The sequence below is a fragment of the Rousettus aegyptiacus genome, unplaced genomic scaffold (assembly GCF_014176215.1).
Source record: "Rousettus aegyptiacus isolate mRouAeg1 unplaced genomic scaffold, mRouAeg1.p scaffold_m13_p_12, whole genome shotgun sequence".
Taxonomy (NCBI): domain Eukaryota; kingdom Metazoa; phylum Chordata; class Mammalia; order Chiroptera; family Pteropodidae; genus Rousettus; species Rousettus aegyptiacus.
The window spans coordinates 80,308,730-80,597,087 of record NW_023416287.1 but is presented as its reverse complement, the minus strand read 5'-3'; the positions used below and the strand labels follow the sequence as shown (position 1 = coordinate 80,597,087).

Genomic DNA, 288,358 nt, shown 5'->3' with positions numbered 1-288,358 from the left:
ATCACCAAACAAATCTATTACTATAGACCTGTACTACTCTAACTTCTCATTGGACTCAGTCTCCAGGTTTTTTCCCTTCCATTCATATTCCATACATACCCTAAAAATGTTTTCTAAGATGTAAATTTGTTCAAGGTATACCCCTGCTTAGGAAATCCTATTGTCTGGTATATAAAGTTAAAATTTCTTTGGGAAAGCTCAAAGATTTTTGTTTTTCTGTTTGATTCCAATGTAGCTGCAATTAGCCTTAGCTTAGTTCCCGGTCTTCCTAGTCATATTCCTTAGCTCAAGAAACTCAACTCTTGACCTTTCCCTGATGACGTCATCTTTCCTTTTATTACTCTGTCCTTGCCCGCGCTGTTCCTTATGTCCAGAGATGCCTTTCCCTACGTCCTCTACCTAGTAAGTTGCTAATTGTCTTTCAAGATGCAATTTGTCTGAGACTTCTTCTAGAAAATATTTTTTTTTACTCTCTGTGCCCCCATAGCACTTCGCACACACGTCTATTGATTGTAATTATTTATTTGCCTTCTCCACAATTCGGTATGAACTGCTAGAGGTCAGGCGTTATGCTATATTTTTCTTCATATCCTTAACATCTAACATAGTCCCTAGCTCAGAATAGAAACTGAAACAATGGTTCATGAATGACCATGCCATGTTTAGGGTCAAGGGTTTACTAGAACGCTTGACTGATAACATTGAGCTAGTTTACTTTGTTTTTCTGTTTAGTTATAACAGAATTTGGACCAAAGAGAAAAAGAAAAAAACCCCTAAACTTTATAACAAACTTCCTATACTGCCTTTGGAAATGCTCAAATAGAAGTTAATGCCCTGCCTTTCCTCTTCCCCCACCCACCAAAGGAGAAATCTGCATCGGATTTGAAGACTTTCTTAAATTTCTTACACATTAAGATACAGCAAAACATAAGGTACAGCAAATCATCTCAACAATAATAGAGCCTGTAATGTGACCACAGCACCCACAGCCCTTACTCTTTCTATCTCCACTTACTCCATAGCCTCCACTCACTCCGTGTTTCAAAAATAAATGTTATGTCTACTATAGAGTTGTTTTTACACTTCTGCTTTTAAGAACAATTGTGAGAGAAAATTAAAAGTATCAGACATTTCTTATCTTTGATCATTAAACTCCTGCCATTTGTTGAAGTTCCTTCTGGCCGCAGTAACCAAAGTTACAGGATCAATCCTCGTATGGACAGTTATGTCCCCTGGAAGAATTGTTACTTTCTGCTTTCTAAGACAGCATGCCTTTCTCTTAACAGGTATGACAAAGATGCCTTTGAAGAATACCTCCATTATTGGAAACACAGCTCCATCTATATGGTGAGTGAGTAATATTTATATATATCTATATATTTTCACTAATATTTGTAAATTTGCTTCTTACATACCTATCTTTGGCATCAAGACGGTCAGACTAGGGTCACAGTGGTGTGAATAATGCAATGGCAAATTAATTTTTTCATACTACATTTGCATTCTCCCACAATTTTTTAAGCAAATTTTGCTTGCCTTCTTTTTTTATCAGATTTAAAGCTACTATGAATCATTCTTTATTACCCAATTACACATGATAGTAGATGTTACCAAATTTTCTAGTGAAGACAATAGGTCAGCTCCCATGTCAACTGGGAACAAGGCTCTTTCATGGACTTGTGTGCAATTATCATTCTGCAAAGTTCTGTAAAAGAAGTATACCCAATTCTTGAGGCAACAAATTCAGAAGTGTTAGAACTGTTTGCTTAGAAATGGAAATGCTTTTAGATAGGCCAAGTTTGGGGATCAGGAAGAGAATTCATGGAGAAGAATTGTTCACAACAGAAAATAAAAGTAATTTACATAGCATTGTAAACACTGGCAGCTCTAGGCAGTTCTGTATTTATAATGTAACGAACAAAGGCCCTACTCTCTGACCCTGAACAATTTTCAATTTATCACTACAAATGCCCTAAGAACTGAGAACAATGCAGCACAGACTAAGGGTGAATTAACTACCAGGCATTGTCATTGAAATCCTTCTCCGGTGCCAACTTCCAAGAGGGTTTTAAAGGCTTTAAAGGGAAGAATGTTGGCTGATATTAAATTGGCGAATGAGTCTAGGTCAAAAGAAAAGATTGTATGAGCAAACAAAACATGCCCCTGGAATGAAGAGAAAGGAAAGGAGGACTGGGATAAAAATATTCGGAAGATTTGGAGACATTAATGAGGTCAAAGATGTTGGTCGGACGAGAAGCCTAAAGTCCAAGGAAAAATGAGAGAGACATTTTTTCAGCTTATATTGCAATGGAAAGAAAGTGAACATAGATTTAAATGTGAAGAACAGGGTTGGCAAACGTTTTCTGCAAAGGACCAGATGGTAAATATTTTTGGCTTTGCGGGCCATATAGTCTCTATCACAACCACTCAACTCCGCTAAAGTTGCAGGAAAGCAGCCATAGAAAATTCATAAAGAAGGAAGGTGGCTGTGTTCCAATAAAACTTTATTGACTAAAACAGGAAGTAGACTGATTTGACCCATAGACCAAAGGTATAGAAGAATAAGGGAGGAAATAATTAAGCATATTGATTCATGCTGCTCTGGTGCCCTTGGCCTTGGCCGGATAGCTCTGTAGTTATTATTGAAATCATAATGTTGCGCAGAATTCCTAGTAGTTAAGGGAATTGATTACAGTGGTCTCAGTCAGGGGGACTTAAAATTGCGCAACAGGCAAATTGCCTACTTTCTTCTTATTTGTGCTTCTTCTTTTGTGAGTGCCTCTTGTAATCTCTGACCACTTTAATGCATCTTCTGAAAAACCAACAATCTACTCCCCACCATTGCTGGGCTAGGGCAGATTTGAGTCTTTATTTTTGACTGCCATAGAAATTAATTTGAACAAAATTGGCAATGACTTCCTAATCATAATAGCAATAGAAATCTAGCAGTGTGACAGTGCACACGAAAGGTTATTTTAGTTAACCCTAGAATTGTCATTATAAAGATTTAGGAATCTCTTCATTTCATACCTAGAGATTTAGGGTGAAGGGGGCTGAATCACAGAAGTTATATGTAATTAGTGACATAGTGCTACTTGGACCCAGGTCAATTTAAATCTCATTTAAATTCCTAAATTTGAACTCTTTTGTCCTATATGATGCTACTCTACTTTTTGTTGCTACTTTTCCAAGGCATGAAAGTAGTTTTAAATCAGTGCAAACAGGTGAACGGTCCCATAAAATCGGGACACAATCTCTATTCTTTCTCTATTGTGGGCAAGAGGAAGGATAGATTTAGTTTTGCTTATCATTAGGTATGTAACCATACAACCTTTTCTTTCATTTAAATAGTGCACTATCATCATGAAAAGCAGACTGCAGTCCGGCCAAGGAGTTTTCTGCTTGTGAAGGTAGACATGCGCTGAGTCTTCCACCATCCCTCACTCCCTTGTCATCAGCAACTACATTTATGCAGTGACTGGTCAGGCTGGGGATGCAGGACATTGCACGGCAAAATGAGCCTCCCAGGTGGCTTCAGCCTCTGTGTCACCAACTGTGCCAGCTAGCCACGGACATAAAAAGAGACAACATGTGTCTTTCGAGGGTGAAAAACATTTCGTTCAGAAGGGCTCCACACTGCAGGGACTGCTTTCCTCAAACATCCTTTTGCCAAACCCTATCGCTACTAGTTTAGCTGATGAAATTTAAAGCATTCGAATCAAATCAATTAGATTACCACCCTTGGATTAAGATAAACCATTTCCCCAATTTTTCGTCTGTTTGCTTTGGCCAAGCTTGAATCCTACGAACTCTGCTTTTGATAACCACAGTCAAATGGCAGGGAGTGAGCTAGCAGGAGGGGATGTGAGGAAGATTGAAATAGAAAATACATAATCGACAAATGACTTTTTAGGTTGTTATTTTCCTACAAGCTTTAGAACTTGGAATCCTTCCGTAATTGTGTTCCTTACCCTTGACCCAGGAAGTCTGTCCTAAAGAAAATAGAATTGGAGATTAACGACAGATTCGTGAGGAAGTAAAGCTATTATCAGTAATTCTGGTGTTTGTCCTTTATGAATTCAGTTAGGTTTCCATAGGTGGATAGGATCGTAGGTATAGCCTGGCCAAGTGTTCTTGTTCTACTTTCCTGCTAAGGGGACAAAGTTCAATCTGGCGCTGCACAGGCAGCTCGGAGGCTAATCAGGGATCTGACTTAGGGGCCTCTGAGACTTTTAGAATCTATGGTGTTGTAGCCATTCAAGTATCGCAAATTAGCCAGCAAATACAACCTAAGTTCTTCGGTTGCTCTCAAACCCCACAGTTATCATCACTGGGATCATAGCCTTATGTAGGTTTCCTGGCAGTTAAGTGAATGATACCAGTTGTCTAGTTCAAGGGTGCAGCAGGCAAATTGCCTACTTTCTCCTTATTTGTGTTTCTCCATTTGCTTCATCCTCTATCCTGAACACTGCTTAAATGCATCTTCCGAGAGATCGACAAGTTACTCTCCCCAAGTTTCTGGGGCAATGTTTTATAAATGACCAGTTCTCTTTTTCTTTCTGTGTCTAATTTGTTCTCATGCACTGAATTATTTCACGTGAAGTTATTAGTGACTAAAAACTGGTTTACTCCTTCCTGGGGTTAGCTGTACTTACAAAGAGAAATAAACCCCCGTTCATGCAAGTTGGGGCCGCCTTGTAAAGGAAATAACTTGGGGTGTGGAGGACGTTTCCCTTATACCTCAAATCATATCACTTTACTACTTTCTACTTGGTACTTAATTGCCTCCTAGAGCACGTGGCTAATTCTAAGACTTCTGTGGTCAGGAAACCATTTGGAGAGCATATTGCCATACTATATTGGCTTTTATGGGTTCCTTGTTTAAATCGGGTAAAATATCATGTTCTTCAACTTTGGGAATATAGGCAAACCTATCCTTGGAAAATTTAATGGACTGGGTCCCAAAAGGAAATCGAAGCCAATAAGGTGTTCACAGCTATTACAGAACAGCCTGATCAATTTCCCTTCATGTTCTAAACAAAAAAAAAAAAAAAAAAAAAAAAAAAAAGGCACAGAGCCATGTACAGCCACAATAGAAATTAGAATTTTTTTTTTCTAGGAAAAAATAAAACTCTTTTAAACCTTTTTCACTTGGGAGAGAAAATCCATAGGCTAAAGAATTTAATAAGACGGAGCCTTTATTTAGCAACAACATGCCATTCTGTAAACACAGAGCTCACTCGGAAAGAAGCTAAGAATGGACCTGCACAATTATTTTCTGGCAAAGAACCAATCACATTTGGAGACCTCAGCAGCTGAACATAGAGTGACAGCTGAAAACTAAAACATGTTACAAAGATCAGAGACATTGCTGAATGCTCCATTTTGAAGTTTGATCCAAAGACCCAGTTTATGTCACATTGATTTTATTGAAGAGAGGTTTGTTCTAACGGCTCTTTTAAGTCTTAGTCTCCTCTTCCACTCTTTTGGCCCTTCAGCCGCTCAGGAGATCCAATATCCCTGGAAGGTATTCGCCCTTCAGAAATGAGTCCGGTTGTACTTAGGAAGGCATTAAGTGCCGCTCCAAGCCAGCTTCTCCCCGCCACAGAATCATGTGTACCAGCAGCCAACTGGGTCCCCCACATTCTACTGAGAGAATATATTTCTTGTTCCTCTCGAGGGCTGCTTGTCACTTCTGGGTTCTTTTGAAATTTCTATGGCTTGTCCAACATGAAACAGAACACGGACAAAATAGATAAAGCTTTTACTACCATCAAGATTTAAAAAGACATTACATGCGTAGAAATAAAAGACAATAAAATTAGGAATAGTTTGGGGTTAGGGTCTTGGGCTCTAGAGGATGACTGCTGGGGTCCGAATGGTACCCATTCTGTGACCATGGACAGTTCATTTATTCAAGCCTCCATTCCTCATCTATATTTTTTAAGTGTAACCATCTCTACTTCATAGGGATAGTATAAGGATTAAATGAGTGTAAAATGTCCTATATATGGGAGTACTCATTATATAGAGGGTAATAATATGAAGTGAAAACTGATATGGTTCAAAGTATAAATACTGGAACAGGAGACCAGAAGCGATCAGAGAACACAGAGCTTGGGTGATATGGCAAAGCACGGATTCGGATGGGGTGTAGTTTGAATCTCTTCCACAGCCCTGTCCACAACCAATGTGTGAATCTGCTGCCATCCCTAAGGAACTAATAGTTTTCTGTTCCCGTTTTGCATTTACACATGTATACTATAAGAGTCTTTTGAAACCGCAAGTGCATATTTTTGCATAAATAGGCTTTTACCCTAATCTCCTCGTTCCTCACTTCCTCATAGTTGGTAGGTTGTGTGTGAACCACTGGCCAACACAATGCTTCGTATGGTGAGCCTCCATCCAGCCCAGTTCAATCCAATTCTTCAAATCACATTTTAAGAAAACACTTAACTTTCGGGTGTTTTATTGAATTCAGATGCATTGTGTTTACTGAGTTTCCTATTCTAATTCTAGGATTCAGTGGAAAAGATCCCACTGGTATACCATGACACATTCTCACATTTTCAAAATAACCCAGAAAATTTAGTGGAAACCCCTAATTAACACGACTGCACCACAGTTTACAGTCTCTAACAATCGACACCTTCCTTCCCTTGCTCATTACATTTCCCCTGCAATTCCACGCCCTGCAATTTGTAGCCTACACTTTCCTGGAATTTACATCCATTTCTAAGGCATGTTTGATGAACATCTTTGCTTTGCTGTGACCTTGAACCTGAAGAACATCACTATTTTATATCTCATATAGAGGAAAGAGATTCTACTCTCACTCAACAGTTCCATGGGACAACATGAAGACTCCATACTAACCAAATGACCTCGTGGATGATGACTGTGTTTGAGAACTTGACTTAAGAAGTGTTCATTGTAGGTTGCGTCATTGTTATTGATATAGATTAATCACCAAGGCTCTCATTCATTGACTCATCTTCTGGAACCTCCAATTTTCCAATATGTACAACCCAACTTTTCAGCTTTAGTTTTCACCATTTTTCCTAACTGGTGGTTACATAGAATCATCTGATTATGGAGAAATCAGTAACTCTTTGGGACCCCTGTCCCACAGCTAAAATTTACATCCCTTTGACTCTGTGGCAAATTTTCAAATTGTTTTGTCTTTGTTTTCACCAGGTTTCATATGGGAAAGGCTGCTGAGCTCTGACATATGTTTACCCCAAGTGAGGTTCCTAGTTCAGGCATAGAGTAGGAAACCTCATTTACAAATAAGGCATGGCCATACACATGTATTTTCACAAACATATTTTTGTTAATGTTAAGCAGTTATTTGGGGAACAAGCTGGTACAATTTCTTGGTAGGATTATTTTACAGGATCCTATCAGCTGTTACAAGAAAAGAACTGAACTGCAAAAGGGATTTAAGTCATATCTTATTACTCTTTGTTAGAGATGGTATTGAATTTAGTTAAAAATCAACTCGTTTAGAAATTACGTTGCAGACAGACAAATGCAAAATGCCAGATGGTAGAGTTGAGTGGAGACCTCATTTGAGTCAATGAAAAGTCCACTCTTAGTATTCTCGTCCCATTAAATGTTATTTACTTTTATTTTTTTTCTCCCACTTAACTGAGTTTTGCTGTTTCATGAAACATAAAAATTCATAATGCACTTTAACCCTAATCTTATTTAAAAGGTTATGTTATATAGATCTAGTCTAGATTCTCACAGCCTCTATAATAACAAACTGTTCTTGGTTGACTAATTTCCCTGGTACCATTAGTCCTAGGACATAATGAAGATATATAATGGGCCACTTGTCATTTAAATTAATTCCACTTTTTATTTATATAATGTCTTGTAAGAAACTGATTATACCTTAAAAAAGGTTCCTAGCTTGTGTCTCTTCCTTCCAAGACCACAGAAATGCTCCCGTGATTGTATTACGCTAAATAATACTTCATTATTCTGCCATTATAGAAACCACAGGGCAGAGATAGCAACACATCAGTTATCCAGCTTTATCAGTAAATGAGCTATTCCTTATAAGTGGTTTTGTCAAGAAACAAAGTACATTCTATTATGGATTAAAAATATTAGTATTAATCATTTGGTATAGAAATTTACTTTGAAAAAAAAATCACGATAGACTTCCAGGCTAGTATAGAAAATCCTATTCTCAGTCTGGTGAGAGAAAACCAGGTGGTTCAGGAAAGAAGAGTTGTTCCAGGACTGACTGGCATGGCCGTGCATCCTCTGTCCCCGTGTGCTGCTCTTTGGGACACCCTCTTCTTTCCTTAGCCTCCTTTGTGCTTTGCCCCTGCGTCTAAGGGTCCAGCTCAGTTCTTTGAGTTGCCTGGGTCTCTTGCCTCTGAATGAGAGCTTTCTTTGAATTATGATTTCCTCTCTCCCAGATGGATATTGATCACACTGAGTCAAATCTTGACAACTTGGCCTCTGGACATTCTGTCATGAATTGCCTTCTGGGACTTCTGGCTCCAGCTGTTAGGGGAGAATCAATGTCATCCTCAGTACACACATATGTTCATATATATGTGTGTGTATGTTTGTATTTTTTTTTCACCCTGAAAATCAAAACTCCATGCTAAAAACAATATAGTTGTCATTATTTTTAGATTAGCAAGTTCATCAACAGCATGACTTTACTGTGCTGGATGACACAGGAATGTAAAGATGTGTTGGGCCATTTATTCCTTCTCTTAGCCCAGCTTGCTGTAGCAACTTTCCCCTCACTTAGCCTATCAACTGTCAACTACTACTGGTAAAATCACATCTTTAGCTGCTCAGCACCCTCTTCTAAAACTTTATTTTTAAGATAACAAAAATTAAGTCGACTTTTTTGGTATACAATTCTACACATTTTGACATGTGCATAGATTTGGCTACCACCACCACAAGTGGGATACTAAATAGCTCCATCGCTCCTCCAAAAAAAATTCTTTGTGCTATCCCTCTGTAGTCACACCTTCTTCCTACGCCTACACCCTGACACCCCCAGATCTGTTCTCTGTTACCACAGCTTTGTCTTTTTGAGAATGTCATATAAATGGAATCAGTCTGTTACCTTTGGGGACTGTCTCTTTCAGCTGCCTTTGAGAGTCATCTAAGTCTTTGTGTGTGTCAAGAAGTCATTCTTTCTTATTGCCAAGTAGTATTCCATTGGGATGTATAAGAGTTTGTTCATCTATCCCTCTATTAAAGGACATCTGGGTTATTTCCAGTTTAGGATGATTATGAATAGAGCTGCTATAAACATTTGTGTTAAACAGTATGATAGATTGAATTGTGTCCCCCTCCCCCCGCCAAAATGTATAATTTTAGTGTTAAGCCATGTCCCTGTGAATGTGGCCTTAATTGGAAATAAGTGTAATCGAGTTAAGATGAGGTCATTAAGGTGGGCCCTAATCTAATAGGACTGATGTCCTTATGTAAAAAAGGGACATTTGGACACAGAGACACAGAGCGAGGAGAATGCCATGGGACACCGAAGCAGAGGTTGGAATAGAGTAGCTAACCCTAACCCTAACCCTAAACACCTGGAGCTGGGAAGAGACAGGAAAGGATTCTCTCCTATAAAGGGAGCATGGCCCCTCCAATGCCTTGATTTCAGACTTCTAGGCTCCAGAACTGAGAGTGAATAAGTTTCCATAGTTTCGAGATACTCAGTTTGTGGTGCTTTGTTCATGGTGGACCTGGGTAATGAATATAAACAATCTGAGTTCTCCTTGCAAATCTTGTTTTCACAACTCGTATTTTAAATACAACTTGAGGATAAACTCAGGCCCTGGTCCCTGTTGAGTGGTTGGAAATGTGAAATTAAGAGAAGTCTGGTTGAGCACTGTCAACGGGAATCCATGAAACAGAGCTACAGGTCCGATGCTCCCCGCACTGGACATAGCTATAGATGCGCAGTGAGAAAAGAGCACACAGCAGGAGAAATAGTAATATATGAACTTTTTGGGCCAAAGACAAAAGTAAAATGTAGGAACATCCCTTCTGGTTCTCTTGGCTGCCACAGATCCTCGGGGCTTCGTGAAGCATGTCTAGATGCTGTACTTTTGAGTGAGTAGTGAGCTGTGTTTGTGTTGTGACAGCAGGCTGGGGATGATTTTGGAAGCGTATTGTGATGCTCAAAAAGCAGGAGTGGGTGGGGGGAGCGCTGCCAGAGGGCTTGGAGCCCATCCAGGTCCGTTTGTCTGACTGCCCAGGCGCCTCCCCCAGCTCCACTTGGAGCAGCCAAAGGAGCGCTCCAGAAGGGGTTCACAGAATGCAGGCGGGGACTCAGACAGTTTCCGACTCATCAGGGGGCATCGAGCGAAGAACAGAGTTCACTTCGAAATAGCTAAAATAAATATGCAGTGAGTAGAGTTCAATCTTCTGTGACCCGGTGTGGAAGCTACTACCCATTCCCCTAAGACAAACAGCTTGAAGTCGGAGAAGTGCATCTAGTAGAATTGACACAAATAAACAGAATGTAGGGTGTTGGATTTGCCTCTTCCCAGCTGACAACTGCTGGGCATGGAACACTCTCCACGCTGGTTCTCAGAGAGAAGCGTTCGTTCTGGGCATAGGAGCTGTCCATGCTCAAAGTGAAGGTAGGAAGGTAAAGGAGGATAGACTACTTTATTAAGAGACGGTTCTAGCACTGCATGGTCAGGCGGAATCATCCTCAGCCTCTGCCAGTGCTCTGGGTTGTTTTGGAGGCTCTGGGATGCTTCTGGGTTGCCTCGAACTCCCAGACGTAGGTATTATTCTCCTGCAACACGCAGAACAGAATTGAACCTGAACTCTATTGGCTCTTCTTAGGATTGCAACTTCTATTTTGTCTCTGGAGGCTGGAAGAGACTCCTTCGCTCTTATGGGATGAATGTGTCCCTCAAAATTCATTGATCGAAATCTTAGTACCTCAGAATATGACCTTATTTGGAAATAGCATTGTGATTAGTTAAATTAAGATGAGGTTTATTAAGGTGGTTGTTAATGTAATACAGCAGTGTCCTCATGAAAAGAGGACGTTTGGACACAGAGACATGTGTAGAGGCTACATGAAGATGAAAGTAGAGATTGGGGTGACGATCCTATCAGCCAAAGAACAGCAGAGAAGCACCAGAAGCTGTGGGAGAGGCATGGACCAGATTCTCCCACACAGCCCTGAAGGAACCGACCCTGCCGATACCTTCGTCTTGGACTTCCAGCTTCCAGAACCGTGAGACAATACCTTTCTGTCATTGAAGCCACCCAGTTTGCAGTATGTTGTTACGGCAGCCTTAGGCTACAAATGCACTTGGCATTGTCAAACACGGGGAACCATGGGCAGAGAGCTGGCTGGCAGGGCAAGGCAGCAGGTCTTGGGAGCGAGTTCCTCAACAGAGGCATTGCAACGGAGGGGTCTGGATGGCTGGCACACGTCTCCACACTCCTTGGATGTACCGCCAGCAACCGCCCGGGACTGTTTTTTTCCCAAGCACTCCCCTACCCCTCATGCTGTAACCGCCCTACAGGGCAGCAGCGATGGGAGAGAGACTGAGGGAGCAAGGACTCTGGGTCACATACGCACAGGAGACACGTGACAACCGACTCCTTTTAAATTTAATCAGAGACTCGAAGACAGGAAGCTGCAGGCTTTAATTCCCCGAGGAATGATATATTAGGATTCCAAGTATATCAGTTATTCTAAAAATAAAAGTAAACATGTGAAGGAAATAAATTAATAAACATGGTAGCCAAGTTTTCATTAAGAGGCTGCTGCTTTTCCTGCCTTAGAAATCTTGCTTCCTCAGTAAAGCCTCTAATTCTCCTGCAGGCTGGCCCTTGCATTGATGAATGTGACACTTGGGTTCTGTATCAAAGTCCTTTACTATTTTCCTTTCTTCCTTTTTTTAACGCTTCTTCCTATAACGAGGTAATGCATGTCTTGACGTTAACACAACGCTTAGTAAATCCATGTTTAAGGAAGGATCATTCCTTTCATCCACAGTGTCTTGTCTCTTAATGGTCCTTTTATTATATGTTCTTTAAATATATGTGACCAGAAGATAGTCATAAAATCAGAGGTTGCAGGCCCAATTTTATTTGTTTTAATGAAATTTCATTAGTCGTTGAGATTATATTTGTTTCTATACCATTTAAAAAGATGGGTTTCTCAGGAGAAAATTGAAAGTGCTAACTATACTGGACTCCTGTTCCTGCTCGGTCACTTCACGCTGGAGCTTGGCAGATACCGACGCCCTTGGGCAGGCCTTCTCCATCTTGTCACAGTCTCACCCTATCTGTCTTCCTCTAGACATCACAAAATTCTGCCATGACCTGGGACGGCAGCCCCAGGGGACAGCAGGGACGAGTCCCTGCTGTGAATTTACTCTTCTTTCCAACTCTGCTTCCTCTTCCTGTGTTCACATTATTTTCCACAGAGCTCTGAAACTATCTGATTCGATCTAAAACGCTTCTTGGTGGAGCGCGAACCTGGCTAACATTTACATTAACTGGGTATTAGTAACATTAGTCAGAAATGGCTGCTTATGTCAAATTTGGCAGAGTAAACAGAAATCTGAAACATTAGCATTGCTTAATTGGAATCGCTAGAGATCCGTGCTTATTAATACTTTGAGCTTATGGTTGATGCCTTCCTACCACTAATTAATGAGTAAATATTTCCTTTTAAATTGTATTTTATGAGCCAGGTCTCTAATGACAGAGCTGGACAGTGGCTGATGCAATAAAAGAAAAGGCTTAATTTTTATTAGTACTTCACAGTTTGCAAAGTTTGCAAAGTTCCTTTGTATAAGTGTCGCGCTTGATGTTGGCTGCCTGTCATCGTCAACTTGGCTTTGGCAACGATATGTTTTGGAACCTCGGCAGTAGCAAATTGGAATAGAGAGGAAATGTGGAATGATCTGTTTCTGATATTGTCCTCGGGAAGGGGCAGGAGAATCACAATGTTCCAAGGAGAGGGCAGGTATTAATGTTAACCTCAGTCTGGGCTGGGGTGACTGAAGGTGTCAAAGATGCTAGATGGATTTCTGCCACACTGGTGCTTATAAAGCTAAAGGAACTTAGCATCCTCCTTCGAGAAGTGTCCGTCTGGTTCGGAGCAGGAATCCACAGGCAGTTGAGGGGGACAAGGGCGTGGAAAGCTGGAGGGGTGGTCAGACTCCCAACCAAAAGGTCTGGGGGCCAGGAAAGGGCTCTGGTCCAAGTGTGGAACTGAAAAATATTCAGTAAATATTTGTCACAAGAGTGGATTAATAAATCCAGCCCTGCCCCTTACCAGCTGTGTAATCTTGGGAAAGTCATTCAAATTCTATGTCAGTGTTTGGACAGGAAAACAAAAGCCATCAGATATTTAGAAAAGGGTTCACTCAGGGAATTAGAGGCTGGGAAAGCAAATATCAGGAAGTCTGGAAATACAGGGATCGTAGGGAAGATGGCCCCCAACTGACAGCCCGGGGGGCTGACTCCTTCCTGGAAGCCACGGGCAGAGCTCCATCTGCAGCCTGCAGTCTGCGCCTCGGCTCGGCTGCAGGCAGAGGCCGGAGGACGATGCTTCTGCTTCTCTTCCATCTTCAAGCCCCACAGCAGGGCCTTGCCTGGGTGGAATCCAACTTGGGCCTGCTGGCCCAGGACTCTGGGAGACTAAGTTTTCCGACTTTGTGAACCTGGCTGCTGGGGGAAGCTTAGACAAGCAAGCCTTGTCTAGAACAAAAACAGTGTCTGGCACACACCTCTCTGGGCTTTTCTTTCTTCATCTGCAACATAAGGATGAGACAACTAATGTCATAAGATGGTTGCAGAGATTTTATCTGTGTTGTGTACATAGTACAGACTCGGTTATTGATAATCTCTACTCCGATGTGTGGAGCATTGAGGAAAATGCAAAATTACATTCCTAAGAACCACAGCGGCCTCATCCCATAAGGCACATGGCTAAGAGCTCAGATTCTGGAGCTAGAAGGTCTGAGATTCCATCCTGGCCTCGCTACTTACCAGCTGGGGCTCTTTATACTGGTCACTTAACCTCCTGGTACCTCAGTTTTATCAGTTTTAAACTGTGCACAATAGCGGTACCTGCTTACAGGGTCATTGCGTAAATTAGGGAGTTAATATATGTGAAGTGCTTAGCTCTTATCACCCTTGAAGTCTCACTATCTCGCTTTTCCTAATTTATTTATTTATTTAATTTTAAAAATTTATTTATTTAATACCTACAGCACCCGGTATTCCTAGGTAGTCTCCCATCCAAGTACTAACCAGATCTGACCCTGCTTAACTTTTCCTAAATTAAAAAAAAAAAAAATTATGAAGTAAGTTTAGATTTTAAAAAGATTTCCAAATATGATGTAGAGACTTCTCATGTGCCCTTTTTTCAGCTGTCACTAATACTAGCATCTTCCACAATCAAGACACAATTACCCAGGCTGACAGTAATAATAATATTGAGTAATAATATTGAGTAATAATGAGTAATAATAATATTGGTAGAACACTAGAAACCAATGACAGATTTTACTAGAACTTCACTAGTTTTTTTTGGCTAATGTCCTTTTTTTTTGGTTCCAATATCTAATCCGACAGACCTCCCTGTGTATCTTCAGTCTCCTCCAATCTGTGACAGTTCCTCAGTCTTTTTTGTCTTTTGTGACCTTGACATTTTCCAAGGGAACTGGTCAGGTATTGTGTAGCAGATCCAGCAGCTTGATTTTGCCTGATGTTTTCTCACAAATAGACTTCGTTTGTGTGTTTTGAGGAAGAATACCGAAGAGGCGATGTCCCTTCTCGGAGCATCTCATCAGAGGTACGTGATGTCAGCTCGTCTCACTACTGGTGACGTTATCCTTGACACATGAGTGCGGTAGTGCCTGCCTCTCTGCCATAAACGTTTTGGGGGAGATTCTTTAAGGCTACCCCGAATTCTGCTTCTCTTTAAATTTTTGTCCATTAATATTAGCATTCCTGTGTTAATCTTATCTATAGCAGTCCTGACTATGGTGTTCCAATAGTGATTTTCCATTTCTATTATTCCTTCTACATTTATCAATTGCAATTATCTCCTAAGAAGTAGTTGTTCCTTCTTTCCCTTTGACATATTTATTTAATCATTTACTTATATCAGTATGAACTCATGGCTAAGTTTTTTAGTCTTTGGGTTGCGATATTATTATTACTCATTTCGTTGCTGAAATTGTCCCAGCTTCAGCCGCTGCACCCTTTCAACACCCCCCCCCCATTCTTTCTGAGCACTTCCTTACTTGCTGACACCTCAGAATGTTCCAGGAGCCTCTTGTATTTTCTTCGTTCCAGCCCTGAAGTCAAGCACTTCTCCACGAAGGTCTGGTTCCTTTTATTAGGGAATGGTGTCTAGAAAGGAAGATCTGAAAGGGAGGTAGTTGGTTTTAATATATATTTAGAAATTATTTTTCCTTGGATTTCAACATTTTTCTGTCCTGTGTGAGTGTTTACTTGACATAAAGATGAGTTTGTTCAAAGCGTAGGGATGCGCACAGGTCCTTCCATCTGGAAGAGGGTCAGACATGGACACTCAGAACATAAATAATATGGCAACTGCTATACATGCTTAGAGATGTAGGAGAAGCATCCTTTGGAGGGAGGAAGAACACTCAGGGAAAGCCCCATGGGAGAAAGAGGTCTCCACCGAGATCACTGAGGAAGGGCCTCTTGCCTTGGGTAGAGGTTTGGGGGATAGTGTTTAAACGAGACAACACAGCACGGGCATGAGCAGTGGCAGGACACAGGTGCACACTGAGTCTCTGCAGGACAGAGCCAGGAGCCCTGTGTACCTGGAGTCGTCTGGGGCCATGGGCGGAGGGAAGGTAGTCCTTCCTATACCCCAAGAATGTGAGGCCCCGACCACTTCTGACCCAGAGTTCTGGGCAGCTCTGTTTCTCCAAGTGTTTGCAATGTGCAGCCTTGAGGGATGAGACAAGGTTTTTCCCCAGTAAAGATCAAGCTTGCTTCCGCTTGCTATAAATCCCCAACGTCCGTGTTCCTCTCCAGCAATGCGACCCCGCTGTCCATGCAGGGATCCGCAACGTGCCCTTGGGGCTCACGGTGCATGGGGAACCTGTGAGAACATGAGGACCTGGCTACTGCTTTTGCCGTAAATAACAAAGAGCTTTTTCTCTGACCCTGGAGTCTCAATTCTTCTGCTGGTGTCCATGAAATGATATCAAGCTAGTTTATTAGTTTGTAACAGGGAAATGTCCTAGACACTGCACAGTTCTTGATAAGAGGAGTGGGAGTTCAAGTTGGGGAGACAGGTTGGATTTCTGTCAAGTAGAGCCTGAAGTCCATTTGACGCTCATGTGCGATCTGCTGCAGAGACTTGTGGAAGGCGGGCACGGCTGCCGCCTCTTCCTTTTCTCCCAATGAAATACTTTTATCCATGGCTTAAGTATAATGGCACACATTCATATCTTTCATTTCTTATTAGAAGTCTGTTTATTTGAGGACTGTATTGCTCTTTCTTTGTCCCTCTAGTGTTTGTGGGTTTAGGATGGTAACTAGCAGAAAGGCACTGCTTTAGTTAAATCTTCTAGGTTGAATTCAACTGAGGGCATTACATAAAGGCATGGGTGCCCACCGGTTAAATGCGGCAGAAGGAGTCAGAAAGAACTTTGCTGATGCAAGGACTTGGCATAGAGATTTGAGAGAGCAGTAAGTTACTAAGAGGTCCGCAGGCCAGACGAGGCACCTAGGGAGCGTGACGTTTGAAGCAAGGAGCAGGCCAGAGGCCAGGTGTACAGATATGAACCAAGACACAAATGATAAATTGTAAGGCTAGGTGCAAACCCCAAGCACTGTAAACAGTCGAAAAACAGGTGACCTGAAAGGGCAAGGCGGATTCAGGGCAAGGTGAGCAGAGACTCAAGAGTTGGGAAGAATGGCAGTCACTGAAGTGAGCCCCGAGCCGTTGAGAGGATCAATCTGTCTCCTTCCCCAAGCAGATCCGGTCCCACATTAGTCAGGCAGAGCTACAAATGGCGGCAAGCTGAGAATGAGGAGACGAAGTAAGTGCTTTGCGAGTTAGCCCTGGCTTAACTCATCAGTGTGAAGGCAAGAGGGAAGAGAGGCTTTGAGAATGACATCTTATTTTTGAAACACTACAGTCGATTTTCTTGGAGGAGACTAAAAATGCAGCACATCTTTCTTAAGGTGTCCTCATTAAACCCTGAGTCTGCTGACATTTGTACTTCTCAGAATCCACATTTTGCCAGCAGATCAGACCTTGAGGATCTTAAAAAAAAAAAAAAAAAAAGTGATGTTCTTGGTGAGAACAGTGTTGATCAACATCACGATACTCGACACCAATTACAACCTCCAGATACACTTAATAGTCTTTACAATGCGTATCAAGCTATGGAATTAAAAAATGTTTAAAGTTCAAAATGGGAGAGAATAGTTTCAGGGAAGCTGACAGTGTGGAAATCAGCTTCTGAAAAAGGTGCAGTCTAGAAATAGACACGTGCCCCCTCTGTCCCTCTGGCCTGGCACACATAACCCCAAATTTGGACCCTCACATTTGTAACTCATTTGCATATGTAAGTGCCAGTTGGCAGTACTTTGAACACTTCAGCAGTTCTCTATGCATCCGCTCGAGTTGGGGCTGTTACTGAAACTCTGTTTTAATGTGTTTTGTTTTTCCTGCCATTTCAAAATGAAGTCATGAGCTTGGGACCTCTTCCAAGAAGGTCCAGCATGTAATTTATTTTCACCTTTTTCCTGTCCTATATCCCATATCATTCAAGATCTCTGTAAAATTCTAACTCGAGGTCTCGGGGTCATTTCAGTGAATCCTAGAATGTCTAACAGTGATTTTGGCACAACATTTGGGAAGCCATCCAAGGAAGATGGACATTTTGGCTTCTGTTAACACCATATAGAGATTTTAGAAGAAAATGAACACTGGCTAGAGGAAGCAAGGAGAAAAATCTCATCACACAAATTTCATTTTCCCTAAACCTCTAGCTCTTTTTCTAGGTTAAATCTTTGTGCAAAGATAGATGGTATTTCTCTTCTCCTTCTTTCCTTCTTTACCATTCTCAAATTTCTTTTCTTTTCACCTCCAAGAGTGCATCTGATAATTGCTACACTAACACTTGGCTGAGTGATGTACAAGCAAGGTTGGTTTACCAACAGGAACAGTCATGATCGTGTGCCAGGGGTGCAAGCTGGCAAATGTTTTCGAGTAGAATAACTAAATGACAGGATGGGTTTCCAATTTTATTTGTACTTTAAATCTATTTTTTCTTTGTAAAAGTCATACTTCAGTAGTTACAAATGGGAGCACAGGGAGACATGTCACCCAGTCCTGTATCCAAGGCCACCACTTCCTCTCCTTGGAGGTAATCATCAGTTTCTCTTTATCATTTCATGGATATTGATGCATGTACAAGTGTTACAATGGAAGGTTAGCATTAGGCACCAAGAAACAATATCAGCTGCATTTGAAAGAAGGTGCTGGATAGTGTATCAGCAGGTGCAGCTGGGTCTCTTGTTTCAGGCAAAGATTCTGTTTGTTCTCTAATGAAAGGTGCTTTGTGCTTCAAAACTGAGGAAGTGTGAAGTTCAGGGTGGAGAGAGGAGATATGATGACATTTCAGGGCGTAGAGAACCTTCCTTACAGTCTCCGATATTTTTGTCCAGCTAAGATAAGATGAAGATTGATGTCAAAGGCGACTGGCCAAAGGGCCTCTGCGGTCATTGTCCTGATACTCATATGAAATGGCGGGATGAGGAAACCCAGCTCTGGGTCTGGGGATTCGGACCAATCAATAGACCCTTGAATATTAATGTACATAAATGTGTCTGGATTTACCTGGGTGATCTTGCTAAAATGCAGTTGCTGATTCAGTAGGTCCTGGGTGTGGCCTGAGAGTCTGCATTTCTAACAAACCTACAGGTGCTGCTGCTCCTCAGACCACAGTGCGTACCAAAGCCCTACACAGACCCCACCACCCGAGACTCTTTCCTCGGGTAGAAGACAGAACTCTGTCTTTTGATATCTTTCCCTACCTTGATGGGTACTGCTCATGCATGTTCACCTCAGAATATAGTTTGAGAAACCCAGTTCCTACCCCTGGAATTGTCTTTTTTTCATGTAAATAGTGAGGAGAACATGATTGTAGAGCAGAATAGAAAATACATGGGGAGGAGTAAAGTTGGGGGACGGTATCCATCACTTGGGGGGCGGTGTGAAGGGTGGAATCAGGTGCCCATTCTGCTACTGAAAACAAGTTTGCTTCCCACCAGTGAGAATACTTTCTTGGAAGGGAGATCATGAGACTTCTTCCATTTCTCAGCTTTAGGTTTGGGGATTTTAGGTACAGAGAGTGTCACTCGACACACAATTCCTTGAAATTTCTCCTCCATGAGCTATGGCTCTAGTCATCTAATCTTCAACTTGTCCCAATAAAGCTAGAGGGAAGGTCTCAGTGCCCAGGATTCTGATGGATTTCCTTGTAGAATCACATTTGAGGACACCCAGGTGCCCTCACTAAGGCTGATTTTGCCCCTAGACTCATATTGGGCTTTTAGATGTATAATATGCAAATGCTTGAAGGGAATGTGTCTAGCTTTTTGACACAGTCCCTCTGTTCAGCTATCAGTGGGCACTGGTTCAGAATTAACTTGGCTTCGGCAAAACGAAAAAGTAATGCCTGTTTCCATTTTCCGAGAAACTAGGCTCTTTCTGTAAACTCGGGCACCTCCGGGAGGGCTTAGCGGGGCATCGCCCCCGCTGGAAGTCAAGTGCAACCTCTTCTGGGGCTCGGCGGGGCAGTGGGTCAAGTGTCCATTGAGTGCGAGGGGGAAAGGATGCAAGTGGCAGTCATATTTGCCTCTTGGGCACTGAGGCCCCAGCCTTAGGACCTCCATGTAGAGAAGATGGCCCCTTTCTCACTGTAGCTTGCCGAGTCTTAGCTGAACAAGATAAGGGAAGCAGTAGCCTGAATTGAATTCTTTGCTGCTTTGTGCCCCCTTGTGTTCAGTGTGCTGCTTTTAATCATAACAGCTTGACCACACACAAACCCCTGAAGCAGGCAAAGAGGGACAAAGTTCTCCATAACAGTGCACCTGCCATTGCTAATGTAGGAAGTGAAAGTAACATAAACGCGCCCCATCCCACGCAACACAGAAACACCAGACAAAAAAAATCCCCTTACAAAATGCCACCAAGGCTCCCATTCAGCCCACACCCTTACACAGGCACAGCAGCTGAGCACCTGGCATGTGGGACATCACACCACACGTCTCACAAGCCGCCTTGCTCAGGGTGGGAGCAGGGAGTTTTAAGCATAGACACCCGACCCGTAGTCTTTGCACTTTGCCTACTTTATTTAGTTCTCACAGCACCTCTTGGAAGTGGTAGTAAAGATATTATGATTATTTTCCATAATAGTAAAGATGACGCACCCATGTTATAGTTTGAATTGCATCCCCTCAAATTCATATGTTGACGTTCTAATCCCTAGTTTCTCAAAATGTAACTGATTTATAAAAAAAAGATCATTGCAGATGTGATTAGTGAAGATGATATTATTAGGATGCACTCCAAATTCAATGAGACTGGCATCTTTGTAAAAAAGAAAAAATTTGGACACAGACGTACACGTAAGGAAAGATGCCATGCGAAGAAGAAGGCGGAAGTGGCGATGATGCTTCTATAAGCCCAGGAGCACCAGAGTTTGCCCGCAAATCACCAGAAGCCAGGGAGAAGCAGGGGATGGATTCTACTTCAGGGTCCTTAGAAAGAGCTAACCCTGCTGACCTCTTGAACTTAGCCTTCTAGCCTCTAAAACCATGAGACGATACGTATCTGTTAAGTCTCCCAGTCTGCGACCCTTCATTATGGCAGCCCTAGCAAACTAATGCAGCCAATAAGCAACCACATGGGGATACAAAATAGGTTTTCTAGATTCTTGTCTTTACTACTAGAGTCTGGTTATATCAATGCGGGCTGTGAGTGTGAAGGCCATGGCACTATTAACACTTTAAAGGCCAATGAAGAAGCATCTTCATCTCCCCTGTCCCCAGTTAGGACCCACTCAGCAACACCAGCTTATGAACAGCCATTCCTCTTCACCCCCAGGTCACCTCGGCATGGCTTTTGCCACTTATTCCCAGTCTGTGTTTTGCTCTGGTTACTATTGCTGCATAGCAAACTATCCTGAAACACAGAAACTGACTACAACATGTATTTTACTGTATCTCATGGATTTTATAGTTCAGGAATTCAGGCAGTGCTTACCTGGGTAATTCTTTTGTTCCTCCTGACATTTTTCTCAGTCCATAAGTGATTCAGAGCCGGCAGAGGGCTGGTCTGGAGGAAGCAGGACCACTGTGCTCACATGTCTGATGCCTCAGGGATGACCAGAAAGTGGGGTTCACCTGGGACTGATGACTGAACTCCTTTCACGTCGCATCCGCAACAGGTTATGCGGACTTCTTACATGGGCACTGGCTTTCCTCAGAATAAGTGTTGCAGAAGAGCAAGATTGAAATCGCTTGGCCTTTTATGACCTAACCTTACAAGTCACAAGTATCATTTCCACCACAGTCCATTGGTCAAAGCTGTCAAAGAGAGTCACCCAGATTCCAGGGGAGGCTTCAAAGTCTTCGCCTCCTGATAAGAGGACTTTGCTCTACATTCAACAACAATAGTGTTCTACGTTTCCATCTCTTGAGTGGCAAGGAAAATAAGAAAAATCTCCACTTTTTTCCAGCTTCTACTCTCGTGTTCCCAGGGCTCAGACAGAGATGGTGGGTGTGAGATACTGCCTGAGGAGCACTCGTAACTGCTGACTTGTTTGTTTTATGGCTGAAACTGTATTCAGATCAAAGTCTGGACCCATGCAGTGTCCAGTGCTAGGCCAGGAACCTCTCAGAAAGCCCAAATGGAGATCAGAAGGGGCTCACAGGACCCTTCACAAGTCAGCGAGATCCCAGATATTTATTGTCTTAACCCATCACCTTCATGCTTTAGGAATTAGTTAGCAGTGTCCCAAGGACTCTTTCTTTTAGTAGCTCTTAAAAGCAGCCATGAAAGAAGCCTTCACTTGGTCTATTTACTGTCTGCACAAGGCACAGCATCATCTGGAAGAGCAAAGCTCCTGGGAGAAGCAGAGGCCACATCACCAGTCTGTGCCCTTCAAAGCATACCTCAATTAAAACCACAGCTCTCTAAACAAAAGGCATGGGAAGAGGTGACTGGCTTTTCAGTTTGCCTCTTTCTCCACTTCTATCTTGCTTTACCTTGTTCAGGGCCACCGAGCTGTCTGAATTTCCCTGGAGGGTGACTCTACAGGCAGAAGCCTAAAGCTAATGAGGTCCATTAAATTCAAATCATTCTACCACTTACTTGACTTTATACTACAAGGGAAAATAAAGACAAATCATATGCAATTGTTATTTAACCCAAATATTACAGTCCTGTGTGTGTTTATGCATGTGCACATGTGTGTGAGTGAGAGAGAAAGAGAGGCAAAGAGAGTCTTAAATCACTATCTAGGAATAAGTTTCTTGAAGATAAAGCTATATGATATTCACTCTGCCTTCGCACAAATTCACATTAATGTGTTTAGCATGTGATAGGTACTCACCAAACGTCTTTACGAAGATGTATGGGAGAAAAGAGGGATTCGGCAAGCCCAGCTTAATTTTTTTTTCATTTCTTTCAGCTGGAGACCTTGAATTATAACAAGACTGACTGGAAGTGAGTGGCGAGGCTGCCTAGGTCAGCTTTGGACATAAGTGGTAGGGACGGGGAGGGGAACTAGGCTGATGGATCATTTTGAGCATGGAGAACGTTATCAGGCACTTGGAGGAATGCGCTATTTGGAGAGGCAGAGATAGACTGTCCATTTGGGGGTTCCCTTGAAGAAAAGTGCTGGTCTCTTTTCAAAACTCATTGTCTCTGTGTCCTACTCAGGCCTGTTTCCAGCTGCTCACAAGATATTTCCTTTTCACACACCTTACAGCGATCAGCCATCGAGCGTTTAGCTCCCACATTCTACTGACGCTGTTGTCTAAGGTGGATAATACACTTAAGTTCTAAAACTAGTTAAATTTTCCTATTCTTGATTCTTCTAGACTTGATCATTCAACAGTATCTATGCTTTTTTTTTTTGGTGGAAAATAGTTATTTTATTATATAAATTATAGATGCTCATTACAAGTTCAAAAGTCCATCACTCAACAGTTCCTATTGCTCTGGCGAACTTGGAAGCTCATAGTCAGATGAGTAATCTCAGGACATCACCGTTTTTTGGAAGCTTAATGTCAAAGTGGTAACAAAGCTGGATGGGGCAGTGGGCAGAATCGGGAGATAGCCGGGAGGCCTTGGTGATAATTCAGTTGGGATATAATAAATACCACTGGACACAAAAGACATTTTGAAGAAGAATAGACAAGTTTGAAGAAAAATAAAAATAAAAAATGTTGACTGAGTAGATACAGGGGAAAAAAAATCTGAGATGGTTTCTAAGGTTTTGAGCAGTGTGACTGTGATATTACAGCTGACAGAAACTGAGAAGTCTGAAAGGGGATTTGGTTTGGGGGAAAAGATAGGGGTTTGTTTTTAGAATGGTAAGTTGGAGGTATTCTGGATAAGAACCATTATGTTGTACGCTACGGGTTAGTGGTGTGTCCGAACCCTGGGCTTTCTTCCCCTCTTTTTGTGCAGAGGAGGAGCCTGACATAGTCAAAATTACGGCTTTTGGGGTAAAGGCACCAGGGAGGAGAGCGTGGTTAGTGCTCTCTCTTCCGCGTGCAGGCCCCGTTTCCCCTTTGAGCCTTTCCGTCGGTAGAACTCTCATGCAGCTGGTGTGGTAAGGCGGGCGTTGGAACTTTTCCTGCTACGGAGGCATTCCATTCTATCTTTAAACCCTTTCCACCCTCTGCACACACACACCTTACACACTCAGAGAAGAATCGGGGCAGGGCCTTCCAGAAAGAAGGGAAGGCTCGCCCTGACCTCGTTTTTTTTTTTTTTTTTTTTTTATTCTCTCTGTCCTTAAACTAGATAGACAAAATTAGTCCTTATCTATCACATGTGGTCCAGAGGTAGAAAACCAGCCAGGTTTCAAACTTCAAGCTGGAAATCATGCTCCTTTGCCTAAGGATATAGCAGGAGGGCCAGTCCCCAGCAGGAGAGGGGATGGTAGACAAGAGCTTGAACCTGGACTTTTTTTTTTTTTTTAATGACTAACGTATAATTTTGCTGGTGCTTGAAAGAGCAGAGAGGTGGGGCTATAAAATTGCAACTTACTCATATTTAGAACATCATCCAAAATGATAAAATCTGTGAAGAAAAATATGCTGAAAGAAAAGACAAAAAAGCAGAAGTATCCTACAACCCAGCAATTCCATTCCTAGACAATGGCCCAATAATAATGGGCAAATATATTCCCCCCCCAAAAATCTGTAAGAATGTTCTTCAGAGCACTATACATGACAAACAAAAATGGAATCAGCCCAAAAGTGAATCAATGGTAAATGGATAAATGAGTTGTGGTCTATTCATTCAAGGGAATACTGTAGAGCAATGGGAATTAATAGACAGTGACTACAAACAGCATGGCTGACTCACAAGTGTGGTGCTGAGTAGAAGCCAAGCTCGAAGGAGCACAAACTGTAGGATTATACTATGCGAAGTTCAAAAACAGGCAAAGTTATCTACAGTGACCACCTTTTAGGGAGGGCACGAGAGACTTCTGGGATCCTGTTTTGTTTTTTTGTTTTTCATTTTTTTTTGAGGTGAATATGATCTGTATATATGTTATACTTGATAACATTTGCAAAACAGGAAAAAAAAATTCAAGCACAGAACTTTGGGAAAAGGTCTCTTGCATCCTCACGGTCCGAGAGTCAACTGGTTTCTGGATTGATGCAATGGTGCCTTGGACTCTGCAGAGGACTCTTCCTCTGCAGCTTAACATCGCTCCAGCCAGTGAGTAATGCAAAAGATAGCACTGAGATCAAAAGTAATAGAGGCATAAACGAAGCAGATGTGGCTACGCTCAGCCCTCAAGTAACTGCAAGGACAAGTATCAGGGGCCTTAGCTGCTCAAGGATAGTGAAGAATCCACTGAAAAGAGGGGGTTCTGGCCCCTAAATTTTACTTTGGCTAAGGTGGTGGGCAGCGAGGCAAGGGTCCATGTCAGCCCCATCTGCCCACTTCTGTGTTCTATTTCTCAATGCACTATTAGGCTTACACAAGTTTGAGGGCTGCTGGTCTACCACAGCATTATGGCCATAGTCAAAGTTAGAGATAGCATAGGTGGACTGTGTCACACCTACATAATATTAAGATTTGCATCAGACTCATGTAGCCCACAATGTATACTCATGTACATTTTCATTTATTTTAATTTATCATAATTTATAACTTTTCATGCAATAACCAATGTAGTTTCTACAAGAACATGTAAAGGACACAGAAACGAAAATAAGCTTTAAGATATCGAATTCAGATGGTCGAAGTTTTTACCTCTCTGTGCTGTAACTCCCTTAGCTGAAGCCAAGGGCCTTGTCTTTTGCACCTCTGCATTCCAGCATCTAGTGCAATGCCTGAGCTCATGAATAAGCCATCATGACACAGGGGAGTTTGGTTGGCTCCATAGTTTGGTTGGCTCTGTGGGTTATGGTCCACCTGAGTCACTATCATGCCAGAGTGGGATTGCATGACTGCCATCAGAATGGCTGCACTGATCCTCTGGAAAAGCCAAAGATGACTTTGTTACATCTGGAAACTCACTGCTCTTTGGCCCCTTCGGCCAGGTCTTTTTGCTGTGTAAATTTGTCTTAAAGGCTACCGATAATTTAAATCTCATTACATTTAGATAGAAAATGTTATATCTTTAATGGAAAATCTCTAGTTCATTTGAGGACTCAGCGTTGTCACTGATAAGACTGAATGTATCATTTTCATTAAATAGCAAGTAGGTATTAATATCAATATTTTAAAACTGCAGCTTGGAGGAATTTCAAGAGAAAAGAAATCACTGTAATTTGATATACATGATGCATACATTTATTTTGCATGTATCTATGCATATCATTTGTGTGGAAATTACTTTGTCTATTGCAAGTCAATGCCACAGGTATTTAGTTTGCGTTACTTTTACACTTTTTACTCTTGGGAGAGTTAATTACGAACAATTTAATTAAGATCTCTAACTCATTAATGTTCTAGTAGCTTAGCAAGTTGGGGTTAGCTCAGCAGGTTGCAAAGGTTTAATTTTATCAGTTATCCTCCCATTAACTCATATACCATCAGTACTGTGCTTGTTTTTTATCCTTTCTTGCCTGGGGTACCGACAGGATTTAAAATATCATTAAAACTAAGAATTCAGGGAAGACTCCGTTAGTTGCCACCTGTCCTTATGAGGCTTGGATTTCCATTTTGAATCTTTAGAATGCAAAATCAAGGATGTCTCAGTAATGTTCTCTTCAATGAGACCAAAAGAAAACATATTTTATTTTTGATTACAATTAGAACAATAACACAATTTTCATTAGCTTTGCCAGAAATATAGACTTCAAAGACAAAAACCTGTTCTATAATTCATTAGAAGCTCAACTGCTAAAGGTATAAGTTTTTGCTAAAAGCAAATCACAAACTATATATATATAAAATATGGGAGAAAACACAAATTAGGTCTTAAGGAAATATTTTTCTATTTATTTATTTTTCTGAGAATGTTATATGTAGGCACAATTTATTCCTTGATCTCAGCTATCACTAACAAGGACTGCCAAGAATGGAATATATGACCTGTGAACTGCAAAATTGTTAAGAGTCAGTGAAGTTTTTTTAGTTTTTGAATTGATCTTTTTGGGGGGTATCAATGGTTCAGTAAGCAAGGAGCAATTAGCTTTCTGATTAAGTAGTGAATAAGGAGCATTGAATGTTGTACTGAGCTGTTTTTTCCCAAGACTCTGGCCATGGATCCTATACTCTCTTATTCGCCACGACGTTTACTAATAATTATTGAGTTTGACTCTCTTTTCTGCTCACGAGAATGCTGGAGGATGGATGCCAAGCTTTGTAATGCTACATTTACTTTAGCAAAAGTGATTAAAAAAGGAAAGATACTTAGGGTTTAGTTCTTTGCTTTTTATTCTTCAATAATTGAAAAAACCTGGGAGCATTGGTTTTAAACTGTATAAAGTCTAATATTCTGAGGTGGTATCCAGAAATAATAACATATTCATAGAATGTGATAAATTCAAGACACCTTTGTAAAACTTATGGGAAAATAGAAATAATTTTTTAACGATTTAAAGATTAGTTAAATTCAGATTACCAAAAATATTTATTGTGAATTGATAAATCAGAAAGGAACAGCTAAGAAAGGGACAATGGACCTCGGAAGATAATATGTCCCAGGCAGTGTTAAGAGCCTGAGCAAATCAAAATATAGAACTCTTAGTTACTTTGGATTTCAGATTAACAAGAAGTAATCTTTTAGGATAGTTTCGTCCAGCGCAATATTTAGGACGTGTTTATCCTGAAAACGTATTTATCGTTTATCTGAAATTCAAATTTAACTGGGTGCCCTTTATTCTAGCTGGCAACCCTAGGCCCAGGGAACTTAGGCGATGGGTTCAAGGTCACACAGCTGCTTTTGCAGCGCATTCACCACTAGAACCCGAGTCTCACAAAATTGTACTATTTCCTTTCAATGACATATTTCTTTACATAATTGTCCTATGGACAAACAATTCTAATCAGTGATTTTTAGAAATAAAAACCTGTTTGTTTTTCAGATGGCTCATGTACCAAGACTTTTTTCTATTCCATAAAATGACACCATTAAAAACCTTAAGATAAAAGCCACATCCAGCTCTCCTGATTATTCTGTGAAATGGTTATTTTAATATGAGTGTCAAAATTGTTCTTCACTCTGTGATTTTATAGCCAAGTAATTTGACCATGTATTAAAACTTAAGGAGAATTATGACCGGGGAAATTACAATTAGGGATCAGACTTGCAATGTAAAACTTTGAATACTCTCATAAAGCCATTTTTTCCTCCTCTCTATTATTTTACCATCAAACATGAAAGCAAAGGGTGGCTACTTGCTGACAAAATGTACACTGCTGAAAAGACAATGATTTTTGCAGCTGAGAAATCTAGATGGAAATGGGCAGCAGTTTGTTTCAGTGGCTGTGATTTTATAACCTAAAGCTGTGTTTTCTGGCAGGAAAATTCAGTGCCTGAATCAGAAGTGTGAAAACATGAGGTCCTCCGCAGGATGCTGGGAAATGAGGCTGGTGGTCCCTACAGCCTTTAAGGCCAGGCACTAAAACAGTGGCTAGTTTAGAAATTTAAAAAAAAAGAAGAAGGAAAAAAAGAAAAGAAAAAAACCCTCAAGAACTAGAGTTTAAAAATCACATTGTAATTGGTTTTCTCCCACCATCTCATTGGTTTATCTGTAGAGGAAATAACAAAGAGTCTGATTCGCTTCACTCTGTGGCTCCCGGGCTGGGAGGGGAGTCAGGGGTGGGTGGCAGGGTGCTGATCTATACAATAGAGTGCAGTTCGGCCATCTTCTATCTGTCCGGCTTCCGTGGTCTTAGCATCTAGTGAGGGAGACAATCTGGAAACAGATGAACTACCGCTTTTGTTCTAGTTGGGAGCGAGCAAAGGAATCGCAAAGGAGGGAGCCCCAAGTTCCGGAGGGCTCAGAGTTTTCTCGAAGATGCTACTTAGTTTACTTCTAGAGCTATATTCTGAAATATATGCAAACAAATATGATATCTGGTATTGCTTCACAATGACATTACTGTGGGAGAAGGAAAATGGATAAAATAAGTTAGCCATGAGTGGATATGAATGGCATCTGGATTTGAGTACGTGGAGCTTAACTATGAATCTTGTCTACTTGGTGTATCTGAAAATGTCCGTACTAAAGAGGTAATGTGTGTGGATGTGTGTGTGTGTGTGAAGATAGAGATGGAGGTAGGAAGAAAGGGACCAAGACTGAGATTGTAAGGCATGGCAAAGGTGCCTGGGAAAAGTGGAGCAGCCAGAGACAGCGGCTTGTTTCAGGACGCCACTCGGAAAAATGGAAGAGATTCAGTGTGTGCTCGGTGACCTCAGAAATGTGAAGGAGGCACACTTGTGAACAGGGAACGCTCCCAGAATTACTCCTGGCAATTAGTGAGAAGGTCTGTGAAGGGCAGAATGGGAGTGGGGGGTGGGGAGTCCAGCCTGTCCACTTACCAGGGAGGCCACACTGCTCGCCCTAGTTACCCTGTGAAACCTATTATACCTTGATGGTCAAGTTCTTAGACCTCTGCCTCCTAAGATCCGATGAAGACAGCTTGGACAGTCTCTGCCAAACAGAGTGTAAGGGAGAGCAGGACGCAGTCGTCCTGCCCTCCTAGAAGACAGCCAGGCCCGTGAGCTCCTAAGCCCTCGTTCCTTTGTTCTCTGCAGTTCAGCGCCTCTTGGTCCGCCAATATGACCAATATGTGGTAGCCCCCAAATGTTTGCCAAGCACTATGCTGGGTATGTGGAGGATGAGGGGCTCAGGGGCTGGGAGGGGAGTCAGGGCTGGGTGGCAGAGTTCCTGTCTATGCAGAGTTTAAAGGTTTGTTGATGACTTCACAACTGTGAAGATGGGGAGGAAGGGAGTCGACGTGCATGATCTCTTAGGAAGTGAATCAAGTGTCCTCTTTTTAAACATAGCCATTTAGTGACAAAAGAAAGCCGAGTTTGAAACCAGTCCCTCTCTGTCCTTCCTCGGCTGGGTAATCTAATTTGAATGCAAGGAAGTCTGGCAGTTGCAAATGCTAGCTGGCAATAGAAGCGCATTTTCATTGACTTCCTGGGATTCTTTGCCTCCCTCAAATATTTTGGATACAGAGAACATGGCACAGATTCTTCAGTCGGTGCTAATGATGAGAAGAACTGCATAATGGAGAGGACGCCTCATCCAGACAGAGAGAAGTCGCACAGATGAACACAGCCGATCAAAATGGAGGCCGCTTTCAAGGCTGCCAGGCTGGCGACTACGAGCGGCAAAGACTGTGACATCCAAGTGTCCCAGCTCCAAAGCCGTGCAGTCTGCCAATGGAAGACAATTAGCAAGCGCGACTTCTCAATTGTGTTGACAGATGAGGGAGAAAAATCAAATAGATGTGAGAGCTGTGTTTATCCTGCTGCAGTGTTTTGCAATATTATGTCTATTGATTTGGTTTTTTTTGTTCCTGAGTTATTGGGTGGATGGTGCGCTGCTCTGCCTGTCAACCCGGCAAGCTCGCTCTCACAGCTGCCTGTCAAGTGAGAATTTCTACACAAATCACTCCGACCCATCTCACAGGGGACATTAGGCCAAAGATACTCTGTTATGATTTAATGGAAAGGGAAAAGAAAAAAAAACTGTAGCATGTGGCTCAATTTTCTTTTTATAACAATTGCTTATAGCTTTTGAATTCTCTGATGTGATGCAGCCACTGTAATTGGTTTTGTGAGTGTTCTACAACCCAAAAGGTGGGCTGCTCTTTGTCGTCCTGGCTGACCCTTCTCCTAAATGTGATATAAATGCCCATTGCCTGGCAATACGACGCAACGCCTCTCAAATTAAGAGACAGCGGTCAGTCATCAGAAGGGTCTGTTATCATTTTAAGAGACTGTGGAACGTCTGAGCGGCCACGATTGTTACAGAAATAGAATCGATGTTTGCCGTTTTGACATTCTCTCTCTTGTGGTAGCCCCCTCACACCTGGGCACAGAGGGACCCCTCGTGTTTTCCAGAGCGGGAGGCAGTCCCCAGCTGGATCAGTCCTCCTTAGCCGGGTCCCTAATCCCACACCAGTTTAAATTCTAAACTTGAATGTAAAAATGAATCTAATTCCTGGGCCAGTTTCAAAGAACCCTAGTTTAATACAGAGGAAATCGGTTCAGGATCACTCAGGACTAGATGATGAAAACTTGTTATTCAGCCCTTCGTGTCACTTTTGCTTTGGAGAGAGGACAATTTCTAAAAAAAAAAAAAAAGAAGAAGAAGAAGTGACGCTCATGGCAGGAAATTGGGAAGCTATAACAAGAGACTAGGGGAGAGATTTGGGGCCCCGAGACTTGGGAGCATCCCTCGAATCAAACCTTACACTCAGCTTCATTCTCTCTTTATGCATAGCACCAGTCCTGCAAAACATTCAAATTATGAAATGACTCCTTACTCCCCCACTTCAGAGATTATTAATTTGTTTTTAAATGCTCCACGAAGGGAAACGGTTGTGGAGCCTCTCGGTTCAGCACCCCTACATCTGGGCTTTGAGGCACCCGCCCTCAGGAATGGGTGTCAAGCGGGGCTGAGAAGCTCCAGAAGGCGAAACCACATCCATCTTGGCTATAAAATAAAAATTCTGCATTGTCGGCATGTGTTCACGTGTACACATTTCTTCTTGGTATTACATATCGAGGCCCTTGCGTCCGACTCATTTGCTGGTAGAGAGTTAGGTGCATTTAGGGAGATGTATTACTTTCCTACAAACAACACAGGGACTGTTAAACAAACAGCAGGAAGACGGCTCAATTTTAAATAAAATTTACGGGCCCGGAATGAATGCCCCTCCCTAAATAACCAACTTACTACCGGGGAATTTCTTAGGTACTGGGGATTAGAAACACTGATTCTACAGTTAATTACAATACGTAAACAAGTATTTAAAAAGATAATTATTTGACATTATTTTGGAACTTGACGGAAAATTGCTTTCTAAGGACAAAAGCTCCTTCTACAGGGTCTCATATGACTTAGTACACAATGAAAAGACATGTATCACACAGCAAGTGGGACTCTTTCATAGCCGTGCATTCTTTTAAAAAAAATCAGTGTTTCCAACTCTTTGTTCTGTCTCCCGTTCTGTTATTTCCTCTCTCCAGAGTCGTCTTCTCCTGCTACCTAAAATGTCATAAATATCATCATGGGAGAGAATGTGGTCTAGTGCAATTTTATTAAAAAGTCTCACACTTTTTGCAGCCAAATCATCACCAACATATGCTGTTCCCAGCCTGTCCTCTGTTCCAACAGGTTCACAGGGAATAACATCAGTAGCATCGAATGCTTCGCAACTTTTCAAATGCTATTTTATTCATTTAGACAAATATCCATCCAGTGCCAGTTATGTGCACAGGACGCTATAAAAATACAAATTGGTTCCAACAACAAATCCCTGTCCTCAAAATGCTGACTGTCTAGTTGTGATTGGATCTTCACAGGAAATCATTCTGATCAAGCTCTAACAAAAGGCAGGCATTTCAAGAACTGCCAAGACTAATTCACGACAAGGAGAATGCCTCCCATATTCACAGGTTTGGAAGGTTGTAAAATTTGGCCACATTTAATCTTCTTAGCATGTCTGTGATATAGGTGTTTTCATCTCTCTTTTATAGAAGTAGAAACTGAAACCCAGGCAAGTTAACTGACTTGTCTGAGCCTTCCAAACTAGTTAAATGACAGACCCCAAGCCCTATGAAAGGCCACATGGGGTAATGAAAAGGCAAGAATGTGGAGTCTGACACCATTTAGGCTCAATCTCATTTCTAATTCTTTGTAGCTGAGCAATCTCTGCTGCTTCTGTAAAGCTGAGAACAATGATACCTACTTCATAGGGTTGTCGTGAGAATTAAATGAGGTACATTGTATTTCCCCAAATCTAAGCTATCGCTTACTATAAATAGCATCATTATTTTATGTTTCACTAAGAGAAAAATGCTGTCATTTAATCTACAATCTTTCTTATTACTTAGGATTTTTATATATTATTTATTCAAAGAGGTCTTTTAGACTTATTTAGATATAGCTTTTCTTTTTTAAAATCAAGTATGACTCTTGGGCATGTATAAAAAGGAAAATAGAAGAGAACTGAATGAGCCAAGAATTCTGCGGCTTCTTCATGTCCGACCTTTCATAGTTACTTTTTGACTCATAGTTCTTGATGTCTATTCTTCTCCTATAACATCACCCCCTAGGCCTGCAAAGAGAAATGGTGATACAGCATTTCCTAAAAGAATGTTCTACTTTCATATCTGGAATTTTAGCCATGATGCTCTGACTAACGGTGCACGTTTTGATGCTGGGGTGTAATAGAAAGTTTCAAACACCACACAGTACTTGCATTCCTTCTTCAAATGGTCCTTAAGTGTTTTGTTGAATAAAATGTTAAGGAGTTGGAGTTGTCCAGTCATTCCAGGATAGATAATAATGACTAACATCTATTTGACACTAACTTATCCCATGCCTAAATTATTATATAGCTAATGATTATACAGGAGTACACATTGAAGCTGATACTTGAAGACAGCTAGGTTTCACTGTTGGAAGATCTTCCACTGACTCATCACTTGCCACTAAGACCTTAATTGGGAGTATATTGTAGTATAAGTCCTGTTGAGTGCTTACGTGAACCGAGCACTGCTTTAAACATTTCGTATACATTAATTCATGTTCTCTTTAAATTTAATACTCCTCTAAGATAGGCAAGTATTTCCTGTATTTTATAAAAGAGGAAACAGGGGTGCACAAAGAAGAAGAAGTGTCCCCAAGATCACAGTTATTAGGACTAACGCCAGATTTGGGGCCCATGTAGGGCCGATTCCCAGCTCTACAACTCAATTGAAGAGAAAACAGGAAAACAGAAAATTTCCCAACATTCTTCCTTTTTCTTCTGCTCTGGGCAACTCTGAAGATCTCTATATTATAATGTTAAATCTTTACTAGCTCTTCTGAAATTTGAAAGTGAAAACCAGGGAATTGTATTACCCTTTGCTCTGATTCAAAATTAAAATATGGCTCAATATAGTTGCCATGACACATTTACCAAAATGTTACATGCTCAGTCATTTTCAATGAGTCATTTATTTAATACGTCAATATATTTTTTCTCTCTGTTTTGGGTGAAAAGCAAGCTAATCAGCAATGTGGCTCAGATGTTCTGATCCTCCAATATATTATGTTGGTTGCACTCCAGAGTCACATTTGAATAGACACACACACACACACACACACACACACACACACACACACACACACACGACCCAGAGCAAGTCACTTCTTTTTAATAGTATTTGTTCACTTTTGCATTCAGTCTAATTCTTTTAGCAGCACAGATCTAAGTATTCACTTTTACCCTCTACAACTCCCCAGGAAGACAAATAAAAATAGTATAGTTTTCTTAAAAATGTTTCAGGAAATGGAGAAAGAAAAACCTTTAAAGTCAAGTTTTAATTTTTCTGTCAGAATGAGGTCTTCCCAGTCTGGCTACTAGCTACCTTGGCAGCCTCCAGCCTTGTGAAACTACTTGGACCTTCAGTCAATAACTCATTATCTTCAGCAACTTTGGACCTTCACATGTTTTGCACCCTCAGAAAGAGAGCCTTTCACTCCCATCTTCTCGGAAAATTTTCAGTCATCTTTCAATATGCAAATAAGATACCATCTCCTCTGCAGAGTCTTGTCCAACCTCAGCTTTCTCTCCCCCAAGACACGCTTAGTTTCTTTTCATCTGTGGTTCATGGGCATCAAGTATCTACATCTCTGATAGAATATCCAGCCCATTGTATGTGACCTCTGATCATTTTCCCTCTCCTACTCAAGTGTACAAATTTCCATGCCTGGATTATAAATGTTTGTCTTTTACCCCTGACTTTTGAGAATATACCAGACTCATCAAGGGCATGCAATAGATATTTGCTGGATAAACAGTTACCAAAAAGCTTCCAGGTATATTTACATATTATATGGAGAAACGGACAATTACAAAATTCTCAGCAGTGACACGATCTATAGCATATTGAAGACACACGTATGAAAGCCAAGTGTGACAGTTACTGATTTATTACCTCTTAGCTCAAAATATGTTCTTTTTCATTTGTTGTTCTGCAGTAACAGAGGTGGAATTTGTAAATATTTCCTTTTTGCCAACTGGAGGGACCCTGGAGGAAAAAATGGCTTCTCTTCCATGTTCTGCTCTGCCTTGCTTGCCAGATTCCTGCAGGGTAGAATATCTCTAGTACCTCGCTTCTCTTCTGGAAGGCTATTGTAGATCCCAGTTTCTGAAGGTTAAGAGAACCCACAATATCTAGAAGCTTCTCCAGAACCTATTCTGATGGCTTCAGAGTAGAGTCCTGCAGGCAAGGCAGAGGCCCATGAACAGCCTCTCCCACCACTCTCTTGGGTGACTTTACAGTGAGTCCTGAGTCATGGCATCCGTCTGTGGACGGCTTTCCCAGCACCCCAGAGGACAGATTTCTAGCAAATCCTGTTTGGGTGGCATCTCAGCCACTCCTTTTATCCAGAGGCTAAAGCCACACCCTCTCCAATGGCGTCCTTATCTCAGCCCTGTTTGGGCCATGGGCTTCCTAGATGCCATCTCAGTCCTAGGAATAGTGGCTGCTTCTCATATCTGTTGTTCCTGTATTCTTCATTGTTTCCTTTAACTCTTAAAAACAAAATCACTGTTACTCTAACCTTTTGTTTATTGTTCCTTATATTACACTGATCCCATTCAACTTGCTATGCGGTTTTATCTCCTGATCCCGCCTTGATTGATTACATCAACTGCTAACTAAAAAAAAGTATGAAAAAATCTTTTATTTTTTTGGAACTTTGGAACTAATGTCAATGTATAGTGAAGTGTAGAGAGTTATCTATCTCTGTATTTGCTATGTAACGTTAATTATACTAAATTTTGAATATTGAATTTGGAAATAGTCTGCTCACACTTATGCCAGTACTAGGACACTAAAGAGAAAAAGTACAAATTTAGATACTCTAGAGTTTAAATTTTTAATAATTCAGATAGGGGCTGAATTTTTTTTTAAAAAATCTCTATCAAAAATCTCTTCTAAATATTATAAATGAGAAATATGATTGAATCTGCAAGGATAAAATTAAAAATTATCATCCTGAGCTCAGATATACCCAATATCTTCTATGTGGTAGGTCCTTAATAGATGTTAATAACGCTGTAATTGAAGTGGTGAATTCACCAAATCTTTCAGTTCTTTAAAGAAGTTTTTCTAAACACTCTTCTGAGATACACCTAGCCTTCCTGGCCAGATTCACTGCATCTACACAAAAGTTGTATTTATATCTCTAAAGTTATGTCAGTCCTACTTAATTAGTTCGAATTAATGGAGTGTAGGTATTTGTGGCTTTGTTGTTACTGATGGTCTTTACAGTGCTTTTATGGTGGTTTAAAGAATGCATTGAACGTGATTATAAGTTCTACCGAAATAACAGAAGAAAAATTAGTGAGAGTCACACACAACAACCTCTTTTGAGAAATCAGAGTCACATTAGAAAATTAAATTCCACTAGATTACATTACTGAACTTGAGTTTCATATCTGAATCAATTAGTTGCTTTAGCGAGGGTATCCACCATCTTTAAAACCTGCTTACAGATCTCATTCACTTTCAAATGCAACTTTTAAGGTTTCCAGGGGAAATGCCTAGGTGATAGGGAACGATTAACCCTTGCATTGTTTTGGATGGTAGCACGCATTTGCAGTGGTTCCTTCTGCTTGACTAAAGCATTATTTGTGGCCATTTCCCCTTTGTATGTAATTCTCTTGGCTATAAAATTTAGGGTGGGCCTGCTTATGGATGACATAGAATCCTCACTTCAATGTTAGAAACAGTGATAGCATGCTTTTTTCCAATTTTCATTCTCTTCGCCTTTCCAAATCTTCCAGCAATTTCTGGGTTGACCATCTGACCTAAAGTACTCTCTCTCTCTGATTTGACTATTTATGCAATTTTATATCTACAATAGGAGTCAGCAAACTTTTCTATAGTTGACCAGATGGCTTTGAGCACCATACAGCCTCTGTTGTAACCTCTCAGTCCTGCTCCTACAGTGTAAATGCGGCCATAGACAATATGTAAGCAAATGAAGATGGCCGTATTCCAATAAAATTTTATTTATGAACATAGGCAGCAGGTCAGATTTGGCCCAGAAGTTGTAGTTCTGACCCTTTATTTCAATAAGGGTCTTCAATTTGGGGCATACACGAAGGCTTTCCAAAGGATAACCTGGCATGGATATCTTTAAAGGATTGCCTCCCCTGATTATGAAATTTAATCATATTCTTCCTGCAATTAATCTGCCTGAGTGGGTCCACGGTTGGTCCATGCTCGCTTCCTGCTTCCTCTTTCAAAACTGCTCTGCACTTTACCAAAGTGTAAAAGCCACTGGACTACAAAAATCATTGTAAAGAGCGTAAAATAAAACAAAAGTGTTCCTTATGGGTAACTCACTCCTGAAGGACAGTTCTTCATGATGCAAGCAAAAAAGCTGCTGTAAGAAATCTCGAAGGATGCTATCTATACCTTATTTCATCCAGGCGAAACACCCAGGGCAAAGCATTGGGCCCTTCTCCCTGCCCACCCCCCTCAGATATAATTAAAAATAGAATTCATAAATGAAAAGATTTTTATGGGGACATTCATTAGCATGTTTATTTAAATTTTTGAAAAGTGAAGTCAAATTTTGGTTTTTTTTTAGCATATAGTAAGTCTGATTGACTGATTTGTTTGAGGATGGGGCTCACAGTTCATTTGGATATATGGCAGATATTTTCCACAAATCGAGTGAACTGAATCTTCAATATATGTTGAAGATTTTAATATATTAAAATTAAAATTAAAATATGTAAAAATCTCAAGCCTCACAGCTCAAAGTATATTGATAAAAACATATTCAAAAACACTTAGAGAATATGTAATGTACTATAAAACACTTCTTTTTGGAACTGTAAAAGTACAATAAAATTTGTGTATGTGTTTTTAGTGTGTTTAAAGGGATACATAATTTGTATAAATTTAGCAGGTACATAATCAAAATTTTTAAATCTTTGATCTAAAAACTCTTTGAAAATTAATCATTCACTACCTCAATCATGCCTCTATTTTAGTCTTGAAATACTGAAATCTTTTCTTATTACATTTTTTCATGTATGTTTAGTATTGTTTACTAAATGAATTAGCTTATCCACTCTGCTACTTCACAGACCTACGATCTCATTCCTTAGTTTTCATCTATAATTGCCATCACCACCATGATTAATCTGGCGACTCAAAACTTCATTAAAATGATTTCCAAAGGTCTCCTTTGGTCTCCTGTCCCATGATATTAGTAACCTTTTCTTTGCCCATATCCTTTCCAACTCTTCTGTAGCATTTGATACTGTCGCCTCCTTTGCGAAAGTCTCTTCTCTCTTGGTGCCTTAAGGCCAAGACTTAAATTAAGCCTTGACTCCAAACAATTTCCTCACTTACCTCTGCAGCCCTGAAATCTTGACTTCTAACAAGATCATCTACTGCCTAAAAAGTCAAGTTAGTCAAAACCTAACTTGGCATCTTCCTCTCCAAATAAGCTCTCACTTCCGACGTCGTACCTGTTTTTGTTATAATAGTATCTTTATTCTGGGCACTTGGGCTCACAGTCTTAAAGGCATCATTAACACCACTCTCTCTTTCGTCTCCTGTGTTTATCAGTACACTCTTTGTAATTCCCATCTCCACTCTCCTAGTTCAAGATCTTCTTTTATCAAAGTTGAAATGTTTCAATAGCTTCTAATTGGTCAACTGTTAACCCTGGACACACATAAGTATCACCAGAGGAGCTTTAAAAAAACCCAGTGCCCAGGCTGTACTCAATCCAATTACATGAGAATCCCTGGGGCGGGCCAATGCATCAGTATCTTCTAATGCTCCCCAAGATATTCTGATGTGCAGCCAGGTCGGGGAACTCCAGTCTAGACTCTTTCTCTTTGCAATGTAATTTACATGTCAGTTTGTTTACGTATCCTAAAGGGCATATGTAATTTTGCAACTCACTCAAACTTTTTCTGTAATTCCCTAATGACGAAAGTGTAAAATAAGATGTCATTTTGAAAAAGTGTTTCCCTTATATACATATATTTGTACAAAAGACACTGTATAATACTTTATTTTTTCTTTACTTATCTCTTATAGGCCTCATTCTTCTAACATGACCGCAATTAAATTTTGTGTTTCCTTTTATACCACCTCACAGATGGAGCCCAGTGCAAAACCAGTCAAATTATCAACTCTCAAAACTGAACCACTGTAGAAGGATTTTCTATCCAGATTAGAAACGAACAAAAAACAGCCACAACAACAAATTTAACCATATCATCTTGAGAAAGCTCAGGCTATTCTCTATTTTCAATTCATGATAAAATATTTAAGTAAACATCGATCAGAATCTAAGCTCCCCATTCTTCTGAAAATGACCACAGCATTTTTTAAAGTTTATTTTCTCCACTCAACTCATCTACTACTATTCCCTGAAGTGCCAGTCTCTTTGGGGAGAATTAAGAGGCAAAGATGGGAAAGTGATATAAAAATCTCAGGCCTCGCAGTGTGCTTAGAATTTGGGACAGATGATTTTTTTTTTTTTTAGTTCTGAGATCAAGATAGATATTATAATATGGTGCAAATTAGAATGAAGATACTAAATAATTTACGCTAATGCTCTCAGTTATAAAGATAACTGCCTCACTTTGCAACTGATATAAATTAAAGGAATATATTTAAATGTATATTTTAATCAATCAAGAAGGCTCGTCTGCCAGCCAGCCGGTGTCAGATGCTAATGCATGCTCTCAATGAAAGGGTCTGTTTATTAACTAATTAAATGCCAACTGACTGAGTTACCGAATTCAGACACAGAAATGGTGACAACGTACAGTTCTGGTCATTTGGTATGCTTCACAGTAGAAAGTTTAGCCTCTACGTAACTAAAAGATTATTGTTAAATGACCTAAATTGCTGTTTGGTCAAAATGTGATGTCTCTGATGGGATTAAGAGAAATGAGATGTCAGGAGTAAGACTCGAGTGCAGAAAGCAGCGTTGAGAAGATGCCCATAGGTTGAGATCTCCGGGGTTCTCTGATTTTGCTGACCAGCTGCTGAGCGCATAGTAGGTTTTTCAGGGAAGGCTTGTGAAATCGAATTGAATGAAGCTGAATGTGCTATTAAGTATCCTGATGAGCTGAAAGAAAGATGTCTTTTCAGGGAATCTTGGGGACTTGATGAAAAGCATATCTAAACAACTGCCGGCATCAAAAGATGTAGAGTAATAAAAGAGATGGAGACGTGCAGGTATAGGTAGTGAATGCCTGAGCTGAAAGCAGAACCAACAAATGAGGGTATATTAACAGCTCAGGGAGCGTAAACCATGAAAGAAAAGGCTTTTGAAAGGAAAGCCAGAAGAATGAGACAAACTGGAAATTCACAATCAGGACCATTTCCTTACCAATCAAAATCCATTTTTTCAGCTTTTTATTTTTTTCTGCGCTGGCATTTTTCTCGTGCATCATGGGCATAGAAAATAAAATCAGCCCAGAAAATGGCAGTTCTTCCACATCACTGACGAATCGCTATCAAATTTATCTTATTTTTGGGCTCCTTCTTGTTTTTAAATTTGTCTGCTTTATTTTTGAAGTTAAACAGGAAAACCTGAAGATGATTCATGCTGAATCTAGCCTGCTCAAATAATGTATTTACTAAAGAAAATTCTCCTGCCCAAATTTCATCCTCAAGTGAATTGCCCTTTTCATGATATGTTAATTTTTTTTCACATCTTAAGGTTTCACAAAACACTTTAAAAATGCACTGACTAGAATGTAATTATGTGAAATGTGGCAGTTACTGAACTTAAAGCAAATGTAAATATAATTTTAGATTGAAAGTAGTTAATATTTTTCTCAACGATAAATTCGAAAGAGGGCTTAAGCAGAAAAACCTAAGTGGCAGAGACTCTATGAAATTCTTAGCATCTGTAATTTTCAAAGTTCAGTTTTGTCCTTTTATCTCGCTATCTTTTGATTCTCTATAAGCCTTGAAAGGGCTTCTACAAAAAGATCACACCAAACTGGAGAGCTTATCTAGAGGGACACTTTTTCTTAGAATCTGGGTGTGGGGGAACTAATTGAAGGTCTTATCACTTGGTCATTTGCTCTACTTGGGTTAAGGAGACTGGCTTAAATAATGCTTATCTCCAGAATTCTAGGATGGCTGCTGAAATGGTTTTTAAAATCACACTGCTTTTTAAAAGAATTTTAATTTGGTGAGGGCCATAAGAAAGAGGATAAGTTAGCAACACATAAGATGAGTTCCTTAATTCTTCTCTACTTAGGTAAGTAACCAATATGAATTGAGATTTGTATTGCTAGTTACTTAATCCGGAGTTATTTTCTACGTGAATGACAAAATCTCAGATTCCTGAAAGTCTAAGTGAATTACGTTAAACGGCCCAGCCTCATCAGGATGCTCTACGTACAAATTTACTTCTCCGGATAAATGGTGGTAAAACTTTGCCCCCAAACCATCGTTTCAGCTCAGGAAACCCATGGGCTTTCCAGGAATATAAATACTTCCTTTGTTTCATGTTGGTAACAGCAGTGATGATAATGCTTTTGTTGACCGGAAGAGAGAATCTGACAACGCATGATCACACATGGCCAGATCAAAGCCCCTCAGTTCAAGAAATTCCGTGGCCAGTCACACCATCCAGGACAACACTAACTTTGCTTTTGGAACTGAGACCCAGGGCAATGCCATTCGAGCCACTCGCCTTCTCTTTAATCCCACTCCAGCTGCACGAAAACTGCTCCTATCTTTATGCAGGTTACAGATTGCGCCAATGGTGGTCAGTTACTTCTTACTGGTGAAATGCCGCCTAATAAGAATCTGGGTTCTAAAGTCTGTAGGAGCTTTAATCTTTTTTCCTTCTGTCTCACATACTTTTCCCCAAGTATTGCATTGCGTAAGGTTGAAAAGGAGGCTTTGGTAGGTAGGAGTTAGGAAATCAGAGCCATTTTAATTTTATTTCCATGACATCAAAACTTGACGTCTACTGTATCTTAGTTTCCCATTTTAACCTTGTTGTCTCTCTTTGTTGCCTATTTAACACATTAATATAGTGTTGTGTCATTGAATAAAATATTAAATAAATATTTTGAGTACTGAGAGCTGCATTAGAGACTTTACATTCAAATGTTTCCTTTTGAACGTGGTATTTTTTTCTTCTTTTTATTTTTGAATTTTAGGAAAAGGGGAATATATCTACTAAGCCTTCCTACTTATACACTTAAGTGGGGTATATCATAGACCTAGTGGTATTGAGAAAAGCTGTAGTTCGATGTTAGAAGTGTCTTTAAAAATTGGTCTTCTGATTTTATAGATGAAGAAACTGAGGCCCAGGAGGCCAAGTCGTTTATTAAAAGTTATCATCTGATTAGCAGTAGAGCAGGAATCTGAACTTCTGTCTCCTGAGTCCTTGACATGTATGTCTCCTTCGTCTCATTGTCTCTCGTAATAGTTACTTGAGTATATATGGGATCCTTTAGTGCCTTAGTCCCACGATATAAAAAAATATTCACATGAATAAGATCTGCTTTGAGCTGTAGTTCTTCTTTCTACAGTTGTATTTAAGATTAGCACTTTATTTTGCCCTGAAATGAAAAGAACAAATGCACAATATTCCATGATAACATTTCTAAAGCTCCATGAATCACTGGAAATGATATAGATGAGACAACATCGATATAGTCTATGCCAATTATCACGCCTCTCTTATGGGATAATTAGGAGATGTTCACTGAAATACGCTTTGCATTTCCATTCACTGGTAATGACCATGCACTCCTTCAGAGAAGATTTATTTCTCCTCCACCTCTGCTTCTACTAAGCTAAGCACTTATTCTGAACTGATGCAAATGAAAGGTGTATGTTCCTTGTAAGAGAGAGTGTGTGTGTGTTTGTGTAATTAAGACATACATATTAACTTTTTAGCTGACACAAGGAGATATAGCTTCAAAATATTGGAAATTTGCTCCAGATAGAACACATCTTCATGTCCTCCATTTTATATAAAACAAGTGATATTTACAGGAATAATTCTCTATGTAATTACACAATTATTAAAAACATAGTAGTGAAGTAGAAGCTTTTATCAAGTCATTCAAATTAGTGCTATTTCATACTAATCACTATCTACTTGAATGTGTATCGCTTGGATGTGACTGTAGAAAGCTCATTAAATAAATTTTCTTTAAAATTTAATTACTGGGAACTTCTTCAGATAATAATGATTATGGGTATAATTAGGATCTTTGTTCCTCTTTGTTGTTAGACTAAAAGGTACAAAGACTCAGAGAAAAAGAGATCGAAATTGCATATCCAACACTTAGAGAAGTAGTTGTCACAGGCGTTGTGGAATATTAAAGAGCCCAATCCAGCAGGAGAACTTTAAAATCGAAGTATGGAAATTGTGATGTGGCATTTAGTTAGTTAGTTAGTCTTTCATTTTCTTCCAAAATTGCCGGAGTTGTATTCGTGAACTATAAGTGAGAAACAATGGAAGTCCATTTCCTTTAATGTCTGACTGTAAAAAACGTTAGATATGTATAATGTCTTCACTCATAAAGGTTGTAGGACCGAGATCCGGAACTTCGGTAGTTGAATAAGCTTACAGGAGAGGTATTGTGTGTTTTCCTCATGGATCTGAATACAACTAGCATAGAGACTCACTGGAGTTAATGCCTTTTGACCTTTGTAATTCAGAAAAAGGCACACTCTTACTAGCAAAGTTTTCCGGAGCCTCTTTCTAAAAAGACGATTGAACTTTTGTATAAACTGAAGGCTCTAACAAAGCCTTTCCTTAGATCACTTCATTTAGAAGCGATAAACATTTTGAGAACTGCTGCATATAATTTCTGGATTCAAATACTATAACAATCTCCCAGCTCTGCAGTCAAAGGCAGTTCTGAAGCAGTATTTTAGTACACAGAAACATTCTCTCCTAGGAAACTCTGGGCTAAGAAACGAATCATGAATATTTCGTGAAAGACTTCTGACAAATGTAAAATGTGAATATGCTTTAGCTCATCTAAACCTGACACAAATTATGTATGTAAAGTATTCGACATAAGAAGTTAGGAAATATTATAGCTAAATAAGAAAGCCATTTACAAGAGTGAAAAGGAACCCTAAATTCTCGTTCTTACGTTAGTGCTGGAACACAGGGGAGAAGGGGGCTCCATGCGACCTAGAGCCTTCAGGTTTTCAGTCATGTAGGCCTGGGTATCCCATAAAGCACCCCCACTCTCCTTGTCATCAGAAGGGGACGGGGAACCAAAAGTGTCACCAAGCAGATCCACATATTTGGAAAAACATAATCAGCTGTGTCAGAGGGAAACTAATTGCTATTTACATTATGTCTGAGTTGCTCTTGGCACTGAGAGTTATACAGTTTACTTAGGGTCCTTGGAATCAGGTAGTCTGCATAACAAATGGCTGCATGTTTTACTTACATGAGAGATGCTTTTGGAGGCATAGGAGAAAGAGAAGGAGAAGGAGAAAGAAGAGAAAAAGGAGCACCCGCCGCCACCACCGAAACAATAACAACCAAAACAATAACAACAGCAAGGACTCAGAAGTTTTGTGATTCTTTTTTTTTTCCCCGCTCTCACTGAAAAAGCCATTATTCTGTCAAATATGCTAGAATTTCCTTAACAGGGAATAGAAGATGTGGATGTGATTATCTTCTTTTGGGCTCCATAGGTTTCTACATAATTTCAACAAATATAGAAATCTTCTGTCCCATCCCAACATTTAATATTAGATGAAGAATTGCTGCATTTATTGATTAAATTCTATGTAGCAATGGAGACTGTTTTTAGGCCCCATTCAGTGAAGGATAGAAATCAGAGGCACATTTGGCACAAGGGACCCCCAAGATTCCTTTTGTCAAAGGGGAAGAAACGAGATCATGGAAAAGCCCAACCAGAAGTTTCTCTGTCCATTTTAGTGTTCAGGTTATTTGGCCTAGCTTATTGACAAAGCAAGGACTGCGGTTCTGTATTAGCCTTTCATTTCTCATGCATGATCGCTTCAGTATAAAGGCATGCGTAAGACATGGTCTTGGTAGGCTGTTCAGGTCTGAGGTTTATGGGCAGCACAGGTGACTACTTTCATCTCTGGGCATTCTAAACTTCTTTGAGACAAGTGACACCATCATTAATCTAATTCTTTTGGGTTACATTTAACATAGCGAAACTCTTCTCCTTTACACTCAGATTCACGTACAAATAATTGTTCATTTTTTTTAGATGTCTACTGCTTTTGTTTCTCTAAATCATTAATGACTGTTTAGGGAGATAATTCAATCTACAGTGGGGTTTTGGCACCTTTGATTCCTTCTATATTAATAGACTGTAAATTATCAACATAATATTTTTGAAGTAATAATGATATAAATGGAAGAGAATGTGTGAGGTTCTCTCTAAAACACTCTCTGAATCCAGTAGAGCTTAATTTGATAATCTTGGATCTGCTGGCTCAGATTAGTATCACATAAAGGCAATACATTTACTAGGGATAGCTACATAAAAATAGTAAGAGAAGGTAATAGCCAGGACTGGGGGGGCCTTAGGCAAAAATTAGGTGAACATCCAATGTCTAACAGATCTACCAGGGGAGAATTTGTCTCTTCAGTCTTTGGTCTTTCTTTTAATTTAGATTCTCAGTACACTTCTCCGTCTTTAGGTGACACCTTTCTGGTGAGCCACAGACTAATACAGCCAGCTGTTTCTGGCTGCCTTTAAGCTAATATATCTCAAAATTGACTCATCGTTGTTTTCTCCTAAAAATGTTTTATTCTCCTGTTTCCATTCCTGGTTCTTCTAACAGCGAGCTAACAGGTTTCCCCTTCTCTAGTCTTGTCCTCATCAGATCAACTTACCCCTCTAAATCTGTATGATCATAAAAATATGAAACTAATCATGATATTCTTCTATTTAAAATTCTATTTAAAATTCTTTATGTCTCCCTTTTGCCAGAATAAAGCCTGTACACTTTAGGATGGTATTCAAGGCTCTTTATAATCTGGTCTTCATCGGCGTTTATGGATTTCTTAAAGGCACCCTCTAGGATGAATTCTTTCTCTACAATGGAAGTTTTACAAGGCCAAGAACTTCACCTGTTTTGTGATCTGATATAGCCTGGTCCATAGAAACCACATAATAAATATTTGTTGAAGAACACCCTGAATGGATAAATGCATGAGTATCACCCCCCTTCTTATTTTTATTACCTATTTACATGGATCAATTTGTTCTCAGAATGCACCATGCCGTCCACACCTTTAAATCTCGCTCGTGTATTTCCCTCCTTGAAATATTGACTGCATTTCTTTTCTTGACTAATCATTCTCATCTTCAGGACTTAGCTCTGAACATTTTTTTTTTTTTAATGAAAACGTCCCTGAAATTCCAAGTGAGGATAAACCATCTTCCTCTGTACTTTCAGAACATTCTGTGCAAACTTATACCCAAATTTTTTGAAGTGCAGTATTTATGTGTCTGTCTATTCCATTAAAAAAATAAGCTCCATAGAATCATACCTAGCACAGAGCCTTGCACATAGTAGGTGCTCAGAAGATATTTGATGAAGCAATATTTACTAAGATTTCTTTTCATTCATTCAGATCGGTGCCAGGTCTCACCTCTGGAAAACCTTTCTTAGTGGCCGAATATTGATATTATCATCCCTATAATGTAAAACCCCCAAATCATCTTCTTCCAACTTCATCAAATACTGCTTTTTCTTTTTGCTTTTGTTCGAACTACTTTAATAAGGTGTAATTGATGTATAATACGCTGCACATCTTTAAAGTGTACAATTTGAAAAATTTTGACATATCCATACACCCCTGAAACCATCACCACAATCACGATAATAAACATTTCATTCATAACTCCCCAAAGTTTCCTTGTTTCCCTTTTACCTTTTTGCAATCCCATCCACAAACAACCATTGCTTTGCTTTTTGTTAGGACAGATTATGTATTTTGTATTTACCAGAATTTTATATAAATGGAATAATAAATACATACTTTTTTGTCTTCCTTCTTTTGCTAAACATAATTATTTGAGATACATTCGCACCGTATGTTCATTCCTTTTTATTTCTAAGTGTATTCTATTGTATAGATCTACCTCAATTTGTTTATTCATTCACCTGTTGATAGACATTAGATCGTTTCCAGATTTTTGGCTATTATAAATAAAAAAAAAAAAAGCCGTGTAGAACGCAGCTTTATTTGTGTAGACATAAGTTTTTATAACTGTTGCCTATCATATGGTAGGTATATGATTAACTTTTTGAAAAATGGCCAAGTGTATTTTCCAAAATGATTGTGCAATTTTATATTCCTATCGGCAGCATGTGAATGTTCTCATTCCATATCCTAGTTAGAGCGTGGAGAGGTCAGTTCTTAAAATTTTAGCCATTAAATAGGTGTGTAATGTCAAGTATTATTTTTCATCTATATGTCTTTGGTGAAATAGGTATAAACATTTTGCCTATTTAAAAAAATAGGTTTATTTTGTTATATTTTTATTTCGTAAATAATTTTTTATTTTTAAATTATGGCAACATATAATAATATATTAGTTTCAGGTGTATAACATAAAGATTAAACATTTATCTTACTTTTAAAGTAATCACCCTAATAAATCTAGGACCCATCTGACACTATACATAGTTATTGTAATATTATTGACTATATTCCCTGTGCTATACTTTACATTCCCATGACTATTTTGTAACTACCAATTTGTACTTCTTAATCCCTTTCTCCTTTTCCCCCACCCTCAAGCCCCTCTTAACTAAAAATAGATTGTTTTTTTATTACTGAGTTTTGAGAATTCTTTATATATTTTGAATAATATGTTGCAAATATTTTCTCCCACCCTATGATTTTTCTTTTCCTTTTCTTAATCATGATTTTTAAAGAAGTTTTACATTTTAATGAAGTCCGATTTATCAATTTTTCTTTTATGGATCATGCTTTGGTGTCAAATCTAAGATAACTTTGCCTAACCGAAAGTCGCAAAGACTTTTCTCTGTTTTCTTTTTGAGTTTTTATAATATTAGATTTTATGTTTAGGTCTATGATGCTTTGCTTTTTGAATTAATTTTTATATGGATGCTAGGTTTTATTTGTTTGTTTGTTGTTTGTTTTTGCATCTGGAAATTCAATTGTTCTGGCACCATTTTTTGAAAAGACTTTTTTTCTCCACTGATTTTTTTGTCTCTTTACTAAAAATTAATTGTCAATATAGGATATATGTATCAGTCTATTTCTGGACTCTTATATTTCACTGATCTATTTATTTGTCTTTACACAAATTACCATAATGTCTTGATTATTGTGGCTTTATATAGTAAGTGTTGAAATCAGATAATAATAATCTTCCAATTTTGTTCTTTTCTAAAGTTGTTTGTTTTGGTTTACTGGGGTGTGTGTGTGTGTGTGTGTGTGTGTGTGTGTGTGTGTGTGTGTCTGTGTCTGTGTGTGATTTTCTTATTTTTACAACATAATTCTAAGCTGAAAGAGTTGGCAACATTTTATTCTGTCTTGTCCCCCTGAAAATATTTCACCATGCACACTAAATACGTATTTGTCTATTTCCTGTAGTGATTTTATCTGATTTATGTTTTCTCAATAAACTTAGAAGTACTGCAGGTTTTCTCAGCCTCTTTGGAACTTGTTCTTGCTATTTGCCAGAATTCTTTGAGAATTTTTGAGGTGCGACAGTTTTCCCCAACTTTTGTTAATCATACATAAAGTGCTCATATACTGACAGACCAGTCATTCCATACGTTGGGAGGCGTGCTTTCCCCATAGAAGGAGGAGAAAGAGAAAGAAAAAAGTCACACACATTAGTGCACAATGCTGCCGGAGCTATTTTTCTGAACTCTAGACAATGGACGCTAATGGATCATTTGTGCTGCGTGCTGAAGTCTTTTCAATTTGAAACAAGAGAAATCATCTCTGATGACGCTTTACTCAGCCAAGTTCTTCAATCAGCCGAATTTACGAACACTGAAACTTCCAGGAATGAGACCATTTTTGGAAGGACAGAAAGTCTTTTCGGCAGCTTGAGTACTGACTACAGCTTGAGGACATGGAACAAGCTGGGGACTTGTCTAGAAAGGTGAAAACGTGTACAGGGCCCATTATTCTGTGTATTAATATCGTGTAGTCCTTTCTTTAACTTTAAATAAACAGTCTTAGCTTCTTTTGTGATGCAGGGATGAACTTCTACAACACATCCACCCTGACCCATCAGTTCAGATTCCAGATAAAGCGCATGACATATGAAGGTTTCCAGAAATTGGCAGGTGTTAAAGCATCTTTTCATTGTCCTAGTCCCTCCTATCACTGAATTGAAATCACTGCAACCAATTCAAGGAAGTGCTTTAGGAGCAGAAAATTCTCCTTCTCAAAATCCAATTGGAAATGTAACAGCTGGGATACTGGCTTCGTTAAGAACCAAGGTGAGGATCAGTGAACCAGGCTCTGCCATTAATTAAGTTACCCCACAGATGAGTGGTAAACGCTGAAAGCTTCTTTGAAAGGTATATCTTTCAGGTGGCAGGTGGAGGGGAAGGGCCTGGCTGCCATGATTCTTTTGCTCATCTGTAAAATGAGTCTTCCTTGCTACCAAATATTGTAGGACGTTGGAGCATTCATATTGTGTATATCATTTTATCGTGGTATGAAAAACTGCTCTCTGAAATCTCCCCTTGCACTAAAAGCTTTCAACATTTTAAAAACAAGGACTTCGCATCAAAATATAAATACAAATCTTATAACATTTCCTTGTACTCAAAGCATGTCTACTGAAAAATTAACCTTCAAAAAAATTTTTTTTGCCTTCAATGTAAACTCTCTAAGGGGAATGTTGAGAATATTTAACATCAGTGGAACAAAATCCATCTTGAGAGGCTCATTGGACATTATTTTCATTTTCAGCAATTGATAATCCATCATGCAACAACTATTAAGTGAACATCTATTATGGACAGCTGTTTACAAGCCAGGAAACAGTGACGGAGGCATCTTTGTGAACGCGCATGCCTGTTCTTATGCTGGATTGGGGTAACCTGGCAGGTTAAAGTGTGTCTGTTGCTATTCTGGCCATAGAGCTATTATGGCATGATCCAGTGTTTAACACAGTCGCTATCACCCATTAAGATGCTCAATAAGTACTGAACAATTTGATTAAAATTAAGAAAATATAAATATTTCCCGAGGTCATGAAATATAAGGGAAGAAGCTGAGAGTTCATAGAAGTAAAATGCTTTGGTATTTGTAGTCTAGGCAAATGTCAGAGTCTTTAATTTATCCTTATCACATTTGCTCTCAATTTGTTGGTAAAACCAACATTTGGGAAATAAGAGTCAACCTTTGGGTCCACAGTAGTAAAGTGATAGTTCTTTATTCTTGAGGACCTTCCTTAATAATACGTTTTTATTAAAGTACCTTTTATTATGCATGAATTTGACCATGATTATTGTTGTTTCCCAGGCTAGTAGTATTTATAAAATCTAGTCATACAAAATTCAGACCATATTTTAGATAGTGTGTTGGGAGAGAAAAAGCCAAAGCTCTTACTTGAGCATTTTTCATCTGGAGATGAATCATAGGCAATTAACAGAAACAATTCTAATTAACTGACATAATTAAAAAACTAATAATGTTTAACATTATTGTTTTATACAATGACATTAGCTTTAACAGCCTAGCAACACATCAAGGCCTCATTTCCATAGTCACAGAATATATTATTTACCCTAGGTTTCTCTGGTAACCAGTTTGACAATAGTAACAGTAATGTGGGTTCCTAAATTGTTTTGCCATACAGCTTCATAATTTATGCCATTGGCAGTAATTGTAATGTCTGTATAATTTCCTTTTAATTATCAACTAATGAAATTTACATTCATTTGGGTAAAACAAATATTCACATTCAACTTCCAATCACCTGTCCATGCTTCCATTTAATTTACTCAAGTTTTGTGCCTTTTATTTATATTTTTAATATCAAACTGTGAGAGGAATATTAACATTTATGTCCTGATTAGTGTTCAGGGAAATATTGATTATATGGTTCTTTTCTCTTCTTTGCCTTTAAATTTTTAGTGTGTGAATTTTTTAACTCGGGAAGATATACATTTCTAAGTTTTTTCACATTAAACTCTAAGGAGTTTAAGTGGAATTAATTTAGTAAACTTTAATTGCAGAATAATCTCTGCCTGTTCCCTTATCTCTTGATTTATTACAGGCATTTATTTCTACTTTGAAAAATTCTCATCAGTTTCCCAGGGAATTAATTTAGATTTCTAAAAGTAAAAAAAAAACAAAACAACAACAAAAAAAACCCAAACTGCATCTAAATTCAAATTAAGATGCTAATTACAATAATTATTTCATCACATTATATAAAACTTTGTATATATGAGTATAACAATTTTGAGGCAAAAAATGTTATTTTTTTCACAAAGCTAATTCTTGCAACTTTTGAACAGATGAGTTTCTTAATTTAATTAGTTATACACAAAGACACTACCCCTCAAAAGAAGTAATGTTGAATGCCAATCAACTGCTAATTTGAAAAATCGATATTAAATAGTCTTGGTAAGTGAGTTGAATGCCAATATTCATCCACCAAGGTAAGATGAGCTTGTGATTAGTAAACTATGGGGGTCGATCATTAACGGGTGTGAACAGTATGCTTTGGACCAGAAAGATCATACTCATGGACTGTACTTATCCAAATGGAGAAAAACTTATTTAAAAAGTGATTATAACTTTTTTATTATTAAGAAGAGGAACACGTTAGGAAGAGCACTAATTTATTCCGCACCTGGGCTCAGAGCATCTGGGACGTCTCCCCTATGTACTCACAGGCTGCACACTCGGGATTTCACTCTTGGGAAGAAACTGCTGGCAGAGGTGATGAAAGGGAACGTGCCTCTTAGTATTTAGGGAATGAGGCTTTGGCAGTTCTGGCTTGTTCTTTTGATTGGGGGTCAGGGTTTGGGGTGGAGAAATCAAGGGTTTTTGACTCTATTTTGTTTTTCAGATCAATTCAAATGATTTCTCCTTGTACTTCTCAGGGGAAATGTACACTTGGTGCCTACCCATTGATAATACACGTTCACTGAGAGTAGAGTTGATGGATATGTTCTTACACATTCTTTTATTTATTTGGTAGGTGGGGGATAAATGTGTTTTAACTTAACATAGTCCATACAATATACCAATTATAGTCATTTCTTCTTGTTTGACCTTTCCTGGAAATGGACATCAGGTTGTTGAACTTGAAATCTGCTACTGACCTATGCTAAGATTATAAAGCATGTTCTTTTAGGAAGACCATTGGATTTGAACCCGGAATAAATAGATGAGCTATTTACTGTCTCTGGGACCCTGGGAAAGAGATTTTATTTATCTGATCCTTGGTTGCCTATTTTGTAAAATGGGGATGACTATAGCTATAGTACCTACAACTTCAGAATTTATATGAGAACTAAATGAGACAGTAGAGGCCAAAGTCATTTAAGAATAATGAAATCCTAAACAACCATAAGAAACTGTTATGATTATTCTATTTTGGTCTCCAGTTAAAAATGAAAATTTAGTTCAACTTCTGTTTTGTAGAATGTTTGCATCCATGAATAGGCACTAAAGGAGGGGTCGGGAGTTGGGTGAAAAGGTGAAGAGATTAAGAAGTACAAATTTGTAGTTACAAAATAGTCATGGGGTTGTGACATACAGCATAGAGAATATAGTTAATAATATTGTAATAACCATGTACAGTGTCAGGTAGGTGCTAGACTAATCAGGGGGATCACTTCATAAATTATGTAAATGTGTAACCATTATGCTGTACACCCGAAACTAATATAAAACAATATTGACTGTCAACTCTAATTGAAAAATAAAAATTAAAAATAATAATATTAAAAAACTGTATTTCTCAGCCTCCCTTGCAATCAGTTGAGTCTGGCAACTAACTTATAGCCATTAGGATAGAGGCAGTTGACTGTAGGGCTTCCAGGGAGCATTCCTAAAGGTAGAAGGCATATCCTTCTCCCTCTCCCCCATTGTATATTCTGCCTCCCTTGTCATAGATTAAATGACCATATAAGCATGGATTTATTTCTTAGCTCTCTATTCTGTTCTACTGATCAGTGCGTCTGTTTTTGTGTCAGGACCATGCTGTTTTGATTACTGTAGCCTTATGGTATATATATATAATTTGATACCAGGTAGTAGGATACCACCAACTTTGTTCTTTCTTAAGATAATCTTGGCAATTCAGAGTCTTTTATGGCTCCATATAAGCTTTTGGATTATTTGTTCTAGTTCTATGAAAAATGCCATTTGTAGTTTGATAAGGATTGCATTGAATCTATAGATTACTTTAGGTAGTATGGACATTTTAATGAAGTTAATTCTTCCTATCCACAAGCATGGTAAATACTTCCATTTATTTGTAACTTCTTCAATTTCTTTCTTAAACGACTTATAATTTTCTAAGTGCACATCTTTTATCTCCTCGGTTAAATTTATTCCTAGATATTTTATTGTTTTTGATGCAATCATAAATGGGATTGTTTTCCTAAAATTTCTTTCTGATAGTTCCTGATTTCTGGATATGAATTTTGTATCCTGATATTTAACTGAATTCATTTATCAGTTTTAACAGTTTTTTTGTGGAATCTTTAGAGTGCTCTATGTATAGATTATGTCATCCATAAATAATGACAATTTTACTTTTTCCTTTCCAATTTGGATGTCTTTTATTTCTTTTCTTTTTTATCTGATTGCTGTAGCTAAGACTTGTAATACTATGTAAGTGGTAAAAGTGGACATTCTTGTCTTGTTCCTGATATTAAGAAAACTTCTTTTAGCTTTTTCACATTGAGTGTCTGTCATATATGACTTTTATTATGTTGAGGTATGTTCCCATCATTCATACTTTGCTGAGAGTTTTTTTTTTTATCAGAAATGGATGCTAGATTTTTTCAAAAATCTTTTCTGCATCTATTATTAGTATGAGCATATGATTTTTGTCTTTCAATTTGTTAATGTGGTATATCATATTAATTGATTTGTGGGTATTGAACCAACTTTGCATCCTAGGATTAAATCCCACTTGGTCATTGTGTATGATCTTTTTAATGTATTGCTGAATCAAGTTTTCTAATATTTTATTGAGGATTTTTGCATCTACGTTCATCAGGAATATTGGCCTATAATTTTCTTTTTCTTTTTGTAATGTCTTTGTCTGGTTTGAGAATCGGAGAACTGGCCTCTTTAAATGATCCTGAGAGCTGTTCATACTCTTGATTTTTTTTTGAATAGTTAGAGAATAAAAAGTGTTAATTCTTCTTTGAATCTTTGGTAAAATTCACCTGCGAAACCATCTGGTCCAAGACTGGTTTTTTGCGGGATTTTTGATTACTGATTCGATTTCATTAGTAGTAATTGGTTGTTTCAGATTTTCTGTTTCTTCTTGACTCAGTTTTAGGACACTGTTAATTTTTAGGAATTTATTCATTTCTTCCAGATTGTCCAATTTGTTGGCATACAATTGCTTGTAGCATTTTCTTATAATCCTTTGTATTTCTGTGGAGTCAGTCATCACTTCTCCCTTTCATTTCTAACGATATTTATTTGGGTCTTCTCCTTTTTTTTTTTTTATCTATGAGCCTGTTTTAAAGTTTATCAGTTTTGTTTATCTTTCCAAAGAACCAGATTTTGGTTTCATTGATCTTTTGAATTTTTTTTTGACTCTACTTTGTTTATTTCCTCTCTAATTTTATTATTTCCTTCCTTTAGGCACTTTGGGCTTTGTTTGCTATTCTTTTTCTAGTTTCTTTAAGTGTAAGGTTGAGAGGTTTTTTTTTTTTTTTTTTTTTTTTTGAGATTTTTCTTGTTTCTTGAGGTAGGCCTATTTGCTATGAATTTCCCTCTTAGGACTGCTTTTGCTGTGTTCCATAGATTTTTGAGTCATTGTGTTTTTACTTTTATTTGTCTCAAGGTATCTTGATTTCTTTCTTGTTCTCATTGTTAACCCATTCATTGTTTTGTAGCATATTATTTAGCCTTCATGTGCTTGTGTATTTTGCAATTTTTTTCTTGAAATTGATTTCTAGTTTTATACCATTGTGGTTGGAGAAGATGCTTGATATGATTTCAGTCTTCTAAAATTTATTGATACTTGATTTGCACATAGGAAATGTTCTATGTGCACTTGAGAAGAATATATATCTGCTTCTTTGGGGTGAAATACTCTAAAAATCTCAATTAAATTCATCTGATCTAATATGTCATTTAAGGCCATTGTTTCCTTATTGATTTTCTGTCTGGAAGATCACTCCATGGGTGTGACTGTATAGCTGTCAATCTCTCCCATTATGTTGGTCAATATATGCTTTACATATTTAGGTGTTTCTATGTTGGGTGCATAGATGTTTAGTAGGATTATATCCTCTTGGTAGATTGATCCCTTTGTCAATTGATTTTTTGTCTCTTATTATAGCCTTGTTTTAAGTCTGTTTTGTCTGATATAAGTATTGCTACCTCAGCTTTTTTTTTCTACACCTTTACTTTCAGTCGGCTTTTTTTTTCTACACCTTTACTTTCAGTCTGTGTGTGTCTTTTGATCTGAAATGAGTGTCATGAAGACAGTATACATATAGGTCTTGTTTTTCATCCATTCAGCTATTTTATGTCTTTTTATTGGAGAATACAGTCTTTTTCTGAAGGGGGTGGCTATATGATCAAATAAAAGCATTTCTGCTACTGAGGAAGGTGGGAAAAACAATCAGTAGTTTATGCCATACAGCCATAAAAATAACACTTATAGGCACCAGCCCAGCGACAGTTCACACCCTGAAAAAATTCAGAGGCAAGAAAATGAATAAAGGCTGGTTATTTTCACACCTCTGTTGAAACTTTTTTCTTATCATGGCTGAGTGGCTAAATGGCTTGGTGAAGCTTAGTTACCATTTCCATCTCTTTACCTCATTTCCACATTTGTAGGAATCAATCATTTGCAATAGGTTTCCAGATGAGGTCAATGAAAATAACCCAAATAATCTTTTGCAAGTAATACATTGTGATCCCCAGTTTTATTGAGAGAAGAGTAGAATAATAAATCTCTACCTTATTTTGAAAATTCGAACATGTCTCCATAGCCCTTCTGGAAAGCTCTATATTTGTAAAAGAAAAAGGAAAATGTGCATGAATTTGCAAAGTATTTGTAAAGGGCACATCGTAGGCCATGCTTAGGCCTGTGTTTAAATAAGAGACTGATAATGTGAGCGGATTATAAACTAAAATGAAGTCTCTGATCCAAACTTGTACTTGTTTTTGTTTTATTGGTGTTCTACATGATCTTGAAAGATTTATTTATGCTCTCTAAGTGTCATTTTCCTCTTCTGCAAATGAGAGACCAAAATTAGTATCCTATTCCTTTTCTCACAAGAGAGAAAGCTAATTAGAATAAAGCTGGGATAATTATTTGAGCTCTGTGGAAAAAGGTATAAGCAATTTCTTATAAAATCCCACAGAGAATGTCATTACTGTTAATCTATATATTTGTCTCTACCTAGAAAGCATTTCCAATCCATCTCTGCCATCTCATTCTTCAGGATAACTTCACTGATATGTGGATGTGCTTCTTCCTTTCCTAACACTTGTATAATTCCTGACCCTTCAAGGATGTGTTTGTATCTTTAATATAGCTTTGATGATCCTACTTTGGTCAGCAGTTATTTGAGCCATACTTTTCCATACTATATACTGGATGATGTCAGTGGTTAAGCATTCAGACTGTGTGAACAAAAAACAACTGGGTTCAAACTCTATCTCCAACACTTGCTAATTTTGTAAACTTTAGTAATTTAACCTCTGAAGCCCCAATTTCCTTAACTGTAAAGTAGATATAATCAATACTTCTTTCATAGGACTGTTATAAGAATTAAGATGATGTATATAAAGCACCTTAATAGATCTGGCTACACAGTAAGAGCTTAATAAATGAATGCTGTCATCATTTTAGTAAAATTATCAAAGATAGGCATCTTCTTCATTTCTGTGTCCTCTGAGACTTAAATGTTTGTTGGATAAGTGGTTGATAAAAGTATTTAGTGTTCATGTGAGTGTGTGTGCATGCGTGTGCGTGTAGAATGGGTAGTAATCATAAGATCCTACAGTTTGAAAATAGCAGAGTGAGGATTTGATTCAGAGTTGTCTGCCCAGACCTCCTGCAAGTCATCACCACTCTCCTCCAGACCACTGAGCTTTTAAAAGTCATACTTAGATACCTCCAAGGACTGTAAGGGTTTTGGCTCTGCATTGTACTTGTGAGGCTCCTTCGAGATTGACAAGTCATTAATGATATCTCCAGAACACCTGTATGCTCCAAAGGACTCCAAACACTGGACTGTCACTCAGACTTGATCCAACACTTGGCCCTTGGAACTGGGAGTTTGTGCTGGGCAGGCACCCTGTGCAGGGCTGTGTTTTCTACAACTCACTGGAACAACCTAGCCCTCCAGCATGCAGTGCTCTGCACTGCTGCAAGTTGCAATTGCTCCCCTGGCTCTGGCTCTGCAAAATGCTCTCTCGACAGTGGCCATATGGCCATGCCAGCCCTAGTCTTCATGATGGGGAAAGAATGTTCTAGCAAATATTCCCCATGAATTGGAAACTAAAATGTAATGCTATTAATTTTCAAATATCCACGTTACTAGAGAGAAACAGACACATTCACTGAAAATATTACAATGAACTTGGCAGTGCAGGAAAAATAAGACTCTTAAAGTGATGTGGTATGGTTATAATGATTATGAATGTGCATTTAGAAACACACCTACATCACACACACACACACACACACACACACTCACACAGGCACACACACACACACACACACACACACACACACCCTTATTCACATAGAAGACCCCTTTGGGACATTTTACTGCCTCCGGTTCTGGCTCATCTTATAGGGAACAAAGGCAGAGAAGTGTAGAGTAAGGGTTTTTGAGTGATGGAAAAATTCTTTAGACTTTACCAGTTGCATAACTCACATATATAAAATCATACGGCTGCTATATATGATGAGGCATGCTTATAGACTTACCTGAATGATCTCTGCGAAACCCTACCAGAAATCCTATAGTACTTGAATATTTTATCTTCAGCTGAGAATTTTTTATCTCTGCAAAGAGAAACTGAGGGAATTGGTACTGTCATCATTTTTCAGTTGGTCAAAACAACTTTGGAGTTCCTTTTTGGAACAACAAAGCCTGGACACAAACTTTTAAATAATAAAATGGTATAAGATATGTTTTAGAGTTGGTTTCTCAATTTTAGAGAAGTTGTTTGAGATCACCAGGAGCTAAATTATCACTAGGAGATAAGAACAGGCTGGATAATAACATTTAAAATTAAAAATAACAAGTGAGGAAAAAATTATGTCATTTTTCTGTGATGCTCACGGGGTTACCTTGAGGACAATTTTCAAAGATGAGTAAGAAAATATGTTTCTGATGATGGCGTCATGGGAATAAAAGCGTGTGGACCTCCTAAAGTGTCTAAGTTGAAGCAGATTAAACAAAACCGAATATACAAAACCTGAAGTTTGTTAAAAAATTGCCAGTAGATGATTCTCTTCTTTGGGCTAGAACTAATTTCAGGACTTTAAAAAATAAACAGTGAAGTAGAAATATCACACCAAGAGATGGAGACCAGGGAGCTTTTCTATTCTGCATTACTCTCTATCCCCAGAGTGTTACACATCACTTAGGTACTATCCTCACTGATTTAAGTTCCTGGCTTAAAATCATCCTTTTCCAAAAACCCAAGCCATTCGATGGGGAAGAAGATAAAACACAAATTGTTTTAAATGGAGGTGATTTTATGACTCTCTTTATTACCACCCTCACTCCAAAGCAGAAATGATTAACTTTCATGAAAGCCAATCATGAAGCCATTACCTTATACCTCAGCTGATCTGAGGACTGTCATTACCTATACGTCATGAGGCCCTCTGTAACTTTGCAGCAACATCAAAGTAAATAAGCATTATTTTGGATGGTAAAGGTTTCTTAAAGGAACTTTGCAATCATTAGATGCTTTGCTTGTTGCAACATCCAATATTTATCTTTGGGAAAATTCTCAAATTTTTTAGTATCATTTAATGCAATACCATGCTTTGTTAATTATATTTTATTTCTGTACCAGGCGAAATAATCATTAGTTGTACAAGGACAGTGAGTGGTCTTTAAGTCTAGAAAGGGTCATTTAACCAAAGGTCTCCAAGATTTCAGTGCCGCTGAACTTCAACGTGCAGGAATCACCCGAGGATCCTGTTGAAGTGGAGACTCCGATTCAGTGGTTTGGCTGGAGCTTAGCTTTAAATTTCTAACAGGATCCAGGAGATGCCGATGGTGCTGGTCTCTAGGGTCGTGATTTGAGTGGCAAAGATCTCAGAAAACATTTCTTTCTGAAGAGTCCTTACAAAAAAAAACAAATAACAACTAAGAGGCACACACTCCAGTTACAATTTAGACATATGCTTGCTGTGATCCATGATGTTCTGAAGAGTCCAGCTCTGACATTCAACAGCAAACCATAGCAATGCTCGCCTTTCCATGTGTACAGCGCATGTCATCAGTTTGAGGCAGACGGGACCAGGTGTTGTCGGATTGGTGAGCAACCTGAGGAGTGAGCCTTTGTAGTTATTTCAGGTGTGGGTGGGTTCAGTTTTTAAAACAACAAGGATCAGGGTGGTGGTTTTGACAATCCTAAAACTCAGGGGCATAGGTGAGCACACAAATCTTCAATTTGAGAAAGAAAGGAAACTCCTGGGTTTAATTAAGAACTTTGTTAAAAGCAAGAATGCTGTCAGATATTTTGCTTTGATGTTAGTTCTTTGACAAAAATAGGGATTTAAGCATGGTGAGCAAGGTGGTTACAAACACAACACAAAACATGGAAACAAAGAACTCTCCCTAGGGAGGCGGTCTTTGTGTTTGCTGCTACCACTTATTCTGCAATATATTGTGTTTGAGCATGAGTATAAGGCCTAGACCTTAGTGTCCAAAGGTGTTTTCTCATCTCAGGGGAATTAATCTAACTAATTCCTCAAGAATGGTAGGTACAGGCTACCAGGACTGAATACTCCAGAAGCACAGATGCAAGAAAGTGTGCTATTCATACACTGCCACATAAATCTGGTCAGAGTGATGGCTTAAGAGTGCGTAAAGAAGAGCAAAGTCAGACATCAGTTTGTAATGAGTAAAGACTGTTAAAGCAAAGTAGAGCTGGGAGTTATTGCAAATTTCTACTTATACATATTTTCTAAAGATGCTCAGATTTACAAAGGACTTGAGTCGTGTTCTGCATACTCTTTGAAGGATGGATCCAGTGTCTTACAGACCTCGTAGATTAGCTAGTTTATGTTCTGTTGCAACCCCAGTCCTGCGAGGTATTTTGAAAACATGAATCCCATTTTTAAGTGTATTTGGGAAAAATGTTGCAGACAATATGAGTCATAACGCTCTCTAACCAAGTAAAGGCTCTGAGGCATCTTGTCATGTAAGGATTCCTATCTAACCTTATGTCACATGCTGGTAAATTATTAACATCCTACACAACATTCTATCTAGATAAAGGAGATCCTGATCAAGCTTTTATATATCAGTGGTGATTTTTATATTATTAAATATCTGTGACTTCAGCTGATTGTTTCACTGTAGCCATGCTATGTTAGTTGTATAACGATTTTATATAATTTTAGTGAGATAGAATGACTAGTAGAAAATGTTATGAAATTCCAAGCTCATTCCAGATCTATAATACAGTGGTAATTTCCAATCTCACATATATGTTTATAAAACTTTGATATTGTGGAAATCACCTTTGCTCCTTCAGATAAAAAATCCTAAGGTGAAGTTCTAAAGTAAAGAGTCATAAATCTAATAGAATCCTTCCTACTAGGATATAATCATTACCCTTTTATTGATTGATTGACTAAAAATATCTCTAGAGTAGCAATTACTATAGACCTTGAATTATACTGGCTTCTTTGGAAAACACAAAGGGAACATTTTCTGGCCTTTAAGAACTGACAACATAAATGGAGAGAAAAGACTTGAAAATTTAAACAAATGTAAAGATCGTAGATATTTAAACACCACGTGTGTAGTATAGATGTTTTGGATAGTAATTATTTAGAGACGGATGTTGTATGCTCCTGGAGGGTGAGACAATTTATTTATCATTCCTCTGGTCACCTTCAAAACCTACCACAGAATTTTGTTGAGTTGTATTGGATTATATTGGTTGGCCTGAGTAGTCAAAGAGAGCTTCATGGAAGACAGTTGGCTCAACACCAATCTCATCTGCTGGAAATGAAGGCTCAAAAGGCTCTTCTTTGTTTACATTATACGAGTAGCCTCATGGTAAAAGGAATCGGCACAAGGGCAAGCAGGAAGATCAGAAGTAATCGTATGAGAGGATCTCCAAGCTCAACCTGGTGAAGCCACAGCATGTGATAGACAAGCTTAGCCTGCGAAAGATATGGGAGTGCTCTTTAAAGAAAGGTACCAAGCCTCCTGCAGTTTGACGATGGCTCCTCATGGCAACCAGAGCTGGCATCCCACGAATAAGTCTCCTTTGTTCAGAGTGGTGGAAAAAGTCGCACACAGCCATTCTTGCCTTCTCCCTCAAACAAATATTATGCACAGCATTCACTTCTGTAATTGTCAATCTTGTCAACTTAAAACTCACCTTTTGTCCCACAAAAGATGCCATCGGTCCTATGGTCCTCGTGCATCCCTCACAGATGCATCTGTCTTGCAGGATTTTTCCTCTTCTCTGAAAGGTAATAGGAACATCTTTCTTTTGTGTCTGTAGGTTTTAAGTTATTTTTGATTTTTACTTCCACTGTGTTTGTTTCTCTAACTTGGGGCTAATTACAGAAGATATCTATTGCCAGGGACAGTAATAGAAAGGAATGAAGAAAGATTCGGGCCCAAGTGAACAACATTTTCACTTATATACTGATTAAAATAATCTGTTACTTGGGGAATCACTGGCTTTTGTCAGTTTTCTTTTGCTTCTTATTCCCAGGCAGGTGTTCAAATCCCACTGTATCCATACACTCACTGCAATGCTCAATACTTTGAAAGTTAATGGACCACGGAGAAGGATTCGACAAATGAGTGACACAGGAATGCAAGAGAGCAGAGGACGGCAGGGTTGGCGGGATGCTAGAGTGCAAGGGACTGGGAAGCCACGGTGCTTCCAGTATGAGTGCCAGTGACTTCCAGCCTCCTGTAGACTCACAGGCGCCTGTGACTTGCTGTGGGCCCTTTGTCAAGCCACTTAACTTCTCTGTGCTTCCCTTACATGCTGGTGAGTTTCAGATGATGCTGTTTACTAGTTTGTAAAAGGCTTTGGGATCCCCGCACGCTGTAAATTACTTGATATTAACAATAATTGCCTACAGATTTTTCCAAGCCATTTACATAAAGAATATTTGCAATATGAGATTAAATTATAATATGCTAATAGTCAGTCAATGTTGAGCAGTATACTTCTGTACACTGAGCTGTCACATTCTTCCTCCTCAGAGCAGGAATGAGAAAGTACATTCCTTTACATATTTCTGTTTTTTTTTTTTCTGGTTCAGGCTTACAACTGTCTTGGCATTAGAGATCTACTCTCTTCTCAACGTAACCTTTTCTCTGCGCTGATGTTATGGCACAATGCTTTGGAAACCATGCATGTATCTCTCTTCCTGAAAAAGTGACGGACACTTTCCCATACAAGTTGTGTGTAGCTGTGGTGAGACGCCTCTGGAATTCTCGTGAACAAAGAAAGCTCTGTGCTGAAATGTAGCTTAAAGGAATGGTATTTAGCCCGAGGAAATTTGCAGGAATCTACCAAAGGGAGAGGTTGCTCTAACTAAATTTCAACCAAAAATAATGTAAATAAATCTAACTCATGTAGGATATATAAACCAGAGACAGTGGAAATTGACCAGACATGTAAGTGACCTGATCCAGGTTTCTGACCTTGAAGGGCGTGTTGCAACAAAAGTGAGGTAAAGGCTGTTGGAAAGATATTTTTAGCAAAATTTAAAATTTCTCCCGTTTGGCCAAGAAATTAATCAACCAACAGGACTTTATTATAAAACTATCAAGTGTATAAAAACTGAAACATAAAAGAAGTACAAATGGCAGCTGCCTACCCTGAGCAGCTTACAATTTAGTTGACGAAACAAGACAGTCACCCAACATGGACACCCTAGTTACATTGCCCTTTATGTTATAAAGCAGTAGATTTTACAAAGACGTGCATCTTGAATGAAGAGCAGGCTCAGTTGGGAGAGTCTGTTGCACAGCCTGAGTTTCCAGAAGAGGGAATAGTATCCCCAGGTCTTCAGGGACTTTGTCTAGTTCATCACTATATCCCCAGCAACTGGAAGAGTTCCTGCCATGTAACAGATGAATAATAAATATTTGTTGAATAAATGGATTAATAAATAGAAGAGAAAGTGAACATATAAGCATAGCAAATATGAATTGGGGTCTATATTCAGATGACAGCAATTTCCTCTTTCATCAGTCGAAATGGGATTGGCTCTAAGCACAGAAAATCTAATAACAGAGAAAACATATACTGCCTTTCTGTTTCATGAAGTCTGGGACAGGCCTGTGCCATCAGCGACCCAGGTTATTTCATGTTTCTGCTTTTCCATCCTTACTAAGCAGTCTCTGTCCTCTGGCTGTCATCTCATGGTCACAAGATGGCTGTTGCAGTTATGGATATCATGCCTGTGACATGAGCAGGGAAAGGGTGGGGCAATAGAATGAGGGGGGAAAGGCTGAGCCGCGAAGGACTTTTCCTCCTAGGAGTTGGTTTTTAACTGCAGGGGAGGCTGAGAACAAGTTTTTAGGATTTTAATCTCCATAGTAGAAGAAGGCATGAAAGAAAGAGATTGGGAAGGGATCGTGAGTCAGCCACTTCCAGCATCTGAGGCACAGCTTTTCTGTGACTTGCTGATGGTCCATGGGACTGGAAGCTTGGAAGTCATATTCAAGCCACACAGGAGTCTACATCGTGAGCTCTCACTAGGTGATATAGATGTGGCTAGCCGCCCTAAGCTTCCTAGGATTCTAGAATCAGAGGGAGCCAAGTAAATTCTTGAGGATTGCTGGAACTGCAGCATGTATGAGATTTCCCAAGCTGCTGCTGGGTCATTCTGGAAAAGACTAGAAAAAAATGACAAAAAAACACAACTGTTTAAAAATTTATACTCATTTTAATTCAAATGTAAGGAGACTATGTGTGTGTGTGTGTGTGTGTGTGTGTGTGTGTGTGTGTATACACACACATATATATATGTACATATATATATATTCTTTGGTTTATAGAAATGATTTAATAATTATCCTAAATAAATCCCTCACTTTCAGGGTATCAAGAAGAAAAAGCTTGACTTTATAGCTGCTGTTAACTGTGTCTCAGTATCTTTTTTGGATGATTTAGGCTCTTTTGAGTAAGTGGTGGCCACTTAGAATTTTTCACCCTTTCTGTATCCATGTGGTGTCTGTGGATGTTCACAGGTCTCTACTGGTGACCATTTGGGTTCCCTGCTCTCACACGGTCTCTGGAAACATCCTTCTGGTACCCATTGTCCTAGCTTCCCATCCCTTCCTTTTGCATCCAATTGCCAAATCCCGGCCCACAAAATCTTCTTGTCCTGACCCAGACTCATGGAGGTCTCCTTTATATGTGCTCCTAAGTCTCTCCACTAGGCACAGGGACTTTTCTGGGTCTCCCTCAAGCAGGTTCAAGTCTTAGTCCATTAGGAGCCAAGAACACTTCTCAGGCTCATCTATCTACCAAGCCTCTTCTTTGGCCACTGATATGAAATCTTTCAAACCTGATTTGGAAGCCTCTTCCCAGGTCCCTGCTCTCAGTGCTCCTTTAAACCTATCTTGTGTATGTCCCTGCTCCCTGGTGGCCTAAGTCACTCACTCACACCTGCCACTCCCACTCCTTTACCTGACAGTAAATCTTCATACTCTAGATCGCCAGGCCTCTTTCAGGGTAGACTGATGGAAGCTAGTGGAATAGAAAGACCAAGCATACCTTACAAGACTATTTTCTTAATGCAGGCTCAGAGAAGTCATACTTTGAATGTCAAAAGCTGACTTTTTCTTGTTACCTTTATTGAGCTGTAATTTACATACAATTAAAAACACCCATTTAAAATATATGTGTCAATAATATTTTCTACTCATTTCATGATATGTCTCCCTTTAAATCAGTGGTATGTGAACGTGATCTATCTGCAAGAGTGCAAGGAAAGAGCCTAGGGGAAAAGGTGGGGGCCTTCTGAGGAGTTCAGAAAAGGCAGGCTTGTTAGTAATTCTCAGTGAAAGTAATAAACTTGGGAACGCCAAATAATCAATATGTGACTAGAGGTATTGCTTTAGAAGTGATCTTTATGGCTTCCTCTCAAGTCTCAATCCCTCTACTATCTCCAGATTGGCTTCCACAGCCTCAAGCTGGTCATAGTCCTCTCCCACACAGGTCTAGATCTCATCTTTCAAAACCCCTTCTCTTTAACTGAAAATCTCAATCCATAAATTAGCAGGCCAGGCTGATCTGATTATAACAATTTATATTAAGGTATAAAGGAGGCTGCTTGAGGTTACTCACAGTTTCAAAGATTGTTGCTATCTGAATATGGAATCAAATTTGTAGAAAGTCTGTGAGAGGAAGTTAGTGGCCTGGGCCTTCTTACAATCAATCCACGGCTGTTTTGAGCCAACATCTTCCTGTTTTGGGGATAGTCCTCTGTGTTCTTGCTGCTTTACTTTGTCCATCTGGGAGCCAATGGGGGGAGGGGTTGGTTTTGCAGCTTCTGGTTCATGTCTCTTCTTCATTCTTGTACCTATCCCTGCAAAGGAGTCATTCCATGAGTCAAACATGTGAACCCTAAATTCCTCAAATGGTGAATTCATACCCATGAATGCATAGAAGTCACCTGCAGTTACAGTAATAATAAACATAATATCACAAAGGTCAATAGTATGGACTTTGATAGACTTACGTTTGAATTGAACCCTGTAACTCCCATTTTTTGAGTACTTAATTTGAGCCATACACTGTGTCAGAAACTTTGATATATGTTCTGTATTTCCCAGATTGCCATAAACCATGAGGGATAATTTTCTTCTGGCACTTAAATCACAATAACTTGAAACTTTATTCTATTTAATAGTTGAGAGTGCCAGTCTTTCTGGAAGTCCCCAGGAAACAGTTAAAATCTATCCCCCAAACCCAATAACTAATTATTCTCCGCAATCTTAGCCACACGCTGGTTTTCTACCCTTGTCTCTAAGTTCCCATGAGCCCCTGCTCATGAGCAAGTTTGTCAGCTCCAGGGATTTGAAGGCTGGTTTCTCTGTATCACTTTACTCCACGTGTGGGCCCAGGAACATCGCTATTTCCCTTAGAGGTAATAGCAGAGATTAAACTTTTAATTAAATTTAAGAAATGTCAAAGAAAATAGTCACCCATATCTAGTTGGGTATCTCATGGTCCTATTCATAGTCTCCGTGCAACAAGAGGGCTCACTGAAATGTTTATCCTCCTGGTAATCTGAGGACAGTTAACAAGAGGTCTACAGCCACGCTGCAAAGATGGCCACCACCGATCCCGCCCATTCCCCTGTGTGCATGCCACCTCTCCAGCAAAGAGACAGATTGTCTCCCCTCTCCTCGAACTTGGCCCGATCTTGTAACTTGCAATGACCAGTAGATTGTGGCAGAAGTGACAGTTCCCCAGTGCTCGGCTGAGACCTTAAGAGATCTGGTAGCTTCTACCTTTGTCCATTGTAAGTCATTATCATATAAAGAATTCAAGTAGCTTTTTAGGAAAGAGAGGCGATGACAGGGAGTCCGGGGGAGAAGTTAGGTTCTTAATGTCAAATATCTGGCTAATGGCGGGATTGGGATTGGGACCCGGATCTGTCAGATTCTGAGGTTTGTGCACTTAATCTTTCCTTTCAAGCTCTGTGTTAGGGCACAAATATTTAATTCCTTGTAAGACTTGGTTCCCTCTTTTTTATATAATGGGATAGCCACAAATTCAGAGATTATTTTAAGAGTTAACAAAACTAATATTTCTAAAATATTCCATACACATGCGCGCGCGCATGCACACACACGAAATGCCCAGAAAATTGAATGAGTACCATACTGACATATGAAGGTCAGATATGATTTTCAGATACCCCAAATCAGATACCCAAACCAGGTCAATTATTTTATTATAATTGCAAAGTGAAACAGGACTTTATTGCAGCCAAGATGCATTACAAAATATAGCTATTTTCTCTGGTATTAACAGTGTACGGTTTGCTGGTCTCCAAAGCTGCAGCAGTGGGCATACGTGTGTGTAATGTTTAGATGCGTGAAGGTCATATCAGACCTTCTGGAAACACAGCAGGCTCTCTCTGAGTCCATACTTCACATACGTAGGAGCTTTCTGCATTAGTTAGCATACATCGTACCGGGCCATCTCACCTGAGCCAGGTGCAACTCCTCAATCTTGAAGTTATGTGATACACTGTCAATTGCAGTGTTCTCTAAAATTCAGGCATGAGCAAAGTCCCCACTCGGAGTACACTCAGATACCGCAGTGAAGGGCAACCTATGCGTGGGACATCGCTAAACTCAGGGCCACAATACTAAAGCAAGAGCCGCATTTCAAAATTTAGCTCATTTTTGAAAAAGTAGATTGACCATATCTTGTATAATGAGATGTGCTAGTGATTTCATTTTAAACAAAAACATACACCAGGGTAAAACTGAAAAGTAGGATTTACAACATTACATATAATTATAGAGTAGTGAGGCTGATAGGCCTCATCCCAGCCTCTCTCTCCATGACTCAGACATGTAGACTTAACATGCCACGCTGCCAGAAAAGTCCTTCTTGCCTGTGCACTGTGTGTTTAAATATAGGAGGGTGTAAAACTGATCAGAGAACTAGATATCAAACCTTCTTAGCAAGAAAACTATGGTAGGTAGCTATATAAATAAAATAATGATTATTTCAGAAAACGTGGAAAAACTAGAAAGCAAAAAGAAAGGCACCCAAAGTCCATAATTTTTAAGTAACTGCTACTCTTTTGCTCTATTATTCTCCAGTTATTTTCATTTAATTTATTTATAAATATATTACATGTTTTTAAAATATATAAATTGGTACCTCTTTAATTTTTAGATAATACTTCTATGATTATTGGAGGTTTAAATATCTTATGTGTTTATTAGCCAATTATATATTATCTTTAGCAAATTACCTACTCCGGCCCTTTATGTAGTTTGGTGGGGTGGAGAGTGGGAAGTTTTATTTATTTATTGCTGGTTGGTGAGACCTATTTCTGTAGAAGAATAATAAACCTTTGTCTATCATTTATTGCAAATACTTTCCTCAGTTTGATGTTTGGCTTTCTTCTGGTTATTTTTAGTGGTAGAAATTTAATATTCTTATGTGTTCAAATCTTGGGGACTTGGAAAGAACCACAAATGTGAATGCATAAGTAAATAAATCTTTCTAATCTGGACATTCCTAAAATAGTTTGGACCTGGGAATGCATATGTTTGTGTACGCAGGTGGCTGCTGGCTGGTCCTGGCCCAGGCTCACTCTGATGGCCTCTAACAGGGTGGCCAGGTTTAAAATGCATTTGTTACAACCATTTTAAGAAAAGATGCAGGCAGGTTAGGCACCGAGACCCAGAGAGCAAGTTGCTTAAAATAAAACGGGAAGAAGACTTCTTAAGAGATGGAACATCTGTGATAAACTCATTTTCTGTGCGAGCACCAATGGAGATGCCTGTCTGGGTCGGCTGAGCAGCATTTCTATAGCAGTCGAAAATTCATTTCATTTCATTATCGGAACTATTCAAGCACCCCGGTTTGGATCAGGGAACAGCTTCTTAAACCTGCAGGAAGCTCATTTACCCCCGCTGAGGCCCCAGCTCCCTTTCTTATGAGAAGGTAGAGATAGTTTGCTTACAAATCCTGGCAGAAATAGATAGATAGATAGATAGATAGATAGATAGATAGATAGATAGATAGATAGATAGATAGAGATAGATCTATATGTATATATATTCCCTGATCATATATATAAATATGATTTGTAGTAAAGGAACATGAATATTTCCCAGGATCCTCCCTCTCTAACAGCCTTGACATTATTTTTTTTCTGTTTGATTTGGGCCCTTTTCAAGGCTACTTTCCTAATCCTCTCATCTGTTAAAAATACTGCTCCCAGTGCATTAGTAAACAGAGAAGCACCTCTGAGGTGGAGTGCAGTGGAACAAAGAACAGGGCATCAATTCTCTCAACAGCCAGCAATAAGGCAAGTTGAGTATTTTTCAAACAACAAACACTGATTGAGAAAACTTTTAAAGAATCCCAGATGGCATTTACAGATTCAGAACTAAATTAACGGAGGGGAAAAAAATCCATATAATTTGAAGCCTTTTTCAATGAAAGCTGTTAAGACCTGTTCCTTGACTGCAACTCTCCTGGGCTCAAAAACCATAAACTGCAAGCGAATTCTTGGAAGCTCCATGTCAGAAGGAACTGGAAGACAGTAGGCAGCCGGAAGAGGCCGGCTAAGTGATGCCGAAATGTGGGAAGGTGGTATAGGGTTGGCGAGTAAGGGTTAGATGATTAGAGGAGACTAAGATGCGGGTAGGAAAAGAAATGCAGCCAGTTAGAGCAATTTGGTGTCCAGAGAGTAGAGTGTCAAGGAGTGGGTGACAACCAAGACAGTCAACTAGTGTGTACGGCATTTCCAGGAATGGGGGAGGAGGCACTGCTGAGAAATCCAGGCACGATGGCTCCAGTCAGGGTGAGGGAGTTTGGGAAGTAACTCCACAGAGAGAAACTCTGTGTAGGCCTCCATCCCTTTGTCACTGTTGTGATAAGCTGATTAAATATTTCCAATGGAAAAGACCAAATTGGGAAGTCGTAGGCGAACTGAGAAGTGAGGGGGTAGGCGTCAGGAGCCCAAGGTGGACTGGAAGAACTTTAGCCTTAAGGTACTTGTCTTTTAAAGGGTGTGTTGTGTTTACTTTGCACCCCACCCAATCTATTTCTTTCTTCCAAGAGGTCCAACTATCGTGTCACTTTGTACACAGTAGGAGCTCTATTGTTTCATGTTGCTAAGCTAGAGAGATCTCAGGAAAATCCAGGAAATTGGCATTGTGGTTAAACCCCTGGAGCCAGTTCCGGCCTGGGAAACCTGGGCTCTGCTTTGTGGGATAAATGATCGGGTCGTGGAGGGCAAAGACAAAAATAAAACTGCGGAGGATGCCCTCGGCTGAGCATTTACTGCAGACCACTCCTTCTGTGAAAGTTTTCACCTGCATTGTTACATTTACAGAGATGCTTACTATTTTTTTTTCATGCCCATTTACAGAAGAAGAAAGTAAGTCTCCGTGTAAATAAGGAACATCCCAGACCTCACATTTAAGTGGTGGAAGTGGCTCACAGAATTCTCCAACTCTGAAGCATGATACACTAGAAATTGTAGCACGTCCTCCTGGTCGGATAATATTTGTTACCTGTAGTGTCAGGCTCAGCCTGATTAATTCATTGCTTTTCTAAGAGTACAGCATGACATATCTTGTCAACACAGTTAGGATACTTTATTTGAATTCCCGACCTTCAACTGATTCACCCTTTGCCCGTTTGAAATTAGTAAAATGGCTACATTAACATTTCTCTTAATGCTCTTTTTTAAAGAGTACATTTTTTAAGCACGGAAATAATGCATTTAAATGTGCTCTATAAAATGTGCATTTGTTTATAATAGACCAAGAAAATTGCAAATGCAAAAGTACAAATTGTTTTAGACACGAGCAATCTTTGTACTGATAGTATTTATAATGGCCTAAAATACACATTTTAGTGTATATGTGCTGAGAAATGCATTTTTGAATGTTGACTTCTAATGTAGGCATATCCAAAAAAAATTCTCATTAATTGCAAATATATCCTAGTTACTACCTGTTTCTTGAATTGAAATAATATCTACCTCATTTTAATGACGAATATAGAGCAATTCACACAGATGTGATTTATGAGTTGGAAGCAAGATAGGAAATAAATGTACAAAATGTTAAGTCTGTTATCTCAAAAGACAAACACCTTTATTTTATGTATTTGAACAATTGTGTTGTTGTTTGATCTGAAGAATAAAGGTGGAGACTGGGAGAAAAGAAAAGAGAGTGAAAGGCCAGGAAGGAAACAGAAGTAGAATTAACGGCGGGGGTCGGGGGCGAATAACATTTATTTATCCACATGACAAATAAAAATGAATGATTTTTTGGCAGAAATGTTTCATTAAGGTAGAACTGTGTCTTTTTTACTCATTTATATTAGGCTTAAATGCCAGGAAAATGTTATTATTTTGCCTACTCTCATTTATTAAAATCATTTTAAAAATGTACTTCCCAGACATCCATCTGTCATATCAGGAAATAAGCTAATTTTCTCTTTCTGTCTTTTTTTCAAATATGCTAAAAGAAATTAGATAAACTAATGTAATGTAATTTATTATATATTTCTCTACTGTGTTAGAATACATATGCTTATTAGAAAAACTTTGAGAAAAAGAAAATCAAAGGAGAAAAATCAGTATTCTCACTACCCCAAAAAAACAAATCTTAACATTCTAGTAAATTTCCTTCCTTCCAGTCTTTTCCCCTGCCCCCTATAGCTGCTTATGGGCTGAAACTAACATTTTTGCAAACTGTTAAAATATCTGAAGTTCAGTAATTGTTAGGTACATCATTATTTTCGCCCAGATTGAAAAAAGGCAAAAAGAAAAAAAAAGCAAAAAAAAAAAAAAAGCTTCAGGAATCCTTAGTTCATGCATCATGTTCTGAGTCCGATAGAAATGATGTTTTAGTCTAAACGGAGTTAATTTCAGCCTTGCATCCCTCACTGCTTTTGATGTATTTCACCATATGTGTGACAGAGCAGAGCTTTCATACACTGTCCCCAAGTCTCTCTCCCACGTGCATTGTAATGATGATGGAGCCATGAAAGCAGCATCAATGAAGAAATCGCTCGATTCACAATGTCACTGCAGAATAAATCTAATGAACTTCACGTCTCAGTAGGTAGATGTTGGTTCCAAAATTGGAACATAATGCATGGTAAGAATTTTCTTCCCCGGAGACCGTAGCCAGTAATATGTCTGTTTTGATTCCATCGGCTTAATTTAAAGTGTAAGTCACTCCCTGTACTACTTGGTCTTTTACCAAAGATTGATGAGCAAATGGTCTACATGGTCCAAATGGAGGGACATGTTGATCATTCTGTGGGAAATCCAGGTTCAGACTTTGCCTCTGAATGTGCACCTCCATGCCTGACTCAAACTTCGTGTTTGTGCTGTGTGGCGGCTTGAATGAGGACTCAGGAGACCTCAGAAGTTTGGCTCAGGCAGTCACTCAATAACCTGCCTGTTATTCTGTTGTCTCCAGTTGAAGCATGAGAGAAGTTATTCTGATTTTGAGAATGGATGTTTTCTATTAATTATAGCTGATACAGTTTACAGACTTAAACATTACAGACTCGAATCCATTAAGTGTGTTTATTTAGATGTCAGCATTTGGTGTCTTCGTACATGAGTGGCCAACCACGTGACAGAGGAAATGATGGGAGGTTTTGTCACTTTGGCAGCTTTAACACATAGAGTCTGTGATTTCATCCTCGAGAGACTAGCTCTGGCTTGGCGTTTCACAGGCCTTTCTGTCTTGGGAAGGTGCCAGTGCCTTGTTCTTCCATAGGCTCTGTAACCCAGCATGGAACATCATTATCTCTGGGTAGGCTGGATATTCTTGTCTCTTCATAGATTTCCCAAGAGGTTGACATCAACTTCTGGATGTTCAAGAGAACTAGATTTTGCTGACTTTTCTATGTTCTGGCTTCCCTACCTTAGTTGTCTTATAGTTAATTGTCAGATATTACTATATATATGTATATATTACTGATAAGTTATTATTTTATTTTTAATTAAATTTATTGGGGTGACATTGGTTAATATAATTATATAGGTTTCAAGGATACAATTCAATAATACGTCATATGTATATTGCATTGTGTGTTCACCACCCAGTGTTAAATCTCCTTCCGTTGCCGTGTGTTTGACCCCCTTAACCCTTTTCTACCTCCCCACTTTCCCTCTCCTACCCCCTGAAACTGTTGTCTGCGTCTACGAGTTTTTGCTTTTCTCGTTCATTTGTTGCTTTCAGTTTTACGTCCCACATATGAGTAAAATCATATGGTTCTCAACTCTTTCTGTCTACAGTGTCAATGATTTTGATGTGCGCACACATACGCTTTTAAGATTTATATACAACCTCACGAATTCATTCCCGTATTTTATTATTGCCTTGGGATACAGAGCCATTCAGGATGAAGATGGCATCCCTCATTTGCCTTAGCTGATAATATAAAACTTTATTTTTACCTGCTCTTCCTCATCCTTTTGCTTTTCCTTCGGGAGTCTCCATCCTCTTGTCCTCAAACCAACTGCTGTTGATTCTTTGATGTTGTTCTACTCGCCGTGTTTCTGCAGTGGTTCCCACTGCCATCGTGCTTGTTAAACTGTGAATCGGGGTAATTCTCTGACGTTCTCTTCCTCTGGTATTTCTCTAAGTATCGCATTTCCTTTAGCTCTCATAATCTTTCCTCATTCCTTGGAGTCTGCTTATGATCTGGATGATGGGATGGCAAACTTTTTCTGTAGAGGGCTAGATAGTGAATATTTTAGGCTTTGCTGACTGTGCAGTCTCTGCAGCAACTTCTCACCCCTGACACTGTAGCACAAAAGCACCATAGATGATAGTTAAATGATCAGGGGTAGCTATAGCCCAATAATATTTTATTTACAAAAAGAGGCAGCCGACTGGAATTAGCCTGTGGATCACAGTTCACTGACCTTTGTTACAGACTATCAGTGCCAGGTCAGACTTGCCATTATCCTCTAATAGGTTTAACACATTAAGAATTTATAAATATTTACAGTTATGTTAATTATTAAATGTTAGGAAAAGCTAATAATAATAGTGTTTACTGAACACTTACTATGGACTAGGCACTGTGTTTTAAGCATGGTACATGAATTATCTCTTTTAATTTGCTCAGTGGCTTTATGAAATAAATTCTAAGATCAGTCTGATTTTATAGATGAGGAAACTGAGGCACAAAGAGATTAGGTATCTTGCTTGGGATCACCTATGAAAAGGTATTCAAGAGGCCAACCTCCAGAGCCCACTCTAATAACTAACTACTGTTTGGTGCTGTTACCCAAACATAAGAACATGTAACTCCAGATGAGAGGACTTAACCCATGACACCATGGTCAAATGGCCATTCCAATTTGTTTTAACATATCACTAAAGAAATAACACTGCTGCCATTGAAGATCACCCATTCCTCGATGATATTGAAGGTTAGGTATCACTGTCTTAGAAACCACTCTAAAGCATTTCAGCCAAGGAAACTTCCTTTTCTTTTTCTTGCTGCCTTTTGATTATCCACAAGAACTAAAGGAGAGATTTCACTGTTGAATGAGAACATGTTTATTATAGGAGTGCTGACATCATTGCTTAGTTCTCTATTCACATGATTCGCATTGGCAGCAAAGTGGAAAATGTCCAGCTTTTGGAATAAATTTTGGGCTGAAGTAGCACATCCTCAAGAGTTTACATGACTGAAGCCTGACTGTAAACAGGATGTCCTGACTTTGCTTTGTAGAATGTAGATACGGTATGAGAGGCCAGGTATCCATATTTTATCTTCTAATAGACCCCTTAACCTCTGTAATAAGTGAGCACACATTTTTAAAAATCTTATTCGGTATAAGAAAGCTATATTTAAAGCTTTCTTTTAAGTGAAATAGTCAAAAAACATCCTGTGTGTGGAAATGCCCTCAGTATTTTTGAGGGAATGTTTTTTCCTCAAAAGTAAATAAATGAATGAATGTTTTCTGAGCATCTATTGTAGAAAAATATGTACTCATTATTTAATATGTTACAGGCATTGTTAAATGGGGGCATGAATAAAATATCTATTATAAAATTAAAAACCCAACAATCTTTAAAAAATAAGCTGATTGTAAGAAAAATGTATATTGCAGAAAATGAGAAGAGTAAAAAAAAGAGAAAAATAAATAAAAACCTTCTTTAATTCCCCATTCAAAGAGAACTATGTTACTAATTTGAGGTGTTTCATATTTTCCTGTGCATACTCTATGTGTAGATCACTTTTGAAAAGTAGATCAAAAGATCTGTGTTTCCCTGTGTATACTCTATCTGTAGATCATTATTGGCATAATACAGAATATAGCTTTACATCTTTTTTTTTTTACCACCATTCAACATTATAGAGTGAGCATTTTTCATATCATTAAATGACTTGCAAAAGTATCATTTAAATCATACATTGTATTCTAATTTCTCACCAGGTAAAGGGCTTTCCTTTTCCTCAAATTATCTGGGATCCCCCTAAGAATGGTTTATTTAAGAAATGAGGAAAGTTTAGACCTTTCCATTACAATGGTTAAAATAAAAATTTTGTGGGTTTAATTTTGGTTACCTGGAAATTCACTTAGGCAAAAACTTATAATGGTAAATAAATGAGCTGTTAATGAACGCACATCATATTTGGTCCAAAAATGTCTATCTACATGACCAAGTAGAACCATTATTCCTTTAAATAGATGCAGATAAATAGAAGGTGTGGCATCAAAAAAGCTGCATTTTTAAATAAAAACCCAAAAGACTATAGACGTATTTAAACAAAAAGTCAATTGATTACTTGACAAAATCAATTAATATGAGTGATTACTGCAATTTAAATATTCAAGAATTTTTTAATTAATATTTTAAATCGTGTTACTCCCTTTCCCTTCAAAATACATACACTCACACAACATATACACAACACACACACACACACGCACACAAAAACACACTCATATTCCAGATTAGTTAGTCAATTCTCTATTTTTCTATAGAGTTTAATCATGATTTAGTGACAGAAATTTTTTTATATCTTGTCATATCTAACTTGTAGAATCATGTACATATGGTGAATTTTGGTGCAAAATTGTGACCAGGTTTTTTTTCTAAAGCAGCAATCAAAACATTTTGATCTTTCATTTAATATAAGCAATAAAACCCATTGCTTCACCTATTTTTTGTAACTTTATAAAACATGTGATTTGAAGGGTGGAGTGGGGGTTGGTCTCACTGTATCGAAAACATCTTGAATCCTTCTGCCCTTTTTCCCCTCCTCCTCGAATGTTCTTCAACTTGGAATTCAGCTCAAAATCTGAGTCTAACTAAAATTCAATTTAGTTGTTAATCCCATAAGGGGATACAAATAGCTGCTACACATTCTGGCAGAGCCAAAAATGTACAAATTTTTACTTTTAATAATGTTTTCCCTGTCTCTAATTTCCTGTGTGAGAAAACATTCTCTTGGACAATTACCCCCGTAATAGCCTTGCCAGAATCAATTTCAACTTTAGCTGTCTCAGAGAGTTCAGTAGCAGTCTGAGAGTTATTTTTCCTACAATTTTTATTGTGTTGCTCAGGAAAACTAAATTTCTTTTTTTTATTGCCTTCTCAAATGCTTTCACATATTGTTATATACACACAGGACATACATGTATTAGCTTAATATATTAGAACAATATTCAGATCATCTCCAACTTACAAATTGGTTAAGTTCTAAAAATCCTTTTATCTGTCATTTGAAGCATGTTACACATCACCCCACAGAAAACAGTGGTAGCATTAAAGGGTAGATGCCAAGAAAAATAAAAAATAAATTTAAACCATATTGCATCAGCATAAAGCACTTTGAGCAACATTTTAATGGCACCTAGCCACCAGTGATAACAAGAAATTCATTCTGAATTTCAGTTACAGATACCAGGAACACATCTCTCTCCATTCAGTGATTTCTCTGCAGGGGACAGAAGGAGTGACATGTGGGGTTAGGGCGGAATGGGTGACATAGGCATAAATAATAATCCCCATGCCAATATCTTGTTAACACTCTACAGCTTCAAAAAGAAACACATTCCTCCAGATAAATCACACTCCAGGGGGTCCAAACTGAGAAAAAAAAAAAAGATAGATTTATCCAGAAGAAATTGGAGCTCCAGTCTTCAATATATTCATTGGCTTGGTGTTTGTCTATCAGATTGTTTTTTTCACTGAGAAGAGGGTAAACTTTTTTTTTGAATAACTTAAAAATGTAATGAAATTCAACTTGCATAACATTGGGGGTTCAGAAACTCCTCTTGGATCACCGTTATATCTGTGAAAATTTATTAAGCAGAGGTGACCAGCAAGCTGGCTGCAAGGAAGCAGGGAAAAATGTTACCACCGAGGGACTAAACTTCATGGCAATTAAGAAGCCAATCCATTTCCTGTACCCAGTTCAGGCATCACTCATCGTTGCCTGCTGAGCCTCAATAAAGTTTCAGAATCTTTTCCTACAATGGTGCTGTATTCTGTTCGTAAAGAAAATACATCAAAAATCAATCAATATAATCTACTGTTTTATCGCACCAAACATAAATAACCACACGATCATAACAAGAGATGCAAAAAAAAAAAATCATTAGATGAAATTCATTCATGATAAGAATTCTCAGCAGCCTCAAAAAAAAAAAAAAAAAAAAAAGAAGAGAATAATAATAGGCTGCAGATTTTTCATAGAGGAGCACCCAGAACTTGCTCAAGGCCAGGAATAGAACTTGTTTCCATCAGTCAGACTGAAACAAACAAACAAACAAACAAACAAACAAACAAAAAACCCTTATGATTCATAGGGCATTGGATAATTGCAAACTTCCTCAAACTTATGATAAAGGGCATCTACAGGCAATGATAAATGGCATGCTGCAAGTAATGTCATTTTTAGCGATGCTTTCCCTAAAGAGCAAGTAAAGGAAAAGGATGCCGGCTCTCACCACTTCAGTTCAACATCATTTTGGAGGTTCCAGCCAGCACGATACAACATGAAACAGAAATAAAAGACACCTAGATTTTAAAGACGACTTCAGTTGCAGACAACATGATATATACATAGAAAATCCTATAGAATTTACAAAACAAAAAACACTTGAACTAGTAAGTGGGTTTTGTAAGGTGACAGGATACAAAGACAATACGAAAGTTAATTATATTTTGATATACTAGCAATACAATATCAGAATTGAAATTAAAGTGACATTACTATACATCACTATGAGAAATTTTAAAAGACCTAAATAATGGGGAAACATCATGTGCCTTAATTGGAAGATTCAGTAATGTTAAGATAGCAATTTATCCCAAATTCATTTATAGATTCAATGCAACCCCAATCAAAATCCCAACGTTTTTGGTAAGACTTGACAAGCTGATTTTGAAAAACACGTGGAAATACAAAGGTCTTATAATACTCAAAACAATTTTGAAAACGAATAGTAACTTTGGAGGACTAATACCACCTAATTTCAAGACATAATAAAACGTCTTAAAAGAGAAAGGTGATATTGGTATAAAGATAGACAAACCCCTCGATGGAATAGGCTAGTGAGTCCCGAAATAGACCAGTGCATACATGGGCAACTGAATCTCAATGAGCGTGCAAAGCCAATTTACAGGTAAATGTAATCTTTTCAGTAAAGATGTTGAAATATTTGGTTATCTATATGCAAAAATAAATTTGAACAAATAACTTTGATTCATATCCACATTATATGTAAAAATTAACTCTAAATGAACCATAGACATAAATATAAAACCTAGATCTGTAAAATTACTAGAAACAAATCACAGAAGGAAAGCTTTATAACTTTGGGCTAAGTACGCAAGTTTTTTTTTTAATGATAAGGCCAAAAACACAATCCATAAGATGACAAACTGATAAATTGGACTTTATTGAACTTAAAATCTTTTGCTCTTGGAAAAATATTGTTAAGAGAATGAAAATCAAACTATAGGTCATAATAAAATCTTCATACATAATGTATTTGATAAAGGATTGTATTCAGACTATATAAAGACGATATAAAACCCTTAAAATTAATTATAGAACATAAAAATATCCAATTTAAAAATGGGCAAAAAAATTGAACACGTATTTTACCAGGAAAGATATATCAATGGCAAATAAACAAAGAAAAAAAAGATGCTCAACATCATGAGTCATTAGGGAAATGCAAACTGGAATGATAATGAACTCCCGCTATACATCAAATAGAGTGGCTATAAAGTAAAAGTCTCACATACCCAGTGTTGACAAGAATGGGAAGAAAGTGGAAGTGAACTGCCGGTGGGAATATAAAGTCGTGCAACCATTCTGCAGAACTGTTTGGCAGCTTCTTGTAAAATTAAACATACGCCATGTGATTCAGCCATTGCAATCCTAGGTATTTACCTAAGAGAAATTAAAGTGACTATCCATCCAAAGGCTTGTACATAAATGTACGTAGAGGCTTTATTTATCATAGCCAAATACTGGAAACAACCCAAGCTTCCATCAGCAGGTCAATGGATAAACAAACTGTGGAGTATCTATGCAATGGAAAGTTAGTTAGTAACCACCCCCCGCCCCCGCCAAACGAACTACATAATATAAAAAAAATTTGTTTAATGACTTTGCTGAGTGAAAGAAACAAAGCAAAAAGAGTATATAGTGTATGAATTCATTTATATAAAATTTTAGAACATGTCAACTCATTTAGAGTGACGGAAAGCAGATCCATGGTTGGCTGGGAGGCGTGCAACAGGAATGATAGGAAGAGAGGACAAAAAGGTATGAGGAGATGTTGGTGTTTCATAGGTGTAGTCATATGTTAGAATGTAACAAATTACATACTTTAAATATTTACGGTTCATTGTATGTTAGTTATACCTCCATAAAGCTGTTAAGATAATTTTTAAAAATAGAAATAATCAGCATTACAGACTCATTCGATCCTTTGGAGAGGAAGCCAACAGGATGGATAGTTCAGTTTCAGGCAAGGAAGGAAGGAAGGGAGAAGTAATAGTGTTGGAGAAAGGTTTCTAAACACATAGGAGGTTAACCCAGCTACTTTTATCAAACTATACTGATCATTTTTAAAAAATTAAAAAGCACTATTTATTGGCAATAGTGGAGAAAAAGACAAATGTTGATCTATCTGGGCTTTCTCCATTTCTGCTATCAAGACTGAAAACTCTGAAGTACCAGGCATCTCTGTCTCAAGAATGGGCGTGACTGGTGCTGGAGAGTCCTGTTGGACCATTTAAGGGTCCCAGCTGGAGAAAAAAAAAAAAAGACATCTCTCATTTCGGTTCTTGCAAGAGAAAACACAAGGCTCTCACTTCCAGACCAAAACTCAGACTATTTTAATGGTCTCATTTCCCTGGTCCGTCCAACCCAGGTTCCTTCTTACCCACGTTAAGGGCTCATCTCATCAGCTCAAAGCTATTGGTTGCCATTCCTTACCCTGAATTGAGAGAGAGAATTTAATCAGTGTGTAGGCTCCCACCATTGCTGTTCAAGTCTTGCTGACCAGTATAGAGTGATAGTTGATTTACATTCTAAATAAAATAAAAAATCTATATCCAAGCTGTAAAGTTATACCTTTTACTACTTCTACTTCTTGAGGTGAGAAAAATCCTAAACGAAACAATATACTATAAAATGACGTCCCTAGAAAGAGCTCCACCCATTCTCCTTTCATCACCGATCAAGGGCAGATCAAAAACAAACACAAATTTAAGGAGTCCTCCAAACACCAAATGGCTGTATGAGCTTAGGCACGTCACAAACTTGTCAGTCCTTGATTTCGCCAGCTGTAGAAATGAAAAGATTATACAAAACGATCTCAAAGGTCTCATTCGGTTCTATCCAGACACATATGTTCTCAGGCCTTAGTGGGTTTGCAATCTAGTAGAAGCGGAAGACTAACCATCCTGAAAAAAAGAGCAAGCCTTACTAAAAAACATACAATTAAATGTTCAATTATGTGGTACAGACACTGAGTGTTCTAAGAATTTGGTGCACAGCAATTTCAGAGGCTAGAGAAACAAGTCAAGGCTTCATGGAGAAGTGGTGGTTTCGTCTGCGTCTTGGACATGACTTATTAACATTGCAATCCCAAAATCCATTGGGGGCAGTGGCTAATTTTCAGGGCAGGAACTGTGTCTTCCTAATCGTTGTACTTTCTCTCCCTAGAGCTCCTGGTGTACACCATCGGATTTAGCTCCAAATCCAGTCAATCTTGTCCTGTTTACTGTGGACTCATGCATGCTAGTCCAACCACATTGTAAGCTCTTTGAGATCCAGGCCCCTGTTCTATATTTTTGTATCCAGATTTATCAATTCTGTGTTTCAACACCAGAATAAATTCTACTCTTTCTGACACAGCCCTTTCCAGACTCTTTTCATAGAATCGATAAGGGCAGGTGTCAAGGAAAATAGGTTACTCAAGAGAGGAAGGGATGGTGGATGTTTGCATGGTACATATATACCACAAAAAGGTGCGAGTATAATACACATGTACCACACATCGCGGCCATGGGCTGATTGCAAGAATCAGAGCCTCAAGCCTTCTGATAGCTTTGTTATATCTGCTTTTAGTTCTGCTGCCTTCTACTCTGCTATTACAATCCTTTCACAACTCTTTATGATTTGTGGTGCCCCATGCTGAGGTCCTCAGAAAATTGTAGTTTAGTGACAAGTGTGTCTGCAACCCTCCCCCAGCCTCCAGTATGAAGCTGGACATAAGATTGATGCTTTATAAAACATCGGTTTCTTTATCTCTTTATTTCTCCCTTAGATTTAACTTTCTTTGGGTAATTGAAATGCTGTTTGCCTTATTAAATTACTGTAGCAATTGGCTGAGACCATGGTCCCCAGTGAACCTAGACCTGCCTGAACAGTGCAGAAATTGGGGACATGGTGTCTTAGGGGACTTGAGCGGAGCTTGATTGTGGCTTATGATTAGGCTCTGTGCAGAGTAGGAAGGATAGAGTAGATTGCATTAATGACCCTGAACATTATTCATTCCTTCTTCAACTGTGCTCTTTACCATGTGATTTTGCAGTTTTAGCAAAGAGGTGATCTTTATTTCCCCTCCCCTTGACTTACATTTGCTTTGGCCAATTGAATACAGCAGAGGTAACAGTGTGCAAGTGCCATATCTAAGCCTCAGGAGGACGGGCACATTCCTTCTTTCTCCGCTCTTACTCTTCTGCCATGACCATGAGAACGTGCTCAGGTAAGCCTGCTGGAAGCTGAGATGTAGGAACAGAGCTGAGATACCCCATCATCCCAGCCAAGGCCAAACTAAACACAAGACCCCATGTGTGTGCGTAAACACGGTCAGGGTCAGCTGAGTCCAGCTCATGTCAACTGAACCTTGCAAATATGTGAGCCCCGAAATTCTCATTGTTGCACATCATCGGGGTGTGGAGGTTGTATGTTCTGCTATATTCTTGTGGTGATAGCTAACCGATACAGAGGGCTTCGCAGCAGCCGTGGGAAGTGAGACTGGTGTTCAACTGCGATTCTGGTAGTCGCCCCTGACCCACCAGGGCTGACAGAGTTGTCTGACTTCATATTCCTCACACTCGTGGTCTTCTCTGTCTTATTTGGAAGCAGAGTTGGCCCCTTTCGGACTGATAAAGTTCGAGAGGTTCTAGGGCACAAGAGTCCTCAAGGTGGAGATATTGTACTTCCTGCTAAAAAGGGGTTGTCTTTTTAAGGCCTGAGCGATTATAAGAAAAAAATAAATAAAAGAGATATGGGTGTATTTTGTAAGTAAGCCATGCCAGTTACACCATATTTTCAGGTAGCTTGGAGAAAATAAAACAAAACCAAAACGACTAAACATAGTATAATTTCTATTCTAGATATAGTGAGGGTCGGATCTATTAAAATGTCTTGAAAAGATAGACTGATCTACTCATTCATGTAACAAATATTTAGCAACTACTATACGCCAGACATACTTTAGGTTACCAGAACTACATCAGTGAACAAAACACCGAACTTCCTCTACTTGAGGACCTTCTGTTCTAGTAGAGGGAGAGATATAATAATCAATAAACATAACAAGTAAATCATATAAAACTCTGGAAAGTGATACATGTTATTGGAAAGAGAAAAATATAGAGTAAAATAAGGGAAATCGGGAGCACCACAGGGGAGGGTCGGAGGCAGTTACGATTTAAAGGCCACTCTTAAGCAAAGACCTAGATGGGAGAATTTAGTGAGGTGTGTGGAGATCCAAGGAAGGGGATCCAGGCAAAGGCCCTGACGTGGGATCTTGCCCCGTGCTTAAAAATAGCAAGAGGTCAGTGAAGCTGAAGTAGGAGCTGGGAGGCAGAAGGGGGGGCGGGGGGGGGGGGGGAGCCAGTGCAGCAACATTTCTGAAGTGTTGCAGCCATTATGAGGTAAAGGCAGCCCCGGGAGGGGCTTGAGCACAGAGGTGTCATAGCCTGACTCGGCTGTCTGCTGGGGAGGCTAGACTGCCTTGGTGGGTGAGGGACACCAGTTCAGAGGCCACTGCAGAAATCCAAGTGACTCGTGGGGACCTGGCCACAATGAGGACAGAGAATATAATGAGAAAGGGATGGATTCTTGATATATGCTAAAGTTACAGCCAGAAGGATTTGCCGATGGATGGGATGTAGGGCATGAGAGGAACAGAGGAGTCCAGGATGGCTGCAAAGGCGCTGGGCTTGAGAAACTAGAAACATGGGGCAGCCCCTAACTGAGATGGGGAAACTGAGACAAACAGCGTTTAGAGGAAAGAATAAAAGTTTTGTTTTAGATATGTTGAGGTTGAGCTGTCTGCTAGGCATTCAAGTGTAGATATCCTTTATTATGTAACACTGTGCTAGGATCTAGCTTTTTGGATTCAGTGGGAAAACTAAATTCTTTTAAAAACATACACGCAAACACAGAAATCAATAGGTTTTTTATTTTCTAGTTTGTCATTTAAATTTCATCTCCATTTTATTGACCTAAATCTTTGCATACATGATTTAATTATTCCTCATCATGATACATCCAGTTCTTTTATTTCCAAGTAACAAATTTTGGTTGGTGACATAAATTACCTGTCAATATCACAAAAACCTCTCAAAGCATCGCCTACATTGTTTCAAGTGCAAAGCAACAGGAGAGTTGAGGAAACCATCGTACTGTCAAATTGTATATTTAGGGTTTTAATTTTAGATGTATTTAAATTTATTTTATTCATTCAACAAACATTTATTGAGTAAATACTGTGAGTCTGGCATTGTGCTAGATATCAGAGGGTCTGGAAATTTAAACACACAAATAAACTGCGTTTTTTTAATTTTTAATTTTTGTTTTGTTTTGTTTTTTGTATTTAGGAGCTTGTATGAGGCAGTGGTGGAGGTGCTGGAGGCTGTGAGGAGTCAGTGAACAGACAAAAAGAATCATTATAATACAAGCAAGTGCTGTAGAGAAAGATTTGACCAAATTGTTGGGGGGAGCACTGGAGGGCAGTTCTATGTCCCTTTCTTTCCTTTATTCCACAAGCAAGTCCTTCTCCAGCTTTGCGGTCAAATCCTTGATTTTGCTACTTCTTAGATTCCAGCCTTCCTCCTTCTACCCCAGGAAGAGGGGCTGGTTGGACTCAAAAATAACAGGCAGAAATGGGTTCATTAGATGAAATATTCACAGCTTCTGGGTTACCCTCCCAGGTAACAGTGTTGAACCCTAACAAAGTGACAGCTCGTGTTTGAAATCTGCCCTGGGCGATGGCTGCGTGGGAGCAAGCAGCTCAGATCACACCTAGTGTGGCCGCCTTCATTCTAGCAATGCTTGGAGTCCTCCTGCCTAGGGCTACTCCAAGTATCCTACACATTCCATAAGGAATATGAAATTATCCTCCCAAAATGCCATGTTTTATTAAGTGAGGTCCAGTCTCGATCTTTATACGTGATAAATCGAGGGAGTTACATCTGTTTCGATGGGACCTGGGCTCTGCAGGTAAACCTCAGCTCTGCAGCTCAAGACCAAGTGCCTTGGGTGAGTTTCTTATCGTCCTGTGCCTTGGTTTCTGGATGTGTAAAAAGGGGGTTTATATCATTATAGGGTTGCTCTGAGGATAATAGGAGATAGTCCTGGTAAAGCTTGACACGAAGTAGGTGCTCACTTAACTTGAGGCATTTTTATCTTCTGATTTTGATCCTCGATTTTATGACTCAAATTTGAATGAGTCTTGAGCCTAAGTTGTTCATGTGCAGAAAGTGAGATTTGTAGGATGGCGTCAAAGTTCCCCCCAAGCCCTACATTTTACCATCCTAGGTACACAGTATTCTGCGTCAGGAAGCAAGATGTCTAGAAATTTTACAAAATGACCACTAGGTGGCAACATGTTGTCATATTTACTGTCCTCACTGTCTAAATTTGTAGCAGGAATCCCGAGAGACCACGATCACCTTCTTGAATAATTAAAATTTTATCACAAACAAAAATGGACTGGCTCGTTATTATTTGAAGAAAAAACAAGCTACAATCAATGGCTTCTTGTTTTAAAAATAACATTTCTATTCACACATTTGAATCAGTTATCCTTGTATCATAAGAGGAACACAATAGTAAATATTACATTCTATAATTGAACTATTTCCTACTCTTAGGTTATTATGTACTTCATTTTTAAATGTTTGGGTTTAAGTTGTTGCTTGCCTGACAAAGGATGAAGAATTTAGATCTTCATCTCCATGATTTAAAAAATTTCCTTGGATGCCTTCTGTGCATTTGTCACGATATTAATAACTTAGGAAGACAAAGATAAAAATTTTTTTTCTTCTTAGGAATTTCATATTCTTAGATCAGAGAACTGACCAAGACAAAAAAAAAAAAAGTCAGGAACAGCATATTAATTGTGTGACAAATAAAGGATGGATTTTTCACAAATATAAAAATCATCTCTCTAAAATGAAGTTCTCTTTTACTTTCTCTTGCTATTCTTTTGTAGTGCATTTATTTGAGAAGGTCTAGGAAAATAATAAGGAAATAATAAGTTGATTAATCTGGGAAGTAGCTATCAATGAAAGAGTAAGGAGTGGACAGAAACGAGAGTTTTTGGATGAGGGAGCAAACGTTCCTTGTGATGTCAATTTGCATGAAAAACTCCATCCTGAAGAATGACTTTGGTATATATGTGAAACACAATTATATTATGAAACCATTTTGAGACTATTTAGGAAATATTCGTATGATGAAATTTTTTGTTACTTTATTTAATATACATTTGACTACATTATTGAGATTGCCCTGACAATAAGTAAGTAATTTGCTTACTTACATTTACTGTGAAGCATTAAACAGATGGGGGAATAATTGATATGAACAAATGAAGTTCCAGAACAAGCTTTGCTTCTGAAATCCCACTGCCTAGAATAAAACAATAATATATTCTAATCTATAAATATGTGAAAACTTTACTTTTTAGTTGAAACATTCATTAACAATCCAAGTATTACCTGGAAGTTAACCTCTGGGCTATTGAAAAATTAGCATTCTCAAACTCATATTTTAAAGCAAACTTTTAAAATTATTTTTGCTATTGTTAGTGATGGCCCTGAGATCTGTGGTGGTAAAAAAGGTCTATTGATCACAATATATATTATTGAGGAAGGGTCATCTAGCATGACTTCAAGACTTATATTGAAAATCACTCTCTAGAAAGACATAAATATTTACAAATTGTGTATAGTGGGGTTTTATCTGTTTGTTTTGCAAAGAATACAGTTAGTACATGACTGGTTTAGAGCTATTTTAAGCATAATTGCAGAGAGCTGGGAATGTAGCCTTAGCAAGGACAAAATATATCACTGTTCACTAAACAAATATTTATTGACTTCCTGATACAGGCCTTAGGAATCCACTGTTGATCCAATAGACATAGTCTCCACCCTCGCAATTGCTCATAGATTCTAATAGGAAAACAGATGATAGGTAAACAATTATGTAATTACAATGGGAAAGCAGGCTAGTGGAAATTTGAAACGCAAGAAAAAAGTTTACCCAGAGTACACATTGAAATTTCAGTCTGCTAAATAAATGACTTGTACATGTAAAACAAACAAAGAAACAAACAAAAAAACCCACCCATGTTTAACTAATGTAACTTATGAACGACTTTTCGGATCGTCAGCAAACGTGTTGCACTACCAATCTGTTGATCCTTCCAGCAGGCACACAATCTACAAAAGAAACTCTTTATCTAATCCCCATATAACTCACTGAATTTGACCTCTGATGTCCATTCCATAGATGAAATCTGAATACTGTTTATCCCTCTGGATCCTGGAAGGGAGTAAGGGAACTCTCTAGAACACCCAGACACTTCCACTCACTCTAGTGAGTTGTATGCTTATTAATGTAAAGATATTACATTATTTTTCCAAACCTGTTTATGCCAGTTCTATCTACATTTTAGTTTTATAATTTATCCAAACATTATATACACTGCTATAGTACAAAAACGAGTAGTTGTTTTTATCTAAAATCAGCTGAATGCTTTCAAAAGACTCAACGGTGCGTTGCTAAAATTGTTTTGCTCTCAAAATAGGTGTAGGTAAGGAAACTAATGGATTAGGATAAACAGTAAAATCCAGAAGGATCCTACACTTAGATTGCTTCACAAGTAGACGTCCTTGCTTTTCGTTAAAAGAACTGAATTTGAACATTCTGGGCCATGCCTATGTGGGTGTGTTTATTTAGGATCAAAATACCCAAAGATGGTTGATTCATCGGAGGTCCGCCACTTACTCAGACTTGGGCCCTGCCGCAACACGCTGATGAATAAATGTACACTTATATTTTACTTAAAGTAAAATGTTTAAAGTATTTACATACCGTTTTTTTTTTATGATTCTATCATTTTAACCAACATTTTGGATCCCACTGCAATTTTTTTGCACTGAAAGTTCTTTAAAGAGTAGTCACACATCCCCTGCTCCCATTTCTTTACCCTTTTTACTCCTTAACCCTTTGACTCAAGTCTCACATATCATTCATTTCCTTTCCATTCCCTGTTCAGTCCAAATTCAGGCCCTTACATTTTGCAGAAGCCTCCCAGGTAGCCCGCTGCCGCCAGTCTGCCCTAGGCATTGATTCCAGATTAATCTTTCTAAAGTACAGTTCTGTTCAGGTGGCTCAAGCCTTACTTGAAAGGTGTGTGGTGTCTGGCAGGAGTAGATTTGACAAAGGAAGTTGGGCAAGAGATTGGGGGATGGGGAGGAGGGTGCATGGAGGAGCTCCAGAGCCAAGTTGAATGAACCATATAGACCAAATCAGTGGACAAATCAGAACTGTGGTCAAGAAGGAGCCAAGAAAATTGTTCTGCATCTGAAGACTAAGGAAAGAATGAAATCGAAGGGGAAACCCTAAAGAGAAATGGTATTGGAGGAGAGGAATATAGTATTGAATGTGGTAAGAATAACAAGAAGGCCCCGAACAGTAAGAAGGCGGGCTGGGGTTGGCTTTCTCTGAGCTGTCCGGTCTGTGGTTTAGGATCGGGATTGAGTTTAAGAGCCGTGGTGCCTTTCCAGTCTTCTACCTTTCTTTGGGGGTTCCTTGAAAAAAAGATCTGTCCCCACTGCATGCACGCTTGATGGGACTATTGACCAAGATGCTCTTCCTATCATTGGCCAAGTGATGAGCAATGGACACATTTGGACCAATAAGATTCTCTCTTGGACATTTGAATCTTGGGTGGAGAGACCCAAATTGTTGGAGCGGACTCACTCTAACATTAGTGCCTTGTTGAGCCTTCCACTAGGCCTGCTCCTGGATCCCTAGTCTAATGAAGCTATCTGGTTTCTCTTCTTCCTGAAACCTGGTTGTTCAGCTTTTCCTTTGATTCTGTGACCTCTTCCCAATTAATGAATCCAATTAATTCTGTTCGGGGCACAGTTTCTGTTACTACCTGAGAGTGTTGACTGATTCCCCAGCTTAAACAGTGATCATGCCCCAAGTCTAAGGGGCTTTACTACCCAAACATTCAGTGATTCCATGTGATATGGAAAATTAAGTGCACATTCTTCACCAGGAAATTCAAGCCTCCCAAAATACAATGGCAATCTATTTCTCGAGTATTATTTCCTACTGTTTCCCTACTTATATCTAGCTTGCTAGTCATTAAGTTACCATCTGGGATAAATCTTGATAGTACAGGCTGACAGTGGATCACGCCTCCTGATGTCCGTGCCTTTGTGGAGTCCCTTCTGTATTGACTCTGGATTCAGCCGTGTAACTGGCTTTGGCCATGGGGACATTAGTAAATATGACAGAAGCAAAGGCTTGAAGAGTGCTTGTACACCAGTGCTTCTTAAAACATGGCTGCCCCCATGTGACAAAATCTGGTCTAGTCTATTTATGGGCGAAAGAGCATGCCTACTGTGAGAGCAGCCCAGCTGTCCCAGCTCCCAACAAGTCTCCAGCTGAAGCCTCAGGAGCAATCAAACCAAAGAATCAAGATGTGAAAACTGAAAAATGATTGTTCTTTGAAACTACTAAATATTAGGTTATTTCGTTATATAGCAATAGATAACTGAGATGGAAATTTTCATCTCGTTCATCGGAGCCATAAGTTCATTAGACGTATTTTTTATCTTCCAAGTTATCTTCCGGGCAGCAGTCTGCCCACCTGTTCACTGCCACAAAACATGGGTCTGGGTGAGCATCCTTCCAGCTTCCCACAGCAGTGTCTTCAGGGCTCTTCCAGACTTCATCAAGTTTCCTTGCTGCTCCTCTAGCCTCTGCCTGCCGTCTGGTCATGAAGTCAAGGCCGCATGTTTTCATTTTTTTTTGTTCTGGTAGCACCTGTATAATAATTTCCATCTCCTGAAAAATATTGCCGTCATATTTTTAATGTAACGCAACATTTTTAAAAGATGACTCTACATGCCACATCTTCCAAGAACCTTTACTCATGTACCATGTTGTAAGAGACGCCCGCAGCTGGCGCTTGGAGTAACAAGGACATCAGAAGCAGATGTGGACTTGCACACAAGGACATATCGCAGGGAGGGCGCACACGGCTGACTGATTCTGAGACTTCTTGCTCTAGGGACTAGAAAAGGATACTTTAGAGGATAAGAAAAAGATACTTGAGAATAGCTGAGAACACGGTGGTGGCTTGGAGGCTGAATCTGGGAATTGGCTGTAGCTTGTATTTACTAACCTGATAGTAACTACTAATAAATTACAAAGCCAGCTTTGTAGTAAAACTTAATAAAAAGCCATGGAGACAGGGGTGGGGGATGCTAGCATTGCCATTCCTCCTCTCCCTTATCCATGTCAGTGAAACATTTCCAGACTCTGACTCTTCTTCCAAACTGTCTCCACAACAGTACCATATGGGGTTTCTCCTTTTTTTTTTTTGCTTTTGCACTAATGATTTGCATCATATTCCTTCCTACCTTCCTATTATCTTCCTGCCTCCAGTGTGGCATTTTACCAAACGTTAGAGCACTCATCTCTGCGATCCCTCTACTTTACTACTCAAAAGCTGGTCTCCAGACCAGAAGTAATGACATCACTTGAGAGTTGATGAAAAATACCAAATTTCAGGTCCTACCCCAGAAATACTGAATCATGATCTATAGTTTACTAAGACGTCCAGATGATTTGAATGTGTATAAAAGTTTGAAAAGCAATATACTTTGATGTAGTAATATGCAGCTGCATGTTAGAATAGTTTGGAGACTTAAAAAAAGAAAGATTCTAATACCTGGGTACCACACCTAATAAATTAAATTAATTTACAGTCTGAGTTGAGGTGCACAGTTCTAATATAGAATTGGTAGATTTAGCAAATAAAAATACAGAACACCCAGTTAAATTAGAATTCGACAGTAGAAGACTTTTTAGTATTTCTCAAATATTGCATGGATCATACTTATATAAAGCAATTCTTTGCAGTTGCTCTGAAATTCTACTTTAACTGAGCATCCTCGATTTTATCTGGCAGCCTACTCTCATGTTTAGTCTGGGGCAGTGAGTGGTTGTCAAACATTGCTGGGCAACAGAATCACTTGGAGGGATTTATCCGCATGGAGTCATAGGCCCCCACCCCGACAGTTCCACAGTGGAGCTGGGGTGAGGCAAAGAATTTGTATTTTTGACAAGTTTTCTAGGTACCTTTGTTGATCTGGGAACCACTTGAGAGAACTGTTGGTGTAGCATTAGGTTAGTCTAAATGGATGCCTTAAATGTATACAAATCAGTGATTGGAATAAAACTTCCAAATAGATACCACGGCTATCTCCATCAGCAACAGTGAATGTGAAAAAAAAAAAAATCGTAATGGAGATGAGGATCATGTAAGGGTCAGGTACATTGGTAAGAAAATAAGTTCCTCATTGGACATAGGGAGCTTCAGGTGCGCACAGGGACCCTGTGCACCCCTCCCTCCAGGGGCCAGCAAGAAGCTTGGTTTAAGCTCAAAGAATAAGGCTCTAAACCAGAGCTGTTCTGTGGTAACACGAATGAGCCACAGATATAATTTTAAAAATTTTAGAATATTTAAAGAAGCACATGAATTAATTTTAATAATAGATTTTTAACTCAATACATACAAAATCTCATCGTTTTAATTTGTAATCATTACAAACAACTGCGCATGAGATCCTTTACATTCTTTTTTTCATACTAGGTCTTGGAGATCTGGTGTATGTTTTATGTTCATATCACATCTCAGTTCAGACTAACCATAAGTACTCAGTAGCCACGTGTGGTTGGTTAGTGGCTGCCTTATTGAAAGGTGCTGCTTGAAACTAAAGCCTGACTTTGAACTTGAGAACACAGCCGGACCTTGGACTGATCACCTGGTCCAAGCACTTCACTCTTCTCTGACCAAAGGTTTGGGCTAGTTCTCAGGCCAATTACACCTTGTGATTTTTTTCTTTTTTCAAATTCCTAACCCTGCCCTTGGCCTTCCCTCTCCCGGGCTCTTGCTCAAGAGGAAACCACATGAATGGAAATCTCAATGCCAAAAATAACGAACCAGAGTTGTTGCACGTCCAATGTAAAGAGAGTGGCTGCAAAGTTGCTTGAGTTCATTGAATCCTTGTTTTGGACCGGTTTTTCCATCACCCACGGAGACTTAAGCAGAGTCTCAGTCCAAGAAGCCTTGTTGAGGGCTGGTTTAATCTAGTTATAAAATCATAACATTTCCCTAAGATAGCTTCAGTCCTGTGCCTTTCATCTTCAAGGAAACTGGCTTCATATACGTAACGTAAGTAAAGGAGAAGAAAAGTCACCAAAAAGCCATCAGCCAGGAACTTAAAGCAAAAGCCTTAAGTTCCTCCATTAGAAAATAAACAGGGTGCTGCACTCGAAACCATCGTTTATATTTTCCTCATGTGGCATATTTATCCCATATTTGAAACTCTTTTTTTAGTTGTCGAGGTGTCAGAATCTAGTAATTTTACAGTTAAAAGTCAAAATTAAATTATTTACCAATCATATCACCCTAGGAAACACAAAAAATAGGCACAGATGTTCTGCATATTAGTTCTATTTTCGTAGCCTAGGAAGGTTCGGATAAGTTTCAACTGTAGGACAGAGGCTTCGAGAGGTATGGACCTGACCTTGGCTACCTCAACGGCATGTGGGGCTTCCTAAAACCATGATCACTGCTGTGATCTGAACTTATGTTTAAGGTCCTGAGGCTTGAGTTAAATTTAACTTAGATCATTAGCTAGATGAATTTTCAGCTAGGATTTCAGCTGTAAACAATCTGCCAAGGTGATTGGCAGCCTCTCATTATAGAGGCGTAGTGATTAATTAACGCAGAGCTTAATTAATTTTGTAAGGCAAGGAACAGTATTTCTTTGCAGTGAAAATCAATATTTGAATACTTGGAGCCCCTTTCTCGGAGTTAATTTTACTCAGATATTGAGCTCACTTTAAATTCACAGTTCTTAGTAAATGTTATCTGCTTCCAACTATGAAGAAGTCATTGGGAATATTTATGATAGTCTACCTGAAGTTATTTTTAGAAGACTGTGAAGTGTAAATAAATATATTCTTTTATTCTTGCTTCAATTTCAAAAGCATATTTCTATCATTGTACTCATCAGGGTATTAAACTACATTGTTAAAAGCAGAGATGTACCTAGAAACTGTGGGAAAATACCACAACTCCTCACCCATGCTTTTGGTGGGAATTATCTCAGTGTTGTGCTCAATGTACATTTAAATCACTTGCCATTGTCTGAACCTAGAGAATTATTTCCTTAAATATTGGAGGAGTCTTCGAGGCTCCCCAGAAAGGAGTTCCTTCCCTAGGCATGTGACTTAGCAGTAATCTCTATTTTATAAATAAACCAAGAATGGGAGATTTTCTTCAGTCTGGAAAAATAATTTACCAGGAGGGTCTGAAGAGAACTCAGAGGTTAAAAACTGGAAGAGCTCCCTCCGCCTGGGAAAGAGACGCGACACCCGCCAAGAAGCTTGAGATGAAGACCGAGCTCAGGACAACAAATGAAGGAAGATAGAGGTGAATGTGGCTTTGACCAGCATGCAGCACGGAGATACAGAGAGAGATAGGACAAGGTGGGAGGTGGGCCTCATGAGAATAGGCACTCTACGGCAGTAAGTGGGCAAGAACTTACTACCAGGCCAGAAGCCCATGGAGGACTCAAAGGTGTTTTCTTTTTCCCCTCTGCTAAACCAAGAGCTAGAGCACAGTTTGAGGGGCAAAGTGAAGAAAGCAGAAAGGACATGATTCTGTTCTGAAAGGGCCAGGGGACCATGGCCAGCAATGGTCAGGGACCAGTTTCCAGGATGGAGTGAGCGTCTTGCTATCTATACCAAGAACCCATGACATTGGTCTTTGCATGAGAACTGTATTTTACTTTAGCTTGCAGAGCAATTCTGTCCAAAGTAATTTATTAATTATTTGGTTAAGCTAAGTTTTTAAGTAAATATCACTCCTTTAGAGTCTCTTTAGGGCCACAGAGTCTCCTTAGGACTCAACTGTGATGGTACCAGTGAGCCTAAAAGCCCAAGAAGAATCAGTGATGGGGGACGGAAGGAGATGAGGTGCTAGAGGAGAATTTTAGGGTCACTCGTGGACACGTGAGGCACCACACCTGCTTCTGTCACCCACTTCAGCTGAAATCCTACTCCCCAGGTATGGTATCTGTGACCACTTGACACCACATATGCAAATCATGCTGCACACAAAGGGACATTTCTTTGCTAGTAAAGATAAGCGGTCACCTTTGGTCACTCTCCGTTTTCAGGAACAGGTTGCAAATTGATTTCTTTACAGATTCGAAACTGGTTCACCTCTCCGACTGGTCCTAAATACCTTTCTTTTGGATTTTTAATAAATTGTTATTTTATCGTTCATCATCATGAAAACATACATGTATAAGCTTTAAATGGTTACATACTAGTCATATTAATTAATTAGTTAATTGAACTTCTAGTAATTTTTTCTATTTTCATAGTGTTTCTCCCAATTCACTGTTTTTTTCTCAATTTTTTTTACATCCCCTTCCTATTTCTGTCATCTCAGTATTTTTCTCTATACTTTTTCTCTCACTTACTTCATCCAACTTTATATTTTCCTACTCCTTTATTTTATTTATTTACATATATTTATTTTTAGTTTTGAACTCCATCCTCACCCCTGAGACTACCTAATTGTTAAATCTCTCCATTGGATTTATAACAGGTATTTTAGTCACAAAAGTTTGAAGCAAAACACCACACTTTCCTCTAAAACTTGTTCTTTCTTTTATCAGGCCGTAAAGTTCAGGTCGGAACTATAATAGTGTGGACAGGTTCAAGAAGCAGATAAGTAAAGGAAGTTCAGCTTCTTCGGCTTGGGAATATATTAGATTTTCCCCTATTCCAATGAAACAAAATATTAAAATTGTCCTTACAAACTGCAGATAGAGCAAGAATAAAGAAAGAGAAGCAGAACAAAAGGTAGCAATGACAAATCATCTTAAAATTTAGGCTCTATCTGTAACCAAAAATCTTTGTCTAACACAACCTTCCCATGGCCTTACTCTGGCCTCACAGCGATCCTCCAAACTTAGAAATACCTGGGTAAAGTATTTAAAATAGATAACTTAACTCTCATACCTTCCTCTATCTTTCTCCATGAGGGAAAGGATCACAATACAAAGGAAAATGACATTTATTATTCTAGCTACTGCTAAGGTAGAGTGGATCAAGCTTATCACAGGAAAGTTATAAAAATCAGAACACATCGAACACATATAGTCTGAAGGAATACACCAAACTGTTTGCTTCGAAAGGGTAATGTTGAAGAAAAATGAAGGAACATCCAGTTTTGCCCAGAGAGCAGTAATAGTTTAAAATCGTGATGTCCAGTCTGACCTGCAACAGTTCACACTGGTTCATCTATACGAGCTGGTTATGGCTGGCAGCTTTCCTGATTGGTTAGTGCTGCTGCTCAAACCAGCAAGTACATATTTTGAATATCACCCTTGGTTATGTCATGGTTTCTATATGTATTATGTGAAAGGAGTCTTAGAAAAGATTCACTCATTCAGACAGACTTGTATATACAAGTAGACACTCATATATATTGTTCACGAATATTTGCTAAATGTTTTACTAAGGAACTCATAACAATAGGAGTTTCATTTCCCACAATGATCCTTCCTTCCTTCCTTAGTAGAGATGGACAAAGAAAGTACATCACCTAAACCTTTTCTCTGTTACACATGATTTACTCCCATGTCTCTGCTTTGTCTCCCATTAGTCCCCCATGGTCCAGCTGAACTGGCCAAGTTGGTAGCTCCCAGGTCTGCCTGACCATTTACTTGCTTTGTGCCTTTTCCTGTGTCTCAGCTTAAAAGGCCTCCAAACTCTCCTGGTATAACATGGCGCTTATTCTTAAAATCCAGCTCAGTTCTTACCTCCCCTTGAGGCTTTCCCTAGGACACCAACTAAAGTCCCTACTCTCTCTCTAGTTTTCTAGTACTTATTATCTCTCTTACTACTCAGTGCTGATTTGTAGCCTAAAAATAGTTTAATTTATTATATAGCTGTATTTAGAGTTATTATCCATGCACATATGTGACTTGCCCATTTAAAGTACAAACTCACTGAAATTTGGAACTATAAAAATTGACCTCAACACTTAGCACAACAGCTTACAGAGAATAGATGGATTGTTGTCCACAGATGGTGAGAGACATTTGGAAATACTGCATTTTCCCCAGCTCAGAGTCGACTTGGCAAGACTCAGGCACTCATTGGGTTCAATTCTATCCAGATAAAATGTCTTGATTTCCACATTTGCATTTTCTTCTGCATCCAACAAGTCCCAGAAAGCCCAGGAAGGCCCTAGGTTTGGGGGGTGGGGAGGAAGAACTTGGAAAATCTTCCAATATCAGGCACTCCTTAGGGTGGTATCGTGGGGATGCCATGGAAAGGGAAGAGGAAAGACGAGAAAGACAGGCAAAGGCCTCACTAAAGAAAAAGATGGGAACGTGCTATCTTCATACTTTTGCCAAGCCCTTTTATTTTATGCCTTGAAATCTATATATACTAACAAAACCTAATTAATGTTTGAAGTATAAAGTATTTTAGTAGTGTGGCTGTGGTAGTCAGAATAATGACCCCTCATGACCTAATCCCTTGGAGCCGTGAATACGTCATCGTACATGGCACAATGGACTTGGCAGATGCGTTTAAGTCAAGGATCTTAAAACAAAGGAGATTATCCTGGTTATCCATTTGGGGTCAATGTAATTACAAGAGTCCTTGTAAGCACAGGGAGCAGAGTCAGTCAGAGAGAGATGTGCTTTTAGTTTAGAAGATGGAAAAAGGGGCCTTGAGCCAGGACATGCGGCAGCCTCTAGAAAAAGATAGAAAAGGCAAGAAAATAGATTCTCCCCAGGAACCTCCAGAAAGGAACTCAGCCCTGCTGATGTGCTGATGTTAGCCCAGCGAGTTCCATGCCAAATTTCTAACTCACAGAACTATGAGACAATAAATGTATATTTTAAAGCAACCAAGTCTGTGGTAATTTGTTGCAGTGGCCATAGTCAGCCTATACAGTAACAAATACAGTATATATCAAGCATTTTGTGGGAAGACCTAAGTGTGCATCCAACGTAAGCTGGGAAGTTCAAAGGAAATATTCCCTGTGCATACTGAACAAAGTGGGAAGGAGTGTCCAGAGAAAAGGGGAGGGGAAAGGGCATTCTAGTTTGTGGGGAGAGGGCGTGTGAAGGAATTAATAAGATATGGGATATGGGGTATGGTGGGACTTAAATTGAAATGGAAAAACACTTTAACTATTATTATTTTTAGAAATTTTGCCAAAATATACTTGAAAGATAGAAAATCACATAGTTTTGTGGTGCTGGATCACTCGCTGGGCCATCCATCCTATGTTTACCTTGCAAAACCTGAACAAATGGGGTACATTTCCCTCTCCAAGAAGAGTTAAGGCCAGGAAGAGAGGCTAGAGGGTCTCAGAAAGCAGAGCAGCATCAAATGCTAAGCCAGATCACATCTCAGAAGGAGGAAATGTGTGTTTATGGGACCCACTTTCAAATGCAAACATGAGCAAACCAACACAGTATAACAAAGGATCCTCAAGAGCAGGATTTCTTCAGTGTTTAAAGTTGTCATAAACATCCATGGCTAACTTTAGAACATGATTTATCTGTAAATATACATATGTCTGTATAATAAAACCCACAAAAATAAGTTAACCAAAACTTACCTAAGAAACATCAACTTTCACTTTTCCAGTTGGGTCCCAATCCACAAGTTTGTGTCACACACACACACACACACACACACACACAATTTCCTTTCTGTTCCTCTTACTGGGGTAGGAATCAGTAATCATAGGATTCCCAGGAAGATTCTGAAAAGCCCTCAGGATATTGGGAGGTTTGGCACGCTGTTTCTCAAATCTGTTAAATGTGACAGGAGTTGATCAAATAATTAGTGAGATTCCCGCCCCCACTCTAAAAGTTTATGAACTTTCAAAGGGACATAGGAGACAACCCCAAATACTTTCCAATGGTCAAATCTAGGACAATTTGAGCAGCAAAATAAATAATGTGGTACTGAATTATAGCTCGAAGTATAAAATAAATATACATGAGTCCATATCGACGTAAATGATTGAATAGATAAATAAATGGGGGGAAAAGAAACACCAAATCTTCCTCATAGGATTATTACAAATAATACATGTAGATCCCTCTCCTCTGGAAGGTGGGGTGTTATTTTCCCCACCCTCCAGTCTTGAATGTGATCTGAACTGGGCGGGTCCCATCCAGGAAGAGAGTATGGAAAGAGAAAAATAGTAACTCTGCCTTGGAGAGAGACCGGGTAGGAAGTACTTCAACCAAGCAATTAAGGCTTACATCATCAGTAACAGAGATTTTGTTATCATGTGCTCCTTGATGGAACGCTGTCATGAGAAAGGCAATTTATTTCTGTGGTCTTCCTTCACCAAACCCATAGCTAGAAAGTAACTATGAGGAAACCATCAGCCAAAGTCGAATAGAGGTATCCACAAAATAGTTCAAGAAAAGCAAGAGAAGGTTAAGAAACGGTCACAGATCAGACGAAAGAGACAGGACACTAAAAACAGTGTGGAATCCTGGATAAGATCAACAGAAAGCTATTAGGAGAAATCGAATGAAATATGCATAAAGTGGAGTTTAGTTAATAATATTATGGACAATGCTAATTTCTTAATTGTGACAAACATAACCATGGTAACGTAAGACGTGGATATTAAGGAACACCTGCTGAGAGATTTAAAGAACCATGTACTATCTCTGTAACCTTTTCGTGATCTAAAAGTACTCCTAAGTAAAAAGTTTAATCATAAACAATAAAAAGTTTATGCGCCTAGAGTGCAAACTGAAGCTTCTTTAAAAGCAGCAGCAACTCTCCCACTCACACCTCTGCTGTGGGGTACAGCGTCCGGGGCTTTGTGTTGGGGGTGCAGACAGTGTATCCGGGGTGCACTGTCTGGAAAAGGGCGTGCGCGTCCGGGCGCGGCGGGAGCCCAAGCTCCTCCTCGGAGCCGCCGGGGCGCCGGACTCTGCCCCGGGCGCGCCCTGCCAGGCGGAGCCCAATCGGCCGGAGGCGGAACCACCCTGGCCGCGCGGAGCCCACCCAGGCCTGACGCGGGGAGCGGAAGGGAGGAGCGGCGCCGGGACCCCGCGCGCGCTGAGCGCCCTGCAAGGTCAGCGAGCCCCTGCGATCTGCGGCCCCTGCGGCGCGCGCCAGGTCACCCTCACCCCAGGTGAGTGGGTGGCCAAGTGCCCTTGGAGTCGGTTTCTCCAGCGCAACTAAGGGCACCCAGGGCATTTCCCTGTAAACAGGTCCTTGGTGAGGAGAGTTTCCTCCCGTGAAGCTCTGTCCTGTGCTCGGATTCCCTGGTCGAGAAGTTTCTGCTCCTCTGGGGAGGGAAAAAGTTGCTTTTCCTCCGAGAAAGGATAACACGTCCTTAGCGCGGTGCACACCTGATTTTTCAGGTTGCTGTTATGTAGTCCTTTGGCCAGGGGACCCTGCGATTTCTGCTTGCTAAATACAGGACGCCGTGGAGAAAGCCTCCGGAAAACTTGCTGTCACCTGTGAACCCCTGCGTCGCGGCTTGGATAGGTCACATGGTTTGCAATTTTTAAGAGCACAAACGAATGAATGAATGAAGGAAGGAAGGAAGGAAGGTGTTTGTCTTGCCCTTCATTCATTCATGATGGCTTCTGTAGCTGCAGGTGTAGCGGAAGCAGAACAGCTCACGGACTGACAGTTTTCTGCTGTCCTGGGATATTAGCGCTGGAAGTTCCAGAGCCCTGGGTAGTTGTGCAAAAGCGCAGTGTTATCTTACTGAAAGGACACCGTGGCGCAAAGATAGATTTTAGATTGAATGATGACATGGCTGTGATTTCCAGCCTTCTTCGTAAGAAAAAAAAAAAAATGCAGAGAGAGAATATAAGGATCGGAAGAAGCAATTAGCTCCGAGCATAACTGAAGCTGTGTCCGTTCCCTATTACATTATGGCTGTTTCATTCTAGGAATCCAAACCTCCTTTACCTTCTTGGTATATACAGACTAGATGACTTGTGGAAATACAGCAGGAGTTGCTGTCTTCTGCATCTGCAGTAGGGAAAAGATAATCTGTCCTTTTCATTTTACCTAATGCTATTAAATATTCAGTCTGCAGAAGTCTGGCTTCCCAGAAATTTGAGCTGAGCTGGAGTCTCAGGTACCCTGGCAGACACAATAGGTGCTGTTGTTTCGTGTTGCTAGACTCTCCCCATCCCCCTACACTCATAGTTAGAGAGCAAGGTCTCTGACAGGGCCATTTGTGCCTAAGGCAGGCCCTTACTTTACAAAAAGAATGAAAACAGTTCATACTTCCTGTGACCCAGACGAACTTCACAAGTATTCTACCTTCCTGATTTGCTAAATAACTTAACCTGGGCTAACTAAAAAGAGGCTCTTGAAATAAATAGACACTATTTCAGTTGTATTTTTCCCCTTTATGATTTTGTGAATTAATATAGGCATGTCACTTGTTAACTTATCGATTTACAATGTGCTAGACAGTGGGCTTGAGTTGTAGTACGAATTCTGGCCAAAGATGAAAAATGAGGTGTATATTTATTTGTGATAAGGACTAAGAAAGAAAAGAATTGAAGATTTCTGGAGGGAATTTAAAAGTCTTTTAAAGTAGTTGTTTCAAATCTTTTGAACTTAGATAACTTACACCTAAATTATATGGCCATTTTTATTGATTGAAAAAATTTCATGATGGCAAAATGGTCCTATCAATTTAATAACACGTTTAAGTGAATTCACATTTTCCTGAGCATGAAATATACATGTGTTCGGAAGCTGAAAGCATGTATGTGTTCATATTCAGTTTTAGGAAATATTTGGTGCACCTGGATTTTTGGCCGATTTATGCATTCATTGAACCAATGCTTTGTTGTCCTGTTGCACAGGACACGGTGTTGTGTGTTGGAGACACTGGGGATCCTGCTCTGTGCAAATAGGACATTTTCCTGAGCTCGTGGAATTTACACAACAGTGGAATTCTCCAGGACACACAGGAGACCAGGGGTTAGGAACCATATCACTGCTCATCCATCAATTCTGGCAGTGACTGAAACTGGATTTTCAACTCATACTCTTTTACACTGATTTAAGTAGTCAAATCTAAAAATTGTAAAGAAAGTTATATGTTATTGGAGTCAGTGTTTTTCTCTTTTGCTTAGGTTGGGAAATAACTTAAGAATCATGTGTTCTGGGTTTAATATTATGAATTATTGAGATATTAAACCTAAAATAGCTAAATATCAGTGTGGTGCAAATTAAATAAAAACTACACTTGCTGTAGTGGATACTAGTAATTTAGGGGAAAATGAATGAATGAAAAACTTCAAATCAAGGGAACGCTATCAAGTTATTTTTTACTCTAAAATTTAAAAATATCCCTGCAATTATATTTTACTCCAGAGGAAATAAAGACTTTATTCAAGGCATTCCTGCTTTTTTCTTTTTTTCTGTTTCTTTTCTTTGTTTTTTTTTTTGTTTTTGAAAAAAACAGCTTTATTAGAAGTATAATTTACATACCATTAAATACATTCAGGTGTATAATTCAATAAAATTCTTAGTAAATTTACAAAATTGTACAACCATTACCACAATTCCATTTTAGAACATTTTCAAATGCAAAAAAAATCCCATATAACTGTTCACAGTCACTTGCCATTCTTACTCCCAGCCCTGGGCATCTGCTAATCTATTTTCTGTTTCTACGGAGTTGACTTTTCTGAACATTTTATACAAATGGAATCATATACTATATGGCCCTTAGCACCTGGCTTCTCTCATCTAAAATAACGTGTTTGAGGTTCATTCAGGTTGTAGCATGTATCAGTAGTTGTTACTAATTAATATTCATTCCACTGTATGACTATAGACTTTTCTTCACTTACATTGAATTTATAAGACAACTACATTAGTCTAACTTCCATGGTAACATAATTTGAAAATAACTAATAGGAGTCAAACTTTATATTTATTCCTGGTATAGATTACAGATATTTCCTGAATGTGACATAACTTTCCATGACATTCCCATGAAAACTGTAAATAGTAAACCCCGTGCAGATAGAAAGAAGCATCAGTCACTTAGTTTCCTAGATCTTTAACTCTTGACATTGATATTTGTAAAGAGCATGCATCTCCTTTGCAACATTTCTTTGCAACTGACATGCATTTAGAGTGGGAGAATTTTGAATGATCGTTTCACCTAAGAGTGATAACTGAAGCACTAAACCAAGAGTACTTTTTAGTGTCATATTTTAGTGATACACTTAACATAAAGCATGAATCATCTGTAGCTTTTAGCCAAAGAGTAGAAGGGCGTGGACCTGGGTTTGTGTGCTTTTAGTTTAATTATTCTGTAGTTTCTATGACTGTGCTGGAGAATGAAACCGATATAACTGTTTGAGTATTTACGAAATCAGGCACTAGTTTGAGCTCTTACAGAGAAAATCCAAACACAGAAGAAATGCTATTCCTTTTTCCTTTGGGTCCTTATTAGGAACTAGGCCCCAAACACAAGTTATCCAGGTTCCTATTAAGTAGTGCTATTTTTCTCTGTGTATTCTGGAGAACAAGCAAATAAGAACTTTCTAACACTGCAAAAGCACTGACTGTGGGTAAACACTTCTCTTAGCAATCAGACGGAGCTGTTTTCTTATATACCTCCATTCACCCTTCTTTGCGTTAGCTACTATATGGCAAATGCATTTTTAGGAGGTTACACTTGACAACTTATGTTTAAAGATCCTCTTAGGGAAATTCCTCTAGTTGAGTAGAAATCCTTCTCTAAAAATTTGGCAGGTTCTGTGAGAGTAAAGAGAAGACAATGTGTCTCCGAATGCCTGTAAGTCGCTGCTGAAATTGGAAGTTGCTATTGGGTGCAAGAAAACAAAAAGCTTTAACATATCTCAAAGGTTTATTTTATTGACAACGGAGAATGCAAAGGATTTTATCTTTAAACTTTTAACATTTGAAAACAAAAGAGACTGGGTTAAATAATACAGTTTCCAAAGCTGACTGTGCTCTTTTGGAGCTCAGTTTTTCTGCTTGAAATATCAAAACAATCAAAACTCCTGAGCAGGATCACTACTGCTTTAGCAATCTGTGTTTAGATGAACTGATCAGTCTCTGTTGGTAACGTCTTTTTTTTTTTTTTTTTGATTAAGTAAGGGTTTAAAAATTTCTAGAACAGACGTATTTTTTCTAGTCATACACTGCCAACCTCATTCCAAATGTCTCTTAGGAGTCATGTACCAATTACGGGAATCCATCTTCATCCTCACTTTCATGCACTCCGAAATCGGAGTGGACTCGCTCCACAGAAAGAAAGGTTTCGTCAGCATTGAGCTGTAAGCATCTTCTCATTACTTTGATGAGCTCATTCACTCATCACTCAGGCTGATAGGATCTGATATTAGGAACTTGGTTTTACCCAGAACCAGAAACTGCTTCTCACCCTTGCATCTTTCTATTATCACCTGGGTTTTGGTAGGATGCTACACTCGGGTTGTTTTGCCATCTTTCTGGTGCAGAGGGGTGGGCAGAAGCAACGGCCAAGCACAGGGTCAGGGCTGTGTAAGGCGGTGGCCACCCTGAATAGATTTTTTTAGCCACGGATCTGATAGTCTATGTGAAATGGGAAACTGTGAAGAATAAAAGCATGTTATGCATCTAGAAAATGATTAGGAGGGTTGAATCGATGAGATAAGGAATTCTAGGTTCATGAATTAGATTTAAATCTTGCAGTTGCAAATATTCTTATATACTCATATAGTTCTCCTGCTTTTCCACCTTCGTGTATAATAAGTATGATTAATTTTCTTAAGGTGGTTATGGTTTCCCTTGTTTCTGTGTATTTTGTATATCGACAAAGTCAGGCAGTAGTTCGAGCTCTCACCATAATGCATGCCGGGCCTCGTTGACTATTCTTGTAGCAGCAACAGTTCTACCTGTCAATAGCCGGTCACCAGCTTGCTTTTTATCAATCCTGATCCCATCACTGCTTTTTGCCATTTACTTTGAATGGCAATAATTTGAATGGAGAAAAACAAACCCAGCTAATTGTGTCCTCCAGTTAGTTCTGATAAAGTCAGTGAAGTTCTTGGATTTTGAACTCTCAACTGTACTTTTCCTTTTTCTAAGGTACTGCTGGATTATTATTTTTTAAATAAAAGTATATAAACTCGGCTTTTTTAGTATTGAGTTCAATTAGTTTTGACAAATGGTTACATTCATAGAACCACCATCACCATCAAGATATATCACCCCCCACCAAGAAATATTACTCTATGTCCCCTTTGTAGTCAGTGCCTACCCAACTCCCAGTCTCCAGGTAACCACTGATCTATTTTCCGTCCCTGTAGTTTCAAAGTTTCTAGAATATCATATAAATGGAACTACAGAGTATGTAGCCTTTTGAATTTGGCCGCCTTCAGTCAACATAATGTATTCGAGATTCATCCGTGTTGTTGTGTGTATCAGTAGCTCATTCTTTTATATGGATGAGTGGAATTCACCTGTCGATGAATATTTGAATTTTTTTCCAGTGTTTGGCAGTTATCAATATTTGTAGTTTGCGGAACATAAACTTTCATTTCACTTGGGTAAGTACCTGGGTGTGGGATTGCTGGGTTGTACGATGGGTGCCTAACTTTACAGGAGACTTCCAATACGTCGTCCAACGTGAAGGCACATTTCGCATTTCCACCAGCAGCAGACAGGAGTTCCAGCTGCTCCGCAGCCTCACGCACACGCAGTGTTGTCTGTCTCCCCTCCCCCGCTGGATAATTTTTAAAACAAAATAACTTATGTCGAAGCTATAATATTCCAGGATGAGTTTAGGAAGCTGTAGCTATTTTGTAAATTTCTTCTACTCTTAAAATATTGTATAGAGCCCCAAAAGACATTTTCTAAAAGGGCATCTTTCTTCTCACTATTACAAATGACTGAGCTATATGTCGTGGACATCTGCTTCTTCTCCTATTTCCTTTACTGACAAGTCACAAGTGGCTTTTGAGATTGTTCACTGAGAAGGTCAGAGCAAGGGGAATAATTGAGTGCTTGGTGGGAAGAGGTAGGAACAGCGAGGGGACAACAGAGCTTATCATGGACACTTTCAAATGATGACCGATAAGCAAATGTCCACAATAAGTTGTGAATGTAAGTATTTAATATTCTTCGAATGTGTATTATGGGTAAGATACTCCATTGAGCACTTTTTCTATGTTAGCCCATTTAATCCCCCTATAACTCTATGAGGAAGTTAACATTGTCATGTCAATTTTTCCGTTGAGGAAGCTGAAGCCTGGGGAGATCAAAACTTTTCCTGAGGCTACCCAGCTAGTGGGGAGAATAGAGTAAGAATGGGCTTACTAGTAAGCTTTTAAGAAGCCCCTAGTAAGAAGGCCCTGTTTTTAAGCCAGGAAGCCATATTGCCTCTGTTTGTGGGATAAATCAGTTGGGACAATATCTGCTCTGGTTTCTGCAGGGAACTCGCTATTTGACTGTTACTTGGTGACTTACTTTGGAAACCCCTGATTACTAAACTAGCTCGGGCCCAAAAAACTACACTTGGAAATCCATTCAGAGTAAGGCAGGAGGCAGAGTGGTATGTTGGGAAGAGCCGGCAGACTCTGGGTTGGCATCCACGACCATCATTAACGCCGTTACCCAGCTGTCTTTGCGTAATCACATTGCACCTCCTTTTCCCATCGGTAAAATGGAAATGATGACGCTGACCCCTCAGGGTGTTTGTGGGAGTTACGAACGGCAGCTTACCCCAGCCTGCCCATGGTGGGCACATAGCAGGTCCTCTGCCCTCCTTCCCACTCTTCTCAAACGGGACGGGATTCACGCTGTTTGCAACCTGTGCAGTTTAGTTACCATCCTAGGCACAGAGTGAAACCGGCTTTTTCTAAGTTTCAGACCTGCATATGAGGTCAGTGTATCTTGGTTCAGATGATGAGGTCATTTTATGACCTTGAAAACCATATCGCTTGTCTGTGATTTGGTTGCACTATACATATATGTATAGATATAGATTATAGATATAGATATAGATGGATATATAATATATAATAATTATAGCACAGTGTTATAATGATTAATTTTGACAATATATGGAAAATCATTTATTTTGGTAAATGACACAGTACTCTGTCAATAGTCTTTATTCCTATATTGTATTTATACCAATATTTCAACACTTTTTCCTCCCAATGAAATCCCTTTATTTCCTATCTAAGAATTTTCTATAGCACTGGCTATGAAATAAATATTGTGTGTATATAAATGAATAGCATTTGCAAATGAACACAATTAATTCTACTTTGAAAATCTTAGGTTATTATTTAAAGGCTGTTATTATTGCATGGGTTCTGTGTTAACATGCATGTCTTTTGGTAATACTGCGCATCGCTTTCAGGTAAACTGCACAGTCACCTGAGATTTAGGCAGCTGACACTGGATGTCACCATTGTGCTGTGCAATGTAGCTGCAGGACAGGTGTGCTCTTTAGTATTGAGGAGACAGTTTCTTCAAGGGTTTGGAGATAGGCTAGCTTTTCTTCCCTCGCGTACCCTAATTACCCTCGTAGCACTTTTATTGTAACTTACTTTTTCAGTTTCTAAGCTCTCCCTATATGATAGTGATCAAGAATGATGAAACAATATGCAATATTGTTAACTCAAAACTGAGAAACCGAAAACTCAGAAATTGTGCCCAGACCAATCAGGGCTCTAGGTTGCAAACCAGAGTAATTGACTCTGGCTAACTTAAGTAGAAAAAGAATTTACTGGAAGAATGTGGAGCAGCATTCAGAAGGGATGGGGAAACTCGGTTTGGGAATGGGAGAGCCCAGGGCGCTGGTACCTCAGTGAAGATCAGGCTGTAGCGAGAGCAGGATGGAGTCCCTCGGGCATTGCCGCTGGTCGCTGGAGACCTCCACTGGCATTCTTGCCGCTGGACACAAGGCACCACCCTGTGCTGTCCTCCTTTCCCAGAATAATAACGGAGTTTTGCCTGCCTCCAGCTTCGACAAGGCCGACCACTATCCCTTACTGGCATTTCCACATAGGGGCACTTGGTTTGCAGTTTGTGTTGTACCTGTGCCCCAGCCCCAGGAGGGGAGAAAGAAGAGGTAAGGGACCTGTCCCGCAAAGGCGCACACAGGTGGTGATTCCGCATGTCGGGAAGGAGACCCAAATGCTGGACGGCCACACTCTGCCAAGCACCCTCCATGGCGCTCTGTAGTCGGCACCCACAGAAGGGAGTTGAGAACAACGCTGTGTGGCCAGCTGGGCTTTACGACCCTTTCTGGGTGTTGACCTGGCATCAGTTGCATGTGCCTTATGGCACTTTACAGTGTTCCGGGCCCTGCTGAACCCTGCCTTTCCTTCAGCCCCGAGGGACACTTATCAGCTGGGGTGAGACCTGTGTTAAGTGCCTAAGGACATAGCTTTTTAGGCAAGTCAGAAGTCTTAAGTTTCGGGCTATTAAAACAAACAAACAAACAAAAAATCCTGCTAAGGTAATAGAAAAAGAAAAGAAACCTACACCACATTCCTTATTGTTCTTAGAACACTAAGCAAATCCCAGCCTCTCCTCTTGCCCTCCCCTTTGCCTGGAGCCCTCTTCTCTCAAAAGGCCACAGGGCCTCACCTCTTTTTATTCACATCTTTTGCTTAAATGCCACCTCTTTGGAGCGGCCTTCCCTTACCACACAATGGCTTCTTTTATTGGGGTTCCCCACTCTGCTTTTCTTCATGGCGCAGGTCAGCGCCTCTCATTTGGTTCCCTGTATATTTATCGTTCTGTTTATCTCCCCCTCTGTGCTGAAGGTCCCGTGAAGGCGGAGTCTCTGGCTCGCTCCTGTGGCCGCAGCTCCTAACAAAGCTGTCTTTAATAAATGTGTAATGTCTGAATTAATGAATCGATGGTTCAATAAAGGAAGGAAACACCTCTGTTAGACTCTCTAGAATATAAACAATGCCTGTATTGGCAACCTGGGGCTGCTCCAGCGAAGGACCTCAGAGTGGCTTAAGTCATACAGTCTTGGAGGCTGGAAGTTCAAGATCAAGGTGTTGGCAGGGGTGGTTCTTTCTGAGGGCTTTGAGGGAGAATCTGTCCCATGCTTCTCATGTTCCGGCTTTTGGTGGTTTTCTGGCAATCTCTGGGGTTCCTTGGCTTGTAGATACGTCACCTTGATCACAGCCTTCTATGTTACAAGGTGTTCTCCCCATGTGCATGTCTGTGTCCAAATTTCCTCTTTTTATAAAGATACCAGTCATAGACTTAACTATTCTGTAGTGACCCAGTTTCCAAATAAGTCACACTCTGAGGTACTGGGGGTTAGAACTTCAACATATGAATGGGAGGGAGGACACCATTCAACCCAAAACAGTGCCTTTTATGTGTTTATTTTATAATAGTTTAGCCATTCTTTTGTCATTAAACAGAGCAGTAAGTTTAGTTACATTATTCCGAGTGCCCAGTGATGTGTTGGTTTATTACAATGTGTAGGAATTGCTTTGTAAATTGTAAACTATTCATTAGATGTTAGCGTAATCATTTGAGGATGTTGACAAATTATTGATGCATTCTCAAAAAACCCAGTACCGTGGATTTGCTAGTCTTAAAATTCTCCAACCAAGTTTTCTTTTATAGCCCAGGTCGATCTGCGGACTGGTTAAAACATTACTCAGTTCTTCTCTATCCCTCAGACTCTTTGTTAGCAATAATCGTGGAGAATGGTTTCATATTTTATTTACTCACTTGACAAACATGTACAAATCATTTATTATGCATAAGGCACTGTTATAAGCGCTTGACAAATGTTAGCTCACAATTCCATGTGGCTTATTATTTATTAATTATCAATAATTACTATTAATATTATCTGAATTTTACCGATATGGGAACTGAGGCGCAGCGAGGTTAAAGAACTTCACCAAGGTCACACAGCTACTGAGAGGCAGAGTCAGGCCATGAGTCTAGGTAGTCTAATGTCTAGCTGCAAACTTTTTATTTGTAGAACACTTACTTCACAGAGTCTCATGGTAAAGTTCAGCGTGTGACTGAACAAAGCAGAGCTGCTTTGGTTCAAGTTCTGGAGCTCAGCACCTTTCCTCCCCCTGGGGGCCCTGTTTGCAAAGCCCGGATCTAGGAAATAACACCTCTTGGAGCAATGCCACTCGTAAGCTATCTTCAATCTACTCAGGCGTAAAATAAATAAAATTCTTTTCTCACTTTAATTAACTGATTGCATTTTATTTTGAAAATTTTATCTGCCTAATCTACTTCTGGCAGAAATAAAATGCTAAGATGGATTTTCCCCAGGATGGTAATGCCATATGGCGATTTGGACTTTGCTGGCTTAAGTTCCCCTTGGGTTTCTTTATATAAATTGAGGACTGTGATTGTAAAAGTTTTTTGAACCAAAGAGAGAAATGAAATTTGATTTTATATGAATAGAGTTGGATAACTTTGCAACAAGCTAAGCATGAACTCTGTTATGAGCTGCTTATCTTCTGTGGTTACTAATAATATAAAATAATAGAAACAGCAATATTAACATTCCTGTTCATTGAGAGCCTTCTGCAACCAAGCATTTAAAAAACTCTCATTTTTACTACTCTAGGTGTTATTGCCCCTATTTTACAGATATGTAAGTTGAGGCTAAGATTTTATGGAATTTGTTTAAGATGCCCCAACTGGTGAGTGGAGGAGGAAGGCTATTTTGAGAAATAGCAGTGATTAAGGAGCAGTGATTAAATAGCAGATATTAAGAATAAATAGCACATAAGAGAATATATTATCAGATAAATAACATGAGGCCCAACACTATTTTCAAATTATGGAAAACTGTAAGAATGCAGAATGCAGTGGGATCCATTCTAGGGAGTGACTACTTCCTATGATGAAATGCTTCTTCTCATTTGTTAGTGTACACAGTGTACAACATACTAAGAAGAAAAAAGAATGTAAATCAATAAAACGAGACTATAGCTCAAGGGAGTTTGAACTAGAGAACAAAAAATAACTCAGATCAATGTGATTTCTTGCTTGCCCATGTTTTTTCCCATTAGTTTTGCTCCAACCCTCTGCTGTACGCTAACCCAGGGGTCAGTAAACTTTTCTGGTAAATGTTTTAGACCTTGTTTGCCACGTGTTTTCTGTGTTGCAGCTACTCAACTCTGCTGCAGCAGTGCCGAAGCGCCATGTAAATAAGTGGCCATGGTTAGAGTAAAACTTCATTTACGGACATTAAACATGAACTTCATATAATTTTTATGTGTCACAAAATGTCACTCTTCTTTCGACTTGGGCTCCTGGGTGGTGGTTTTCTGGTCACCGCTCTAGCCTGACCTCCCGCCCCCAGCCTTCTGGTTCCCAAGCACATCGGTGATTGTCTCTGTGGGTGTTTCTTTTGCTTTGAGCATTTAAATGTTATTGTGCACCAAGAACGTAATTCCAAATAGACTTCAGAGGACCTAGAAACAGAATTACCTCCACTCACACTCTGCAAAAGCAAACTTGCCGAAGAATTTCAGCTGCCAAATCAACTTCAGCCGAAACAGATAGAAGCCCCAGCGGCTGTCTAAGAGGATTTACAATAAAATGGAAAATTCTTGGCATACTCTGTCAGTTTCATCAAAGATTAAAGGATAAATGTGGAACTCTGTGTTATCCCCAGAAGTTTTAAAGTGATGTTAGTAAATACGAAAATTCTTTGTGTGCCTTAACAGTATAGGTCATTGCTAAATTTTGATTTTTTTTTTTTCTCGCTAGTGAAACAAGCCTTAATGTGATGGAAACACTCTTGAACTTGGTGTCCAAAAGACAAAGGTTTTATTTTCAGCTCTCTTAGTTTTACTGTGATCTTGAGTAAGTTAACGTCCCCTCTAGGAATCTTGGCTTCTTTATCAGTAAAATGAGATTAATAATCCTCCCTTAAAAGGCTTTTTATTTTATTTTTTAGTTTTTTACTATTTATTATGGAAATTTCACACAGAAACAAAATAAGTAGAGGAGTGTGATGAACCCCATGTGCCCTTGCCCAATGACATTTGCATTTTGCCTAAACCTCTTTCATCTTTACCTCACTCCATTTTTTCTCTCTATTGGAGTATTTTCAAGCAATTTCAAATATAATATTATTTCATCTGCAAATGTTTCAGTATGTGTGACTAACAGATAAGATCTTTATTTAAAGACTGTCAATTTTATTATCACACCTAGCAAAATTACAGTGATTCTTTCATATCATCTATTATCCAGTCTTAAAATTTCCCCGGCTGTCTCAAAACAAAAAAAAGGGGGGGAGGGGTTTATATAGTTGGTTTATTTGAATCAGAAGACAAAAAAGATTCATATATTGCATTAGGTCATACGTCTCTTAAGACTCTTAATTTATGGCCATTTTTCTTCTCCCTATTTTTCTTCATGTAATTAATTTAAGGAAGGAACTAGTTATCTGTCCTGTAAAATTTCATGTAATCTGGATCTGACTAATTGTAACCTTCACCCTTGTAGAGTTATCAATTATCTTTCTATTCAGAGATTTACTGCTGTTCGATATAGAGGCATTGGTAGATTCAGGCTCACTTTTTTAAAAAACTGTACTTCATAGGTGATTCTTTCTTTCTACTTGCGATCACAGCACATCTAGAGGACAAAATGTCTGGTTGTCTCTTTTTTATACTTATGTTAAGACCGATTCGTGAAATCCTTCAGGGTAATGCATTCTTAATCAACCTCTCACCTAATGTTTTTAGCATCGGTTGATGAACTGTTGCTTGGATTCGCTATTTCATAAGCATTTGCAAAATGTGTGTTTTCTAATTCTATCAACCCCCCTTTGGATATATTATCAGGAATTCTTTTTTTTTTTTTATTTAAAAATTGTCCTTTCTTATCTGTTTGGTCACTATGAAATATAGTTCATACAGTAAAGGTAAGATAAGTGCTTATTGGTGTCCCCCTCGCCCCCTTTTGGGCTAATTTTTGGTATAATGGTGGCCTATGTCTACTGAGTTGGAGGATGAGCCTTGGTGGTGATGGTGGTAGTTTTTCTCCTGTCATCATAATTTAAAATTTTTTGATATGTTTCAGTCTCTCGCAGTCATTCCTCTTCAGGTTGTTTTTTGTGTCTTGTATTCAAGTAGCATTTGATTACTTTTTTGATTTCTGATATGACAAGATATCTCAGGCTCACCTTATACATTTCTTGCCCCAGACCTGAATCATTCAAGAAGCCCTGGTTTCTTTTTAGTGAAAATGGTATACCGAGACCACAGCCTGGACACTAGGAATATCAATCACTATTTTTCAATGGATAGATCTAGGATATACATTTTAAGGAAAACAAATCATTATTTTATTCATAATTTTAGTTCAGGTTATAAGGTTTTTATGTAACATTTTTGTTTCTAATTTGTATATTTTCTTTTATGCTAAAAATCTTGGTTATTAAAATGATGTTAAGACAATGACCTCTTGATTAGCACGCTTTCTTGTGGGTGAGTGCAGGTGCATGTGTGCTAACATATTTATAACCATTTCAAAAGAGCAATACCAGCATTTCCACTAATACAGTATTAGTAAGTGTAGTTTAAGATTGTTTTGCTATTCTTTTTGTTCTTAAGACATAGCGTACTGGGATTAGTAGTCCCTGATATGTATTTTAAAGTCGCTTCAAATAATTTATGTGAATGTGCCATCAACTCGATATACAGATATTTGTTCCTTATTTTGGAGGATTTTATAGGTAAAATAATTACATCGTTCAATGTCAAAACTATAAATTACGGATTGCCCTTTTCATCCCTCCCTCCCTTCTTAGAGAAATTATAATTCGATATGTCCTTGTCTGCACTGTGCAATATATTATTCATTGAATAATACATCCAAAGAAGAGTCCATAGCGGTAGGCGGTTTATGCACCAGTTCATTTTTTCCCTCCAATCTTTTACTATTACAAGTTTCAGTAAATGGCCTTTATAGATTATAGAGTAAAATAAAATGCAGCATATTAAAGATGTATGTTAAGTATAAAGTGATATACATGTATATATATATATGTATAGAAGTGATATGTGTTTATAGACATATGATTTTTGTTATAATTGTTTTAGGTTCACAGACATTTACTAAGTACTTACCTACTTTTGTGGTTTTACAGTCTAATATAATGTGGCATAAAAAGAAAAATTTTGCACATTTCCTACTCAGATAATTTGTAAGTTTCTAACCAATAATCGTTTCAGCTAGTGTTGTTTTTATATTGAATTAATTCCTGGATTGATGGATATTTATAGATATCAATAATTTAAAAGATTTTCTACCATGCAGTATTTGATTACAATGCTGACACAGAGCTTCTTTCAGTTTGCAAACCATATAATTGTATCGTCAAAGAAGGTAGTTTTGTCTAACTGATTTGTTTTCCCAAACCCAGAGTTCAGAATGACAACGGTAACAGTGACCACAGAAGTTCCCCCAAGGGGTAAGACGGAAGATCATCCTGCCTCTTATGAGTCCACATCAGCTCACATTATTGAAGAAACCGAGTATGTGAAAATGGTACGTGGGCTCCAGACATCACATTTGCCTCATACGATTTTTTAAAGTCAAGTCCGATAGGGATTGGTCGGCTTTGTTTTGACCTCTGTAACACATAAGATGAACAAGCCTAGTTAGGGAGAGGATAATCTCGATCGCTGACATTTAAACATGGGTTTAGCATTTCCTCTTGAGGGTATGAGCCTCTGTTTCTACACTTGGAGTAAAATTGAAGAACGGGCCAGGAGGGCTTGGAACACCTATCGGCATTTCGTGTGTCCCACACTATTCACGGCTGAACTTCCTCCTGTTCCATATCGTCTTTCAGGTGTTTCATGAGGGTCGGTTCTGTGTTCCTCAGTAGACTTTACACTTCTGCTGAATTTCTGTCTCTCCTTCCCTTGTTCCCTCTCACTGTTCAGTGTCGCTGTCGCCAATGACTACATGTAGGCATGTTTCTTCATTAAAAATGTGCGCTCTTGTGAGAATCCAATGATAATGACTGACAAAACATATTCGTATGAACAGTTTCTTGGAAGAGATGAAAAAATTTGGACATAGGTAGTTTGTAACATTTAGATCTATTAGTTCATGTTGAGTGTCTTGCAATTCCATAGGTCACCTAGACATAGGCCTTTATTTCATGCATAAATTTGTATGATCTCCACATAGCAATTATTCTGTAGTAATTACTAAATAGTCTTTATTCTCTAGTAATTTCTAGATAGTAATTATTTTGTAGTAATTACTAGATAGTAATTATTTTGTAGCGATTACTAAATAGTAATTGTTTTATAGTAATTACTAAATAGTAAATTAGTACTAAATTACTATATAAAAAAATAGGAACCGAATAGAATTAAATACTAATTACTAAATAGTAATTATTTTGTAGTATAATATTCATTTATATTTTAGGTTTGACTGAGCACGCGGTATAAAGACCAAATGTTCATTTTCTGCAATCTAAATAAAGTTAGCCTAAATGCAAGTTAGTCTGATGCTATCTGAGATTAGTGTGTATATATATATATATGCTACTTTCTAGATAAATCAGGTACACTGCCGCTGGTATAGAGAAAAAAAGTATTTGGCGTTAAAACCCTTTGAAAAAAAATAAACTATTCGTTTTCTTCTAGATTCGAACTACTCTGGAAAAGATCCGAAATCAAATGTTTAAAGATGAAACAGGACATACTAGTACAAAGTACAAATCTGATGCAAAGGTAATGAATTTATCAAAATATACCACTTCAGTAAATATCCTTCAGTAAATAAACATAAAGCCATATAGACTTTTCTTGATAATTATTAAATTATTTTTTGAAGTTTCAAACGATGAGTGTTATTTTGTCATTATCTAAAGATGTTAATGGGCATATGTATGAAATATTTAACCACAGATGTCATTAGTAGAATCAGATTGGAATGACCAAAGCCTACTCGAATATTTTAAACTGGGCTTAATTACCTAAAGCAGTGGTCCCCAACTTTTTGGCACCAGGGACCAGTGCTCCTATGAGAATCTAAGGCCTGATGCTCTGAGATGGAGCTGAGGCAGTGATGCTAGCGCTAGGGAGCGGCTGCCAATACAGGTGTTGTTCGCTGGCCTGCTGTTGACCTCCTGCTGTGTGTCTGGGTCCCTAACAGGCCACGGACCAGTACCGGTCCGCAGCCTGGGGGTTGGGGATCCCTGCTCTAAAGTATAAGGGGAGATGTCACCCAGCCAAGATTCATGGCAGCAACATTTCCCAATGACAGACAAAGGTACAAGATTTCAGGTTCACCTGGTCCACACTAGAGGACAGACTGTTGAAGCCATTAGGCCAAATGATCAGACAACCAATAGGCTTAAAAGCACCTCCTTCCATGCAACCGGCCTTATATTCTTAAAGTTAAGCAATTTGCACTTAGCCTTGTCTGGATTATGCCAGGTTAAACCTCATCTGAGCCAAGTGCTCCTTGTCAATGTTATCCACTCTGTAGTATGGCCACAGGGAACACCAGACACAGGATGTGATACATAAACATGGTCTCCTTTATCATCCTCTGCAAACTGACACAACAAGTTCCAATCATTAAATTAAGTGTTCTGAAACTAGAAAAAAGGCTAATGTTTGTGAATGATGAGAAAGATCAAAAATTCACTTTTGAGTTGCCTATTAGAACTCCAGGTGGAGCTTTCTAGTGGGTGGCTCGATAGCTGATTCTGGAGTTGAGGGCAGAGATCTGGGGTAGAAAGTCTAAGCAACAGAGATTTGGGGAGTAAGGATGGTACTTCAAATTTTTAATCTAGAGATCACCAAACATGTGAGTGTGGATAGAAATGGGAGAAAATCTAAGTGTCGAGTCCTAAGATTTCCAACATTTAGATGTTAGGAAGAAGAAGAAAAATCATCACAAGAGACTGTGAAGAGAGGCTCATGGATTAGGAGGAAAAACAAGAGAAAACGTAATCACTGAAGATAAGTGAGAAGGGTTTCAGAAAAGAGGGGAGGGGCCACTTTGTCAAATGGTGTCCATAGGTCAAGTAAATCGAGAATTGAATATTGACCATTGGCTAAAACAATGGGGAAGTTTGGGAATCTCGATGGGAGCAGCTTCTTAGGAATGGAGATGAATTGTGTTGCCAGTGTGTCTGCTTGGCCATCTCAAACCACAGAAGGTTCGCAGACAAAACAAGCATCAAAATATCGTCCCTTCCGCCTTTAGTAAGTGGGCGATATTGCTGAAGGAATTTAGCCATAATGATCTAGGGCTCTGCTGTCACAGAAGCAAAGTTTATATGCCCAATGCTTCAAAAGGCCCAAAATTCAAAACATCAGAGTTTAGAGTAGGGAAAGGTTTATTGATTGAGAAGGCACCAACCAAGAAGATGGATACCTCAAATTTATCTTCAGAAAATACAGAGTTCAGGCTTCTTTTATGTCAAAGGAAGGGTATACGGGAGGGGCAAGAGATGATTGATGATCGCAGACATCTGGGTACCAGCAGGAGTCAGAGGAAAATTGTGAAAATTCTTTATTCTTAGTATGTTGATTCTAGTTGATATGAGTCCAGTCATGAGGTTCCTGCAAATCTTTGATAAACAATCATTTTTGTATATACTTTCTCATCTCCTCTGGAGAGGCACCTTCTGGTAAGGAGCTGTTTTTGTAAAACTCAAGCTGCAAACAAAATTCCTCTAATGATTAGCATGTCTGTATGCAAGAAGCTATTAACCTGAGATGGACAGGGGAACGAAGTAGGTCTGATGGAGGTGAAGTCAGAGAGGCTGAGCATTTCACTCCCTCACACGGCTACTCTCAGAGTATGGTCTGCAGGCTCAGCAGTGTCAGCATCGTCAGAGAGCCTGTCAGAAATGCAGCAGCTAGAGTCTCATCCTGAATCAGAATCTGCATCTTAACCAGGTCTATAAGCAAATGATTCATGTGCACCTTAGAGCCTGAGAGGCACCAATCTGTGACCTTTGTAGTTATCTACCACTGCTATCATCTACCTTCTACAAGAGCCTTTCTTGTCAAACATTCTTTAACAAATTAATAAAAAAGAAAATAGTGCCTACACTACATATGGAGACTGAGAAGGATGCATTAGGGTCTGGAACAGAAAAAACCTTGACAGAATTATAGTGACTATGTCATTTATAAGCGCCAAAATTTTTAAATTTTTTTGTTTCTATTAATATAGGCCATCTGTTGTACTGGAAAAAATATAGGCGTTGTTGTTAAACAAACTTGGATTCTAATCCTGGTTCTGGCAGTTATTTTAGGTATAACTTTGGGCTTGTTAAGCTCTCATCTTCAATTTCCTTGTCTGTATAACAGACATAGTATCTTCTAGTGTTCTGACAAAGGACTGTGCAGAAGACATCTAAAAGATTACCTGGCACATAATAGATGCTTAATAAATAAAAGTTGTGATTACAGTTGTAGGGTATGTTTAATTGTATAGTAATTTCTCAGTTTGTCTTGAAATAATTGGTAAGGTCAGAAAAAGCACAGGATGAACAATCAAGAGCTTGTATCCTGAGCCCTCCCACGAATTTGCTATGAAAATTGAGCTCTGTCCCTCAGTTCTCATATCTGGGAAACTGAGGTAGTTGAGTTAGATGGCTTTAAATTTCCTCTCTACTTCCACATGTCCTTGATTCCAGCTGAGATTTATGTTATACTCTAGGTGTATTTGCAGTGAACTAGAGTTTACGTAACATTAACACTGGCAGTAACATTCAGTTCTGTCCTTTGCGACTGGAAATTATTTAAAGGGTGATTACAACGAAGCATCATTGAACATCGACTATTATGTATTGTAACTATTAGGTCTGATTACATTAGTTTGTAATGCAATGTAACCAAAATGCATTTATGTCTATAACTTAGATTTAAAAAACAAAACAAACAAACAAACAAAAAACGACAACAAAAAACTAGCCTTGTAGATAGGACTACAAGAAGAACTTAATGATATTTTTAAAACTGTGGGAAGGTAAAAGGCATAAAAGATGTCCTTCTCCCTCTTTCAAATATAAGAATCTATGCAAATTTGAGCAAATATAGAGGCCACCGGCTTTGTTTAGACTTCCCCATTGATAGTGGAGATTCAGGAGATGTATTTTACTTGTACTAACCTAAACCTTTCTTGATGTATGTAAAACAGAGCGACAATCATTGGTATCAAAGCTCGTGGAAGAAAGGGCAAGTCAGCTCTGTGATTTTCATGTGTGTCCATTTCAGTGCTGTGGAACCGTTCACAATGGCTGTGAGTCTGAAATGGATCCCTCCTGTTGCAGTCTGCATCTGCTCATGGAAAGGATGAAAGGAAAGGACCTACAGCTCTTAGAAATGAACAAAGAGAATGAAGTATTGAAAATCAAGGTATGACCGTAAGGAGAAATTTCGATTTTGTATTTTGAACCTTTGAGCCAATAGGATAGATTCCTGGACCCGTGAAAACAGATGGCCACGTGCAACCCTAGATCCACACTTACATTCACATCCGTAAAGGAGCATTTTGACATGTTATAAATTAAATGTCACTGTTTTATTTTGGAGCCTCCTTTCATTATTAACAAACATCTTACAAAAGTTCAACAGGTCTGAAGTTTCAGTGGTGCAAGATGAGTAAGTTCTAGAGATTTGCTATATGACAGGGGGGCCTGTAGTTAATACTCCACCATACACTTGAAAAGTTGTTAAGAGGGTAGGTCGCATGCTGAGTGTTCTTACTGTAATAGATTTTGAAAGTCTTTACATATTTAACAAATATCAGAGTATTCATAGTTAAGAGTCTTACTATTTTGTTTCATTAATCGATTGTCGAATGCTTTGTATTTTTTATTTATTACACATGCTTTTTACAGTGAATATCGTGGTTAGGTAAGTCTTCGCAGCCCTTCTCCATTATTTCTTTAGGTTAAATCCTGGAAAGATAAATGACACGTTAGCTTTATTGCCTTGACAACTCCAGGCTTGTCTCACTGCTATTTCAGGAAAATACATCTGTTAGTACTGTCACGGACAGTGATGATAAAATGCTTGTAAGGGAATACGCGGATAGGGCACTGTAGAATTCTTTGAAGGGGCACAGATATGCAAGGAGCTGGTCAGGGCAAATCCACCCACCTGACAGCCCGCAAAATAGGGGTTTCTCATTTTACATTTTCCCCTTACCAGATAACAGCATTTTTTCTCCTATCCATTGTCTGCAAGGTGCAAATGGTTCAATTGCAGCCTCTGTGTTTTTAATTGCCCATCGAACTGTTCTGCCTTAAACCTTTTTTACTGTAAATGTCGAAACATGCACAATGACTTTTATTTTTTTTTGAAGCTGGAAGCATCCAGAGAAGCAGGGGCAGCGGCTTTGAGAAACGCGGCCCAAAGAGTACTTGAAATCTATCAAACGCAGTCTGAAGACGTTAGAAAGAAGCATGAGGACGAGAAACACTTTCTCCAGGTACTGAGCTGCTAGCGATGGGGGAGCCGAGCCCCAGTCATTTCTGCTTCCCTTTTTGGAGGAGTTAGATGCAAAGCAAGCAATAGTCACGTGACTTGGCAGGCCCTGGGAAGGGCAGGAAGCCCATTTCTGTGCGGATCAACTCTGGCCCCTGCTTAGCGTGGAACCCAGATAATGCCACGCTGCTTTATGGCCACTCTTATTCAGAGCCCAGCAGAGTACAGGCCACGGAGGAGGCTGTGCCCCCTGCCTAGACATCAGGGCTGTCCCAGGAGACACTGGCCAGTGACAGCTCTTCTGGTTCTGCCTTTGACGAAGGAGCCGACCCAGGTTGAGTCATTCCACCTCTTGGATTGGATTTCCTGGTCTTAAAAATGAAAGAATTGGGCTAGATAAATAGTTTCAAATGTTTTTGGTCCTAGGAAACACTCTTCAGATTGAATAAACAAAAACATGTGTATATGTATACATATTTACTTCAACATATATCAATATTATATATTTCATATATATACACAAGTATATAAATTACAATATAAAAACATAAACATGTATATGTGTTGCATATATTATGCACACATACACATATGTTTTCCATTTCTTTTTAAATCTGAAGTATATATTCTAGGACCAATAAAACTTTACCTGAAAATTACATTCCGGGACTAGAAAAGGAAAAATACATGTGAGGGTGTGAATGTGTGCATGTGTGTAAGTTTGCCAAACTTAAAACAGGAGCGCTCGTTCATGCCGGGGCAGGGTGCCCGGATGTGTGCCCGCTCACGCCCTAGGAAGCGCAGTCAGAGAACACAGCAGGGAATCCTCCACTAAGGTGACACGCCTGCATGTCACCTCCGGCTGTGGTGGCGACGGTGCTGAACTCAGGGGCGTGCAGGGTGCAGACGAAGAACCCAAGTGAAGTGAGTGGGCTTGCATGGACCCCAGTTCCCTGTGTGAGTGGTGGGCCTGCGAGACTGGGGCGCTCATGTCTGCAGTCGGGGGGCCTCAGCCCCACTCTGGAGTTGCCTGGCAGGAGTTCCCACCTGGTGTTTTCAAGGGAAGCCAGACACTTTTTTTTTTTTAAACTGTAATGTCTCAGGTTCTATAAAAAACAAGGTATGTGTGCATGTCAGTTGCAACACGCTCACCCTTGAACTAACTGCAAAAGGTGAAGACTTCTCTGGTTTTCAACATTATTGCTGCATGCCTGGACACTGTGGGATAAGTATTCTGCTTTTATGACACTTTCTGATTAAAAATAGAACACTCTTTTTAGTTGAACTCATAGGTTTTATTTTTGTTTCATGTAAGTTTTGTTGAGAAAAAGTCAAAAGTTTTACTTTTCTTAAATTAGTATTTCTCTTTCTCATACCAGTTCAGATAGTATGCAAATATAAACATTCTAGAAATAATATTTGTATATTATTAATTTTCCATTATTTTGGTGGTGTTTCGGTCCATCAGGTTTATTTTGAAGGAAAAACTAGATTCAAAAAGGAAATTTAAACAAATGTTAATTATTAAATTTTTTTTGGCTACTCAGAAAATTATAGTGAGATATAATACCTGTATAGATTTAGTGAACTAATAGTCTGACAACCATTTTTCTGACCAAAGGTAAACAAACTTGAAAAAGAACAGAAATTGAAAGAACAGCTTGAAAATCTGAATCAAGTTGCTGAAAAGCTCGAACAAAAACATAATCAAATTACAGCTTTGGAGAACCTTGTACAGAGAATGGAAAAGGTAAGTGACAAGAGAATCAAAGGGATTTCTTCCTACAATTAAAAAAAAAAAAAAAGCAAAAACACTAAGATAAATTAGATAACATTAATTAGAAGTACTCTTTGCAAATACTAAGACTTTAACAAGTACTCAAAGATGTTAGTTTCATCCCTATACATTTAATATGATCTGTACTGTTAGTGATTTACCTCTCCACAAATATTGCCATTGCCATTATCTGTCACGTTCTTCTTTTAGTAAATGTATGACTCAAAGGGGAACCAGGTGAGGCTGTGAATGGAAACAATGGAAAAGATCACAAAGTCCACCTATAACTAGTAATAATATAGCGGATCCCTATAGTCATAGCATTTTTGTGTTAGTCAGCCAACTGTCCGTTATTGGCTAGTCATGTCCACTTTAGGTTTGTAAAATCCTACAGCTGCACTAGGACAGATAGAGTTCACATTAAGAAAAGAAATTGGAACTTTCAAAAGAGATTTAGGGAAAGTAATAACAGAAGAAAAAATTATTAAAAGTTTCTTGCTGTCTTCTTTTAAGTAGCTGATTCTCCACATATATACAAAAGATGAGCATAGAAATTTAATTATGCATCCCTTAAAATTTAGAATTCAGACAAACCAAGATATTTTAAAATATATATATATATATATATATATACTGATTTTTTAATAGCAAAACAAACTAACAGAAAATTGGCATCTCTGAAACTGAATTGGGGGTAGATAAGAATATAGGCTTTGCTTCTAGTGAACATTTTCTAATACATTTTTTTATTTATTAATTCCCTGATTTGCCTCTGTTCCTCTCAGACTTAGTTCATGAATCTGCCTGTGTTGATGCTATTTTAGTGACGTCACTCCAAAAGCGTCACTTTTCATAATAGTCATGTTTCTTGCCAAAGGAACTTTGATTAAATTTTAAATATTTCCCAAAATTTAATTTATAACACTGTGTATTTGGCTGAATTTGTAACCTTAATGAAGGTACTATGAGGAAATAATGAAAATTAAATAAGCCTAAACTAACTGAATCTACTAATAATAGTACACAGCAACATCTGTGTGGTGCAGCGGGTAACTGAGTGTTATACACCAGCCAAATCACTGTGCTAGATGTCGTCGAGCAGCTGGTTTGTCCAAGCGTGACCATTTATAATTATGATGTTTTAGACACACTGTAATGTTTGGATGAATACTTTGTAGTGTTAGAATATTGGTCATATAATCAATAGTTTAATAAACTATGACAGCACAAAGAATGCTTGTATTAGGAATGAAGGACAATTCTGGAAAGCAAATAGGTTGTTTAACCAATCAACTCGATTAACCAGTGACATTTGAATTTAGACTTGCAGTCACCTGCAACTCAGCAACACTGGGGCAGATTTAGTGGCTAGCTGTCAGTCCCTGAAAATTAACAAACAACAGTGGAAAATAATTTCTATTTCCTAGAAACCCCAGGAAATCTGTCCCAGATGTGAAATCTGGGGTATATTCACTTGACTATTTATTTAACGAATATTTGAGTACGTATCACGTACCGGGCAAAGCTAGAGGCTAACTGTCTATTTGTGAATGAACCAGATATAATCTCTCCATGGAGATTACAATGTAGTATGTCTGGGTTATGTGGAAATCAAGGAATGTTCCTGATCTCCCATCATTCATTCTCCTAGCGGCCCTTAGGAGATGTCCTCCTCACTGAAAGTAGTGTATGTCCCCTGGAAAAAAGTTAGGTAGCTTAGATACTAACAGATATTTTCAAGGAGTGATGATTTAGCATTTGTCTTGGTATTGACCCATAACAGTGGGCTGTCTCTAGGACTCTGTGACGGAGTGAGTGGGCAAGATGCCCAAGGTTCAGCAAGGCCTTGCAGTAACCTTCCAGAATACTCTATGTAGTCCAGTAGGTTTTATTCTCTATGGCTTCCTAGGGTGGACGTCCTATCAGAATGTCTAGGAGGCAGAGAGAGGTAGATAGGAATGGAGTTGAAGTGCAATGTGTAAAAGTTGTGTTGTTTTATTTTGTAAACATTGTTTTAGTTTCAAGATACTTTATATTTGTAAAACAAACAAGTAAATAAATGAAACTATAAGAAGCGAAGCTGGGCAGCATTGTCTTGGTTTAAGGAGAGACTGAGGATACAGGCTGTGATAAGGGGTTTCCAAAGTGGAGAGTGTGTATCAGAGTGAGGGGAGGAGGTACTGAGACTTTTGATTTAGTAGGAAAAAGACATGAGTTCAACAAGGAAGTGAAAATTAAAAATGAATATCCACAACAAAGGTTGATAAATACCACCCTGCTAGTGGGTGCCCCTAGGAGAAAGATTCATTTTCTACTCACTTGAACAAGCCACTGCTCCAGTAAATAGCCATTAGTGGTATGAGATCTGGTAATGAACACATTACTTAAAACCTTCACCATCTGTCCCCCTTTAATCAGGAATGCAGTGAGAATGAATTCCATAAACACAGTGATAAGCCAGCAAAAACGCCCAGTAAGAACATTTTAATATGGCATATGTTCCTTTTGCTAGCAGTGCAATTCTGTTGCACCATATTTGTTTTCTAGTGTCATTGATTTAGCTCTATTAGAATTTTAGAGCTCAGAGGTGCTTTTGAGATCACCTAGATCCCCATCATCATTTTATAAATGAGGACAGCGTAAACACGGATCATTCCACAGTCGTCCAGTTACCAGTTTACAGCCCTTTCCATTATGCCCCTATCTCCTCTGATGCTGGATAAAAATGACATCCTTGCTTCATAAGTCATTTAGATGTTAACATTTGGCAATGATTTAAATTGGCTCCTGCTCCATTCTGATCAATAGAGCTGGGGAACGCTTCAGCTCCCCAGAGGTATGGTTTGGGAAGAGGGCATTGTCCACTAGGTGGCGCTGTGAACGCCTCTCTCTCTTTACGGAAGACACCGTCCTTGACAAGGGCTAGCTGGTATAGTGTGATTTTCTGTGCTGTCAAGGAAGCATTCAGACATCAAGCTAGATGAGAGACGTGGCTAAAGCAGACTATTTCCACATCCAGTTGTCTGATCTGCTAGAACCCTGGTTGCGAAGTTCCATTAATCAAGAGTAAGTCCATTAAGAAGAATGTTAAAAACCATTTTCCTGCCTACAAATTCAAAATATATTATCAGCAGTGTATTTCTTTGGTGGTACAAGTATTAAAATAAGCTTACAAGGCATATCTATGACCCCTTGGAAATAATTTGAACACAACCAGGGCTATACCGGAACAATGTGACAAAATGCTACAGGAAAAATTTGAAAAAGATAGTATAATTTAAAAAATAACAGCACATAAGATACGAAGCATTTGGCACCTTCAAATTATTACATATCAAGGTCCTAATATGTGCTAGAGAAGCACATAGGCCTTTCACATATATTACCTTCAATCATCCCAATTTTCAATATAGAATTATCCACATTTTAGAAATGTTCAAAAAATCAAAAACATGACTCATACAAATATAGAATAATGCATGTCAGATGTTTTATTCAAATCATTAGTTAATGAGGGAACCAGTAAGATGGCAAAACTGGTTAAAATAAAATATTTTGAGAAACTGGCTATTTATAGGCATTTTTAAAAAAATAATATAGAATAGGTTTACTAGGTTAGATACTTAGCTGGTTAGAATTCTTTAAGGCAATTAAAGAATTATCTTTTCTGTCAGGCAGAAATCTATAGAGTAACATTTAACTTCAAAGTCAGGGCTCTAATCAAATAATAAATAATAAAAGTTAAATACAGAGAAACCCAAGAGAATTAAATAATCCTTGTATCAGATTATTAAACAGGGACCCAATATGACCCACACGCTATGTAATGTTTTAATTTCCAACTTTGGGTTAATTTTTATTAACAGCGATAAGGTCCAGAGAGGTTAAAGCTTTGGCAAAAATTATGCAGCCATAAGTTTCAAAGCGGAGTCAGTCCCTGTCCACAGTCCTTCCAAAGCTTTCGCTCTGCAGCTCTGCCGTATATTTCACCTGCATAAATACTGCAGCAGGAATGATCGTAAACAGTGTTGTAAAAAAAAAAAAAAAAAAAAAAAAAAATCTCTGATCATCAAGTATATAAAAGAACACGATCATCCCAGCTTGGGTTTTCATGGACTTGTCAGTTTTCGTTTTGGATGGAAGAGTTTGGCTTAATGGTGACATTAAGGCATTTCTGTACATATTCTTTCAATTTCATAATTTTTCTTACATCCTAATCAGGAAGTGATTTTTATCATTTGTGGCCTTGATCCTTCATTGCTCTTTTTCCGCTTTCCGATAGATGCCATCTAGATAGGTGTCAAGATAAGTACAATAGTGTCCTTGGATACCAGCGACTCAATGTAATGGAGGAGAAGCACGTGTAAAGATGGGAGAGCCAATGCCTAGAGATGGACAGGCCGTCTGCGTTTTGCGTAGAATGAAGAGAGGCTGGAGACATTTTACTGAGCAGGCTATGTGTCAGCAAAGGGCTAAGGAAGGAGCAGAATCTCTAGGCAGGAGAGGGGAGGAAAGACAGCTGGTCTTGACCTGACATGAGCTACGTGAAAACTCTACAGCCGAACGCCTGACCAGGCTGCCCGGTAACAGCTCCATATGAAGTTACCTCTTCAGCTCAAGATGTATCGGTATGAGCAGATTGCCTTACCACAGGCACACACACAGAGAAAGAAGGGGAGAGAGTAAGAGAGACAGAAGCAAAAATTATGTCTGATTTTCTCCTAGGAGAAGAGAACACTGCTAGAAAGAAAACTATCTTTGGAAAACAAGCTGCTGCAACTCAAATCCAGCGCTACCTGTGCTAAAAGGTCTGTGAATCTACCTCCTGAGGAAAACCTGTTCCTCATCCCCTTCCTCTCCTCTGGTCCACTGGCCAGTGGACAGAAGGCTATACCAACCCCCACCCCCAAGGAAACAGAAGGACCGACAGTGCAGAAGATGGGGAGAACTCCTGATTCACGGCCCGTGCCTCCCCTTCCCTACCCAGAGTTCACTGAGGCTGCAGGGAAACTGGCGGGAGGATTAATCCTTCTGAAGATGGAATGAGCTTGTCCCCTCCATGTTCACCCTTGGTGACAAAGGGGATTCTCTAGATGTCCTCGTTCTCCCTATGTTTCTGATTTTGTTAACGGGCCTCTGCCACAACAGGCATTAAATCCACCAGCCACAAGTGGAATTTGTAGAGTGACGGAAATACTGAGAAAAATATTCTTCGTTCTTTGCGAGTACTTACAAATACTCATAATCCACAGTCCTTAGTGTGCCCTGGGGTGAGGCTGGGTTTGTGGATACCACAACTGCTTTACCATTCAGCCACTGTTAGAAAAATCCTCTGGAGTATCATGTAATAACTCATATCACATGACATTTTCGGTAGTTTTCCTTCCCTTTTCTAATCTAAGCCCACTATAGTCATTATGTGTTTTGATATAATGTTCAAAATCAAATCTATTTCAAGATCTTAGTTCATCCATCTTGAGGATATACAAATTTTATTCTCATTTATTCAATAATATATGTTCAAACATCCCTCTCTCGTGGTCTTTTGATTTTTTTTTCCCCTGTGTTTTTTTTTTTCTTTCCTATTATCTTTCTTCCTCTTCCCATCTCTCATATGCCGTGCCTTCTGTCTGGTTCATATACATTTTGACCACACATGCCAAAGCCCAGAATTGGCTGACCCTGGTGATTGCACGAACATATCAAAACACATTGGGGTACCAAGTTATCGATTCCCCCATATTCTCCCCTGTGAAGCGAAGAAGCTTATAGCCCCAACAGGTGGACTTCTGAGAGAATGAAGGAATTACTATGGAAGATATCTATAGGTCTTTAGAATTACTTACAAATACTTATAACTTAATTCTAAATAAATCTGTGGCTTACTTTATATTTTTTTTCTTAAATAGAGAACTTTCCATGAAGCAGAACTACTAGCTGGTACAATGAGGCTTCCATTAAGAGTCCAGACAGTCTGAGTTTGATTTTTTTCTTTAAAAAACTGATTTTTTTTCTTTAAAAATGATTTTTTTTATTGCTAATAGGGTTTTTGTCAGTCTTTGAGCCAAAAATGTAACCATTATAAAAACCAAACTGATCTATTCTTTCAGTTTTGTTACATATAAACAGTTGTTACAAGGAATTCTCAGAAAAAAAGCTCTTAAAGAGGTTTAGAAATATCTTGAGGGAAATGGATGTTTTGTGTTTCTGGAAAGGTGTTTGAACATCCAGGCTTATGTAATTCTCATAGATTATAGGTATCACAAATATTTATCTTATTACTTTTTCTGAGCTCTGTGTAGAGGTATTCAGTTTGCTAATAGACAAAAAAATAAAATAAAATCGGTACAAATCAACTCTTGGTTAAAGCAATAGAGACTTGGCTAAGCAACCATGAATAAAAGTGATTTGTGTTCAGTTAAGATTGGAGCGATAGGGCCATAAAGAGGGTCCATCTCATGGGAAAACAGGAAGACCTTCTTCCTTTGACAGCTGATGAAGTTTTTAGAACCCACATTATTTTGTTACTCTCATCCAGTCATGGGCATGTACGGTTTCACCCTTCTCTTGTTCTTCCTGTAGAATTAATTAACTTTTCCCACTATTTTCCACCAGCTGGTTTACATCCTCTGTATTTTCCTTTTAGATTCCAGAGGAAAGAGTCTGATTGGCCTAATAGTATTCTCTGTATTGGGCAGATGGATCATGTCGAACAACCCCTACCTTGTCATCCAACCAGAAACCTTTGGCAGGCACCCATTCCCAGTCCCGTGGGTGACTTCTTCTTCCTCGAGGAATAGCCTAGGGCTGCTTCCCTAAGCAGGGGCTATGGGTGATTTAATTTTCCGTAGGCATAGATGGTGGGTTTGACAGGCACCGTGACTTTCTCGAATTGCAGTGAGCTCCCTTCTGCCATTCTGATAAAAAGATTCGGTATGTTCTGACTCGGCATTTTTAATGTTAAAAAACATCCCTGAAGATGATAACTCTTAACATTTTAAAACTCAGAAAAAAATGACTTTTTTTTTTTTTTGCATATGGATATGTATGTATCATTACAATAGAGTAAACTAATCCTCACAAGTACTTTAGTGAGAGTTAAAAGATTTGGTAGAAAGATTTTTTCTTAACAAGTTTAACTCTGTATTTCTACTATCATCACTACTAAGCAATGCATGTATAGTTCCTTTCAGTTTGTAAAGTAATCCCAACTTCCTTGTTTAATTTCATCTTTCCTTCCAAGGACCTTTCAGGGAGGGACAAGGAAGGCTTCAGACTGGTTAAGTGACTTGTCAATATTCCTCAGCTTCTCAGAAGTTGCCGAGCTGTGAGTCTTGGCTCTAGTATTGTCAAAACAAAGCTTGTCCTCCTTCTGCTATGGAAGAAATTTTACCTTCTTTCTTTGGAAATTTCTGGAGACCTCTAAGACTGGTTTCTTCAGTATCCCGTATAACTATGAGCAGAAGGCAGGCTTCCAACTAATCCCTCTGCCCTGTGGCAAACACACAGGCTCATTTTATAGTTATCCTTTGGAGTACACATTTGAGGTTTGTAAAGATAAATAGTATGTTGGCTCCTCTCCCGCCCACCCCACCCCCACCCTCTCCCTCTCTCTGTCTCTTCCTCTCTCCCGCCTTCTCTTTCTCCCTCTCTATCTCTCTCCCTCCCTCCTTCCCTCTCATATAATTTATATGAGCTATTTAAGGATTGCAGATTCCTTAGAGAAAGAAAGAGGGTATCTTGGAGCTGAGGTCGCATGTTAAAGCATAGCGTTGTTTCTTAAATTGTACATTTACCTGTGGTAGTTTAGATGGCTCTCTCGAGCCCCCAATTTAGTGCCACCAATGAAAATAATAATGGGGAAGATTTTGACAGGCAATAGTAATACACGTTCCTGAGTTTTGTTGAAACGTGAGTAGAGCTACACCTACGTCTTAGCTTATTTTTTCATCTTAGTCTGGCTGAGAAATGTAAGGACCCGGCGGCCCCTTCTGTTCTTGCGGTTGTGATCCTCAGCTTCTCCCTTTTTCACTGTCTAGCACACTAATGCAGAGACGTCCGAAAGCCCATTACGTCGAGAAATACTTTTCTTCTATCCTAAATTCTATTTCAGATTTTACTTATTTACAGTGATTTTTTTTTTTCTTTTTTGGTTATACTCTCGTGGAATACATGGGGAAATTTCCTAAACTGCGAATTTTGAAGAACGTGACATCTACCCCCTTCCCGCCATCCTCCGGCTCACTGTGCTCCTAAAGCCACTTATTTCCCTTTGGTCTCAGAGTTTTGGGTCATCATAGGTCACAATGAGACCATTGTGGCTTTTAGAGATTTTATTATATGTTAATACTTGCCATTAACATTCTAATGACATTTTTATTTTGTATTTTTTTAATCGGTTTATGAGATTATGAACACTGTATGAATATTCAAAGCCAGCCCGCCTCTGCAAAGCATCCCAAGTTCTTTCTCGTTATTTCCCAGGAAAGTCCCGAGTCTGACGGCTCTTTCCTCCTTTTTCTCTTCTCCTTTTTCCATCCCACTGGGGCAATTTGGAATCAGCACCAGCCACGGGCCAGATCGCTTTTTGCCTTCTGTGCTGTTTCGATCCTTAAATCCTCAACTCCTCTTTTTTGTGACGCGCCTCTTCAAGTCACTTCCTAGTTTTTCTCCTGGGGTACCTGTCCTACTGATTTTCAGATGTTCCTTATGTATTCTCAGTACGGTGCCTTTATTAGTCATTTGTGTTACCAACATTCTAAGGCTGCCATATCCATGCATATTTGATTACTAGAAATTTTTAATTTTTGTCTATTCAAACTTGTCAGTCTTTCCCTTTGTGGTAAATACTGTTTTGAGTTTTATGTTTTGAGAAATCTTTCTCTATTCCAAATTTATGAAGATGCTCTTCTATATTATCTCTGAGAGGCTTTTGGTTCCCCAGTGTTATTCACAGTCTACATGGACTTTTTCTTTGCTATGAGGTAAGATTGGAATCCATTTTCTTTTTCTTTATTTCATATGAATATCTGATTATCTCAGAATCTTTTGTTGAAAAGACCATTCTTCGTGTAACGTTCTGCAGAATGATCTTTGATATAAATCAAATCTATTGGTCTATCTCTGTGATGTATGTATATATGTAAAATGAAAGTGTCATGGGCTTAGCATAATTCGTTTAATCAGCTTTCTATTGGTGAACATCAGATTGTTTTTATTTTTTATGCTATGAACAATTAACTACATTTTATAAACATTTTGTGACATATATGTTGTATAAATTGTATAGTACATTTAGAGTATAAATTACTTCATGGGGTAAATAAGTAATCACTATCATTATATGTTATTTGTACTTGTACAAGGATTTCTAGAGTTTTACAGAAATTATTTTTTTTACCGTAAAAAAAAAAAAAAAACGTTTTATTAAAACTTTCTCATGCAAAACTAAAACAAGGGAAGAAAATTAAAAGACTATCTTAAATGTTGCAAGTGACCTGCAAATTGCTTGGCTTTTAGAGACTTTATTATATGTTAAAAGTTACAGAGACAACCTAGGTGGTTCATTGCTGTGCTGCTCAAAGCACACAAAGCACGATCCGTGGCAACACCTGGAGCACGTTGGAAATGCAGAATCTCAAGCGCTAGCCCAGTCTCTTGGATCAGGATGTGCACTTTCACAAAATCCGTGATGATTTAACAAGATCCTCCAATGCATGTTAAGTTTGAGAAACAATTTTTAGTACATGGTGTCAGACAGAGTGGAGACTTGTCTTTTTTTTTTTTTTTTCAAATGAGAACATATTCTGTAGTGTCACATGAACTTCCATGGCCTTTGTAATGTTTGAAGAGGCTGTAAAAATCAGGACTGTGAGGGCATTGGATGTTGGCTTCTAATTATAAAATCTTAATAAGCTAAAATGATGTTAACATATTACTTTGTGAAAGCTGATTTCCCCAAAGCACCTTCACTTTACCTCTGTAAGTCTGTAATATAATCTTTAAAGTAGTAGAGGTAGGAATTATTGTATCTGCTCTACTGAGGCTTAGGAAGGTGTGTGACCTCGAAATCACAATGCCCCCGAGTTTGGCGATCTTGTCACAGTGCATGTTGCCTCATAACTCAGATAATAGTGGCAAGAAGAGAAATAGTCAAAAAGTGGAAAATCAATTCCTGTTACCTAAATGGAACTTCAGTAAAGTATGAATAATCTAAATTCAAACTTCACCCATTTTTTTTCCCCACTGGTTGGTGCGTAGATTCAAAATATTAGCTGGAATTTAATTTCCTCCTTTATTTTTCTTGCTCTACTTACAGGTAGCAGAATTACCAAAAGTAGAAAGCCAAATAAATAAATAGATAGATAGATGATAGATAGATAGATAGATAGATAGATAGATAGATAGATAAAGAAATAAAGAAAGAAATAAGAAAGAAAGACAAATACAGGCAATCCATAACATATACTAACTCTCTATCATTGGAGATTGGTTTCTGATACATATGTAAAGTTCACATCAGTGGCCCCATGTTCTAACCCTGCTGTTCCCATGTATTCTCATGGGTTCTAGGCCTGTGGGTACTCATGAGCAAGACAAACTAGATATGTCAGTGCTTTGCCAGGCTCAACACAACTTGACTAATATCTGAAGGGAGGGGAGTCACAGGTGGCTAGAGATGAACTTTTGACATGAATCGATATTCTCACACAAGTTCATGCCTGATCTATTTAGTGGCCACGTTGTGGTTGTTTATCTTCAGTGCGTCTTGTCTGGCACATGGGGTGCTGGGCGTCTTACTCACACAATGCCCGGAAGTAGCTAGCGCATGAGGAGAAGAACCTGGGGGAAAAAAAAAACAGCTGTATAATGCATGAGCAAATCTTTTCCCTTTATTCTTCCTCTGCATTTCCAGTTGCCAGGACCTTAAGATGCAGATATCCCTTCTCCAGGAGCAGATCTCTCACCTGCAGTGTGTGATTCACTCCCAGCATCAGAACCTTCGCAGTGTCATCCAAGAGGTCAGATTAATCAAGCGTGCTTCTTTGGTAGCTGGTATGTTTACAGTGAGAAGATTGAATACAAGTGGCTTGCCTGGACTCTACAAGCAGTGAGATTTATTCCCTACAGACACTTTCTTTTTATGTCCATGCAACAAGGTTCTGTTTTCAATTCCTTCTTTTGTCTGTATACCAACCCCGGAAGTGTTGTGGGGAATTTTGTTGGACTTCTCTTTAGATGTTTCAGTGTTCTGAACCAGGTGATATACTCTCTCCCTTTGAAGATTTTGTGGATTAGAAGATTCAGCCTTTTCTTGAGAAAGGAATGATTGATCAGTTTCATGTAAATTAGGAGGTGTGTTAGGACAGGGATGTCACCTGGCCGTTCTCTGGGAACATCCTGACCAGTGAAAGAGACGAGGTCCTGGCAGTGGGAGCTGGATGGATGGCGGTTTATATACTCAGACCATTTACTTCAAGCTTTGTATTGGCCTTGGTTTGGGAGGTTTGCTTTAGACTTAAAATCAGGCTTTCATTCATTCATTCAATCATTCATTCATTCATTTTACTACCTAGTATTTGTTTCCAAAATTCTAAATAACTCAAATACCTTCCTAACATAAATGTAGCATTTGCGATTGCTTGGTTAGGACCTCACCAAGAGAATTGACTTGTGGTACTTGAGAGCCAGAGAGGACTTAGGGGCATCCCACATTCTCGTTTTACAGATGAGAACGCCGAGGTCCACAGTAGTTAAATAACAGAGCTGGTAGAAGCAGAGTTGGCCTTGGAATCCAGATTTGTCCTTTCCTCCTGCACTGTTCTGACCTTCATCACCCACCTCCCCAGTTCCACGCTGCATCTTGGCGGATGCTTTTCGTCCAAAGCAAAGTAGGCTCACCTCATGATGCTGCAGGTTGACCAGATCTCTGCCTCAGGGAGGCTTCCCATGCCAGGCAGTGGCCTTGCATCGTGTCTCCTGGCCTCTGCAGGATGAAAACGTTATGTGGCTGAGACACAAAAGGATGACCAATGCTGCTTTCTACAAACACACTCCTGCAGAATTTGGTTGAAATGGGTTTTTTGGAGATTAAAGTGTTTAACAGCACCATCGACATGTGCTCATCCACAGGCGCCAATTTGCCCTCCTATTTTTTTTTTTTTGTAGTCTCCTGAGTTCGCTAATGCTTTCGGATTTATTTATTTTTTTATTGGATAAACCAGTTAGCCACAGAAACCTGTACACTTTCTGGCTCAATTTTCTGTTGTCTGATAAGATATTCCCAATTGTGTTTCCCAATTCTTAGATGGAAGGATTAAAAAATAATTTAAAGGAACAAGATAAAAGAATTGAAAATCTAAAAGAAAAAGTTAATATACTTGAAGCCCAGGTAAGGAAGGAATCTGTTATGTATTTCAATGTGAATGTGAGCATGTGTGTGTGTGTGTATGCGTGCGTATGTGTGTTCAGTGTATCTGTGAGCCTATTATGAACATCGTGCATGTGTGTGCTTGTGCATGATGATATGCCAGTGTGACATTATGTTTGTATGCGAATGGGTGTGTGTCTGTGTGTGATTGTGTGTGACTGTCTGAGTTTCTATGTGTGAGTCCATGTGCATGTGTCTGTGTATATATATATGAGTGTCTTTTTGGGAGTGTATGTGTGTATCTTCTAAGCATAAGAAATTATAGTTTTGCAGGTATTCTTAATAATTATTAAAGTATTAGTATTAAACATTATTTTATTATATTATTAGGTTATTAATATTAAATATTATTAAGTAATTATTACATTTCACCCAAAATTTTCCAGAATACTTGTTATATTGGGGAGGCTGATGATAACTTCGCTCGATGTGGTCTTAAATCAGAAGCTCGATTGAGGCCACTCCTGTGTGAATTTAGCTCTAGAGGCAGGTAGCCAGGTGTGCCGCCTCCCAACCTGAGGTGTGCCCTCTTACCTCTTCTTTCTTAATTCATATCCATGAAGCTTCCAAGATTTGCCTCGTGGCTTACTCACTTTAAGAAGCCTCCTGTACTTTCATTTTTTAGTGTTTTGAAACTTAAGATAAAGCTTTATAATGTATTGTAATGAGACGCGCTTTTCTTCCTGCTCCCTGCTCCCCTTTGTCTAGAGAAGGCCCTTTTAGCCTCTCAGCTGCAGTGTTAGGCTGATGGCGCCCCTGCCTCACAGGAAGTGGGGTGAAGCCCTCACAGAAGTCAGGGTATCTGAAGACCCCACAGGTGCCTCTACCACAGCTCGACTCTGTGCTCAGTGCTACCCTTCTGTCTTTGTCAAATGGCTACCTGGACCTGGTCACCTTTTCTACATCATCCCTCAGTATTTCGACTTCCTGCTTGCTGTCACCTGCCAGGCTGTCCTGTCCTGTGACATCCATTGGAAACCTCATCACCCTTTGGATCATGTTCCCCTCCCCCAGGACAGGCCAGAGAAGAGATAGGTTATCACACCCCGAGCACACTTCCACACCATTCCTCCCACTACCATACTCTTCCTGCTTTCCTTCAGCAGAAGAAAAAAATCATAATGACAGAAAGAGGTTATACACATTTTTACATCTTAAATTTTGGAACCCTCACCCTGTTTTGCCATTTTTACCTTCCCAGAGGGTCGCCGTTCCCTTTATTCTGGAGGATAAACTCTTCAAGCCTCAGGCTTTCCTTAGAATCTCACTCCCTTTGGGTTATATGGGACTTTTTGTTTGATAAAGACAATGCCCATAGCTCCAGACAGCTAAAAATGTGGGGCTTGGCTCAAAACTAGTGTCTAGTCAAGTACTCAGTCGGAGCTGGTCAGTTTACATCAGGGGACCTCAGATAATGTGATCCATGTCACATCAGAGCCTCTGTCTGCCTCTTAAGCAATGTCTCTGAAGGCATCTCCTCACAGCTTTTCTTACTTAGTGCCTTTTGGCAAATGTTACTTGGTAAATATTTCCCTTATATTATTTTGTACATAACTAACATATTCACTCTATACAAATTAGGAAATAATGATAAGCAAATATAATAAGAAAATCATTAAACATACCGTCCATGGATAACGACTCAACCCAGTTCTTAAACAACTACTTTTACATCTTGAAAATTTGTGCCAGGCACTGAGCTGAGTTCTTTACATATTTTTATTTCAGAACCTGTGAAGAAGGGACTATGATTACACCTGTTGTATGGATGAGGCGATTAGGCACAGAGATGTTAAAAGCTAAAGGAGGTCATGTTGCTACTGAGTGTGTTTGTAATTTCAGAGACAATAGTCACTCTCAACTGGCTACTTTTTGTGTTCTAATAGAGGGGCTGGAATGACAAGGAGTGGTATAGGCCCGATCAGAAGCATTAAGCACGTGGCTGATAAATGTGCCAACTATGTGATCTCTGCACATTTTTTTTTTTTCAACTTTAGAATAAAGAACTAAAAACCAAGGTGGCGCTTTGGTCTGAAAGTCCTAGGACAACTGTGTCTACGGCCGTCTCTACAAGGTGAGGCCTTTCTTCTCCTACCCCATCTGCCTTTGCAACATCTGTCGAACACACGTGAATGTTGATAGTCATCTCACTTGAGAAGGATTCCTGTGTATTAATGTACGCCCATCACTTGTTAACTGTCTATTTCCCAGTTCTTTGACAGTAGGAATAGCGTTAATCTTGTTCACCACTGAATCCTCAAAGCCTAACATATAAATACTTACCGAATAAATGCATGAATAAACTTAGATTTTTTTCCCCTCTTCTTTGCTGTACAACGAGCCCAATCTCAGCTTTAATACTTTCTCCAAGCAAAACAGATCATCTCCTCTATTGCCTTCGTTCTTCCATTGCTCGTATTTTCCGTGCCATAAATGAACATTTTGATTATAAATTGTTTCTATTTATTTAAATGTCCATGTCTGTATCTCAAATCAGAGAGATTGTAAGTGTCAAGAGTGAAAGGATAGCTCCTTGTATTTCATTCTATCTCCTGCATTGCTAAGGACAAGGGTCTTCGATAACTACCTAATAATGACTGAATCGAGCAATGGGAATGATGGTAATGATCCATTAAAGCGAACGAAATGATAGTCGAAACCATCAAAGTCACTTTTTACTGTCGACAGAATATGAAGTGACAAGTTGTAACAAAAAAAAAAAAAGACTTCTGGGCTGAAAGCTCATTCCCATAATACTCTGTGAAATTATCACTTAAAAGAAAAATATTGTCTGTAATTACATGAACCATTTAAAAAGTGATTTAAAACTTCCTGTTCTAGCAGCTTTTGAATTTCCCAGTCTAGTCCCTCTAGGGCAGAAGCCCATTTCTGAAACTCTCTCTGCTCAGTGCCTGAGCTGGAGAACCAGGCCTACTGCAATTAGCATCCGTCTAGGAATTCAGAGTCACCCGCCTCTTCAGAACCCCCTGCAACAGTGCTTCACTTTGCTAATGGTATATGTAATTAGAGACTAGAGAGGAAACCAAGATGAATCTAGTCTTCTAAAATCTTTGGGCCCCCGGATTTTACATTGTCAACTTTTTGGACACTAGCCCTGCGAGTTCTCATAGAAGAAGGTAGGCCCCAGCAATATCGAACGGGGAAGTGAGATGCCCCCATTTCGGAAGCAGCAAGAGTAGTCCCGTCAGTGGGAGAAAGGACGAATTGCTTAGAACAGAAGGGCAAACATGACTTTCAAAAGGAAGGGAGACTGGTCAATTTTTTGGCTTCCTTACCTGATACCATTCCCCTAGGGGCGGTGGAGACATCCACCAACCTCAGCTGTTTTGACCCAGGAGGGAATGGAGCCAGAGCATTGCTGAGGGGGAGCAGTTAGCTGTCTCCACATTGTAACTACTCCAGTGAATGCTGAGGCTCCTGCTGATACAGAGCAGACGTGTTGGACAGTGTGACTTTTAGGGCTGATTCTTTAGCAGCTGCAGTTAATTAATTGTTGAAGGTCTTTTAGTTTTCTTCCTATGACTTGAGAAAGGTCGCATGGAATTTTTTCTAATTGATATAAGGAAATTGGACTGAATTTGCCCTTTGTTTTATGATTTTTTTGATAGAAAATTCAGTATTAGTGTGATACGATGGTAAGTTACATGCTTGCAAAATAAAATAAGGCCAATTGGCTACTTTGAGAATGGAAGCGTAGTATCATTTGGTAAGTCTGGGTTCACCAACATGCAATGGTATTATAACTCTAGGGAGAAGTTGACACATAAAAGTAACCTTTAAAGCAAAAAATAAAAAGTGTGTTTAAATGTTAATCTTCGCAAATCCCTTAAATCAAACAAAATACATTTCCATGCTCTCTCTTAGTATTAAAAAACAGGTTTCTTCTCAAGTATTAGAACATATAGATGTTTCTTGGGTTGAACACCAGAAGTTCTTTGCTGGAGGTTAGGGGTCATGCTGTTAGACAACGACAAAAACAACAACACATACATTTATATACAAATGTGAGCGTGCGTGTGCAGGCAGTGAAGAGAGAAGTTCAGGCTCTGAGAAACCCACAGGACTAAAACATCCCAAGGGGATGGTTGATTTATTTCCCATCTCCACGTCACTGTGGTGAGAATGTTCACTGAGTGAAATGACAGACCCAATCCCTAACTCTCTCTCACTTTCCCTCACTCTTCCTCACCCTTGTCCTAAGACAGCTACATGAATTCACATAAGTTTAGTGCTTCCACGATGTGATTCTATTGTGTCTCATGGGAGGAATTGGTCAGAATCCATCAATTAACTGCCATCTCTTGGATTAAAGAAATTAAGTCAGACCTGGTGGTATACAGGAAGTAGAGGTGGTAATGGCGGTGGTAGAGCAATCACATCACTACCATTTAATGTGCTCCGTTTTAACGATTGTGTGGTCTTTTCCACAGCGAGTTGCAGACTGAAGGCACGACCCCCTATCTGATGTTGATTAGGCTACGGAAGTGAGCTGGCTGGCCGAAGAGCTGAATGAGAAAGATCACTGTGTGGCTCTTATTTATTCCTTGGAACAGTCTAAACTTACGTGTTAAAATAACTCAATGCCAGTGTTTGGTGGAATATTTTTATATAGCAAGCAATAGCTTTGCAGGAAAACGATACTCCAGAAAATCAAACAAATACATTCTCAAGGGAAGGAAACTCTTCTAAACTTACTAAATGAGAGAAGGCACCTGGTGCTTTCCTATGATGGAAGATGAATTCTGCTTTAAAGTTAAAAAAAAAAAAATCTGAGTCCTTTTGCAGATTTTTACTGGAACGTAGTTTATGGTCATAACCTTGACCTTTGGATAGTGGTTTTTATGTATATAAATAGAAGGAAATGTGTATAGGTATATGAATAAATGTTACATTTTAAAGTTGACTTTTGGATAATAAAAAATATCTTACCATGAGATAAGTTGTTATCCTGACCTATTATTAGTGGAACAGTTATTCTCTACTGAATTATGGGCAAGAGATGTTTCTTTTTAGCTAATTCCCTAGCCATCCAACCCTCCAAAACCTGAGAATCATGCCTGTGTTCTTATACCTTAAGAATCTACTGGTTTTGATGGGTTTTGAAATTGGTTGCTAAAGACAATCCACATGAAAATACAAAGGAATGCACTTTGTGATTCTGCATTTGTGACTAATTTTTTTTCAATATTTATTATATTATCTAAGTGAAATTGGGTGTTGGGAAGACTAGAACACAATACTGTTAGCTCGTACCTCCACAAAAATGTATATATTGTGAGTTCAAAGCAACAGTGGCTGCTGTCTGCAGCCAAGAAGAATCTGAATTCATGAATTACAATTCTGTATCTAGTGCTTTTTTGTGAAAATGTGCTTAAATTTTGGTACATGCATTCATTGCGGGTAGAGTTTGTGACTGCTATGAGTAAAACCAAACTCTAACTTGTAGAAACGCAAACACACCGACACTCAGAAAAGCAGAACACACTTTTACAGGAATAAGGGGAGACTGTAGCCTCCGTTAAGGGTGAATTACTTCAAGCCTTTTGGTCATCCGCTCTGGATGCTTTCTCAGGAAAGATGCTTTAAACCGTTCAATGTGGAATGTGAAATATCAGTATTACCTATGAAATACTTAAATGGCATGTACAAATAAGATGTAGTAAGGGATTTATAAATTCATCCAAGTACTCTAATGCTTGGAGTGTTGCATGACTATTATGTGTGTTTCATGGTTCATGTTTATATTGCTTGGTAGTTTTGAAGTTGTAACATGTAGGGCACAGTTAACCTGTGCCAGGAACAATTCTAAGCACTTTACTTGTATTGTTTTAATCCTCCCAACAACCTTCAGTAGCAGGTCAGATATTGTCCCCATTTTATAGGGGAGGGTACTGTGAGTGGTTAAATAGCATGCCCTACTGCTAACCATGGAAGAAGTATTCGAACCTTGTGACTTGGCTATTAATATTCCTTCTACCGGCTCCCTTGGTGGTCTGAGATGCTTCTCAGCCATAGAAATGCCTTTGTTTTTGTTTGCTTTTTTGCAACTTTAACAATCACAGTTTCCTCTGTATTATCCTGTGGATGAGTCAGAAACAACACTTAACTAATAAATATTATGTTACCTGGTGGACTACTCTCTTGAGAATTTAGTTCAGAAAAACTTCCCCACTAAAAATCTGCTTATTTTACATTTATTATTCATGACTTTACGCCACATCAAAGATGTTTAGGTAATAATATTTTCAGACACATATGTAGGGAAATTGGGATTGTGAATTCTGCTTCAAGATCGTGCAGTGTATTAGGAGAATTCACCTTTCACTCAATCCTCTATCATCACGCTGGGTTGAATAAATATGAGATTTGGGAATGAACCCATCTAACTGAACTGAGAACCTAGATGGTTTCCATTAGAATAACGTATTCTAAAGTCGAAAATGGAAAGACACTTACGGATTTTATTTTGGCTTCACTATATGCGTTTTTGAACATTTGATGTAATACAGATAGGACCTACTCATGGGGCCGCCAGGTTCACTTTGGAATGATCTTCAGATTTCCTGGGTATAAGAATAAGCAGTTTCAGGAGCCTAAAAAGATCTGAATTCTTAAAATACAAAAGTATCTTTTTAATAGCGTCATCAGCAACATTTATTTGTTATGTATGGATTATTTTCTATGTCCTTATCATTTTAGCTTTTATCATTTGAAATGTTTTTTAAGTAAATGTTTCTGAGTGATAAAACAATCCATGATAATGGAGAAATTTATTAGTCTAAAAGTAGAACCTAAAAATAAAGTAAAATAAAGTAGAACCACACCGGAAACACTCAAAAAGAAACACTAGTTCAGTCATGGTGTAAGTAACTGTATTTACTATACTATTTAATATAGTGAATAAGAAGGTTCTAAGGCGAACCTTTAAGTGAATACCTGAAGGTGAGAAATGAAAAATAGTTTTACTTTGATTACATATGTTGTAATTTGTCATTAAGAAATGTTGAAACAATTGATTTAGTATACCTTCTGAATAATTACTTATAATATGCCTTACAATAAAATTGATGTTATAGTTTGTGAAAATTTTGTTTTTATTTTTTACAAAATTATTATACATAAATTAACTAGTTATTGTTTATTACAATATAATTCATAATAAATTGACTGTTTTCTTCAGCGAACTGAAATTTAGGTAGCTTCCTGAATATTTTGTTATTTTCCCTGAATCCAAATTAATGGCAAAAATAACCTATTACATTTTATTCTAAATTTGAAAAAAAATACTAGCATTATAAAATTAAGAGTACACTGACACTCCTCAGATTCTTTCATATTTCTTCATTTTGAAAATTCTTAATTCTTCTCTGACCTGCAAATAAATATAGCATCCTTTTAATAGGGACCCTATTTTGATAGAGACCCAATTCATTAAGAACTGAAAATCCCCTCAGCTAACATCATAATCATTATAGTTCCCTTCCTTCCTTCCTTCTTTTCTTCTCTTATTTTTTGATGGGAAATATTAAGGATGCAAGAAAGATTTAAATAATTATATTTAATTTCTTTGTTACTATTAAAGTGTATGTATACTTACAAGTGTTTAAAATTGTAATAGAAATATGGAGAATTTGGATTTATCTTAGGCATGCAAGGTTGGTTTAGAAATATTCAGTGCGTTGATGATGTTTTTATGGCCATATGTCATGACAAAAATCAATAAATTATACAATTTAAATATCCTAATACTTCGATAAAGTAGTAAAAAATGTTAAGTTTGTATTATGTTATTCTGTAGTTCACCCAGCAAGTTCTCATATAGGATTCATGCATTTTTTTCTCTCAACAAGTGTTTATTAAGTGTCCCCTATTTGCCAGGCCCTGTTCTAGATGCCAGGCTACTACAGTGAGGAGAGGGGAGGAAGTACATGCAGTGGGGAAGGAAGGAAAAGAAATATGTCTAGGAGATATATCCAATGATGAGGAACAAATAATAAAGCCAGAGACATCCCATTGACTATGAAGAAAAACAAAGACGACTCAGGGATCCAGAGTTACCAGGAGTGAAAGTCTGTGGCTGCAACTTTAAATCGGGTGATAATTGAAAGTATGGTAACCATAGACTGGTCATTTAAATAAGATAGTAATTTTATACAAGACCTCTCTCTCTTTGAAGATAACACTTAAGCAAAGATGAAGAGAAAACTAGGGAGGAGCTGTTGTTGGTGGAAGAGGAAGTCCAGGCAGAGGCAAGCACAGGTGCACATGCTCCGTGGGACGGCAGGCCAGGTGTGTCTAGAATAGCCAGGGCAGCAGCTGAACTGGCAGGTAAGGAATAAGTCCCAATATTACCTAAATCATTCTCCATACAGCACATTCTTTATATTTCCTTTGTATAAATCATCCCTTCTGATTAGTAAGTTTTCCCTCCAGTTCTTCTTTGAATTGAGCAATGATAGCCTAATGACTTTTCCGAATCTGTGTCTCAATCCCCTCCTTTGTCTGTGTTTCCCTAACATTCTGAGAAAGCCTGCATTCTCTGCAAGCGACAGTGAAGAGAAAACTGCTCTTACCAGGTTCGGCTGAGTGATCGTATTTCTGCTTGTGTGAAACAGCATTACTGCTACCATGGAGTAAAGTTGAGCGAATGGTGCCAAGCATTTATTTGCTTGCAGTGGGAGAATTGCTTAACTTTAAATTAAAAACATCATTATCTTGGCAGCACCTATCTAAGTAACATATGGAGGGAGAACAACTCTGGGAACACGGCAGCCTTTGCAAATGAGCATTTAAAAGGAAGTTGTATGGTTGTGGTCTTGAACTAGCCTTGAACAGTGGTCCTTTCACTAGTCTGTAATGAAGGGCGATACCTCCACCTGCCTCAGCATTTTATTATGGGGAAGAAACAGGTCATAATATGTGAAGGCACTTATGTACTATAGAATACGTCAACATGTTAACTGCTAATTTTATAAATGCATCATTCAAAATTATTAGAAAGTTAAGCGAGATGGATAAAATCGCTTGGCTGTACCCAAATCACCTACTTCCCAATTCCTAATGGATACCTTTCTTTCTTAATTGAGGTATAATTGGCATACATTATATTAGTTTCAGGTAGATATTATTTTTTTTAATGTGATACAAACTTCATGTTAATGCCGAGTTAATGTCCCCCACCCACCACACAGAAATAAAGTTGCTTCGACTATACGAAATAATTGATAAAAAAGCATTTTTATTTGAAAAGTATATAGTAACAATCACTGAATATAGTTCTCAACCGTAGTACTCAAACCCAGGCATCACAAAATCATTAGATGTTATGATTTCTGAAGTCACTAGAATTTTGGTACAATAAAATAATGACCTAATAGTGTTTGTCAGGCACCACAGTCTATTCGGGGACATATTGAATAAAAAATCCACATTTATAGTTTTAAGTTACATTCATAGCACTAGACAGAACAGGGACCTGTATAGATGGCATACAAAATAATCAAATGTGTTTAGCCTAAATATGAGGATGATATCACTTAAAGGTAGACCATTGGGATATAGTAAAGCACATCAGTGTTATGTCAGAACATTGTCTACTTTTGATATATTAAACAGGATAACTTACTTTTTTCTTAAAGAATTTCAGATACAGCCAGTATCTTTTACGAGGCTATGGACACAGAAGCCCGATTTGTACAAGAAGAATTTGGACCAAGATGTAATATACTATCTAGAATATAACTGAACTCCTTGAAAAAAAAAAACAAGATGACATAGAAAATGAAATAAAACTCAATGTTTTCAATAGCTTGAGCTATATTAAACATTTCCAATCAAATACAATGACCTCAAGTTGATGGCTCATTGGTAGCTTCCAATACATCCACAAAAATGAGTTATGTCCCTGCTATAACACTTCTTTTCACAAGTGGTTTAAATTCCAACTGTGACTTATGATCTGTTCTTAGCTTGTGACAAGAGTGCCTGTTTATGAAATAGAACATAACGTACAAACCAATTTTTTTATACATATTCTCCTTTGATCCTGACTTGAACTCTGAGGCACACAGGATTTATAAGTCTCATACGAGAAGAAGCCACCGAGATATTTAATAACATACTTGTGGGCCCCAACTTGTTCTAGACGGTTTCCTTTCTATAATACTAGGCTTACTCTCAGAGTATTCAAAAAAAATAACCTGGAGAATAGAAGATTAAGGATTAGCATAGGTTATTACTTATTACTAAGGACACTATTTGGATGTGCCAACAGATGTAAGGATAAGACTGGTTAAATAAAGGATCTGTCAGGTTAAAGATACATGTACCAGCTCCTGTGTAATTTGCTAAAGATCCTTAAAGACCATGCCAGCTGAGGGATATTAGCCATGACTTCCATGACCTCTTGGAAAGAAAAGGAACTGGAAAACATGTAAATGACTCAATACAAAGATTATTCATTTGCATTTTTTTTCAAAAGATAATACCCTGTAAAATAATTTCACTATCTTGGCAGTGTTTTTGTGTGTTGTTTGTTCTCTCTATCTATAAACTTAGAAAATCTCTCAACCATAGGCTGTTAGTAGGAAGAGCCGGGCAGAAAAGCGTCTTTGTGATGCTGCTCCAATTATGAGTCAATTATATTTAGATAAACAGAATGTTTCTAAGGTTCCCAAATTTTGATGCCAATAATAAAATATTTTGTGTTTAAACATTTTTAGTAACTTAATTCCAAGGACATAATCTTCTACTTGATAGATAATAATGATGGATAAATATTCGCCATGGACATAGCTACAAAAACTCTGTTACTCTTTTTTTCATACCTAAAAAATCAACCTTGTAAGTGTGAGTATGACTGTTTCCAGGTTCTGCCACATTTAAGAAGTCTATTTAGACAATTTTTAACTCTCTTTATAGCTCTTGCTCAATAACCATTCATTATAGTTGGGCCTCCACCCAAAAATTCTAAGGCAATAAGTTTATAAAATTCCCTATATATCTAACAATGACTTTTATCAGTTTTACTTTATAAGACAAGTATTTTCAAGGATTTTTTAAAGCACTGAGACAAAACTTATCTCAGATAATATTCTGTATCCATCTTCCATGTTTAAGAGTCTAGTGCTATCTCCATAAATAAGTTTATATCATCTTGGTCAAAGATCAAGAAAAAATATAACTTTTGGTGAATTTTTAGACAACCTTTTAAATATAGACAACATCTTGGCATCTTTAAAAAATGATAAAGCTTTCCCTAAAATATTTAAATACTCTAGACTTCTCTTAACCTTTTAAAGCTTGGTAGTAGAGGGTGAAAGACAACTTTTAAAAAATCACTTTGGTTAACATCAGCTCTAGAACTTCCTTTTAAAGCTATTTAGTATTTAGAAACAGAAACTTTAATATTATTTCTTTAAAGTTTGATTAGGATTTTTCCTCAAAGTTTTAGTATGATACACAATAAAGAAAGCATATATACCCTCCTTTTTTTCAGGTGAACAGAGAACAGAGCAGTGAACAATCTCGTTTCATGGACACAAGCTTCCAGGTTATATACTATATGTAGTTGTAGACTTTACACATATTGTTTCATGGACACAAGCTTCCAGGTTATATACTATACGTAGTTGTAGACTTCATCCATTACACATATTGTTTCTCTTTCTAACTGCTGCATTCAATCCATTGATGAGAATATACATAAGCTTCATCAAAATTGTTGACTTCCAGTGAACTCAATATATAGTTTAAAAAATATCTTGGCTGTTATTAAATTGTTTTATCAATGTAGTCATGTCTTTCTCTGTAGTCAAGCTTCTTTTATAAAGGAGACAACAAAGAACTCTTGCACAGTTCATTCAACCTGTACAGATTGGCAGAGAATAACTTACACCAGAAGCATAACAAAGACACCCACTAATACACAGAGTAGCCCAGCTGGTTAAAAGCAACGAATAAAATATTTACTCTAGAAAATGCTGGTTTTGAATTTTTTGCAGTGTGATAGCTGATAATATGGAAATGATAGCAAACTGGCTCGAGAGGGAACTTGCAAGAATTTTAACTCTTGCATAAAGATCTATAAGCTCTACCCCCAACATTTAACATTTTCTCTGCCTATTCGTGACTTGTCTCCTTTGTCATACCAAGACAAACATTGTATTCTCTCAATGATTTTTTTATTTTTCACAGTATTTTTCTTTTTTTGCCATTAAAAGATAAACTTGTTCCTAATCGCAGTTAAGAGTCTCAAGTAATGCTCACGTCAAGCGAGCCAGGAGCCTGGGACATGGTGGCAATAATCTCCAGATTCCAATAGCATCTTTGTAATCTTTGCTGAAGACATCAAAGACCTTTAGCTGCGTTACTGTCTCTGTGAGACCTTCCTACATAGGGTGTTACAGGAAATGAGCCATATGGTTAGAGACAAATTTGGTCACGAAATTACCTGAGGCACTGTGTTAAAGCAATGTAAACATCAAAGCAGTGTAAACATTCCAGAAATGGTTTCTAGATCGAAAAGGAATTTCATGTACACTTTAAATATTTCTCCAAAATACAAATTGATTTACTAGAGCATTTGGGAGATAAGCAGTAACAGGACACATCATGGTTAAAAACATATGCTGTTGTGGGTTAAAGGGGATATACAATTCTTTAAAGCAGTCTATATACTTCAGGGCCCCAAATTAATTTGAAATTGTAAAATAAATAGTACAGAATAGTTATTCTGAAATAATGAGAGAAGGAATGTCCATAAATGTTTACATAGAATGTGGGGTCAAGTGTCAAACTTGACAGAGAATATATATATATATATTAGATCAAGTGTTTATTTATAAGTAGAATGCTATTTTAAAGTAATTTTCTTATATGTTCTAAGTTTTGTTCCAATTATTATTACCCAATAATTGTTATTTTTACAGGCATAGTTCTATAATTATGAGCATCATCACCCTCTGCTTCATGCTGTGACTATCAAATAACAACCTTAAAATAGATCTTGAATAAATGCTTGTTAAATAACTGACAATGACAGAATCTTGGCATGAGTAAATCAATCATATAACTGAAAAATAAATAGAAACACAAAGATATATCCAAAATAGAATGCCTTCAGGATTTAAAAGGCTGAACGCCTCCTATTATGGAAATGCGGGGGATATCAAAATTTGACTCCAAATAAGAAGTTGATATAAGGACCACAAAAGTTCACCAAAATTCACTACAGCAGTAGTTATATTGTTTCTGTACACTTTTCTTCCAGAAGAAACATCTTTGATGTTAGCTAATAGCTTTCCATTCTCACCGCAGAGGCACTGGGGTCATGAAGACCATGGTAGAGAAAAACGCCATTGTAAGAAGACCCGAACATGACACATCCTAGAAGGCGACATCTTGCTGCAGAAGTTGGAGGAACAGGGCAGTTAACACTGAGAATTTCACATGGGGCTAACCCCATCAGAGCTTCCAGGTTTCTTTGGTTCATTTCTGGGTCTAGTCTACCTTCAAAATATTATAAACAGTGCCTAGGATCTCTGTTTCTAAAACTGACTCAAATGTCAGATTGAGGTTGAGAGGCAGAGGTCAAGGGCAGAGCTGGAATTTAAGGTTTTCAATGTCTGTAACTTAGCAAAAGAAATATGCAGAGTTGGAAAAATAAAATTTAATTGGCAGAAGTTTATAGTAAGAGGAACTATTGCCAAAAAATCATAATTATAATAAAAAGAGAGAACTTCCTTATTGATAAAGTTCATTGAAATATTTAAATAATGGTTTAATAGGAGTTGTTTATGTTAGTTTAGACATAATAATAATAGGCCAATGGAAAATACTTTTGTGATCATCTTTACAAAGTAAAGGCAGCCTCTTGGGGAAAAAAAATAAAGTGATTAACAAAATTTCTGCTGAGAAGATATAGTTCCATTCCTGTTAATCATCGAATATAGGTCCACCATGGGCATTTTGCTTTAGGCAAAATAAAAATAAATGTTAAATTCATTACAATACAGCATGAGTTATCAATTTTTATGTGATTTGTGACAAGAAAATTCAGAGTGACCATAAAATTGATCCATTATTTTCTCAAGTTATTGATCTACAAAGTGACACGCATGTGTTTTTACAAGCCAGGGGTGGGTGTGGGTTGGAGAGAAGAAATTAATTAATTTAGTGCTTTTGTAAATTAAAAAGAAACCTACAATAGATAGTCACTAGTATATCATTAGTATATTTTATCGAAAAAAATTAAGGCTAAATAGTTTTTCTTGACTGCATTTTAAAAGGTATTTAATAAATAGCAATCTTTAATTTCTCTTTGTGTCTATCACCATTGCTAAGAAAAATAAAATGTGAAGCTGAACACTGCACTGATTTTTTAGAAATTTGTTTGAAATGAAAACCTCTAAAGATTCTCTTAATTCCAACTGATAACGTCAACTTCTAATTGGCTTGAGTGAAAGTTGGCTAAGTAACTCTTCCAGACATCTGTAACAGATACGTTTAATTTCATTTGTCCAACTGCTATGTTCCCATACTTTCATTTTTCTCCCAGGGCATTTCTCTCATACTTTGTCACTCACAATCTTGTTCTTGTCTATCTGCCATCAATTAAGAATATAAAAATGGCATTATTACACAATCTCCTACATTTTAGCAGAAGTCTGACATTCATCCTTTTATAACTTTATCACTAATTTAGTCATTCTTGTGCAGTTTATTGGGAATATGTAGTAATGTCATTCTTATTGATCCATTAAGAATTCTTTTTTGTACATCCAGTTTTAGCTAATATGTTTTCCTGATACAAACCTAAAAGTACGAATCAGATATGGAGTAAACCCAATTAAAAGAAAAAAATCATCTTTCTATACTCTGTCATTGTAGCCTATCCCTTTCTCCAATGCGACACAGTAATTTTTGTTCTGACTTAAACTCACTGATCTTTCATTTTGTATATTCTCTTATATACTCATCTTATTTCTAAGAAAAACAAACTGGACATCCATGATGGTGAGATCGCATTAGAAAATCTTTGATCTTGTTTGAAGGGGCCTCAGAAACAGCCTGTCAATTCATTTGGACACTGTTGACTATTCTGGTTTCTTAAAATTGATTTTCTGTCAGAAAAAGAAAGACATGCAATTATGCACAGTCTACTCAACAATGATTTGGTGGTTTGTCGCTGTTTTTGGAAGTAATATTTGGGTGGGGCTCTTGATGATGAGTTCTATGTAGAATCTAGCAGGCACATCTCTTCTCTGCTGGTTTTTCCCCATCTAGCTTTCCAGAGTTTCCACCGTTGACAGTTTCGGGGACTTGTGTCTTCTCTACACACTGTTCCATTCGTTTCATTATCAAGTCCAGAAGGGTTTCTACAGCTTTCTCCACATTCTGACCAGTCGCTGCACTTGTTTCAAAATACAGTAAACTTGCATAGAAGAGATGACAAATATTTTTGAGAGGAAGAAATCGGAAAAGATACAAGCAAGATGTACAAATGAATCACACATTCAACAACATGGCTGGCTGAGTAATTGTGAAATGATCATGATTTTGCTGGCCAAGTTGGAAAGCATTCTTGTTTTTTCTTGCTAAGTAAAAATTGGTGGGCTGCTCACTGGTGTAAGTATAACCATACTATGGGCAAGAAAACTGATACGGGAAGTACTCAGGTGTTTGAAGCCAAGGCATTATCACTGTTTAAAAAGAAAGTTAGGAGGGTAAAAATGCCCTAACTAGTGATTGATATTACTTCACTTCCAATCAATTCTCTAGAAATCTGACTAGAATAGTCATGTAATACAGTCTATGTATTTTGGAATCAAAAGTTTCAAGAATACGTGTACATTTTTAAAGCTCTCAAGGACAATCCTTCAGTAAAAATTGTCAGGTGTGATGAAACTTCTTTAAATTAAAAAAATAATGACAAAGCCTTCCTTAGAGGTCAATTTATAATTGTAATTGGTATTTCCAATTTTTGTTAATCTACCATTTAAGTTACCTAGTATAAGGACTGCAATGTTATGTCCACATCATTTATTAGTTTTTAGAGTTTTGCAGCTATTAATTGAGAGACAACGGAGTACAATGTGAGCTCTGATCTCAGACTGCCTAGGTTGAATTCAAGCTCTGCTACTTTCCAGCTATATGGCCTTCCATCTGTTATTAATCTCTCCATGCCTCAATTCTTCATATATAAAATGGGATCACTCTAGACATTCTACAAATGCTTAGGAGGGCTTAAATGAGTTAAAGTCTAGGAGCAGTTGCTAGCACATAATAAATATTCCGTAAATGTTAACTGCCATCATTACTAAGTAATTGATTTAAAACATCACACACATTCTCTGGAAGACCTTTTCATTCATGTGCCATTCTTGATTCAAGGAGATTCCTCTTAGTATCAACTTTGTGTCCCTGCTGCATTACTAAGCAGCAGCGTGCAAGGTCAGATGACGTCTCCATGTAACTTACCCGTATTTGTCTGCCAGTTCTCGGGCTTGCCGTTCATTGACTTCCCTCTGGTCTGGCAGGTCTGCCTTATTGCCGATTAATACTATATCTGGATTTTCACAATAAGCATTTGCTTGTAGTTGGCCTTGGAAAGAAAGCAGATGGAATGAGCAAGTTAGTTATAAACAAGTGATGTCAAATGACTGCTCATATCAGATTCCTCCTCTAACTGTTCATCTCCAGCTTGGCTGCTTACTAGCTGCATTACAGTAGCCAAGTTATTTAGCTCTTCCCAGCTGCAGTTTCCTCATCTGTAAAATGGAGAAAATGTCTCGCAAATTGCAATATGAAGATTAGTAATAATTTACAAGAAGCACCCGCGTGAACACCCATCAGTGCTCTCCTCCATCTGCTGAAGCACCCTCCAAGAAAGACATATTGCTTCATAACACTTATTCCTCAAATATAAGTAGAGAGGATAGAACATGATTTTGAAGGGCATAAGTTTGACATTCCTTTTAGGAGGTTGCTACATTTCCATCCCCTGAAGTCCAAGGTGATGATCTATAAAAGAGTACTTTTGACCCACCACAAATCTATGTAGAAACAATTTTAAAATAGGTAACTTGTTTTTCTCTTTTCTCTAGGAAACACTGTGAGAGAGAGAGGGAAAGAGGGAGGAAAAGAAGAAGAAAAGGAGAGAAGGAATGAAGGAAGGAAGGAAGGAAGGAAGGAAGGAAGGAAGGAAGGAAGGAAGGAAGGAAGGAAAGAAGGAAGGAAGGAAAAGAGGAAGGGAGGGAGGAAATGGTAAAAATCTGTCAGCCTGTGTTTGTAAGGTTACAGGGATTACTCTTACATTTTTCTCGACGAATGCTGGGTGCAACTTTGTCAAGGAAGAAGACAAAGGCTGACCCTATAATACTGATTGTCTGGGTGTTAAAAATTAAAGTGTTATTAGACATGATAATTAATAATTTTAAATTCCAACAGTATCTTTTGGAAAATGAGTCTCATCTGCCCTAATAAAGAATGAACAAATCATTTTCTGAAAAAAAATCTAATAGTCTTATCTCCTTATTGCCTCAGAATCTAATAATAACATCAAAATTTGGGTATAGAAATAAAATAATACAAGATCTTAGGATAACCACTCATTTGGAGAAGCAATGAAGAAAGTCAGAATTTGTTGATATTTTCCCCTATGGTAGCAACTGTGTTGTCGAACTCACATTTAAAGCAGCTATATATTAATTATTAGTTTTAAACAATATGTAAAAATAGGAAATATATATTTTTTGAACATCTACACTGGGCCAAACACTTATCCAGGCTTTGGGGCTCTCAAAATGGGACAAAGCAGTCAAAGTCTGCATGTTCACAGAGCTCATGTTCTAGTAGCAAAGGGTCAAAATCACAAGTAAACGAAGAAATCCATAATATAAAATAATGTCAGGTGGTAGCAGTTACTGAAAAAAATACATATATATGTATATATATACATATACATACATATACATGTGTGTATGTGTGTGTGCTTGTGTGTGTGTGTGTGTGTGTGTGTGTGTAGAGTATTAAAGGGACACAAAGTACTATTTTAGATGGTATGGTCAGTGAAGGCTTCTACTAAGAGATAAATAAGGTTTGAACAAAAATTCGAAGGAGATGAAATAATTTGCACACATCGTAAAAGTAAGAAGAAAAATCCAGGCAGAGGGAAGCGAAAGTACCATGACCCTCAGGCAGAAATGTGCCGTTTGTCCTCTTCCTCAGAACAGCAGCAGAGACTTTGGCTGGACGCCCCTGAGCTGGGGCAGAGTGAGGAGTGAATCAGAGAGGAGTTTAAGGCCTGGTCACCAAGGCCTGGTAGGTGAGTGAAGGACCCTGGGTTTCATTCCAAGTGAGTCGGGAGGTCCCAGAAAGAAGGACTTTGAGCAGGGGAATAACACGATCCAATTTTTAAAAACTATCACTCTGGCCACAGACAACCCCGACAAACCTAGAAATGACAAGACTATCACCAGCCACATAGGATTACATGAATATCTTTTTACGATCAAAATTTACATTAGTAATAAAAAAAGCAAACGAAATATTCTCTTTAGTGCTATGTCAATTAAAAAAGTAAAGAAAAAAATCACATACTACTCTTCTGAGCTGACATATATTAACCCGGTTTTAAAAACTGATTAGGTACTTTTAACTTCATATTATATCTAAATTGAATAGTTTTCTATACACAGCTTCTTCACATTGTAATATTTTTTTGGAAAAAAGTAAAATTTCATTGTGAGCTGACTAACACATGGTACCTTATCTTCACGTGGCTGGCCTGCTCTGGAGAAGTTTCTCATCTAAATCACCCATTAGTTAATTAACCCACGTGCGAGGGCATGCATTTCAGGTGCCACTGTACCCTCTCGGGAAACGCTGCTGTTTTTCTCTGTCCTCTCTGGGTTAGAGGTAGTAGACATAGAATCTCACATAGTTCTAAAAAGCCTTTTCAGATTAACTGGGCAAGTGTAGTTAAGGGCCTTTCAATCACGGTAATGAAGACCTTAAATGCAGATGGTTAAAAAGCCACATAGGCTTCTTCGAAGAGTATCAAAGGGAAATATAATTTCCAGCCACCTTGGGTGAAATACACCACTTCGAAGGTGACACAGAAAATACTAAACTCGTGACTCCCCAGGGTGAATCTGCAGGACCGATCTGGTTTCATTTTGTGAGGCAGACAAGCAAATAGAGCTGTTGGTTCCCAAAGTGGCCAACGCAAGCTACTTGGTCCCACTTACTCATCCAGTTTCTGACATTTAAGAAGCTCTGTTGACTGGTGAGGTCGAACATTAATAAGAAACCCATGGCGTCTCTGAAAAATGCTGTGGTGAGGCTTCGGAATCTGCCAAGAAAGCACAGTGGAGAGACTGAAAGTTAGTCCGCACATACGTCCTGGTGACAATACAAACGATACTATTTCTCTTTTAAATACGAAATCTCCATGGTGTCCCTTACGGACTAGCCTACAGAAATAAACCATTTATTTCTAAATTAGGATTGGGCAGAAAGACTACTAAAAGGCCAGGGGAGGACATCTGCTTGTAAATTCTTTTTAAGACCACATCTTGGCTTTATTTTCCACAGCACTTATGCACAGAGTTTGTACCGTTCGATCACACACTTGCTTACACAGCTCCTTGGACTCTCTCTTGTTGGCTCATGGGAATCCTGTGGTCTACGATTGAAGTGTAAGCCACTTTAGAACTAGGACTTTAATTCATACTTTTCAATCTTCCTTGTCTGTGCCCAGAAGAAGGTTTGGCACATGCTAGCCTGAAAATGAATGCTCGCAATGACATGCAGAAAACCACAACTTGTCAGTCGCTGGAATGAGGATTCTTTGGTAGAGGAAAATAACGCTGGTGAGAAAACTTTTTTATAAGTACTCTTTGGGGTGCTAAAGTAAAGAGGACTATACTATAAAGGGTGGCTGGCGTCCATGTCTCCTGAAGAAGAGGGAAGACACTGAAGAGAGGAAGAAGAGGAAGATGATGAGGGAGATCGAAGGAAGGTCGGAGAAACTTAATAGTGGGGGAGAAATAACAAGAACACTCATCTCTCATGGAGGCTTTTGAAAAATACACTGTCATATGTGGTGTAAAGACTTTCTCTCCCCCTCCACCCCAATATATTCAGTGAAGTTTCAGATGTGCTGAAACCCACTTCAAGGTCAGAAATGGACAAAACCAGAGACCACACATAAGGACCCTGGGAGGCTGGGTTATACTGATGAAGGGGTGCATTTGAAGGACATCACTTCCTATCCTAAATGTCTTCATTTTGGTCTCCTATCTAAGCCTATTTGTAGGTTCTTTAGTTTCCTCTGTTAGAAGGGATCGCATCTCCCTCTACAAACATTCACTGGGTAATCTCATCCACTTCCCTGGCTCAATTATCACCAATATGTTGAACCCCAAATTTATAGGTCTGCATTTTTCCTGACTTCACACTGTGTGGCCACTTACTTGTTGGATATTTCCACTTAGAGGAAACTAAGGTACTTCCAATTTTACATATCTAAAACAAACTGGCAGATTTCTTTTTCTGTCAATGGAATCGCCATTCTCCTGGTTGCCACACCCTGTTTCTCCTTCACCTGCTGTAAACAATCAACAAATATCTCCTGACCTGCCACTACTCTGGTTTCCAACCCACAATCTTTTGCCTGGATAATGATTTCAGCAGCCTTCTCAATAGGCTTCCTGTCTCCAGTTGTGTTTGGGACCCTGCCCTTCCCTGCTTTCCTCCCGCTGATTGTATAAATCTGCTAAAAACATTTTCATGTCGATACATCGCTCTTAAGTTAATGACTCAACTCTTTAACGAACTGTCAGGCTCTGCATGAACTGACCTTTCCTCATCTATCTAGATTCATCTTGGGACTGCCCACAGGTGTACTGGGCTTCTTTTAGTTCTTAGAAAGTTCACTCTCTCCCCTGGGCTTTCACACATGCTGTTCTTTCTGCGGGTAACCTTGTCTTAATGCTTTTGTCACCTCCTACCCTTTTAACCTGAAATAGACTCACTCATACATTGTGTATGAGTATATGCATAACAGTATCAGAGAAAATACCACTCCCCTAAGCAACCTTCCCAAGATACACATCTGGGTTATGGGCTCCTTCTGGTACACCTGCCTATCACCCTCTGTTTTCCTGTTACTATTCTAAGGCAATATTAAAATTGTTATTTATCCAAATTCCACCATAGACTATAAGTTCTATGATGAAAGAAGCTATATTTTTAATGTTATGCATTATATTGTCATGGCCTGGGACACAGTATTTACTCATTAAATGTTTGTCAAACTAAAAGAAAGAAATAAAAAGAAGAGCAAAGAATATAAAATTATTAAAGATTTAAATGATTTCAATAGAGGAGAACACTTTTAATACTAAAGAAGGGAGAAGAGATATTTTAAAAACCATTTATCTCTAAATTAGGATTTCTTTGATAGGACATAATCATAATAATTATGCAATATATTCAATTTTTGGTCTTGTGATTTGTTCCTACCAGTCTGTGAGAAGCTCATAGATTATAGTGCTTTTACTGAATGGTTCTCTCTCTTTGTGGACTAGCTGTACTCATAAAATTGTCTCCTACTCAACCACAATACTGTGGCTGACTCAACCAAAGTAGCCAGCTCTCTGTCCCCTTCCTTAGTGTGTGTGTGTGTGTGTGTGTGTGTGTGTGTGGTGTGTGGTGTGTGTCTCATTTGAGGACAAGACTGTGCCTTACCCCCCTCTCATTATCTGCCTTATCCCCCTACAGCATATGACAAAGTTACTTAACATACTTGTTATATGGATCACATGGGGGCAAACACTTTTGCACCCAGAGCAACCTGGATGGGCTGCCCTTGCTCTGGACCAGGCTCATCCCCTGGACCGTTCTGCCTGGGATCCTCGTAATTCCCATTTTTCCCAGGATTTACTCCAGAGGGAAGGTAATTGATTTCCAGCTTCATCCACTGACCTCATTCTGTCCCCCAGGATGAAAAAAGCAAGGACCACATTAAGAAACAAAACAAAACAAAACAGATCTCAGACTCACACTATCTCTCTTTCTCCCTCACTGGGAACTAAGGTTGGGCCCTGTATCCTTTAGGCTTACATAAGGGGTATTATTTTTTATCCTTCCCATAATATCATTTTTATCAATAACCATTATCTTATGAGTTATGCTGCCAGATGTCCTCACACAGGGTTGAGGTGCGAGGCATTGTTTATCTTGTTGCTTAGCTACACTTTATACTTATGGAATGGAAAATTCTCAAGGGATGAATAACCCCAGTGTTACCAAGACTGTCCCTAGTATTCCCCATTTCCCTCACAGAGCAGCTGTCTAAACTAAAGAGGACAGACGAGAGAAGCCTGTCATCATGCTAGGCTGACATATCATGTGCAAAGACATATGGGAACCACATTTTCTCATATTACTTCTTCAAATAGGAATTAAATTGGTCTATAAAACATACATCTTTGTGACAACAAAACTGACATATGAACAGAGATGCTTGTGAGGAATGACTTCAGAAGAACCAGCAGTGTTGAAGGATGTGTGTAAATGGAATTCACAGTCAAAAAAGCTAACAGAGAGGGCCCGGCACCTCCTCTGGCATTTACACTCACTGAAAGCGAGAACATTTTGGACGCATTTCAAAAACTGAAGTGTTTACAAGCATAAACATTCTAAGACATGCAATGCAGAATTTGGAGGTATGTGCCTTCTAAATATCTTCTCTGACAATCTATTGCCAATTTTTATTTAATCTAATACTGAAAAGCTTCACAAGATTGAGGTCTTTAGCGCTTTGAAAACTTGTATCTCCAAGAAATACATTTTCATCAAATAATGGAATAGCACCTCCAGCTCGAACCAGTCAACACTGTTGTCTACTGAGTATCTCTTGTCTTGGGCATTGTGTCAGAGATGATGCTGAAAATCCAGCTTGGTCTCTGCCCTTATACAGCTGATAATTTTGTTGGGGTGACAAGGCCACAAGTGAATCAAAGAACATCAGTTAGAGCCAAAAATAAAACGTTTGCCTTATTGCAAGGTGGGATGTAATTAATTAACTTAAAGTATGGTAGAAGACGTGTTGTAGGAGTCCAGAAGAAAGAGGAGGCTTGTTTCAGTTGGCGTGTTCAGGAGGGCCCTGCGGAGGAGGTGGAACGTGAATCAGGCCTGGTGAAAGAAGAGGATCAGGGAAAGTGAGAAGGGGGTAAAACGTTCTAGCTGGAGTGTAGTGGTGAGAAGAAAATCTTAGAGAATGAAGCCAGTTATATGGCCCAGGACAGAAAGGCTCTGCACAAGGATAAAAAGAGGTGAGAGAAACAACATGCTTTCTTTCAACTCCCTCTTCAAGTAGCACTTACCACGGTGTTAATTTCCCACCTTAATTCACTTTAATTCTGGAGAAGTTCCCCCCCTCCCCATTACACAGTACAAAGACAACATATAACAAGAATCTTCACAGAGATTTTTGAAAATTTAATTCTTGAAATCTGAACCAAACCCACAACGCTAATTATGGGTAATTAACTACAAACACTTTGTTTTCATTTGTCAATACAAACGTCTATTTTGAAACAAGAAGAGTTGCATGTCATTTGGTTTTCAAGTTCACATACAGTATTCGCTTTAAAATGAGTTTTTCTAAGCCATTCGTTGCCAGAAGCAAAGTAATTGACTATTACCGCTCTTGTCCTGCAGTGTCCCAAAGCTGAAGATGCACCTTAAATGCTTTCCCTGATGATCCATTTGGCCCCTGTGTATTATAAACCTGAAAGACACAATTTCCATCAGTTGATACTGCTTTGGATTTCGTCAACATTCAAATTCTCTGGGTTCACTCAGTATGTTTTTTCTCAATTACTATAATCAAAGTTCATAGTGCAGGATAAATATTTGCTCTGTTTTTTTCCCAGAAGTATCACATATACTCTCACTTTTAAATGTCAAGTACAAGTATGATTTTCAACACAATTTAGGCATACTGCAAACTTAAATTAGACACCTTCTGTCATTTCCTCACACAGGCAGCAAACATTAGATTTAGGACCCAAGTTCTAGGTTCAAATATCAACCCTTCATTTAACCTCTCTTAATTGTACTTATTTATCTGCAAATTGAGACCAATAATCTCTTCTCATTTTACAGAGTTACTGCAAACTTAAATGAAATAACAAATGTGAAGGCATTTTTAAAACTGTAAAATAATTTACAAATACCTGAATACCTTTTAATATGAATTGGATTTTCAGAATGACTTAGCCATGAAACAGGCACGGAATTTCTCAATAAGTTTACATAGACTATTTCAAGTATTCCTTTACTAGCCATTTCTTCAAAAGTTTTTTCAGAAAATTTAAATTTTTTAAAGTATGGTCTTTTGAATTCTTATTCAGCAAAGCATAACAATTTTAATATTTAACCAGTTCCCCTAAATATGGCTTAGTGAAAATATTTTAAAGGGAACACTTTGCAAGGACTTAGATTAGTGGGGGAGTGTTTGGGAGGGGAGAAGGTACAGCAAACCCCTAGAGGGTCTGGAAGCAATTTTGCTAAGAGTACAAGACAATATATTGACTTTCAGATAAGGCACAGGACATTGTAAAAAAAAACCATGATTTAACTTCTCATCCACCATTTCTTTTGTTCTACTCCCCCGCCCCCAATTCTTGAGGAATGAATAGATTTCGCGACATCAACTGGAAGCCGTAGCCATCTTGGCAATCAAAAATACCTTGGGTGGCAGTAAATCTGGCTAGGCTTATGTGCCTATGCTACACGTCTCACATGTCACAATATCCTTATTCCTGTCATTAGCGTCTAGCATAAGAGAAGGAAGTGGTTGTGATTCTCACTTAAACTCCCTTATCTTGGATAAATAGCATGGATTGGTCTCACATTCTGTTCGTAATAAGCTAGTGATTGATGGCTGAGTCTACACATAAATAAAAATGCAGCAAGAATTTACAGAGCTCATGTTCCAGCGATTTGCCAATCATCCTTTTAAACATCTTTCTTATGAGTAGGGAAATGAACACTTGTTCTTATTGAGGAACTAAACTTAGATCAAGAGTTAATGTTTTTAGACCCTGAATAATTCAAGTTTTGAAAGATTCCTTAAGAATTCACAGAAAACATGCTATATAAACCCATAAATTATTTATCTTAGTTACCCTGTGTACTTTTGGAGACAAGCGATAGTGTCACTCAACATTTTTCTATGCGAAATATTATTTATAGCTGAGAAAGTTAAAAAAAATATTATAAAGTGACAGGTTAGTTATTTCCTGTGAAAAAAGAGAGACACCTTGCAATGCAATAAATAGAGCTTCTTAATTCTTATTTTATGTGGGTGGAGAGATCAGCAACAAATTTAACAGTATGATTAAGAACTCACCACACGTTTTTCCCGAAAGTCTATTCCTACTGTTGTGATGAACTTGGGATTGAATTTATTGTCTGTGTATCGATAAAGAAATGTCGTCTTTCCCACCCCCGAATCTCCAAGGGCCAGGAGTTTGATCAGATAATCATAGTCCCCATCAGTCATAGTGATGGTCTTGTCAGGCCTGTGTAGAAGAGAAATAACAGTAAATTATGATAAAGTTGTGTTTTCTTTGCAGTCCTTAAAAGCACAACATAAATTTGGGTTTCAAAGTTACAAAATTTGAATTGCCTTTACTCTGGTTCAGAGCAACTTCAGGAATAAGGGTACATGTATTATTATTACACGCATTGCGAATCTTTTTACATCAGGTCAGTATTGAACAACAGCTATATGATAACCACAATAGCCATGGCCACAGCAATAGTAGAACTTAAAGAGTCATAACTTTTTGTTTTAAAGCCAGTGCCCTTTGGGATTGGGCATATGGTGCTAGGAAGAAAAGAAAATCACAGGAAACAGAAAAACCCACCCAAGACAATGTGGGTATGTTAGAGAGAACCTGAAATTATATAAGGGTGGTGGAAAAGCCTAGAGGAATATGTTGTATCTAATCCTACAAGATAAGTTTTCTATTACTATGTCCATACAAAATATTCTTTGTTAATTTTAAAAAGTTAACTGATATGACAACCTTTAAAAACATTGATCTGAAATTAGTTTAAAAGCAATGTTTGAAAACCACCTGTTTGGAAATACTGAAGCCTCTTTCTCCAAGGGCAAGTCTGCTGTATTTGGGAAGCCTGCTGAATATTTTCCAGGCCTTGCCAAACGGGAAGAGATATTAAGAGGCATAATTACGGCAATTCTGCTAACATTTCTTCTGACTGAAGAAACGATTTCGTGCCTAACCTCTCCTGCCTCAGTCTTACTTTTCCTATTGTTACAGTGACTAAGAGTGAAGATGAGCCAAGGGCCAATGCACTGATAATGCCGAGACTACCACCACATGCATTTGAACGAACCATCGCCTACTTAATATTTGGTAAAGTTTCCACTCCAGCGTTTGGCAAAATGCTTTGCTATTTGCTACAACTTTCTGGCTGATGGTTTATAAAAATGGTTTCATAATATCCTTCTATAGAGGAAGGCCTATGAAGATTTTCCTAGAATGGGAAAGTTTCTCTCTTTACTATATGAGAAGGAATATTTTCCCCACCTCTATAGATCTTGAAATCACTGTAGTCTTCAGGAGTTCTGAGATGATAAACATTAAATTTCAATAATGCATCATTCATGGATATATCTAAAAATTGCTAGATAATTCCAGTCATTTCTACAAGTAAGAAAATGATCCACATGTTCATCAATTTGTTTTTTAGAATGTCACTTTAGTTAGTGGTCAAAACTAAAAGGTTTCATGTCTTTGAATAATGATCAAGATGTTAAGTAGGTTTCACAAATCAGTATCATTAGATCATTTGTAAGATTTGCAGTACATTAGAATTTTCTAAAGTATGAATCATATTGCTGCTAAATACTACTAAATTTATTATGAATTTGTTTCTTTAATTTATGGTTTTTGAGGAAAGGTGTTTTAAGAGCCCCCAATAAATAATTTCATGCTAAAGCTTTTCTTCCATATAATATGCTTTCTTCAGTGAGTAGGATTCTCACGATGGATGTTTGCTGACCATGAATGTTCACTTTCTCTTTCTTAATATCTATACAAAGTATAATCATTGCTCAGGAAGAGATGTCATCAATAACTAGCTTTCTTTAATAAAAGGAAACAGATATCTCAACGACTGACATGTTATTCTTCTTGGAAAATGTCTGCTTTTGTTGACTGCCTAGCAGTGACTAGTTCTGAATTTAAGTGGTTGTAAATATTATACCACAACTTTGCAATTGAAGATGTTGCTACTCCTAGTCTTTGAGATAAATGGGTTGCTAGGGGAGACTGCCGCCAAAGGAGGATGATTTTTCTCCATTTAAGGAAATTGTATTATTCTACCTTCTTCTTTCTGCCACCAAACTTGCTCATGTGAAGCTCTTTTGAAAGGTAATAAAGCCTGTTATTTCACTAGCAGAATTGGCTGAAACTACTAATGCTCATGGGAAAAGAAATGCATTAATATTTATTCTATATAAGATGTAAATGACTACAGCCAATTTTTTCCCCTGGGCATAAGCCTCGATAATCAGAGAAAGAAATTGAAACTACTGGCTGCCTAAATACAAGCTAAAGTTGGAGATAGTGTGGCTCCCTTGTAAAATGAAAATAATAGAGTTAAGAAAACACAATAGTATATTTCAAAATTTTGCTTAGTTAACTGTGTTTTCTGCAATATTTTTTGTGAGTGTTGAGAAAGCCTAAGTCTTGGGCAAATTTAGCTAAATATCTTCTATATGGAGTATCCAGCCCAAAGGTGACAATTCAAAAACATGTAATTTATAATCTAGTTCCTATCAAGGCAAGCATACACTTAAAAGTTAAATAAGAATACAAGAAAATTAACAGAACTTTATAAGATGGAACATGATCAATTGATAAATGAGTCAAACAGTTATGCTTTTAGTTCTAGCAGAACAGTAATCTTCATAGACTTCAGTGGTCCAAGAAGATCTTGTAGAGAAAGAGGACTTGCATTTAACCGTACAGCATAGGGAAGGGTACGAAGAGAGAAGATGCAGGACCGGTGCATGGGAGATGACCTCCCACTTGGAGAATGAGACTATCACAACTTGACAACTACATGACCAGTATTCCTAATCTGAGCCGATTTGTTCTCTGGTGTTCGCACACAAATTTGCACGGGCGATAAATACTGGGTTGCCTCCCAGTCATCCAGAGAGAACAATTAATCCAGAGAGAACAATTCTGGCTAACATGGATCATTCCACTGTGGCCCACAATGGCTCTTCTCTTTGAGTGAAGGGTTGTGGACACTGTAGCATTTAACACATATTTTACCTAAAATGAATGCAAAGCTTGGCACTGTGGAAAACGCTTATTTAGTGTCTCCAATAGACTACTTAAAGAAATTAACACATTAAACTAGGCATGAGATAATTTGCCTCTAAGTTTCTCTTGAAAATGAATTTTATTTCTCATTTTATAGCACTACTCATACTTATCTTTATCTATGTATAATTCTTTTGTATTTAGTTTGGTTCCTCTTTTATTACCGCGTGATTTTCTGAGTCCTAAAGTCAGATGATCTCAATATTCTATCCTTAGCACAGCAAATACGACACCACAAAGAAAAATAAAAGCCTTGGCAAGGTTTTCTCTTCTAAGAACTGGGTGTAAAAAAAAAAAAAATGATCTGGAAAGGATCAAAAAGCTGACAAGTTTAGCAGTATTGTTGATTCCTGCACAATGATTGATAGTCTTATCAGTTCTTGGTCTATGGATCTAAAAGGGAAGAAAAGTCAGAAGATTGCTGGGCTTCAGGAAGTGTGTCTGACTCTACACCATTATCACTGTGTCACAAGCTAGACCACAAGAGCCCGGAGGTCTTTTAGATACAGAAACTGAAGTGTCATCCTCAGAGCCCTTCATGGGAAGGCATGGGGCTGGGAAAACTAGGGAAATTATTCAAAATACTCATAAAGTTCTGATTAATAAAGAGTCGTAAAAGGAAATTTAAGTAATCAAGTGGTCTAGCCCTCCGTTTATAGATGAGAAGCCATGTGACTTGTTGGGTGACAGTTTCTAACAGAGGGATATCCAAGATTATTGTTCATTATAATTTGAAATGAAAAGTGGGCTGGATGGGTTGAAGTAGAAAGGTTTTCATTCTATGGGAAAAGGAAATCTTCTCTGGGTATCAATAGAAACATGATTTTCATAGTTAGAATATCTTAAATGAGGTTGCTCATAGCTTCCCTTTTGTTTCCCTGCAATGCTTCATTTTTGTTCAATGTAAATTTCATTAGCTTAGGAACTTAATATCCTTTGTCCACTGCTGGATCTGCAAAGCCTAGTCTAGCAATTGGCATATAGTAGGAGCTTAATACTTATGTGCTGAGTGTATAAGTATATTTAAGCATCTCAGAGTCGTGCACATGTCATGGTTAATGAAATTAATCTTTGAGCACTTGGTGGAAGTGATGTCCCTCCAAGTTCAGGACTTGCATTCTCCTTCCTTCCTCATCTGCGCAGTGAATATTTAGATTAAATGATCCCTTGGTACTTTCCAGGTCTGGCTTCCTGAGCTCATTTTTCTATGTTAAGTTGCACAAGGGTATAAAAACCTTCTCAAATAGAATATTTATAAATTCAGAGGAGTAGTTTCAAATAACCTGAGGAAAGAGAAAGTACAGAGGGACTACAATTTTTGAAAGTGAGATGTGCTGGCAGAGTATTTAAACTTGTCAGTTGAAAAGGTCAGGGCTCAGGGAACTGGGCTCCGTGAAAACATCCATTCACCCACCTGACTTACTCACAGGCACCTCTTCTTTTTGCATGATATTTTGCATGGCTCTGAGGAGACACCCTACTTTCTCTAGCAGGGAGCTTAACAAATGCTACAGATATGTATAATTACAATCCAGATGGACTTACCCACGTAAACTGGAGTTCATTGCAAGCTATGAACTAGTGATTTTAACTTATTAAATTAATAAAATAACAACTTAAATATTCTTAAGGCACTTTGGAAAATTTAAAACAATGGACAAAGTATCAGTGATATGAATTTGCATTTGGTATAGATGGTTTCAATAAAATAAAGCTGTTAAGCATTAAATGAACAGAAGTTTAATATGTTTCCTTCTCTTTATTTGATTGGTTTGTGTTGCCCTTCGCTAAGTACATTTTGAGGTCTGGGACTCTGATACCCACACTTCACAGGCCTGAATGATAGCCTGAGGGTGGTTGTCATTAACTGACCTTCAAACACTGCTTTCAAAAACCACATTCATGTCCTGGAGGGTAGAGTTAAGATAGGGGACAGTAGAAGCTCTCTAGGGAACTGTAGTCTGTGTATCAGTAGCACAAAAGGCATTTTATGGAAGGAGGGGATAATTTTTTAAAATAATGTTTAGTGGGTTTTATAGCATTTTATTCTGGTAGGAAGGTTTATTGAAGATATTTTTTTATTTCACTTCTTCTTAATGGCTATTTAGGATTAATGGATGTACAGTACATGGAAGATTCCAACCAAATTGCAAATATAAATCAACATCAACTTAATTGAAGAACTTTTACTTAAGCTGACAATGGTCAATGTGTCTCCTGAAGCAACCAAATGTAATTTTTTTAAAAAAGTGTTCACGTTTTCATTCTATGATCGAAGGACCTAATAAAATAGAAAGAAATCATGAATTTATTGAGCTCTGAATTTCAGCTTATTCATCTCGGAAGTAAAGGGTAAAAATTCTAACATAACTCAGCTTTAAATTGATTTTTATCTCTATTGAAATGTCATTATTCTCACATATGAAACTCACTTCTAAGCCGATGAATACATTTCTTTTTTTCAAAAGTAACATTTTTTTCCTCTGGCTTAATTTTGTGGTATCTTTTTAAACTATATGCTCTTTCTTCCTTTCTTTTTTCCTTTTTATTGTTAGAAATTTTAACACATACAAAACTTGAGGGAATAATATTATACCTTCATAAAAAGATCATCTAGCTTCTAAATTATCAATTTATGGTCAATCTTGTTCCATGTACCAAAAACTTTCCTTCTACAAGATTATTTTGAAGCAAACACCAACCTTGATAACATTGTTTTTTCTTAAATAATTCAGTGCATCTCTCTAAAGATTTCTAAACCTCACACTATTGACATTGTGGCTACCCTATAGAGAAGGTTGTCAAGCATTTGGCTTTTGGGGTATTTGTTAGATCAGAAATAATATAGTAATACTGTTTTAGCCTGTATTTCTCTTATCCTGATCAAGGTTAAGTATATTTTCATATGCTTGAGGGTTATTTGTGGGGTTTTTTTTTTCTGCAAATGCAAGTCTCTTATCTCCTGTCTTTAAAAATATGGCTTATCTGTTCTATATCTAGAAGTTCTTTATATATTAGAGATATTAAAACTTTGTTATTTAAGTTGCAAATATTTTTTCTCATTTTGTCTCTTTATCTAGCTTATGGTATTTATGCGACCCAAAAGATTGTTATTGTCATTAATCAAATCCTGAGTCAAAAATCATTTAGGAAGGTTTACCCACCTCAGGTTATAGAGAAATTCATTCATGTGTTCTTCTGGTATTTATATGGTTTCTATTTTACATTTAAATATTTAACTCATCTGGAATTTATCACAATGCATGTTATGAATAATTGATTCAAACATCTTTTTATATCTGTCCCAAAACAACTTACAAATTCATCATTTCATCACTGATTTGATATGCTACCTGTATCGTTCAGTACAATTCTATATAGAATTGGGTCTATTTCTGGATTTTTCTCTTCTGTTCTACTGGTTTGATTATCTTCTCATGCAGCACCATTTTAAATATGATTATTCATGAAATATTTAATATCTGGAAGGGTTATCCTCTCCTCACTGTTTTTCTTTTCTTAACATTTTTATGACATTGATGTTCTTATCTATCCAAATACATACATCTTCCATTTGGCCACATCATCTATTGTGAGTTTTTCAGAATTACTTTATGATTTAAGTTTAGACTAGGTTTTATGGTTTACTTTATGGTTTAAGTTTAGACTAGGTTTTAAAAAAATTTTTTTCCTTTATTTGCTTTAGTAACTTGAGACTCAGCTGTCTCAAGTTTGCTATCACTTTGTTTATATGAAGATTATTGATTTTTGTGTATGGGGTTTATTACTCAATAGTTTGTTAAATTTTATTATAGTGGTTTTCAATACACTATTTTGAATTTTTTGGAAGTACAATCATATTGTTTATTTAATAGGTATGGTTTTAATTCTTCCATTCAAATTCTTATGTCTATTTTTTCTTGTCTACTTCACTGTCTAATATTTCTACTATAAAGTTAAGAAAATTTAGAGATAATATACATCTTTTTTCCTGATTTTAGCTGGAAATCCTCTAGTTTTTTTCCTACCAAGCAAGATGCCGGCTGCTTATAACATGAGTGGACACTGACTTAATTAAATATATTTTTTTCTACTGAGATGATCTTCTAATTTCTCTCCTTAGCTTGATTTTATTAATAGATTTCCTCAGATAGCAACATCTTTACATTTATAAAATAAATTTCACTTGCTCATGATATATTACCTTTTAATGTGCTGTTGGATTTTGTTTCTTCTGTTTTGTTTAATTTTTCATTAGCATTAATAAGTAAGGTTTGTCTTGTTTTTGAAACAATCTTCAGTTTTGAGATTTACTTTATATTCAGTTTATTGAAAGATTATGACAGTTTTTCTTTCTTTTCTGTGCTCTGGAGTAGTTTGGCAAGATTATCTTATCTTTAAATGTTTGAAAATTTTTCACGTGAAACCATTTTGTCCTGGTGATTTTGTGTGGGAGTGTTTTTATTAAATTACCTTCTCTATTTCTTCTTTGGTAATCGGTCCATTTAATCCTATCCTCACTAGGATTAATTTTGCAAACTTGTATTTTTATAGAATATTAATCATTTCACCTAGGAATTCAAATGTACTTTATGGAATGGTACAAACTACTCTCATATAATTTTTAAAATTCCCTCTGTTTTGATATTTATTTTTCCACTTGACATTTCTAATTCTGTATATTTGTGTAGGCTTTTGAGAACCAATGAGAGTATCAGTCTTGTTATCTCAAGAATTTGTTATCATTTTCATACTGTAATCCGTGATCCAGTAATTCCATGTTCCATCATCAATTTTCCCCTCAGAATGTCCTCTCTACCCCTACTCTTTAGCTTCTAAATTCAGTCATATCCACAATTTCTTTGGTCATGAGTTCTTACACTTCTCCAACTTTATTCCAGTATCTATATACCCATGAGAGACACAGTGCTTGGAATCGAGTTCTAGTAGATCTTGGAATGCTGGACTTGAAGTTGCTGAAACCCAAATGTGCCAAAGGTGTATTCTTACTGAGAGCCCTGCAGCTTGCCAGTAATCCTCATAATCAGGGTCAGAATAGGGCTGCTCCCTGATCTAAGAAAGATATTTTTACCTGAATTGAAAGAGCTTTTAAATTATTCTGTTTACTAATATTGATTCATTTAGATCAATACTTCTCATGTGTTTCCCTACTATTGGATTATTACGTCTCAGCAGGTGCCAGTCAAGCACAAAACTATTTTGTCCATAGCTGAAGTAAAATATTGACATGTGTTCTAAATGGAATCTTTCTAAGAGGACATGAAAGCAATGACCTAGGATTATCCTTGAAGCTCACATGTACCCCTGGATCAAAAGAAATCCCTAACTGATGTATGCTTACAGACACTTTTTAGGAGACATGACCCAAATCTCAGGGTCGGTTAAACTAATGCAGGCTTTGGGCTTCAGATAAGTAAATGGTCAGTAGAAACAAAATGAAGTCACTGTTTCTGATTCAGAGAAATCTGAGGGCTTGCTTACAGGTTAAAGGTAATTGAGGAATATTTCTAAATGCTTATCAAATAAAATACCTCTAAAAAAAGGAGAACTTCACAGCCTCCTTGGACATATAAATGAATGTATGCAGTCCCAAAGTGTGTACAAGGTCATACTGCGGGCACAGGCCTTGAAGCTCACATATATCGTCACTGATCGGTCAGCTCAACTTGTTGGCACAGGGAAAAACTGGATGTGCAGCTTCTCTAGCTCCCACGAGATCTCCTTGTTTAGCTCCTCTGAATGCTAGGCTAGGTGAATGTAAAGGCATAGCCCCTTCAGCAGTCACCAGCATCATCAAGGTCAGAGGTGGTGAGAGACCTGGGCAAGTTCCAGGCATCTTCCTGGATTTGTTTGTCCTGATGGGTTCCCTTTAGACCTTGCTCTCCCCTACTTCATGTCCAGCTTTCTTTCCTGACCCTGGTTCTGCTGATTTCAGGTACAACACAAAACAGAAAAGCAACAGGCTTATACACACTGCCTACCTAGGTCCCACGATTGCAAAAAATTCTTATTAATAAGTATCATGTTCTGTATCACTTATAGTGATCCTGTTTTGTTTTATAAAATCCTTACTGATACAAAATGCTAGAATGTTGAGAATCCACTTCACACATATGCCTTTACTTTTAAATGTTTAGAAAATTAAATAAAAGGCATGGTCATAGCCAAGAGACTGCCATGGAAAGGATACGTAGTCCATATCAGATCTCCTTTATAACTTACTTCCACTCATAAATTCCAGGTTTGAAAGAGAGCCACATGATTGCCACATTTAGGATTGCTCAGATATCCTAATATCCAGCTAAGAGGGTCTTCAGTGAGCCGGCCTACAGCCGATGCATTTGTTGTATGTTCCATTGCAGCATTTCTATATCTGCTATGAAATATGGTTTCAAGCATTTAACATTAAACTACTGAACCCTGAGGCACGGTTTTGTAATAGCCCTCCAAAATCTCCCAAAGAAGCCCAATAGATGCTGATGTGTCTCTGAAATCAATGAGCAAGCGAATCAAAAAACTTTCACTTTAAATGTGTACATCAGCCATAAGCTTACATTGATGTTTCAAGGTAAAACTTCGGTTTCTACCTCTATTTACATTATATTAAACCAATGAGAAAATAATTCTTTTATGGTTTAGAATAAGAACGTCTTTAGATTATACACTTAACATTTCATAAAATTCAGAAATGGTAATTAGAAACTTCATAGATGTTACAATAAAGGAATTTATGATTACTTCTCCAGAGAGGTAAGAATTACACTTGGGCAATTCTCATAGACTGTACCGATAAACATAATTTTCATATAAATATAATTTTTACCAAAAAAATGGCAATCGGTGACTATGAAAAGAAAAATGCCACACACAAGAGACAGCATTTAAAATAATAATAGTATCAAATGATTAGAAAGGGATATTTGAGAAAACTTAAATAATAATAAAATGCTAACACAGTTATATTATCTTATTATATATCAGTTACTGTTCTAAGCACTAAATACTAAGGACTAACATATTTAATATTTAAAACAACCCAACAACACTTTAAAATAGTGGATTTTATGGTATATGAATTATATCTCAATAAAGCTAATATTTTAAAGTGAAACCATATAATAATACATTTTATTTTAAGAATAATTTATCTCGCCTAGTTCCACTAGCTAGGTGTTAATATTGGTTTGCAATACAGCCACTTACTAGGTTACTCAAACAATAACACCCTCCTGAAACCAGTGAAAAGGGCCTGTAGATACATTCGATGAGCCTAATTACCACAAATAAAATAATTTCTTATTTGTAAAAATATTTATTATTTGACAGGGGACTGAGAACCAAACTACTGAGCAAATGTTCTCGCAAATCTTGACTAATTGAAAAGCACTGAGAAACAGCAGGGCAGATGGATTATCAGGACCCTGTGAAACAACACGGGAATGAAACTTGAGTGCACACGTCACCCTGTGGGACCCAGCAGTGCTGATCACCCATATCCCTTGGGGGTTAATGAATATAAAATTTAGGGCCTCTCCAGGAGAGCAGAATTAGAATCTTTACAGACAGGCCCTGGAACTTGGAGGCTGAATATTCCACTAAGCTATGACAGAACAGCCAGCTTTGGGAACGATTTTGTTCATCACCGTTCTTTACCTTGAGGGTATCTTCCAGAAGGTTGAGACTCTGTAACACTCTCCAGCAATTCTTTCTAGTGTAGATAACCCCATTGGTTGGGAAAGGAATCAGTTCCTCTAATTTGATCCTGTTAGGTTTAGAGCAATTTCCTCTTGCTAATTGCCACCAGCAAAGGTTGGCTAAGGCTAGAGGATTCCTTCTTATGGCTAGTGGATTCCTTCTTCTGTTGAAACCCACAATTACAATGCCTTTTACATGCTTTGCCAGCTCCACATAATTTTGTTCCTTCACAGTCTAAATTTTGTTTCCCTGACAAATTATAGCTACAAAAACATTATTTCACTCACCATAAACAAATATACTACATGCACTGAAGATGTTGCATGAATGTTTATATTACATAAATTAAGCTTTAAGAATTTTGGAAGATTTAGTATTTGACCTGATAAGCTTTTCTGCTTATCTTTATAAGCTGACAGCATGACTTACTTTTTATAAGGGAGTCAGACATTTTTAAAATGCTTTTTTATGTCTTTTTTTGCCAGGACCACAACTAAGGAGCAAGAAAAAGAAATGTAAATTTCTTCAAACTCTGCAAAGCCTTATATTGAAAGAATGTTTGATACTTATTATATCTTCCAGAATGGAAAGTCTTATGATGCAATAAAGCAGATTAGGACGTATGTACAAAGAGGCCAACAGTAAGAACAGAAAATGGGTTTTCCCAATTTAGTGGTTCTCAAACTCGGCTGCTTTTAAAACCCCCTGACATCCACGCAGCATCCCAAAGCAAGTAAATCTGCATCTTGTTGGTGAGACAAAAGCATTAGCATGTTTCAGTGCTCTCCAGATGATTCTAATATATGACCAAGTTTGAGAACCCCTGCCCTGCCTCTCAGCCCACAGACGCCTCACTACCAATGAATAATTCCTGCTTTTGAAGAGCTGGAGGTAACCTCAATGATAGCTAACAGAGACAAGCTGACCGTGTTCATGAAGACATATCTTTTCCTAAGACAGAGGCAGGTTGGGAAGAGGGTCCCTTTCCCACCATAGGCACTGGCCTCAGTGGGTCAACTAGCACAAGTCGCAGGACAGTTCCTTTCTCTCATCGTCACACAAGAGCATGCCATCCTTTGATGCCAGTCATCTGTTTTCTCTGTAGAGTTATGTGATACATGCAAAGACATTAAACAATGTCTCCGCGTCAGAAAAATACATGATTTTAAGTTAAAGAGATGTTCGTTTAAAAGATGTTTTAGTACGTTTTCAGATGTTGGCCTTATAATCTTGCAAATTAGGTTCATGTCCCAGCTGGCTGCTCTTTGAGGAAGTCCTGCCAACTTCTGCTTTGCTTCATTATCTGAGAAGGGGCATGCTAATCAAAATATCTGCACATGAAGTCTGCCTCTCTGAGAGATAAGGAAGGCAAACTAGATGGTAACTATGGGTTCATAGGCACATATCTATGAAAATAAGATGAATGCCACATTATTACAATTTTCTCACTTAGACATAATTCTAGGTGACTCAGAGAGCCATGTAATTCCAAGAATAAGAAACATAAAAAATCCAAGGCCCCTTTAGGAAAAGAATGTTGGCTGGCCATTGTTTTAGTTGATCTGTAATAAGAAGCATTTTATGAGCTTAATAAATGCCGGAAAAGAAAGATTATACCTACAAAGAATATTTAGTCCAAAGGAAGTGCTTATTTGTCTCACAAGAGCTCTTTCTACATTATGTAGATGCTTATGGCAATTGAAATTTCTAAATTGGAGTTTTATTCCTGCAATATGTATGAGATGAAGCTGAATAGAAAATAAAGAAGGTTATTACATATCGTTCTTAATCCTTCTGTGGTTGGAGAGAACATGTTAAGTCCTTTCATCTGACCGGTTACTTAAAATGAGCTCTACATTAAAAAAATCTTAGGCTCTAAGTCTTAAAGGTGTTCAGAGGAGAAGGAAAAATTCATAAAAAATGAGCAAGTGGGAGCAGAAGTAATCAGAATGGCTTCATGGAGGAGGTGAGATGAGAGTCGGAGTTTAATGGGGAAAGGGGAAAGGAGGGACTGGGATGAGCAGAACACTCACTGGTCCTGCCGTCGGAATGTATACCCAGTGTCATTGGCTGCAGGAAACTTGGCCTAGATGGAAGCGGAAGGGGCATTCTGGGGGCTGCGGGGTTTGGCTGATGAGGCTGCATCTGCAGAGTCAAGTGTTTACAGTGGTGTAATGTTAAGAGGCAGGTGTTGGAGTTCCTAGTCCTGGATTTGAAAGTCTAATTTTAGCTATTTACCAACCATATGGCCATGGGCAAATTACTCAAACCTTGATTCTTAGGGTCTTTACTGTGATTGTATGTGAAATACCTGGCTCGATGCATTCAATCTCCACTCTCGACTTGCCAAGAAAAAGGGAACCAGAAAAAAAATTTTGACTAATGTAACAAAAACACAAAATAATTAATCAATGAATCAATAATTAATTAACATACGTTCCTTTATAGCCTAAAATGAAGTCACTAAATTTCTCAGAACAAAGATAGTATGCAAATCCCAAGGAAAAAACGAGGCTAAATTTTAAAAAACTGGTTTTATTTCTACTTAACAAAGTACCATGTTATTACAGCCACTTTATCCCCTGTTGGAGCTCTGATTAAAAATGAAATATGTCAACGATGACTAATTACAGTTTTAATGAGTCTATTGTTTACTTCTTGGCAGTAACCTAATAAGTTGACCACGTCTTAAACTCGCCTAACATTTTCCAACATAAAACATTTATAATTTTGTCTTTGACGACTTTCACCCCCAGCTGTTACTAGTGACAAAAGAAAAGTCACCATTAACACGAAGGCAGTTGCAGCTATGCCCACCTCCCCCTGCTGCTCGAGACATTTTATATTCTAATCAGGACAGAGCAGAAGGCAGCTTATTAATTTCCTCACGTGGAGCCTGCTAAGGTTCTGATAATGCAGAGAGTCCTAGCAGGGCAGGGAGGTTCTCCATTCTATGATATTCTTTAACTGTAGAGGAATTTTTTGGTTAATAACAATATTGGGCTGAGAAAAGCCATGAAATATTCAAGAGTGTGCGTGGTCTACTGGAATTACACTCAAATAAGGTTGCTACCAAGAATTACGCATTATGCTTTTGTCCAAATTTTCCTTAAAGTGAAAAAGAGACTTTCATGTGGAAACAAAAACTCTCTTGACTGTGCCAATCCAGACGGCCTGTTCTCGCTGAAAAGAAGAGCCATGATTCCCAGCAAAGGAATAAATGCCAAGAGTTGGAGTTTTCATAAACTAAGATTTGTTATGGGACAGTTCTCATGAAATTAGCTTTGCCTGTGTTTTCTGGAGCTGACCTAAAATGAGAGGAAAGCTTAGAGCACGCTGCAGGAAGAGAGTGGGTGACCTCTGCCTCGCCGAGGTCCACTCCTGCCGTGGTTAGCCATGGTAACATTTTCCATTAAAGATTTACACTTTACTTTTTGGTATTTTTGAACAAAAAAAGACGCATCATAATTTACTACATGAAGTCAAAATACCGAAAGGTAAAAATTAACATTTTAGTGGGAAAGAAATCACAATAAGGTATCTGTCCACAAAGAACATATCTACTGTATCTGATACTTTCCAGTTAATTAAGGTCAGTGTCCCAAAGAAATTCTTGAATCATTCTATTTCCCCAACATCAAAGAATGTCCTTTCTATATCTTATCCATCATTTTTTAAAAAGGAAAATTTGAATATGTTTCTATCCCTGTCTTGTTTCCTAAGGTGCCAGTAACCTTAACTGCCAGTGAGGGGTTCCTGACAGCTCAACTGAAGGTTTTCCTGCTGAATTCTGGGCCCCTCTTAGTAAGTATTATTATTATAATGAGAGGCAAAATTATAAAAGCTAAATGCTTGCATATGAAATTTAAAGAGTACAAATTCTAGTTACACAGTTTACAATATAAAGGTTTCGTATTTGTTCTGTGTATATGCTTCTGTTAAACAGATTAAAGTGAATATACCATTATATGTGACTATTAGGGGATTTATATTTTAGAATAAAGCTGGCTCTGCCCTTCTCTGATAAAATTACTCACTATCTAATCTTCTAGTTCATATTTATATAATGACAAACACAGGCTAATTTCCCCTAATTAAGCAGAGGGTGGGACTATGATATTATACACTCGAAAATCTTCCAACTTCTGGAAGAGCTGACTTTCCCCAGGTTATGAAACAGAAACTAATCCTATAAGTTGAACCATAATAATGTGTCCTTGTTGCATAATGGAATAATTTTACAAATGTCAGCAAGCGATATACTGTATCTCATGGTGACTAGGTTTACATTTTTTTATGCAATACAAATAAGTAGGATAACATGTAAGGAATGAGTATAAGAATGCAAGCTGGAACATTTCTTTTTTCAGTATAACATCACTGACTGTGTCACATCAGGTATTAATTGCAAAGGATTAGCAGGGTCATAAGGAATACATGTGCATGCATGCACACCTGCACACACTCTACATACATACATATGTACACACTTATGCATACACACATGCACACATACATGTGTATGCACTTATGCATACATACATGCACATATGCTCACACTCATACATACACACATGTGCACACATGCACGCAGCTACATCAAGCATGGAAAGACCATCAGGCATCCACTGTCTAAGAGCCAGTCTTCTCTATAACTGTGTGCTTGAATGTTTATGGAGTAAGCCAGAAATTTATATAATTTACAACATGAATTTTATAAAACGCACACATTTGACTTTTTCTATGTCCATAATTCGAAGTAGGAGGATGAGGTCATCTTTTTTTGTTGAGAATTTGGTACAAATTATCTAACAAGCAAAAGCAACTCTACCTATAAAGAGTGGGGTGGGATACTGTGGAAAGGATTCCTAGATCCCTTTACCTGGGAGCAAGGTGGTACTAATTTCCTGGATGGACAGAGAAGGGAATTCTTTGTGCAAGAAGTAAGTGGTACATCAGGGCACCACATACCATCTGCCTTGTTAAATGAACCCTGACAGATTGCCCAGGTGGAAGCCTTATGAAGTTGGGCATTAAACATGACACAGGGCGCCTCAAAGGTAAGATCAAAAAGTTGCCTGGGGACACTGCACTGGCAGTGACCTCTCCGATTTCTGCCTTTGATAAAAACTAGTACAGCAAACACATTTACAGCATCTCTGCATGTAAAACACTAACACCCAGGAAAGAGGAGGAAATGAAGGAAGAAAACGAAAATGCATGTGAGGCAGTTCAGAAATATTCAAAAGCAATGATAACAAGGTGTTGGGTAAGAAAATTAAAGAAAGAGTGTGGGTTTTATAATAAAAATTAGATTTCACGATGTATCTATAGCTTAGCTCCATTAATAAAGCCAGGAGACTAATCTGCAGACTCACTCGCTGACTTCTTCATTCAACCAACAAATATTTATCAGGCACATACTATGCACTGGGCACACAGAGTTTCTTGTGGGGATTAAATGAAATGGCATAAGACAACCATAATAGCTAAAGCGACCACATGCTCCGGTATGCTCACCACAGGCCGCATTTTCATCTCCTAGTTGGTTAATAGCATCTCCTTTCACTCTCAGAAGCGTCCTAATTTGAACAAACTGTAAGGTCACTGCAGTTAATAAGAGCCTCCTAACTCGTCTTCATGCTTCCAGTTGTTCCTTTCCCTCATCCATTCTCCACATAACAAGCAGAGTTATCATTTTTAAAATGCAAATCAGACCACGTCTCTGTTCTGCTTAAGGTTTCCCAACGGCATCCCATCACTCTGAAAATAAAACCCAGAGGTTTTTCCTCTGCCCTACAAAGTGCTGTGTGACCTGGCTGACTGTTCTCGACCAGTCCTTGAAGGAGCCATGTTTCATCCTCTCTTACGGCCTTGGCCCAGGCTCTTTCCTCTGCCTGTCACCTTTGCTCTCTCCCTATTTTCACAAGCTGTCGCCTGTCATTCAGTTCTGAGTTTAAATGTTTATCAAAGAGGTCTCGTAGGGCCCCTGAATCTAGAGAAAGCTCTTATTCGCTTTCTATGGCGCCACCTCATTTTAATTTTTTGTATAGCCCCTTCCCCCAGCTATTACCTGTTTTATTTTCCATTATCATTGGCAATACTGCAGAATCTCATGCAAGAGGACCATTGGCTCAAACCCTCAATTCTGTGATCCCTATCCAAGGCTCTTAATAGAGCAACATATTATCTTAGATATCAGCTTTGGAGGATACATAATAAAAATAATATGTACTTCTAGAAAAAGCAAGAATCATGTTTTTACATGTATAAAAATGGCCAGTGTTTCAGGAAAATTCCAGAAAACATTATCAGGATAGGATGTGCAAATAACTCACATTCTACATAAATTGAAAGATGAAAATTGCTATTGAGCCACTATTTTTACTTTGGACTTCATTCCTGGACAGAAGATAAATTAATTGCTCAATAAAGGACTGAATTCTGGAGGTAGGTTTGCCTGCAGACAAAATTCAGCTAAGTTGAATTCTCAGAACCTATGTGACAAAGATCTTTACTTAATTTACCAGCTTTATTTTTCAACTTCCATATATTTTTAAAATAAAGATTATGATTGACCTTTCTCTATGTGATACAAAGGCAAACTGTAGAAAACCTCTTGCATTTTCTCATTTTTTTCCATAATTGTTCTCTAAAGTAGCCTTTGTAGACAATTTTTTTTTTTTTTTTTTGAGGCATACTGAAAGACTGTCTTGGATCCCAGCATTTGCTCAGCCACAATATCTGAACTCCTCATGAAATCCTCATGCAATAGACATTCCTTAATGGGTCTAATAGTGGAAAGTAATGTTCACTGTACAATGCATTAGGGCAGGAAGTCACCAAGGACATAATGTATTAACTAGTTCATTTATTAGTATCAATTAGGTTAACTCATCAAACTCATTACTTCCCACAGTTACCTAAACTACGTCTTCTAAGGTAAGTTTCTATTAGCCAAGTACATGGTTTAAAAAAAAAAAAAGACAATCTATTTTGCCGATTAGATTATGAAAAAGAGGCAAAAATTAGAACAGGGCATATTTGTATTAATGGACATTCATGAATGGGAAAACAGACAAGAAACTTAGAATAAAGTAGAATAAAGTCAATGGCAGATAGAAGGACACTAAGAAAGGGAAGGAGTGTCCCCTATCTCCCCTCTCCCTCAATTTTGTTCCAAGCTGGCCCTAAAGATGTCATAACACATTGTAAATATCTGTATTGGGACTGGTCTCAGGCCACAGTTGTTGAGCTCCTCAGATTCTAAAAGCTACTATAAATAATTAACTTGGGAAAACCAATCTGCCCTTTAACAGTGGCATTTAATTGAATATATAATAATCTGCACATTTGCTAATATGCTAAGTCTAAAGCTAAACGTTGAAACAAGATGCAATAAAATGGTGAGGAGTAAAGGGGGAAAATCAAATTGTTCAGCTAAAATTTATAAAGACAAACTCGTATTACTGGATTCCAGACATGAAAGAAGACACAGGCTAAAAGCTACCAAAAAAATTTAAATGAAAATGGTCTGGAGACAGACATGAAGTGAGGTGAAAACATTAGAAGTAAAATAATGAAAGTCCTGGGCTAGGTAAAGGGGAAGTTTATAAACTTTTGACAAGCGTTATATATCATTCTGAGCTTAGAAAGGCTAGCCCTTCAGCCAAAACAAGGCTTACTAACAGTAACACACGTGAAGAGAACCCACTGTCTGGTAGAGACGAACGACTGTGATACTTCTGAAAGAGAGAAAATTGAGGAAATTTAGGCTAATTCATAGAAATAGCAAAACACTAAGAGAATTAATAAAACATTAAGAAGTTGACCTAGTTTCTTTTTTCTTTCTTCTTTCATTGGTTTTAGAGAAAACTATACTTATAATATCTTTGTTGCTGTCACAGCATTTTCTTTTGAATTATGGGCCAAAACCAAATTCCAAACTACTGGAATCACTCAAATTGTGGTTTCACGGGTGTCTTTCTTTTCAAAAAAGAAAAACAACAAACAAACAATCCAACACTTGCCATGGTACTGCCAGGCATCAAGCTCTCTCTCTGAAACTCACTGGACCTTAAAGAGTTCTTTCTCATCAACTCTTTGCTGAATGTTATCATTTTGGGTTTAGTTGATCTTCTAAAGATGCTTCTAAGTGAATCGAAAAGGTCAAAATTAAAAGAATTTAAGATCCCAATGTATCTCCATGGTCTCTGATTCCAGGATAATTGCAGAATGGGTCCCACTGTTATCCCTGCCCACATTGCCAAACTACTCAGAACACAGCGTATCCTCAGTTTTAAGAGACAATGTCAAGACAGTTCCACAAACATTTACTGAACATAACTACATGCAAGAGATTTTTACAAGTGTTGTAAATACGGAGACAGATGACAGCAGCTAAGCCAGGAAAAGAGTTCGGTTTCTTCCCTCCTGAGTGAATCTGCCTCAAATTTACTAGCAGATATCATTATCAGGAAATGACTTTGAAACAGATACTCATGGTGTGTTCTCTGCTCCAGAAACTAGAATGGTTTTGTGGTCTGTTTGTACATCATGCATTTCATAAAATACATCCACAAAGGAAGAGAAAGAAAATATTTGGCATGTGCAGGAACAAGATATTTACCCCTGGTATGTTAATTCAATTCCTTCATTTAGTCACACGTTAAGACATGGATGTGAGAGATACACACCATTTGAGCAGTAAGATAAGGTTGATTAACAAAAGACACTGCTTCCTTTCCCCTAAAATCACAACTAATAATTACGTCTGTTCAACTTCTTTCATAAGCCCTTCACGCTGAGGCGGTCCAAGGTGGGTGAACAAACAAACACGAAATCCAGAACTATCATATAAAGGCCTATAGAGATGAAAGAAACTCGAGCCCAAAGGAATTTTACCTGTTTGGTTTCTCCTCTTGGTTCTTTCTAGAAGGCGTTTTAGCTGAGATAGTCATCCATGGAGAAACAGAAACAGCCGTTCTGAATCTTTCCCCCAATTAAAAACAAGAGTTTCTGAATCATGTCAAGAAAAGTGGGATCTCAAAAGTTGACCAGATTGGGATGCGACCCTAGAAAGTCTTGTGGTCGGACATGGTTTGAATCCCAGCTCTTCTAAATACTAGCCACATGGCTTGGATAATTTAACTTCTTGCATAAATGAGGTCATGAAGAATAGGTAAAGAACCTAGCTGACCACTTAGCCAATGGGGAGATGCTGCATACTTGGAGATGATCTCTTGATAGAAAGCACTGTCGGCAAAGATTTATTGGCAGTCTTTGCATTTCTTTGCAATTGCAAACAGTCATTAATAACATTTCTCATTTTGTGCATTAAACCTAAATAATGACTGCAATAAAAGACTCTGTCCCTAGTCAACCTGTATGTATCTGAAACACTTACGGAGTTCTCAGTCCTATGGTGAAATGTAACACAGAATATAAGGCTTGCTCTAAAAGGTTTACACTTTAAGAAATGATTTTTGAGGGGTCACCAAAATACATTGTTAAGTAAAAACGCGTATGCATTTGACAAAGTGCATCAGACCATACACTTAAAATGGTTGTAATTTTCAGAGTGTAAGTTTTCCTCAATTAAATCATTGCAAGAATATCGCTTGGAAAAAACTGGTGCCAAGCACAAGCCTAGACATTCTGATGAAACTGGTCTGGAGTGTGCGGCTTGGATCTGAGGAGTTTTAAAACTATCCTGGGTGATTCTAATATATATATATATATATATATATATACAAAAATCACAAACCAAAAGCAGACAGACAAGATGTCCAACAGTGGGATAGGAATTTAGGGATGCCAGAGTTAGCAGCTAAAATTCAGGACACTTAGCTAAATTTGAATTTCAGATACTACACCAATTAATTTTTTAGTGTAAGTCCTGAATATTGTACATTTAACTGGATGTCATGTGTTCCATTTGACAACCCAAAATAGTATACTAACTTTTGTGCAAAAAAAAAGGGAGGGTGGGAAGAATAAGTGTATATAATTGTTTATCCAGGCATAAAATAGATTTTGAAGATTTGCTTCCAGGGAGGGGAGCTAGACAGAAGACAAGGAAAAGGAGGATACTTTTTACTGTATACTTTTGTGCTTTCTGAATTTTGAAGCATCTGAATGTAATACCTATTTTTAAAACAAATACAATTAAAATACTTAAAAAAATAATTTTTAATAGGAGTGAAGAGCCAAGATAGAAAGACAAAACTAATACATATGATACACTTCGAAACGAAACTGATAGAAATTTTCCCCAATACTTTATTCTATTATACTCTGATTTTTCAGTGTAGTTAGATGTAAATAGAATATTAATAACCACTTGTTGAATTGCCAGACGGTAACTGGAATTAATATTAGCAACCTCCTATTGAGCTGCTATTATGTTAAGCATTTTAAATACATTAATTTAATTCTCACAAAAATTGTTGGGGTTTTTGTAAATGAAAAGACTTGCCCAGAACCACACAGCTAATGATTGGCAGGCTTAAAATTTGAATCCGGGTCTGTCAGAATCCATAGCCTACTGCTTGTAAACATGAGACAACACTGTACTGTCTTTCAGACTATGTATACACCTAAAGTCAGAAAATTTGTATTCGAGCATGGAAATCAATGCAAAAAGAAAGAGCAGTGAATAAACATTTTTATATACTAACATCAGCCATCAAGCTTTGAAACATGACATACTGGTAAGTACTTTGTTTTTAAGTAAATATACAGATACACTTTATGCAGTACTTGTGTTCCAGGTCGGTTGTTTATAAATGACACTTATACGAATGTAAACATATTTAGAATAAAGTGTGAGCCTGCTTTTTAGAAAAACTCTGTTAAATTCTTTTTTTTTTTCAAGAAGGGAAAATATATTTATAATATGACTGACCTCTATTCAGTTGTTTTTGGACGGTGTACAAAATAAGATAATCTAGGAGTCTGCTTATTGTCCTTTGGTGTTGGGGGGAGGGGTGGTTATTAATACAATACATGGCTGATGGTTTATGTGTAGGGAGGAGTCTTTGCTACATTTTTACTAATTAAGTTTCTAGACTGAGTCTACTTTCGTTAATTTATTAGTTTAAAAATATGAGTAAATATTTGCCAGGGAGAAGCAGAATGCTGCTTTACTCATCAAACCAGTACTATTTTCATAGCTTATCAGAGACAGAAATATGTTAGAGGGCTATGTCATTTTCTGTTATGAATGGTTTGGTCTCCACATTCTATACATTCCCAAAGAAGTAATCTGCCTTCTTTATATTGCAAGGTGTGGGGAGTTGGAGGAAAGGGTATCATCTGTTGGACATGACTAGTTGAAAGCTAGTAATTCAGGAATCTTTAAAATTAATCATTTTAAAATCAGTTGACCAAAAGCTATCATCTCATTGAGAAGAGAGCCTCGGCCTCCGTGAATAGTTGTCAGAATTTCTGTCGGGTGTTGGGATGGGCAGGTACCCGTCCTCTCCAGCCCAAGTGCCACCAGAGTAGGGCATGTAGAGGTTAAAGCAAGCCTTGACTTCCCCATGTTCAAACTTTGTACTTTCTCCCATTACATATCAACCCTTCTAAGCAGGGCTACAATTCCAGATTTGTACTTTTCAAAATCAACTCAGGAGTGAACGTTGAAAACAGTGACCCAGAGATGCTGTTGGCCAGGCAACAGCCCCATTTGTCCATGTCACCTTCTTCATATAGCAGTGTTTGTGCCACCACCATCTCCTTCTAAAAGGGAGCAAGGGAGCATTTTCTTTGAAAGAAGAAAATTAAAGCATATGTATACAATGGTATATCTGTACCATAAAAGATCGTATCTAACAAGCTATGAGTAATTGAGGATTTTATATTGCTTTTAGCTCCCTGAAAACAGACTCCCCCGACTGCCCCCTCTTTATCATCCCACATCATACCATGAAATTTATTTACTTATTTTTTATACTTATATATATTTTATTTAATAAATATTTTCCAGAATGCATTACATTCTGGTAAGGTACTGCCAGTAATCTGCATAAAACTCATATTATTCAAATAAATCAAATTGTATCTCCACTTAATTGTATTTGTTATATATAATTGAATCAAGTTTTTTGTTTGCTCTTCTTAATTTTAAAAATAGGGAAATTGAATTATTTATATCTTTTAAAAACTATGATACTTAAAAATTCTTTTTCCCTCAGTTTTCTGAAGTCTTCGGGGGTTTTTTCCCATGTAGGTCAGCAGTAATAAACTTAAATGTCTCCTTATTTAGAGTCTGTAGAAGTACACTGTCATTTATTTATGAATTTTTCCCATTTAATCTTTTAATCACACGAAGGCCCAAGATTCAATAGAAAAATATACAAAAATTGCTAATAATATAGGTTTACAAAACAGCCACTAACACTTATTTTTATAAATTCTGATGAGTGAGTTAATAATCAAATCAATACAAAATCAGGACAAATTAAGCTCAAGAATTTAGACATTAATGATCAATCCATAAAATCCATATGAAAAGTTTAAATAAGTTTATAAGCTTTTGTTTAATTTTTGGGTTTTTTTCTTAATATTTCTTTATTCACTACAGTATTTGAGCCTATACTTTGTATCTTCCTCCAAATCTTATCAGGAAATTTTTAGCACTGGTGGTAGACTGAATTAATAAATAAAAATAAGCATGGATATTTTAAAAAGTCAAGGTTGGAAGGGGAAGTTTCAGGTATATCTAACCTCTCGATCAACACGATATTTCTAATTAACACCATGTTCTTAATGGGAGTAGTCAGGAATGGTTTAGAGGCCACAGCCTTCCTCCTTTTGGGTTGCCTGTATGTTCACTGTCCAATTCATAGTCAAATGCAAATATTCTTTTCCAACTGTGACTTTAGAAGCACCAAACAGCAACCTGCACAAACATATTTATCCCTCATCCTGCACGCCACCAATTTACTAGAGGACCGGGTAATTCCACCATTACAATAATGTTATATGAATCTCTTTAAGAATGTAAATGTCAGCATAACATATGTGATAATAGTGCATCAATATACAGACTTCAGAGCCCTACAGAAATCCTTCACAGAGCAAAGAAAATAGTATCAATGCCTTGGGTTTTGTTATTGTCAATATAAAGACAATCATATAAGGTCCATTTCCACATCATTTATAAAATTACAATTAGAAACTCTATCCATTATGTGTTTAGTATCATAAGGTTACTCTTAAAATATAAAAATAGAAAAAAACTGTATCTTTCTCAATACATTGATATACTTTTTTTAATCTGATAGGAAAAGCTATGGTACTCTTTTTTCTTTTTTTCTTTCTTTTTGTTGCCCCCTCTGTTGCCTGGAAGGTCAGAATTTAGCTTTTTGCTTAAATGTAATAGATGTCAAATGTTCTCTGGTTAGACTACCTCTCTCTGCTTCTGGACTACATGATTCCATTTTTAATTGTTTTTTACTCTTCCTTCGGCTACTTGACTCCATTTTTATCTCTAACTCTAAACTATTGCAAACTCCTTCATGGGAGGAAATAAATACAGCTGATTCTTGTTACTTACGGTAGTTTCGTTTTATGAAGACATTGCAGACTTTGAATCAAGGAACACTGTGCTCCCAGTAAAATACAGGGTCAAGTTCCTACAAGCCTCTGGTCACAATATTTTCACCAACTGATCAATACAAATCTTATGTGCTTTTTGTTTTAAAGACACATATTTAATATACGTTATTGATTCATAAACATTGAGTTCATGGCCAACAGCTGTAACTCGTGCCTGAATGAAGCTTTTCTGACACACATATTTTCTCCATAAGGCACATCACAGCCATCTTTGTGGCTAGAACACTAGACAGCACTTCAGCACTATGCTTAGGTGGTCATTTTAAACAGAAAAACTTTCACCTAAAAGCACAAAAATGTAAAAAAAAAAAAAAAAAAAAAAAAGTGGCACCACTAAATAAACTGAAAAGATACTTGTTTACAGTATCAGAGCTGAAAAAGACAGAGTGTCAACATATTTGACGTCAGCTGGGAATCTGCACATCAGGAAACGAAATTTTCCCTACTTCCATGTATGTCTATGAATGATCACAAATGCATCAGGAGTACTGATTTCGGGGTTACAAATGAATTTTAACCAGTAGGCAAATTCACAAGTATACAATCAACAAATCATGAGTATTGATTATACAGTTTTTCCCAAATTAACACTATTGTATTTCGGCCAATTAGCACATTAGCACATTAGCAACAGCTAGAATATCCAATTAATTATCAAGTAGAAAGGATGGCCCTGAGGAAATGACACTTGGGACAGATACACTTTGATAACCTTGCAGACATGGGAGAAAGTTTAGAGCAAAGACAAGAGGAACAAATCTCAGGGGAGTGACCAGAGCGCCCCACAAGGGACAAAGGTCTCTGGGGAAAGAAGAGAAACAAGGCGAGCCTATAAAGAAGGCAATATCAACCTATTTCATAATTTTACTTCTTTCCTATTGCCGTGGCCTTTTTTTATTATTATTATTATTATTATTATTATATCCATTATTGCTTAACTAGAAAAATCGAGAGAATTTTTTTCTTCCCCAATAGATTCCTTCTCTAAACTTAGGAAAACGTATCAGGTATACAACCAAGTATTATAATGCTAATATGTCTGAAGGAAAAGCACCCTAATCCGTAAGGAGTTAATTTGGGTTAAATTGTTAGTAAAAGTTCTAATAACAGGTTCTAAAGGGAGATTCCTCTTTCTAGAGTTGATGGAAAACATTATTAAACCTGGAATAGCCACACCTTCATATTTACAGTAGCAACAATATAAAGACATACATTAGGCAAAAATTGGTAGAACGGCAGGCTAGGAAAGATACATGTGACTTTTGTAGCACTAGTAGCAAAGCAAATTGGTCCATTCAACTAGGATGGTGCACATAGTAGGTCCTCCAGGGACCAACTATGTGAGAAGTAGCCTTAAATTAAAATTAGTTTTTTAAGTGAAAATTCAGTCTAGTGTTTTATATGTGCTTGGCTTATCACCAACACTAATTAATTCTCTTAGATCTTTATTCAATGAAAATTATTGCAATTATTAGCACCGCAGAACTCAGTAGATATTTTAACTCAAGGCTTTTTGCCATGATTGATGGCTAATTCAATGTCTTTCCCCACAAAGTTATTTCCTGTAGAGGATATTGATATGTAGATAAACCATAATTGTATACTGCACTTCATTCACGAACTTGGCTTGGTTCTTGAAGTCACACCCTTGTTATTTCAGACTCCACCCTAATTACTATGATACTCCTCCCCTCTTCACTGAAGCCATCTAAGAGTTATGAAATGACTTTTCTTCTAGTTCTGTGGCACTTATACTTCCTGTTCCTCATTTAGACTGTGATCCTAAACCAGTTTGGATGAGCACTTGACATACAGATTGCCACATTTGAGGGATGATTGCTCTATATCCATGGTTGCAAAAATTATTTTAACCTTGATTATCTGAAAAAGAAGAAAAAATATATATCTCCAGTTTGGCCAAAGTTTATGGAATATGAAGAACTATTTCAAAGAAGAATTCATTATTCACAGTTTTTATTTCAGAAGAATAGGAATTATCCTCCTGTTACCATATGATGCTTTAAAGTGTTAGACTCAAATAGATTGAGTTGAAGGTTAGAACGTATCTGATTTCCAAATAAGCCAGTTTGCTCTGCTTTATTTAATAATGGTTTGACATTGATTCCCGGGCCCAACTGATATGAAACAGGCACAAACCAGTGTGGCTTAAATGTTCCTGATATTCTGATTGGTCAGCAGGTGCCATGATGGTTGTTCAGTGTGTTTACTGTCACCCCTAGTTTTGGGGGAATCAAAGAGGGAACTGGAGAGATAGTTGCAAAAACATTTCTGGCCTATTTTTAAAACCACTTCAGGTACAAGATCTCCTTACAGAGTCAGAAGCATCTTCTTGATAGAGGGTTATATACCACTGCTAAAACAAAAGAATAAATTTTATTGATGATCTAAGAGTATAAGTATGCTATTACCATAAATCTTTACTAAATGTCAACTGTACATAGAGCTAATTTATTTTAGTGCCTTCCTGAACCTCAATTATCCATAAAAGCTATACCACAAACTCTTATCAGGTTATGTTACTTGCTAACAATACCCAATGACAATGGTACAGGTAAATATGATTGACTTTATAGAGATTTACACCTTCTGCTCATTCAAAATTATTACAAATGCATGAATCCAAAATACAACTACTATTGTCTGAAACAAACACATCTAAGGTTAAATTGTTAGTTACAGCAGCCCTCCACACTAAAAATAATTTTAAATACACATGTGCTCTTAAAAGTAAAGACAGATAAAACCTAATGGCAATGGATATGTAAAACACATTGTAGTCAATATTTTGAATTCTGCTTTGACCCAGAGGAAAATGGAATTTGACCTATCCTAGTGATATGTTCCCAATGATTACTTTCTTTGTCTTTCTTGATATTATCATCTTAGCTTTGATGGACTTAAGAATGCCCTGATAAACCATGTTATTCTTAAAAATTAGTCGAAAATATCTACCCAAATTTCCTTCCACACATAAAGTTCTATAGAAATGCTTTTCTGTAAAATAGTTCAAAAACTTCCGGTCCTTAAAAAGAGACCAGAAATAATTCCAGCTTATTCGATTAAGTGTTTGAGTAGTTTTGCAAAGAAAAAAATATAAAAATATTTCAAAAAATGTCTGTAGTCATCTGACCTGCTTTCCTCATGGTAGAATAAACAAGAGACTGCTTGTTACAGCCCTTCTTACAAATAAGTGGGTCAACCACTTCCAGTCCAATTGTCTAAATTTCACTGACTTGAACTTAAATATTGTTTGGAAATAATCCAAGTACAGAAGAAAACCAGGACTAAATTTTCTCGTGATGAACAAATTAATTTTACTTTAGAGCTATATCTTACATAATAGTTTTCTGACATGAGACATTTGACTTATCTTGTTACTTGACAACACTCCAAATGGGTTTAAATGGTGAATGCTGGACTCTATTTTGCTTACCATAATCAGTTACGCATGTTTTTTGTCTCTAAGGACAAGTCAAACTCTTATCTCGCTGTGATTCTTATGAATTATTTAAATCCTCAATTTTAAGCCATTTTATTCTATGTATCAAGTATGTTTTTTCAGTCATAGCTACTTTAGCAGAAATTAATTCCTCAGAAAGATTGGTCAATGAGTCCTTGATTTTCCAGCTTAGGAGCAACAAATTGGTACCAAGCACTGTAGGAAAATATCAAAAGAGAAAAGTGGGCTCTGAGATAGTTTTGAGAGAAATCAATTTAACCATGACTTACACTTAAAAAGAAAGTTCTTTGCTCAACCATCAATAAATGTCAAGGAGAAAAGAAGACTCAAGCAGACAATCTTACCCCCATGATAAAATAGAAATGTAATAAAATTATTTGCCCAGACAGGCGTTGAGGGGCCCCAGGGAATGTCCGGCCTTATAAAAAGCTTCATTATTTCCAATTACATAGGAGAAGCTGAGAATATATCATTTGTCTAAAAAGCCTACAAAAAAAGCATCTGTTGTTTCTTTCTTAATAAAGCTTCATGGCAAAAGAAACTATTCTTAAGAATATTCTTAACAATATGGATTTACTTATACATGCAATTTCTATAATATAAATGTAGTCCTGGAAACTCACCACTGCAATAGATATCATAAAAATATTCACTCTTATTTTTAATTCTAATGTCAATTAATTTCAGATACAGTTAAACAGGGTGACTTTAAAGTAATGAGAATTAAGTGATCATATTTGCTGCTTAAAAAAACAAAATATTTTATTCAAGATTGAATCTACTCCTTAGACTTGTCTTAATTAGTGCCAGATTCGATATATACTCTCAGTATCTAGGGGTGTTAGATAATATCTCAGGCCAAGAGAAAAGCCCTACTTAAATAGATTTAAAAAAAAAAAAAAAACTTTTATTTTTGCCTTTATATGTCCTTGTCCTTGGGACTCTGTGGTTTGGAGAAGACCTTACTGTCACCTGGATCATTTAGTTCAACTTTGCCTTTAAATTGTTCCTTGAGCAGATTCTGGCAATTGTGTTAAAAGAAACAAACTCATACAGATTATGACTAGAATGAGAGAAGTGTTTGTTTACTTTAACCTTTCATCTTTTTCATACCTTTGCATGTATACTATATGAATGTCCTGAAATCTACAAGTTATATAGAAAAAATTATTCCAAACAGGAAACGTTTGAAAGAAAAAGTAGAATTTGAGAAACTGAGTTGATTAAGAAGCAAATGATCAAACTTCCAATTTTGTTACACAGTGGCCTACACTGAAAATTGGTGCATTCAATGATACATTTTTTGGTGATAATATTTCAAAGTTGCAATATCGTCAGTTTTTAATGATGGTGCTTACTGTCAGTCTTTAATCAAAAACTTATTGTCAATGCAAATTTTTACCCTTGACAATCATGTCTAACGGTCAAAATTTATAGTAATCCATAAATTACAGGACTTTTCTTTTGTGATATTTGTGTCTTTTTCTTCATATTATAATTATACTTCCTCACAAGTCCAAATATTATGCAAAACAAGAGATTTGTGCCCATGATATTAGCTTACCAATAACAAACCTTGAACAAGAAAATAGACATGGATATTTACCAAGAGAAAATGAAATATTGGTGAATTTCCAAAGGGGGATAACCTAGAAGATTCACAGTAAAATAATAGCTTATTGAATAACATAAGTAATCAAAAGCTGGAGGAAAAAGTACAAAAGGACTAAAGTCAATGTGGTTCTAATTAGAAATCCTGACTGGGATATTTCTAGACATGGATTATATGTCTAACTTAATAGATGAGTCATAAATGTTTTTTAGGATTTTGCTTCTCCCTCTGTAATAATTAGAATGTAAATAACTGGGTTATTGGCATCGTATAAGTAGTGTTTATTTACAACACATTTGTTCAGAAATAGATGTCTGAAATGATGCATCCATAGCATAGAATGCTTTACACACCTGGAAGCCAGAAGGAACAAAGAGAACACCTCACTGGACAAGCGGGCATGTCAAATGTTCTCATACTGATTATGTAATAATCAGAAATACTTTCATTGAAGAGTTAGAAGCAGTCACATGGCTGTACAAAAAAATGCTTGTAAATGTAATAAAATATTCCTCAGACGTTTTTCAAACAGTGAACTGGAAGGCATCTTATTATGAGGATGAAGATGGGATGGAAACAGAAGAAAGAATAACTTTTCCTAAACTTACCCACTCGTATATACTTATGAGTCAATCATATGACAATATTTAACATATTGAAAATTACCAAAGTAATCATTACAAGTGAATTAGTCTTAAGTTCTTTTAGAACATTGTGATACATTTTGTTATGCTTTGGGAAGTAGATCTTGAGGCTCAAAGTGTCATAGCAGAATTAGAACAAACCTATTGAGTAAAATGAAGAGAATGGGAGTTTGTCCTTAAATTAATATCGGCTGGCTATCAATTATTAAAGCATGATATTAATGAGCCCAAATCAATAGATTCAACCATTTTAGCAATCTGTTAGGTTTTCTATTCTATGGTGCTAGAACACATTCTTGAGATATGACTTGTCATTTTTAACAGAGCAGCCAGAAGAGGATGTGAGTGAACAGAATTTTAGGGAAATAAAATGTTACTTACAGTGATTGCCTTACAAAAAGGAATAAATGATATCATAGTCATAAACTAAGAGTTACAGAAATATTTAAAATAGCCTCCCAATTTAACAATAATAATAATGACAAATACATATAATTAGATATATCCTTATATTTCCCCTAAGTCCTTCCAGAACTTGAATGTCATTATTAGGCAAAGCAGAGCAGTGCTTAAAGAAAAGGAAAAAATTATGAGTCCCATCTTATGGCTACTATTCCTCTCTCTTTCCATTGTCTTTCTGAGAGATGGCATTAGTTTTTGTGAATTTTAGTGATTACCTGATTACCAGTATTCCCCAATCACTATTACTAGCCTGATCTCTCCTAGGCAGTTTAGACTCTGGGAGCCGTTTTCCTCAACAAATCCAATTGAATGGCCACGGGTACCCCAAATACAGTATGTCTCCCTCCCTCAACATGCTTCACCTTTTTTCTACCTCATTTCCATTTGGGAGACCAATATGCATGCATCTATTGCCTCCTAAAACCAGTAATTGAGATGTTATAAAAATTTCTCCTTTCTCCCAGTATCTGGTCAATGCTACTTGTCAATAGTTTCTCTAATCTGACTTTTCTTCTCTACCCTTACAATCACTTACTTAATTTCAGACCTTTTTTATTTCTCATTCCTAACTGATCTCTCTCTCATTTTTAACCTCCTTAAATTTGTCTTCCTCTTAATTATCACAGTACAACATTCAAAACACTAATTTTATCATTTTACACTGAAATCATCTGCTCATATATCTCTCTACTTTATCAGATTCTAAGTTCTTTAAGAGCAGGAACTATGTCTTATTCATCTTTACAATCTAAGTACCAAATATGATGCTGATACATAAATGTCACTTAAAGATTTTTAATAAAATTTCAGGTATATAAAAATTATACCAGAGATTAAATTGCTATTATCAGTTTTAACATGGTGAGCAGATCTTTTATTCTAATAAATAACACTGTCAACTTTAACATAACTACTTTGACATTTTCTCTAAATTTTATGCTATCCAGGTAGAATTTGTACTCTCCAAAGGATGTCAATAATTCTTGGGTTTCTTATTTTCATCTTTTGGATCAAGTGTCCATGCACAATTACATGTTTATGGTAGAAAGAAATATTAGAAGGCAGTTTTGAGCTATTTCTTTAACTTCTTTATTCCAATTTCTGCACATTTTTTAAAAAACATGATTCCTGAAAAATATGACAAATATAAATGTTACTGCTAGTTATAAAATATGATGTCAATAGAATGTCTTTCTTTAAATATATAGTTAATGTTTATGAGTTTGAATTATTCCTTTCATTTTTTTAATTAGTTCTCTATTCTCAAGGTGCCTGCTTCTGTAGGTGTATAAATATTTACTATACTGATTTCAAGAATCAACATTACTGCTCTAGACCAATTACACCATATTTCAAGGATCTATTTCATTAAAATCACCCTAATTCAAAACCTTCCATGAATCAAAGGATAGGAAACTAATTTCTGATTCCCTGGGCCTCCTGAATGAGTTTACATTAAATGTCAAATTGTACTTTGAGAGAGTAAAAACTGTAGGAAGTCAGAACCACGAAAACCGCACTTGATTAGAAAAACTGTAGGGAACCAGGAAGAAAAACATTATAATTTAAGGGAAATTCATCTTCACAGCAACTCCATTATTATTATATAGTTGCTTTACAGAGAAAACCACAACACAGAACTCAAAGACGTCCTTGCAGCTTGCACTGAAAACATAGGCACCCCCGACTTTCTTCAAGTCTGCAGAGGAGACCAAGCTTTTGGTTGGCCTGTTGCTATTAGAGAAAAAACACACTAGACAAGCGTCCTTACCCTCTCTTTTTATCTGGTCCTCACCTTTAGCCAGGAATAATCTCATCTAGTATGTTAGTTTTGGAGTGGGAGCGTGCACCTCAATTAAGGAGGTACCCAGGGGCAATACAAATGAGTTATGCATTCTACTTTGGTTTGCTTGGTTTTTCTCGTAGATGAGATAAAAATTTTAATCTAACAAGAGCAATTTGGGGAGAATGTATATGGTGTTTCATAATAACTAGCACCTGATGATGATCTAGTGAGATCCAGAGAGATAAGCAAACCCTAAGTTGCTCATTTCATTTTATTGCTACTATGCAGTCTTTTTAAAACTAGCATTTCATTTCCAACTGAAGATTAAGGAACAGGTCTTTCTCATGTCATGTTCTATTTATTTATGCTGGTTTCATTATGCCTTAACCCTCAGTTATAAATATCAGAATATTTTCATAGAAGTGATTTTTTTTTATTAAGATATGTTTTGCAGTGTTGTTTTCTGCATCATTTCTGGTAGAATCTTTTACCTCTAAACCAGAGAGGCAGCATTTGATAACAGGTATTGCCAACCTTAGGAAGATTAAAAGGAAAGACTGAATGGGGAGGGATCGGAACAGAAACCGGGAATAACAAGTTCCACATAATAAGTAGTGGTACCTAGCTTTAGTTCACTGAAGGAACTAAGAAATTAGCAGGTGGGCAGCATGTTCCACATTTCTCCCAGCAGTTGGGAGAAAACTTCAGAAAATCAGAGGCCCAAAGTTAGTGCAAGAGGCACCCCACTCAATATGCAGAAGCTTTTGTTCTTGGAAAAGGTTTTCATTTTTTTAAGCACTAAGAGATGAATAGTTTATTTTTCGTTTTTGAAAACCTAATTTTGTTCTATATTTTAAACATTTGACGTGTCCAGAAAAATTTATCAACGGTACATTTGTTTATGAGAAGAGCATATTTTGAATATAAGACCACGAGAACTGAATAATTCTTTTAACAAACTTCTGAGGCTCTGAAGTCCTTGCCTAAGTTAAATTGGACAAATAGAATATAAAGCAATTTTGCTTTTTCTAATTATTTTCATTCTGGTGTGTTTTTCAGGCCATATTTAATACACAGTTTCATTTTTTTCTGAGCAAGTTAAAGAGAGAAGCAAAAAGAAATATATTGGGTTGATCCCAAGATCATTATAATTAAAAATAAATGTGCATGCCACAGAAAGAATAAAATAAAATCTTGTACTTTTTCCCCAAGCTTTTTTAGATGAAATTTTTTTCTTTTATAGGGTCTACATATTTCTTTCTCTTTTTTCTCTTTTTGAGTGTGTACATATATGTACATATATATCTATGTATACATACATACATTAATATCTATCTAAATGGATAAATAGGTACATAAATGGAAAGAAGAGAGGAAAGGTACAAAGAAAAAGAGGAAGAAAGAAACTAAATATAAAGCCATATATACAGCTAGACAATAGGGATATTAAAATAATCAATCTTTTTCTATTTTTCTACACAGGAGAAAATTAAGTTTTATGGAGACTGAATGCCATATTCATAGCTATATTACTCAGCACTAGCAGTATTTTATATTATTGATGGACTTCTTAATGTTCGTTGTAAATCTCACTAATTTATGACATCTAGTCTGCCTTCTCTAAAATTGTTCCCAAAATTATGTGGGTGAGTCTTGATATCCTTGAATATAGTTTTACCTACTAAAAAAAAAGTTTTGTTCTGCACTTCTGGATATTAGACATTTGGTTTATATGGCAGCGACAACTTATTTACTCTGTTCTGTTATGTTATATTTTTACAACTGTATAACTATATTTTCACTATTATCTCTTAATTTGTGATCTGGAATATCTATTGAGCATCAGATGCATTGTATTCTTGTACGTGAAGGATTATGGTTTTGGAAGAGAGCTTGAAGATCGTTTGGTCTAACTTTCCAGTATTAGCCTTCTCTGCAACAAATAACTTTTGGAATGTTGCACTTCTTGGTCTTCTTTGGCCTGATCCAGTCCCTGCCCTCTCTACCACCTGCCTTCCACGCTCTGAACTCTTCTGTATGATCATTAAATGCACCAAACACTGTCCTAAGTCAGGAGCTCGGCAGATGCTTTTGCTCTGTCTGAATTGTTCTCTCTCAACTGTCCACCTGACTGGCACTGAGACATCCTTCAGGTCTCAACTAAAACGCTACTTCTTTAGACAGGTGGTCTTGACTGCTCCCTCTGTTCTTTCCTATTTAAAGGAGTTACGTACAGTCATGATAACTTCTCATCTTGCTTTTATGTTAATTTTCTTTTAGTACGGTTGTATCCTTCCTGTTTTTGAACAGTATTTCCTTTCATTGGAAAACAAGAGAGAAGCAATGAACACTGGGAAATACCACTTCTTCTCCCATCTCCTAACTTCCTTGGTCACTCACTGTCTTTCTCTAAACAACACTAGGAGAATCTTGGGCTGTCCTCAGCATTTTTTTCAAACTTTATCCCACGTTGGGTCTTACTCTTCCTCATACTGTGCAATCAGCTGATTTAACAGTTTTGTAGGTATTTCTAATTATGTATCTTTTAGTCATCTATTCTATAATCCATTTTTAAAAGCTGATTTTATTAAAGCCTCTATGTAGTCTCATAAATTTCTCTAGTGGTATCTCTTTTGAGATAACAAAATGCAATTTCCAAGTTTTTTGAAAGATAGTTTATCTGAATTTCTTTTTAAGAACTCCAACTCTTATCAAAGGGGCCAGTGATTTCAAATTGCCACATGCAATTGTTGCTTTCAGTCCCCAGCCTGTTCATCATTCTAGCCATATCTGACACAATTGACCTTTTCCTTTTTTTTTTGAAATGTTTTCTGGCTTGGGTTCCATGACAACACATTCTTCTGGTTTGCCTCTCACTTCACTGGCTTGTTACTGGCTTCTATGCAAGATCCCTCGATGCTAAAATAAGCAAGAACTTGGCCCTTAAGTTTCTATGTTTCTCTCTCTCTGCTATCTTTCTAAGAGACGTCTTCAAGGCTGTGGCTCTAAAAAGCATCCATAGGCACTTGATTCCCAACTTCTTATACTCATTGTGACTTCTTCCAAGTACTCCAGATATTTACATCCAAGAGCCCAGTTTGACATTTCCCTTTGGATACCTAAAAATACCTCAAAGGGCTGGAAACAAATTCTTCATTTTTCCTTCAAACATGTCTTTCAGCTAGCTGTATCCATCTTAGGAAACGGTTTCACCATCTACCCAGTATCTTTAGTACCGAACCTGGCGATCATTTTGAGTCTTCCTTTCCTTTGTCCCCACCCCTTAACCAATTAGTCAGCAAATCCCGTCAGTCTTGTCTTCAAATACCTCCTGACTCTATTTACTTCTCTTTGGGACCACTGTTTTTCACCTTGTTCTATGCCACTGTCATCTCTGGTCTAGTGGAACAACCTCCTAACCAGTGTCTCTTCTACACTGGTCATCCTACAATACGTTTTCCTCAGGAGGCCATAGTGATCTTGTAAAAAGATGGCCTTCCTTGAGGCTCTCCCTGACCACTGAATCACACAGTCTCCTTCACCCTCTCAGGTCACTCTCATAATTGTACTTCAAGTTTTTTAAATAGCACTGAAACTTGTATAATTACTAATTTATTTATTGGCATAGGTGTCTAATTGAAAGTACTTTTAGCTATGTGTCAAACAGTTTTATTCTCATTACTCGTACTCTAGACAAGTTTTTTTTTTTCCATGTAAGGAGGGCCTCTGAAAGATTAATACTAGAGAACATGAATTATGATTGCAAAAGCATGAAACAAATTAAGTAATACTTTCAACTCCATTTATGGGGGTATGACAAGGTTTCTATTGGGCTTAGTGATGTCGCTATTTCTTACAACTATGTTAGAAACTTAAGCTCCATATACATCTAAGAATGAGTAAAAGAGTCATTCCCCTGTAGCCACCATCTTTAGAAAGCGATATACGTGTCATGGAAAACAACATGTCTGTCCTGTTTGGTTTTACTGTAATTGTTTTCCTGCCTCTCAACATTACAATTACTTGCTTAAGAGTTGAACTATTGGTCAACCTGCCTTGATGAATCACCTCAAGAAACTGGATGAATTGCGTGCCGATTTTTCTGTGACTAGTTGGTCTATGTTTCATGCTCCACTTTCTGAAATCAAAAAAAAAAAAAAAAAAAACCCAACCAACTTGAAATTTCCCAGAGTGAGGGTGAGAAAAGAGCAGGTTTCTGTTCGGAACCACCTGGAGCTTTGGATGACTTCCACTTTTCCAGGACAGCTAAATACATGAAAAGCGATTCAGAAAACAGCAGATAATCTAAGTATTAGCTGGTGCGACAAGGAGCTGGGATGATCGATTATCCTAGGGTTACCTTACCTATCAGGTCAGATATTCCTGTTCCTGAAATGGCCTATGAGAGAGTTGTAGTTTGCTTACATATATGACAGATTCCCTTTATTCCTTCTCGGCAACTATGAGAACAGGCTCATCCAGTTTCATATGCAATGTTTTAGTTTCCTTTCCACAGCAATGATGGCAACATTTTATGGGAGACAGCAGTCAGTTCTTGACAGGAAACTATCTGTCAAGAGCACCCTTTTTTGGCGATCCTTAAGAAGCCCATCTCACTTTCAAGAAGGGCTGATCCCAGCTGGGTAGAGGATTATGTTGGAAACCTAAAAAATATTCAGGGGAATGACTCTCATTTCATAGTACAATTTGTACTCTATAGTAATTTTAAAATTCAATAAACTTAAATACCTGAGGCTATAATGCTGAAGTGCATCTTTTCTGTTAACTTTTCAAATTTAGAACTATACTACCATGGATATATAATATTTATTTATAATATTACTGAATATGCATGAATGTAACTAAATATTAAAAATAGTACACACTTTTAAACAGAACTAAATCAAAATTCATAACTATTATTATGTTAAATAATAATTTTGTTGCAAATAATCCTGGGACTACATGTTATTAATTTGGGCTTAAATTAATAATATTCCATTTAAACAACTGGAATCTTACACCCTTAATTTTAGACCTTGAAATAAAAAGCTAGTAAACATGTCCTGTCATAGGTATGACTTTAACCAAAACACAGCGTTTTCCTAGGAAGGCAACCCCTCTAATTACATTTCACCTGCTTTAATAGTCCTCAGATAACTAAATAAAGTTATTTTGGAAGCTAATTGATTATGATCGCTTGAAAGAATACGAATGCTCCCATTCCAGTAGCTGCAACACTTGGATCAGAATTTAGAAATCACTCAGCAAAGAAAAATCAGAGTGAAATTACTTCTGATTTTTCTACAGCTATTTCACCTGAGGAAGTGCAAAGAAATGTCCTATCACTTGCCTGGCTTGCCTCACTAAATTACTTCTTAAATGAAACTCTAAACATACCATTTTCATCATCATTATTATTATTATCATTATTATCATTATCATTATTATTATTAAATTTGGGTGATTTTTTTTTTGAGATGCAAATAGAAGAAAATTGGTATTGCAGTGTCTAGTTTTTTTATCCTAACCGTGCAATACCAAAACGGAGACAGCCAGCTAGAGTTTTCCGATGCCATTCTCCCGCACGCGCCCGACCGTCTTCGCTAGGATTTCTGCAGAACCGCCGGCCCAAGGCGCTCACACAGCAGGCTCTGCTCGCCTCTCTGCCGGCCTGCAGCTTCTCATCCACGTCTCACTTCCTTTCCGCAGGCCAGCAGCCGAGAATACCCTGAGTGGGTGGGAACACATTCCAGCAAGAACAGCCCGGCTTCCCCAACTCACCAGCCGGCGAAGTTTCCTTTGCGAGAGGGCTGGGTGTCAGGTTTCAGAGGCGTCCTTCTCCTCTCCCGAGCCCTTGAACTCCTGGGCTTCCACACAAGCAGCGACACGGGATCTGCTTTACAGGACGACCATCATGGGGACAGTTCCTTATTTTTCCAACCTGTGGCGCTGGATCGGTCCCACGCTGGCCAGTCCCCAGCCCCTGCCCGTCAGCTCTGCAAGTGGAAGGACTTGTGGCACCACCCCCGAGTCCGCAGTCGGAGGCGCCTGGATCTGGAAGGTTTGTGTGAGAAGAAGGCGTGTCTCCCGGTCCTAACGCGGATGTGCGGCGCTCACCTCTGGCAAATCTTGGTGGTGACTCAAACGCGCTTGGCTCCTGGTTAAATTCTCCTCTGTGGGGCTTCAAGCCTAGCAGGAGCTCCTTCTTCTTCCTTTATTTTCCCGTGTTTTCTTCGATATGTCTTATTGAAAGAGCCCAGGGCGCTGCAAGGACTGCCCCCCAACGTACTGCATTCTCTCCTCCCCGGGGGATGTCTCATTAACTAGAGAGAGAGCAACGAATTACCAGCGAAGAAACGGAGAAAGGCCTCGGGACACGAGAGGGGAGTTGGAAAGAAATTCGCGTTGTAAAAGTTAGGATCTGTAGATATGAATACATTAATCAGCATTCACCACACTCATCGTTGCCTCCTTGGCACTCCAGAGATCAGCAGGTTACCTCTTGGATCACATTTCAGACAGACTGACAACTCTAGTTTACATACTGACGGTAAAAGTAAGAATCCTAATAGCAGCTGACTTATTCCTGTGTGAAGAAAATTAAGAAGTTCCCAACCTGTCGCTTGCACTCATGTTGGTAAACAATGAGATGACAGCTTAAATTTCCATTGTTTGACTCAGTGCTGACAAGGTGCCCTAGAGAATCAGCTGGGAAGATTTGTCTCCCAGAGGAGTGCTCCGGAAGGGGGCAAATGAAGACCCCAAACTGAAAGGAAACACAAAATGAGAGCCAAATGGTGGAGAAGAGTATCGCAGAAAACATTCAGTTCGCAGGACTCTGTCAATTCTATTAGGAAAATATAGGGAAAGTTCTATGTTCTGTGCCTCAGTGTTCTTATCTGGAAAATGGAGATAATAAAATGCCTTCATAGGGTTATTGTGAATAAATGAATTCATGTCAGCAAAGTGCATCAAACAGTGCCTGGCACAGTAAATTCTATATACATGTTGGCTAGACTTATTATTCCGGGAGCACGTATAGACTTCAGCTACCCACAGTAAGATCCAATTCATAAAAATAATTCTGATCTACCGGGAGAAAGTATAAGAGGTTCAGATTGTAGATTTTCAAAATACATATGCTGGAAATCAAAATTTGCAGCAAATCTATTCTGCATCCATCAGCAATATCTAAGTATATAACAAGTGTGTGTTCATGGGCCAAGGGAGAGGTAAGAGATGGAACATAACCTTGAATTTATTCCACTGTATACAGCACATTAACTTAAAAAAATTCTCTGTGCTATATAATGATAATCTGTATTCTTCACACAGTTGATGTGTTCACTGACAGTAATCCTGATAGCTATTATTTTATGTTTGCAGTAGAGTTTATAAAGCCCTTACCCATAAATCATCTCATTTCACTTTCGCAACATTGCTTTGAAATAGGCAAGGCATCTATTATTTTTATTGTCTGCATGTTAAGAATGAAGAAACCAAGGTTAAGAAAGCCCCAGCAATGTGCCCAGAATCATGAGGGTCCATCAACATGGAACTCAGGACTGCTGATCCTGAAGGCAGGTCTCAGGTGATCACTGTACCACTCTGCCTCCCTACTATTTCCAGGGACCGTTTATGAGAAAGTCTAACACACATTTATCACCTGCTCCTTGTCACTCTTCCTCAGATAAGTGTGTCAGTTGCCTCATAGCATCAACTTTTACAGGGACAGCTCTCCCGGAGTCACTTGCCACATAAGCCTGTTTATCGGGTCCCGAGGCTCCAGGCCACTTGTGCTATTTAGTGATGCTACTCAGCTACCTGAGTGGGGGGGTTCTAAGGAGGAGAAGGCGGTAAGAGAACATCTGAGAAATGATTCTTGGCCACTTCGAACAGAGGTAGAACAGAATGAAATACCCAGGAAAACCAGTGAAAACGAGGTGACAGCATCTTGTGTCATAATAAAAAACAAATGCCTTGCTATTATACCTGGAGTTTTTTTTAGCACAAATTAAATAGACATAAGTTCTGTCAATAGGTTTATCATTCAATAAATACAGCACTGAGGTAAACAGATATAAATGTACATGAGAAAGTTCTAGTGGAAAATGGTAAATTGATTACACGTTTCAGATTCCCTTTCCCAAACTCCTCTAACACAAGAATAAATTAATTTTTAAATGTTATTAAGCCATAAAGAGAAATAAAAGGGAAAAGCAACATAAAAAGACAAAATAAACTGCAAAAGGTGGCTAGGAGAACCTAAGTCAAATAGTTGGAGGCTTGGTAACTGTTTCGGTAGAGGAGAGTGAATCTGCTGCGTGTCTCTAGGAGGGGTTATGGTTAAGAAGCAGCACAATGCTCCCTGCAGAATCCTGGGCGGCTCAGGCCTAGGAGGCATAAACACCACCACAGAAGGAGGTTAGCTGGTGGGACGAACACAGGAGCTTGGTTAGATGTCCGTACGCAGAATGCTTGGGCCCGAACGTCCCTTCCCCACGGCCGTATCTTTGACCAACCATAACTTCCTCCATCTGCTCAACCCAGCCCTCCAGGAGACTGGAAGTTTATTTTCTGGAGGGAGCCGACTAGAGTAATTTGTGGTTTAACGAGATGAACTGAACACATGCATTTTCACTCTGCTCCTACAGAAAATAAATTAAAAACAAATTTACATATGACAGAAAAAAAAACTCTTGAAATTGAAAATATTCTCAAACAATATTTTCAAATTTTAAATATTTGACAGATGAGTTATAATATTAAGTTGAAAAAATCTTCAGGAAAATAGAAAAAACTATAGAAATAAAAAATTGGAGAAAAGGGAAACATTTTTTGACTAAAGGAAATCCCAGAGAGTTCTAGAAAAGAGGTGCTTTTTTTTAATCCAAAAAAAGGATGAAAAAGTTAACTAAAGAAATAATGCAAAAAAGAAAAAAATAATAATTCCAGAAATGAATATTATGAATTTTAGGCATCAGAAGTTTCACCAAAAGTTCTGGATAATAAAATTTTAAATTAATTAATTAAACACACTAAGATACATCATTTTGAAATATTAGAAGTCCAGGAATAAAGAAAACCTAAAACATCTTCCAAAAATATAAAGCAGATCACATGCAAAGGAAAAGACATCTTGAGAGTAATAATTGATCCAGAAGATTCTTGAAATGTGTTCACATTTTAAAAATAAAATTATTTTGAACTTAGATTTGTATACACAGACAAAATATTAGCCAAATGTAATTAAAGATACTTTCAGATATGCAAGGATTCAAAAATATACTTCCATACCATTTTTAAAGAAGAGTCCCCAAAATGAGCTTATGAATCAAGAAAGAGGAAGAGATAGTACCCAGGAAATGCAGAACCAACAGAGGAGACAGTAAATTCTCCAGAGCAACATCTGTGAAGCAGGCCTAGAGATAAGAAGTAAGGAAATCACCAAGAAAAAAAATAAAAGAAAATAACTATTTGATGTGCATGTTCATTTGAACAATTATTGATAAATGTGTGTGCAGTCAAAACTGGAAGTGCTCATCCAAGTCCACGTTCCCTTTTTTCTATGCACCCCACTAGATTTTGTTTCTTAGCCTCTTGCAGGCAGGGAGGCATGTAACTGGGGTTTGGCCAATGGTATGTGAGTAGCAGTGATGAATACCACCACTTCCAGGCCATTCCCATAAAATAACCTATGAGAGTTTCTGTGCTTTTCTTCTCTCCTTATCAGTTCCAAAGACTACACACATAGGCTTAATGAGAGCTCAGAGGCCCTAGAAGACATTAAAGTTCCAAGATGAAAGCCATTTGTGACTCTGGATGACTGTGTGACATAAAAAACCCTAGCTGCCACATGTGACATGAGTAAGAAATAAACACACCATGTAAGGCACTGAGACTTTTTGAGTTGTTTGTTATAGAAATTCTGACTATTCTGACTATTTAAAATCTTATTGGGGGATATTTGTGAATAATTACAGTAGGCACAAAATATATTAAACAAATTGGGGGAAAAAAAGATATTACTAACTCCAGAAAAACAAAAGGTTCTGAAAGAAGAGAAGCATAATGATAATATGCCACTTTGTGCAGATGTGGATATAATTAGAAAAATGGCTGACATAAACTATGATATAACTGCATGTAGAGGATGGGGATAAGGAAAGACCATCAGTGTATGTGTGTGTGAAAGACAACTAAATTCTCAACTATTATAAAGTCAACAAATAATGTGTAAAATCACTACATAAAGAAATAGCCAAATAAGCAAGCCATTTAGAAATAAGTAAGTAGGTACAATTTTTTAAAAAAAAGCACTAGAAAAGTAAAATGCTTTCCTGTGGGAGTTGAGACTGGGCTTGGGAGGAGATCTGTCCTAGTTTATTAGAATTTTAACACCATTTTTAAAAAACTATGATATATATTACCTTAATAAAAATAAAATTAATATTAAAGTTGTTTGAAAATATACGTAGAACAACAAAAGATATTTATTTAATAGAGAAAATATTACAATTTATTAAAGTACTTGCATATATTTTTTTCAGAATAACTTGTAAGCAATGGAGAAAGTAAATTTGAGACTTAGATTAAAGATAAATTTGAGAAGTTTGCAGTCATTTATTCACTCAACCGACATTTATTAAGTAATATGTGCCTGATGTTCTCTTGCCTTTCATAACATGACACTGACTTAACCTGTGTTCATCCTTCAAAATACTCTTAAAAATTGCCATCTTGTCTCCTTACTTGAACTCTACACAGATGAGATCAGAGGTTTCCTAACTCACTCTTCCGGGACTGGAGAGAAGGCTTGACAGGAAGTCACGCGTGGGTTTGCCTCCACCCTCTGCTGATTTTCAGTTCATATGAAGTCTGTCTAATCACAAATAAAAATCAACTGCTCCCCAGTTTGAGGAAACCTCACAGCATGACTAAAAGTCATAAGACTGGACTTCCAGGTCATGCCAGTTTCATTAACTACTTTTAAAGATGTTACTTCAAGAAATATATAGGTTTAAGTGAATTTCTACTAGCAAATTAAATGTGTAACATATGAAGACCCATTTTAGGCATCAAAGTGGACTTGTCCACATAATTATATGTGGAGCATCTACTCTATGATGAAGTCTTAATCTCTCCATTGCTACCCTCATTTTGTCTCAGTTTCTCAGAATATGAAATGAACATACGCTGGTACCTTGTATAGAAATTGTTGTAACTTAGTCTACTTCTTTCTATGTTAAAGGAACATTCTCTGGAAAAAGACCAAATGATTTCTTGAGTAATATTTGCATATAGCCTTTAAGCAAGTTTAGACTTGCAAAGAAGCCACAGTTGCAACAAGCCATTACTCTGTCTATGAATGGCATTAGACCCCTTTATAAACAACAACAGAAATGCTATGAGTATAATTACAGACATAATTACACTTACAATATTATTTAATCAATTTACCAAGTTGAGTAAGGAGAAATAAATCCATATTAATAAAAACTAAAAGAAGAAAGAATGTAATTATAATACTTTTACATATAGTCATATATCAATATATGTAATTATATGTGTGAACATAAGTATAGTCCTATATAAGCATGTGTAAACTAGATGCATATATTTGTTCAATGTTAGCTTTACAATGGGCTACAAAATAAAATGTCATATGTGACTACCATGTAAGTATGAATGATGACATGATGTTTCCTTCATTTCCCCAAAATATGTCATCAAAAAACAGTATTCTTGCTCACAATTTTTGCTACTTGTTAACTGCAAATACTTTAAATTGTCATGTCATATAATTTAAGAATAATTCTTTCTTAAATTCCTTTGCCTGCTTTTACCCAATTTTCAGGTAATTTTTTCAAGCATCCAACTAACATTGATTGATGTGATTTAAGGCAAATATGCCTTTCTTCCTTAATTTTTGATCAAATTAAAGCACTTTCATGAGTGTTCCATTATAAGAAATCTATAATGACACCAATATAAGATGAACATCTCTTTTTAAGGTATAATTTGAGAAATGATGTTGCCTTATATTCGATCATGTATAATATCAAAAGATAATTTGCTAAAATAATTTTTAGTAAATGAAGATTTGGTCACAGCAAAGAATTCCATGCTAAATGATTACTTTTTAAAACTTATTTTCAACTACATCAGTTATAACTGAAATATTTTTAATAACAAAACTATATTTTCAAAAAAGAGTAATATTCTCTTAAGTAATCTTACATCAAAATTACATGAAGCATGAACTAATCTATTCTTATCATCAATATGGTAGAAGTCTATAATCCCATAATAAATTTTTATTTTATTTACACTATCTATTTAAATGTTGTACTTCCAAAATGACATAAAAATTTTAAGTACCACAGCCATACAATACCTCCTGAAATATGCGTTGCTATCATAAGGTTTCTGCTGTATGGAATTTTTAGATACAGATTACATTACTACAATAGATTGAGAGAGTAGAATAAAATCTTTACATACTTCATATAAAGGATATGCTTTTGTTAAAACTACTCAACTTATTTTACATAAATTATAAATTATTTATTTTTATAGTCATAAATTTGGTGAGTCTTGAGAGAGGAGATATTTTAAAAGAACCAATAGAAGAATACATGATAAGAATAAAGTTACCACATTTAATGAGAACTTGCTCATTTTCTTGCATTTCTCCATCTGTAAAATGTGGTATATATTAGTCTTTATCTTGATATAAAGCATTCAAACCCCTGTTTGTAGGGTTTCCCACAATGTATATTTTGGTAGGAATCCCCCGTAAAAGTCAAAGAGGCCAGATACTCATTATAGGGGTGGCAACGTGTATGGTCTGGATGCAATAGCATTGAGGAGTTCCAGTGGTGGCACTCTAATCACATGATTGAATGCCGTTAGGCTTATAACTCTAGTCCTATCCCAGCATGCTCTGGAGTGGGGACAACAAAATAGTCAAGCCTGGGAAAAGTAATCTTACAACTAAAAGAAATATGGAACCCGCTGATTTATATAAGCAAAGAAGTGAGAAACATATACAGGAATGGATTCTGAGGGCGCTTGTACCGAGGACAAAGGAGCGCAATTTTAGAACAGAAGGACTGACTAATGTGGATGCCTAGGATAATTTGATGAGCAGAGAGTACATGTAATCACTTTCTCAGTTTGATGAGATTCAAAACTAAAGTAAGCCCTGTCCAGTTTCAAAGACCCACCCTTGCTCTTTAGGAGAGGCACTGGGACATTATCATAAATATATATAGAATGTCATCTCTGTACATTTTCCCAAAGAATGTTACTACAGCTGTTTTTCAAAGTAATTGGCACTGGGGAACAGAATAGTGGACTATTGACTCTGAGGTTTTATTAAGGGCTAAGTAGCAAGAAATTCATTGCAATTCAAAGATTAGAGTCAGGGCTAAGGGCCTAATCAAATCCTACTTCACAGTGGGTTCAATAGGAGTCTCAACTCCCTTTCACGCTTATTTTGCCATTTCCCCCTCACCTATAGGTTAGAGGATAATGTGATAGAAAGGTTAATTTGGAGATACTGAAACCATACCACACAATCTTAGAAAATATGTCTAATGGGATAGTTGTTTTCTGAAAGAACTGCGGATATTAGTGTCACTATTAAAAATTCACATGATGCAAAGAAGATAATACCTATCACATCTCCACTTGGTTTTCTACATTGACCTGTGTAGAAAATGAATGGGTCTTCAAGAATGAAGATACATATCTATAAGCTTGATGAGATGATGCCTTCAAATGTAACTAATCAAATAGACAGATTCTTACATACTTGATATATGTGGATAGGTGACATAAGTCACTTATTAACTGAATTACCTGCAAGGTTCTCCAATTGGTCCATATTTTAGACAAAGCACTTACACTTCTTGTACTTTACACCAGGAGATTTATTTAAAAAAAAATTATTGATGGTAAAGTAGGATGTTGTATAGAGGCTTTGACATTATTTCCTAGTGGGGGATCATTTCGGAAGCCTCTATGTACAATATTCTAGAATTAAGGGTCTTTCCAAGTTCTGAATAGAGTAAGATGAACAAGAATTCTAAATTTAAAAATGTGGGTTTTACTCCAAGTTCAGCCAAAAGACATCTGTGATGGATTCTTCTATGATCTTACTTGTTAAAAACAAGGAGTTTAAAAATAATTTGTTCTGCTTATAAAAATTGTACATATCTGATACCTTTATAGATGTCCAAAGAATGAACGTTTGTTCAATGGGTCGGTAAATAAATGAATCTGTTCATTACCTGACATCCTTAGCAAGAAAGTGTTCATACAAAAGAGCAGAAGAGACTCTTGTTCATTCTGTGCCTTACATTTCAGGAAATATAAATTTTCATCAGATATTAAAAATAGGGGGAAAAAAGATTTGCAAAAATGATTCAAAGTACTATACATTGGTCTCTCCAAGTAAATAGAATTTGTAATCAAAATTCCCATAGCAAACTAAGTAAATTTCTTGAGGCATAATGATACAAATGTGCGCATTTTTTCTTAATGATAATTAGAAAGAGAAAATTTGACTCCATCACATTAATTATTATGACCTTATGCCACAATTAAAAGTAAACACACTGGCAACTCACTCTCTCCTACTATTTAACATAATAAATAAATCACAGAAATGCCTTGGCCATTGCTGGGCACCCTCAGCCTTGCCTCAACTCATTAGTGGCAAAACTGGATTTGTAACTATTAGAAGATACATGGCCCAAACTTGTACTTAATGATCTAGGATTTTTTAACATTGGTCATTACAATTTGGAATCTGCTTTCTCCAACTAACAGCAAAAGTTTGCAAATAATCTTTCCTCTTGGAGACTGTCACTGTAGGGATAAAATCATTATCCTTGAAATTTCTGTTTTATAAAATTAGAGATAAAATGAAATATTTGCTGCAATCATTCATTTGATTATTAACAACCACCCAATAAGTTAGAGAACATTTTAATACATAACTCCACATATATCCGTCCTCAGTTGTTTTGGCATAAATATACTTACAGACTCAAAATAGCACAAATAAAGGCTTCTAATCATACTGGAAATTTGTGAAATAGCTCAAAGTTGAATCTATCTCTGATGCCATAACTCCATGACCCCACCACCCATGTAGTAGCAATTATTATATGTAAGCTATCCTTGATTTAACATCGGCTTTTTGCCCTCAATTTGGCTCTAGGGAACTGTGAAGTATCTCACTGCCTTCCAGGTATGTTTGCTGGCGTAATCATTGGGTTTTGGCTTTGACAAGGGACTACCAACTCTCATCATCCACAGCAACTACAAAAGGGTTTGCTGCTTATACCTCAGGAGGATAAAATCATTCTTTATGCTATTAATAAAAACTATAGTTTCATTTATACTACTAAATTTGTGTCATAACAAAAACAATTGTTATATTCAATAAACCAGTTGAGGAAGGCAAGGGATTAGATAGTCAAATTTAATAAATGAAAATACTAAAACAAAAAAAAATTGATATATAAAGAGAGAATCTTAGCTGATAAATTAATAATATTAAGTGAAATATTGAAATCCCTAATGATATCACAGAAGTCAAATATTTATAAACTTTAGTCTTAAAAATTAAAATCCATGTATTTGAATTATTTGGATCTCATTGGTTAGAATTATTCTCTCATCACTTTATTTACTCATCCTTAAAATAAAATAACTTTGTCCCTACTTATGCTTTTTGGTGTCTCATTTTAACGCATGTTTCCTCATTCAATTAATATCTGCCTATAGTTTTAAAAACTGCATTAAGTTTGACTGAATATCGCTCATGATCATCGTGCTTCTAATGAGAGGGAAAGAGTTTTTTTTTTTTTTTTTTTTTTTTTTACAAATATTTTTGTTCTAATACTTCTCATTAAATTTATTTCCTTGAAACATTCTGATATACTTAAATCTGATAGGTGGTATTAAGTGTAATGCAGTTTGGTCTAGGACCTATGTAATAAGCATTACTATTTTCTTGAGTCCTCAGTATTGTTTTTAACCATTTTTTAAAAACTATTTTTATATTTCCTGAAAATGTGAAGTGTTCTATTATGCCTTAGCTTAATTGATTTGTCTATTAAATTATATTTTAACTATAATGTCCTTTTGTAACTAAAGAGGTTCTTAGTTTCTTAGGTTGATTAATTTTACTAAATCCATAACTTAGGACACTTATAGTGCATTTGATCTATGGTAGAAAATGCAGACTACATTTTCAAAAAGTTATCAACTTAACCCAAGAATGGTAACTGCTGCTGGTTTATCCTTTTGCAAATAAATATTTTTAAAATAATAGTCTTTTATATAATAAAATTTTACAGTATATTGGACATAGAATGTTAATTAATTATATCTCTCATATGAGACTGTTTTCAACAATTCTTAATTATAAGTTTCATGAAGTTCTTCAGTGACTAGCTAAAGCTTGATCACCACAAATGATCACTGGGGTTTGCCATTAATATTAGACTCAGAACAGACATACTGTGTCCTTGCTGTTTAAAAATAGTACTATTAAAAATATTGGAATTTTAGCTCTTCGAGTCTTATGTATAGTTTATTAATACTAAAGAGTCAAGTCCTACACTCAAAAGGCTTTGCTTATGGTTAGTTTTGATTTGATACCTCCTTTATTTTTTCACTTTATTTGTGTCTACTTACACCACAATTTATTTATGAAAGATGACAAAATTTTCTATAACTGCATAAAAAAACAGTAAAAAAAAAACCAAGTTAATCACATAATTGAAATATGGGCAATAAAGTTAAACAGGCACTTTACAAAAGAGAATATCCAAATACCCCTCATTAGTCATTAGAGAAAAAGCAAATTAAACCATACTGAGACACAACTATGCATCTAATGACTAAAATGAAATACCAAGTGTGGATGAGGACATGGAGCAACCGAAATGTTCATTCGCTGCTAGTGGAAGTGTAAGCTGGATTGAGTATTTTAGAAAACTAAACTTGGGCAGAGATATGGCCCATTCAAAATGCATGGTTTATAAAACTTTAAAATATGTTCACCAGAAGTCTTTTACAAGAGCTATTTGTAGTAGCTGCAAAATGAAAACAACCCAATAAGATACAAAAATTAGTTTAGCTATATTCATAAAATGGAATATTGCACATCAATGAGAACAGAACATAATTGAAACATTAGTAAATCAAACAAGAGTAACAATGAATGAGAAAATCCAAACAAAGAAAAAATAACATAGTCCATAGGATTTTATACGCACAAATTTTAAAGTCAGACAAAATTATCTATAGTATCACCAGTCAAGATAGTGGTTGTCTTGAGGAGATCAGTGGTAGTGACAGAGAGGAGACACAAGAGGGCCTCTAGAAATGTTCTATTTCTGTTGAATATATGTTTATCTTCTCTCCATCCTCGAACTCCAAAAAAATGGCAATGAAGGAATTAAAAGGGCATTAATCCATAAAGACAATAGCAAGAGAAAAGTACAACAGATATTTTGATCTTAGCAAGGAGATGGAAGTGTGCTAACTGCCTCACCAGAGTGGAAGAAAGTCCCTGCACGAGGGTCAAAGAGGAGAATCACTGGAGACACTAAGTACTACAAAAAGCACTGGGTGGGTATGAAGCTGAAATATAAGGACTGAGGGAACGTCTCTACGCAGAGAACTTCCTCTCCATCCAAAGATTAGGAAATAACTATTTCCAAGTGGCCCAGGTGGGTAATGAAGCACAGGAAGGCTGAACTGAAAAGTAATTAAACAACCTGGATTCTCAAGACTGTTCATTGTTTTCAGAGGAAATGCATTAGTTTCCTGTAATACTTTTGGAGCACTGATTATATAAAAATAACAGACTAGATGCTGGGGATACAATTTAACAGCAAAATTTATATGAAAGTCATGGTTCCTGGTCTTAAGGAGTTTACAACTGCAGGGTTAAGGATCACTAAGTTTTTCTGATTCTTTTAGTCACTCATTCACCAGATAATTAGTGAAGACCTACAAACTTTCTGAGGTCTTGAATATGAACTTCAGAACTATATTATACAATTTCCATAATATCTCTAATCCCTTTTATGTAAAAGAGATAATAATAATAGTACGAAAAGTAACAATAACTATTTCATAAAGTTGCATGCCTGAAACATGCTTAGATAAGTATTTCTGATAAATATATAAATAATAAAGTACAGCATTTTCTAGAATTAAGTTTTGTTCAACCAAATTTATTGGGAGCCTACTCAGTGGGAGGCCCTACAATGAATCTGAAAGTATAATTTTACCAAAAGTGAACAGGGATCGCAAAGAGATTACAAATGAGCAAGAGGAAATGTTAGGGATGGTGGGTATGTTCACTGTCTTGACTGTGGTGATGATTTCATGAGTACATTCATGTGTCAAAACATATCAAATGGTGCACTTTAATTATGTGCAGTTCATTGTATGTCAGTTATACTTCAATAGACTGTCTAAAACAAGAAACACAAACACAAAATTAGGCTTAAATTTGTACCCCTTCAAGGAAACACCATTATCTTTTTATTTAATTCCCCCCTCAAACTCTAATTACTTCAACGTGAGATGCCTGTGGGCCCTTATTCTTCTATTTTATATTTTGAAGATGTTTACTTATCCCGCCTGATGTATTTTCAATAATATTTTCAGAACAACTATCCTCAAAATTTCAATCTATACAAATATTGAAAAACCATAGTTAGAAGAGTTAAAATAATTACTTAGATTCTTAATAGTAAAACCTAACTTCTTAAGCTTTTTAAAAATCAGTCTAATCCAAAAAATCATTATCCAGACACAAATGGGCATGAGTGTACTCTCCCAAGCAATTTTAAAAAGAGCTCGGTTTTCTCATAAATTAATCTCATTGTAGGCTCTATTTAATAATATTTATGCTTAATTTTTGAATAGTGTTTTATATGGTATGTCATTAGATACTCAATAGGTGTGTTGAAGTGAATAATTATTTTATAATCAATTGCATCTACTTAACTAAAGCATTTCTAAGTGCTTTTGCCCCTAAAAACTTAGTTTTGATTTTTGTACTAGTTAAGCTTTTACTGCAATAACATATTGTAATAAATGACTCCAAACCTTAGTGGCTTTAACTAGTGTTTATTATTTCATTGGGAAGTTTTCTCTCAAAAAGTTTTATCATGTACTACTTGCTCTAATAATTATCCTTCCTCGGGCATGTCCTTCTGTGGACCCTGGGCGGCCTCTTCTCACTCGGCCTCCTTTTGGTACCATAGTTTTTCTTTTGCTTTCTCTTATCAACTTGTCACAGCTCCTGGTCTATTAAAGGCTCTTCTCATTTGTGATTACAGCTAGATATTAATTGACCACTTTTCATATTTTCTGTCATCCTAATATTTTATATTAATTATGTTATTATGGTGAGGTGGGAGTATTCAATTGTGCATTCAGTGCATCACCTAGAAAATTGAAAGTTTTTAAAGTATATGTATATGTATGTGTGTACACATGGTAATCATTTTATAGTTTTGACTATAGGTTGGAAAAAATAGATTAATTTAGTTTGGCCGGTAAAGAATTCCAAGATAAATCAAAAATTAATATGTTTTTAAAACACATTCATCAGCGTATGGCTTTGTTTGAACAGGTTGACATGTGGCCGGCCTGGAGTGCTGGGTGGCCATGTGGAGGACAGCTGCTTTGAAAGGTCGGCTAGACTACAGGTGAATAAGACACGGGCTGCTCAGATATGGGGAGTGTTTGTTGCCACAGCATTACTGAGCTTATCTAGATGAGTATAAAGGGTTTATGATACCTTAATTGGTACATAAGGAACAAAATTTAAATATTTATAATTACATAATATGTAACCAATTTTGTTTACTCTTACAAGATGGTTTTAGTATGGAAACTCCTTTTTTTGGCTATTTTTTATCCATGCTAAGTATGTAATTAGTGCAAAATTAACTCCTATTTTGTAAGATAGAAGCAGACTAGGGCCAAGAATAAGATTAAATGTTATTTGGGCTAGTTTAAACATGGTGTTAATGACTCATGTTTCTTATCCACTTAACCATCCCAATTTGATAGTAAATAACAAAACATACTGAAAACTAATCTAACTATGCCATTTATATCTAATAGATATAAAATTTCATGTATTTGTATTCCATGTATGTTATCTTCTTTAATAGGCTTGAAAATTTCAAAGCTTTTGATTACTTATTTAGGCATTACATTTTAACAATTCTTTCTTCTGTTTGTTCCTGTCAACATCATTTCCATTGTCAATTCATATTTGGGTATCTAAAATATCGCACTTAGTCATGGTTATGTCAGAGTCACACATGTTTTATTGTAAGAATTTCAATCTGCAGATACTTTATATTACTATTAGCAGTCATTAATCATTAAAGAGCCACAGATTCTTAAAATAAATAATATTTCTAATGCCTTTAATTTAATAGGCAATCTATTTCCTAAAAATAGGGACAACCAGTGCTCTCTTTACTATATTGAGTAAGCAATTTTAGAAACATTGAGGGTAAACAAACTTTAAATACTTTTTAATATACAGTTGACCTTCGAACAACACAAATTTGAACTGCACATGTCCACCTCTACCCGATATTTTACAATAAATATGTACGGTATTATAACTGTATTTTCTCTTCCTTGTGATTTTCTTAATAATTTTTTTCTAGCTTACTTTGCTGCAAGAATACAGTATATAATACCTATAACAAAATATGCATTAATCGACTATTTTATCAGTAAGGCTTTCAGTAAACAGGAGGCTATTAATATAAGTTTTGGGGGAGTCAAAGTTATACGTGAATTTTTACTTTGTGGGCGTCAGTCCGTCTTAACCCTTGTGTTGTTCAAGGGTCAGCTGTGCATCGAATAGCAGAGGCTGTCTGGGTAGTGATACTCCCCCTCAGCCACTGCTTCAGACCCTCATGACTTCTTCCCTCTTGGGTAGAAGTCTTAGTGTTTATTTGTCGCACGCTCATTGCAGGGGGATATTACATTATCTCCCACATAGTCTCCGTTTCTAGGTCCCAGTGGAAGTGAGAAACATTTCAAGTGACTGAGGAAAAGAAAGTAAGCTTTTTTTTTAACAATTAGACCTAATGGGGTTGAGTGAGGGGATAGTGGAAAGAGCCTGAAGTAGAGAGTCATTATTATGATAATTTTCATTGTGATAATTCTTGTAATAGCTTTTGAATTAGGCATAAATGTAAGCTTTTAACATATGAATGGGAAGGAAATAAGAGCATCCAAGAGGGTTGGGAAGACTGTATTTTTTCCTCTTTTATTTGGACACCCGATGCTTGTATTCATTTGAAATCAAAGTGACTAGTGAAACAAGGAGATAAAAAGAGAAAATGCTCCTCTATTCAAAGTCCTATATGCCCCCTACAAGGTAGCACACAATAGCCTCCATGTCACATCGGGCTCCATCTCCCTAAGAGATGGACTCTGAATTAAGCAGATGATTCAAACATGAGACACCGTTTGCAGTCCTCGACCTAAGGCTGAGTTCATTGCTTATCTGTGCCAGCTGTCAACATATTGCAAAAACTGTGACTCCATAGAGTGGAAGATGTGGGCAAAGTGAGAAAAACGGAAGCAGCAGCAAAGTGTTTCTTATCTTCGGAGGGAATCCCACAGCTTGCAAGTGGACCGAATATACCATTCGCTTTTATCAGCATAGGTCATGATGGAGCAGCCAAATCAGATGCTATAGAATAAAACAACTTGGAAAAAAATGAGCACACAGTTTTTTATGAAATGGGTTGTCCCAACTTATGAGTAATAAATACATGATTCTGATGAAACAGTATTTACTTATTCAATTCATGCATTTCAGGACCTAAATTATACTTTCCAATGGAAAAAAAATAAACACTTTTCTGAAGCTTTTTCATTATTCAACATGAAAGCCAGTCTCTTGAAACCTGACCTTTGATTAAGGAACTTAAGTTTCAAACAACAGCTAAAGACAGCTACTTGGCGAATGGTGAGTTAACCTCGAGGTTACATTGATTCTATTAATATTTTCTAAGAATTAAATGCCCTTAGCTTTCAAGGTATGATAGTACATGATATCTAAACTTAAAATTACCTATGCTAGGATGGTCAAGGCATCAGTACTAGACTGTAGTCTTTTCAGAGATGGAATTCTTCAATCACACTGAGATAAAGACTAACCTACTCATGCATTCTCCAGGTATACGGGGCAAATCATTGTCAGTGATGATTATAAAAACTGTTCTGTGCTGTGGAGATATGCTCTTGATGGTATGTATCCTGGCAACTTTAAATAAAAAGACATAAATTTCTACAAGTAGAGGAAAAGGCGAATAAAAAGTTTTTGACATTATATAATCATTGATAGGAAAAATGAACCAGAGCTATAAATGTTTTTATGGTGTCATCTTGCTTAGCCTTTTTCTGGGAATGAATCTTACAATGACCCTTCGGTCTGCCTGAGTTTTTCTCTTGCTACCTCTCTGACATTCAATGAGTCTTCCCCTTCTTTGCCTGTGATACCGCTAGGAATCAAACTTGAGAGAGCTCTGCAGAGCACCCTGTGCATCTCACAAGGCTTCATTGCTCACTAGCTGAGATTTGAAGGGCACCCTTGGACTCAAGTTAGACCTCTACAAACTCCTCTCTCGGTTCTGCCACATCCGTTTTAACACTGCATGCAGGGGCCCATAGCAGTCAAAATTACCAAAAACAAACAAAAAACAAAACCTTCAAACACATATTAAAAAGGTGATTGCACAGTAAGAAACTCCTATATACCCTTCATCCAGAGACCCAATTCAAGTTTGGCCTGTTGTCCCAAGAATATCATTTAAAGCAAAGGAGTCTAGCTCCAATTCAGGATAATGTGTTGCACTTAGTGACCATCCCTCCTTATTTCTCTTTATTAAAGCAGCGCTACAGTCCTTTATTGACCTTCGTGACCTTGACTGTTTTGAAGCTTACAAACCAGTCCTTCTGTATAATGTCTCTAGGTTTGGATTGGTCTGATGTGTCCTCACGATTGAACTCAGTTCCTCCTTTCTAACAGTCGAACTTGAGTGTGCACAGGAATCTCATAGGGATCTTATTAAAATTCAGATTCTGATTAATAGGACTATGGTGAGATCATGGTTCTGCATTTCTAACAAGCCCCAGGCCATTGATGGTCTGATCACACATTGATTAGGAAGACCTCATTAGACATTGGTCGAGAAAAGGAGGATAAAACTAGGACTGTTTACCCACCTCCCCCTTCATCGGGACTAATCCCACAATCCTTCGTGCCTATTTCACGGAGTCACATCCAGAATTCCAAGCCTTCCAACATTATTAATTTCCCCACCAGAAATCCCAACCTTCTAGAATTATCTATTTCTCCTACTCTTAAATGAACCCCCAAACCTGCCCTGAGCATCATCTCAGTGAATAGTTCTATCATCCACCCAGATGTTTAAATCCAAAACCAAGAAGTCATCTTGATTCTTCTTTCTTGTGCAGCTAGCTAGTCTGGCAGCGTGATCTAACTCTAAAACCCCCCAAAACTATTCACTTTTATTTGTCTCTACTGCTTCCAATGCATTGCATATCACCATTACCTCTTGCTTGCACATATTGAAGTTATTTCCTAACTGGTCTCACTGATTCTACCCTTCTTCCCCTATATACAGCCACAAGGGAGATTTTTTCAAAATAACATGTCAGGTTCCTCTTAAAATCCTCTAATGACTACTCATCACATCTGGGGGGAGAGGGGACATTCAAACTCCTGTCTTCGATTGCAAAGACTTATGTGACTTCTCGTATCCCACTCTTACTCACACATTGGCCTATTTCTTTCTCTGACCAGCCAAGCTTCATGCTTCTTCTGGCTTAGATGTGCTTTCTCAGGAACTAGGAATAGCTTGCTACTTCATATCATTCAGAGCTCTGCTCAAAACCCATCCCCTTCCAAGGACCTCCTAATTGTTTTATCTGAAATAGCCCGAGTTTCTATACATCTCTGCTCCCTACTTTTCTTTATTTTCATGATAAGCATCATCACTCTGTGAAACTTGTTTATTTGCTTACTTATGTTGTTTCTTTTCCCTTCTAGATATAAATTCATAACAGAAGGCACATTGTATTTTTATTTCATTGATATATTTCAGCTCCAGAGCCAGGTGTCACATAAACGCTCAATAAATATTAACTAAATAAATGAATAAAAAAGTGAATAAATGAGTGCTACCCTAAATCAAAATGTTTATGTGAGCAAAGGACTGCCAGTGAAGGATTGACAAACCTACTACTTCTTACACGATTGCTCACCACCAATATATTCTCTCCAATTCTGCACATGCTCCATCAACATGGACTGTACACTAGAAAGACACAGCCATGTGCAGTCCTTGGACCATTCTTCTTGCTGTGCCCAGGAGCTCACATAAAGTTTTGCAGAATGATACTAGTCCAACTAGACTTTATAATACTCAGAGAAGGCATCCCAATGTTCCCCATTCCAGCCAGGGGATTTCTTCTGAATTAAATCTCTTTGTCCCATATTTCACTGAAATAACTAAAGAATTCTAAAATAAGAAAATATCTATACAGTTTAAGAAAATAAGAGTAAAATCACTCGGCAAGAAACTTGAAAACTCTCAGAAGGATACAACAATAATGGATTTGGCCTGAGAGAAAATCCTATCCCTGCTGACCAGTTTACATTTTCAGTCAAGGAAAGAAAAGACCTATCTTAGACACACATAAAGAGGTTTCTACAACAAGCCCTGGAAAAAAGGTGAATCTTGAATTACCATATAACAGACACAAGACAAGCACTGAGCCAGCAGGTGAAGGCCAATAGAAAGACTAAGGAAACAATGACAGTGTCCCCAACACCAGCTAACTTGTCTTCCAGGTCGGGAAAAAAAAAAAAAAAAGAAAGAAAAAGAAAGAAAGAAAGAAAGAAAGAAAGAAAGAAAGAAAGAAAGAAAGAAAGAAAGAAAGAAACGAAACTCAATTCTGCCCAGTAATAAAACCTCAATGTTCTCTGCCTATGGAAATTTCTTCCCTGTCTCTCACTGGCAATTATTGCTGGAAGGGAAAATACACTCTCCAGTGATACTGTTAGAAGAAGCTGGAGCAAAGAAAGGGATCTTTTGAATTCTTCTAGGACCAGGTTTCATTCCACTTTCAATAACTTTGACCCCTAGTTTTATCATTGTGTTCATCCTGCTGACAGAAAGGGGACTTTGCTGTGTAGAGAATCCCACAGTCAATATCGTATTCAATGGGAAGGGAAAGGGGCCAGGAACCTCACTGTCGATTGCTCCTGGCCTATGTATTCTGAAGGAAAGTCTATCTACTGTCTCACCTCCTTCTGCTCGCAGATCTCAAATTTGAACTCACTCTCCATTCTCTGCAGCCTTCCTCCCCACCCAAAAATAGAAGGGACAATCCAATAGGGGGGAGTGTAAAGTGACCTACATCATTGCTGGCTGAGCCCTTATATTTTACAGTCTAATCATTCTAGAGCAGAAGTCCTAAGGTGGTGGTTCTCACAGAGTCACAGAGAGGCTTCTTTGATCTTCCCTCCCCCCAGGGTGATTTGGCAAGGACTAGAGACATTTTTGGTCATCATAACTAGGTGGTAGAGGGTGTATTACTGGCTTTTAGTAAGTAAAAGTCAAGGATGCTGCTAATCATCCTAAAATCGCTGGACTGTCCCCCAATTCCCAACAAAGAATTATCTGTCTCAAAATGTCAATAGTTCTAAGGCTTAGAAATCCTGCTCAAAGGTCAGTGGGCCCAGATGGACGATGGTAAATGTGGAGCTGGCCATGAAATGATAGGGCCTCATGGGGACAGTGGTGAGTTGTGATAACAGCAATATGCACCCAGTGATGACAGATTTTCCAATTTTTGAAGACAAGGAAGGAGTCTGGGTTTTTAATAGATGATTTATATTGTTGCAAACCAATTTTACAATTGAGTTTATAAATCTTGGAAATCAATTTTATAATGTTGAAAAGCAATCTAAATTAAAACATAGAAAGAAAACAAATAAAAAATAAAGCCCTTCCATGAGCCAAAAAATAATACATCTGTGCTCTGGATGAGGCCCATGGATTGCTGGTTTTCCATTACAAATTTAATACTTTATTTATTATACATGAACTGACTGTAACAACACAATTAAGTCTGAGCACCTAGGAGGACAGACGACAGTTTAAGTCTCGGCATTAATCTGAACAATAATCAGAGAAAATGTCTACCACTAAAAAACGTTAATACAAACAAGGGTTAGATTTAAACAATATCATATTCTTGTCACAACTATAGAAGATGGTGAAGAGGTAAGGATAAGCCAGAGCCTTAATATCTATGATCTTTAACAGTATTTCAAATAGATAATGCAAAGAATATGCAGCGGAAGAGTAGAAAAAGGTAAATCTCAAAAGAAGAATTGCAAACAGTTGAAAAAGATGCTCCACTGCAATGATAATCAAATACATGCAAATTAAAATGAGATCTTTCTCATCAATGATATTACAAAGGAAGTAGTGCCCAGTGCTGCGGAGAGAGAGAGGAGTACGGTAATGCACTCTTGGCAAATATAAACTTTCTTTGCACTGTACAATTTGTATCAAATTGAAAATGTACATGTTCTTTCATGCACAAGTCTGTATCTGGGAAATTATCTTAAGGAAACAATTGAATAGGTGGATAGGGATATAAATACAATTCCGTTCATTGAAACATAGTTAATAATATCAAATAAGTGTAAATAACTCAAATGTTCATCCATAAAGTTTTGGTTAAATAAATTGTATTATTGACCACACAATGGAGTGTTATACAGCAGCCAAAGAAAATGAGATATCCATATGTATGGAAAAAAGGTACCATACAGTCTTGTTAATATAAAAGAAAAACTTAAAATATTATAAATGCATGAAATAGATGGGAGGGCATGAGAGAAAGTGAGTTGGAGACGTCACTGAAAGGAACGTTCTCAATGGTTCATGTTGCTATTGGTTGATGCTCTCAGTGTTTCTTTCTAGGTGGCGAGATCATATTCAGCTTTAAAAAAAAAATCATTGTTTATATTCTCTGTTATTTTTCCTATATGTATCAAAAGTATATCTTGCTCTTATCATAAGAAAAAAGGGATAAAATTTGTTATTAAAACAATATGTTATTACTTTCATGCATAAATCAATCAAAAACATATGTACTTAAAGGTAGAATATCCACATATTACACCCTTGGGGAAAACTTACTGTCATATTTCTTTTTATGAAGTTGTATTTTTCATGATCTAAAAAACATTAACACCAGACTTTACGTGGTCTATTAGGCATTTAAAAAATCCCAGCTGATTTATTTGTGTCTCTATAAATCTGAGAAAAGCATGGTTAATTAACAAAAGCAAAAGTGCCAGTAAGTTAGAAAAGGAGACATTTTCGGTCATTGATTATAAATTCAGGGGCTTAACCAAAGTAAAAAATTTCCCTCCGTAATTCTAGCATCATTAATTAATATTAATTTGGAAGTCTGTCACAATTTTAATTTTAAAAAGTATTAGACTCATGTTATAGAAAGTTCCTTATTTTAATTTTAAAAAGTATTAGACTCATGTTATAGAAAGTTCCTTTTTTTATAATTAGTGCTGACCATAACCTAAAACGAGAAACTGAAGGTAGAAACCAACTGGCAATAGCAATTTTATTTTACTTTTAAATGAAAACTGCCAGAAATTGAACAAATGATGTTTCCTTATGAAAATGAAGTTTCCTTATGCTAGAGAGATTATATGTAACTTCGAAAAAATGTGCAATTTGACCTTTGCCTTTATCTCCATTTCTCTTGAGATGTCAATGTTCTTCTATCTCTTATGTCAACGATATACTCAAGAAATATATATTTAAATTTTCTTTTGAAATTTATAAGACTTGAAGATATCTAATACCATGAATGAAAACAATAGAGTCATAAATAAATATTACTTAATATTCAAACAACTAGTAACTCTTCGATACTATATACTACATATATAGAGTATGATGTAATATGTAACTGAACATTAGTCACTTAGAATTTCCAAAACTAACAAGGCCTAACCTCTTGGTAGTAATACTTTGAAATGTTTCCACTGCTGACAATGTTTTTCCAATTTTCTTTGAAGGCTTAACATACAGAGAAACTTCACAAGTGTAGGTTGACTTAGGGAGAACATGACTTTTCTTTGCCTTGACGCTTATCTGAAGGAACTCATATACTCTCCATCAAGACTGAGTTGAGACTGAGTAAGCCTTGGTGCCCAGACCTTGGTTCTCATCTGGGCTCTGCCATCCCTAGTTCTTTGAGCTTACGTCTTCGTGCTTTTGTTCCATCATCTGCAAAGTGGAAGAGTTCTGCAGCACAATAACTAGAGTCTTTTACTCCCTAATCTTCTATGATTCTGTGAGCAGATCCAGGAATATGTTTTAGTCTGGGATTCCTTGTGGTCTTCTCTTAGCATGTCTCAGTTTTGAGGGGTGTTGCCTGTATGTTCAGCTTGCTCTGTGGAGGATAGTTTTCTCCTGAGCTTCTAATATTCTTAGGAACCAGAGAGTCGATGGCTAAACAATGGGGAGGGAAAGCAACTTCCCACTTTCCCATGAAGCATTATGGGAAAGAGAAGCAGAGGAACAAAGAAATATGGAGAGATCAGTTGTTAGATTATGGAATATGCCAGCTGCTTTCACATTAGAGACACCGAGGGAATTTTCAACAAAATATTCAGCTTCATCTCAAGCAATTAAATCAGAATCTTTCAGGGTAGGGCTGACACTGATATGTAAACAAGAAAAAAAACTAGTAAGACTTGCAAGTGCTTCTTTTGCATGCCAAGATAGAGAATCACAACATAAAATGATGGTGAGAGTATCATTTAAGAAAGGAAATAAACTAATTCAGAAGTATCCTCATGAAAATGAAGTTTTAAAAAAATACCTACAAACCTAAAATTGTTAACTGTTCTGAATTTATAAAGAAAACGCAAATCACTGTTTTAATGAGTCCATGGGGCAACCAAGGTTGAGAATCACTAGAGCACAAGGCTATGTGACATTTTAATATTTGATCCTTATTAGATTCCAAACTTAGGTCATTGATAAAATAGAAACAGATAGTTGTTATTTAACCAGTCACCATAAATGAGAAAAGCTCTAATTTACCCTCAACTATTCTGAGGAAAGAAGGAATGAATTAATGTCTTTTTTGCATTTTTAAAAAGATGTGGATACCAATAAACAATTTCAAATTCTTAAAGACCTGTGCGCACACACTTGCACACTCAAATGCCTGCTTTCCTTTCTGTATATATAGAAGGAGGAACCGTGGACATGAACGTATTTGGGAAGGGCTGGGGAAAGAGTCCGGACTCTGGGCGTAAGACGGCGGGGAATGCTGGGGACTGTGGCATTCTGGGGATGGCTCCTCCGCAATAAAGGAGGTCACCTCTGCTCAACCTCAGCTGATTATTGTCATGAGACACATGCCAGGTTTCCTCTTCTTTCAAAAGTGGACAATCAAAAATTTTGTGAACTTTCAGTAAAAATATATAGTAAGAGTTATTCTGATAATTTTTTAACATTGTATGGATCAAACATTTTTGAGCAAAATGCATATATATAATTTATTAGAACACATGAACACATTAAAATTTCACCATTTATGCAATCTAAACTCGAGCAATATATACAAATACTGAGTGACTACAATATATGGCAAGGTAAGAAAAAAATATATACGCCTAATGTAGGTGTTCCTAATTTGCACAATGTAATTTTTCACACTTAGTCTTTAAAAATCAGTTTAATTGGCCTAAAGTTCCAGCGAATGAGTCCATTTAGACAATATTGAATCAAAAACAAGTATCTGAATCTACCTGGTCCCTAGTTGTCACCTGGAAGCCATTTCTCTGGGATTCATGAAGAGGCCAGCTTCGAGTGTGTGGCTAGCAGGAGTCACACACATGTGTATTCTCCGTATGTCTCCTCCTGTGTTCCTCCCGTCTAGTCCCAAACCATTGCTTAGAAATTGTACCGTGGAAGTGACCTGTTAGCACACCATGGTAGACAACTAAGGATAACCCTCTCAGCACTCTTGATCCTGGGAACTGCGCCCCGTTTCTTTCTCATGTTTTCATTCGGGCAAACATACTTGGATAACGTGACCCAGCCTTTTGTCCCAGCTGATCACTGCAGGGCCAGGCATGAGACCCAGACTGGTTCAGTGGGCTGCTTCCCAGGGGTATTTGTAATTCTGAGAGTCTAAACAGAGCCTGACTGTTCTCTTGAGGAGCAGAGGTGTAAGCCTGGCCCATGTTGTTGGCAACCATTTTCCACTATGGAGACTGAAGTGGAAGAAGTGGTTTTGAGAGAAAGGGAAGAATAAAACCCGTGCCCAGAGGGAGGCAAGGAGATGCGAAGGAGACATGAGGCATGTTTGCTTCCAGGCCGTTTCTGTGGTCCAGCTTCCTTGGTTCCCATTAGATCCTCTCGTATACCCACAATAAATTGTCTTTTTGCTTCTTACAGTGAGCTGGAGTTAGGTATAATAACATGTAATTAAAAAAAACTTTAATGCAAGAACCTGGTACAACAACTAGAGATCTAAAAGTACAGTAATCACTGTACATACATATATACATATACATATAAGCACATATGTATCTATAGGTACATATGTATGGATACAAATGTACACAAACGCACACACACACATACACACACCCCTCCACAGGCTCCATGATTAACATTTTAAGCTGAAAGCAAAATATTTACTAATTCAGCCACCACATTCAAAATGCTTTTTTTGAAATGGATATCACAGTCGAGAAAGTCACAGTAGGGGAGGTGATAAAACACATTCTCCAAACTCTGAAAGGATTGTGATAATGACAATTATCAGCCTGGGATGTTCCCAAAAGCGGTTTAAAATGTTATTGTAAGAATCTTGTCGGTGTCACCCCAAGAAATTCATAACGACACTGTCATTGTGTCGCAGCACATTTAGTTCTGGTTTCCACGCAGGGTTCTGGTACTTCACATTTATCTCCTCAATAGAACTGAGTTAAGTACTGCAAGGTGTATTTCCAGTTTTAAAAAATAGGTTGTCCTAGCTGTTTATTATTCACCGATTTGTTACTATGGTTTTCTGAAGTTGCACAAGAATCAACATGACTCCTATTCAGATCGGACATGTATGACCTGTCTGTGTTTTGCAATCAAATTTAAAGAGTCACTTTAGTTTTAATAACAATTTTGAAAATCTCTGTAGAGGTTGTCTTGAAATTTATATGATAATCAATGACAAAAACATATCAGAAAAGCCATGAAGTTGTACCTTAGTGTTGTTTTATACAAGAAAAATAAGAAGAGACAAAGGTAGGAAGAGAAGGTTCTCAGAGTATTTAAAATAAACTAAATTGTTGTCACAAAAAAAGGTGTCTTCTTATTTCTCTTAGCATAGAGGGTGAAGAAAGGCTGCACATTGGTTCCTAAAAGTCTGTATATTTAGACCAAATTTATATTTTCATTGTCAGTGTGGCAAATGAGTAGGAAAAAATTTGAACACACTATTAGATTTTTTATCTCTCTTTTTTAAAATTTAGCTTGTACCAGAATGGAAAACCTCAATTTATGTTCATGACAGTGGAGATTTTCATGTCTACATTCTTTCTAATAAACTGTCAGAATATTTTTTTTTAAAGCAGTGAGATGGCGACCATCTGCAAGCTAAGGAGAGGGTCCTCAGAAGAAACAAACCCTGCCAACACCTTGATCTGGACTTCTAGGCTCCGGCATTGTTAGAAAATACATTTATGTTGTTTAAGCAAGCCCATCTATGGTATTTTGTTATGTCAGCCCTAGCGAATTAATAAAGTAGGTCTGAGTAGGGCTCTACCATGGCATTTCTAACAGATTCCCAGTAATGCCACTGTTGCCAATCTGGAGAACCACACTTTGAGAGCCACTTACCCAGTCTTTCCAGCTGAAGGAATGGCATCTCAGTTCTGGGCTTATGCTTTTCTGTGTGGATTCCTCCCTGGCTGTGCTGAACTTGATTTTGACTGTATTGTCCTAGCATGAGGTCTTAATCTTGAGATTCTGTCTGTGCTGTACCCTGCTGAGTAGTCCTGGTGGACGTGACCTGCTCCCCTTAAGAATCTGGACCTGGAATCCTCAGTAGAGAATAGAGATCTTGTTTCATCATGGGGGGTATTTTGAGTATTTCCAAAGCCAAAATTTTTTCTCAACACTTTGAAGAATGGAGCACAACTTAGTGTGTGAAAACCGCATAATCGACAAGGTACCTAGGCGATTTTTGTCTTGGTCAATGGTGAGGACCATTGCCACAGAACTGTAGGGGGGGAAGAAAAAATTGCTATTTAAAATAATCTAGAATAACTTCAAAGGAGTCATCTTCTTAAACCGTTAAAAGGATTTGTGTGTATAGGAAGTAACGAGAAAGATCTTCCAGGTTAAAAGGCAAGGCGAACCAAGCAGAGAGAGAAGAAAGCATAAGGTACATCTAAGGAACAGACACAGATCATCCTCGCTGGGAGGAGAATAGAAAAGAGAGAAATAAGGGCATAAGACTGGGTTCAACCAGAATGTGATGGCCTTGAATATAAGATAATAATCATTTATGGCTAATAGCTTCCATTTATTGAGCATTTACTAGATGCTATGCCATAAACTCTAGAAGAACAGTCTTTTATCCCCAGCACCAAACACATTGCCTGGTACAAAGCAGGTGCCCAATAAACACAGGTTAAATAAAGGAACAAAAAGTCATATGCTACTTAGTTGGTTTACATCAGTGATACATACAGGTGGTATTATCTCCTGAGTATGGTTTTGAGGGTGTTTAACTGGAATTGATGACAGGATTCCCAAATGCAAACCCTGGAAGCACCTTAGAGAAAGGAATGGCAATTATGGCATTTGTAAGGTATTTAGAGGAAGAGCATACGACTTACTGGCCAGAAGAAAACTGCCAGGCCTTTCTACATTAGGCTGAAGATTTTTGAGAGAAAACCTACACACAAATGCTTAATTCTGAAAAGGTGTAAATGGTTATAGCAAACTGGCAGCGGAGGGACTTCTTCACTTGGGTATTGACTTCTGTAGTGAGTTGACTTTTTAAAAGTTTGCCTTGTCTGACACATTCCTTTATGAGGTTATGTCTTCACCAGAATCAATAATTGCAAATGAGAGCTAGACTGAGAGCAAAGGAAAAGAAAGAGGAAGAAGGAGGGAGAGAGAATGGCCTCCATTATATTCAAAGATTATCCAAATAATCAATTTTAATTAAATTTGTGAGCAACCTTGTTTTTTTTTTTTTATTATATCATGAAGGAAATAAGGAAATATAGTTTGCAAATTAAGACAAATAGCAAACAAATTAAAGTTAATACCTAAGTCAAATGTAGTCACCCTGAAGTACTACACCCAAGAATACTAATATCTTTCTGGAGTACACAAACCATAGCACATCTCTTTCCTCTAATTACTGAAACAAAAGGGAAGGTGTCTCATGCTGCTTTCTAAATCTCTTATAAATCCTTCCAGTTTTCATTTGAGGACTTCTTACTGAATTTAAATGCGGTTGGACACAGACTGCACAGGCTCGCTGGGCTGCAAAAACACTGCCCTCATTTCCGACTCTGTAAAGATCAGTTTTCATGTCAATGCATTTCTAGTAACGTTTTGTCATTCACCACCTGCCCCCCTGCCCATCCCCAAATGACCTGTGACGGCTACAAGTTCTCTCTTCTCCTTTCTCACCGTCCACCATTTATTTTTCTTGACTCCTTCATTTTATCAGGCCAAAGCTCAAATTCCTCAGTGCTGTAACATTTATTGCACTTTAAAAAAGTTATTGTAATTTAAGAATTTCTCTCACGTCTCCCAAAAAGTATATGAATAAAGGCTGCTTCGAAGTACGCTACTTTTACATATGATCTATGTTACTGTGATCAGATTCATTCATTCACCAGCTATTCCTTGTGTGACTGACTGAGCTAGAGTGAGTCAAGGCACCGTGGACACAGAGAAGAATAAGACTCCACCAATTTTCACAGATCAGGAAACAGGCACAGAAAACGACCATTGCAGAACAATGGTGAAGGGGTCCACGTAGAAATCTGCCAAGGCATCGTGGCAACATCGCTAGAATCTATAGCTTCATTCAACCACAGGAGATGGAGGTTTCAGGAAACCAAGGGATAGAGACTGGCCACTCGAGGTTTACTGACCCCTGTTGCCTACAAAATACAGAGCCCAGTAATAGTCGCATATCACTGGGGCTCTTCCTGCTCTCCATTTGAAGTGAGCGGCCTGATCATACAAACGATGGAGGCTTCAGAGCCAGTCACCTCCCTGGGCTTCGGGGTGCAATGCAGAGCTGCGCGGGGAGCAGTGAGTGGGGCGGTGGCTGTCGCCGGGCCTTGCCTGTCTGAACAGGGAAACTTTCTGAGGCGGAGAGCTGTTCTAACCTCTCTTCCCTCCTAGCTGAGATTATAGGCAACTTTCTTTCCTCGCTGGAAACACTGAAGAGCCAGTTTCTTTGTTTTCTAAAAAAGAAAAAAAAGGCTCAAAAAACAAACCAACAAAACCCTGAAAATTCAATTTGCAAAGAAATAGGATTTATATATACCAAGGAAACTGCAAATACTACATGGTCTGCTCTTTGTATCACATGTGGCCTATTTTCTGATTAAGCAGCACATAAATCTTCAAGTAACTTGCTTAAGAGCTATATCACAGTCTATTAACTTCAGTGTCTTTTTCATAAGAAGTCATCTGTAGAAATGCCAGAGGGTCTTAGCCTTTTCCTGTGGTTACCTTATAGCATCACAATGTTTCTCAGTGTCTCGCCCACTGCAAGGCGTCTAGACACTCAACAGACAGATACGGTGAGCGACAGCACTGAGGCCGACCATGCACTCAGACAGGTGGTGGGGGCATCAGCAAGGAGGTTGGGGAAAAGGAGAGACCGGCTAGGTCATAAAGAGGAGCAGTGATGTGGGCGTTCAGGAAGGAGTGACAGCCTAAGAAAAAGACATGAGTGGAGGTAGCAGAGCTGCCGTGTGGGACCTTACAGGTAGTTCTGTCAGGAGGGTAGTGGGAGGTGATGATGAAGAAATGGACAAGGGCTAGATTTCAGGGTACGCCGTATGTCAGATTCAATTCCTGGGCACAGTTATTCTGGGGTCAGACTCTGTGTGGTCCACATACATTAGTGGCATCCCAAAGGCCAGGAGGCACAACTTGGCAGTTAAAAGAGACGGGGAGTGTTTCTGGACACTGAAAGTACCACATGATTTCCTGGGGCAGCTTTTGGAGACAAATCCCTAGACACTCTCTCCTTGGCAATATGATGCTGAGAGGACAACAATTAGGCCAAGAAATTCAGCCGGTCCTCTGGAAGAGTAATGAATGGAATATTGTTAATTTGGCATCAATTCCAGACTCAAGGAAAAGGTCTAATGTGCAACTGCTATATTCCATCATTCAGCTAATGGGAGCTTGAGGATTTGCCAGACATCGTTTCTGGACTTTACTTAATTTCAGAGCTACTTTATGTTGACACTGTGATCGCTGTCTCCTCTGGGTAGGGGCCATCTATGCAAAAGGAGATCAGCAGATACGCTCTCAGGTTGAGCCTGGGTCAGAAGGTGAAATGTCTACTTCAAGGTCAGGCCTTTGAAGGAAGCAAGGAAAGGACTGAGGCCAAGTTCTTCTCACAATGCAAGAGAGGAACTGACTTCCCAGTAAAGCACATAGGCCTCTTTTATATTTATTCATTCAACCACTGAGCAGATAGTTGTTATGTGCGTGGTGTTTCTGGAGATGCAGCAGTGAATAAAACACAAGGAGCCTCTGATCAAGTGAGAAGAGACTGACAATATACAAATGGATTCAAAAATGTCATACGAAAGTAAGTTCTATGGAAAAAAAGCAGGATAAGGGAATAAATAATGACAATAAAAAGATGCTATTTTGGGGTCTTGAACTGTTTACTTGACTCATGAAAACATGTACTTTCTCTTGTGCTTTAAAAAAAGAAATTTCAAAGCCAACACCTGCCCAGTTCAATTAAATTCAGAACAAAATATAAGGTGATCTTAGTTAAGAGTACTAAAAAAATTATTAGAGAAGGAAAAGAAAGAAATACAAGCATGTCGACTGGTCTAATGCTTAAAAAAAAAAATCTGTGAATACACTGGATTTGAAGTTGCATGTAAATAAAGTAATCGAGTACAAAATGCATGAAAAGAGCACAAAATTAAATTATAAAGGAAACTGGTATCATTCTTTCAGACAGCAAATTGAAAAGTTGTATGACAAAATGAGGAAACAAATGAAAGCAGTGAAAAGCAAATGTAACAAAGTATATAGTTTAGAACATCTAGCCTGGTGAGGGTACATAGTATGTACTTAATAAAACCATGTTAAATAAGTGAATGTTGAAGAAACCTGGCTTATAAGATGAAATATGCAACAAAGTATAAAATAGAATATCTTAAGTATTATTTTGCAATAACTAACAAAGGAGATTAGGTTTGGAGTAAGGATTTTAACTGTCCTAATTCAATGTAATTAGTTCAATGCAAAATATCTTCTATCCTCACACTGGATATTTATTTGAAGTTTGGACGCATATGACTATTAAAATTAAAGGTCTCGCATTTTGATTCAAATGGCTGCATGGAAATGTAGAAACAATCAACACAGATAAGGCCAGAGCCCAGTGCAGAATTAAGGATGAGCCACCAAAACATTCTCTTTTCTCCAGCAGAGGAAGGAGAGTGCTAATTTCCAGGCTTCATCTGCACATGCTGCTATTCACAGATGAATAAAATGTGCCACTTTGTTAGTCACCCCCTGGGTCCCTAGCACGTAAGCACAGCAAGGAAATGGTCCAAGAACCATTGGCATTCAACCCATGATACATTATGTTACTAAATATCTGGCATGGCAATTGGCTAAACCTCGTCAGCCAGTTGCCAAATGTCATTTAACAAAGCAGTCCCCATCCAGGACCTCTATGTGACTATGCTGATAATATTACCACTGGAGGTGAAGAGACACATTCCCTAAAGAAACTCATCATTAGAAATAAACATGGCAGCTCATCAAAAAGCAAGAGCGACATGAAGATTTTGAAGGGGAGCTATTGAGTAAACCACTGTGTTTGTGTTGGTTTGCATGCATATTAGTGAATGCGTGAAAATATGAAAGTCTTCTTTCCACCAAGTAATATAAGTGATACATTTTTTTTCTCTTAATCGCCGAAACTACTGAGTAGACTTCCCCAACACCATAAATAAAAGAAATATTTATTCTTGCCAGCAGTCTTTGGATCACAGTGTTTAATGCTGCTTGGGTTTTAGTTTTTCCTTCTAACTATTTTGGGAAAACTGAGAAAAGATACCTCTTTGGCCGGGCTTCTTTAACGTAGAAATATCCTTTGTCATTTTACCAAGCATGAAGTCAAATGTGATGTTTTGAAGAAAGAGTGGAAAGAGTTCCTTTAATGAACTTTTATTTTCTTATTTCACATGGTCTTTTTCAGCATTTCACTCCACACTCTGTCTCACTCTGTCTCTGTCTCTCTGTTTCTCTCTCTCTCTGTCTCTCTCTCTCTCTCTTTCTGTCACACGCGCGCGCACACACACACACACACACACACACACACCTAGACTATTAGCTCCACCCCTATGATACTCTCTTTATGCTTCTAACACAGATCTCTCACCCCAGCTCCAAATTTACACCTATTATTAGGCACTTCAAAATGAAACGTGTCCAATAACAAGCTCATTCTCTTTCTCTTCTTGGAAACGTTTACTTTACTCTAACTTCTCTTCATGAATGGCATACACATAAATCCAGTCACAATCCATCTAAGATCCTGAGTCATTAGATACTCTTATGTGTCCTTCAATTTCTGAATCTGTTTCATTAAGAACAAATGTTGACTGTGCTTACAGAATAACTTCCTTTTCAGTCCCCCTTTCACCACTAATATGACAATCACTGCCTTAGCCTACCAAGACAGCATTGCCTGGATGGTGGTACTAACCATACAATGGCCTTCCTCATCTGTCTTATTGCAATCTAATCCATTCTCCCCATTCAATGCTGCACTGAAACTTCAAAATATACACCTGCTCATGTCTAGCCACTGCTGAAAATCCTTCAATTTAACAAGAAAAGGGAAGAACCTAAATGAGGGAAACCGTAGTGTCTTTGCTCTCAAAATTAATATATAAATTTAATATAATTAGAAGTCTAATAAGATTATTTGAGTTGGATCAAATAATGCTAATATTTATGTGGAATAATAAGTGCTGGAGAAAATTTTGAAAAAGAGTGCTCAGGAATAAATAAACATTACCAGATAGTAGAAAGTACTATAAAGCTGCCATTACAACAGAGTATTGGTATAGGAATGGAGAAACAGACCAATGAAAGAGATCTGAGAATCCAGAACTAGATCTCAGAATCTAGAACTTCGTATAAAACCAAGATGGTATTTCAGTGCAGTAGGGAAAGGTAGTTTATTTAATAAATAGTGTTGGCCCAATGGGCTATTTAACTGGAAGGAAATTAAACTGGAACCCCGACATACATTATATACTAAAATAAATGCCATATGTATTACAGACTTATCTATAATGTATAAAACCACAAAATCTTGAAAGAATATCTCAGTAAATACTGTACAATGTAAGAGAAAGGAAGGCTTTCTTAACCACAACCAGAAATCCCAAAACTATAAGTGAAAAAAAAATCATATAAAAGTTAAATTTTTGTATGACAACATATACTATTAACAAAGTCATTGAACAAATAACAGATTTTTGAATAAATATTACTATTGCCGAAAATAGACAAAAAGCTTTCAAAAATTAACAAGGAAAAATAATAGGAACTAAATTGGACAAAAAATAAAGAGACTTTATTTACAAAAGATCAAATCCAACTGGTGAAGGAAACATAAGAAAAGATCCTGTAATGTAAAAAGATGGTGTTTGATATACAATGGACTGTCCAAAACAAAAAAGAAAGGTTGGAAAGGTTGTGAAATAAAAAATACTCTCATATGCTGCTGGCAGAAATGTGTGTTTTTATAGCCTTTTGGGAATGTAATCTGCTAATTTATTAATATTTATTATCCTAGAAATATAAACAACAGTTTGTAAGAATATATATATATATATACGTATGTGTATAAACTGCACACAAAGAAAAACCATACCTGTCAATGAATAGGTAAATTATTAAAGAAAATATGAAAAATATTAAGTCTCCCACAAAGACTTAAAAATATAAGTTGATTTGGAGGAATTTCAAAGAGGCTTTATTAGTGAGAAAAGCAAGATATGGAAAAGTATATGTAATATAAACAAATTCTAATAAAACAGTGGTAACCTCATCTATGTATATCTAGGTGCTTTTACATATTTGAGTATTCTTATATAGACCATGGGAAAAACAAGAAAATTTGATTAGATTGTTAACATTCATTACCTTGGGTGGGTGGTTTGGTGGTAAGACTATAGGAGATAAGAGGCTCCCCCAAAACAGACATTCCCTGAAATAATTCTAGGTTATTTTTACAGAGCAAAAATGTTCTTTTACCATCTGATTGTTTTACTGGAGCTAAGGCTGAGCTCCTTGTGTCCACACAATGGGTAAAACTCAAACATACAATAGCAGCAGCATTCCATGTGCAGAAGGAGATACTTGTGGTTATCTTGTGTGCACTGGTGTGACTTGTGGGAAACAGGCAAAAGAATCAAGGTTCGATTTCAGCTGTTCGAAGACTGACCAGATGGAATAAAATGAGTGTGTGTTAAATAAGATAAAATGGAAAATAAATAACATTCATTGACTTCATAGTTTTGAGGGTCATTATACAAACATCAAGTGATTGCGAACACCTCGATACAAACAGTTCCTACCTGTGTTATTTTTCGTTATATATTAAAGACCATTAATCAGCCACTATGTACTGGTGGTTCTCTCTCTCAAAAAAAAAAAAAAATGCAAGGAGCTAAATAACTATAGCAATTAAATGCCCTCACAATCATTCTCTCACCAGAGAACTGTACTATGACCTCTAGCCATTTAATTAGAACTCCTGAAAAATCAGTCCTGCCCACCATACCATGGGTGTGAGTCACTGGGTAAATCTTGGTTGTGTGGAGTTATTTGCCCTTCCAGGTTATTTACCCATGTGAAAACCTGCTCCGGGAGTACTAGAGCAAACATTTCAGAGAGGAAATGAAGAAAGTAGTTCAGTGTATCATTTCCTTTAGGAGATATGTTAAAAGTGCAGGATAAAAGAAAAGAAAATGTTTGTTTCCAGGATGAGAAAAACTTTCGTAACTGAATAAAGTCTTCACGCCCTTCTGAGTCTAGAGTCCAAATTTGTATTCATTCACATAGTAAGTGAAATGGATAATTGGAACTTCAAAAGTTCGTTGTCGTTTGTGGCCAAATGCCTACATTCTTGCCATTTGGAACAATTAAAATAAACGAACAAACAAAAAACTGAACCGGTAACAACCATTCAAAGAAGCCATTCAGAAAGTCGCATTACAATGCATTAGTGATGATTTACCTCTGTGATTCACCTTAAAAATTCCCTTGGCAGTCATTACTTTTTCACTTCAGAATGAGTAACAGAAATAACATTCAAAACCAGCAAACTCTGTTTATTATATCTGGCAAAACAGCACACAATCTACCAGAGGGGCCATGAAACACAAGCCAGTGACCGACACATCCCTTGTCATAGAGTTTTAGTATTTCCTGCACTATGTCTATGTCTTTAGGAGTAGTTCATGAATTTGTATGCAGAAGTAAAGCACACTTAAAATGTAAAGAACTTGCATTACAGAAACATAGGTACATAAACCTGGGAGAGATTTTAGCACTAAGTCAATCTAACCCCTTCATTTTATAGATGGGGGATGGGGGGCACAGGAAAGACCCAAACACATTAAATTTCCTGCTCAAATCATGGGGCAGTTGAGGGCAAAGCCAGAAAGGGAATCCGGGTCTCCTGAATTCTAATCTGGAGCTCTCTGCATACACCTGCTAACTTCTACTCAATCTGCTAAGCAACTTCTATAGACTAAAGTTATAGGGTCATCACTGCCTTTTTACTCATCGATAATGACCCTGTTTATAATGTTCCATGTTTGCTGATATTGCTCTATATTTCTTTTTATTTTTTGCTGCTTTAGATAAGCCCTGGAGGGTCTACCATGAAGGAATGGCGAGAAGGAATGGCAGAAGGAATAAAGCCATGTGGTACTTCACACAGGTATTACAAACCTGGAACTGAACCCCAGGAATTCTGAGGTTCACTGAGGTCTAAAAAACTGGCAATTCTGGAGGTGTGTTTGTTGAGCACTGTTGGACACTGATTTTAATTCTAAAAACGTGCCATGACAAACACATTTGTGCCTTGTAGTTACATACATTTGGGAAATGACAGTTCCCAACAGAACTCAATGTTTATTAGGATATTAAAGTATCTTAGAAGTCTTGCTGTAAATAAAGTGGTTAACTTTATTTAACCTATTATTTCTGAAACATATTTAAATATGAAAGCTTCTTTTTTATATGCGCTTAACACCACTTTCTGGCAGACTAATCTTCCATAGAACAAACATTAGTAGGTTCCCTTGTCACAGTGAGCAATGGCGTATGGGCCAATATCTTATCTAATGCTTCATTTTATTAAAAAAGTATCTACAAAAAGCTTCCTGCAGCAGCTCATTGTGAGGTTGAGTAGGAAGAGAGAGAGGAGAGGGAAAATAAGATATAAAAAGTTAAAAATGACTTGACCTTTTCAGTTTATAATCTCCATGTGTATAGGCAAGACAAGCACACAAGCAAGCAAAGTCATAAGACAGTGAGTAATTCAGCATCCAGTAGTCCATTGGGTACAGATGAAGGCATTAAGATTTTAGACTTAATCTCAACGGAGACAAAGTATGTTTCACATTAGCCCCTGAAAGATATGTAGAAAGGATAGTGCCTTTAACAAAAGTGATCAATAAATGTTTGCTTCACAAATGAAGGACATTCTGGGCTGCAGAGCAGCCTGAACAATTTGTCTTGAAGTCAGATTGAAAGTAATGTGTTAGTAATCATGCAGGGGCGAAGAATCTACACTGCCTGGAATTCAAGTCTTTATTTTGATGAGGATTTGAGGACCTTCATGAACTTGTGGGTCTTATTCATCCTTAGCATCCTGCACACAGTCTGGGCATAAAAGGGGCATTTAAAGGATGTTAGTTAATTAAAAGAACAAATGAATGAGCGTGAATAAAATAAGGACAATAGAGAACAACTGGAGAATTTCTGTTTGGAATGTGAGATGGTGCAAACAATCTCTTTTGAAAATAAATCTGGTTGGTGATATTTGAAGTGAATTGGGGTTATGAGATACCGTGGGCAGTAGATAGTGGTTAGAAGACAAAGGTAAGAATTTAGGACAAACTTCTACCCTGGAGTGGACAAATTTGAAATGTATTTTGAAGGAAGACAAGAAGCCCAAAGAATAACTAATTAGAGAAAATAAAGAAAAGGGACACTGAAAAAAAAAAAAGAAACTAACTTTAAATCTATGAGAGTGGTAGTGTCATTAGTAGACAAAGAATACTTCCAAAGATGAATAGGATTGTAAAAGGTTTTAGCATTGAGGCATGATGGAGAATATTCAAGGAGAGATGTTCTGTTACCCTAACAGCGACATATGAGAGCACATTGTTCACAAAGTGCTCACTCATACTTTAAATGAGATATGGAATGATTATCATTACTCTCCATTTTGTAGATGAGAAAATTGAGTAACAGAATTATCAAGTGTTGCTCTAAATACACACGCTCAGCAGGCAGCATAGCTAGGACCTTAATCCCTGTCTCCTGATTTTATACTCAGGATGTACAAGTTGGAAAGACAACATCCGGTCAGAGAAAGATTTAAAATTTACCCACATCGATATGAGAGTTGGAGCCATGAAACAGCATTTATTCCTTTGGAACTGAGTTCAGTTTGATGAGCTTTAATTGGGCGTCTGGTATGTGCTCAGCTCTGTGACCCCGATGAAGGAATGGGAAGACCATAAGCACAGGGTCAAGAACTGACTTCTAGGGAAAGCGGAGAGGAAGAGAAAAGAATCAGTAAACAAGCCAAATTAAATGAAAACCAAGTTAACTACTGTTTCATGAGTACCCGCTATATGCAAGACAGAGCATGGTTGGCTAACAAAGAATGTGCAAGTGAGGAAATGCAATGTCGCAGACGTCAGGGTTGGCAAAGAGGGACAGCTTGATGAGCAGGGAGAAATGCCACAAACAGAATTAAGGACAAAATTTTCTGCTTCCAGTACTTCTTCCATTCAGGTAAACCAAGAAGAAAAAAAGAGACTGGATCAATACCTCTCATTCATCTAATCTTCCAGTTTCTACTATGACCAGACTTTTGCGGAAGTCCTCAATTGAGTATAAGGCTTTAGCCCTAAAATGGTTGGGACCTAAGGGGAAGAAAAGAATGATGCCTAGGGATTGAAGGGAAAAAGCCTGAGTCATTAAAGTTTTTCAAATATATTTGAATGACTCCTCCTACTCATTTCTCTCTCTCTCTCAAACAGAATTAGAGGACTCGAATAAAAATAGTACAATATGCAGGATATTACAGTCTCCCACCTTTCCAGGTTCTCTGCCACTAAAAAAGAAAACACACCGAACATTTGGCAGATCAGTGGTATTAATTGCCGTCCTTGGAGCACATTCCGATAATCCCCACCTGCCAAAATCATGCATCCCTTCAGAGCTTTACTCAAATACCACCTCCCCCAGAAAGTCTTTTCTGAACACCTTGGCCTGATATGATCTCATCCTTCCTGAGCTCTATAGCATTTCGGATTTGGGGAAGGAGCCTGTCACTCACTGGTCTGTCACCTTTCAAAAAACATCATCTGTAAAAATATAAATTTATTAAAGTATTTTAAACACCAAAAATAATGGCAGACACAGAGTGCGAACCATGGCATTCTGACTTCAGAGCGTTTACAGTATCCTTACTTACTTTGTGTGTGTGTGTGTGTGTGTGTGTGTATGTTATTTACTTTTTTAAGTTTTACGTTCCCTGATGGCAAGGCTGAAGTTTTATACATCATAATGTTCATCAAAGCATTGAGATTAGAAGCTCAATAAATATTTGATAGATGGATGAACTAATTAATTTTTAAAATAAGTGTAAAGTAAAATAACTTTCTTTAATTTAAACATTTACTCATCTACGCCTGGACGTGCTGTGACACACAGTGTCATAGATGCTGGGGATATGGGTGAGTGTGAGTGAAACAGTAAAAATCCCCCCCCCAAACAGCCTATAGACTAGAGAGAGTAGCTATACAATGTGCAAATAAAGGGTAGGCCATTTGCTGAAGAGCGATTAAGTGCTAGGGCGAATAATAAAGGGAAGACAGATAAGAAGTGTGTGTGTTGGGGAGGAGAAGGAGAATGTGTAACTTTAAATAGATGATCAGGGAATGACTCAAAGAAGTAATCTTTGAGCGAAGCCGTAAGGAAGTGCCTGGATGATCCGTGCACGTATATGAAGTGAGACTACTCCTAAGCAAGAACAGCCAGAGTAAAGGCTGAGACAGGAGTGTGTCTTGGTCGCTTAAGAAATAACAAAAAGGACACTGTGGCCGAAGCGGAGAGCTCACGGTGAGAATGAAAGGAAATAAGGTTAGACTGCAAGGGAGTATGTTAGTTTCCTAGGGCAGCCATAACTAATTATCACAAACCGGATGGCTTAAGACAACAGAAATTTATTGGAAATCCAAAACGAGGCTGTCGGCAGGGTTGGTTTCTTTTGGAGACTCTGAGGGAGAATTCATACCGTACATCTTTCCCAGCTTCTCGTGGGTCTTTGGCTTATAGATGTATCACTCTCATATTTACCTCCATCTTCACATCTCCTTCTTCTCCATGTTTCTGTGTCTTCTTTTCTATCTCTTGTAAAGGCACATTCATTGGATTTAGGACTCAGCCTAATCCAGTAAGGTCATATCATGATCCTTACCCTAATTATGTGTGCAGAGATCTTATTCCCAATAAGGTCATCTCCTGAGGTCCTGGATGGGCATGAATTTGGGGAGACACTATTCCACATACTACAGGGAGCAATGGTCAAGCATCAAGAGCAGTTAGGGGCCATTTACATGTCAATAACTCACCTGTGGGATCATGTGGCTTGAGCTGAAAACGGCGGAGGTGGTAAAAAAAGTGGTCTTATTAGATCTATGTTTAAATAGAGCCAATGGGATTTATTGAAGCATAGGATTATTGACTTATCGAGTTTTTTTTTTTCACTGCTTTATAAATAAGAGTAGTGTCGGTATTTAGAATAGAAAGGGTTATGTGGCAACTCAGTTATTGCCTGGGTAAGCTGGCTGTGAATACCTTGAAAAGGGTTTACAAAAAATTATATGTAGGCAAGGGAAATAGGAGCCCTTTTCTAGGTTTAATATTTAGTGTTTCGTATTATGTCTATGGCAATATATTTTGTTGCAATTTAAATAGAGCCAAATTTTAAAGATAAATAAGTTTTTCCAAAGAAGAGAAATTTTCACAAGACAGGAATGGAGAAATGCATTACATTTCTTATGCAAACTCCAGAACCAAAACAACTCTATATTCTGATTAACCGTAATCTATTTGAATGGAAATATTTGTCTTTAGGAAAGGAAACTTATCTCACTCACCTAAGAGGAAAGCAAAGACTTGCATCTTAAAGAGCCTTAGGAGTTGAGCTCAGCTGGAAAAATAATAATGAGAATCAGTATGAACCTCCGAGTGCTTTGCTAACAGTTTCAACTGAAATCTTGATTTACTTCCCAAGTTATAACCTTAGGGAGACATGACATGCAGGGAAAATGAGGAAAATGAGATATTATAGATTACCTTCATTGTGGTGTTATATCCTCAAGCAAATTTCTTGTTATTTGGTAAAAGAAAGAAAGACCAAGAATGGCCCTCATTTAACAATGGCCTCTCCATAGACCTTTCCTATCGATTCAACAAAGGTGTCATTATTTATTATCTGAGAAATATTCTCCCATTTTCAAAGGCCTTTCATGTAATTCTCATGCTTTCTCCTTCCAAAAGAAAACTCAGGGCTCCAGGTAAAGCCACTCGATGTCCCTCCAGACATGGTGTCCACATAACTGTCCATGGGCTCTGCCTTTCCTGCCAGAACAAGTCATCGTCTCTCTCACTCGAAATTCTGTTTTTTGTGTCTGGCTTGACCCTCCCTTCCTCTGTGCGACATGACCCTGTGACATCAGTTTGCACACCAAAAACTTCTTTTACTAAAATGTTCATAGTCCCGCCATGTCCAAAAGCAAGTCACATCTCTTGCCTGGACTAACACAAGAGTCTCCCAATAGGCTTCCCTACTTCTATCCTTGACTCCTATGGTTTATGCTCACATAGCAGCAACATGATATTTTCAAAACATAAGTGAATTACGTTATCACTTGCTCAAAATCCTTTGAGAGGCTTTCCATCTCACGTGGAGTAAAATGCCAAGTTACCTCTCTAAGCTCCAGCCCCATCTCCACCTGCAACCCAAGCCATTCACTCTGGGCCCCATTTTCTATGCTCCCATCTAACTCATCAGATCTGAAAAAATCACTCTCTTTCCCAGTTTCCCTCTCTTCGCCTTTTAGATCTTAGCTCAATCATCACATTCTCATAAATGCTTTTCCATCCCATCACATCAGGTACCCTGCTTTTTTATGCTCATCATATCATATTACATTTTTCATAGCACTTCTCACAGCCTGCAATATATGCTTGAGTGACTATGCAATTCATTCAGTTCTATACAGATAAGGAGCCATATCTGAGTTGTCAAGATTGTCTCCAATGTTTGGGAGGTCACCCTGCACAGAGAAGAGACTAAGCAAATGCTTATTTAATTAATGAATAACATTATTTTCTGTACCATTAGCTTGATATAGATTACATTTTACCCAGCATTCTTAGTTATCTTTGTATTTAAATCCCTCTGAATATATGGCCTCTTGCAAAGCACTGTGTCTAAACTTCTCACCAGTTAGCAACTTGCCATATTTCTTGACTCTAGTGACTAAACGTGTACTTACCGACCAACCACTGCGTATAAAAATCAGTTGTATTCACTGAAAGAATACACAACTAAAAAAATTAAAAAAAAAAAACAACAACATTTCTTTACTTCTGGTAAGTATATGATGATAGAAGGTGGTACTTGGTTTGTGTTTAATTATGCAGTTCCAGAGGTATAGAAGTACTGAGGTCTTCTGATTCCACGACCCCATTATAAAATGAGGCATCAAGGTCTCAGCAGGTTAAGTGACACAAGCTAACTTAGTGACCGCTTAGGGACAAGCCACCAAATCTCCTGTTTGATACTCTGATATTTGTTCCCATGTTACACACAGAGCACATTAGAATCATCAAAATTAAGTCAATTAATGTCTTAATTTTAGAGAAAAGATAAATAAGAGGAATATGCTTGTCCAGAGTGACATAGAGTGAACTCATGGCAAAATTAGTGTTAGAATCCGGCAGGATCTCTTAGCTTCATTCTCATTCCCCTGTTTTTTCATATGTTTTTAGGCACTTGCAAGCTAGAGAGATGCACTTCTGTCCACTGGCCACTCGCCGCCCCCATACACATTTGAGCCCCATCTCGGCTGGTGTTAACTCTTCACACTTTGTTTATAACACATTTTGGATATTTCTCTTATTGAATTTTGTACCATATTTATTTGGATGCTTGTTTAATTTTCTTCATTGAGCTGTCAGTTTCTTGAAGATAAAATCTTTATCTGTTCTATATTGATATGATTACTGACACAATGCCTCAATCATAATAGCTTTTATAAGTATTTGGTAAATTGAATAGAATCAATGAGAAATTACCATATTGTACCTATTCTATAAATAACAGTGAAAAGTGTTTCTGAGTCAAATGACCGAGGGATTGACAACTATCTTAATTATTATGCTTCCAATGAGAAATCACTTTAAGAACACTTGGTTATTATCTAATGGAAGAAAACCTAGGTTACAAAACACAGCATTGATCTTAAACCTAACATTCATCAGATTCTTCTAAAATCGTTATATTGTTCTAACCAAAAACCACTCTCATTTCCCAAAGAAAAGAAAGATACCACACTTACTAAGTCTCAACTTGTTTCACAAAAGGATTTCTTCCCATTTCAAAGATTAATGACTGAAAAGTGAAATTCTTGACCTGAATCTGTTTTCCTACAGCATGCTGTCCTTTCTAAAGTAGATCACATTATTTCCTTGTGACTGGGGTGGAGTGGAGGGAGAATCTGGTAAATAACAAAAATAAACACTTTGAAGAATGTATTCAACAAAGCCTACTTGATAAGTTAGGAAAAGATACAAATCAAAAATATAAAGAAAAAATTTGGATGTGGTTCCATAGTGTAGCGGTTCGCATATCTGCTTTACATGCAGAAGGTCCTGGGTTTGCACCCCAGTGGAGCTATAATCCATGGTCTACTGCCATGCCACCCTGAACATGCCCAATGTCTGATCTCAGAAGCTAAGCAGGTTTGGGCCTAGTTAGTACTTGGATGGGAGACCACCTAGGAAGACCAGGTGCTATAGGCACAAATAATAATAATAATAAACATACATAAAGAAAAAGCACCACACATATTTGATAAATTTAAATAATAACTGGAGCTTTTAGAAACTAAATTTTAATCCGAATCAAATTATTCGAACAAGTGAACTACCTGTAGAAATTGAGAGCCTTTGCATTTACTAAAGGAATGATTTAAGTTAACACAAAATCTAACTTTATTCTGGCAGATACAATAATTCAATTATTATGTCCAACAGCTTTTAATCCACCTAACATTATGAAAAAGAATCAATTCTTGGTTCCTATGTGCTTTACATTTTATTCTTGGCTCAGATGTACTTTATATTTTATATGATGTTAATAACCACCACTATTGACTTCAAACAACTTGAAACACTGCTGTTCAGTTGGAAAATGTGGGAACAGAGCAAGACCAGAACTTACGAGAGCTTAGTGGTAGGGATCAAGTTTATGTACACAAGCTTTGGGCAAATTGAGATTCCAAGAGTCAGATTCCTAAACAGTGACACACTGGCTGTACATAAAAAATACATATATAAATGATAGCACCTGGATAAAATGCTAATCCACTTAAAAATCAGCAAATGTTCATCAGGATTCTGCTCTGTTTAGAGTATAATCTGAATAATTTTTTACCAGGGATAGAGCCTAAGGGAGAATCATATATTATTTCTGATTCATTGTCCAAATTAGAGTGGATCTTCCTAGGTATAGTATGACAAGCATCCCTGACAAGGGTTAGGAAAATGCTGAATTTGGGAATTAGAGAGATCAAATTATGGTTGGCTGGTATTTCTCTCATCATGTTCTGAAAGCAGGTCACACTATTAGGAGTTAAAACCAACCCCAATGTCCTTCTCTGCAAGGCTGTGTGTGTGTAGTGTATATAGCTTTTATTTCACTGGTTTTCAAGAATCTCACTGTTTCTTCCCTACCTCTTATGTCAATGTATTTACAAACACTTTATAATTGCTTATAAAGAACCTTAGAGGATCTTATCTTTCTCAACTGGACATTATGATTTTTGTGCATTATCTAGTGACATTCAGGTTATATTATAAATAATTGAGTCACACTTTTTACTTTCACATACAGACAAATTATATATACATATATATATACATAGATATATATGTGTATGTATGTATGTTAAATGTCATCTATAACAAGATTTGCCACAAAGCCAATGAAACATAAATTTCAGGTCCCCTTAAATGCATGAAACAATCAAAAGGTCATATATTTTTGTTAAGTTTACAAAAATAAGATATTTTAAGTCCCTTTCCATTCTGACTTTTTCTCTGTCACATTTCCTCTCATATCAGACATATTCCATACAGCACATAAACGATAAGGGCTTCGAATAGAGGGGTCCCTGCAGTAGTCGCTAGAGGTCAGGATAGAGCCAAAAACCAGATGGACAGAGGGCTATTAGGCTCGGTTTCAGAGCAGGAGTATGAAACTTTAGTTAGAAATAAAGAAAGAACTTTCCAAAGATTAAGGTGATAGGCACAGGAAATTTATCCTCTTTTACGCAAAACGAAATTTCTCTACTGACCTTAGTAATTTATTCCTGTATCTATCACCTCCATTCTTCATTGACTCATCCATTCCTCTAACTTTTTACTATCTGGCAAAGTGATAAGGTAACTAGAAAACTTACACCGCAGTTTGGTATGGGGGTGGCTTTGTTCAGACTCCTAAATGCATTTATCCCAGAGTGCAACACCAGGTCTGGGGTGAACAGCCACAGTATTCTTTCCCTTACTCATCATATTGAACACGTAGTTCCGAATAAAAGTGGGATTGGTTCCCAGATGCTCGATGAGGGGGCTAGGAGAAAATATTATGCTAGGAAAGCTGTATTTTAGGATCTGAAAAAATTGAGCCAGCATTCAGAGTTCTGAATAAATGTATCAGTGCAGAGTCACTTAAAACAATCTGGGTGATCCAATTGGACAGGTGCAATGCAGAATCCAAAGGAAAGGCTCCAAGTTGAAAGAGAAGCACATCAAGGAAAGGCAGAAATGGTGGTAATCTAAGAAAATATGAAATGGTGCTTTCATGCTGTCCTCTTAAGGAAAATATCACTGGGAGAGAATAGGCAAGGTTTTAGGCGATTCCTTGATTATTCATATTGACTTTTGTATGTGGAGGTCATATTTAATAGAATTGCTTAGCTGACAGATCGATTATCATCTCATACTTTTTTCAATAGACTGATGACACTACCAGTTATTCCTTATTGCTCAATGATGTTTTCACTTGTAAAGAGATACAAATAAACTACAGATAGATCGTAATACCCAAATTTCTCATGAAATGGCATTCAAAACAGTGTCATTATTAATGGACTGAGGTCTCCACAGGTTACCTGTTTTTGATTTAATGCAGGGCTTTGAACAAAGAACAGGTTCTGGTGACACTGTTATTTGCTTTCCGTGTAATATTCGGCATCCTCTCGTGCAACATTTTTGCATGATCATTGCCCACTGACATCTAGGTTACTACTTTCTCACAGAGTCATTTAGCTGATGAAATTCTGATGGCTGTGATAGAACAGGAGCATCTGCTATTATCGACATTTCCTCCCAGGAATTCAAACTGAATATTAACAAGGTGGAGATCTGAGGTCAGACCAGGCATTCAGGCAATAAAACTGCTGAGTGATGATCCCATGCAGTACATATCGTCGGCCCACTTTATTTGGGTTCTCCTTAGCTCTAAAGAGGGCCAAATGCCACAGTGCTAGGAGAAGCCACCTGCTTGTCATTTAACGTGATCTGCAGTTGTAGGGATTACATCGTAGTCACACAGGGAAGAATCGTAAGGACTCTCATAAACTAACCATAGCATGACGCCATCAAGAAACTATTTCTGGATACAAAAACCCACCTCTAGGTTTTTAATTTTATGCTTTCAATTTCTTGTAACCCTTCTTTAATATAATTGAGAAAAACATTTCATTAACAGGCAGTGAAAACATGTAGATGATACTAGAATTTATATTTCTGGAATACTTTACTGAGATAATAATGTAGAGATATTTAAATTGTAAATTTTATATATATTTGGATACATATTCTTTTTTAAATAATTTACTTTTCAATTACAGTTGAGATATTATATTAGTTTCAGGTGTAGAATATAGTGATTAGACATATCTATAACTTACAAAATGATCGCCCCAATAAATCTAGTACCCATCTTACACCATACATAGTTATTACAATATTATTGACAGTGTTCTCTATGCTTTATTTTGCATCCCTGTGACAATTGTGTCACTACCAATTTGTTCTTCTGAATCCCTTGTCCTTTTTCACCCAGCCCTTTAACCCCGCTCCTTTGTGGCAACTATCAAAGTACTCTTATCAATGAGCTTCCGTTTCGTTTTTCATTTACTTTGTTTTTTAGATTCCACATATAAGTGAGACCATCTGGTGTTTGTCTTTCTCTGTCCAACTTATTTCACTTAGCTTAATACCCTGTAAGTCCATCCATGTCGTTGCAGATGGCAAGATTTTATTTTTTATGGTTGAGTAATGTTCCACACACACACACACACACACACACACACACACACACACACACACACACACTTCTTTATCTATTTATCTGTTGATAGAAACTGAGGTTGTTTCCATAAAATGGCAAGAACTACACATGTATCAACAAGTACTTTAAACGTAAATGGATTAAATGCTCCAAGCAACAGATATAGGGTGGCTGAATGGACAAGAAAACAAGACCCTTACATATGCTGCCTATAGGAGACTCACTTCAGATTAAAAGGCACACACAGACTGAAAGCAAAGAGATGGAAAAAGACATTTCATGAAATGGAAATTAAAAACAAAAAGCCAGGATAGCAATATTTATACCAGACGAAACAGACTTTAAAACAAAAGCTGTAACATGAGCCAAAGAAGGACCCAGTAATTCCACTTCCGGGTATTTATCCAAAGAAACTCAAAACACTAATTCGAAAATACATATGCATTTACATGTTCATTGCAGCATTATTTATATGAGGTGACAGTTTTACATGTTTTTTTCCTAATGTAAGCAAACAAGCATTTCCAAAGTGCAGACAGAACAATATCCCATGTACAGAAGATGTCCTGTTTCCAGCATTTCCCTTTCAAAGGAAAGTTAATACTTCATAATAACATAGCAATAACAATAACCTATATTCGTATAGCTCATGCAGTTTACAAAGCAGTTTTGGTACAGGGGCGCACATCCAAAGAGGACTGTCTCACTAGACCATCAATCTGTACCAGGCACCATTTCCTTCCTCTCACCTCTCTAGCAGCAGTAGAGAATCTACAAAAACAGTAGGATCTGCTGTTGTAAGTAATGCTTCTAAACACCAAGTGTGAGAGTGTGTATGGGGTTAGGAGTTTGGGAATTAATTTATTTCCGTATAAAATAGCCAAATTGTTGGAGGTAAGTGAAATAAATTATACAACAAAATAAATTATGTACAAATTGCCAAGTAATTAACTTACACAGGTACATTACTTTTATTATTATTTTGTGGTTCACATTGAACATACCTGTGAAAGCCTATAAAAATGTTTTTATTTTAAGGATAAATCTGGATGGAAGAAAAGTTAAATAAGTAAACAAAATAAATTACAAATAATGAGTAGAACTGCAATGCCCTGCGGCTTACCCATTTTTCTGGGGCTTGCAATCTGCCTAGCACCCTGCTAAACTCTTTAGATGTATCATCTGATTTAACATGCACAATAAACTTGGGTACAGACAAGGAAACGGATGCTAGAGGCATTCAAATAACTTGCCCAAGACCAAAGAGTTACAAAGAGGGCAAGCTGACGAGTTGGAATACCAGTCTTGGAATGTGCTACCTGGAGATATATTCAGAAAGTGGAGAGACAAGTCGATAGCTTAGAAAACAGGAAAAAGGCATTGAAATCTCAAGGTAAGCAATTATAAATAGATCACTGGCACAGCCATTCCATTATAAAGGTGACCAGAAGGCTTTCAGAGGCCACCCAGCTGTTGGAAGGAGCACGGAAACCTGGAGGCTGCCTACTGCGGGAATAAACTGCCTGGCCTGGCGTAGGTACATTTTAAAAGGTTGCAAACAATAAATGAACAAAACAAAAACCTCTTTCTTGCGGCTTTCTTAGGACTTCACTATTTCTTCCCTCTTACACGATCCTCTTACAATGTGATTATAGTCTCACACACATTATTTACCTTATTTGATTTCTTCCCCGCTACTCTGATTTGGCAAAGCAGGTGTTTCCTTAGTTGACAGCAGTAATTCTCAATCTTTTTTTTTTAATGATGATGTACTCATTTTAATAGTTAAAATAACCACCCTTAATTAGACATTTCAGTAATTGGTAGCATTTACAGTTCTTCCTAATAATCACTTTTGCAAAATGATACATGACAACTACATGCTATTAAACATTTTTCCTAATGACAACTTTCCTCAAAATAGACTCATAATCACACACAAAAAAGGATTATTAATAAATGTGGCCAGGGTTCACTTTTAATCTTTTATTTATTGTTGTTATTATTATTATATTATTATTAATCAGAAACTGGGACAGGTTAAGAGGCATTATATATATCTGTATATATATAAATATGTATAAAGATATGTATGTATCTTTTTCCAATCTTTGTTGATCTCTTCCACAGTAATTTTTTGAAGGATCTAGTTCCTGTTGTAAGGGAAAAGAGTGTATAGGATCCTGGGAGCCATGATGTTTCTACATATTAACAGCGACTTTTAGCAAACTACACAGCCTCTCTGAATCTCAGTTCTCTTGTCTATTAAAATGAAATGAGTATACAAGAGAATCTCTAAATTTACTTCCAGGGCTGAATTCTTATGAATGCACTTCCAAATATAGGATCTTAAGAATGTACAGGAAATTTGAGAAAACATTTCACTCAATCACCTGAATTCAGAAAATAAACACTTCTATGGTGCTTACTATTTGATAAACTCTAATAGAGTGTTTGCTGTGTGATGTTCAATCTTGTGCATTAGAATCACCTGGGAGACTTTTAAAACATGCCTGAGCTTCACCTCACAGTAATTAAAGTCATAATCTCAGGGGGGAGTGGGTCAGAGCATCGTGCTTTATAAAAGCTCCCCAGGTGACTCTAGTGGGCAGTCAGGGCTGAGAGCTGCCGTTAAGCCTGAATGAAGGGAGTTAGTGGCTTAAGTTGATAGTATCGGAAGTGGGCCAGCCATCCACTGTGTTCCCCTGCCTCGATTTACACATGCATCAAGCACAGAAAGATGTACGGTGGCTTGTTACAAAGCGCTGAATTGAATAGTTGCAAGCACTAATACTTTCTTTGACTGAAAGGACCATTTCCTCACCCAAACTCCACAATTTGGGTCCTAGAATGTGAACCAGATGTGGCCACTGGGGACAAAGAATCCCAAACGAGTATGAACTGTTACTTTGGAGCCCCAGAAAAGTAACAACCAGAGAAATTTTTAATTTCAGAAACTATTTTAACAGCTCAGAATTTTCTCTGATTATTGTGTTACTTCTCCAATTGTTTTCTCCCAAGCTAATAGCTATAATGCTCAGGTTTTAGGGATGTTTTTTATTCTGTGCTTTGTTAATTTCCCTTCTCTTTTACATCTTCCCTCCAGTACCTGGGCAAATTCAACCACCTAGTTAATTATATTTTGTGTAATTTGAGAGAAATATAATCCACACATATGTTTCTAGCTGGTTTTAAAATATGTTTCTCACATGTTACTTCTGAGTTTTTAGATATTGCCACGTTCCAATGGAGACTTGAATTCATTGTGCCCACAATTGAACTCAGATTTTTTTTCAACTACCCCCATAGTCTTGTGAGTCCCAAAGCTATATTCCCTGCCTAGATCCACTTTCATATTCAAATATCTAATTTCCTAGGATGGCTTCTCCAAGAGTGACAAAGCCACCTCCAACTCAATGTTTCCAAAACTAAACATTGACCATCTTCCTCTTCATGCTTATTTCTCTACCCATATTCTCAATATTCTCAATAAGTGGTATCAACACGCACCTAGCCAGCCACGCTAGAACTCTGGGTGTCATTCTTGATTGTTCCCGTCATCGTTACTTCCCATATCAATCAATCAATCACTAAGTGTTACTGATTTGACTTCTACTATGTTTCTCTTGCTATACTCCACCACTCCCGTCCCTGCCCTAGGTGAGGGTCTCTTCTCCTGCAAGCATTACTACTTCAACACTCCAAGCAGCTAGAGTTGTCTTTCTCAAAGCTGTTACCTACGCAATTGCCAGAGTGTAAATTTTAAACTGGATTCATTTAACTTACTCATTGCTTGCTTAACTTTTAGTGTCTCTCTGGGGCAGGTTAAAGTTCTGTCTTTTCAGATGGCCATGGGTCCCAAAGACTGTTACCTGTCTCCCTTTTCCCTAACAACTCCTATCGACCTCTGTCTGGGACTCAATTCTCCAGAAATAATAAATCGTTTGCAGTCCTCCTCCAACTTGTTTTGTAACCTGTGCCTTTGGCCCTCTGCCTTTTGCTTTGTTAACTCCTGCCCACCACCTAAGTCTCATTTCTGTTTTATCTTCTTCCAGGAAACTATACCTTGTCCCATCATTTCCTAGGTTCTTCTTTGCTTTCATAAAATTCTGTGCAATTCTCTACCATTCAAATGAATCCTCCTCTTCCACAATGTAAGTTTCTTGACTTCAGTGACTATACTTTGTAACTCAGCAGCTAGATAGAGTCTGACACCTACGAGACATTGTAAATTATGAATATGTCCGTGGTATTCAGTACCTACTTCTTCAATAATACCTATTACCTTCTATAGTATTTACTGTGGGTCTTTTTTTTCTGTCTTTTCAACTAGACTGTTAACTCTAGGAGAGATGTCAAAGACTATACTGTATGAATCTTTATTTCTTCAGTGCTAACCTTACTGCCTGACCATAAATAGGAGCTCTATCAATGATAGCTAAAAGAAAGAAAAAAAGGAAGAAAGAAAGGAAGATCCAATTTTCATATAATGGTTCAACATAATTTGAAAAGTTTAAACATTAAAAATTTAAGTAAAATTATATCCTTCACTTCTCTACTTAAACAAAGAGAATAATTGAAGATTTGTAGAACTTTAAGAACTAGTTACTATCTTCACATATCTCACCATAGAATATTTGTATTATAATATTCCAGAGCTGAATCATCATAAGATTCTGAAAGAAACTATCAATCTCGGTGATAGAAAATTACGTTCATACATGTAAATTGCTCCCTTTACATGTATGACTGGACACAGACATAATAGAAAGTGAGGAAAGATGGAACTTTCATTGTATATAAATGCAACACGAGTCATTCCTCTTCTTAGCTGGTGCACAATGTTGTTGAAAGCATGACACTAATGGATGCAAATCTCAAACATCAGTTATAAACAACTTAAGGACAGTAAGTATTTTTAAAAAGCATGTCAGTAGGTATTTCAAAACAATAGATATTTTTTAAAACCCAAAGCAAAGAGCATAATTAATAAGAAGTATTATTTGGTAGCTAACATTCTTATAGTTTGCAATGAGAATCACAAACAAACAAAAAGATCTTCTAATATTATTTGTGGTATGGCTGGGGAATGCTATGAATATGTAGGAAAATGTTGTTCCCTTCTTTCTTCCTCTTTTTTCTCTAGCAACTCTTTTCACAACCAAATAAGACACTAATAATTTAAACTCAATCTCACCCATTTAGTAACTTTTTTTCATATAGTATGTTCTTTTCAGAAATTACAAAAAAAAAATCTTTTTCCATTTTCTTTGCTATTTGTAGGTGGAAGTGAAATATAATTTAAAGAAGCCCTTCACAATCTCTATTAGTATAGTGGAGGAGGAAGGTGACTCATGTTTCACGGTGACAGCTGTAAGCACCTGTCATAAGAAGTTAAGGTCCGTGAACCCAAACTCCCATGGCTAAGTACAAACTCCAGCAAGTTTTAGACTGGAAGCTAAGACAAGGCCTTCAGGCTAGAAGGAAGTCACAGGATCTGGAGAGACAAGTTGCCTTTGTAAAGTTGAGCCACCATTGTGAAAAAGTGATCTCTTTACAATGCATCAGAGTCACCTGGGTTCTTTGTTAAAGATGCAAGTGTGAACCTCAACCCAGAGCTATAATATCAGATTCTCTGGAAGTTGGGCCTGAGAATCTGCATTTTACCAGTCTCCCCTGAGGGTTCAGAGGCATGCTAGAATTTGGAGACATCTGTTTTATGCCATATACTAAATGTCTGTAACTATGACCCTCTTCCCTCCCACTCAAGAAAACTGCATCATTTTAGCAAGAGCCTTCAATTCCACTTAAATTTAAGCAATTCATTTAGAGACTTTTATATTTTGCTAACAAGAAATTACTTGTGGCATAGTATACGGTGAATCCCAAAGTGTGCTAAGGCATAGAGGTAAGAACTGCCACGCATTCTGAAAGGATCCAGCTCACTGAATTCCCACAGTGGTCATTCTGACTTTTCTCCAAAAATGTGTCCTTCAGACCCATCCTCATAGGAAATATGTTCATCATTCTCATAAGAATCCAAAAGATTTTGTGGATGTAATAATACAATGTTATAACTTTAAATAGGATCAGATCAACCACTGAGAAAGTCTTAAGAAAGAGACTATAAAATCCTTGAGCTGGAAATTCTAATTTCACAATCTAATAACTAACATTGGCCCAGAAATCCATGTGTATTTTAGAATGTCATAATTATTTGGTAGACAAGGTGTGGGAAGCAAAGAGAAAATTTAATGAATTCATACATGGGTGTGTGTATGCACACGCATGCGCGCACACACACACCACACTCACTCTCTGAAATGCCAAGAACTATCATTCAGCTTTTGTTTGAAAATCCTCCCACATTCTTCAGGCTAAATCATCCACTCTGGTCATTTGTAAAACACCACTACCTATCACTCTCAATCCATAATTTATATCCATGGAAAAATGGCATTGATCAGTTTTATCTAGGTTTTTACAGTTTAAAAAAATTCTATATTTAAGCCTTTAAAAAAAATCTATGTATTAAAATGTCTTGGTTTTAACTATGTTATCTAGAAGGAATAACCCATGGATATTAAGAATTACTATTACATTCATTTGTATTTTTTATAAGGTAATATGAAGAGAGAAAGGCATTGGGCTGGCACATTTAGATCAGCATGAGGGGAGAGAATGAATAGAGAAAATTCAGGAGTCGTTTGAGGCTACAGGGGATTTGGAATTGTGGGAAGGGAGGTACTACTAAATGGTGACTAGGCTGGGGGGCACCAAACCCAAAAGTAAAAGTTCTGTCTCAGCCTGGCCCGATGGAATGCTGCAAGAGAATCTGAAGCAGACGAACGTTTCTCAGCTACATGGAGATCTGAGGAGTAGGCAGCTCAAGAAGAGACTGATTTTATTTCAATTATAGGTAAACATTGAATAAATCTCTGTACTTTTTCTCTTTACTATTAGGAAGTTATTTTCCTCATATCCTCCAAGACAAGATTCTCAGATAACACTTGGCTTATGTTATACAATTTAAAATAAGCTACTTGAAGCAAAATCATTGTAGAAGTGCAAGTGTACAGAAAATGAATTGAGGATTGAGTATAATACTTATCACTTTTTTGCATTAAACACTTAATATATGCCAGACATTTTACAAAGTGTTTTACGTATGTTAATTTCACTTTCAACTATGATGAAAGGTATTATTAGTCTCCCAGCCTTTCAGATGACAAGATAAATGCTAATTAAAGTAAACAAGGATAGCAGGTAGGTGGATAGTAGGTGGGTGGATAGAGACAAGGTGTACACTCAGTCTGATTTATTTCAGTCCCTTCTGTCTTAATCACAAAACAAAATGCCTCCGAAAACTAAAAGTGTTAACTACATAAAAAACACTAAATGTAAGATTCTTTTACCTACAGACTCCTCTGACCTATATAAAATAAGGTCAAATTTATTTTTAAACCTCCTCACAAATTTTCAGGAATGTTTTCATAGATTGAAGTATGACCCAGGGAGAAATACTACAAAATAGATCTTTAAAAATTATTAGCAATAATACCAATAGCAGCTATATCTAATAATACTCTTGCCTTCCAGAAACCAAAGTCAACCCTTGGTTTTTATCCCATGCAATTGCTGATTAAAAGGACTTAAGCAAAGGATATTTTTTCCATCTGATAGCAGTGACATAATCTTTCTTTGGGAAATATTTATTTTCTTCAGAGCACCGTTTTCACTCTTCTCAGACAAGGATAAAAACTAGTCAATGGACTTCCTTGTCCACCTAGCAATTTCCTTCTAGCTTCATCTCATTATCAGCAACTTCTGACACCGCTCTCTCCCACGCAATGAGATGCCTCCCTGTCTATACTCTCAGAGCCGTCTGCACACATTTCTCCTCTGGCTTGTGTATCACGCCTCTATACTGCTGTAGACGATGCACCATTTCACCAACCAGTCTGCAATGTCCATCTTTTTATCTATCTTGGCCAGCATGGTGGCCAACTCACTGCCGTATCTCAATAAGTATTTCCAAATCGACTGAATGAACGAGTGCTTTCAATGACTCCTTTTGAAGCATTCTTCTTTCTTGGGTCACACTGGTTCTGACTTTATATCCTCCTATAAAAAGAAACAAACTAATAGTGCTAGATTGTGGGTGATGGGATGCAGGGTCATCTATGATCTGGGTCTCAGAATTCTAGTATTATCAATTATAGTCCAAAAAAATAAAGGAAAAAAATGTTTTTTTATCTTATCTTAGAAAATGTTTTTATCACATTTTGAAATAAAAATAGATAACTAAAAACCTTGTTCTGAAATGAGGTAGGAAAGGTAAAAGGTATATTAAAGATCTATATCTACTAATCTTCCTATTTGGGTCCAATATGAGTTGCCTAAGAGATGTACACATAGCCAGAGCTCTCAAACTTTCCAATAAATAAAATCAATCTGTTTTATTGATGTAATGCTCATTCACCGTTTTATTTTAAGAGAGGCAGTACAATGGTTAATAGCACAGACTAATACACATTGCTTGTCACAAATTCCCTCTAGAGGTGTTTACTAGGTATCACTTATGTCAGAATTACTTCTCTAGGCACTGGTTTAGCCACCAACATCTCTTGTCTGGACCATTACAGCAGTCTTGGAGCTGGTGCTCTTGCTTCTACCCTTGCTCCCTTGCCCTCAAAATGAAACATTAACCCTTGACAACTCTTGTATCCTTGGCTCTACCTCCCCCAATGGTTTCCTACCTCCCCAGTCATAAAAGCCACAGTTCCATTAGTTTACTCACTCTGTCCACTCTGGCTCCCTGTTTTGTAACTGATTTTATTTGTATTTGATATTATTCTCCTCCCTCTCATTTGTTTCAAGCCATGTTTACCTCTTCGCTCTTCCTTGAACATGGAAAACATACTCCCGAATAAAAGGACAAAGCATTCACCAGGCACCATCCCCTCTGCCTGAGGCACTCTTTCCTGCATTTGTTTTCTGTAATCTCCTACACTCAGGGAGCTCCAGTCAGTGCCTCAGGACCACATGGTCAGAGTTTCCTTCCCTCACCATTCAATGTAAATCAACCCACAGGCTCCGAGTCCTTGCTCTTTTTTAATCATCCCCATCTAACACATTACAGATGCATTTGTATGTTTCGGGTGTACTATCCAGAGTTCCAGGATTACAGGGATTCTATCGCCAGTACCAAGAAGAGTATCTGGTACACAGTGGGCACTTAATAAATCTTTATTGAATGAATAAAATATCTTTACTAATAAAGCTTGAAATTTATTTATGTTAAGAGGACATAAAATGTTTAAAACCATGCATAGAAAAGCTAAATGGCACAATATTTGAATGATATGCCACAGAGTAGCACAGAATTTAGGGCCAGATGTGACATAATTGGCATAGACAATAATTAGATGCCTTTGCATGCTTGAGATTACATTGTAAAAGTACAAGAAAGAAAAATCATTCTCTCTGTTTCCACTAAGTTACTGAAAATCCCATCCCAAATTAGAAGACAACGCTTTTGAGAAGTCAGCTCCTGTAGGCTTCCAAAAGTAGTGCAGAATCTGATCATCTTCTCAAAAGTTGTCCCCACACATGAGTTGACAGCGATGCAAAATTTACAAGGCTGTCTTGCACACCCTCGAATAGATGAGACCTATCAGTGCTGTCTTGGGATATGGCCACCGTCTGCAGAGGAAACCACAATGCTATGCAACCTTCGATATTGATATTCAAGTTGGCGGTTTCCTGCTTGTGGTTCCACTCCAGAGATTGGCTGCGTTCTCTCTCACAATCTAGAAACACAGAAAGTGTGGAAGCCATATTGCCTGACACCTACCACTCAGCTGTCTTCGGGGCACCTGCTCTTATAATTACTTGCTTTGTACTCATAAAATGCTAACAAACTTGAGTATTAGCAGAAGCAAAACACAGAAATGGAAGTAAATCTATTACAGAAACAGCAAATGAATTCTTAGTAAATAATGAAAGATTTAAGTGACCTTATCCGTTTAATATTTGTTTATCTGAACTTAACTTGTTCCTGCCCTCCATTACTACAAATTCAGAAAATCATATGCATGTACTTTTAGGTTTTAGGATGCTAATAAACTCAGCAAGATAAAATTGCATTCAGAAATTTAGCTACAAAATAAACTGAATTTTTGACAGAAACTTCAACACTGTGCTCCACCCAACAACATTATGACTCAGAGAAGTCCTCTCAGATACATTCTTGGGAGACAGTGTTCCAAGACTTACAGCTTCCTCCAGGGTTACAAAGAAGTAACCTTTACAAGCCATTGCCTTGGATTTCCTCCCAGTCATTTGCTCTAATCAGAAAATAAGACTGTTTTAGAATCCTTTTCTTTTTCAAGATTTACACATGAAAAAAATTCACTCTTTGATGAAAAGCTGCATTAACTTTTATGCTGGAACATACTTTTACTTGTAGCATGAGCCTTCAGGCTAAAATCAATCCCTTAAGACTGATTTTGCCAGAAGGAAGAATGTCAGAATTCCCAGAGCTGGCTTTCATGAGTAGTTAAATTCTAGAATATGTCTTCAAAAATCACAGGGACTTGAGTTCTTACCTACTGTCACTGTCTGCCTCTGGGCAAAAGGAGAACCAAGCCAGCAAGGCTGAGAGGTGAGTCACTCTTTATTTAGCAAAACAACTGGCAGGGTTTCTGCTTTAGTAGTAAATTCAATAAGGTTGGATTACTACACAGAAGTTTAGCACTGTCACTCTGTAGGGGTGACATGCTAATTTATAAGGTTTTCCATACATCTATATGTATACATATAGACATACATATTATATATAATAAGCTAGCTATACAAGAGCATATATAGTACACTAACTTTTGTGTAACAAAAATTATAGAAAGACTATATATTCATATTTGTCTGTATTGGCATAAAGAAACACTGAGTAGGTAATAAATGATTAGCCTAGGGAGCAGAGGTATGGAGAACTTGATGGGTGGGGAGAGCAGTAGAGGTGAGTCACCTTGGTGCAGACTTATTGTCTGAGTTTTGAACTCCGACAATTTTTTACTTATTCAAAATTTTAAAAGGTCCCAGAGGGAGATATGATCTCCTCTAATAATAACATTTAATTTTGTCTTATCTTCGAGAATAATTGTGATACCACTTTGGTTTTGTATGCCAAGGATATTATTATTCAATATTCATTGCTTCCGTGAAACACTTTTGCGAAAGTAGACCACCCTTAGGTTATCATCAGGTTCAAAAAGCTAGGTAGGCTATACTGAAAATAAAAACCAAGTTTTTAATTGTGTCATCTTTTCTTCTGATGTGTTTCTCAGACTTTCTTTTATTAATAAAAGTGCATGAGAAATAAAATTTCTCTCTCTTTATCATTTATATCACCAATCAATTTAAAAAATTACCATTTAGTGAGAACCTATATATTCTGGTGTCCTAATCTTTTCATTTTACAGATGAGGAAAACCTGTGACTCTGGACACTTAAGTGATTTGCTCATGTTGTTAACCTAGCACACATGCCAAGCTCAGCCTGATTAGAAAGCTTTTATTCTGCCCGTAGGCATGATTCTGCTTGAAAGTAATGAATGTGTTGACTGAAGATGTTTCACTTCTAAGCTGTGGAAACTCATCCTATAAATGAAAAATTGAAGAGATGTTCCTTATTTCCTTTCCTTTTTTAACATCCACATGAGTTATGCTACATTGTTGCCTATAATGAAAATAGGCTTTGGAAATGTACATTAGAAAAATGATCTCATTGCTAAAATGTTTACCCAATGGATGGAAGAAAAATGTCTTTTCATTTCCTTCCTCACCCTGAGGCTCTATTCTATCATTCTCTCTATTTAAACATCAAAGGTGTTACGAGGACAAGGTCTATGAATCAGTTCATTACCCAGGGGACTAGTTAATAAAAAGTGTAAGATAAAATCTCTTATACAAAGATCCTCAATATTACTGCCTTACACGGAGTCAATCAAATAACTGACCTTAACAACAACAGTCATGGGATGAATTCTTTCTCTAGTCATGTGAACTGGTCACAGGTCTTGCACAAACCATAAAAAAAGGTGCAAGGGCTATATCAAAATTAGAACTTATTGTTCTTAGTAAAGAAGCGGTTATGAAAGTTTTAAAAAGGCAAAAAAAAAAAAACTAAACATATTCTTAGCATACATACAATCCAGGTATCATGCTTCTTGGTTTTACTCAGATGAAATGAAAACATGTCCACACTAAAACTTGCACATGAATATTTATAGCAGATATATTCATAATTGGTAAAACATGGAAGCAACCAAAATATTCTCCTGTGGGTTAGTGGGTGAATAAACTGTGGTACATCCAGATACTGGAATATTGTTCAGAGCTAAAAAAAAGAAAAGAAAAAAAGAGAAAACTTTCAAGCCAAGAAATGATATGGAAGAACCCTACATTGCTAAATGAAAGAAGCCAGTCTGAAAAGTCTGCTTTTCCAACTATATGACATTGTAGAAAAGGCAAAACTATCAATAAGATTAATTAATAAGATCAACGGTTATCAAGGGTTGAGAGGGAAGGGATGAATAGGCAAAGCACAAAGGATTTTTAGGACAGTGAAAATTCTCTGATACAGTGATGGATACAAGTCATTATACATTTGTCCAAATCCGTAGAATGTTTGCCAAGAGCGAACTCTAACGTAAACTCTAGGCTTTGAATGATTATAATGTCTCAGTGTAGGTTCATCAATTGCCACAAATGCACTAGTTGGTGGGGGATGTTGATAATCGAGGAGGCCGTGCATGTGTGGCAGAAAGAGTTATATGAGAAATCTGCGACCTTCCTTTCAATTTTTGCTGTGAGCCTAAAACTGCTCTAAAAAAAAAGTCTAAAAAAAGACAAGCCACAGAATGAGAGAACATAATGTCAATATTTCATCTTAGGAAGAATTTGTACCCAGAATATACAACCTTACAACTCTATGATGGATGACCCAATACAAAAGTAGGCAAAGTTTTAAACCGATACTTTCCAAAGAAGATAACAAATGTCCAATAAGTCTACTGCAAGATGATCAACGTCGTCTATCAGAGAAGTGCAAATTGAAGTTAGGAAATACCACCACACAGCCTACTAGAAGGGCTAAACTTAAAACATTAACAACATCAGGTGCTGGTGAGGATGTGGAGAAACTAGAACTCTCACACATTTCTGCTAGAAATGTAAAATGCAACACATACTTTGAAAAGCCATTAGGCAGCTTCTTACAAAGATAAATGTACACTTATTGTAAGACTTGAAAATCAAGGTTTATAGCAACTTTATTCATAGTAACCAAAAACAAAAACAAACAAACAAAAAAAACCCCTAAGTGTCTCTTAATAGGAGAATTGATAAAGAAATTTTAGTATATCCATAAAATATTATTCAATAAATTTTTTAAAATCTTGAACTACTGATACATGCAAGGACATAGATAAATTTCAAAAATATTCCACTGAGTGAAAGAAGCCATACACAAAGGAGTTTGCACTGTATGATTCCATTTACATATAATTCCAGATACGACAAATGAATTTACAGTGACAAACAGCATAACGAAAGGCAGCTTAAGTTCAGTATTAACGCAAAGGACATCAGGGGACTTTTGGGGTGGTGATAATAATATTCTCCATCTTGACTGTGCCACAGTTATATAGAAGTCTACATTTTTCAAGATGCACTCAGTTGTACACTTAAAGATACAGTTTATGCTATGCAAACTATACTGCAACAAAATTGTTTTATGAAAAAATGCTCTTGCCCACGTCGAATTCCACCCTACAACTGGCAAAAGACACAGATCAAATTCTAAAAATCTTGTGAATTTGTCTGTGTTCTAAAAAGGGGGATAAGGCAGAGATATATTAAATAAAAACGTGGTATATGGTAGGTAATCAACAAATATCAATTTCATTCTTTTCTTTCCAGTTATTCTTATGTAGGAAATATTAGTAATGTCTTCAAAGGCGGTCAGCTACAAAATACTGAGAAATATGCAAAAGGACAAGATTATGAATCAATGTCCAGTCATCTAAAGACAATTCAAGGAGTCAGTATTATATGAAAGTTCTTCCCTCTTTTGCGATTTATAACTTGACCAGGGTTTTAGAATCCCCTTGCTGTTAACCTTCCTAACTCGGGTATCTCTCACTTGTTATTGAACTCATTTGGCATTTAGCACAACTTCCTATATTAGTCATTATACTTTAAACTCATATTCTTGTCTTCAAACTTTGCCATTAGTTCCTAGAAGGCAAGAATCATGTCTGATACGCACCCCTCTTTTTTGTTTATGGCTGATTTGTACAGAAGAGGCATTCAATAAAACTAGAACATATTGTTGATATTGTTGATGATACTGACATTCTCGTTTTTGAAAATTTTTCACCTCATCAATATTATTTAGTCAAATTACTTAGATATTATTTACTTTCATATAAACTGAAAAAAATTTAAGAGATTCAGTCAGATAATTTATGATTTTTTTCTCTTAATGTATTTATAATTCTAGGATCACTTGCTTAGTCTTTTAATAAACACGTACTGAACATCTCTTTTTTGCCAAACATTATGTTCAATGCTGGAAATATAGAGATTATTCTGTGTTCATATGTTAGAAAGGGAGTCAAATACAGCAACAGTTTTATATGAATATATTATATAAATATAATATATTAGTGGAATAAATATATTATGAGAGGTGTGTGTAGAAAGGGACAAGGATAACATTGAGATAATGTTGCAAATAAGGTTTGAAAATAAAATTTTGATCCATCTATTCATTAGCTAATCTAAAATTCAGCAATCAAATTTAATGTTACTTAGATAATTGAGTGTAGATTATCTCTAATTGATACTATAAATAAAGGTTGAACTATTCGAGCATTAAAATTGTGGTTATTTTCCCAGGCAAAGAGAGTAACCCTCTTTCTCTGATTACTTAGGCACCTGCAGCTATGCCCAAAGCCAATAAGCCCATCCAAGGCTTCACTCTTATTTATAGGAAAGAAACTCTGTTTGCATGAGACAGCCCAGAATGTCAGCAGTGAACCAGTATGTTATAAGATTAGGACCTGACTTCTTTCATTTCAGACCTCAGTGGAAGGTCAGGGTGACTACTGCATGGGCAGCTTTCTTCTGTAGAGGGAAATATTTTTGGCAATTTTGAATGAGATGTTGGTCGCTAGGATTTTGTCTACTTGTGTATTTCCTGGATGGCAATTTGATATAAAAAAGTAATCTGTGACAATCTGCTTGTTCTCTTTTTTGCCAGAAAAAAAGAAAATAATATTTAAAACAGTTTTTTCAAGTCATTACACTTCACCCAATCAAAAACTGAAATGCTCATGCTACCTCCTTGGCCAAGGACCGTCTACATGATGTTTCCTTCATAAAATTTCCTACCACACTCTCTCCTCAATATTACATTACCTAGAAAATCACTAATTATCCTCCAGATTGTAATTTAAATGTCACTTTCTTGGAGATGCCTTTCTTGACTGCGTCCTTCTGAATATACACCCAGCTTCTGCCCTCGCGGACTAGGAAAGGGTTCCCCTCATAGGCTTCATGGTACTTCACTATAATAACATTTGTAATTAATTAGCTATTTGTTTGTTTTCTGTCTTCCTTACCAGTCTGCACCCTCCATGTGGGTAAACACTGTTCCTATCTTATTTGAATAATAGGCACCTAATAGATATTTGTTCAATAAACAAAAATTTACAAACAATAATGAAATTCAGGGAAATAATGTTTTCATTTTGTTAACGCAAACTCCAAGGTAATGTACTTCCCTATAATAAAAGTAATTTTCACAACTTTAAAGCAGCATTCTATTAGATACTGTTCTATTTCCTTATTGCACTATCGAATACTATTATAAAACCTAGGTTCTACTTAACATAGAAGTTCCATTTGTGGCAATAAGTTTAATTTCATTTTATCATAAATGAGCATAGAAAAATTAAATTCTATGTTAAGTAAAAGGCAATACAAATTTCCTTAGGTACTGTGGTTGCCTTGACTCACGTCTTTTCTGTTTTGACCCATATCGATTTACCAGAGCCATTCGCCATATCCCTACTTCTATGATTTTGTAAGAAGATTGATGGAATCATCTTGAGTAAACCAAATAACACATAATATATTCCAACAGTATTATATTTTTTTAAGTGTGCATTGCTCTAAAGTCATTTTTACACTACCACCAAAATATAACTATCCTGTTTGGACGTAATCATGATACATATTAAGTCTATTCAGATAGGAGGCATTTACTGTCTAATTTTATTTTTAGAAGGTTATAAACTCTACCGCAATTAAGTGTCAGAAACCTCTGAAACTTAGAAATAAGGCAAAAACGTGGGCAACATATCCTTTTAATATCATACAGGGTCAACAGCTACCTGAAGACTGCCTAGGTAGGCACAATGCTGTCCCGAAGAACTTTCTGTCAAGATGGAAATGCTATCCAATATTGTAGCACTGAGCATGTGAAAAATGGATACTGTGACTGAGGGACTAAATATTTATTACATTTAATTTTAATTAATTTCAGTTTAAGTCCTAATAGACATATTTAAATAGTTAATGGCTACCTTACTGGACAGCACAGGTCCAGAGGAATGTACGATTTAGTTTGTCTCATTTTTTTGCTATTAAATGTCTCAGATTTAGTAAAATTACTTGCTGACCTGCAGAATTTTATACATAGATATGCAAATGATTTTTGCTTGGTGAATAAGTAATTCCAAAGATTTGTGGTTTGTTGGTATTAGCAAATTTTAAAATTTGACTCAGTAATTTTATTGTAACATATCTTTGCTAAATTGCCTATATACACATAATTTCTCATATTTTCTCTGAAGCAACCATAACATCTGGTTCCCTTATTAATTAATAAGTTATATAAAATTACTTACATATGTTCATTTTATGTTTGCCAGAGTCATGTGAAACTTAGACTCGCAGTTTTGGAGGTCATTCTCAATAGCCCCTAAAATTCACTCATAAAATTACTTTTGCAACTTCTCTTTGAGCACCTGAGAAATCACAAAGATTTGTCATTTTTGTTTTTAAAAGCAAAAATCAAAGAAGAGGCTACAAATAATCAGGTTTGTTTGGCAGCTTCGAAATCACTAATTAGTTTAATGTTATCAGAAAAAAAGTGCATGGAAAGAATCGTAAAATTAGAAGAGAGTCTCAGACTTCCTTAGGCTAATTTGGATAAGTAAAATATAATATAAATATTTCAGAAATTAGATGCTTTTTTGGAAGGGCCATGGAGATTCTTCAGTGTCATCTGTAATATTTTCTTTCCCCCAGGGAAAACATTGGTCAAGTCATCATGAGAACCTATTAGAGAATTTTATTTCCCTCTATTCTAACATCATTTATTGTCATAAATTAACCACACCCAATCAATATCATCAAATAGCTTTCCCTTTCTTGATGCCTGCTTAAAGGCTCTGCCATAAACTATAGGCTAGAACTGGTGTCTTCGACAAAGGACAGTACCAAGAACTCTTCAAAGAACAGACCCCTCAGGATGGCCTCAACACCCACATGGCTTAGACAGCTCGAGGCTCTGCTAATGGAAATAGGCAGGATTTCCTGAACTCTTTTAGTCCAGAGCCAGATGTATTACCTGAAAGCAGACCGCTGGCCCTAGATCCAAGGCAACAAGATCTGTTCACCAGAACTAAATGAGCTCACGAGGGATATTAATTGTGGTTCTTTGTCTGAAATGTGGTTGGCATTATTTCAACTTTCTATCTTTAATAGATATATTAGAAAACCCTTTCTCTTTCCTAATCCTCCTCGAATTCTAATCTTAGAAGATAATGCTTTCGTAAACTGAAATTAAACATTCTGAATGGTATCTGAGTCTCACTGACCCACTCGGAATTTGGAAGCAAATATTTTTATTGAGTCTGTTTACTTTCCATGGCAAAAAGTCATTTGCACATGATCAATAAATTGTCCCCCATTTTTACTGGGATATAAATGCACAAATCAATGTCGGAACCATATTTCAGAAGGATTCTCATTTAATCGAGTATGGTAGCTCATCATTAAGAAATATATATGTTGGGTGGATGCCCACAAAGCCTTTCTAGAAAGCTGATCTAGCACCTGCTTCCAAAGTCCAAGCCTCCCAACTACTAATGAGGTTATTGACAGCAGGCCAGGGCCTTCAGCAACGTTAAGAGAAGTGTAGAAGAAAAGATTTCACCTAAATTTATAGATGCTGCAGGTGAAAGCTAGTGTTTGAGGATTGTTTTTTTTTTTTTAGCCTTAGTATGGAAGAGGTATTTAAAGAGAATTTGAAAAGTCAACTCAAATTCTGTGGCCTTAGAAGTTGCTCATTATTGTACGGCCCTAGATTTGCAGAGCAAACTTCATGAGGTCTAGGCTAATTAACGCTTTTGGTGAACACTTAGGAAAGCAATTGGATGAAACCTGTGTTCCAATAAGACTTCATTTACGAAACAGGTGATAAACTGGATTTGGTACACTAGCTAAGTTGTCGACCCCTAATGTAAACATGGAAAGAGGCAAAAAGATGGTCAGAAAGTACTTTCAATAACATATGGAAACAGAGGACACCCAGATTAAGGGAAGGAACTTAATTCATCTTACTGCTTAGTAGGAGTCTCAGATTTAGTGAAGTTACTTGTTCACTTGCAGGCTTTTGTCCCATAAAAATGCAAATAATTTTTACTGTGGGAACATATAACCCCAAGGATTAATCTTTTTTTTTTTTAAGTCCACAATCTTATGCAAACACTTTTTTTTTTTAAATTAAATTGCCAATATACACCTAGCTTCTTAAATGCTCTTTGAACTGGTCATTACATTGTACCAATATCCTTTATTAATTAATTAAAGAAAATCTTTTTCATGTGTCCATTTGATATTTGCCCAAGAGTAATGCTTTTACATTTTGAAGTTGTGTTTTAGCAAACTATATGCTGATAAAATAAGGTCAGTTTGAAATTCATAAGACATGATTTCTCCTTCTACACCTGACATGCCATGACCTGACTGACCACTTGGAACGTTAGGATCTTCATCTCTAAGCTAGGGGTGTTGAACAAGATTCCAAATTCACCTTAAGTATTCTAAATCTGAAAGATTTGGATAGATTAAATTTATTATTGAAATAGAATATTACTGAAAAAAAGAAACTTGAACATTCTGAAAAGAACTCAGACTTGGACTATCCTAGGACTTTTTATTGCAGTTACAACTAAAGGGATCCATTCAAAATGAAAAATCACTGTTTAAATGATCACTTTGCCAGGAGCAATTGCTCTTTAATTGAGCCATTTCTTCTACAGATAGATAACTTTTGACATACACATAGAATGATACAAGATTTATCTCTCTCCTTGAGTTTTTTTCTTGTCAAGGCATAAAATAGGGTCATTCTTTATCAGAGAACACATACAATGCTCAGATATGAAGTCTCCCCACGCTTTCACACTGAGAGAAAAGTTGCTATAGCTCTGAAAAGGAATTTTGATCTAGTTTAAATTTAGACAAATGGAAAATTGTAAATAACTAAAAATTTTATCTAGATGGGGATTGGAATGGTCTGTTAAGGATTATAAGGAGTTATTTATTCTACAGATTTTAAAATGTAGTTTATAAAAGAAGAGACAGGCAAGATAATAATTAAAATGACATAAATTAAAGTAAAATATCTACAATATTCATGATGCAGATAAACCATTTGGGGATTCCATCGATAATGAATTTGGTTGATATTTATTTTATGCAGTGATTGAAATTATTTTCTAGACGAAGAAAATACAGGATATTTCAATATAGACCATCTTAAATCTAGGCATGAGTTAATTCTAACCTTGAAAATGAGATTTACCACAGGGCATAATAGTTATCAGAGAAGGCCCAGGAGAAACTTGGCCTCAGAATCAGAGTCATGAATTTATTATAAACCAATAATTTATATATTTGGTTATAATGCAGCTGTGGTTGAATGGGAAAATTTCAAGGCTGCTCAGTTTGGAAATTTGGTTGTTTTATACAAACCCTTAACAGAGTACCCTGTGGTAAAAGGTGAAAAATATGCCTGGTTAGAAATAATCTAATGAGATGCATGAATAAAAGTGAAGTATTTTTTAATGGAATCAAATAAGATTTAATAACTATTTTTAAGACTAGAGACTACTTTCTAAATTTTCAAATCTGGATTATATTACTTTGTATAGTGCATATGGCTAATTTGAACTACATAAGTTTCTGAATAAATAATATTAACTGTATTAAATCGATCTTTGTCATTTGTTGAGATGTGCTTTGTATATTATGTTAGTAAATTTTTATACATAAAAAGAATGTTTATATATGCTTAAAAAGAATAGTTTTATTGGTTGCAGGTTTCATGTAAATCCATTAGATCGATATAAATTCCATTGTTCAAATTCTCTATTTTTATTAATTTTGCCCGGTTTCTGAGAGAATTATGGTAAAGTCTCTCTATGATGTGAATTTGTCAGTTTCTCTTTGCTTTATATGTTTATACTACTTTAGGTTGTGTTACTTAGATACTTACTTGATCAGGATGGATATATCTTTCTGGTGAATGGTATGTTTAATCATTATTTAACGACCCTTTTAAATCGTAATTGTGCTTTGTGCTTCAAAGTATATTTGCCTACTATAATTATTGCTATTCCGACTTTAAATTAGTAATTACCTACCTGTTATATATTAATGTACTGGTTATACTTATTCCTTATTTAGTGATATGAATTGATTACTAAAATTCAATACATTGCAGTAAAGAAATTCAGACCTAAATTGATAAAGTTACTTTTCCAAGGACACATGGAGTGTGCTGAAACTGCAGACATATTTAAATGTACATATATAAATTATTATTATTATTATTTATGCCTACAGCACTTGGTCTTCCTACGCGGTGTCTTACCCAAGTACTAACCAAACCCGACCCTGATTAGCTTCCAAGATCAGACGTTGGGCTTGTTCAGGGTAGAATGGCTATAGACCATGGACTGTGGCTCCACTGGGGCACAAATCCAGGACCTTCTGCATGTAAAGCAGATTTGCTAATTGCTATACTAGGGAACCACGTCCTTAAATATATTTAAATATTAGCAGCATAAAGTCTCATGAACTTGAATTTTACTTCTCAACTTGATCCTCTCCACTGCTTTTTTTTTTTTTTTTTTTTTTAACCTCAGCAAGGGTCTTTGCTCTTTCCTGGTCCCGTAAAAGGAGAGATTTTAGTCTGAGTTTGCCAATTTGTGGCTGCCAATCTGGAGAATTCTGTCATCTTCTACAAGATCAGAAACCTGGCCAAATCAAATCTAGACCTATCAGGGAAGTTTTCCCTCCAACCATGCCTCTTGTCAATGCTAGTGTCTTTCATGCTTTTATTTTAGTTTAGTTTTCTGTTTTGGATTCTGTCTGATAAAGTAGCTTCCAGTACAATTAGCTGATAATCCAAGATTAATCTTTTCCTTTGAAATTGGCTAAGGGAAAACATTGTGGAACAATTTTGATGCTCTAACTAGCTGTATTGTCAAGATCAATGGGGGGAAATATTTAAAAGTCACCCCACAGCAATTTTCCAATTAAATTAAAAAATATATGGAATATACCTGGTTGCTTGTGTGCAGATATTATGTCTGAATGCTGATAAGATGGCAAGACTTCAAAAGTGTTTAGATGTGAGCTACTATAAGAATCAATTTACCTTTTCCATCAATTAACTTTCTTCTTTAACTTGAACCTGAACCTGTGCTGGGTACTGTAAAGTGCCATGTTCATCTCATTGAACTTTTCAAGTTGTGTTTGACAAGGTAAACCCAGTAAGCAATCCTGCCACGGCGCATGTGTCTTGGAGGCGGTCATCCCAGTCTAGCATTCCCTGGAAGGGACAAGGCCTTAATTAATCCCCCCATCAACAACCACGTTGGTGGTTTCTGAGGCAACAATAGAAAATCTACCACAAATGCATCAAACAAAGCTCCTAATTGAGACTTGGTCTTTAGAAGATTCAGGAACAATGCTCTCTCCTTCCACTGTCTGTGGGAGTATTTGTTCTTTCTCCCTCAACATGTGTGATATAGAATCACCAAAAGAATTTCAGGAAAGGGACACGGGAGTGATAAATAGGTCAGTAGTTGTTTATTTGACTACGTATTCCAAGGAGTGAATTCATAAAGTCGTAACAACACTCTTCTAATTTTCAAGTTAGTCCCTATCAGATATATTCCAGTTTATTTAATTTGTAATAAGTTACATAATAAATTTAAGAGTTTTAATAGTAATGTGTTCGGTTTATAATAGTTGTTTGTTGCCTGTTTCCCTTCACAAAATAATGAAAACCATGAGTGGTGGGACATACCTGTTAACTGTCTAATTTCAATGTCTGGTATACAGTGAAAGATCAATAATATTTATTAAAGAAAGATAATCCCCAAATATTAAATGCCTGGGTCCATAAAACTTTACACTGATTCCAAAGTGTCAATTGCAATTATTATATTATATTTTGGGGAATCGCAAAGCTCATTTGTAACTTAAACACCCATGGAATCATGATTGATATTTATCAACAGTTTCCTTAGAGTTCTTAACTTCTCTCTAAAATAAAAGACGTAAGTGGAAGGGATTGAGAGTATATTTATGGTGTCCCTTGTTCACATCAGTTAAAGTTGTGTGAACCAGAAGGGACAATGAAAACAATGTTTTAGATAAACCTGCTTATCAATAATGCATGGCATACATTTCATATTGTTAATTGACCTTTTCTACTCAAAGGCTAAATCTCATATATTTAAAAGCTTTCTGTTGTACCTATAAATGTATTTCTTAATAAGTGAAAGTAGTTTCTGGAAACAAAACCATTGCTTTTGAGAAAGGCTTCTTTCCAAAACCATATGAATAATAGTTTACTCCTTTTGCCAAACTCAAAAATAATAATAATAATAATAATAGTAATAATAATACATAACTTATCTTTCCTGGTTCACACAACTGTAACTGATGTGGACATGACATGCCACTAATATGCTCTCTTTCCCTTCCCTTTAAGTCTTTTATTTAACAAAAGAAAATCATAATTAGATTTCAAAGGAATTCTCAAGTTAGATAGAATTCCTATTTATCATGGCTTGTATATGTGACCTACAGGTTCTTAAAAACTTGCACGAGCATCGTAATTACCTTTCAGGACAGATGAAGAAGGACTGTCTGTCATTTCTTTACATTTGTTTCTTTATCCCTTCAACAAACGCTCAGCACTTCTCACAAGTTTACCATATGAGGTCAGCCCCCAGCTGCATTTTCTGGGGCTTCTACTAAGAGACATCTTTTCTTACTCAAAGCGTAGGTACTCAGAAAACCAAACTTAAAGTAAACTGAGATGTCTGAACAAGTTTTGCTGATGCTCCTCTTCTCTCTTTGCATCAGCTCCTTCCAGGTGGTGTTAAGAATGTAAAAGCTATCTTTTCCCATCTCTTTCTTAAATGTCTTACTAAGCACCCTATTCATGGGAAATGTTATGTATTTCAGGGAAAAAAAAAAAAACAACGACACTGCTGAGGGTGAAATTGGTGTGACCAGATGGGCTATTTGCTGAATCTCTTTTAAATAAAAATGTGTGTGTTAAAATTTATATTTTAGCTCTATCTACCTTACTATTACCCATTAAATCTAGATAATAATGATATTCACTTGGATCTCCTGGGCAACAAGACTTTTCAAGGCCTAAGGGATTATCCTCAGGGATAAAATTACCAGATAATCACGACTTTCATACTTCAACAAATTAGTTTTAGCTTTTACATCTTATTCTTTAGCTTAAGCCCCACTTATTTTCCAGCAATCCCAGACTTCTGCTGTGCATTGTTCCTGTCGTCTTCAGTCAATTAGCTCTAGCAAGAAGATTTAATTTTAGAACATAAATTCAGGAAGAAAGTTTATATTCTGATAATACCAAATTCTGAATGAGATGTATGGTCTTGGGATTTTTTTCCCCCATCATCGTTGACTTCAATGAATCCTTAGACTCAACATATAATGAAGATATTTTTAAATTATTTATGGTGAGACATGTATAATGAGTATGACATAAAGCTGAAGTCTAAGACTGCAAAACATATGCTGGGCACAGATTTTCAAAACTAAGTATTATTTGTAATCCAGACGTGGATTATAGAAAAATTTTTTAAAAGAGAGAGGAACCTTTATTAACACAAAGTTTATGGGGCTGTTGTATGTTGTTATATCAACTAAAAATGTAAAAAATTACTTTCGCTTCTCAAAATAATGAAAGTTTATTACTACCACCAATCTGATTTCCCTAACTTCCTCCAAAAGCAAGGCATTATCTTCAAAAAAGATTTTTTCTGGTTAACATATATAGCAACCTTAACATGTTATTTTTACATACTTATATTCATTTACACTTAAAAATGTTGCAAATTGATTAAGATCATGTGTAATTTTTGTTACATATTTTAAAATGTAGCATATTTCTGTAGTAAATATTCAATCAGAATGTTCAAACTATTAAAAGTATGAAACAATAAAGTAAGACTCAATCCTCCCTCCCTTGTCTCCTCTTCCTCTTTCTTCTATAAAATGGTTTTAAGAAGAACTATAGGTATATTTTTAAAAGTTTAATACTTTAAGAATATGAAATCTCTTTTAGGGTAAATCAATATATCAAATATAATATACTTAAATCATAATTTTTGAACCATTAAAAGTATTTTTACATTATTTTTAATTTTCATTAAAGTCACATTTTTTAATATTTGATGTCTTGCTTTGAGTCATACTTTTATATTTTTTTCTAAAATAAATTAATGTCACTGTTAAATTTTCCTATAAGTTGACCATTAATATTTCTCAACATTTCATTGATTTTTAAATGTGTTCACCTATTACATTTTGGTATAAGATATCTAAATTTGATCTAATTTCTAAAGTAATAACCTAACAATTGGACAGTTTCAAAGTTTTCGAAGAGTTTTTAACACATGACATTGGCATCAAGGCCCTAAAAAAACATCTTCAATTGATTTGTAAAATACTTAGAGAGAATGTCCTGTTTTCTCTGTAGACTCACCTTCCTTTGGGTTTTCTAATAGCAAACTAGTCACTTATCAACCAGATTTATTATTGAACAGGAAAGGATATCTCAGATTATTAGTTGTTTTAAATGTTTCTGTGCATAATCCACTAGTTGTAGTATTGAGTGTAGTATGACCAAGAGAAAGCAAACTAGATTTTTCTTCAAAAGCTTTAGACTGAGAGGTGCAAATGGTTTAACCGTTTTCTGGCAGCCCGCATTTATGATAAGCAGAAATAAAGAACGCATAAAAAGACTCCTACACTGCACCGCAGCAGTGACCAGACAGGACAATCTTTGAGCTTTGAAAACAGAAAGCAGAAAGCAAACAAGCAAGCAGTCTGCAGCCCTGAGCAAAATCTCTTTCCCATCAAAACTCTGCTGCAAAACCAGCTTCTCCTCCTGCAAACACACAGGCTAGAAGAGGGAACCACAGCCACTCCAAAGTGGAGTTTCAGGCCGTCATTAGCGGTTTCTGTCACCGTCTTGGCGCTTTTCCCTCATGAATGAAATATGCAAATAGCATCTCACATCGGCTCTGTTAATGAGGAAGAAGAAGGTCAAGAGACACAACTAACACAGCCAGCACGTTAGAGATTTGTGACCGATGTACTTACACCTCCAAATGCCTTCAGATTTCAGCCTCTGGAAATATCTAGCCCATTTCCTTATGATACTGTTGCTTCCATTGGCTGTGGAAATTAACATAAAATAATATAGTAACCCAACAAGTGCTAGACAGCATTCCAGAGCATCAGATTAAGTGAACACTAAAGGCACATTGACGGTGTACAAAATCTGAATGGTAAACAGCAAGTAAATACCTTCCAATCGACCAGAAGGGGGAAGGATGCTGAGCTGCTACAGCTGCTGCTTGCTCTCTTGTGTAACAGCAAAGGCTGCTCAATCCTGCTGACAAGCTGTGTGAATCGTGGCCGCCTATGGGCGTCTGGGCGGTCCTAGTGCCTGCTGCAGGTTCACACACAAGGTAACTGAAGGACCTCCCTATTTCTTGTGATACTTCTGGGGTGTGTTACCAAGGGTTTCAGGGACTATTTCTTGTGATATTTCTGGGGTGTGTTACCAAGGGTTTCAGGGACAGCAGCGTGTTAAGCATCAGAGCACTGTGGTTTGAGTTTGGAAAAACTGATTAGTAAACAGGGTCTGTTAATGTTTTCAGATAGTCCTGTTGAAACCAAAAAGGATTATGGATGATCTTGTCAGTTAAATAAATAGTGCTTTTAGAAAAACAAAAATAATTTGCACATCTATCATATTAACTGCAATCAGTTTATTTTGTTTTCCCCCCACATTTAAAATGTTAAAGGGAAAAAAGATTAAAGAAGTAAGAGATGTTTAAAAGTTTGGTTATCTTTTCTGACACTTGCAAACAGCGTTTGTTAAAGGCTTAAAAACTTTGTTTAGCATATTTGGTCCATAAATCTCAAAATAAATGAAAAAAGAAAAAGAAAAAGAAAAAACTGAGACCTCCAGGAGCGTTTCTCTTGGAGAGGCAAAATGTACCAGACTCACTATAAACGCCTCCCTTCACTTTCTCTATTAAATTGCCTCCCCCTTTTCCCTTTGTAACACCTTTTCCCACATAACATTCATGTATTTTTTAATTTATTGTCTAACTCCCCAACTGTGAGTAACTTCTATAAGGGAATGTGTTCTAGTTACATTGACAGAGTAATACTTTGATAGCCTAGAAGATTGCTCAGCACATAGTAGGCTTTCAGCAAATATTTGTGGAAAGAATAAACTGCACACTAAGCTGACAAATTATACTAAAGAAAACACATATAGAAGTAAATCTCTTTCCTGATTAAATTCAATTAACAGATTTCTCTGAGCAGCCATTTTATTTAAGGGACTGTGTTAAGTATACATTTGCCTTTAAGGAACTTATAATTTAAATGTAGAGAAAGAATATTAATATGTGTGTGTAATCAAATAATTATGTGTACATATCATATTAGCTACAAGAGAGGGAACACTGTAAGTCAAGATGTACTATATTTTCCAGGAGCTTCTATGTTTGACATTATGGGTGTCAATCCTGCTGACAAGCTGTGTGAATCGGGGGATTGGGCTTGAGAATTCAACACTGATTTCTTCTCCCCACTCCACCTGAATATATAGTTAGAATTTGGGTGGCAGTACGCAGAATGGTTCATAAGGGCCCAGAATCTAGAAAGTTAAACTTCAGTAAGATTTGTTAGCCAGGTAAATACAGACACTAACACAGGTAAAGAGAGGGAGGGTAAGTAAGTGCGTGCTGCAGGCCCTGGATCAAAGCCTCACATAGTCAGAGAGTTAGCAGGAAAGAGGGCCAGCATCCACGCAGAGGTGGCTGCTTTCCTGAGCAAGAAGTGGCTTCTCATACGTAGCGGTATGGGCTCACCCTGTGTAGGTGAAGTATGGCAACCAGTAGTAGGGTAGACTGGCCAGTAACAAGGTATGTGATAAGGCTGACGTTCTGAGATTCAGAGCCCAAGAGGGAAAAGAGAGGTCAAAGATCTTTTCAAGGCAGGATTTTCTCATAGGAAAAGTACAGACCCAGAAGGGCACAGGGTCAGGCTGAGCCCAACGATGAGGGGCACTGATACTTGTTAAGGTCTCAGCATTGAGAAGTCACTCAGCTGGGTTGAGCCCAAGTCACATGTGGGTCACGCAGCTGTGGCTGTGGTTGGGGAAGAAGTGCGTGGAGAGCGAGCCACACTGGTCATTAGTCAAGTTAAGCCAGAGCAATTTTGCCTCAGTGAAAGAAAGATTGCTTTTTTGAGCCCACGAATCGAGATCCACTTCTCTATTGACTTTCTTTTCAATTTTTCATGTTTTTTGAAATGAGATTCTGTTTGAAAAAGGAAAAGTTGACCAGCAGTAAAAGCTGCCAGAGATGCTGGTAAATACACTAGGTACATGGGTGGACTAGAGTGTGGCAGAGGAAAGGCTATGGCTAGCATGAGAGGAAGGCAATGCCCTCCCATCAAGCATCTCTCTGTAGCCATGATCTTTCTGAATGTTAGAGACCCTCCTAGGAAATGACCACTATGTCCATGACTGGGCCTCAGAAACACTGACATGTCACCTGGGCAATGATACCAGGTGGAGGGAGAAAGAGTAGGGTTGCTAAGAGACATGTCACCACACAAATAGAGATAGAGATAGAGATAAATCTAGATAGATAATAGATGATAGATAGATAACAGATAGATGATTTATAGACAGATATATACATATCAAAAACACTCAAACAATATGTAAAACAATCTCGATCTAGTGCATAGAGAGAAACAGAGAATGCACCTTCTTCTCATGCAAATATAGAGCATTTATCAAAATTAATAATGCACTAGTTCATAAATCAAATTACAAAAACTTGTAAAGAGTCAGTATCACATAGACCATGTTCTCTGACCAGAGTGAAATTGCATATGTCAGTGACAAAATGATAAATAAAGCATTCCTATACAGTTGACAAATAAAATCACACTTCAAAATAATTTATGGCCTAAAGTTGAAATGAATAAAGATATTTAAAAATAATTATGAATGTATAATCATAAAAATACTATATATGGGAGGCTATGAAAGCATACTTAAAAATAAATTTATGGTCTTAAGTTCTTATATTAGAGAAAAAATCAATGAAATAGAAAACAAGTCTATGCTAAATATACATATATATACACACAATATCAAGAATCAATAAAACCTAAAGCATCTTTTTGGAAAAAGTTAATGAGATAAATATTTGGCTAAAGTGGTTAAAGATAAGGCAAGAATGCACAGAAACAATCTGGTAACACTTTAGAAAAAGTTTTTCTGTTTTTGAGAAAGTTATAAATTTATCATGTAACCCAGCCATAACACTCGTAGGTATTTGTCCAAGAAAGATGACAACTATAAAAGGCTTATATGAATTGTTATAGCCGCTATAGTTGCAATGATCGAAAATAGAAAACAACCCAAATGTCCATCAATGGATGAATAGATAAACAATTGTGGTGGTATATCTATACAGTGGACTACTACTCAGCAATAATAGAGAATTACCTATTGATACCTGCAACGACATAGATGAATCTCAAAATCATTATGCTGAATTTTGTAAAAAGCCAGACAAAAAAAGGTTGCTCATTATATGATTTCATTTCTAAAAACTGCTAAGGGATACAAATTACTCTATAGTTCCAGAAATCAGATCAATAGTTGCATGGAGACAGGGTGGAAGAAGGGATGGATGGATTGCAAAGAAGCAAGAGGCTGTTGGGAATGATGGCTGATGGATATATTCATGATTTTGATTGTGATAACGTTTTCACAGTGTTATCACGATAGGATCGGACTGCAACAGATCTATTGGGATGAAAATCTGTGAGGGAAATGGGGAGGGGAGACAGAGGAGGCTGGGGGAACCAAGAGACCACAGTACAGGACCGACCCAAGTGGAGAGGCAGGACAATAAGGGGAGCAGGATGGAAAACAGAGAGGTCTTGGACTGGAGAGTAGCTCTAAGAAATCTTGGCAAAGCTGACGGTGAGTTCTCTGGGCCCGTCAGTGGAGTCCTGCATCTTGCAGGAATAGGCCGGCCTTAGTTCCCTGCCACACCAAGTCACTGGGTAGGAGCAGCTTGTGGGAAGTGTGACCTGAGCCCAAATGCAGAGATGCATTTCAGAGCACAACAATGAGCGGTGTTAGTCAATTATTCTTCCAGGAGGATATCTGGGAAGTATACATTCCCACAGCTGCCCCCTCACCAAATTAGATGCTTTAAATATCTACAAAATTATATGTCAATTATGCCTTGATAAGATTATAAAAACTAGAAAGACAGGTTGACAGATAAAACAGAGGTTAAACATAACAAGAGAAACTATGCCAGTGGATTTGGAAGCTTGGAAATGTACAAATTCCTAAAAAAAAGGATGGAATGTAATTTATCAAAACTGATTCAAAAGAAACAGAAAATCTGATTAATCCTCTCATTATGAAAGAAATTAAAATGAACAAATACCTTATAATCTGATAATCCTATTCATGGAATGATACCCATAACAAAGCTCATGGCAGCAATATTTGAGTAATAAAAACCTGAAATGTTTAAATAGACATGAAAAGGAAACAAGATAAACCAGTTGTGCTTTATTTACACAAAGAATATACAGCAGTAAAAATGTATAACCATAAACTACATACAATCAAATTTTGGAAACATAACTAAAGAGTAAATCCCAAAGGACTAAACATGATAGTTTTTATAGAGATTTAAAAAGTAACAGAATTAAACAATATGATGTGTAAGCCTACATGCAAATGCGATAAAACTATATATTTTAAAAGGCAAGAAATTCATAATTAGTCTAATAATCACTTCTGAGATGAAGACGAAGCATGACATATAATCTATGAGTAATGATTTAATTTTGAGGTTTATGGGCATTGATTAAATCATTATGCTTTTTACCTTACATATGTCTAGCGTTAATCCTTTGGACGTAGCAAATAATATGTACCTTCTTAAAAGAGAAGTAAAAGAGAGAAAAATCCTATTCCACACAGAGGGAACAGCATGTGCAAAGATATTAGAGCTGCAAGTTGGAACCATAACATGCAACAAACGAGAAACAGAAGAAAAGCCGCAGAAGCCAGACGAGGTTGGGATGGGGGAAGGAAGAGCATGGCTCATGGTCCTGTCACAGCTCACATCTCGCCTTGTTGAGAATATGGTCTTTGCAAACTTGACCTTGCTTATCTAGCTGGTACTGATTAGTCATGCTGATTTCCAAACAGGCATACCTCACAGAGAGGTCTTTGAGGTTATCTGCCATTAATTCAGAATTCTTGTATCATGGAATTTTCCAGTTTCTCATGAAGACCTGACAGATTTTCAGACTGCAAACATAATTTAGTATACCATTTCAATCTCCAATCTCACCTCATTTCTCTCACTACAAAATTTTGAATAAAATACAATTTTTCCTAGTACAAAAAAAAAGTAATACATTGTTATTGTAGAATACATGAAAATACAGAGAAATATGAAGCAGATAATAAAATTCACTGTGATTCCAGTACTCGACTATACATCCTGTTAAAGATTGGTGTACAGACACACATATATTGTATTTCACAAAATTAGAAATACTCTAAATATTTTAAAGCGTGTCATTTTTCATATCGTTAATTATTTTTGTTAATATTAACATATTGCCTCTAAGTCGTTACAATAATATTCAGATATAGGGGTTGACACACCATGACCTGTAGGCCAAATCCAGCTGCTGCCTGTTTCTGTAAATCAAGTTTTATTGGAACACAGCCATGCTCATTGGTTACGTATTTTCTGTCTACAACGATTACAGCAAAGCAAAGTAGTGGTGTGACACAAACTGGACCATAAAACCATTTTGGACCTTTGCAGAAAAAATGCCAACCCTTGCTAAAAGACACAACTTAATAGCTATATAATATTCTGTCTTATGAATGTGTCATAAATCAACTAATTTCTCATTAGCATAGACTGACTATCTCTAAGTTTTCCTGTTCTGATCCCCTCGGCTCACAAATCTTTTCAGGCCTCCTAAAAATAAAATCATTAGGTTAATGTAAATTTCCTGTATAAGGCTCTGGAAACATGCAGCCAAATCGCCTCCGGAAGATTGCACCAACTGACATCACCGCACTATTCACGGTAGAACTTCTGGGTGAAACGTCTCCCACTACTGCATACACATCCTTACCTCCCGCGTTTGACCATTTACTTTTGGTGGTCATTAAGGACCTCTTAGTGACAATATTAATGACTTGTTTTCAGTCTTCCTTGACCTCTCCCGGGCCTTTTTCCTTAGATCCGAGGCCCTCCAGTTTTCTTCTTTATCTCTGCTGACTCTCTATGCTCCTTGCTCCTCTTAGCTGTTCTTCTTCCTCCAGTATCTTCCTAGTGGACATTTCCCAAGAACAGGCCTGGACTCTTGCCTAAGCTGTCTTTTCTCTCAGCGTTTACATTTGATCTCTTTTCTCACACCCAGCTTCCTAGCATCCTGCCACCAGTGCTTGCCTTCATTTTGGCACAGCCTACCTCGTCCTAGAATGCCGAGGTTGCCTCCTGACTGCTCTGCTTCTTATAGTTATATCTTTCTCAACTTCTTTTACATACCCCTGCCAGATTCTTCTCTTTTTAAATGTTATAAATATATTAATTTACTGCTCATAAATTGGTAATGAATTTACTTTGCTTACAGGATAAAGTTAAAATTCCTTTCGTTGTTATTTAATACTCTTCAAACTGGCCCCAATTTACCTTTCAGAACCTAATTGCCTCAATTAGAGTATTTTCCAAACCATGGGCTTTAAAAATTTGAACTATTCCCAGTTCTCCAATATTGGATTTTTAAACCCTTATATTTTTTTGGCAAGTTCTATATGCATAATGTCTTTTTAACATTTACTCTAATGCCCTCTGCCCAACCCTTCAAGTAAGTCATAACAATTCATGTAGCTTCTTTTGCAAAGTTTTGCTTCATTCCATTAGCCAGAAAATGAATCTATTTCCTATGAACTCTCTATAGTAATTATATATTTATCTGTACCTGCCATATGATACTTAAACTTTCTACACAATGACTTCTGAAAGTATTTTATTTTGCTATTTGTTTTACACTAAATTACTGCATGTGTTGAGCCATCTTTTTCTTTGAATCTTCATTGTGCCATCCACAAAATAAAGAGGTTATTATTGAATGAATGAATGAATGAATGAACTGATCATTAACCCAATAGAGGAAAGAGAGACCTGAGGTACTTCAGTACCTTATGATTCATCTAACATTGGAATGAAAACCTGAGAATGACAGAGTCAGGCTTTCCAATAGAATTACATGACCTACCAGGTTGATGTTACTACCATTTACTCCCCTAAAAAGAAATACTATTAGGCACTATATATATACCTCATAATACATCAAGATATAATACTGATACATCAAGCCAACCAGGGATGAATCTGTTTCTTTCTAATTAGATTTCACAAGGATCATTACTGCTGACCCATTTCACTGAACAGGTGGTGTGCGGTGTGGATGTGTGGTGTGGTACTTACCAATTCAATCTGAGAAGCAGATGAAGAAGCAGTACTTAAGCTCGAGGACACTTTCCAGATTGAAAACAGTAAGGACTTCTCCTTATATTCTGGTTCATTACATTAGACACAGACTAGAAGTTGGGTTTTGTTTTGTCCTCTCGCTATAGTATTAAAGATTTGTTTACTCAAAAAAGTCCAGACGACAGAGGTACAAGAACAGTATACCATTCATAGTTAATATTATTTATACGATGTAAGTCTATCAGATGATAGAAAAGTGTTCGTTATTGTAGGAAGTAAAAAAACTTCCCAGCACAGCACATTAGCATATCCATGAATGTTTTGCTGACCATTAGCTTTATCTAGATCCTTTAGTAAGATGGGGAGAATAAAAGAATTTGTGTTATGACGATTTCTGTCTAGGGCCCTTTGTTGTCCAATTGTACTGAGTACGTTATTTCACTCCTCTGGGCTTGTTTCCTTACCAGAAAAGTGAAGTGGCTCAACTAGGTGATATCTAAGACCTTGTCCACTGCTGAGCATCGTATTCTGTGTCACCATGTGTAGAGAACGGAGAGCAACATTTCAGACATACTGAAACTGCCACTGAAAAGCCTTCGTTGTGTTGCGTGACAGCCACCAGAAGTTCTGTGTTAGAAGACTTCCAAGAACATCTTCCTCCTTACCCAAAACTGAACTCACATCGCTCAGGGGCTTAAATGGAGCATGTATGCCGGGAAGGACCTGAATCAGCAACTTGGGAATTAAGCCATTGAGCTGTACAGGAGGTCTTTAATAGGAAAAATACACTATTTCTGTTTTAAAATGGCTAAGGAGTCCTGGTCTTCTGCAGTGAAGTAGATACAATGTCCTGCTCAGGGACATAAATGAATGAATTTATGAAGCTCTTCCTGTTTAGTGACTCTGTCAGCAATGGCCACATATTTTGCATCAGTTTTTACATAATTTGTTTTTACATTTACGTTTACAATAGTGCAATTTTAGCAACTTTTCTGAGAATCATGATAAAGTCATCTTCTCTTTCGTATTTTTCAAGCCAGAAAGCACTTTTTACAAATATCTGTTCTCTCTAGGTTATGTTCCCTTATTTCCCTCATCCTTCCAAAAATCTTAACTATGCTACCAGGGTTAGCTTTCTGCAATACTTCCTTGGTCAAAATAATGTGCTGATTAAATTATAATAATGTCATACTAGAGCATAAAAAGATCAGAGAAATAATTTAGTCCAATCCCCTCATTTTACAGTTATTAAAATTGATGACTGTAGAGATTTAATAGTATAAGGTCACTGCATTTGCCTGGGTTTTCCCAGCAAACAGAGCCTGAGGCAAAGCTTAAATACTAATTATTTATCGAGAGGAAAAACCCAGGCTGGTGAAAGTAAGAGAAGGGAGAAGTGAGGTAGGAAAGGGCAGAAAGCAGATCTACAATGATTCACACATTGTACATCAGCTGGGCGTTGATTCCCAAGCCCCGAGACATAAAGCTGGTTACTCCACAGGTACATGTGCTGAGTCTAGCAAGACAGCTTCAGATATCTGTACAACGCCTCAAAACCTGTCAGAGAGAGAGGAGAGAATTTACCTTCTGGGTCTTCCTTGTTCCTTTTTCTGTCACTTAAGTATACCTGGTGGGGAGTCCAATTGAATCCCACGACCTGTGGCAGGTTGCCTAGAGGCGTTAGTAGGAGCAAGAGATTGTGGGTGAGGTGCCTGCTAGTAATCCTCAGGGGGCAGAAACATGAGAACTCAAATGGGCTTGGTTGCTGCTGTAATTGTCAGAACAGAACAAGCAGCTGAATATTTTGGAGACAGGTAAGCCCTAGAGACAACTGAAGATGGGTCCAATATTGTCACATATTTTCATAGTAGCAAAATTAAAACTAGCCAATATCCTTATACTAAATTTAATGTTCGAATAATAGCCAAATTTCTCAACCTGTCTTTCAAGACTCTCCATACTTTAAATTTACTTTAGTTGGCTTATTGCCAGCTCAAGTACTTTGTGAGAATTAACATCTGCATCTAAACGACTCAACTATTGGGACTGAGAACTGAGAACACTTATGTCAACATGACTTGAGAGTTTATTCCAGAAAATTCTTGCCCAGATAGATAAGAACGTAAGCCAGTTTTTTTTGTTTTTTAAGTCGGCGTTTGCTTGAGAAAACTCTTGAAAACCTCTTTGTTCAAGAAAAAGTTTTCTCATCTGGAAAACAGCCTGCTTTTCAAATAAGTTTGTTTACAAACAATTATCTTCAAAATCCTTCCTCAATCTTCAACATTTGTTTCACGAATTTGCCCAATTCCAATCAACCACCTTGAAGGGCTTGCTTTAAACCATTTGTGATAAACATTTCATTGACTTAGTGACAACACCCCCTTCCCCCCAAAAAAACACCACAAGATAGGTAATTCATTTTTTGCACTGCAGTTTAGGTACAAATGATCTACTGATTTCACACAATTAAGGAAATCATAGCATAAAGTCAAAAATATTCCCAAAATAAAGTCAGAAAAAACCACATACAGAAAAAATAAGATCAATCATCTATTTAATTCTAAAGATTCAAAATTCCATAACATAAATTAAAAGAAAACATATCTATTTAGAATTATATGAATACCACCCAATTTGTCCCCATTTTATTGTATAAATCCATATATTTTAAACTACTTTCCTCTCTGTTTGTAAAATAGTGTGAATATTTTCCTCAAAAGTGGATTAACTTAAATGTCATTCAGTTCAATGAAAGCTTTAGGCTTAGAATTATGCTATCACATCTGTAGGTTAATTTAGTGCAGACTCTGCCATGATGATTTGATAACTGCAGAAGCAGGAGAAGCATATCCTCTGATGGACCTTCAGCAATGCCTGCTGAGGTAGTGCTCAGACTACAGTGTTAGGAAACAACTTTTCTCTAGCAACTCTTCTCTGGCCACTGAAAGGCACATGTATTAATGTGACACCAAAACAGCCTTAAAGAACATGGTGTTAAAATAGGTAACCAAAGGTAGAATCCTAGTGAGTAAGCCAAGGAGAAAGTATGCTGAAAGCTCAAGGACGCAGTATGGTTTCTTAGTTAGATTCTTCCATCTTCAGGTCCCATTCCTTGTTATTCTGAGAAAAGCTTAGAATAATTTTTCAACAACAGTAACAACCAAGGATTTATTAAAACTATTTCTCCCTTATTTACATTTTTTAAATCATGCAACGTAGGAACATGCTAAATGTAAAACAAATGGCTCTGATATAAATGCAACATTGATTCAGACAGGAAGAGAACTGCAGGCTGAAATGGTGTAAGGAGGATGCATGAGAGAAGTGGAGCTGAGCTGGAACTTGGCTTGAACAATGGCTGCAGTCGGATAAGCGTGGGAAGACCCTGAAGTCAGAGCCATATCAATGGCTCACTCGGTGAAGAGAGGAACACAGAGATGAGCTCCTCGTGTTCAGTATAAACTTCTGCCACCAATGAGATAAAAACATTATTTAAGATGAATATTTATATAGCAACAATATCATATAACATGCCTACATATAAATATAACTAGAAATGAGCAACAACTACAGAACTACATGAAGAAAACTATAGATTTGAACTATAGAACTAAAGGACATAAAACGAGATGTGATTAAGACAGAGAGAGAAAGAGAGAGAGAGAGAGACCGTTCTGTGTTGAAAGAATTTAATATGGTAGGGAAAAAGAATCTCACTAAATTCATCTATAAATGTAGTGCCAATAAATATCACCAAAAAAATTTTTTATAAGAATGAATAAACTGATTTAGAAAATAATAATTAGTTTTCTCTTGCCCTATTAGCTATCAAACTATACCATAAAACTAGATTATCCTGGAAATTTGTGGCATTGGTACAGAAATCTACATATTACATAGTGGAACAATTGAGCATGAAATAAAGAAACACATATATGAAAACGTAAGTTATGATAAAGGTAAAATTCAAAATTAGTAGGGAAATGACAGACTATTCAACAATTAGCATTGGCACAATCTGCCATTCATTTGAAAAAAAGACATCAGATACATCATACACAAAAAATAAATTAAAATGGATTAAGTAATTAAAACTCTAGAAATGAATTAAAAAGAAACTATAATGGAATATTGTAGAATCTCAAGAGTTTTCCTAAGTAATATGCTAAACCCAAAAGCCATAAAAGTTATACATAAAATGCTTTAAAGTACATAAAATTTAAATGTGAACCATATATTAAAGATTGACATCTAAAATAAATAGAGAACAAAATCAAATTAAAGAAAATAAAAACAAGCCACTTAATAGAAAAATAGTCATAATAGATGGGCAGCAAATTTCCAAAAGAAGAAACAGAAATAAGGTAAACAGAAAATTGCCCAACCTCATCGCAAATCTGGGACATTCTAACTGGAAAGAGTTCTCATGTTTTGTCCATTGCAATGTCGAAAATTAAAAAAAAAAAAAATTGATCTGATGCATAAGTGACAAGAGGATAGGGAAAGTCATTACCATTATACTTTATGTGGCATTATGTATTATTAAATTCTTTTAAAGAGAAACTTGCTGTTATTGATCAAAGAACAATATATAAAATACAATTCAATTTACAATTTAAAACTGTTATTTGTATGTATATGTGTGTACATGCCATGCTTCAGGATGGAAGGGTGCCCAATCATTTGTGTGATTAGTCCTAAAAAAGAGGATAAAGTTGAGGCAGGAGAGGTGACAGGGAAAATGATGTGCCTCAATTTATTTCTCTATTTCGTGAATCTTTTACTGGAACTTTTTAGTCACATCCTACTTGCTTAGATATTTTTAACTTCTTTGCTGAACATAATGTGAGTTTTACACACACACACACACACACACACACACACTTAGGTGTACAGAGGAAAGTACACCTATTTATACATAGCTTGATGAATTTCTACAGGCTGAGCAAGCAACAGCAGTCAGGTAATGAAACACTCTCCCCTCAGAAGGCATTCTCTTAACATCTGACAACTAATATTATCTTTACCTATTTTGTTATTTTATGTAAAAGAGATTATATGCTTGGCAATTTTTTTTGTATCTGGCTCCTTTGTTCAACGTTATGATAGTGAGTCGTCTGTATTTATAGTTTCATATTTTTCATTCTCAATACTGTCCACCGAGTGAACATTCCAGAATGTATTAATTCAGTCTACTGTTGATGGTCATTTGGGTAATGACCCAGTTTAGAGGTGATATGAATAGTGCTTCACCTGAACACTGTTCTACGTGCCTTTCAGAGAATGAACACACGTACATGCTTCCGCTAGGTATATACCCAGAAATAAAACTGCTGGCTTTCGCCTTTGCATGTGTTCTTTCTAGAGAAAATGTTGCCAAATAGTTTTCAAAATCGATTTTACCAATGTCCACTCCCACCTATGGTATACAAGACTTCAAGTGTACCCTACGTCCTTGTCGGCATTTGGTATTATTGGTCTTTTTCACTTGACCATCCTGGTGGCTATTTAGAAGTATCTAGTTATGGTTTAACTTGCACTTTAAAAAAAATAACTGATAAAATTGAATAACTTTTCATAAATTTAATGTCATTTAAATCCTCTCTTGTGGAGTATCTGTTTGAGTCATTTGCCCATTTTCTATTGGGTTGTTTCTTATTTATATTTATGCAAATATATATAATATTAATTATAATACTCTATATGTTATATATATGCATATGTATGTACATATTTTTTTCAATCTCTCTATGAGAGAAAGAGAGAAAATTGTTCTCATTCTGTGGATTGCTTTTTAACTTTTTAAATATATCTTTTTTAAAGAGTAATTTTATTTTAATATAACCCAATTTATTATTTTTTCTTTATAATTAATTCTTTTGGTATCCTAATTAAGAAATCTGCTACCTCAAGGTGACAAAGATGTACAGTGCTGTTTTATCTTACTTGTCTGATTTCTAAATAGGAATACAAATATAAAAGATTAATAAAAAAAGTTTTACTGCTAACACCTAAAAATTAGAGTGCTAACCATTAACAGAATTTTACAGTGAAAGTTAGTACTTTCACTGGTATGATCTTACTAGGAGGGAATATATCAGTCCCACATAACATTATAAAGTTTAATACCATAATACCACTTCAATATCCATAAATTAAATGCATTGTCACTTGACTATAAAACTGATGACTACAGTGAATAAGCATATGTAGAAAGTATTGGTGAATTCACTGAAAAAAATAATACCTTTGGTATCTTCAGATTACTATTCATTATCCTGACAACTAAACAAACAGACTTCATCACGTAGAATATCAAAAAGGATTTAAAAGATACTATGTGCTTTCAGTGTTAAATTGAAAATGGTTATTGGGTTTAGCCAGCATGAATGAGAAAGCTCTTTATCTTATTTTAAGCATTTTTTCTTTATATCTTCTTATAAATTTCCTCTTTCTCATTTTTTTGGATTAGCAAAAGGAATCTAATTAAAGATGGACTTCATTGAAAGAAATAAAGTTCTTCTTCTGATATTCTGTTCCTTTTCATCCTAATTTTTGGTTATATTTTTGTTTAGAGTTTCACAGACTTATAGAGCTCAAAGAGATTTTCAAGTATTATCCTATTCATCCTCCAAAAACATCCAAGTAATATGAGAACCAATCCTGATTGTATGACAATTTGCCAAGCCTTAAGCTACAGGGAACATAATCATCTGGTTCTGTTTTTCCTTTTGACTAAATAAAATATGAAGACTATAAACAATACTGAAAAAATCACTGAAATAAACTAGAAAACTTGTTTTAGTCAACGTCAGTTTTTTTCTAATTTCTTTTACTACTCCAAGTTCTTAAATGATGATTGTAAACTGTTACAAGATTAAATATATTTAGTGTCTTAATGAAGAAAATGGGTTTCATTATTCTCCCAAGGGCTTGAAAAGAAATGATATTGATTTTCGTCATTTCCCATGTATACTATTTTTGTATGCATCTTTCTTTAAAAAAAATTCCACTTGTCACCATTTAAATTTGAAACTTGCTGCTTGAGTACTTGTCATTGAAATAGCTCCCAACTGCTCTTCATTTCCTTAGTCTCCTGTATCCCCAATCTGCCCTATTATTTTCAACATCATCTTCTTACTTTGCCCAATTTTTATGCTGTTTCTCTTCACTCATTAACCTTCAGTGGCTCCCCATAATTGAAGGGATAAAACTCAAAAGATCTCAATCGAGCATCAGTGGTCTTTTAAAAGCTGACCCAAACCTACCTTTCCGACCAATACTGAGAACACCCCCTTATACAAACCCTGATGGCTACTTCCAACCTACAAGCATCACAGGTTCATGTATCCTCACTTTGCATCTACAATCAAATAATTTTCTCATTTTCTGGAATGCTCTCCTATCCCTTTTCCTTGACTGTCTAACTCTTTCAGATCTAACTCAGGGTCCTCTGCTTTGCCATTTTAGTACTCATTTGCCAAAGAATACTAATCACTCTTTTCCTTGGATAAGAACTTCTATGGAATATATTAGTTTTGCCATGCATTTGAGGACTACCAAACACTACCAGCCCTTGCATCCAACCTTCCACCCATTTATGCATCCATTTAGTTAGTGAATATGTTAAAAACCTACTATTACTAAACATTAATCTAGGCAATAGATAAGTAGAGGCCCTGCTCTCATGAAGTTTATTTCTAACCTGGAGAGAAAGAAAATTAACAAAAAATATATTTTTAGATGATGATAAGCACTATGAAAAATAAAGCAGAGTAAAAGCAAAAGTGACAGTGCAGTTATGTGATCTATTTTATAAATGATAATCAGGGAAGTCTTCTCCACCAAGACAACATTTGAGAAACAAATATACGCAAGGCAAAGTAGCTTTAACCTGCAATAAAAAGTATTTGTATCTATCCACTGAGGGAGAATATCAAATCAAGATTTATCGTTGACTAGGAATTCTTTTCTGTTGACAATTATTTTTTTTAAATATATATCTAACAGATTTCTGTAGAGGAGACTTGTCCCTTTTTCTCCAAATAAAGTAATATATTTAGTGGAATTTCACCTGAGTAGAGGTCACAGCCCCGGGATGCTACAATACTGGGTCAGAGGGGCTCCTGGGATTGCTGTAAACATAATCTGAACCTATACAGATTTATTTACTCGTGAGCAAATGGGCAAACTCTTGGTCTTCCTCTGAATCCCATTTATCAGAAAGCTATTTCAGTTCTAGGTGATCCAATGCACAAAGTTTCCCACCTTCAAATAAAGATAACAGTGAGAGAAAAAACCAAGTATGTCTTGGCCATTACTCTTAAAACAGAATAAGGGAAGGGTGACACACTTTAATGATCGTCTGTCTTCTGTTGTCTGAAATTTCCTTCTTATTGTGATGAAAAGAACCAAGCACCATTTATTAAAGAGGCGTTCTTTTCTTCATTGTATATTTTTGTCTCCTTTGTTGAATATGATTTCACTCATACGTGGGATATAAAACTGAAAGCAACAAATGAACAAGACAAACATAAGCAAAAACTCATAGACACAGAAACAGTTTAGTGGTTACCAGGGCGAAAGAGGGGACAAGGTGAGGAGTGGGGATAATTAAGGGTAAAAGGGGTCAAATATATGGAGACAGAAGGAGATTTGACACAATGTATTATAGAATGGTATAATTGAAACCTATATAATTTTATTAACAAATATCATCCAAATACACTTTTTTTAAAAAAAAAAAGAACCAAGATGTTCTCTGGCCAAATGATTAAAAAAAAAATCCTTAATTTTGGCAGATATTAAAATCCCAATAAATTAATATATAACTGCCAAGCGAATTCATGAGATCCTCTATCACCCTCACAGTGATTAAATATTGGAAAGGAATTAATATATGCAAAGATAAGGAAATAAATGAGGAAACTAAGTTATGAAGCTAATCAATGCCAAGGTTTTAACCTAGTTTCTTAGTTTGTCTTTGTTCTAAATTCAATATTTTTAATTTGGCTATGGTACGAATGTGCTAAAATGGAAAGTATTTATTTTTATATTTAAAATCAGTCCTTTGTTTTTCTAGTATAAAATGTTTTGCTATTAGCAGGTCCATATTGCAAGTAAATAAAAAATAACTTCATTTAATCTTCAAAAGTAATTCTCTGTATGATACTTTATGAAACTTGAGACTACTTTCTATTGGCCCAAGATGTTTGAAAACTAATACTTTCTGAAATTACATCATTAGAAGTCATCAAAATGAAATTCTGAAGCAATTTGATGGAGTTTTTTAAAAATCAGAGGTATTTTTTTATATCTCCCATATTTCTTCTTGTTTCTTTCATTTTAATATTGAGTCACCAGGCTTGCTCACATCCTGAATTAATTTCTTTTCATCACTCTTCTGTGTTAAAGCTATCTGTATAATTGTTAGTACGTCACTACTTCGTTTTCATTCTTCAGATGACTAAACTGAGGGTGAATGACTCCATTTGGGACTAAGTTGTTAGCCTGGGTATACTTTGAGCTCTCAGCTGGAAAAGCACTAGCAATGTAAGGTGTAATTACAATTTACAGACCCTGATTCTGCAGCTTGTTGCCTAGCTACTAACTCACTCCCCTTGTACTCTGATCTATACTTCCCCTTTTGGGCTATTTCTCTTCTTACAAAAGCTATCATCTGGGTATGCATCACTGTTACTCTTGTCTTCTCCATATATTAAAATGAATAATTTTGATCACAACTTTATTTTCTAAGAAGGAGAAAAAAATCCATGGAGAAAAGTGTCAAATCATTTTTAGAACTCTTTATTTTCAAAACTATATGTCTGCTACACCTTTAATACTTGTGCAGTGCCAAAAATGTTCCCCATAAAAAGATGTATCAAGACATCAATTTATTCATGTGAGCAAAGTTTTAAAATAAATTATTTTAAGTGGTTTTAGAATATACTCATAATGCATTGACCATCTGTCTTCTAGATTGCATTTTTCAGTAACTGACTCATGAAAAGAAATTCCTCTCAAATTCAATAATATGTGTAAATAACATTTAATAATATTTTTATTTCTAAAAAATGTTAAATACTAAAATATGTTATGGTCTCTTATGTTTTTCTCACTGATTAATATCAAAAGCTAAGAGAATTTTATGTAATGTATTTTGTGTTGAGTAGCAACAGACTAGACTGTCATTGAGAAGACGAAAATCTAAATGAGGAAATAAAATTTGAAGACATTAAATAAAAATGTATGCCACTGTATTATTAGGTGAATAACAGAATGATTCAGATCCTTGAAGGCGTGAAGCGCTCAAGATTAGAAATAGGTTTCATGAGGTCAGGCTACTCTGGTAAGGCTTCGGAGAGTAAAGAAATGAAAAATTTGACGTAAATGAAAGGTATGATGAGGAATGGCAGAAAGTGATGACGGTGGCAGAAAGCAGGCTTTTGTAGAGTAGAATACAGAAATAACTCAAGAATGGTAAAGAGAGAAGCTATTCGAATTGAAGGTTTTATACCAGGATGATAATCGAGATGAGGCGACCTGATGGGGAAGGTTAGCAACCAGGCAAATTAAAGAACCAATTTAAAAAGTAATGTTCAAAGTAAACTAATGAAGAAAGCGTAGGCATTATAACACAGTAAAAGTGGGCATTATTTTTGCATGGACATTTTAAGTGGCATCTGGTACTAATAGAAAATGTTTTCTATTCATTTTAGTGAGTTGTAGATGTGGAGAGTTTCTATGATAATATGAGTATAAAATTCAGATTTTGGCATATCATAAGGCATAATAAAAATAAACATAGAAATACTACCAAATAATTTAAGAAAAGAGAATGAATCGAATTCTGTCCTATACCTTCATTAAATTTACTCTGCTATATTTATTATATTTATTAGTTTTACAGGAATAGTACTTGAGG

General features: G+C 37.2%; 2 protein-coding genes across 6 annotated transcripts; one reads left to right on the top strand and one right to left on the bottom strand.

Moving 5' to 3' along the window:
• Positions 1-99,253: 99,253 nt before the first annotated feature.
• Positions 99,254-138,813, top strand: CCDC68 (coiled-coil domain containing 68). 3 transcript variants are annotated; one of them, XM_016129190.2, is made up of 11 exons: positions 99,254-99,355; positions 113,684-113,808; positions 114,927-115,013; positions 118,524-118,664; positions 119,617-119,742; positions 121,360-121,488; positions 126,241-126,323; positions 132,431-132,536; positions 133,823-133,906; positions 135,943-136,019; positions 138,397-138,813. In XM_016129190.2, exons 2-11 carry the CDS (start codon positions 113,692-113,694, stop codon positions 138,452-138,454), a joined length of 1,008 nt encoding a protein of 335 aa, XP_015984676.1. In that variant the 5' UTR covers positions 99,254-99,355; positions 113,684-113,691; the 3' UTR covers positions 138,455-138,813. The 3 variants fall into 3 exon arrangements, with proteins under 3 accessions (XP_015984676.1, XP_015984675.1, XP_015984678.1); XM_016129189.2 differs by having other exon boundaries at positions 99,285-99,415; XM_016129192.2 differs by lacking the exon at positions 133,823-133,906 and having other exon boundaries at positions 99,285-99,415.
• A 4,371-nt stretch (positions 138,814-143,184) lies between these two features.
• RAB27B (RAB27B, member RAS oncogene family) lies at positions 143,185-270,196 on the bottom strand. Of its 3 annotated transcripts, XM_016129169.2 has the most exons (7): positions 270,146-270,196; positions 269,939-270,013; positions 159,393-159,564; positions 157,681-157,766; positions 153,217-153,320; positions 150,446-150,569; positions 143,185-149,399 (listed from the first exon to the last, which is right to left on the bottom strand). In XM_016129169.2, exons 3-7 carry the CDS (start codon positions 159,543-159,545, stop codon positions 149,210-149,212), a joined length of 657 nt encoding a protein of 218 aa, XP_015984655.1. In that variant the 5' UTR covers positions 159,546-159,564; positions 269,939-270,013; positions 270,146-270,196; the 3' UTR covers positions 143,185-149,209. The 3 variants fall into 3 exon arrangements, with proteins under 3 accessions (XP_015984655.1, XP_015984656.1, XP_015984654.1); XM_016129170.2 differs by lacking the exon at positions 269,939-270,013 and having other exon boundaries at positions 270,146-270,167; XM_016129168.2 differs by lacking the exons at positions 269,939-270,013; positions 270,146-270,196 and adding an exon at positions 197,517-197,623.
• Positions 270,197-288,358: the final 18,162 nt, after the last annotated feature.

Bases quoted from the DNA above. Each gene is read 5' to 3' on its own strand.
- CCDC68 (XM_016129190.2), top strand. From the start codon at position 113,692: ATGACAACGGTAACAGTGACCACAGAAGTTCCCCCAAGGGGTAAGACG. The intron at 126,324-132,430 runs GTCTGTGAATCT...CTGCATTTCCAG, and splicing joins AGCGCTACCTGTGCTAAAAG to TTGCCAGGACCTTAAGATGC. The intron at 133,907-135,942 runs GTAAGGAAGGAA...TTTCAACTTTAG, and splicing joins TTAATATACTTGAAGCCCAG to AATAAAGAACTAAAAACCAA.
- RAB27B (XM_016129169.2), bottom strand. From the start codon at position 159,545: ATGACTGATGGGGACTATGATTATCTGATCAAACTCCTGGCCCTTGGA. The intron at 153,321-157,680 runs GTAATAGTCAAT...CTTTCTTGGCAG, and splicing joins GACACTGCAGGACAAGAGCG to ATTCCGAAGCCTCACCACAG. The intron at 150,570-153,216 runs GTAAGTGGGACC...TTTCTTTCCAAG, and splicing joins AAATGTCAGAAACTGGATGA to GCCAACTACAAGCAAATGCT.